At 42.1% G+C, this 219,522-nt stretch overlaps 5 protein-coding genes across 20 annotated transcripts; 3 read left to right on the top strand and 2 right to left on the bottom strand.

Annotated features, from left to right (window-relative positions):
- Positions 1-527: 527 nt before the first annotated feature.
- On the top strand, positions 528-119,211 carry myt1b (myelin transcription factor 1b). 14 transcript variants are annotated; one of them, XM_047593157.1, is made up of 24 exons: positions 528-1,009; positions 1,136-1,236; positions 86,414-86,520; positions 90,971-91,025; positions 93,234-93,264; positions 94,470-94,532; positions 96,488-96,852; positions 97,879-99,039; positions 101,130-101,264; positions 101,377-101,467; positions 101,668-101,784; positions 104,562-104,812; positions 104,897-105,093; positions 107,974-108,225; positions 109,060-109,214; positions 110,112-110,174; positions 110,587-110,655; positions 111,037-111,099; positions 111,425-111,505; positions 112,002-112,223; positions 113,200-113,291; positions 113,392-113,495; positions 114,763-114,906; positions 115,150-119,211. In XM_047593157.1, the coding sequence occupies exons 2-24, from the start codon at positions 1,140-1,142 to the stop codon at positions 115,288-115,290; spliced, it is 4,056 nt and encodes a 1,351-aa protein (XP_047449113.1). In that variant the 5' UTR covers positions 528-1,009; positions 1,136-1,139; the 3' UTR covers positions 115,291-119,211. The 14 variants fall into 14 exon arrangements, with proteins under 14 accessions (XP_047449113.1, XP_047449127.1, XP_047449163.1 ...); XM_047593171.1 differs by having other exon boundaries at positions 533-1,009; positions 104,598-104,812; XM_047593149.1 differs by having other exon boundaries at positions 540-1,009; positions 115,147-119,211.
- A 4,538-nt stretch (positions 119,212-123,749) lies between these two features.
- On the top strand, positions 123,750-131,580 carry LOC125019722 (protein-L-isoaspartate O-methyltransferase domain-containing protein 2). Of its 2 annotated transcripts, none has more exons than XM_047604776.1 (7): positions 123,750-123,954; positions 125,618-125,774; positions 125,847-125,997; positions 127,381-127,483; positions 127,572-127,743; positions 129,774-129,897; positions 129,980-131,580. In XM_047604776.1, the coding sequence occupies exons 2-7, from the start codon at positions 125,619-125,621 to the stop codon at positions 130,576-130,578; spliced, it is 1,305 nt and encodes a 434-aa protein (XP_047460732.1). In that variant the 5' UTR covers positions 123,750-123,954; position 125,618; the 3' UTR covers positions 130,579-131,580. The 2 variants fall into 2 exon arrangements, with proteins under 2 accessions (XP_047460732.1, XP_047460674.1); XM_047604718.1 differs by having other exon boundaries at positions 123,753-123,954; positions 125,614-125,774.
- A 3,783-nt stretch (positions 131,581-135,363) lies between these two features.
- On the bottom strand, positions 135,364-144,580 carry kif3b (kinesin family member 3B). Of its 2 annotated transcripts, none has more exons than XM_047601706.1 (9): positions 144,385-144,580; positions 141,328-142,844; positions 141,098-141,199; positions 140,332-140,454; positions 139,508-139,626; positions 139,300-139,416; positions 139,087-139,192; positions 137,593-137,804; positions 135,364-137,415 (listed from the first exon to the last, which is right to left on the bottom strand). In XM_047601706.1, the coding sequence occupies exons 2-9, from the start codon at positions 142,729-142,731 to the stop codon at positions 137,310-137,312; spliced, it is 2,289 nt and encodes a 762-aa protein (XP_047457662.1). In that variant the 5' UTR covers positions 142,732-142,844; positions 144,385-144,580; the 3' UTR covers positions 135,364-137,309. The 2 variants fall into 2 exon arrangements, with proteins under 2 accessions (XP_047457662.1, XP_047457655.1); XM_047601699.1 differs by having other exon boundaries at positions 144,399-144,579.
- Positions 144,581-144,977: 397 nt separating this feature from the next.
- Positions 144,978-150,281, bottom strand: pofut1 (protein O-fucosyltransferase 1). Its single transcript, XM_047601717.1, has 7 exons — positions 149,940-150,281; positions 149,248-149,369; positions 148,298-148,480; positions 147,993-148,105; positions 147,711-147,903; positions 147,380-147,622; positions 144,978-145,813 (listed from the first exon to the last, which is right to left on the bottom strand). Exons 1-7 carry the CDS (start codon positions 150,076-150,078, stop codon positions 145,619-145,621), a joined length of 1,188 nt encoding a protein of 395 aa, XP_047457673.1. The 5' UTR covers positions 150,079-150,281; the 3' UTR covers positions 144,978-145,618.
- A 12,592-nt stretch (positions 150,282-162,873) lies between these two features.
- plagl2 (pleiomorphic adenoma gene-like 2) lies at positions 162,874-215,066 on the top strand. Its single transcript, XM_047595067.1, has 4 exons — positions 162,874-163,279; positions 205,304-205,434; positions 205,535-206,010; positions 208,077-215,066. The coding sequence occupies exons 3-4, from the start codon at positions 205,685-205,687 to the stop codon at positions 209,554-209,556; spliced, it is 1,806 nt and encodes a 601-aa protein (XP_047451023.1). The 5' UTR covers positions 162,874-163,279; positions 205,304-205,434; positions 205,535-205,684; the 3' UTR covers positions 209,557-215,066.
- The last annotated feature ends 4,456 nt before the right edge of the window (positions 215,067-219,522 follow it).

The following is a 219,522-nucleotide window of genomic DNA, read 5'->3' as shown; positions in this document are numbered from 1 at the left end:
GGTATCAGTATGATCCCGTCTGTAGCTTTGACCTGTATCTGTGATGTATGTTTTGACTCTGACTTTGTTCTTTTGAAAGGAATCTTTGTTGTTTGACCTTAACACCCTATAAGGGTTAAAAAAAAATTTAAACCAGTTCAACCTGCACCGGCGCATATTTACTGTAATATTTACTGTAAATGTGTGAAAAGTGAAACTTTCCGTTGGTGCGCGGAGCTGGAGGCGCACGCAGACGTGCTGCTTTTGCATGAAAATGGACCGACTGGAGGTGTAATCGTCGTTTCCGTCAAAGACGACAGGCAAATTGAAGACGCGGCTTTGGTTTTGTTTTACATGCTGCTGGTTTCTATTTGAATGGCAGGTGCTCTCCTGCGTCTGTTTGTTTAGGGAAATCACTGCAGCGCCGACCCACCTGTCCTCACCTCTCAGAGTCCAACCGACTCCAACTGACAAAAGCCCAGGTGAGTGTGTTTATGTCGGGGGTGACGGGCGACGTGAACGTTCCCTGGGATTAGAGGAGAATCCTTCTTTTTAAAAGAGAGAGATTTTTCATCTTCTTTTTCTCAAGGGAGTCTTGTGACTTTTCCCCAGTTTGCTGAGGAGAACTCTGGAGTCACAAGGCAGGACAATGGAGGGCTGTGTGCGGGGCAGCTGGAGTTGCCCGGGGCTCCACAGTTTCACAAACAAAAACTCTTCTTTTGCTTTTATTATTTAATTTTTTATGAGCTCTGCTGGGAATTTTATTTTTAACTCCACGTCCCAAAAATATGCTCCTTTTAAGAGTACGCTGAAGACGACGGCCACGTGCTCTGGGGAGTTTTTGCCCCCGGCTATGTTTTGGTTTTGCTCTTCCTCTTACCCCTGTGAGGGCAGCATTGTGACTTCTCTTCCTTAACGTTCGGACGTTCTGGAAGAAAAGAGGAACTTATTTTCTGTTCAGTGTAGCAGTTGTTTTTATCAGTTTTTAAAGTTTTGAGTGGGACCTTGTTTGGAGCTTTTCTGAACCGGGGTAAGTTCTTTTCCTGACTCTGTGAAGAGATGCTCCACTCAACACGTCCCACCGTGTCTCATGCACCGGCTGAGGACGTGGTCACGCTGTCTGGCTGCGCTCATCTTTAGAGTTTCCCTTTTTCAGGCACATGGTGATGTCTCGTCCAATTCCTCGTCTCCACTCGTACGGGTCGACAGCAGCCGCCTGGGACCAGGCCATGAAGGACGGAGGATTCTCTGAGAAAGGTAAGACAGACGCCTTCCCGCTGTGTGCAGAGCTGAGACGAACTGATCAGTTCACACAGATGATTCCTGCTTAGATCCTCTGGTACCGGGCTAAAGAGTTCTGGGCTTCCAACTCATCGGTTGGGTTTCAAATACAAATCCACAAGGAAACGTTTCAGTGAGTCAAATGTCCATTTACTGAGGCACATAACAGACAAGACAAAATGTCCTTTTCATTCAAAACAACAACAAAAACACACAGTAACATAAAATGCAATTTCCATTTTGACATAAATTCAAATAAACTTGAATCCAGAAAATAGAGTAGTTTTCTGCTTTAGTCGTGGCAGTGTTTTTTTTTATCTAAAACACTTTGTTCATAGTCTTGTTGAAGTCAAAGTGTGTGAGTTAAGTTTCTTTAGGTCTCATTTTTTGTGTCTGACACTTTTGGCCACGTCTTTTTTTTATTATAGTTTTCTTGTTGTCTAGTTGTTGTTTAAAGGAATTTCTCCCTCATTAGATCAATATACTGAACATTGTCTTCAAACACACTTCACACACACTATGATTGGTCCTTTGTGTCATGTCATGGAGTCAGTTCTTTTGGATGTTGGACCTTTGTATGAGCCCTGTGTTGGCACTGATGCCTCCCAGCGAGAAGGAAGGTCCAGGTTCAAGTCCAGCTCAGGCCTTTCTGGGTCTACGTCTGAGTACTGGATGCTCTGGTTTCCTCCCAGCTCCATGTTTGTTACATGTTTGTCAGATTTTATCGGTGAATCTAAATATGTCTTTATCAAAGAACCACTAGGAAGAAGGAAAAATGTATTTCTGTTCTAAGGTTAATCAAGCACAAATGTACGTTTCAGTTTAACATTTTAATCAGAAAAACCTTCATAGTTTCCTTTGGAAAAGACGAAGATATCAAGATCTCAGGAATCAAAGTGCAACAGAAAACTATTTTACAAATGTGTCGATGTCAAACGCAGGTTAATGACAGAAATGTCTTCTCGTGTCCAATGCTTTGAACTTTGGCACATATGGTGCGATTTCCAGCAGGTGCACAGGTGGAAACATCTCGGTAAATAAAAAAAAAATAAAAAAACAAAAAAAACAACCTCACTGAACATTGCAGACGCATTCAGTCAGTTTATTCCACACGAGAAGCAAAGCAAGCGATGGAAAGATAGAACCTAGGGAGGGATTTTGCATTTTGCCTGGAGGAAAACGTGTTTCTGTTTTTCACGTTTCAGACTTGTTTTATTGGTCGCTTCAGTTTTCTCCACAACGTAAACCTGTAGCTCAGCAGCTTATTAGACTATAACTGGTCTGGAGCATCGTTTTTCAGACCAAGGACCCAAACTGGTGAGAGATTAAGTAGTGACCCCCTATACTACATGTGTTCTATGTTAAACTCAGCCTACTGCTATTTAGAAATATACATTATTATTATCGTTTTGCATTCAGTATTAAGCTGTTCAAATAATGCACAGGTCCAAATATTCATTTCTTTTATCTCAAACACGTGCAACAGCAGGTTGGCTGTGCTGGGAAATTGTGGGGCAAAAAAATGCATCCGTTTAATTTAAATCTTCATATTAATGTTTGCACAAAGGAATAAGTCACAAGTCCCCAATGTTATGAGGCTGAACGACTGACTTAACACTCATGCACAAGAAAAAAAACAAAAAAACTTGAATCTGTGGTTAAATCCACGTTGGTCTCGAGCGCTGATTCCTCTCTCGATGTTTCGCTCCTGCACAGACTTGGCTCAGGTGCAGCAGCGACCTTCTCCCGGTGTCCAGCGTCTGACCTCAGATCAGATTGAGGCTGGTGACATTTTACACCTCAGCGCTCGCCTGTGGCACATTAATCCTCACATAGCACTTTGCAACCACGGTGTATGAATCTGTGAAGGGAACAGCTGACCCCTACTCTCCTTCAGCACCTGGCACAGCTCAGTGTTCTCAATGAAAACTGCCTTTGTCTGCACAAAATAACAATAATGATAATATAAAATGAAGTTAAAAATGTAATTAAAACCAGGAACAGTCTCTCAGATAAATGCATGTTTTTAAGTAGAGATTTAAAGGAGATCTATCAGCTACCTGAGGATCTGAAAGTACGTAGCAGCCTGTGTGGTGCTGGGAGGCGAAAGAGGTGAAATATCCACCACGGGCCACGAAGAGCTTTAAAAGTAATGAGTAAGATCTTAAAATCAATTCTCCAACATACAGGGAGCCAGTGGACTGATACGAACCCTTCTCCTGGTTCTGGTTAAAAAGCCGAGAGATTGATTTGTTGTTCAGGTGTAAAGGCTGGAAAATAAAAGCATGTAAAAAAGTTTCCAAAAAAAAAAACAACTCAGCAAACTTGCATGAATTTGCATGAATCCAACAAAGCTTTTGTGTGATTGTTCTAAACTGAAAGAGAGACGTTGAAGGGACGTTACCATGTGTGTTTTTGTTCGTACTTATGTTAAAACTACGTGATCCAAACCTACAATATGTGGAATAATACGCAGAAGACGTCAATTGCGAATTTCCAATAAAAGTGCCTGCTATTCCTAATTTGTCCACCAGGGGCTGTTTTAGAGAGAGTCTGTCCAACCAGGGAATGGAGCGTCTGATCTGTCCCTCTATGCTGATTGGTTCTGAGCTGGTCACGTGTTTCATGGGCGCCATGTTAGATCCATCTAACCAATATTCAAATATTCACCCATAGAGAAGTGGCAATAACAGAGAATAAAGTTGGATTAAAAGTTAAAATATGCCACAGTTCTCTTTGACGTTTAAGATTTTATATAGCAAAATAAAGTCATACCATCATTAATGTGAACCTTGATCTCAAAAACACCACTTTACTAATGAATGAAGTTTGAAGTTAGCCTAGCCTTATGCTAGCCTTATGCTAACCTTAGCTAGCTAGTTATCTAGACTAAAGGCTTAGATAAATAGCAGCTAGCGTCATATATACTGTGAAACCCATGTGTTCATGTAATTTATGTCCATGTAGATAAACACATTTAACACGTAGCTTTACCTCAGTTACTGCTAAGTTATTATGGCTAGCATGCTAATGCTATAATGCTAATACTAAATAACAGTGAGACTAGTTTAATTTTCATTTTCGATTGGGCTACAAAGCATTTAACAGCTCATTTAAGATATTTAAAGGAAGTAGACGCTAGGATGTTTAAGTGAGGACCTTTTACATATTGACAGATGTTGGTAATAACATTTATAGGCCCATTAATGGTGGAAATAAGACATTTATTTCAACATAGAGTTACACTGTAGAATCTAACCTCTGATGTAGCAAACATGGCGCCATGATTTCAGTTGGACAGACTCTCTCTAATATAAAGCTGGGAACCAGGAACTACACAGCAGGTGGCAGCAATGTTCAGAACCTGAACTTATTTTTCTTAAGAAATTTCAGGTTGTTCATTAAATATGAACATAAACATTTGTTAAGAGTTATTTTGCTCATATGTTCCTGGTCCAGATCAAACTGGGCCCTGAACTAAAATGGGTTTGACACCTTTAGCCCTTAGACAAAGTGTGAGTGATGAGTGCTTTTAGTAAACATCCATCTCCACCTCTGTGCTGTTATCACCCACTCTTCTCCTCCTCCTCCTCCTTTTTTTTTTTAGCTCATTCCAATTGACACACTCGGCTTAGCTTTGCGAGGAGAGTGTGCGTTTGCGTGTGCATCTGTGAGCGTGCCCAGTAGACTGAGTTATGAGCCCGAGTGGCGGAGTGAATGGTATTTGACCGCGTGCATTGTGTTTTATGAGATGAGCAGGCTTTAATGACTCTGTCACCAGTAAATGGGCACTGATTTGTAGCACAGCTGTCGCTTTACACACTGATCAACCCTGGCACACACACACACACACACACACACACACACACACACACACACACAGAATTAACCAACACTCAGCACATACCCACACCTAAACATCAAACCATATACGCTCATGTAGATTGGGATTCTGGCACAAACAGTCTCATTAACGCTCGTTGTCGATACAGAAAGTAATTGCAATCTGAAGTCTAATCAGACAGAAATTACAGCCGTTCAGATGCGGGCAGCAGTCATACATTAGATCTCATATCCAATCAATGCACCTATTCCTCAGAGACGCCGCCGATCTATAAATTGCTATTGGTCGTGTGGCTTTGATCCCATTTTTTTTCTTCTTCCGTGGCTACAGTGCAGATGGAGTTATGTTATTCATTAACAGGCTGAGCAGATGTAGCGGGGAGGGATGGAGGGAGGCTGTTTTCTACCTGCTCCGATGTTTGTTCTTCGGCTAAAACAGGTTTTTAATAAAATATCGTGAAAGTCTGCAGGGTTGCTCGTCTCATCCTCGTCTGGGTTCAGGTTTAGTGTCATATTTAGAGACTGTTTGGCTCGTGAATCTTAAGCGTTCAGAGTAACTTATTTGCACCACTTGCAAAACTACTCGTCGAGCTGTAACTTGAATGGTTGTAGGTCTGTTAACCTCCTGAGACTTTTACTTTCTCCAAGGTATTTGGGATTATTATTAGGACCTAAGCAGAATAAAAAAGGAAGCACCAGCTTTGAACAGGAAGTAGTTTTTGGAAAAAGAAAAATGTCCTCGTATGTGGACATGGGGATTATTTCATTATATATTACGAGAAAGTCACCAGTGTTTAAGAACATATAACACGTGGCTGAGCAAAAGCAGTACTGCAAATCCCAATGTCCTCAAATGAGTCCTTGATGCTGTAGACTGTTGCTATTGATAACACTTGTTAAATTTGTGCATCATATCAAACTAGAAACGTTAATAAGTTTAAATAAATAAACATGAAATGGTTTTGTCCATTTTTATCCTTGCAGAGTGAATTCGCTGAAATTAACAGTCATGTTTTTACACCGACTAGTGAATTGACCCTTTGCTACCACTAGATGTCAGACTAAAGCGTCCACTTTTGGGGACAACAGGTCTAAATGAAGCAGAGTATAGTAAGTAGAGTACGTAGAAAAAAATTATGTGGACACAGGGATTATTTCACCGCATTTTACAATTTAAGTCTCCAGTGTGTAACCAAAATATAAAAAAACTGTTTATTTTAATGCAAAAGCAGAATTGGAAACAGTGAAATCCCAACGTCCTCAAATGAGTACTTGCGAAATTTGTTAAATTTTCATGTCACATTAAACTACAAAAGTATTAAGCATAAATAAACAAGAGTATTGACCCTTCACTACCAGTACATGGCAGAGAAAAGTGTCTCCTTATGAGGACAACAGGTCTAAATGAAGCAGAATAAGAAACTGCAACAAACCTACAGCGTAATGTCCCCATATGAGGACGCTGGGTCTCAGGAGGTGAATGTTTTCCTCTTTGATGCTCGGATTACTTTTCATTTTTCAAACCCCGGTGGTTGTGCAGGCACTGATTGAGGCAGCTTCCCATCTGTGAATTATTGATCAGCAGCTCGTTTAACTTCCCCATGAATCCTGCTCTTTTATTGTCTCTTTGCCTCCTGTTAAGTTTTAAGATCTCGGCCTGGGGACGACACATCTGAACGTTCTCCGTGGTCCAGGTCACGGTTTATCCAAGAAATAAAGCTGAAACAAGGAGAACTTCACTGAAGACGTTTTTACTTCTTATCCCAGCAGCTTCTTCAGTCTGCGAAACCTAAATGCACAACCACTACCACTAACAACATGAGTAGGTGCACGCTGATATATATAAAATTTGTATTCTGTGTAAATAATGTTCTGGTGTGAGGTCTGTGTTCAGTGCATTTTGTTTCCAGAGGAGCTGAAAGTAGCTTCACATCTAAGAGACTTGTTGAAGTAGTTTGTAGTTAATTTACAGAAAGCATCCTCCTGCAGTCCTGCATAAAATCCATCCCACGATTCATTCTCACGCTGGGGAGTAGAGCTCAGAGTATCAATCCAAATATCTATAATATCGATACCAAGGCCAGTATCGATATCGGATCGATACTTTTGTTACGGTTTCTCTTCTATACGTCCAGTTCATTACACATCACAGAGTTCATGCAGCATCTCATATTTTTGTTGTTGTTTCTTATTTTGCACTAATGACTTTTTCATTTATTAATTTCTAAACTGTTAAGTTCGTTTATATTGTCATTAGTTAATGGAGGAAACAAGTTTATTTGACTAAATGATTTGTCCCGTGTTTTATCGTAATCTACAAACTAAAGCCAAAGGTACAAAGTTATTCAATGATTTTAACATTTCAAGTATCGATATCGACGATACTAGCCTGTTATTTACTTGGTATCGGATCGATACCTAAATTCCCCGTATCGTCCAGTCCTACCAGGGAGATGTTTCCCTTTTTGTTTCATGATCCAGAAAGTAACAAAAATGAACTAGTTTTGTTACTACTTCTTTAGATTTACCCCCGTCGTGCCCCCCTGGATATTTCTTGCTATCACACGAGTCCAAAACTAGTGTGGGTAGATTTTCCGAGCCCCTAGGCCCCGGTTGCGGAGCTTCATCCATACACCTCAGGGCCTTCATGGGTTTAAGGAGGTTTGTGGTTGTCATCTTTGTGCAGCCTCCTCTTATTTTTATTTTTATTTTATTTTTTACAGCTCCATACAGTCTCCTCCTCCGGGCTCCTGCTGCTTGTCTCTGGTCGGTTTGTTGTTGTTATTGTTCCTTTAAGCCTCTTTAAGATACGCGCGAGTAAAAAAAGATCATTTGTAGTGTTTATCCTGCTTAAAACTTCAACACTTTAACTATTTAACGGACACGTTACAACATTTTCTTTAACATTCTTGGTCAAACTTCTTGGATAAATATTTGAAATCCACCCATTGCACCAATCTACCAGGATGAACCACTAATATAAGCATCACATACGGCAATCAGGCATAACATTATGACCACCTTTCTAATATTATGTGCTGACACATGAGAGGATGGACGTGTCTTTATCAGTGTTGGGGGTAACGCGCTACAAAAGTAACGTGTTACCGTAATATATTACGTTTAGGCAGTAACGGAGTAATATAACGCGCTACTAACTATGTTTTGGTAATTTTATTGCAGTTACTGAGTCCGGTAACGCGCTACAAAAGTAACGTGTTACCGTAATATATTACGTTTAGGCAGTAATGGAGTAATATAACGCGCTACTAACTATATTTTGGTAATTTTATTGCAGTTACTGAGTCCGGTAACGCGCTACAAAAGTAACTTGTTACCGTAATATATTACGTTTAGGCGGTAACGGAGTAATATAACGCGCTACTTATTATATTTTGGTAATTTTATTACAGTTACTGAGTCCGGTAACGCGTTACGACCCGAGCTGTCGCACAGGCGGAAGTTTCGCAAAAAACAACAACAGCCGTAAATAAGGAAGCGAAGAAGAAGACGGTTTAAAATCAACAGAAGAAGAAGAAGAAGACGGTTTAAAATCCATAGTAGAAGAAGAAGAAAACGGCAAGATGGCAACAACTGAACGTTTTCTAAGCGGTTACACTCGCGCTATTTTGAATTTGTCACAGAAATGGATAAAAACCTCACAGCAAAGTGAACTTTATGTGCTGGTTAGAGGCCGAGGGAACTGTCTACGGCTACAAATAGTACCAATAACCTGGAGAAACACCTGGAGTTAGAGGCTAATCGACCTGTTGCTAGCAAACAGGAAGATGACGACGCGAGCAAATGTAAACAAGGAAAGTTGTGTTTGTCCGGATCAGAGATGAAGATGTTTGACCAGGAGAAGTGAGGAGGCTGAATGTGTCTGGAGGATGAGCTGAATCTTTCTACAGATGAGTCGCCTGCGTTTCAAAAGCTTGTCAGCAAAATCCCTGTTCGATCAACTGACAAGGTAAAAACAAACCTAATGATTTAGTCCTATTTTTAAGGTATAAACACGTTTCCACAGATAGTTCATTTAAGATGAGACACTACAGGTGGTGTGAGAGGTGATTAAATGATTGAAAATTGTCTTAATTTGTTAAGTCAGTTGTGTTTGCAGAGGGATTTTCATGGTTGTTATTGTCACATCATCTCAGAATACTTTAACAGTGACAATAATACATCTCCATGTTTTACAGGACTCATAAATGAGACTGTGATAATGAACAAAGCTCTGACCAAGAAAAAATATGGATATGGATAAATTTTAGTTCATTTACTTGTAGCAGATTAAAAGAATAAGGTGAAAATATTAGAAGGACTATTCGCCCTGACAAAATAATACGCACCTTTATTTTGTAATTCCTTGTCGTTAATGTTTATTTTGGTGAAAGTAACTAAAGTAATAGGTAACTTATTACTCTACGGAGAAAGTAATATTGTAAAGAAACGTATTACTTTCAAATACAAGTAACTTGTAATATGGAATATATTACATTTTGGAAGTAACTTGATAACACTGGTCTTTATTGATCGGTTTATTCTCAGACCATCACAATTAGTAGCTTCAGATTAGTTTTATTTTTTATTTCATTCATTGATTAAAACAAAACAATTCAATATAAACACGAATGAATTTTATGAGCTTTAAACATCAACTTGCAGAATCCTGTAATCTACTAATTCTTATTTCATCGTAGAATTAAATGCACCATAAACTCGTCCGTATGAGAATTTACCTGCACGTTCACACGGTATCTTTCACACTAATGCAGCTCAACATTTATGAAAGTTAAGAATTTAATTGTTCTCTACACATAAGTAGCACATTCTGATTAATACGCTATAACAAGGCCTGTGTGACTGAACATTTGCATCGCCTCTTTTTTTGTTTTGACCCAAACAGGCTGGTTTGTTTTCACTTCTCTCCACACGGAGACAAGATGCAACTTTATCTGGGATTAGAAAGACTTAAAAACGATAAAAACTAAACTAAGGACTCGTCTCAAAAATCAAATAGTGACGAAGTTTTTGGAGAAAAATAAAATAATGACCTCATGTGTGGACACGGGGATTATTTCATTCAATATCCTAATTAAGTCACCAACATGTAACAAAATATAAAACTGTTTATTTTCATGTGCAAAAGCAGAATTGCAAATAATTGAGTACTTGCTATTTATCTTAGCAAGTTATAGCTTGTTACCATTGATAGAATTTGTTATTAAGATAGAAAAGTTAATAATCTTAAATTAAACAAGTTTCAAATGTAAAACATGACGAGATTAAATTCTTACTTCTTAGATTCTTACCTGATCGGCTCCAGAATGAATCAGCTGAAATGATGCCGTCATGTTTTTACACCAACTAGTATCTAGTTCTAGTATCTAGTCTAATAAATGTTTAAATGAAGCAGAAGAAGATGCAATAAAACATAAAAACTAACGTCCCCATATGAGGTGAAAAGGCCAAATCTTTGGAAGCAACAGCAAAATTTGTCCATGAAATATCCTGGTTTCATTGGTATCAAATATATAAAGAATAACTCATCAGAAAACATTTTTACTGTAATTATCAGGTGTTTTAGTTTTTCTTTCTTAGACTTTGCTTTAACAACATTCGTTCCACAAGAGATATTTATATGCAGACTCTCAAAAGACAAAGAGTTAAAGTGAATAATGCAAACTGTGATTTGTTTTTGTTTTTTTACTTTTGCACTAAAGTTGTGACCTAAAACTAAGACCTTCTTTTCTTTTGCTGACATTTGTGTCTCGTATGTGTCATGATGTTGTTAAAGCAAGAAAAACTCAAATACTTAGTTACTCTTTATATGATAATCATGTTTATTTTGATACCAATGAACTTGTGGCCTTTAGTCTATTTCCTGTCTCAGCTGCTAGATGCAGTATAATCTTCCACCAGCAGATGTCCCTGTTGCAGAGTGTTGTCTCCCTGGATTCGGTTCTTTTTTTTTCCACCCCTGACCTCCTCCTCCTCCTCCTCCTCCTCCTCCTCCTCCACTGCTTCACTTCATTTCATCAACTCGCCGACGTTCAGCGTTCTGCATTGATCTCTGCATCCGTCTTGTTTACTCCGCAGACTCTGCACCGTGTTACAGGTGCGCGGCCCCTTTTTCGATTCCAGGATCCCAGGGAAATGTCAGGTGATGTGCAGAACGAGCGGGCGAACTCGCAGCAGCAGGCCTCCAAAGTTTTCTAACCATCCCTCGCGTTCTCTCTTCTCTCTTTTCGTTCGCGGCAGCGATTCCACTCGTGCTGCTGCTGCTGCACCTTGTTGACTTCAGCCTCATTAGGAGCCCAAATGAATATGACGAGTTTTGACATTAGGCTACAGCTGGAACAAATGCGCCAGCCGCTCGCCACTCTCCAGCCTGGCCAATTTTGATTTTTCTCCCCCTCCACCCGCCTCCTCCCCCTCCTCCCCTCTTTCATTTGTCACACACACACACACACACACATACACAAACATGTGCTCACTTAGTTTTTTTTTTTTTTGTGTATTTATTTATTTCTTTCTTTTTCGGGGAAAGGGCTCGGCGAGGGTTGATGGGTTCGCAACAATATTGGAAATGTAGATGGGGGCCTGTGTTTTGAATTGGATTGCACGCTTTGATGCAGAGACAGATTGTAAACTGTGATTTTATTAAATCCTTCATTAGGATTCATCAGTGAGATTGGATCAGAAAAAGGTCACTGTGCAGATGCGCCCCCCCCCCCCCCCCCCCCCCCCCCCCCCACCACCCCACCACCACCACCACCTCCTCTTTCCTCTTTGCTCCATCCCCCCTTATACACACCGTCTCCCCTTTTTTTTCCTCTTGTTAAGCCCCCCCCCCTCCTCCTCTCTTTCTCTGCTTCCACTCCGTAAAGCATTTGGGACTTGCTCCCCCCCCCCCTCGCTAGGCCTTGCCCGAAACAAATTTGCAATGAAAATGGGGAAAAATGATCATCATGGGTCTGCTAGAGAAACGCAAGGTGAAAGTGACATTATCCCCCCTCCTCCTCCTCCTCCCCTCCTACACACTAACCCACTCACCCCGGACCCCCTCTTCCTCCCCCTCCTCCTCCTCCTCCTCCTCGCTGCCATCTCGGCCGGCGCCGGTGGGACGCCCGTGCCACAAATCATTTGTATACTCTCATTTCTGCGAGCGGGCCGCAATGTTGCTTACTGCTTAGCGAGCAGATGACTTTCAGGGAGAGGAGTGAATTGGGAGGGAAGGATGAAGAGATGGGGAGACGGTGGAGGTGGTTTGGGGTGGCAATTTGCCGGCGTGCATTGTGGGGGGGGGGAGTTGGATCTGAAATTGAGAGGGAAATTGTGCGCGCCATATGTCAAGTTCTGCAAAGGAGGTTTTCATTGTGCGCGCGTGTTTCTCTTTCTCAAAATGAAGCATCTGGGTTGTTCATTGAATCACCTTCGCCCATTGTCTGCGCTATTATCATCACACCTCCCCGACGTGGAAATGGCAAATGTGCCGCCGCCCGCACGCACACATATTGTCTGTAGCTGGCTTGGTCATCTTTGTCTCACATGTACACACTCACCCTTCTTCTCCCCCCCTTTCTCCCCCCCCCCCCCCGCCCATGCCCAGTGTGAGACATCATGATTATTCTGGTACACTGAATCTCCATGCAGGCAAAACATGTGACATTACCAGAAAACACACAGACACACACACACACACACACTCTCACTTCCAAGTTCATGAGACGCACGATGAGTGGAGCCGAACCGGAACGGGACAAATAACAAAAAATACATTTTAAAACAAATAGAAACAAATGATTTTGTGTTGGAGAAGAAAACAAACATCCAATCAAAAAGCTGCTTTTTTTTCCCTCATGTGACCTCAGTGAATTTTTGTGCGTCTGCCTGGATTGAGTGACGTTCAGGAGTCGGGGTGAAGTAACTTTAGTCCTGGAGATTATTCTGTTACGTTCCATTAGTATTGAGACGTCTGCAGTCAGGTTCCTTCATGTTAGCATTCGTCTCAGTTAGCATCATTAGCTCGCTCATTCAGACTATTGTCTGCTGGTAAATGGTAGATTGTCTTGTTTTTATATAGCGCTTTTTTTACCTATCGGTGCTCGAAGCCTTTACAGTCACAGAGTTTCAGTGTCTTTCTCAAAGACTCTTCGTCCGGGAGTCGAACCTGTGACCTCAGGTCCACGGTCGCCTCTATTGTCTCCCACAAGAACCAAATCATCATCACAGTCATGTTCTGCTCCTTCAAGTCAGAATAAATCACCTCTATTAGCTGCATTTAATGCAAACATCAACCAATACTGCACATACATCCACAATTATTACAATGGATCATTAAACAATACTTATTTTTACATGTGCATATCCTAAATTAGAAGAGTAACTGGATTTTTAAACGTATTTTGAATTTATACAAATACAAACACTTTTATTTCCCTCAACAAATACAAATACTAGATGCTTTGCTTCCCCCTTAAGACGCACATAGTATAAATACGTCTTCACCCAAATGTGCACAAACGTCTCGGTGCACACAAACATAAATGCTCTTTCCCTGCCTCTCATCCGCCCGCCCGCCCACGCGCCACCTAAGCACACATGCATTAGCGCTGGCGGGAAGGTTTCTCTCAGAGTAAACACAGCGCGGAGACGCCGTGGCACAGTGACCTGCAGAGGAACCCGCGCACTGAGCCCTGCTGCTTCCACCGGGGGCCCGAGCGCCGCTTCCAGGAACGCCATGCAGTATTCATGGCTCAGACACGCCGGAGAAAACTGCAGCGCAGACGCCGCTAACGCACCCGACACAAAACTCTGCGTTTCTGTGCTTTCTGCACCACTTGTGAAGTGGAACGGCTTCTTCTCCCAAAGTGGAAATCATTGGAGGATTCCTTTATTTTGTGTTTTTTGTGTGTGTCTTTATGCACACATGCTCCTGTGTGTGTGTGTTTGTCGTCTTTACGCTCCACTGCCTGCTTTGAGAAATAGTCCATTCTCCATTATCTCCCCAAAGGCGGTTTAAAAAGTGGACCGTCTCAAACACACATTGCGGAGGGAACTCCCTGTGACCCACATTCATAAGATCCAGCCCCCGTGGGGCCTCCGGGGAGCTGCAGGGAAGTCGTGCCCCCAGCGATGGTTGCGCCGTGACAAGGCCTCTCCCGTCCAAGATATGCAGCTCGGCAACACCCGGAGCCTCCACCCCCGTCGTCCGGGGGGATGCTGGCTATCAAACCCTGCCTGCTCCACTTTTAAGAGAAGCCGCCGTTGAGACGATGTGATGATGGAGCGGTGGTGGTGGTCGTTTTCCGTCTGGCACCGTGATGTTTCATCGCTTTGATGATTTGTTGATTTTGAAATCTGGGAGCTATGATTCAAACCCTGATCTTTTATTTATTGATCCTGATCTGGTGTTAAATGTCTTGAAGTCGGTCCCTTGTAGCTTCCTAAAGTCTCGTGTCCTAAAGACCTCGTGTTCTCTACTCCCTAAACCCTCTCTGGAAGATTTGTCTCCAGGAAACTTTTCTCGTCTTTTAAACGTTGCAGCGTCCAGTGTTTGTTGTTGTTGTTTGGCTGCAGCCTTTGACCTGAGGAAAGTTCTTGGACACAGAAGACATGTTTAGTCACAGGATTCTGGTTTTTCTTCTTTCTTTTTTTTTTGTTTGTTTGTTTGTTTTTGCAGAATAAAACTTTATTAATCCCTGAATCCCTGTCTAGTCCACCACTGTAGACATACAATCATTCACACAACAATAACACACAGCAGAATGTGGTCTGGGTTAAAGTACAATTAATGATAAAAGAGGATACATTATTTATTTATTTAGAAAAAAAAATAAGGTGGAGAATAAAATGAGATGATGGCAGCTTTGATGCTAGACAACCAACGTTAAAACAGAAGAGAAGAAGAAATTTTGATGCCACAGGGTTCATGGCAGAGATAAAATGAATAAATAAATAAATAAATAAATAACCCATCGGCCGACTGGGGCCTTTCTTTGTGGAGTTTGCATGTTCTCATTGTGTTTGCGTGGGTTCTGGTGCTCTGTGTTAGGTTCGTTAGTGATTTTAAATTGACCGTAGGTGTGATTGTGAGTGGTTGTCTGTCAGTACATTTACATGCACGTGTAAAAAACGAATTATTGCCCTTAATCCAACTTTAACCGGACAACTCAATGTAAACACAACTAAGACGCACAGACAATATGATTGGAAATGGATTTTCTCCGGTATGCGTACGTCTTAATCGGACTTTAACTGGACAGCATGTGTGCACGTGCTCCACAACTGCTGCGCTGGAACAAAAACGCCCAAGTTAAAAAAGATTTTTATTCCACAAAACACAAAAAATACAATGACAGCACATTATTCATAAAAAATAAAGTAATAGTAAGTCCATTCATTAGTATAGTAGACGCAAAAAGATTTAAGAAGTTTTATCCTGAAAAAGATTAATTAAAAACACAACTGTTATCAATTCATCCAAAGAATAAAAGGACAAAACAAAACCGCTAAGTTGCTTCAATAACAAGTTACCTCACTTCCGTTTCTTCTTGTTTATAAAACGTTAATGTCCCCTACATCATGACGTCATCTGGTAGCGCCGGATACTCAACACAAACAGATCTGGTACTTACACCGGTAGAAGAACCACCTGAGGGATGGTTCACATCTTATCTGCACCAAAAGTAGCACAAACATTACGTACGAGATTAGAAAAGCTGAACTATTTATATTTATCCAGTTGTTTATTATATGATGTATTCAACCAGAAAGGGGCCATATTAACCCGCTGAATAGACACATATCGCCACCTAGTGTGGAGGAAGAGGAGGACATGTTCCCGTCTGTTATTCCATTTTCTCCTTTGCATGTAAACTGGGACAAGGACGACAACGTACTGAGACTCTCTTCAGACCTGTCCATGCTGTACCCCCCCAATGACCCACCGGAGGGCAAACAGTGAATGAATAATGAATGAAATAAATAACTAGAAAAGATTAGACTATAGCTGATTTCTACCGTTCATCCTGGACGGGTGTGCGCATGTATTCAACTATATGCAAAGAAATAACTTGATGAAACAGAGCTGCTGTGTGTTTTTTTTTATAGCAGAGACAGAGCCGTGTCTTCAGCCTCGTCTTCATGTCTTTCTCTTCTAGGACGTCATTGTTTTTCAGTCTAAAGCGACTCGAGGACAAAGTTTGTTTATGTCCTCATTACGAATGTGAGCCACGTCTCCCGCCAGCTCAGGTGTCGCACACAAGTCGTCTTGTTCGGAGACAGAGCGGCGCTTGTGACAAACTTCTCCACCAAGTTGGAGAATAGGCACTTTGATACTTTGAATCCTCCGTTTCCTTTTCTCAGACCAGGTGGGCGCCATTGAGAGGGAAATGGCTTCTTGGAGGGCGTCAAGTTTGGGGCTGTAACTTGTGAACGGGTCGACTTTGAAAACACACACACAGGCTGCTGCTGCTGCTGAGGGAGTGTGTGTTTTTTTTTTTTTTTGTAGACACTGAGCTCCTTTGCGGTTGCGTTCTTCAGCCCTCATGAATAATTCGTGTGCGGCGCTTGTCACTGTCCTTGTTGTTGTTGTTGTTGTCGGCTGTGGTGTCACTCCTGTCTGAGGGAGACGGAGGAGACAGAGGAGTCTTTACACTTCAGTCTCCTCTGCACTTCCTCCTTCATTCATGGGGAGAGGAAGCGGCGGGTTTTGTGCGGGTGAGGGATCGGGAGGGAGGAGGAGGGGGGGGGGAGACAGATAGAGGGGAGGAATCATGTCGGCCTGTCTTCCATAATGGCCTGTTTGTGCTGCTGCTGTACGGGTTTGAAGGAAGGAAGGAAGGAAGGAGGAGAAGGAGAAAGAAAAAAGGCAAAGAGGGAGCAGAAGAAGAAACTCTTGTTTTTTCTGTCGGCACTGGTTCATTTTTCAGGAAGTTTAAAGGAATAACGCGACGGGAGGATGGATACGAGAAAACTCCTCAGCCAGTTTAACTATTTAATTCATTACAATTACTCATAAAATAAACATTAGAGCTCATTTGTTTAATGTGTTAACAACAAATTGCTTGTTTTACTATAGAGGCATCTGCCTTTAGGCCGAATGCTACATGCTAAGCTAACAGGCTTCAGGCTTTAGCTTCGTCTCAACCCCCTGAGACCCTGTGTCCTCACACGGGGACGTTAAGCTTTAGGTTTGTTTAAACTTATTCTGCTTAATTTAGACCTGTTGTCCTCATAAGTGGACGCTTTAGTCTGAAATCTACAGGTAGCAAAGGGTCAAGACACTAGAACGTGTTAGCGTTCTGCAGCTGATACGTTCTACAGCTGATCACGAGACAAAAGTAAACAAAACTTTATCAAATGCTTTCAGGAACTACGCTGGTGAGAGTCAATTACACGTTGGCGCTGTGTCTTTTTTTTGCCAGTCAGGTTCATTATTTTTATTTAATTATTATTATTGCTTTATTGAATTGGGACGATGCACATTAATCAACATTTGTGGATCAGTCATCAATTGAAATGCGTCTGAAACTTAGTACAAATGCTAAATTTCAGCAGCTACACAACACAGACACAGAAAACTTTAAAACAATAATCATACAATAGACAATTACAGGAGCAGCCAGATAATATTAGGACAAAACATTGACCCACAATTATAAAAAAGAAATGGACCAAGAACCAAAGAGTATGCATCAAACTATTTATGTGAGGACAGATCTGATTTATTTTTAACTAATGTTTGAGACTCTTCTAAGTTAAGTAACTTGTTCCAGGAATGTGTTCGTCTTACAGATAAGATCATTGGGGAGAATTTAATCCTCCTTTAGGCCTCGGTACGTTACAGTCTCCTCTAGTTAGAGCTCTCCTTCTTCCTCCTTCACTGTTTTTCTTCTGGATGATTTCATTTAGTGGTGGGGGAGCATTTAAAACCTGAAAAATGAGACAGACATCCATAAAGATCTGGTCGCTGTCTAGATCAAGAATATCATACTTTTTTAGGACGTTGCAGTAATGAAAATGAAGAGGTTTTAACTTCCTGCTTCACTTTGAACGACGAAGAGTGAAGCGTTTCACCGGTTCATACGAATGTTTGAACCTCCTCAGGTAACTTTTCCACGGTTCTAGGTAGAGATTCATTAGAGACACCAGCTGCTACAATGTTCTTCTGACCACATGGTGGCGCTGCTACTTATTTTCACACAAACTGAGATCAGATCTCACCTGCTGGCAGGGGACGAATTAATGGAGACACATTTAATTAATTAATTAATTAAAACCAGGTGTGATGTTAACGAAAGATTTGACCTTTGGCTTTTCAGATATCGTCAGATATTAATATGTCTCCTACAAACTACTTCAAAAGAATAAAAGCTACATTTTCTGCTTATGGTTTAAGATCAGTTCGAGAGTTCAACGTTTATTCTTTAATGTTATCGGCTCTTAAATACATAACACACCGACAGACAAACAAACACATACACTCAGTGATCGAAGGCCACACTTAGTATGAGGAGATGGTCTCAGCATTCAGTTCATCATTCTCATGCTCACCTCTGCAGGGATGACAAAGAGCATTCTGGGACTGCCCGGGTTTGTTTGTCATCCATCAGCAGAAAGGAGGTCAGAGGCATTCAGCGTGGTCAACATAAACAACACGAGAGGGAGAAAGGAAGAAAGAAAGAGAGAGGGAAGGGTGAGGACTGTGCCCATAAATAAACCTCTCCAAGCTCAACAATACAGATCAAGGACGGTGAACTCACTTTTACTTCCTGTTTTTTCCCACATCTCCCCCTTCCTCTCTCTGTGGTTCACCTCTTAGTACAGATTTTAATTCTGTCCTTGACTGGTTGAACCCTTAGACTCCATGTTTATAGCTCACTCACTCACTCACTCACTCACTCACTCACTCACTATCTCCCCCATCTTTTGCTTTACGTTCCACCCGCTTCCATTTCCCACAACCCCTGTCTCAGGCCCCGCCCCCTCTCCTCTTGCATCTCTTCTTCGATTTCCCCCCCAACGCGATGGACTCTTACAGTAAACTGCTCGGCTGATTTAAATGCTGTGGCTTCCTTTTCAAACGGAGGAGGGGGGGTAAAGAGAGAAGGAGGATGAATCCCATTATCATGTGCACTGTATCTCTGAAACTCTTGTGGACTTGGGACAAATAAAATAAATCTACTGAAGCATCTTGAGTTTTATGCTGTTGGTGATTCTCCTGAGCTTTTGTTTGCTCTGCATTTTTAATTTGTCCAAGGTATTTGGGATCAATAGGACCTAAGATGTAAAAAAAAACTAAGCATCGTCTTTGAACAGGAAGTAGTAGTTTTTGAAAAAGAAAACAATGTCCTCATAAGTGGACACTGGGATTATTTCATTATTTTTATTAAAATAAAGTCACCCGATGTGTAACAAAATATGAAACTGTTTATCTGAATATCTGAACGTGGCTGTGCAAAACCACAATTGTGAACAATGAAGTCACAACGTCCTCAAACGAGTACTTGCTAGTTAGCTACGTTGTAGCTTGTAGCTACGTTGTAGCTTCTCAGGAGGTTGTGCAGGACATAAGGAACTTATCAGCGATCCGAGTCCAGACCTGATCTTAAATGTCCTAGAGTTGGTCTACTAAAGTCTTCTCCTAGAGTTTCCTGGATTCAGTCCAGTAAATATTTCTCAAAGTCTGAGTTGATGTAGTGTGAAGAGAGGGCAGCTCATACCTTGTGTTGTCTACACCAGAAATGTTCTGGTCCTCCAACCTTCTCTGGAAGATGAGTCTCCAGGAAACTTTCCTTTTAAATGTTGCAGCGTTCAGTGTCTGTTGCTGTTTGGCTGCAGCCTTTAACCTGAGTGGACTCCATGGATCCTGTTTAGATGATCACAGCATGTTTAGTCATGTGATTTTAGTTCTTTTTCTTCTTTGATGTTGTGCAGCTTTGACGTTAGCCAACCACATTATAAGCTCAAGAAGAAGTAGTTTTGATGCTACAGGGTCATAGTTTTGGTTAACGTCAGATCTAAAACTAAAGCTTCAGCTCATTATCATCTTGAGACAATTTGTATTGAATAACACGAGTCAGCGCTGTTACTTTTTTGCCAGTCGGGTTCATGTTTGTTTCTACTTCCAACTTCACTTTCAAAAATGGCGACTGAAACTTTCGCCGTAGATGAGTCGTACAAATGTTTGCATCTCTGAACCTCTTGAATTAACATTTCCTCGATGCGTTACATCTTTATTGACCCAAAACAGTTTATCTTGCTGTATTTTTGGGGCCAAAACCTAAAAATCAAAAACACTAACTTGAAGTTTTATCACACACCAGTGACTGACAGTCATAGACAACTTTGGTAGGACGCGATTAAAAGAAAATATCGGAGTGAGACAATCAACAAGAACTCTCTGTTTGCAGCACATATTTGATATCAGGTCAGATTAATATCTAATACGTCATCATTTTTGTTATGGGTTAGAATAAATTGTGACTGAAATTACATTCAGTCAGTCATTATTCCAGGGATTCTTGATACATGCTAAAGCTAACCGCTAGCTAACTCGCCATTAGTTGTATGTTTCAGGGGCGTCCAAGCAGATTTACTACGTTACCCTCCACAGTGGTTCCACTTACATCTTGTAATATCTTTGTTTTAGAGGCTTCACTTGATAAAGACCAGACTTCGTCTCCTCTGTGTCCTTTGGTCAAATCGTCCACCTTGATCTGTATTGTTGAGCTTGGAAACGTTTATCGTCCATAAAATAACACTCACGGTCGTTTTCCTCGTCCATTCTTACCAAAAACAGTCCGTTGAAATATGCTAACCCGCGTTTACAAGCTAGCGTGTTTGAGATGTTTTGCCTCCAGCTAAGCTCCGCCCCTCAGAATAGTCACACTGTTTACAAGCTGTGAAGGCGTCTTTTGGAAAATACTGTCAGAAAATACTAAAGCACGTCAGGCTACATCATGAAACTGGTGCAGAAGCATAAATCACCTGTTTGAGGCGCATACATTTAAATGTCGGGTTTATCCACGTACGCTTGCACTCACATTTAAAACCTAATGCATTCACTGTCTTGTTGCATCCTAAACTGCATTTGAACGTCGATGCGTTCGCTTACCGTTGCATGTGCTAAAGTGTACTTGAATAATGAACTGTTTGCTTAGAAGAGGATGAAGCTGATTGCGCCCCCCCCCCCCCCTTTTCTCTCTGTCTTTGTGAATGTGTGTGTCTGTGTGTAATGGAGTCGCTGACCCCCTCTCCCATTATTGATTTGGATTCCCCATCTTGCCTTTCTGCATCTGTTTCTCTCCGTGTCCGTTTCCTCCTTGACATAAACGCTGCTCGTCAATAACACGCATCTTTCAAATGAAGAGGCCTTTCTCTGCATTTCTCTCTGAAGTGCATTAGCTGCCGTTGCATCAGTCTTTTCTTGTTTTGATCATCTCACTCTGGTTTTTTTTTTGGTTTTTGTTCCCCTCCCGCTCTCTTATCACTGCATTGTATTAGTTCAGGATCACTCATTTTCTTCTCAAAATGTTTTTTTCTCCCTTAAGGACTAATTAGCCTTGTTGCATCTGCAGGGCCAAACACGCATAGCCGGGGTTTACTCATTATTTATGCCACTAACTTTTTTTTTTCTTTCCTGCAGAACAGTGTCTTTGCCATATCTTTTTTTTTTTTTTGGCCAAAGGAGATGATTTATCAGTCGGACTTTAGTTTGGAACGGGCAAACACTTGTCTTGCACTGTTTGCAGGTGTAAACACAACAACAACAACAGATTAAACCTGCAGGGGAGTAAAATAAATAAATAAGAGCTGCTCCGTTCAAGGCGAGGCTGTCGAGACTTAACCAGACTTATACTAAAAGCTCAGGGACTCGGAGGCATCGAGCCTGATGCGATAGCTGATTGTCGACTTTATACAAACACACACTCAGGTCAGTTTAGATAAATCTTCTTGCGCCCGGTCTCGCCAGAATGTCAGCGTCTAACTCTTCTGGGGTTCCTCGGTTCGTTACTGTAATTGCTTTTCGCCATTGAGACGTGTGTGTTTTCTGGGTTAATGTTTGTCGTGGCTTCATTCGGACGTGACAGGACGACGGATCCACGGAAAAGAGACTCGATGATTGTGAGACATTTAGCATGTGGTGTGAAAGCTAATGATACGAAAGGTAAAAGGATGTTCAGTTCTCATAGAGCCTGCATCAGTTAATCTTATTTGTTTGGGGCACAAGGAGAAGAAGAGGATTGCTACTAAGAAAAATGAGTTGGATGAAATTTATCCTAAAAAATCAATCTGACATTGCATTAAAACATACTGAAATTATTCGAGGGAGACGACTGGTTTATTTTACCCAACTTCATGACCTGTGAGGTGACAAAAAAGTAGTTTTCAATGAACTAGCATGAAAACCATTTGCTTAATTTATGATTCTTTGTTTTTATTTTATTTTATTTGAGCAAACTAGGTGGCGCTTAATAACTTCATGGCTTGGAAGTTTTCATCAATAAACCTTTTGGCCCCTTGGAGGCCTCCATAAGGTGTAAACTAGAGCCGTATATTAGAGAGAGTCTGTCCAACTCTAATCATGGCGCCATGTTTGCTACATCAGAGGTCAGATTCTACAGTGTAACTCTATGAGACGGATGAGCTTTGTTTAAATAAATGTCTTATTTCCGCCATTAACGTTCCTATAAATGTTATTAATATAGTAAAAGATCCTCACTTATATATAATATCCCAGCGTCTACTTCCTTTAAATATCTTAAATGAGCTGTAAAATGCTTTGTAGCCCAATCACCTCATCAGTCATGGAGCTGTGTTTACCTTCTCCTCAGTCTCCGTGTTCATCCATCACCGTTAAAAGGTTGAAATTAATCAGAAAAATTAGAAATACTATTAAACTAGTCTCACTGTTATTTAGTGTTATCATTATAGCATTAGCATGCTAGCCATAATAACTTAGCAGTAACTGAGGTAAAGCTACGTGTTAAATGTGTTTATCTACATGGACATAAATTACATGAACACATGGGTTTCACAGTATATATGACGCTAGCTGCTATTTTTCTAAGCCTTTAGTCTAGATAACTAGCTAGCATACGGCTAGCATAAGGCTAGGCTAACTTTTTTTCCTGTATAAAATCTTAACCAGCTCAGAACCAATCAACATAGAGGGACAGATCAGACGCTCTATTCCCTGGTTGGACAGACTCTCTATAATATACGCCTCTGGTGTAAACGTGGCTTAATTATATCCCTGATATAAAAACACTGATTAGTGCAGATTTAATATGATCCTCATTTTCACATAAAAGTGACGTTTTTTAAATGATTGAACCAGTCGGATCAGCTCTCAGATCTCTGACCTCTCCCTGCGAAACATAAGCTCAAATTTAAAAGTATGTCCGTTTTAAAACGCGTCCTGATGGCACCGTCCGCTGGACATATTGGACTGACAGCATGGGTTAACTCTGCTCTCCTCATGTGGGATGAGGAAGCCAAAGTTCCTGTAAGTACGCCTAAGTGTGTGTGTGTGTGTGTGTGTGTGTGTGTGTGTGTGTGCTACGTGTAAAGCTACCGTTGGCCCAAACAGCCATATGGTCGGGTCCTAATCTGAGCCTCACCCTGCTGACAGCACCAAGATTGACTTCTGTAATTAGATCTGATCTCAGGCACCTGATCACTTTCAGCGAGAACAAATCGGCCGAAAAGGTGGATTTGAAACACTTTTTTTGTTTTTTTTTTTGTAAGCGTCTGCCAGAAATATATATATCTTCACTTTACAAGGTGCACTTTCGCTTTCATGTGAAACTGGAGAATATTTTTCAGATCAGATTTGTTTCTGAATCCTTTGTTTCAGAGTGAGTATTGATGGGCGAGGCCATCCGTCCATGGAGCCCTGAGAGTTTCCATGAGCCTCTAGAAATATTCAGAACCTAAAAATCAAAATAATAATGAAAACAGCTATATTTAAAAAAAACAGATATCATGAGGTGGTTTTTCAGACGTATAAAAGTTTATCACAAAGTGCAACTGAAACTAGTCGTGATGTGCAGATCGATACTGAAACATCGATACTTCTGATACCAGGTCTTTATGCTCTAAAGTCGATTCTCAAATCGAAATATCGATACTTTTGATACTCTTGAGTTGTGGGAAGACAACAAACCTTGTGAAACATTAATGATGAGGAGAGAACAGGGTCACAACTAAGACGCTTTCATTTTATAGAACTTCTTAATAGTTAGACAATAATGTATTTTAATGATCTTATTGTTTTACTGTTTGAAACAAAGGAAAGGAAATCGGTGATATCGAACATCACTGATGGAAACACTTGTTTTTCATGTTTCCCCGTCATCAGAGATGATGCAGGAGGTCATGTGACCAGTTCATTTAAAGTCCATCTTCCTCAAAGTGACAAGAATTTATTTATTATTTTTGGGATATCGCACTTATCAATATAAAACACTCAAATGTGCTTATTAATTTCATAAATATCGCTTTCATTGTTTGTAAAGCTTTAATATATATACTTTAATATTTCCCCATAAATTCCATAAATTCCATTAAAAACACAGTAACAAGAATCCAACATATTTTAGTTAAAGGATAAAAGGAGGCAGAAGAAGTTAGTCAGTCAGCACTTCCATCACAGTGTACACAATAGGCCCCGCCCCCCATCGCTGCTGAGCCAATCACAAGGCTGCATAGTACACTCTGACTCTGTATATACAGATAAAGAAAATAAGTGACAGTCTCAACTTTAAACATAGCTAAATGTTGTGTCATTACGAGTCACTGTGTAATATGAGGCCTTGTGATTGGCTCAGCAGCGATAGGGGGGCGGGGCCTAACTGTGTACAGGAAGCTTGAAATGTGTTTTAATGGCTTAATATTGACTGTGACATGGTAACAATAATGTATATTTATAAATAGCACCAGTTTAATATAGAGCACATGCAGACACACATCACTCACATCTTTCTCCGTCTTCCTCTGCTTCACATTCATCCTTACAGCTCAACTCTGCTGCTGCCACTGTCTATTGTCACCCCTCCATCCCCCCCATCCCACCCCTTCTCTCTCTATCTATCTCTGGCCTTTTACCCCCCCTCCCTCCCTCCACCTCCTCACCCCCCCCCCCACCCTCCATCCTCCTTGTGTTTCCTCCAGAAGGCGAGTGCCTTTCTAATTACTCTAACCCTATTGTTGTAAAAACTTTAGCCGCAGCCTCTCTGAGGGGGGGTGTGTTGTCCCTGGATGGAGTGCCTCCTTTCACCGGCCATAATGGCTTTTACCTCCGTGTGTGTGTGTGTGTGTGTGTGTGTGTGTGTGTGTGTGTGTGTGTGTGTGTGCGACTGCCACAGATTTATCAGATACCACACACACACAGACACACACACACATGCAGTGCTTGGCTCAGTGCAGGGAGAAGGGGAAGCGCTGGGGTCGGTTTCGTAGCTGAAGGCGGAGGGGAAAAGGTGGAGGGGTAAAAAGCCTGGGGTGTCAGTCCTTATCTCCCCCACCTTGCCTCCCTCCCTGTCCCCCAGGGGTGGGTGAGGAGTGTGTTCTGGGGGGTATGATATGTTGCTGTTCATGTCAAAAGTCACTCCTCCCCTGGGGTCGGGGTCGGGAGGGAGGGGGGGGGCGGGGCTTCCTTTGCGGTGTCCTCCTGGAAGTTGTGCGACGGTGCGTGAGTGTATGTGCACATTGTCTGGAGCTGATGCTCAATCTCTCCCTGTGTTTTACAGATAACGACCCCCGGGGCCGTAAAAACTTTCCTCCTCCTTTCTCAGGGTTCGCCCTCGAAAACTGAGCTCAGGGCTTTGCCCACTCGTCTTCATTGTGTTTTTTAGGGGCCTGTGTGTGTGGTGCCCCCCCCCCCCCCCCCCCCCTTCAATCTCTGGGGTTTGGTCCAGAAAGACATCACTGAGCCTCTAATACAATCAGCAGAACCACAGCTGCACCACCACCACGGCTAATTGCATCATGAAGTCAGTGATAAAGTCTGGAGTGGCCGGCTGTTCCTTTCTGGGAAAATGAGACACTTATTATTTTATTATTTTTTTTTTTTTTTTTTGTGGCCTTTTAGCATTTTTGTTCTTTTTTTTTTTTTTTTTGTCCATATTAAATTTTTTAGCCATTAATGGGTCGGTGGATGGAGCCGTAAGTCGCGCTGTGTCTCTGCAATATAGATTAAATTGTCTGTTGAAAATAGTGAAACTGAAAATAGCCTCTTTCTATTTATTTATTTATATTATTTTGGGGGGGTTGATGGGAAATGCTGTTCTCATAGAGCCTTCGATTTGATGACTGTAGAAACAGAGGCCACTTAGATTTAGATTTTATTGTTGATTGCTGTGTCACAGTGGCTCAGTTCTACATTAAAAAAATAAAAATAAATTAAATAAAATAAAATAAAAAACGCTTGAGAAAAACAAGTAGAAAGAAAAAAGTTTAAAAATAAATAAATAATTAAAAATAAGTTAAATAACTAATAAACAATAATAATAAAGTAAAAATCTTGTAAAATAAAATAAAACAGTACAAAATGTACAAGAAAGAAGAAGAAATAATGTGCATTAACATGAATAACATGTAAGTAAATCAGTGAAAGTGAAAGTGCTTGTGTGAGTAAATCACCAAACTCATAAATTCTACAGGATGTTTTCAGCCTTTTTGGACTTTCTGGCTGATGCTTCGTGTTGGTTGTAGTAGTTGTAGTAGTTGTAGTAGTTGTAGTAGTAGTAGTAGTTGTAGTGGTGGTTGTTGTTGTATAACTGAAGACGTGTCCTCGTCCTTGTACGTTAACGACCTGGACAGAACATTCAGACGAGTAATAAACACAGAATTTAAATCCGGTTTGATTTATATAGCGTCGATAATAAGACTTAAAAGTGGTACAAAGACGTCTCTGTCCTCTCTCTGGAGACATAGTCTCCGGTAGGATTCCCCCTGAAGAGAAGGAGGAAGTAGAGGACAGGAGCAAAGTGCATCATGGGAAGTCCCCACGGCGGCCTGGGCCTAAAGCAGCACGACTATAAATGATCATCTTCATAACAACAACTAAAGTACGACAACAACTAAACTTAATATGTTTTATGTTTAAAAGGAAGAAGCCAAAGCTTATTAACCCCCCATGTTAAATCAATATGTACTTTTATAAGTTATAAGATATTTATACATGATATATAATAATATATATATATACACATACATAGATGCACAAACATAACTACATGAACACATATAATTACATTAAAGAACCAAAATGTCCTCTTTATATTTTACTTTGAACAGTTTTAAATTCGTTTTAATTCTTCACACATATCGTTCCATATTTTTAAGCTGAATGAAATGTGAAAACTTTTCTTATTTGTGCGTATTCTGGTGACTTTTAAGTTATTTAACCCCCTTAAATGATAAATAACCTCCATCTGGACCCGTAAAGAAGTTATATATGTTTGTCAGGAGGAAGTTGCTGCTTTCTACTTAATTTGTGCTGGAGTTGTATTGGCCGTGTCTTTTTTGTCCTTTCTAATTAATATGCAGAGTTGTCATGTGGAAGTAGAGGGGTCGGGACGTATCTATGTTGGCGCGAATCCGTCACATGTTTGATAGAAAGCAGTTGTTGAGCTCCGGTCTGAGCCTCCTAACATCAGTGAAGTGATTATTGAAAACGAAGTGCTGGTAGTGGAGCAGCAGCGGAGATGATGCGAGACCAGAGTTTGTCTGTGAAGCTCACACACGCTCAGAGATCGACCGCGATGCTTCGCTCTGAGCTGATCCTCCTCTCAGCAACCAGGAGGCTAACGGCCGGTATCAAGAGACGTATCGATTCGGTCAGGAGGGACGGGAGCTGGCCTCCGTCTCATCATCGAGGAATGAGAAGCTCTTTGGGCTGGAGTGCTTCTACCGGAGGGAGGGGGGCGGCCAATGGAAAGACACGCAGCCTCATATCCAATTCATCTTTAATCTTTATGAATTATGAATTGAATTCCGTGGTTGGAGAAAAGAAGAAGAAGAAAAAAAAAACGCATTTACATAACCTCTCTGACCACTGCTTCATGTTTTATGTGCACTATGTGTCTTCTCCACATCTCACAACAGGACTCATTCATCAAGCGTCCGTGTTCAATCCGCTCCTTATGCATACGAATCAAGACAAAGTGTGTATATATGTGTATATACAGTAGGGTAAATGCTAAATTCAGAGGTCTGCGTGATATATGCTGGTATATTCATGCGCATGCGGATGAAGTGTTTGCATTATAATTTATGTATGTTGTTCTATACGGAGCGTGTTCCAGCACAATATGCACATACGTGTGATTTCCATTAAAATTGCTCCCCCCCCCCCGTTGAATCACGCGAGTCTGCAGGGGGAAGCGGAGCCTTCTCCTCTGGGCAGTATTTATGGAGGCGCGTGTAAAGGTATTTTCAGACACAAAAAAAAGAGGTGCTTTAAATTTCAAATGGGATTCTGGATGGAGGGGGGGGTGGAGGGTTGAAAAGGAGACGAAGGGGATCTGTGGAGGGCTTCACAGCGCTCTCCACCCCTCCGCCTCGACCACTTCCTCCTGCTCCTCCTCTTCTTTCCTCTTCATCTGCCTCCCTCCCTCCCCTCTCTTACTCTCTCTTGTCAACCTTTTCAAAAAGCATCTATATTCTCACACCAGGCTGTAGGGGCATGTTGTCATGTTGCTATGCTACCTGAATGTCAAGCAGAATGTCAGAGTGATGGCAGAGTGTGAGCGCACAATAAAGACGGAGCTTCCTCTGGCCGGGCCCGAGAAAACAGAGCGAGGAAACAAACAAATAGACACAATAATGGAAATAAAGACAATCACACACAAAAAAAAAAGCGTTCCAGATTAGGGCTATATTCTAACACTGGGATTAAAAAAATAATAATCATCTTGATTTGAAAAATCCAACACTTCTTCCTGCGTCACTTCGTTTGAAATCGTTTTGCACCATAAATCAGATGCAACGAGATTAAATTCACACGTGAGGCAGATCCAGAACGTGACAGAAGTTAAAGAGCATGAGGACACAGCGAAGACGCATGAAAGATGGAAAAACTGGAGGTGGAAATACTGTGGAAAACGTCTTAAATCACAACATTAGTTTTGTGAAAATCTCTCTTAAAAATCCCATTAAATTAACAGCGTCTCATATTAGAGCTGGTTACATTCTAATACCGGGATTTAAAGAGATAAAATCCGATTTTCCCATTCAAATAATTTTCAAAGATCCAACACTGATTCATAAAAATACTCGAATGGATTTATTTATCTATTTATCTTCAGTGTCGCCCTTAGAAAGTATGAGGAGGAAAAAGCAAAGACACGTGAAAGATGAGAAACTAGAGGGAGAAACTGTGTCAATCACAAATGGAACCAGTGGCAACATTAGTTTAGTAAAAATCTAATTTTTCTGCCTCCCGTCCGAAAACGACACAACCAAAATAAATGGGTCATGTCTTCATGACTCTGTATGAATCATTCTGGTCACAAACACCTGTGAGATGTGTCAGAATCAAGATGTATGTGACTGTGTCAGAGAGAATTCATCTGGAGCAAAGTAGAAAATGTAAATAAAAGACAATGTAAACACTTTATTTAGAGTAAAAACCACCTGATATGTGGGATAATGTAAAATCTGATGAGTAACTGTGTAATAATAGATGGTAAAAAGGTGAATCTGAATTATTTTATGGATGTTTAAGCCCGTTTATGTCCATACAACAGAATCTCAGTTAATAAATATGAAACAAAACAAGCTCAGCAGCATCTCTGGATAATTCCAGGTGTTTCCTCCTTGTTGCATCTTTAGAGCCGAAGTCCAGACGAACTTTAGACAAACGTTTGTCCTTAAACGTTTTAAAGCTTCACTTCCATCCGTGCAGGAGAAAACCTGACTCATGTTTAATGGAGCTAAGGAGGCTAAGCTAATTAAAAACTCTCCGGCACCAAATGAAGCATGAACATCTGAGTTGGTTTTCGGTCTCGTTGCTGCTGTTATTAGAGTCAGCGCCGTCATGGTCCAAAGGACCCGGGACTCTTAAACGTGTCCCGGACCACGTCCACATGTGGACTGACACCAGATCAGTGTTCACACCTGGACGCTTGTGATCAGATTCCTCAGGATGGATGTTGATGAACCCATGAGTCCATAATCTGTTCAAAGTTCAAAGAGCGGACGCGTTGGATCCAGATGTTTTCTGAAAGTTTTAATTTAAACGAGGTCACTTCATTTGATGCTGATGAAGATGATTATTATTTATTTGTTTTAGTTCCTTTCGAGCTCGAACATTAGCCACATTTCATTTGTGTTAATTGGAAAACGACACCCACTCCCCAGCCTGACAGAAAAGAGGCATATAGACGATGAAGAAATAAAAACGTAGTAGATGAACGAGGATTATGGAAGGATTATTAGTGGAGACACGGGGCTGAGGGACGCGTGGTGACGGAGGGAAGGACTGACTGGTTGAGATGGAGCCAGCGATGGAGGAGCGAGAGGAGATGCTGTTGATTCCCGGTGTCTGAAGTGCCGCCGCTCCATCGGACCGAGCCTCATGTTCCCAAACACACTCAACATTTACTCAACGGAGGCTTTTTTAGAGGAGCTTCAGTTCTGTCGCCCAGCCCCCCTCCCCTCGCTTTTGTTACAAGAACCGGCAGAAATTGGATCATCATGATGTACCACTCGGCAGGAGTGCACTAAATCCCCAAAGCAAAGTGGAGAAACCTGCAAAATGGATCCATGACACCATTTTTCACACCCGGCGCTTCGTGGAGTTACATAAGCTTCGACTCTATAGGCTCCAGGAACGCTCCGAAAAACCATTTCTGCCGTGACTGTAAACGTCTCCCTTCTTATCCCAGACTAATTATCAACTCCGATTTCACTTCATGGACCAAATTAGAAATTTGTTTTTCGATCTCGTCGCGGCCGTCGTAGTTTTGTTTTCCATTTTTTTTTGGGGGGGAGGACTCGGGGATGATGTGTTTTTCTGTTGCATCAAGGATCTCAATCTCATTTTCTGCTCTGAATTACCGTCTAATGAATATACGGTTTTGGATTTGGAGACAGGCAGACTAGCTAATGGGTTTGTTAGTTTGTTGAGTAGCATGCCACACTCATTATTGTTTTCAGTGCTGTGATTAACTTGATTTGCGGCGCAAATCCATCTGAGAGAAGACGATGTGCTCCCATATATAAATGCACGCATGCCCGTAATGCAATTATCTGATTTAATAAGTTATTAATACAGTTCGAGGCTCGGTTGGAAATAGAAAAAGTGGACGGCTGAAAACACTAAGGCAGCTGATGATCATGTTGTGATTGATTTAATTTCATTTCGTGGGGGAACATGATGTCAGGATAAGAGGCTAACTGGATAAGAAAGTCACTCAGGGCCACCTCTTTTTTTTTTATTATTTTTTATTTTAAATATCTTATCTCTGCTTTACTTGTGCAGGATCTTACAGCTGACACATATGTCATTATTCTAGGACGCACATGTTTCCCTGTGATGAAAATGTCACACGACAGAAGCTCTTGAGACGTCTACGAAGCATGAATCCGTGACGACCCTGTTTCTGGGACGATGCTTCGCTCGTGAGAGAGGAACCCGTGAGGTGAGTAAGACGTGGATGAAGTCGCTCAGGAAGGTTCGGATGCAGCGTCTCGTCTGGGAAGACGGTGACGCTGCCGGCGTCCAGGACGGAGGCGGCGCGTCGCCGTCACTTATCCGCAGAGATGAAAACGAGGATGTTTCATCTCTGATGTGCGTCTGAAGGGAAGTCCCTTAATGGTGTCACCGCGGCGATTATCAAGCCTTCGTCGAGCTCGGGGGCTGTCACCAGAAATGTCAGACGCGTCCCGTGTCACGCTTCGTGGAGAAAGTTATGGCGGTGGTGGTGGTGGGTGGTGGGTGGGTGGGGGGGCGCTGTCTTTAAGGTTAGCCATCTGGAGGCAGAGCCTCGCTTTCCATCCATGTGAGACAACAAAACCAGATGAGATCGACTCCAAAAGCACGAGAAGCATCCGCGTCTTTATTTGTTTTCTAAGAGGCCTTTTAACACCGGTCACGGTCTGTGTTTCCGTGCAAGAACAATCAGATTCAAATATATAAGTTCTATGGATGTGGACAGGCCCCGTGTTTGAAGGGGCCCCATTAGGGGGGAATCCTAGCGTGTTGTCGTTGCAGCATCTATAGTGGTTCCATCAGTGTCATCGATGTCTTTGGACATGGACGTGGACGACATAGTGGTTGCATTTCTTCAAGCCAATGGTGTAAAGAAGAATGCAGTACAGCTTTGTGAGCAAATGTGTAATTTGTACCGAAGTTTTTGTATTTACTGTTATTTATTTTATTTATTTTTTTTACCTGTGTGTGTGTCTTTTTAAGTTATATAAGATAATTGTGCTTATAATTTAAAATAAATAATCTTTTTCCGAATACGTCGCGGGTGGTTTGCACTAGAGTGGGATTAGGTCACATTAAACCAGAGTTATCACTTGTTTGTTTTATATTAGAGGCCAGACTGTAGGAATGGGGAAAAGAAACTGCCACTTTATTTTAATTTCATTTATAAAAATAGCAAATATTTTCTGGCCTCAGAAAGAAAAGACGGCCTCTAATTTACCTGAATCACCAGACGAATCTCCTGACTCATGTCAGAGTCTGTTACCTGCCAAGAAAAAAATAATTTTAAATTAAAGACGTATGTAAATCAGGTATAACAGTCGCTTTCTTACCAGCAACTTACGAACATGGACACACATCTTGTCCTGCTCCATACATACATACACTCATGCAGTAGAAGTGCAGCACTAACATCCTCAGCTTGCAAGGTCGCCTTAAACAAGAGTTAATACTTTCATTTAAAAAAATGACAAATAATCCTGGGAGACAGTCGATAATTTCACCAAACTGCTGCACAGGCCTCTGAGTCCTCTGCTCTGTTCTGCTCGGTTCTGTTCTGGGCTCGAGCTGAAGGGCTGAAAGTGTGAGTGTGTTTATTTGTGCGTTACCTGCAGCGAAAAGAGTCGTTTATGAGGCCTGGACGTGCTGATAAATAACGTAGCACCATCTCCTGTTGGCCACTCAACTCAGCCCCTACAGCCTTAACACCTGCCTGCCAGGAAGTACATGAAGGTCACAATGCGGGTATTGTGTGTGTGTGTGTGTGTGTGTGTGTGTGTGTGTGTGTGCGCGTACAGTATTTGCCTTGCACAGACTTGGTTGTGATTCAAAAAACACACACATGTACGGGAAAAAACGCACAAACGCTCCCTAAAAATGTAAGTTTAATGGGTGAAGTCTGGAGTCCCTCTTCTCACCTGTCACCTCTCATTAGACTGCGGCACCGCGACTGACCTTGGTCGTCTTTCCCGGGGCTGCTGTGTGTTAGTGTGTGTGCATGTGTGTGTGTGTGTGTGTGTGTGTGTGTGTGTGTGCGTTCGCTGAGGGGCCGAGGCCGCCTCGCCCTAATGATGAGGCTGTGAAATCGGGCCGGAGCCCAGTGCCGTCTCTCATTACGACCCCTCCAAATTCATTTGCCACGTTCGGTTCTGCCTGCTCGTGCATGCGCCTCACGCCGCTCACAGGCCGCTTGTTCCCGCCGTTAGTCGACATCTGAGGCCGGACTAACCGACACCAGCAAACACACACACACACACACACACGTGTAACACGGACGTTAAATCACGCCGGGATCTCAATGTGTGAAGAGGAAACTAATTGTCTTTTTTTTATGTCTGTGTAGTTTTTTGGTGCTGATGCCACATTACGTGGTTGAGTTTCCCGGTTTCTGTGTCGACTGCTTTTATGAAAACATGCAGCGTGTGCCAGATTTTTTGACTATTTCCAGTCAACCAGTGCAGACTCCTTGAGAAATTGTCAGTTTCGCAACTGATAAAGTGTTAACCAGTTCTGTTAGTTGGGTCCTTTTTACAGCCGTACATTACGTTACTAGTTCACAGCTCTGAGGACAGAATATTTATAACGGACGTCACTTATTGACGTGATCATTTCGACTGGTGGTTGAATGAACGAGTTAAACTGAGTAGATCCAAGACTCACCCAGTACATCGAAGTTCAACTTTCTGAATGTCGTCCTCGTCCCAGTTTACATGCAACGGAGAAAATCCAACAACTGACGAGAACAAGTCCTCCTCCTCCACACTAGGTGGCGATATGTATCTTGTCAGTTGGTTAATATGGCCCCCTTTCATGCTGACATACTACCAAGCGTCAACCTCCAGGTCTGAGCGATGAAGGCCATGCACAAGTGCAGAAAGCTGCAGTTCATCAAGTGGCCACTTGAGGCTCAAATCCCCATAGACGCCCATGTTAAAAAGCCCAACTTTACAGTGTTATTACACATGTTTACAGCCTGAAACAAAAAACTTTTGGTTTCAGTAGTTTCACTATTCATGACAACTGTACAGGGGGCGAATGTTTTTTTAACTTATTAGTTTAATTTTCTGCATAATTAAGGGCGTTCCCACTTTGAGTGACAGGTGGTAGCCTGAGCTAACAGGTAGCGGATAGCTGGGGTGGGCGGTTCTCAACGTCCGACACGACTCCCATGTTCATATTTGAATATATCTGAGTGTGGGTTTAGTAAAGCTCATACAACATGGCGACTGCAGGCTCCGCCCACTTCATATAATAAACAACTGGAGTCGTTCATGTGTCAGACCAGCATTTCAGACAACAACCAGATGAATAATAGTTCAGTTTTTTAATATCGTTTTTAATGTGTGCGCTACTTCCGGTGCAGATAAGATGGCGCTGTCCCTCAGGTGGTTCTTTTACCAGCCTCGTTTACCTTCTTCTTCTGCGACCAGCTTTGTTTTCGGATGTTTTTGTTCTGGGGTCATACTTGTGGAGTGTGCACACATGTGTTGTACACGCGTTAAATCAGTTTCCAGTCACATTATCTTATTCAGATAAGGAGAACTCTGATTGTTTACATGCACCTAAGTTGTCCAGTTAAAGTCGTATTAAGGCAACAATTTGTTTTTGTTTTTTTTCACATGCATTTAATAGCACTGACTGTGAGTTCACACTAATCAAAGGACTGAGGTCACATGAGTCCCAGACCAGCTCCACAATGTGGACTGACACCAGATCAGTCAGGACGGATGTAAACGCGAGGTCTGAACGAAGTCTTGATGCATCTTAAAGTAAAAAGAATAACAGGCTCCATAACGAGAAGGACTGAGTCTGAGGATTAACAAAGCATCGAGACATAATAAAAGATATGAATCTGGGTAATGAAAGGCTCATACTGTCTTACTTAAAGCTAATTCAGTTACAAAATATAACTCAGCGAGGTGCTTAAACCGAACCTGCAGTAATTATTAAACCGAATTAGATTTATATTCACATAGCCAGGTTTACATTTGGACTTTTTTCTCATTCCAGTTAAAGGTTTCAGATCGACTGTTTCCATGTGAGCTGATCTGATGTTTACATGAACCAGACGTGTGACATGAAAACATCACGTGACTGATAAAAGGTGGAGGTCTCTGTCTAATCAGCAGTAGTTACTGTTGTTTTTACACTTTTATTATTAGTTCAGTTCAGTTCAGATTTATTTATATCCTGAAGGAAATGAATTTAATGAGTTTAATCTAACGACATCAACAGAACACGACAGAAATAATAAAAAACGTGACACATTAAAGTGAAAGGTGGAAGTGTGAACCATGCATAAAATATATAATACTAAGAAATGAGAAGTAAAAACTATGTATAAAGTAAGTATGAATAAATGCATGAAAGCAGCAGCATGGGGGCTGCAGACAAACGTAGCCCAGAGAGTTAAACCAATCTGAGGCGACAGGGATGGAAGAGACACTGACGCCGCGTCCTTGTTTCTGGCCAGAAGGGAGGAGGTCAAACTCCTTAAAGAGTGGAAGGTTAGGACTCTGTCAATGATAAGTTCAGCCTTGTTCCTTAAAATAAACATCCTGGAGCTGGGATCCTGCATTCTTATTACCTCACTTGCAGCTTTTGAGTTTTGTCTTATCAGTTAAAAGAAAGAAACTGCTTGATTGGGAAAGTTTGTGGCGTCATATCTGCTGTTGTGTTGTTTGTTCAACTCTTCAGTCTTTCCCGGCTTCAATGAATTTTTGATGGACCTTTTTAAACTTTTTTCTGCCGTCTAAGTGTGAGATAATGTCCAGTTTTCTCAGACTTGTTATTAAAAACGATGTCTCCAGTTGAGGAAACGTCACTGAGCGTTTCCGTCCAGACTGAGCATCAGACTGAACTTCATTCAGCCTCCAGTTCACGAGAGTGGGACTACGTTGGTTTAAAGTCTTTTTTTTAGAAAATACTGTACCACGATCTTAGACTAAGACTTTATTCATGTAGAAGGGAATGTTTGGCTCCATTTAAACCCAGCTGCGGAGAATCCAAACTGTTCTAAGATGCTTTACAGAACCCAGAGTGAGCGCTAAGGTGATCTCCTCCAGCAGCTCGTATGGAGGAGAATAGAACAAACAGAGAGGAGGAGGAGGAGGAAGATACAAAGCGAGATTAATAATATAAACAAGGGCACAGCAGCGTAAAACAGCAGTTGAATTAACCACAGGCAGCTTGGATTATTATTATTATTATTATTAGTGGATTATTAATCTTGGTCAGTCTAACGTCTCCATCTCTTGTGTCACTTACCTGAAGCAAACCACAAATGATAAAGGTGTAAAAAGAAATGCAGTGTGTGTGTGTGTGTGTGTGTGTGTGTGTGTGTGTGTGTGTGACGGAGGGGAGGATGTGGATGTGGGGGGTCCTGACTGGTGGGGGTGGGTGGGATTGACATACATCACATCTTCCCTCATGACCTTGACGGGCGTAGAGCTGCAGGAGCCTGGTACTTACAGCTTTGTCTCTGGACAGGAGACAAAAAAAAAAGAATAAAAGCAAATAAAAACAAGTCTGACCACACGTAGACACACACACAGAGAGGAGCGAGGTTGGGGGCGACGGGGGGGGGGACGTACGACACGAATCACAAAGACGCCTCGAGTGTCAACTCCTCAGAAATAAGCCTGCATTAAACATGCGGCAGGAGCCCGACGTGTGCAAATGTCATAGGTTCTCGCTCCGTCCCCGTGTTATCTGATCTCTCGTGTGCTCGAGTGTGTGTGTGTGTGTGTGTGTGTGTGTGTGTGTGTATGTGTGCAACAGACAGATGGTATCATAATGACATCATTGCACACTAGGGTTATGTTCTCCGAGGCTCGGAGCAGGGGGAAGAAATTAGGAGGAAGCGTCAGATGAGTGTTTGTCAATTAATCCAGAAGAGGGAGAGAAACACACACATACACACACTATAAAAAAAAAGAGAGATAAATAAATAAAAAGCATGTACCCAGAGAGCTTTTTAAAACATTTAGCTTCACTAAACGCCTGCACGCTTTGCACCTCGCCTGCTCGGCTGTTACAAATGTCAGCGCTCCCAGTTAACTGGACTTGAAATGATCTGCCCCCGTCTCCCTCTGCCTCCCTCTGTCATGTTCTCCTTCATTTGTTAAGGGCGCCCTGAGCACCTGAGTTTCTTTTTAAGAGCATCCTCCTCCTCCTCCTCCTCCTCTACCCTCCTCCTCTTTCTTTCTTTCCCTCCTTCCTCTGTTTTCGACCCCTCTCATCTCACCGAGAAACCGGGGAGAAACCTGTCACCACGCAGCATTAGTATGCTCTTTTCATATCTTTGCCTCTTCCTCTCCCTCCTCCTCCACCACCTCCTCCTCCTCCTCCTCCTCCTCCTCCTCCTCCTCTTTCCCTGCAAACATAAAAATAGTTTATGCCTCTGACAAGAAAATGCCTCTAATCCCGAGGTTTGTTGGAGAGCAAACAGACACAATTGGCCACTTATTATTCTGTGTAGAATTTTCTATGTGGGGTGTTTGTGGTATCCATGGCAACAAAGTAGGGTGCACATATCAAACCCCCCCCCCACACACACACACACACACACACACACACACACACACAGACACACACAGATCCCCTCACCCCGTCACCGAGCAGAATGGGAGAGGAGAGGATGAAAAGAGGCGATAAAATAACACACTTACTGAAATACACGGGGGCAAGCTATAACCTGTTAGCTCGGGAGCTGCTCTGTGTGTGTGTGTCTGTGTGTGTGTGTGTGTGTGTGTGCGACGACGGTATTTGCGCACCTGCCTGTAGCTGCTCCACAATCAGATATGCATTTCTTTGATTGCCCGTTTGTGTCTGTGTGCGCTTGTAATAGGTGGAGCACGTGAGAACAGCAGCTATTAGCAGGAAGAGAAAAGAAACAGAGACACAGGTGTTTGCGTCTGCGCCTTAATGCATGTGTGTGTGTGTGTGTGTGTGTGTGTGTACTTATGGATTCAGGTGCTATTATAGCTGCAGCTTGTCTCCAGCTGGGTTGGTGTGTGTGTGTGTAAGTGTGTGTGTGTGTGTGCGCCACGGGGAGATAATCTTTGCCATGACAAGTCTTCCACATGTGCACCTTCTTTTCATTGGCACTCACAGGCGCTGCCACTTCATCTAACACCGTGGAAATCAATGAGAGCCAGTCGGAGAGGTGTGAAGATTGAGCCGCGGTCAAAATACTTTGCATTCTGGAAACTAAAGGGAGCAGAAGGGGGTGGGTGGTGGTTGGTGGTGGTGGTGGGGGGGTGTAGCGGTATTATTATAGTATTAGTGGTAGTATTTGCGTTGCATGCATGCGAATATATTGAGACATTTCTCTGTGTAGAACGTAGACAAATATGGAAGCTGTTTGGAGTTTGTAGTCGATGGGCGGAGTCACAACGTCGATGTCCCGCCCACATTTACAATAATCAGTACTACGCTGTGCTCTACCTCCACCAGCTACAAGGACATGTTGGATTTTCATTTTAAAAACTGTTTTTTTACTACTCCCATGGTCTCACGGGACCCCTTTACTGCTTGGTTTCCATGGCAACGTATGGGTGCCAATGTGTCACTTCCTGTTTCTATAGCATCAAATAACTAAAACTAAACTTACCCCAAAAAAATGACACTTGAACATGCATCAACTTGCTTGTAAAAAAAAATATATATATTTGACACGTATTTAAGTTTTAATTTGACTCAAGTCCCGCCCACTAACATGGAGAGGGTGGAGCTTATGACCTATACTGTAGTCAGCCACCAGGGGGAGCTCTACTTGCTTTGGCTTCACTTTAGAGGAGCTGTTCCTTATTTATACCGTCAGTTATATGGTCTGATCCATCAGCGCTCTCATTAAATACTGTTTATTGGTGCAGTTCCACTCCTGACCAGAGAATAACCATTATGATGCATTGATGATAGGGTGGCGCTGTTGAGCATTTTTTTTTCTTATTTAAAGAGGCCAGATAGATATAAATAACAAGTGTCATTCATTTTTCTAAATTATTTTATGATAGTGTTTATTTTGCATATGCATTCTATCTATCTATCTATCTATCTATCTATCTATCTATCTATCTATCTATCTATCTATCTATCTATCTATCTATCTATCTATCTATCTGTCTATCTATCTATCTATCTATCTATCTATCTATCTATCTATCTATCTATCTGTCTCCAGCGATGCGTTCAGATACATATTTAAACGGACGTTCCAGTTTCCTGCCTCAGTCCTGATCTGGTTCCTCTTCTTTCTCATTTGTTGATTTTTTTTTTTTTTTTAACCAAACTCTCATCTTGTTCTTCCGTCCCTCAGCGACGGGGAATAAAACCCGACCATTATATAAAAACTTGTATTCTATTCTTGCTAATCCGTCTTGTCAGCACGTGCTGGATCGATAACCTGATGACTGCTGAGGCGTAGGACTCCGAGGGGAGAGTCCTCAGGGGTCAGAGGTCGTGGGCTGTGTGTGAATGCTGAGTGTCCGGGTACGTGACCTCGTCCTGCTGGACGCTGACCTGGACCTGGACACCTTTTCATCTAAAGCCACCACACGGGAACGGGGGGGGGGGTCACTTAATCTGAGATTAGGAGAAGGAACATGTCTCGGTTTTCTGTCACAATTATTTGTGTGCCTGTCTGATGCTTCACCTGTTGGGCTAAATGCTCTTTTCAGGTTTTGAAGTTGGTGCCGTTTGGTGACGCTTTCAGTTTTTAGTTTGAATAACATGTACTACCTGGAAATCCATGTAGAGTTAACCAACGACCAGTTTAAGACGACGTAGCAGCAAGACGCAGCGCAACTGAATCTCCATTTCAACTCATGTAGAAAGTGTTAACTTCAAACTGTGGACCAGTTTTTAAATAGTGTTGATAGGTCAAGTAAAACTAGACTCATTATGATTCATTTACACCACATTTTTTCCAGAATATTGCTGTGATGTTGGTGCACGGAGAAACGGCTAGCTAGCTAGCTAGCTATCTAACTAGCTAGCTAGCTAACTATGTAAATAGTTGCATTTTAATGTAAATACTTATAAATAACTTTGTTTGCTAAATTTGTCCATAAGCTTTTGAAATTTACACTTTAGATTTACGTTCTAAGTTATAAAAATGGTTCCTTCAACAAAAAAAATTACTTTTTTAATGGTTTTAGTCCAATGTTTTAATACAGTTTATCAAAATGAAACAAAATAAATGGCACATGTGAGGTTGTGCTGGGAAGAATGAAACCAAACCAAAGGCAACAATGTGAACCATTTTTAAGATGAAATATAAAGGTTAAAGTCGTCAGAATTGACCAATTATGCTCCAGAGGGTTAATATATAAATAATAATTTAAAATGCATTCGGTAGATACTTTATTAATCACCTCTGGTATCATTACACAGAGACAACAGAACGGGTAGAAAAAATGAAGGTATAATGAGGAACTACTGCTACTAGAATATATATAAAATGCAATAAATATGCATTTTAAGGACGTGTGGCGATATAAAATATTTAACACTGTGAACAATAAATCAGACTGAAGACGATATATCAGCGTAAATAAAGTATTTTTGTTCGGCTTCCAAGTGTAACTGAAGGTAAAATATTTGTTGTTTCGTGTTTGTTCTGCAAAATCCTGCCAGATGGGAATAGACAGAAGCCAGTGAAGAGAAGCTGTGTGTGTGTGTGTGTGTGTGTGTGTGTGTCTGTGTGTGTGTGTGTGTGTGTGTGTGTGTGTGTGTGTGTGTGTGTGTGTGTGTGTGTGCAGCCTGTGTGTGTTTCTTCCTCTTCTCTCAATAGAAAACCATGAAATTTTCATCGCCTGAGAAAAGTTTAACCTAATGATTTAATAATAGAAGAAACAGCAGCACATATATATATATATATATTTTTTTACATTAAGAAATCCAACATATGGTTTAGCTGTGAATCAAATATCAACAAATAGCAGAGATTTCCGGATTAGAGAGCGCGCACACATCACACAGGCTTTGAATGTGGAGTGCAGCAGAAATCAGAAGGCGGCGTCGCACCGATGCTCCCAGGTGATTTCCCCAGCTGTGCCTCGTTCCCCCGCTAGCTGCACAGCATGTTCCTTTTGGTTCCCGCTCCTCTCTTCTTCTTCTTCTTCTTCTTCTTCTTTTTCTCCTCCGTCTGTCGTCATCTCACGATTGTAATTGAAGATTAATAAAAAAAGGACGAGTCCTGCATCCGGTGGGGCGAGCGGTAATCAGTCCACATTATTCAGCGCCGACTTGTAATCTGGTGTCGTCTGTAACGTGGCCTGGGCCCGTGTGGCCTTCAGGGACACATCTGGAGATATTTCATTATCATGGTTCAGGTTTTCTGTTGTGAAACATCAATGAAAACACGTGAATAAACTGCACCGTCTTGTTCTCATACACTATTGTGTTCATTAAAATACACTTTTTTTTGTTTAAATTCTTCTCTTTTCATATGAGGCCTTAAATGGTTAAAGTCCATTTAAATTTAAAGAAACTGAGCTCTTCTCTCAGAGTGTAGTTGTACTGGTGGCAAAATCTTTGGTTGATCAGACATTTTTTATATATTTTTTTCATTTCCCCCACAAATTTAAATTTCTTTAAATACACATTAACACAAATCCAACATATTTTAGTGAAGGGACAAAGGAGAAGCTTAATATTGAATGCAAAATGATAATAATAATAATGTATATATCTAAATAACACTAGACCGAGTCTAATATAGATATAATCTCCTCTACTTCTTCCCAGTCTGAGCAAACAATGCAGAAACTCTTTCTAGTTGTAAAGTTATTACTTTCCTTTAAGGTGACTTGGAAACACTGTTTATTTGTGCTGCTTTATGCATCAGCTGCTGGAGGGTTAAACTATCAAACTATTCACTACCTTCATTTTATTTATTTGTTCCGAACATTCAAAAGATTCCAAAGAAAAGAGATGCATTACATGCACATACAATTGAAAAATAAGAATACTTCCAATAAGTAATTTAAATGACTGTTAATGTGTGAAAAGGAGCATTATCTTCCACAGAATCACCCCACAAACAGATGCAAACATGCTTTTATGTGTACGAAAACAGCGAAATTCCCTCTGAGATTATAATGCAAAAGAACTGGTGCAATGCAAAATGCAAATGCACAATGCAAAATTTCTTTTTGAAGTAAATATCTATTATTATACACATGCAAAGGATAAATAAAGTGCAGTAATGTGCATTCAGAAAGACAGAGATAACAGAGTCCAGGCCAGAGTTGCCAGAGTTGAACCAGATTCACACAAATCCACAGATCTTTGCATTGTTTCCCTGTAAAAAAAAAACCCAACAACAATGTAAACCCTCGTGTTGACCCACCTGCACACGCTGCATCTGGTGCCCCCCCCACCACCTCCCCCGCTACCCTTATATTCACCCCTGTAGCCGCTCAGCCCCCAAAACCACCCACCGACTGAAGCTGTGAAGTATCCTGCAGGAATACAGGACAGGAATCAATAAGTGAATTAGACTCTGCTTTCAGCTTCCTCTCCAGCCAGCCAGGCCCCCCGAAACCAGCTGCCCGGGATAATGGGTCTGCACATGGGGGAGTCTGGGCGTGAGCGGAGGAGGGCCGGAGGACAAAGAGGCTTTAAGGTGCTGTGATATACTGCTGCAGCCCATTATCACTACATACCGGTCCATATCCTGCAGCATGTGACACCAGGAGGAGGAATGCGTTCATATTTCTGATTCCTTTAACGCACGGAGCCGGAGGCAAAGGGGTCAAATTCATTTCAATCATTTTATTTTTTGAACAAAATGAAAAATCCCTTAATTGCAAAAATCTAGTTTTTCTCCTTTCTCTCAGCCAGTTCTCTCTTAATGATGTAATGACGTCTGAGGTTTGCAGCTAAAAATCAGGCTTGAGAGAAATGGCCTCTGCAACCTGGAGTAAGAACAAATGAAGCGAAACGTTTTGCAGAGTTGCACATGCAACGCACTTCGTAGAGTTTATTAAAACGAACCGAAGCAGCAACGTGAAAAACCCTGTAGAAGCACCAAACTTCTCCCGCAAATTTAAATTTCTTTAAATACACATTAACATGAATAATAAAATGATATAAATGTCAATCTCAGCCTCCTGTACACAGTAGGCCCCGCCCCCTATCGCTGGTGAGCCAATCACAAGGCTGCATATTACACGCTGAGTCTGTCAGGTTCCCTGCAACTGGTCGAGAGTCTATTCAGTTCACAAACACGCTGCAATATTAGCAGGAGAGAAGCTAACGGTGCAGCTACGTAGCTCAGAGATGGTGATTCACTGACACTTCTACATTTAACCATGTTTAAAGTTATTATTTTATAATCTGAATACTTTTTTTTACTTGAATAACTTCATATTGAATGCAAAATGATAATAGTATAATAATGTGCATTTAAAAATGCTGGAGTTAAGTATAGAACACATATAGTAGGTGGGGGGTCCCTGTTTAATCCCTCAGTCAGTTCTGGGTCTTTGGCCTGAAAATATATATATCTGTATATCTACTGTCTATATGCACATTAAGCTGTAGGTCTATATGAGGAAGACTCACAGAGTCGTCTGCATCAAAGGCCCCGTTCAGATGTTTCATTAACGCTCATTCTGGGTAATCTGGTCACAAGTGTTCACACTTGGCATTAAAATGTGTCTCCGCACGCGTCCCCAGCCGCCACTCGAGATCCGATCTCAGTTTCGTGCTCCGTATGCAAATAAACGCCGACAGAATAATTATCAGCTGGTGTCTGTAATGGATCTTTACCTACCACTGGACCAGAACCAGAATCAGAACCAACACGGTCGTTCACTTGGAGACATGATCCAGATTCAGGAACAAGAGGGAAAGACTCTTATCTCACATGTCAAGTTCTTCTTTATTTTACAGACAAAGCTCAGATTAGAGATGAAACCTGGAAATTAAATAAGGAAATAACATAACATTACTTCATAACAACTTCAGTAATTAATCACATGTTGATAAGCTTCTAATTGAATCTTAATTATCCATCTATTTACTTTTTTAAAATCTCTTTTATTGTCTCTGTAGTTTGCATTTTTATTGTGCTGTTTAATGACCTTAAGTTTGATTTTATTTATTTATTCATTCCTCTCATTTTATGCTCTTAGGTCTATAAACTATTTTTAGGGCTGAATATTGTTTTGTTTGTTCTACATGATGAATTTTTATGAACAGTCGTGTGTCTGTGTTGGAGAACGTTGGCTCTTTGTGCTGCTTTTTCTTTGATTGATTGATTGATTGATTGATTGGTTCAATCATTTAATTTGTCAGTTCTTGCATAAATTTATTTCATATTTAGTTATAAGGACTGAATATAAAAGTAAACCAGCTCCAGATTCACCTCAATTCATAGTTCTAGGTGTGTTTTTATAACACACCAACAAACAGTGTTTCTACCAGTTCTTTTGTTTCCTTCTATTTAATATCCACTCACTCTACTTCTTACAGTATTTAAGTCACAGTGCAGAGATTTGGGGCAATACTACTACTACTACTACTAATACTACTACTACTACTATTACTATTACAAAAAAAAGAAATAAGAAAAGATGGATATAATGTAGATAATTGACCAGACTGGCTGCAGAGAACACACAAACCACTAAAACACCTACCACCAGGAAACATTCATGGACTTTTTTTTCAGAGACGGGGCAGAAACTAAATTTAAAACATATTCATGCACACACAAGATTTAAAGTATTTTGTATTTCTATATGTGGAGTGAAATTATGTAGTGACAATGTCCAAACACATGATGTTCACCAGGGCAGGAGGATCTGAATGTGTCTATATATACATGTTTATGAGCACGTGAGGGGAAAAAAATAAATGTTAAATGGAGAAAGGGTAGAATTAGGCAAGAAAACTGGTTAAATATTGTTTTCTTTGTTTTCTTTACACGTTTGAAATGAAGCTTTCATTCATTCAATGCCGCGTGTTTGACAATATGTCAGAGAACGCAGCGTTTTGTCGGGACGCCGACTCGTCTCTCCAGACGGATCCTGGATCTTCTCCGTGCTCGGCCTCCGCCGCCGCCGCGTCGCCAGGAAACACTCATCACTCATTATGTTGCGTTTGTGCCGGCGCCAGGTTTCTCCCTCTGTTTGGCAGCCGACCGTTTGTGTTTGTGCCGCGCTCCTAGCGGGGGTGTGATGTCATATCACAGCGCCGCGTTCTGCTGCCACCGCGGTGCATCTGCTGTTGATCTTGGTTTAACCGAGGAGCTCCATGCCAAGTCAGGACTGAATTAACCAGATCATCATCATCATCGTCGTCGTCGCTAACCATGGGAGCCGCACGTTTCCACGTCACTGTTGTCGGGTAGAAATCTCATCAGCGTCCACGCTCGAGCTGCCGTTATTAAAACTGTAGTTTTCTGAAGGTGCAGAGGAAGATTTGCTCTGGTGCTTCACGACCAAAAAAACATAGTTTACTAACTTTATTTGTTATTTCATCTGATTTGATGTTTCATTCTCTGGTTCCTTGGTGTTTCTCGGGGCTGAGCAGGGCTGCACACCGAGGTTTCCAGGGCGCAGAGACAATGAAGAGGAGAGCGCACAGACACACACTTGCACTTTTGTTGTCTTTTTATCCTGTCAATCAATTCATTTAATTTTTTTCAGCCGGCTCCGACTTCACAATGGCGAGGTATAAAAGGCTCAGCGAGGCTGACATTTTGCAACATGCAACAGCCGCTGATGATATTCTTGTGATCTCTCAAGCAACAAATGCAAAACACGTGGAGCGGAGGCTGGAATGAAACGTCGATCAGCCTGCAGCGAGCGAACAGGTTACTCCGCAGCGAGCTGGTTAGTGCTGAGCGCTTCTCTCGCTGCTCAAAGCCTCGTGTTTCTCAATGCATGAATTATATATGAAGAGAAGTTCTTGAAGGCAGTGGAAAACCATCTTACATCTTCTCCCCTGTCACACCTGTCAGACTTGGCGTTGGCTTTATTAACGGCAAACAACAACAACACAACAGTCGGAACGGAGGAAACGTCGCTCATCGAACAAACGTGTTCGAATCTTCGAATCTTTTCTGATTCAGTCTGTTAAGTGTTAGCTAACTCTTTAGCGTCATGTAATTGAATCTGTCACGTTCTCTGATCTAACATTTTATGTCATTAGCCTGAGTCATATTTGAGCATTTTCAGAAAAACAAGTGTTTTTATTGATATTGTGATTTAATACCTTCCAACTTTATTGAAAACTCCTCTTAACCTGATCCCTTATGACGCCACAGCTATAGACGCCTTCACGTCCTACGTCACTGTGACGTTAGCTGGAGGCAAAACAGAGGGAGGCTTGAACCGAACACTGTCACTTTAAACCATGAAAACGTCGTCTTGCTGTATTTTTTGGGGCCAAAACCGAAAAATCAAAAACACTAACTTGATGTTTTATCACATACCAGGTGGTTTGGCTTTTAAATTACGTTAAATTGATCATTATTTGGGGGATTCTTTTTACGTTAATGCTAATGCTAATGCTAACCGCTAGCTAACACATCATTAGTTCTGAGTTTCAGGTTTATTCAAGCAGATTTACTACGTTCCCCTCCACAATGGTTCCACTTACTTCTTGTAATATCTTTGTTGAAGAGGCTTCACTTAATAAACACAGACTCTCTGTGTTCGTATGGACAAAAGTCATCGTTCAGATTCTTCTATTGCAAATCTTGCACATGTCCATTCAACACATTGTTACAGGCATCAAGCTATGTGTTTGCCTCCAACTTTTCTTTTGTGTAGACGCTTGGTTTCTTGATTAGATGTAAATGTCTGACCATTGCACGGTGTGCAGTCCTGTAAAACCGTCCATCCAGTGAGTGTTTTCACAAATTATGTTGTTGTCATGTTAATGCTAATGCTAACCGCTAGCAAATGCAACGTTAGTGTGTTTCAGGTTTGTCCAAGCAGAAGTTGCATTTACTACGTTCCCCTCCACAGTGGTTCCTCTTACTTCTTGTAATATCTTTGTTGGAGAGACTTCACTTGATAAAGACAGACCAGACTTCGTCCCCTCTGTGTCCTTTGGTCAAATCGTCCATCCAGTGAACGAGAGTGAAGGGGTCAGTGAATAAAGTCCCATCAGTCAGAGTCAACTTTTTAAAAACACTCACGGCCTGAGGGAGTGAGTGTATTAGTATATTCTCTAAAATATGCAGAGTGGAGCTACGACAAACCAGCTGACTGTGCTACCAGATACACCGATCAGGCATATCATTATGACCACCTTCCTATTTTTGTGTAGGTCTCCAAAACAGTTGTGACTCCTCATAGAATGGACATGGGCTTCCTGAGGGTCCTGTGGTGTCAATGCTACAAGTAACATCCACAGCAGGAGACGTGAAAACATTTATTGTGGCTGATCTCAAAAGACGTTCAAAAACTTAGATCAGTATTTTTGTTAGTTGACCGACCACCGGATCCTTTACACTGTCGATGAAGCTTAGAAGCAAAAACCTGCGGCAGCGACTCGTCACATCGATCCGGCTCCGAAGCTGTTTCATGACGTTATGTCGTCCACTGATTCTCTTCTCTTTAGAAAGCGGCACACGCAGCCTCAGCCTGTGTCCAGGAGAGTTCACACATTTTTGTTTTGCATCAGTATTAATTAAATTAGAGAAAAGGTCAAAATGATCCTAAATGCAGCCCCACATGTACAGTAGTTTACAGCTTATTCACCCATCTGTGTGGCTGGGTTCATTTTGATTCTCTAAAACCACCAACATGTATCCCGCCGCTGCTGAAACTAGTCCCAGCTGCACATTTCTACATGTTTCCACATAGTTTTAAACATTGATCCCTGTGTAACGTGGCATCTTTGCGCCGTTAGAAATGGATTTCTTTCGTAAAGCCGTTTCCTTCTCTTCCCCACCGCGTGTGATTGGATAAACAGTGACGCGCGTTGTCTTTTCGCTGTTTACATGTTTGCTCTGGGTGCGTGTGCACACAAGATATTCTGAAAGCATGACAAATTAGTGCGCTCTTAGCACGCTATTATTAACTTTCCCCATAATTCCCTGACATATCTGTGTTTGTGCATGTTTGTACTGTATGTACATCTGTGTGTGCTCCGTGAATGAAAGCTGTTTCCAAGTGCATTACTGTAGTGTATATTTACACGATTGTGTACGTGCATGTTTGCGTGCGCATTACGTGTGCGACATCTGCAATTTGTATGCGTCCATGCAATTTCAGTGCATGTGTGCGCTTGTTATTTCTTTTCTTTTTCTTCATGTGCGGCGCCCATGTTTATTTGAGAGTGCACATTAGTGATTTTGTGCGTTTGCAGGAGCTGCATATGTTTGTGCGCACGTTCTGGATGCGAGCGGGAGCGTGTGCACGCCCAGATCCGTATCTGTATTCCGCGCGGTTGTTTATCTTCCAAGTCTTGTTGATGGTTTCGAGCGGGTTCCAGAGCTTCTGGCTGTTCTCTCGCTGTCAGTCCTCTCGCATGCAGCCGCCACCCCTATTAACACTTCCATTAATACTACATCACAAATGGAAATCATCCCCTCACCCCGCAGATGCTTTTTAGATTTTGATGAGCATTTTTATTTCATTCAACTTCCCGCGAGAGCAGAGCAGCAGAACAACTAGTTTTTACTGACAGGAGAGAAAATGTGCTGCGGGTTTTTATTATTATTTTCTTTATTTTATTTTTTCTTAAGCCCACAGTTTCAATCTGAGACAAACAGAGCTGAGCAGATAGACAGAAGGGAGAAGAAGAGAAAAGATGACGGTTAGGTTGACAATAAGAAGAAGCTGAGGGGGGTTCAGGAGGAGGAAAATAAGTACATATTTGTCTCATTTGCATGCAGGCCTTTCAGCTCCTCAAACTTTCAATCTCTCCAGTTGCGATCCCCACGCGCGCACTTGACAGACGTGAGACGAGCCGCGTTGAATACCAAGTGGTTCTGCGTGTTCGTATTAGCACACAACATATAGCCGCGTACAGTACATGCGTGCGCACACGGATCACTCCGCAAAAACCGGGCGCCACCGACGCTCCCTCGCAATCACACACTTCCACGCACATACATCCTGATTCCATTACCCGACTGCTTGTCACTCACAAACACTCGTATTAACATTCATGCTCACACATACCTCCCGTCTCAGATAATCACTTGAATGCACAAACATACATGCATCCACACATAAACAGATGCAAATTCCCCTTCAATCTCACAAAAGGCGCGCGGATATCACAACCATGAACTATTCAAACATGAGGCATGAGCGTTCTCACGGATGCACGGAAAAACGCACACATGTGGAGGCGAAACACATCCACACAACAACAGAGACGCACGTTGTGCTAAATGATTTGTTTCCTCCTCCTACTCTCTGATGCTCATGAATAATACACGGATCTCAGGGGAACTTTTTGCTTCACATAAATAAAAATTTAGATAGAAAGTTGCATTATTAATCTGTGGCTTGTGGCTGGGCTTTTCCTGTAAAGAATTCATACAGTGCTGCAAGTTCACTGCCTGGCAGGAAGGAAGGGAGGCCTGAAGGGCCGGCAGAGTCACCAGGCGGCAGCGGCTTTCGGCGAAGGCCACGGCGGCCATGTTCCTGTTTATCGTTTGTTATGGACAAGTCCAGCCTCGTCTTAAAGAATATTTAGACACCAAAACCGTAGATAGAGTTGTTATTTTTTAAACGAATTAAAATCATTTCCTGTTTGAATCCAGCGTTTCTTTGAACCACAGACTTTACATAATCATAACCTGGCGTCTGTTACTGAAACCATAAAGGTGCAGACCCTCTATCTGAACCTTTTTAGCCCTACGGTGCTCAGAAGTAAATCAGAAATAACTCAGGTCTACATGCACGACCCTGGTCTCTACGGATAGGTGGGACTTTCCCTTTTCCATTCCAGCATTGCTGCTAGCCCGTAAAGCTTCTTGACGTCGACGGCGTCTCAACTCAGGAAAATTCTACATGAAAGATGGAAACGAAATAAGTTTGAATTACCTGTTGGGACGTTATGTTCAACTTCGATGTAAACGGACGAGACGTAAAGTTAGAGAGAGCTTCCAACGTAGAGACTCAAGGCAACAGCTGAAGTTAGCTAGCTAACGTGAACTCGCTCTAATATTACTAATATTTGCCAATAGTAACCATAACTTTGATTTACAGTTTTGTATATATGAGCGTCTTGCTAGCTCGACATTAGCTAGCTAGCCTATTCTAGCCTTACCTTGGAGCAGACGTGTACGCACATTTCTTTTTTTTATTAAGCACCAAAACCACTGATAGAGTTGTTATTTTTTTTAAATGAATTAAAATCTCTGCTCATTTCCTGTTGAAACCAGCGTTTCTTTGAACCTCAGACTTTACATAATCTTAACTTGGCGTCTGTTACTGAAACCATAAAGGTGCAGACCCTCTATCTGAACCTTTTTAGCCCTACGGTGCTCAGAGGTAAATCAGAAATAACTCAGGTCTATAAGCATGACCTTGGTCTCTACAGATAGATAAGACTTCTGAGATTGAATTCCCGTTACATTCCAACGTTGTGGCTGTTGGAGTAGTTTGCATTTTGATCCTTGCTGGTTTAAAATTTCAATTAGATCTTAGAGCCTATAGATTGTACAGTAGCACTGATATCATGCACAGAGAAGACACTGAACTCATTCAGTAACACCTTGACTAGAACTGGACCAAGAGTTTATAGAAAAGCCACAAATCACAAATAATCTGCAAAGATTTTAGTAAAAATACAAACCAGACGTACTCTCCACTAGGACACTTGGAGAAACAAAGTACCTTAAGTGTGTCAAATCTGTTTTTTTACCTCTTGAAAGTCACTGTAGAAGACGATTAAAGCTTTGTTTACTTTATTTACCCTGCACGTCTTTAAATTCTACCATTGTACACATTATAAAATGTATCAGACTATAGTATTCATTGCATTTTGTTCTAAGTTTAATGTTTCTGTTTTCTAATTAAATATTCAGCAAACAAACACTTTGAATAAAACCCACTTTGGTAGTTGTTTTTTTTCTAAGTTTAATACTTGATCTTTTAGCTTCATTAGCAAAAAACACCACAAACCCTGTTGTACGATCTATTAACACAACATTGAGCCGAATCCAGAACAGGTTTGTTGGATGGAAGGATTTAATCAAAGGCCTGAGTTTTCGCTGAATCTTTTGTGCCCAAACTAACTAAGTTGTTGATCTTCCTCAACTTCCCAGAGGTAGAAATATAGGTGTTATAATTATTAGCACTGATTCAGGAAGCGGGTTGGAACAGGGGGAAGACCTAAAGAGCGGCCGTGCAACAGCTAATTTTCTGCCTCATACGCATCCAAATGCTGAAATGATTGAACTTAAAGGGAATTAAACTGAATCCTTTTAGGCTTTAAACAGATGTGTCCAGAAACAACGTTTCCTGATTCTTTCATTTCAGCTAAAATCCTTGTAAATGGATTTTGTTTACTGGTTTAAATGTCTGTGGTGTTGAAAATAAGATTTCGTGTTTGCTGGGAAACACATCAGTCACCATGTGGCGCTCAGTAGCGGGGGCACATCTAAGAGAAGGGAGGCACCTGGGCGCAAGGACTACAGAGGATTAGTGGGAAGGTTTCTGGAAAAACACCAGGAAATGTTCCGGTCTTGCTCCAAATCGTAGCCCATCGAATATTCCTTCTATACACATCGATGTACATAACACACAACACAATGTACATCAAAGAAAAACAGATTAATCTCTTAACGTTCTGCGGAGAAAAGAAAAGTGGCTTAAGTGGATTTATTTGAGGCTTCCGCACACTTTGGTTGGTTTAGGGATAAGAAATAAGGATGGAGCCAATTCCTTGACTGATCTAATACAATCCAAAGAAGCTAATTTTACCAAAATGTACCTAAAATAGAGCATTTATAAGAGATGTGTAAGATGCCCAGTACAACACGGGTTGTTATTGCATTGTGAATATTTTATTTCTATTTATTTTGCTTGCAGTGAAGTGAAGGACCCTTATTCTTACATAATAAGTTTATTTTTACTCTTATTCTGTTCTAAAAAGAACAAATAAATCAGGACACGCTGCTCTCTATAGATGCAGAGCCCAGTGTCAGTAGCGTTGTTGTTGCTGCCACTATTACAAATTAATTTGTGATAAATATGCACAGTTCAGCCATTATCAGCCCGTTATTAGTTGTAAAGGAGCATGATCCTTCTCTAAATCTCTTCACCAAACCCAACCAAGGTGTTAATAATTAGTTTTTAATTACTGTAGCAGGACTCTGCTCTTAGCAGAATATAAGTCAGTGAACACAGTCTGGATTTCATTCAGGATTCAAGATCACTTTACTGACCCGTGCAGGGAAATTATTTTGTCCAAGAGTCACAAGATAATGGGATAATATATATAAAAATATATATATATGAACAAGACATAGACATATGCAATAAAATAAAATAAGAATGAGGTAGAAGTAAAATTTACAAAAAAATGTGCAGTCTAATTTACATGAAATATACAGTTATTTATTTTGTGCAGTCACTCTTAAATTCCCTCCAGAGTAAGTGCATCTTCACACTGTTAAGAGCCTCTTAATCACGAGGGAATCATTTAATCATTCCATATAAAATAATGATAAACATCTGTTGCATTCAAATCCTTACCAGCCAAGATGCTAGCTAAGCTAAGCTAATCTGTATTTCATAGTCCATATCAGGGTCCTGGTTCACTGTTCTCTTTGCAACATTCTCAGCTGGATGCATTTTACATTAACAAGCATAGAGTCGAAAAGGTAAAAAAATAAGATTTGACGTTCAAATGTAGCATAAAATAGAAATGTTAGCATGTTAGTTCCTACTGAGACATGATTATGATTATACGAGTGTTTGGGATCAGTAGGACCTAAGACATGTAAAAACTAAGCATCATCTTTCAACAGGAAGTTGTAGTTTTCAGGAAAAAAACAATGTCCTCATATGTGGACACTGGGATTATTGACAAAATATGAAACTGTTTATTTTAATGACTGAGCAAAACCAGAACAACGAAGTCCCAACGTCCTTAAACAAGTAACTGCTAATTAGCAGAGTTGTAGCTGTGTTAAATTTCGAAGTCTCTCAAACTAGAAACGTTAATAAGGATAAATAAATTAGTTTTAACTGTAGAATTTGATGGCGTTTTGTTCCTCGTCCACTTTTGTCCTGTGATCGTCTGCAGAATGAATCCGATGAAATGCTCCCTGTCACGTTTTTAGCGACTAGGTTACTGCTGTCCACGAACGAGGACGAACGGGTTTAAATGAGCGGGTGTTTAAATGTTTAAATGAGTTTTAGTAAAACTTCAATAAACTTCAAACCCTGTAAAGACAGAAAAACAGACTCCATTAACTTTAACTCACAGGCCGCCGTTCCGTCCTAACTGATCCCGAGTATTAATAATTACGAATAATTAAGAAAAGCAGCAGCTGCAGTTCCAAGTGCTTTAATGCTCACAGCTCGGCTCACGTCTCCGGGGACTCACATGTGTGGAACCTGGGTCTGTGCAGCGCTGCAGGGAATCATTATCAAACTCACAAACTCATCGCACATACAAACAGCTGCAAGCAACAACTTCAGAGGTCATGTTTGATGTTTCAGAGAAACTCTGGTGGTCAGCAGCAGCAGCAGCAGCAGATTTATCAGGAGTTTGGCTGATGGCGCATCGGTTTGACAGAAAACTGGCAGATCAGTCCTGATAATCACTAATTCGGTTTCACTTCTGGGAATGATTCCAGTTAAACATGTTTCTGTGCAGCGATAACAGTTTAGCAGCGTCTGCCCATATGGCACAGAAATACACCCCACCTACATAAATATATATATTTATATGTGTAGAGTATATGATGTTGTGCAAAATTCTGATCCCTAATGAAGCTCCCAGATGCAACGTGTCCCACACTTGAGACATGTGAAACATTTCAGGTTCAGGTGTGAAGAATCACAGCTGACGTTAACTTTTCACTTTTTAAAAACCGTCCTCTAATTGGACACTGATTGATGCAGAATAGTGAGATGAGACGGATGAAACCTGTCCTCATGTTTTGGCCTCGGCCCTTTAAAAGAACGTGTCGTCTCCGTTTATGCGTCTCACATGAGCGCTGCCACACACTCTTTTACGACGCGCGGTTCCATTTAACCGTAAAACTATACGGCCGCTCTCATGGGCTGAAATCCACACGCGATCAAACGCGCCGACGCCTTCGCCGCTGCAGGAGGAGAGCGGGCGGCAATGAGCGGGTCATTTTAGTTTTTATCTCAGGCGCCATTTTAGAAACGGTGACATCAAAGCCCAAGCACAAAATCACATATACCGATACCAAAGGCTTTAATACAAACACATTTAAATGATCTTCTTCCTGTTTTAAACCAGTTTTATAACATGAAAACGCAACTTCTTCTTCTTCTTCTTCTAGCTCATGTTTACAAAGTTGTGCAGCAAATTAAAAACAGAAGCATGATCAGCTTTTTTATTTCTTAAAGGTTTTTTTTTTGTCAGGTGAAGGAAACTTAAATCACAGGTCTACGGGTTATTTTTCTATTTATTTTATTTCTTTTTTAGACTTTGACAGAAGCAGCAGCAGTTTCCTGTGTGTGGTTCATGTGTAGTTGCAGTTGTAGCCAGAACCGCTGTAATTAAATACACTAATTATCCTAAATATGCTCCAATCTGTCCTGCACCTCACTGAGCCTCGTGCACCTCTGGCACTTTGTGCTGCTCGTCCTGTCCTGCATATTTCACATTCATCAATAGATTTTCATATATTATATTTAATTTAAGTTTGAGTGGTTATTTTATAACTACACGGTTTATTTTAAACAGCTTCTTGGTTCTTGTGTCCTCAAACTGAATCTTTTCATCTTTAAATAAAGTCACTATATTGGAATTTATTTTAAAGTTTGTAGCGAATTTAATTGAAGTTAAACATAGTTGCTCCAGTTTATTGCAGTTATTCTCGTCTATAAATGCAGAGTCTTTACTTCACTACTTGCATAACTCAGATATGCATTCTCCGTCTTTTCCCCTGGTGCCGTCAGTAATTATTTCCCTGTAGGTCTGAAACTTTATGGAACTTTATAGAAGATGTTTTGCAGTTTTTTGTACATTTTGCATAAACTTAAACGCACACATAGACTCATGCATGTGTCGTGTTTCTGTATCTGCAGATCCACTCAGTGTGTGTTCAGGAGAGACAGTGAGTGTGTGTGTGTGTGTGTGTGTGTGTGTGTTGGGGGGGTTGTGCGCTCCCAGAGAGCGCTGCTCCTTATTAAGGGACACAAAGCCCACGGCAGGTGCTCCCTCCCCGGCTTTGTCTCTCGTGCTCTCTGCTGTTTATTTGTTCAACTCTTAGAGAGAAGTCTCTCCCGGAAAACAAAGAGCAGAAGCACAAAGACGGCGCTGCCCCTGTGTCCTGGCAGCGACAAAGCAAAAACAAAAAAACACACACACACACACACACAGACACGTCAGCAGGGCCGGCCTGGCATGGAATGGCAGGTGTTCCATGGACGGAAAAACTGGAAGCCAACTTTTCTGCCCCTCCTTTATTTTTCCTCCTCCTCCTCTCGGTGCTGGAGGACGGAGGCGCTCGGTGCGTTTGTGTCACCATTAACCAACAATGAGACAGGAATGTGCAGACACATGCATGACTCTGTGGACACATCAAACTTTTATCCATGATTCTGAATAAAGACAGATTTTTTTTTAGTTATGTTACAAATGTAATTCCAGTTTTGCTTGAAACTTTCTCAGTTTTAATCTTCCTCATCTAATAACTGAGACGTGAACTAATGCGCTGAGGCTGGACTTTCTGGTGGAGTAGGAGGTGGATTCCTGCGCAATCGCACGTTTTGCGTTTTGTTTTAGTGCGGCTTTAACGCAGAGGGAGAGGATATTTAATGGTTGTTGGTGCAGAATATTAATGACTCGGTTTGTGTGTGTTGGTGTTTTTGCAGAAAAGAAAAGGTAAAATGTAAAGATTTGTCTTGGCGCTGTTCGTCCTCGTCTCTGATTGGCTGCTCCGGCTCTGAACGTCTTTGTGAATGATCGTGTGATTTCTCCCAGCCTGGAAACATGTGTGCCGAGGTATTTTTTTCTTTCCTCTGTATCTGCTGAAACATCCTAAAACCATGTCACAACATTCAGATAAGAGAACACACCAGGATACTCCAGGATTGAAGTGTTTTCCTGTTGCACACATGTTTCCTGTGAGTTTCACTGTTTACACTGACATAAAAAAAGAAAAGAATTGAATTCTTTTTCATGGTCATGCATCTCAAAGTCAAAGAATAATGAAAAACCAAACGGCAGCTTCAGTTAACTCCATGTATTTACTGACATTTATGTCTCAGCTGCATAGAAAAGTAATATAATGAATCAGTTAACATTGATTCATAACTAAACGGAACAGATTCAGAACCAACGGAGAAACCAAAGATTACCACAGAGGGAAGCTAATGGGCTGAAACACCGTGACCCCCGTGTCCGTGGACCCCTTGGGGGCTGCAGGAGGTTGCATTTGGTTGATTAGATGTTTTTCATGCATATATATATATATATATTTAAAAATAAATAAATCTTTAAATACACATGAATCCAAGATATTTTAGTTGAACCTGTGTATTATTTGAATAGTTTAATATTGAATGCAAACTGATAGCACTAGATTGACATTAATATTGAACACATATAGTAGATAGACATCTCTTAGTCAGTTTGGTCTCCTTGGTCTGAAAAGTGTTAAAGACCTGGATTTAAACATAAACTAAAAATGACAAAACGTGCAGAAACTTAAATCCGTGCAAAACGTCAGAGCGAGGCTTAAAACCAGTGGAGACGTCCTTCTGGGTTCTGACTGGTTCCTAAAAAAGCACAGGACCTTGTTCTGGTCGGAGATATTTCTTCACCGTGCTGAGTTACTGCTGTAGATCACAGTGATTTATGTGTTTATTTACAGCTTGAAGGTAGAAGATCAATTCACACAAACGTCCAAGTCCAACAGAAAAATTCAGACTTTATTTAATGAAATATGACTTTTCACTGCAACATGAATAACATGAAGTAAATAAACCAAAAGATATAGATACGTGTTGTTTAGACTTTAAAATGAATTGATTTAGCTTTTGTTTGCTCAGTTTCTCCTCAGACATGAGCAGGACGGAGCAGAATTATTATTATTCTGTTGGTTTTAAGTTTCTTAAAATCGACACTGTGTCCGTTTGTCACTGAGCTTCCTGCTCTATACGTGAAATAAGGAAGAAGAACTTTGATTTTTACTCTTCATTTCTCAAGGATTCTGGTGTAATCCTACATTTCAAGATGCAAAATGAACTCCTTATATTTGGGATTAGAGCTAAAAGAAACATGTTCTGAGATTCACACTGTGAATAATTATAGTAAGAATTTTAATTTAGTTGCTTCTTTTCAGCTTTTAACCGTAACATAACTATGAAATGCACCTTTCTCTACCCGGCGTAATGTTTCCACAAAGACGTGTGAACTGTGGAATTTGCTTTGCCGCAAACACACTCGAGCTAATTAGGGAATTTAAGCACTTTGTGATTTAGCGCGTGGAGCAGAATGAAAACCACGGCATTAGAGCCTCGTCAATATGGGCCGATACACCCCACGATCAATACTCGGTCAATATTTGTTTTTCTCGCTCTTCTTTCATTCATTCATTCATTCATGCGTGTGTGTGTGTGTGTGTGTGTGTGTGTGTGTGTGTGTGTGTGTGTGTGTGTGTGTGTGTGTGTGTGTGTGTGGTTGTGTTGTGTTTGTGTTGTGTTTGTGTGTGGACACAGGGCTGCTTGCCAGCTGTGCAATCTGTTCAGTAATCTCAGGTCTGGTCAGTGCACACACTCCACAATCTGCTCCAGTGAACCTACCTACACACACACACACACACACACACACACACACACACACACACACACACACACACCAGTACATGGTTCCTTACATAAGGACCGACAATATTCATTCCTCATTCCTGAAGGGTTCCAGACTTTTCCTAAAGTCAAGCTGCAAAATTAACGTCTTAAACGAGAAACAGTGTCAAGTAGAAACGTAGAAACGTAGAAACGTAGAGACATGATCTGATGTTAAATGTTTTCTGAACCAATCAGAGTGATGATGATGCAATATGTCATTTTCTTCAGGTTTCATTGATAAAAGTCATTATAGGTTTCAAACAAAAGAAAATTCAGCCAAACCCAACAACTTCTTCTTATTTTTTAACCGTGTTCCATCTTTGATTCCTCCAGAACTAAACCACTTAGATAAAACCACTCAGTTTACTTTGGCTACGTCCTAAAGTTTTTCTTTTCTTTTCTTTTCTTTTCTTTTCTTTTCTTTTCTTTTCTTTTCTTTTCTTTTCTTTTCTTTTCTTTTCTTTTCTCTTCTTTTCTTTGAAAGCAGTGATGAGAGGTTAATGTGGAGAGGGGAGCTCGTACCTTGTGTTCTCTACTCCAGAAATGTTCTGTTCCTCCAACGCTGCCATAAACGTCCTAACGCTGTCTGGAAGATTTGTCTTCAAGAAACTTTTCTCTTCTTTTAAACGCAAACATCCACATCACACTAGTTACTAACTCCTTCACACATGTACAGGATCATGTTTCTCCTTCAGTGTTTGACAGCTTTGACACTACACAACCAACATTAAAACAGAGGAAGTTAAGAGGAATTTCATCCCATTCCTCAGAACACTTGATGTTGGTGTTTTCCTCTCATCAGCTGATGCTACAACTTTTCTACTGGATGAAGGTCAGGACTTTGACTTGCTCCTAAACATTCATCTGGTTCTTCTGGAGAACCACTGGTGTTCTTGGGCTCCTTGTCTTCCTCCATGACCCAGTTTCTCTTCACATCCAGCTGATTTTATTGTTATTATTATCGATTCTGTTTATTGATCCGATTCTTTATCAGTTCCTCTTGTGAATCTTTGGTCTAGAAAAAGTAGGCGTTTATGGTTTTGTGTAAACAACAACAATTTTACTGAGGAAATCGGTCACTGGATCCTGCTCTGCTCTGCTGAGACTTAGCGATAGCTGCACTTGTTGACTGGAGATTGTTGAACACGTGTTTAATATTCTGTGTCATCAACAAATGCTTCATCATGTTGGTGGTGTTGCTTGAAACTACGGTGCTGCATTTAGTGCACGTTAGACTGTTCAGGTTCCTTCTAGTGATTTCAGCCTCTGTCATCACATGATGTGAATGATTCGCTTCAATGTAAAGATTCTTCTTCTTCTCTCGTTTAATAGCAAACGACCTTTTAGGTGAAATTAGCGCCACCATCTGGACTGGGACGTAAAGGTTCAGCACAAAAAGTATCGATCAGGGAAAACGATGAGCATGATGGAGGCTGATGATATCGATGGATTCAACCAGTTCTTTAATCCTTTAAGACCTAAACATAAAAAAAAGCTGCGCTTATGACGCTGCTGTTGGCTTCAGGTCGCGAAGCGTCGTAAGACCAGGGAGACCCAGGAATTTGTTGTTAAAAACAGAGTTAGTTATATACTTGAGATGTCACGAAGGTCTTCCAGAAAAAAGCCCAACTCCCCAGTGTTCAGACACAAAACATTGTGAGTTACGATAATTCAAATGCAACGTGCTTTAGTCTAAAAGGGTTAAAGTGACCAGTCATGGATGCCGACCCCTAGTGGTGTTAATGTCCTTGTTTGTTTTGACGTTTGAGCCAAATCTTATTAAAACACGACGACGTGGACCTGAGATAAATACCTACAGGAGGTCGGTCTTAGCTGATGCTGATCTGATCCTTTTTGAAAAATGCAAGTTCTGTATCAAACATGTTGTAGGTTCTCATTGCGCCGTCGCGCTCCCTCCCTCCACACATCGCTTTCTTTCTGTGGTCCCCTTGTTGTGGAGGCTGCCTCTCCCAAAGTATCCTTCAAGAATATTAAAATCGCCGCTTGCCACGCGCCGCTACCTCCCAGCAGCTAACCCACTCTCTTCCTGATTCACAATAACCCTTATCAGCCCAATTTCCCGTGCCTCTCTTCCCTTTGCCCGTTTTAACACGCTGCCCTGTTTGTTGTTTAAATGGAAGGGAGAGAAAATTGGCCACTTTTGCCGCTCAGAAACTCCCGCAGCTGTCGGTAATCGCAGTGTGTGTGTGTGTGTCGGTGTGTGTCAGTGTGTGTGTGCGTGCCGTGGTGGTAATGTGCAGTTACCACAGTAGGGGTGCATGGAGGGTGGGGGGGGGGGGGGGGGGGGGGCGGCGGCGAAGAGAGGGGTCACGGCGTGCGGCGGAGAAAGCACTATTAGGAGAAAATGATAGGCCTGTCCCTGAAACTCCATTACACACCAAACACTTAAAAGACTGGACCGGCTTCATTACAAGGCAACATGAATCATGCAGCACTGCCTCTCCCTCCCAGCACAGCCTTCTGTTTGAACTGGAGGATCGCCAGGAAGAGAGGGAGGGAGGGGGGAGGGATGGAGGGAGGAGGGGGGGAGTGAAGTGAAGAGGAGCAGAAGAGGCTTCGGCTTTGCTGATGCACGGGGGCCAAAGCCTCGTTGCCTCAGGTCTGACAAACAGGAGGAGGAAAAATAAAAAAGTTGAGGAAACACGAGGAGCCGAGGGGAGATAAATATAGGAAGAGGGAGGAAGGAGGCGAGAGGAGGAGTGGACTCGATTGTGCGATGGAAAAATTCAAGTGGTTTGTGTGCGTCTCCCTCTTGTCTTCTCGTCGTCGTCGTCTTTGTGCGTCCGTCTGTGGGACTGCACACACTTGCGTGAGGACGTTGTGTTAATGAGTCTGTGAAGTGTGCACATGTTGCTGTGTGTGAGCATGTGTTTTTATTTGTGCGTGTGTGTCTGTGTGTGTCTGTGTGTGTGTGTGCGCAGCGTGCTGCTGCCAGAGGGGCCGGGGCACCGAGCCAGACCCAGGGCACAGCATGACACTGCATCCCGATCTGTGTTGTGACTGCCTCAATTACCCATCAGCCTGACACACACACAGGCCGAGAGGAGAGAGGACGGATGCTTCCTTATTTTATTTTTTATTTATTTATGTGTGTGTGTGTGTTGTTTCTTTTATCTCCCACAAACTGATGTTTCCCAAACCTCCACTCATTTTTTGTGAGTGTTCTCATCTGCCATTTCACAGACACTTAAATCCACTGCGTCCTCCACAAACCTCCTATCTCCACTTCTACCGGTTTCATATTTTATGTCACGCTGAGATGACTGAGCCTAAATAACCGACCGAGCAAAGAGTGCAACCCCCCCCCCCCCCCCGTCCTCCTGGACCTCCAGTGGTGCCAGACGCCCGAGGTTCTCCAGGCTTTTGGCTTTTTCTTTTTTTGTCTTCATAATTTATCTCTTTAATTTCAGATTTATTATAAAATGCTCCCCTGGACTATTTCATCAACTACTATACACACATTAGCAAACATTAGCGAACGATACTGAAATATCGATACTTCCGATACCAGGTCTTTATGCTCTAAAATGGATTCTAGGATGATGCACTAATTATCCTAAATATCCTCCAATCTGTCCTGCACCTGACTGCACCGCCGGCTTTTAGTGCTGGTAGAACATTCATCAATGTTCTGCTTAGAAAGATTTTCATATAATATATTTCATTTCATTTAAGTTTGAGTGGTTGTTTTTTATCTACATGGCTTATTTTAAAAGTAGAGAGAAACAGCTTCTTCATTCTTCCCTATTTTCTCAAAGCGAATCTTTAAATAAAGTCAGTTTATTTTAAAGTTTATAGCGTTTTTAGTTGAAGTTAAACATAGTTGATCGATACGTCCAATACCAGGTCTTTATGCTCTAAAATTGATTCTCAAATCTAAATATCGATACTTTCGATACTTCAGTCACTGGAGGTGATGTAGGAACACGGTGGAAAGTAACTAAACTACTGAGTTGTGGAAACACAACAAACCTCCAGAAGAGAAGAGCACAGAGTCAGACGTGTCCATCAATAATCACAAGACATCCTGGTCCAGATGCACCAATATGGGCCAAAGCCAGGACATGTTTCATGGACGGATGAGATCCTGCTAGTTGTTTTCATCCCAGTTAAACAAAGCATAGGAGAAGTATTTTTGAAGAATTGCAGGGACTGAGTTTAAACCCTGATTAAATGACACTAGAAGCTGTAAGACTCTTAAACTCAGGTGGAGCTCTGTGATTTGCACAACCCAATGTTTTGCACATTTCATTGCACAAACTTGCACAAATTCATTCTGCTCTGTTGCTGTCGACTTTATTTATCTTGTTTATTTACATCTATACTATTAGTGTCCATATATTGTAGTTACTGAGGGTGATAATCTGGGACATGAGTGAATAATCCTTGAATATTTCTATTAATTTAACTATAAATTCATTGCTAGCTCTGTAAAACATCTTCCAATGTCATTTATATTTAATAATTCAAACATTTAAGAAGGTGCTGGAACGTTTTCTTAAAAATAACTCATTTAAATGGATCATTTTGGCTAAAGCGCAGGCCAGAGTCTGGATGAGTTGTGTAGAGGGATAAAGCGTCTACTTATACGTGCACAGAGATTCTGCACAACCCATCAGTGATTTTATTTTCCTTTCTTTCTCAGGGATCCTCTTCTCTGAAATAATATGAGCGTAACAATGTAATTACTTTCCCATCTCAAGTCATCAGTCTGCACCTCTATCAGCTGTCACACTCTGAGAGCACATTACTTTTTTAGCACTTTCAGTTAAACAGCCATTTACAGTAACGCTGCTTTCAGTGTTTGACACTTCATCCTCACCGGTTAGAGCAATAAAATGCCCCCCTCCACCCACCTCCACCTCCACCACCTTAATAACACCCAGGCCTCTGACCAGATCCAACTCTGAGCCGACAGAAAAAGTTTCCCTATTGTGATACTGAACATCTTCCACCTTTTACTTTTGCTCTGCGTGCACTTTCCACAGACACAAGTGCAGACTGTGCAAGTTTGCATTTAATAGTCAGGTAATAATATTAAATTTAATTTAACAGTCAGAGACAGGAAATCTATCTGCACAAAGTCACACACTGAAATTAGACTTTTTCACGAACACTTTCAAAGGAAGAAACAACCAAAAAGTGTCTGGTTTGAGTCTGAGCTGGGAGTTACAAATGTTCCCGTTTACCCTGAAAGCACCGGGTTACGTTCACAGCACCACCGAGAGCAGAGTTCATTCCACTTTAAATCTGGTTGTATTTTTGTGAAATACATTTCCCCTCTAATATAGAGCTGCATTCATTCACGTCCTCCTGTTTCCAGTCCGTGCAGAAGAAGATGTGAATGCAGTGATAACCTGTAGTTAAACCTTTATTCTGACGTCTGTGATACACGGAGCAACTTAAACCAGGTTGGTCTTTTCTGCGTTTCTCTCACAAATCCCGAAAAGACAAAAAAGAACCCAATGAAACACATGGAAGAGAAATATTAGACTTGTGTGTTTGTTGATTCAGGAAAATGAGCCAATATTACATATCAGTGGGGTGAAACTTACGAGTTAATTTCAAGGCCAAATAGAGCCCATCTGCTCTGAAGTGTTTCCAGTTAATGTAATATTTAATGAGGGATTTGTCTCAGTCTGATCTTCGCAACACATGTTTGTGTTGAAGTGCGCGATGGCAACAGACAAAGGAGCTTTGTGAGGAGCTCAGAAAAAGAGTTGTTGTTTCTCATCAGGCTGGAAAAGGTTCCAAAACCATCTCTAAAGAGTCTGGAAGCCACGCTGATAAAAATACGGCGCTCCATCTGCTACGAGTAAGCTGACGTCATCTGCAAAATAAATCGACTTTACTTACAGAATTAATGTTGCACCAACTAAGACAACTCCTCTTTGATCTACGGGAATGATGTAGAAAGTCGCCTTAGATTTTTTAGGTCGATGCAGCACCGTATTTTTATCAGTGCATGGCCGACTTACAGCTAAAACCCCATGCTAATGGTGTTAGCTAACGGCTAACCGGTGTTAGCTCCGTAAGCTAACGTTACATAGTGAAGAAAAAAACATCTCTGCTCACTTTAAATTACAGTCATTTGCAAACGTTGAAATAAAAAGGTCTGCTTTCTACTTTTTTCTCGAAATTTCAGCTTTTTTCTCAAAGTGCATGATGAAAACTAAATTTACGTCCTCTCAATTTTTTTTCTCATGTTGGCTCTAATACTCTTCTGTGTAAAACAACTTGCTAACATTAGTTTCACATAAAAAAGTCTTTTGAAGCCACTTAACGTTATTGTTGATTCCAGATTACATCAAAAGCCTCCAGTTATTTTACTAATTAATTTCTGCAACAATAAATAAAACCTGAAAGAGCTGCAGTAATTAACACTAACATTAACTTCATTCTTACCTTAAAGTCCACACAGTCTCACATTATTTCCACTTTCTTCTTCTGTGGTGCTGGTTGTTTGGTGGATTTACCCAGAATTCATCACATCAGGCCTCAGGTGGAGCAGAGTTAGTACAACAAATTGTGTGTTATTGTGGGTCCTCATAAGATTTGTTACATATAACTTGTTAATGAAAAAAATATCAAAACTTTTTATCACAGGCTTCGTTAAGTTAAAATTACATATTCATATATTGATTTTACACATTTTACAATCTTTCATGTTAATCCAAGAATAAAAATAAACTTTTTTGATAGATTCAACTAAAAGAATTCATCTTTTCCGCTTTAAAATCACATATTCTGTAGCACATAGACGCTAAAGTGAAGTGAGCATTGTTCAGCATTGTGACCCTTTCAGATAATTCAGTGTTAAATTTAAAAGACAGACCTGAGTGTAGTTTTTCTTGGTAGTTGGCAGAGAATCAGAAGAAGTTCCGTCTTTCCGTGTAATCCTAGACTAAATTTATGATGTTGAAATCAGGGCTCTTCGGGGACCAGGCCATCTGTTGTGGGACTCCTTGTTCTTTTTGTGCCTTGAAGACAGTATTTTATGACACTGGCTGCATGTTTAGGAGCTTTGTTCTGCTGCACGAGGAATTTCAAATGTTTGAACACAGTTTTGTGCGTGAATTTTGGTTTCAGGTGAGTGTTCGCACTGGATGGATGGATGGATGGATGGATGGATGGATGGATGGATGGATGGATGGATGGATGGATGGATGGATGGATGGATGGATGGATGGGTCAATACAACACTGGACTTTAATATGAGAGACTGTAAAGGTTTGGCTTTAAAAAACTTTATTTTACAGTTGTATTCTATCTTGATTTAAAAGTTCTGATATTGATTCATAAAATCAATGACTAGTTTTTAATTACACACCGTTTCCTGCTTCCTCTCGTTGGAAATCTGGCTGTGGGATCTTGAGTCAAGCTCCAGCTCTGAGAACAATGCGTCAGGTCTGAACGGTTTTAAAAAGTGTGACGACAGAGAAGAGCTGCACAAAAGCAAAGAGGCGTCATTTTCATAATATGTGGAAATGAATTAATATCGAATCAAACTTTTTTTTATCCCATTTTATTAGTGAAAAAACAATGGGTGCAAGACGGAACTACATTAACAAACATTAACCAGTCACTTCAACCTTTTAATAAATAAATCTCAGCCATAATTCAAACATTGGAGGTTTCTCAGATTTTCAAAATTATAGAGGCAGTTTTCTGGTTAATGTTGTTGACGAGGAGGATGAAGCCTGTGCTTCATAACTATCTTTCAGTCCTTCAGGTTCAACAACCCCAAATAACACAATTAAAGGGACAAGAGGAAACTCCCTGTTAAAGGCTTTAGAAAAAAAAACAAAAAATCAAAATGTTTGCAACATATGACGCTGTAAAAACTGGTGCCAACGTTCCTTGTTCTTTGAAACACTTCACACAGAGAGGAGATGCGTCTTTATGAATCTTTTGTAGTTTAATAGGAGAAAAACAATCCATGCACCACCTTGAATTGGATCAAAGTGTGACTGTAGCATTTATTGAGCTTCTGAGGATATTTTTCATGCAGGTTTTCAATTCTTCTATTTGTATTTTGAGTTTTTTTCCCTCATATAACTTTGATTAAAGGAATATTTAAATTCAGTAAAATATCATAAAAGTAACATACACCACCTTTAGCACCTGGTTACACTTTCTAAATCAGAATCAGATCTATTCAGGAACTCAGTCCCGGCCCTAAACACCAGAGGTCCATGTTTCTTTGTCTCTTCTTTAAGCTGCTTCTCAGTTGTGAGGGTTTGTTTGCTTTTATTGTTGGGAGGAGGTTGGGCGGGAACTGGATTCACAATTTTTTGATGGTAGCCAACCAGCATTAAAACCGAAGAAGAAGAAGATGCTACAGCAAGATGTCAGACCTAAATCACATAACTATCAGCCCCAACCTGATCATATAATTGTAACTGTCCCTTCTTTCTTCGTTCTTTTCCTAAAGCTGCATTAAGGACATAATCACTCAGTACCTTTACATGCATGTGGAAAAAAACTAATTACTGACCTAATCTGACTTTAACTGGACAATTTAAGTGCATGTAAACGCGTCATTTATCCGATTAAGGCGCCCAGATAATGCAATTTTCTCCAGCATGTATACACCTTAATTCCACTATAACTAGACAATGCGTGTGTGTGAATGCTACACAACCACTGGTGTATGAGCCCTGAACAAAAACATTCAAGAAAGCCAGTCGCAGAAGAAGAAGAAGGTAAACAGAGCCGGTAGAAGAACCGTCTGAGGGATACGAACATTTAACCTGCACCATAAGTAGCACAAACATCACGTACAAGATTAAAAAGCTGAACTATTTTCCATCTGGGTGTTTAAATGCTGGTCTGTTTATTATTATAAGACATAATAGGTTAAAGGGGCCGTATTAACCTGCTGACAAGACACATATCGCCACCTAGTGGGGAGGAGGAGGACATGTTCCCGTCAGTTATTCGATTTTCTGTGTTGCATGTAAACTGGGACAAGGACCATATTCAGAAAGGCAAATTTTGAGCATATCTCCATTAAACTGTGCGTGTAAACACACTGAGTGTTTTCCATAAAAGGATAAACCAGCTATAAGGTTCATCAAGTTGGAGGCGTCATTGAAAAGAGCTTTTTTTTCTTTTTTTTTCTCCTCACCCCATCATTTCATTTTGTCTCTGTGTGAGCTGTCAGCATGGACATCCATAGGGTTGTTATTAGACGAGGACGGCTTGACACTCAAGCTCTCGCTACTACACACACACAGAAAAAAAAAAAAACTGAGCAGATGACCACACGTGCAGTCGTCCACCACAGCGGCTAAATTTCCCACATACTTGCAAATAGACGCTGCACGTTGCATCTAACACCTGGGCCTGTTAACATGTTTCATCTCCGCGAAGACGTTTTATTAATCTGTCCAAACGTGTCCGCGCAAACGGCGCCAACACACGAGCTACGATAAAACAAGTACAAAAAAAACCCTGCGCAAGGCTGCGAGGGGAGATAAAAGGTGACGGCATCAGTGAGCCATCTCCACTTGGGTTAGTTGGTTACTATGGATACCATACATATATGCGCCAGCTCTTGACACACACACTCCTTTAGAGGCCGACCTTCTTCAGTCCCTCCTTCACTATCATAACATCACTCACACACACCCGGCCCCACTCTCAGCCTCCTCCCCACCAGCATAATGACATTTGCATACAGATGTCTCACTTGTGCTGATAATGCATGCGGCATTGTGTAGTGTGTGTGTAGTGTGTGTGTGTGTGTGTGTGAGAGAGTGTGCGTACGGGCCGGAGACTTTAAACAGCTGACATCTGAAGACAGGTCGGGGCTCGGAGCCAAAGAGGCATGTGTGACCTTTTGAAATAAAATTTAAAAAAAATTAAAAAAAATCCTCTGTGCATAAGACGACTTCTTTTACTTGGATAAAACAGCAGGAAAATGAACGCGGTCGGAGGAGGAGGAGGAAGTGAGTGAATGAAGGGGAAAAACTCCTTCTAGTTTGCTGGAACACATGTGCCTGGAAGAAAGAAGTAAAAAAAGAAAAAGAAAAAGAAGGGATTGAGTTGAACTCGTCGGGGCCTTGTTCCAAATCCACGGCCCTGCCCCCACCCTCCTTCTTTCTCTTCTTCTTCTTCTTCTTCTTCTTCTTCTTCTTCTTCGTGTACCATTTTCTTCTCTTGCCTCATGAAACAAGCCACCTACACTTTAGGACATCTGCTAAGCTGATTTTCTGGAGCTTAGCAGCACCACAGTGGTATCAAAGAGATTAGGTGAAACAACATCCAACTCTGGCTTTGTGCTGTGTTTCAATAATGCAGCGCCGTGCGACCGCGCGCATGTGTTTACGCCGCTCGCCTCCAGTGTGTGTGTGTGTGTGCGTGTGTGTGTGTGTGTGTGTGCGCGTGTGCGTGGGTGTGTGTATTATGCTCGGTGTTATGGTGCCATAAGTCACAGAGCTGGTGTAATACAGTTGGATCTGGATCTGGAGTGTGAGCACTTCTTTGGAAAGCATAACCCGAGAGGCTGTTTCAGAGAAACCTCTCAAAGTCTTTGTTTTCGAGCCAAGCCCATTATCACTGGAGGAAAAAAAAAAAAAAAAAAAAAAAATTATCATTTCCAAGAAAATAAACTGTCTTTTGCTGCAAATCAACTAAATGCTGGAGTTACTTTTTTTATATTCACTTGTTTTTTTGCCTTGTGAGACCTGCACCGTCACGTTCCGCACTCGCTTTTATTCTTCTTTCTTTGCACACACGGCACATGCGTTAATTTGTTTTTTCCTTCTGCCTTATATTTAGTAATGAAAGGGCGCTTTATGAGGCAAAGTGACTATATCTTACTGCATTATGCATGCATGGAGGCTAACACTTAGCAACTATCCACATACGTAATTAAGTGGTGAAATGTAATAATGTCATTTATCCCTCTGGGTTTCAGCTTTGAATAATTGCTGCAGAGTCAGCCTACTGTGCATTACATTTGTGTGTGTGTGTGTGTGTGTGACCATGCATGCTTTCTATTCCTTGTGCATATGTGTGTGTGTGTGTGTGTGTGTGTGTGTGTGTGTGTGTGTGCGTGAAGCAGAGAGATCAAGAGAGTGAGTTCTCATTTAGTTTTTTTTTTCCTCTTTCTCCAACAGCTTTCACTTTTTTGTGCTCACTAACTAGAGAAAAAAAAGGGGGAGGGGGGGGAGAAAAAGGGTGAGGGTGGTAAGGGGGAGGTGGGGGTGCGAGAGAGAAGAAAAGAGAGCAAGCCAAAGAGCGTCGGGTGCTGTGTCAGTCTGATATTTTCCATAGTGACAGCTGGGCCCAGAAGCTCAGACCCTTTTCTTCTGGCACACAAAGCCCATTAAGTATGCCACTCGCTCAATGGCCCCCGCAGCCTCCAAATTGCTCCAAGCTCCTCCCTAAAGTGTGGCAGCCTTTGTCATTGTAATCAGGCCTTGTTTGTGAAGTGCTGCCTGTATTTACCGCTGCTCGGGGTGCATATTTGCCCAGCCTGCTGCTGCTGCTGCTGCCGGGTGAGCACGGGGAGGGAAAGAGGGAAGAGAAGGAGAAGCCGAAAAATGACGGGGAAAGAGGAGATAAAACAGGAGACGGTTAGTAGAGAGGGAGGGTGAGAGGATGGACGGATGGATGGATGGAGGGAGGGGGGAGAAGGTGCAGCGGTGACTCTGCACAGAGGAAGGGAAGTGAAGAAGTCATCAGTCAAAGAATGTGACTCAGTGACTCTGGAGGGTGACGGAGGTCAGGGAGTCGGCCTCGGTCAGGGAGGGTGGATGTGTGAGGGGCCGGGGTTTCCAGTCTGGTAAAGGAGGAGGGAGGGATGGAGGGTGGGGGGGGGGCTTATTTACAGCTCCCTCAGATGCCAGATGCGCTGTAGCTCCAGGCTTTTTTTTGTTTTGTTTTTTTGGCAGCTCTTATGAAGAGATTCATGTTAAAACCCCAAAAAGAAGTGGAAGACTCGTGTGTGATGGAGGAGAGGTACAGTAGACGGACAGACAGACAGAGGAGCAGACGAAGCACAGAGATGTGATGCCTTTTGGCAGAGCTGACCCCATTCCATGTGTCACCCCTTCCCTCCCCTCCTCATTGGGAGACCCAAGCTGTGGATGGGGGAGGCAGGGGAGGGGTCTCCGGAGATGACGGTCATCCAAAGTGGCATCCAGACCAAACTTTGTCTGTCTCTTGGCCTTTCCCTTTCCCTCCGAGTGAGTGAGTGTGCTGCTTTCAAAGTTCCTTCAACTCCTTCACCCAAAAAAAAAGAAAGAAAGAAAGAAAGAGAAAGAGACTGTGGTCTGTGAGTAATGAAGAGCCAGAGGCCGTTTGTGTCTTCATCATCATGTTAAACGAGATTACGTTAAAACACATTCATTCAGTGTGTTTCCATGCACAGCTTAATGCTGCAGCTAATACGTGGAATCACTAAACATGTCCTCCTCCTCCTCCACACTAGGGGGCGATATGTGTCCTTTCAGCAGGTTAATACGGCCCCTTTATGGTTGATCTATTACGTCATAGAATAAACAGACCAGCATTTAAACATCTAAACTTTTAAACACCTTTTTTAATCTCGTACATAATGTTCATGCTACTCAAGGTGCAGATAAGATGGCGCTATCACTCAGGTTGTTCTTCTACCGACTCTTCTTCTACTGTTTTTGTTTTGTGTTCCGGGGTCATACACCAGTGCAGCGGTTGTGTATCATTCGCACACACTTTGTCCAGTTAAAGTCCAATTAAGGCGTATGCATGCCGGGGAAAATGGATTTCCAATCACATTATGTGGTTGTGTTAATCGGATAAGTAACGTGTTTACATGCACTAACGTTGTCCAGTTAAAGTCGGATTAAGGCAATAATTACTTTTTTTTCACGTGCGTGTAAACGTACAGTGTGAAACTGGTTTGTCCTGTTGTCACCGTTTATCACTATTTTCATATCAGTCCTTTGGGCTTTTATTGTGAGTGATGGACAAAAACAATCATTGTCTGGTCGTTTCAAAAATAACTTTATGTACATTGCTCCAAAGTTTTAGAATACTAACAATATTTCTTTATTTTTGTTTTGACATTTATGCAGTTTAATGTCTCATATTATATTTTATATAAAATCTATTCTAAACTTTGGACTCATCACAGTGACATGTGAACACACTTGTAATGTTCTTTCTTTCTAAAATGGAAATGATTATAATAGAGAGTTCTTCTCAGGAATGTGTGTCCCTTTGCTTTCACTCTTCTGTCCAGTTTCCATCTTGTTTTTATCCTGAGTTAGTTCTGGTAGAGCTTGGATTTAAGTTCTGGGTCATTATCTTTCTGTCGAATGAAGCTCTGATCAACTACACCAGAGGAAACTGATGCTGACCGGTAGTTTATTTATTTATTTATCATTTACAGGGACTAAAACAAGAGATGATGCTGGAGGAAACACAGAAAGGAAAAAGATTAGGAATAAATCGGTTAAGAAATAAGAAATAATAATAAAAAAAAACTTACTTGGAGTCATTTTCTTAGGGTCTTTTAAAACATTTGTTTCATTCAGTCACTTTATAAGTTTCTGTTGCATGTTTTGTTTAGCTGAGTTTGTTAGTGTCTGAAATGCTCAAACACATCAGGGACTAAAACAAGAAACTTCTAAAAGGAAAACACAGATGATTATCTAATAAAAAAAATAATCAACAACAACAACAAAAAAATATGTACTTACCACTTATTTTAGTTAGTGTTAGTGTTGGTTGTTATATTCTGACCCTAAATTCCAGTGAAAACAACAAAAAATACTTTAACTAATTAAAGACAGTGACATGCAGTCCTGTGTTGATGGGCTTTTTATTGTACGCGATGGTGGAAACAAAGCAATGAACCTTTCTGAGTCTGAGGAGACGCAGAAACATTTTCAGAAAAGTTCTCATTTTTTTCCACACAACAGGGACAAAAAACCTTTCAGGAAACTTCAAAAAAAAATCTCTGGTATGAAACAACAACACAAAAAGAATGAATCAGTAACAACCATTTTAATTAACCTCCTGAGACCCTGTGTCCTCATATGAGGACGTTAAGTTTTATTGGAGCTTCTTCAACTTCATTTAAACTTTTATCCTCAAAACTAGATACTAGTTCAGATAAAACCTCAATTTTACAGTTGAAACTATTAACTTTTGTAGTTTAATATGACTAATTATATCAATAGTAACGAGCTATAACTTTGCTAATTAGCAGGAGCTCGATTGAGGACGTTGGGACTTCATATTTGCAATTCTGCTTTTGCACAACAATGTTCAGAAAAAACACTGACTTCATTATAATACTGATATAATGTTTATATTAATAATAATATATAAAATAATCTCTGTGTCCACACATGTGGACACTTTTTCTTTTCTTTTTTTTCCAACAACTACTTCCTGTTCAAAACTTGTTAATTTATGATCATTAACTTTTCCGGTTTAATATGACAAATTATATCAATGATAACACGCTATGCTAAGCTAATTAGCAAGTACTCGATTGAGGACATTGGGATTCCATAACAAAATATAACAGTTTTATATTTTGTTATATATTAGTGACTTCATTATTTATTGAGTGAAATAATCCCAATGTCCACACATGAGGACATTTTTTCCCCCCAAAAAAAGCTACTTCCTGTTCAATGATGATGTTTAGTTTTTATATATTTCTTACTAATCCTAAATAAAGAGAAATTAAAAATGCAAAGCAAACAAGAGCTCAGGTCTCAGGAGGTTAAATTAAAAAATGCTTAAATTCATTTAAAGGAATTGATCCTGTTTTAATTCACTTCCTTTGTACCTGATAGTGAACGTTTCTTATAGTTTAATAAAGTGTGTTGATGTCTTCCTGTTTGTGTTTATGCCCCCGAACACAACAGGAACAAAATCAAGACACTGCAACTATCATCCAATAAACTAGTCACTAATAGAAGTGACTAGTTTTGGCCGTTGTTCTTCCAGTTAATCTAACATGTTCTGCAGAAAAGCTGCTGCTTTTAATCTCGGACGCCTGGTTCTGCTGTGACCTGAATCACTGACCTCCGTCAATAATTCTGCTGTTAGATGAAACCCTGCTGTGACACATCATTCTCTCTTCTGATTCAGCTGGATGACTGCAGTTATTTGCTCCCTCAGACCGTTACATCACGTTAGTGCAGGATCTTTATCTTTTTCCCTTCGACTCTTCTCCACAAACTTCTGCTCCTTCAGAAACGTTTTGCTTCTGCGTCTCTGCTCCACATATGAACACATTTCATTTGGTTTAAGTGAGAGGAATATTCCTGAAATGTGCTTTAAAGCATGTTCACAGTTCCTTTATTATTCACCGTGTTAGAAGAAGTTTAATAGTATCAAATATCAGACTTCCTTTTTTTGCATTTGGTTAAAAATGATTTAAGACTTTTTATTTCTTCTGCTCAGGAGACAGTGCAGGTTTATATGTTAGGTTTTATGTGCTTATATTGTTGTTTGTCTTAATTCTGTTTTCTCAGTGTTATTTTACATTTCTAATGTCATCACTTGTTTTTTTTTCTGCCTCTTTCTGCAGATTATATTTTTATCTTTTAGCCCTTTAGAAAAGGAAATAGAAGGAACATGTTTTAATGTTCAGATGTGAAGCCGCCCTTTAATAAACATGACACAGAGTTCAAAATAATAGAAAATTCAGAGTTCCCCTCCCTCCCTGCGTGCTGAGGGTGGGGGTGAGGGTGGGGGTGAGGAGGGGTGAGGGGGGGTGAGGCCCGTGGATGCGGCTAATGGAAGCTGACAGATATGGGTATGATCATGGCGCATGGATGTTAGAGAGAAAGAAGGAGCAAGGTTGGGGGTGTGAAAGTGAGTGAAGGGAGGAGGAGGGGGAGGTAAGGGGGAGGGAGGGGGAGGGAGGAAGGGGGGCGCACGGGGCAATAAAGTCATCGTGTTATGAACCCGATTGTTGTCATGAGACCGGGAGCACGACTCTGCTGTGGAGAAAAGTCCATCTGTGCGTGAACCCGGGATGTGAGAGAGGAACAAAAAGAATATATGCACAACTTTCACTTTCTGTTACTTAGAAACACGAATCTGCACATTTATTAAAGGGGGAAAACTTTTCCCTTCCAGTGGAGCGACGACCCTGTAGCCTCCTGACCAGCACATAGCAACAACAACAAAAAAATAAAATCATTATTAGTGGTGGAGATGATGAATAATGATGATGGAGCGTAGGAGTAAACATTTAAGAGGACGTCTGAATAATGATGGAGTGAAATATCCATTAATTACCTGACGGAGGTCGTTTATGTGTATGTGTGTGTGTGTGTCTGTTTGGTTAAACTTTATTGTCACCACTGTCTCCTGGACAGCTGGAGGCTATGTCAGAGTTCAGCTGCTTATTATACGGAGCAGAGAATGAAGGGTGTGTGTGTTTGCATATGTCTGTGAACATATATGTGTGTGTGTTTGTGTCCTATCTGAGTGTGGAGCAGAAGGATGGAGGTGGGGTGGGGGGGGTGTAATTGGCTAATGAGAGCGCCGTGCTCAGGAAGAATACAAGGGGCTGTCTGGCAGCGCCAGATAAAAAACTTGGAGCTTCCAGGGACGTGGGTTTTTAGGCCGGGCAGTTCTTCTTAACAGCGACACCGTCTTTGTTTCCCTGCAGCCTGAAGCCACTTTAATAAAGCCGCGGGTTCAACGTGGACGTGTGGTTCTTCTTCTTCTTCCTGACTGTTTTATGGCCGTGGAGCAGGGAGGGGCCGAGGAGACAGGGGGCGAGGACGCGGAGAAACACGTTTAACTTCTTAACATCATATTAACATTAGTTTAGTGTCTGATGAAGGTCAACGCGGTGGTCGACCATCAGGAAGATTAGAGACGGGGTCTACTTTACTTTACTTTACTTTACTTTACTTTACTTTACTTTACTTTACTTTTATCACAATGAATCAGCTCACTTTAGTTTTTAGTTTATATCACAGTACAGTTAGTTTGACACAGGTTATATAAAACATTATACTTTGCTTTACTTAACTGAAAATCACCATGCATAACGTTACCATTTTCTTTTTTGCAACTTTACTTTACTTTACTTTCATCGTAATGAACACACTTAGTTTAGTTTTTGGTTTTTAGTACATCACAGTACAGTTAGTTTGACGCAAGTTACATAAAACATTAAACTTTGCTTTGCTTTGCTTTATCTTTATCTTTTATCGTGGACCAGCCTACTTTACTTTACTTTACTTTACTTTACTTTACTTTACTTTACTTTACTTGCATCGTAATGAACAGAGTTAGTTTAGTTTTTCTCCATAGTTTTATTCAAATATAAACGTTGTTAGTTTGAAGCTCCAAGTTACATTAATACATTGTTGGTATTAATTTACTTGCTTTACTTTAATCACATCATGACATCACTACTACACTTGTTGAACTTTTTTTTAGTTTATATTACAGTACAGTTAGTTTGACGCAAGTTACATAAAATATTATACTTTGCTTTACTTTATCTTTTATCGTGGACCAGCCTACTTTACTTTACTTTACTTTACTTTACTTTACTTTACTTGCATAATAATGAACAGAGTTAGTTTAGTTTCAGTTTACATTACAATACAGTTAGTTTGATTCAAATTATATAAAACGTTATGGTTTATTTTACTTTACTTTTATCATAATGCATCAGCTCACTTTAGTTTTTAGTTTATATTACAGTACAATTAATTCAACTTAAGTTATAGAAAACATTATGGTTCAGTTTAGTTTAGTTTGAAGTAATTCCTTTAAACCACGGATAAGAGCGGTTTGAGTTATTGTGAGTGGAGCTGGTCATAGTTTAATATCACACACGTAGGCGACAAACATTTTTCCTTTGAAAGCTCTTTGATAATGTGCAACTCTCTCTTGGACGGACGATAACTAAAAAGCAGCCGTATCATTAAACGTGCATGAAATAAAACGAAAGCATAAATGAGGAGGAGAAAAAAAATGCAAAATGTGTTGAAGTTGCTTTACCCCCCATTACTTCTTGGAGAGGTGGGGACGGGGATAATGGGAGCAAGCAATGGGAGAGCTCATTATCTGGCAGACCATCTGCTATCGGGAGGGAGGAACTGTCTGTCGGTCCCAGACACAGACACTCTGAATGGGCCTCGGGTTCCAGGGAAAATGTTCTCCTCACCTAAATTAGCTGTACATCTGGTACATTTGGTCACACGTGATAAAGGAGAGCGGCGGTGGTGAAACCTGCAGTTATGTGGGAAAATGTTCTAACATAATACTCAGATATTCAGTTAAACTTTACTGTGACGTCTGTTCGCTCTTAGATGTGAGTCTTTGCAGTTTGAACTTTCTATATAAGTACACGACTGGACTGTTGGTAACATGTTTTGTGGACTTTTCCTAAAGCAGCTTGTTCGTGTTGGTTTAAATCAGCACACAGCTAAAAATAAATAAAATAAAAATAAAATAAAAAAGAAGCATTGAGGGGAGAGGGCAGGCAGAGTTTGTGGGCTTTAAATCAGATTGCTGGGGGAGCTTAGTGAGTGTGAGAAGTTGCAGGGCGCAGCAGATGCTCTTTGTTGCTCTTCGGGCCATTGTTGTTGAAAGCTGAACCCGGCGAGGCCTCGATTGGCTCCGGCTCCCGGCGGAGACATGACACCGCCGCTTCCCATTGGCTCCGGCCGCGTGTCAGTCAGCGGCGTTGGCCCCGCCCCCCGCGGCGCCTCGGTCCGGGGAGGAAGTTGAAGTAAAGTTTGAGCAACTTTGTTCGCCAGAAGTAAACTTGCCAGCAGCGATCGGCGGTCGCTGCGCTGCACAGAAGAAGAGACTCTGAGGAGGAGGAGGACCGCAAACATGAAGCTGTGTCGCGTTTTCTTAGGTTCGTATCCATCTCCTCTTTCAGTTTTGTTTGTCTTTTCAGGAGAAACTTTTTTGAAGATGAACTTTTTGTGTTTCGGCATCTGTTTAGAGTATTACGCGCCTGCTTCTCCTCATCCTGTCCTGGCTAGAATTCAACGCATAGACGCTTCCACAGAACTTTGAATTTGGTTTAATTATATCTGGATCTACGTTTCTGTCCAAACCGAGAGACTTTGAGAGGTATTAACTGTTGCTGTGCAGGATTAAAAGAGGCTTAAGTCTTTAAAACTTCCACGCAACTATCCGCAGGTTTAATTCTGAGCATTTTCTAAAATAAAAACTCGTGAACTTCTTCCCCTACGACCTAAACTAAACTTCGACCCCCGCGGTAAAATAAACCGGCGAGACAAAGGACAGTTGGTCCCCTAGGGGACCGTGTGGCCCCGGTACCGTGGGGACAATGCCAAGCTGAGGGCTTATTAAAAACTTTTTTTTTTTTTTTTTTGTTCTTGTTGTGTTAGTCTGTCGGCTTGTTCCATCTGTCGAGGGACTATAGGGGCCTCCCCCGGTCCCAACCTCAGCGCTCAGTCAGCTGCTGCCCCCATGTAATATTTATACCGGACTGCGCACAATGTAGCCACCACGCAGCCACTGCGGAGCTGCGGGCTTCCGCCATCTGCATCTGCAAAGACAGACTTTGGGACAACAGACGAAAAAAGTTTTCCCATCTGATGCACCGGCTGCTGGGGTCACTGAGGCTTATCCTTCCCAGCATTCACTGGGCTTTCTTCGGTTTACGTTTATTTACTTTAAGGAGCGACGGGTTTTACTTCACTTTTTACAATAATAATTGCTTAATATTAGTATATTTTATTTTAATTTTTTTTTAAAAACTCAAAGTGAAGTTTAGTTCAGATTATTTTAGTTACTTTACTCCTGTTTAATAGCACCCAGGCTTTTAATTAAATAAAGTTTAACTAAAAGAGGAAAAAGAAAACTACACTTTGAGTTTCAACCCTCAAAATAAAGTTTTAAGACATTTAGATAAAGTTTAGTTTAGTGATAATTCAGGCTCATAAAAGTTGTTTTTGTGTTGTTGTTGTTTTTTTTATAATATGATTTAAATCCTTTAAGTTAATATAATTAAAGACTTTGAAACGATACAGTTTTCAGATATTTAAATGATGGCATTTATAGTTTAATGTTTTTATTAAAGTTTTTAGTGTCAATGAAAGAGGAAGGAAGTGTCCCAGGGCAACTAAACTAAAACGGTGAACGCTGTCAGTCGTCCAGGTCCTGGTGTATCTCACCCTAAACAAAGCAAAAACAAGAGTAACTGGACTTTTTTTTAGGTGCCGTTAAATAAAGCCGACTTATAAACGCAGAGATAGTGTGTGACGCCATTAAACTTTATCCTGATGTTGCGGTTAATGAGGCAGATTGTGAGTGTGAACAGGGAGCAGACAAAGGCCTTTGTTACTCCCAACAATGAGCCTGAGGCCAGGAGCTGTCCCTGGTCCTGAACACACACACACTCAGTCACCAGGCAGCGTGGAGCTGTCCACGGTCCTGAAATCTCTCCACACGAGAACAAACACACCACGTATTTCACCTTTTTAAAAATCTGAACCCAGGAAAAACAAACCGTGTGCTCTTTAGCTCCGGTCTCTATTTGACTTTTAGGCCTCAACTTTCCACATGAGTCCACACCTCTTCTTTCTTTTTTTTTTTCTCGTACTTCGCCCTCTTTTGTTTATTTAATTGTCGATGCCGTTGTTGTTGTTGCCGCAGCAGCAGCAGCAGTGAATCCCTCCTCTGTCTCCTTCTCTCCCTTTCTCCGCACCCACCAGTCTGAAATCATACTGATGGCGTGCGCGGCCGGTGATTGATTTCAGCTCCAATGCATAACAATGGGATTGCACAAAAAGAGCCTGCTGCAAAGAGATAAGAATTTAATAGAATTTCTGAAAGCTGAAGGTTGGGCTTTTTGAATATTCCCTGTGTACGCGGCGTGGAGACGGCAGATAAAGGATGGCATTTGTGGGGACTATTCTCAAATGGCTTGTAATGAATGGTTGTCATTTCCACTAATGGTTTCAAAACAGGAAAGCAAAGCCACGTTGTGAGCAACATTTGGAAGTGACTCCAAGTTGCACGACTGAGACTGTGTGTTTGTTGCTCGGAGCCGTGAAAACTATCAGCAAATCTGGAGCTGACGGAGACTCTTGATGCTTCTCTTAAAACTCCTGCTTCCACTGACAGGCCAGATTCAACCTGGTATCTGCCCCCCTCCCTCCATTAACCCTCCATCGAGCAGAAATGATTTTAGGCTAGCTTCCTCGGAGACGTTTGTCGTTAAACCCTCCATACGGAGGAATTATCAGATGCTGTCAGCGCAGCGTGCATATACAAACTCTGCATACAGCAGCTACTACATCAATTCCCAGTCGTGGAAGAAGGAGAAGGAGAGGAAAAAACAAAAAAACTCCCTTGAATGAATTATTGGACGGTACCACTTTCCAGGATGTGTCGGGGGGGGGGGGGGGGGGGGTGAAGGAGACGTGGTGATGAAGGATTATGGGAGCTGTAACCTCCATAATGCGTTTTTTTGGAACATCAAGAACTTGTCAGCAGGAGGAAAATGTATAAAATATGAGCTTGTTCCCGTGCGTAATTTAGTTTTTGGGCCATGGAAACGCTTTAGATTGTTTGTGGCGTTGGAAATGTTTGGAGATGGGGGGGGCTCTTATTTTCATATTTGGGTTATTTTGTGCGTGAAGAGACGCCGCTGCTGAAATCTGGTTTGAAGTTGTCAGTTTTGTTCGCTCGTGTGATGTATGTGTTTGAAGAGAGAGAAAGAGAGAGGAGAGAAAAGAGAGGAGGGGAGGGGGGTGTGTACACATATGCCCATTGAGTTAGGGTGTTGTAAAGGGGTGGGGGGATGAGTGTGTGTGTGTGTGTGTGTGTTGGGGGGGGGGGGGGGGGGGGGGGGGGACCTCAAGCCCTGCCCATCTGATGCTGGAGGTTTTACTACAGCTTCCGTGATGTCATGGCAAAGGGCGGAGGGAGGAGCCGTGTGCGCGCGGGGGGAGTGGAGCTGGAGAGGGGATGGGATGGAGGTGGTGGCGGCGGTGGGGAGGGGTGGTACAATGGCTCATGAGGGAAAGGTAAGTCAATATTACGTTTTTTTCTCCTCCTCGCTGACAAAGGCAAATGAAGCCATGTTTTTTTTTTTTTTTTTTTTTTTTTTTTTTTTTTGCTTACAAACAAGTAAGATCTTGACGCCTGGATACGTGCGCCGATGCCGCTGCGCAGAGAGAGGCCGGTGTTAACCTTCGCTCGCTGCTTCTTATTTATCACATCTGGACGTTTGTAACGGGATAGATGATCGCTTTTTGAAACCTTTACTCGGGATATCTTTTCATTTTTTTTGAAAAACTACTTGACAGCGACCCGCAACTCTCGGCGGAAGGCAGGAAGGACGGAGCCTGGAAGGAAATATTTGTTTGACACAGGTAAATAATCCGCTTGGTTTTTGATTTAGATCTGTTTGATCAATCTGGAATCATCCGTCGCTTTTTCTTTTTTCTTTCCGTAACTTTGATCCACCTCCGCGTCCTTGTCGTATTTTAAATCAATAACTGCTGAGTGATTTTGAGCCGATTACTGTTGTTTTCACATTATTATGTTTCCTAAATCCTCTACTATTCCGGATTAAAACGTACAAACGCGAACTTTCCACACTTTGACCTGATTATTATTAGTTTTTTTTTTTTTTTTTTTTTTTTTTTAATGATAAGTCGAGATTTGTTGACTCGATTTCTTCCCAGAAATGTCAGAGTGTGTGTTCCTGCTCGGAGCAGAGCGATGGACGTGGATGCTGTTGACACTAGTGCCGCGTGATAACTGAGAATAAACCAACTATGGCGCTTTCTCGCGGAACCTCGGTCTTTTTTGCGAGTTTTCTCCCACTTCCCTGCCGCTCCGCTTGTGTCGGATAGTTCATCACCAGTGTGTTCGGGGGGGGGGAGGAGGCGGGAGGGGAGGGAGGGAGGTGTGTGTGTGTGGGGGGGTTCGAGGCGGACGCTCTCGGTGTAGAAAATGTGACTTGTGCTGCGTGTCTTTTCAGAGAACTGAGTCATATCCGAGGAGTGTTCGCTCCGCTCCCGTCCTCTAGTTTCACCTTCTGTATCTCCAGGAATAAATTAGCCCGTTTACTGTACGACCCGCTGCACCACGGCCACTACAGCGCTACCGCTGCTGCTGCCGCTGCTGCTGCAGCTGCTGCATGCTCCACACATCACACACTGCTTCTAGGAAAAGTGCTGCTATATGTGCAGGATTGTGTTGTTAGGATGTGACAGTGGGCGTCGAGCAGGACTCCGGTGTTTGTGTGTTTATGCGCGGACGGACGGATGGATGGATGGATGGATGGATGGATGGATGGATGGATGGAGTAAGTGTGTTTGAGGGAGAGAGGCAGAGGCAGGGAGGGAGGCAGGGAGGGAGGGGCTGGCCATTTGATCCTCTGCAGCAAAAAACAGAGATGCTCTCTTCAAATGTCAGCCGCCTTTAGTAGTGCGCAGATAAAAAGTCATCAGAGACGCGCTGGAAATAAGCACCAGGCTCCGGCTGCACATTTCTTTTTTTTTTTTTTGAAGTGTTCATCTGGTCGGATTCACCCCGAGAGTGTGGCGCGTTGCAGAATATTAGCTGTGTGTGTGTTATTTTTTTTTCTTACCCTTTACTACCCCAACCCCTCCTCCCCTTCCTCCTCCTCCTCCTCCTCCTCCTCTCCCCACCTTCTTGCTTTGCTTAGATGGCCACGTAATGTGCTCTGTGTGCGCCTCGCTTTGGTTTGTCAAAGCACCTGCGTCCTAAGATGGAGGAAAGAGATGAGGGATGATGATACGCGGAGTGTTATGTCACCCGCTCTCACAAGTTGCTCCCTCCGCTTCCTCCCGCACCGAGTTAGGGCTCATCTAGAGAGGGGGGAACTTCAGCAGCAGCAGCGGAGGAGGAGGAGGAGATGTTAGGAAATCTATCAGGGGTGGAAGCAGGTAAAAAAAATAAAATAATAATAATAATTAAAAAAAAATCCTGTAAACTTAGTTTTTATTTGCGCTGAAAATTAGAAACTGTGTCAAATAACATAAATCTTCTTAGTGTCAGTTTGAGTTCATGAATAAATGCTGGTAAATACTCGGTTTGTGTTAATTGTTGAGTGCATCGTGATGTTTCTCCATCTGATTCTAAATGCTGCATTTCAGGAGTTTCTTTCTTTCTTTTTCTTTCTTTTTTTTTATAGAATCTAATCCGAGTTATTAAAAGCTCATTTAAAATCAGAAAACAGAAGGAGCCTTTACCCGGATTGCGAGTGTTTATTTGGGCTGAATGTGGTATAAATAGTGAGCTGAGGATTTGAAATGCATCACTGGCACCAACGATCAAACACCTATTGTTTTTTTCTTCTGTTTACTTTTCCAGTGAAATGTAGCCTAGTTCCAGGGGATTACAGAATTAGGTTATTGGTGCCTTATGCTGCCAGCGAGCGGAGGCCATAGCGGCGGAGCATGAGTGGAGCACACTCTGATTTCCTTTTTTTTTTTTTTTGAAGTTTCTCCTTTGTGGTTTTTTATTTTATTTTTATAGCCGCTATGATAGGAGGAAACCTCTCTATTTCCGAGGGGCTGAATGGCCGATGGTTAGGACAGCAGGTGCCGGAGGAGGGAGCATAATAAACACATTGGAGTAGCAGCTGGGGCCAAATTGCACCCTTGTCATTCAAAGCCAATCAGAAAATCTAAGCAATACAAGCAAAAGGTCAGGGTCGGTCGGGCTTTCAATGCGAGAGGAGGCATCTAAAACCCACGGCCGGGGAAAGAATGAATTTCATGCTCTGTGCTGAAAGGGAAATAAATAAATAAATAAATAAATAAAAATATTGAATTGAAAAGTGGGTCCTTAGATTCTGGTCCAGACGCGTTCGGAGCCTCGGGTTTTTTTTAGGTGCACATGCAGATTCCCAAACGGTTAAACGTGGCTGTTTCTCACATGCTGGGGTCAGGGTGGCCCTCGGGGGAGCTCCTCCAAAAAAGCTGGTTACTATGGCGCCGCCTCCCTCCCCCGTTTCCACACCCCCTTCCTCACCCTCATATCTGATAAGAGCACAACATCTGCCCCCGTCTCCCTGCTTTGTCCCGGCGCCTCTTTCACTTAGTTTAGTTTGACCTTCAGACGTGAATGGCTTATCTATACGTCACAAATTCAGTTTTCACATCTGGCAGATAATCTGGTCACTTCTTTTTTAATTTATTTCTTTATTTTTTATTTTTTTCGCTTGGACACAAAGAAGCCAGCGAGGAAAACGAGAGCGTCCCACCTCTCTGTAACTTTTTGATCTCCCCGTCTCTTCTGGCCGGGCTCCCTGTAATCACGCTAAGTTGTCTCTAAATCCTGCTTAACAGGACCAGGGGTGTACAGCTGGCCCCGGCCCTGTATGTACACTAATACTGTTACAGACAGTTCGCCCTGGTATTTAATCTAACTATGGATTTAGGTCCTCTCTGCTCTGCTCCATTGTCCCAGTACAGTAAGCTCCACTCCAGCCCCATAATGATATTACTTCACCCTAAACTTTGCTTCCTGGCAAAAGGCTTTTTACTCTGCATTAGTGTCCAGTGTCCTGAATGTATTGATTTTATAACTTATTTACTCTATTTCTAAGAAACTAAAAATGCAGGAAACATTTCTCCTTCTTCTCCAGAAAAAAAAAAAGTTATGGTGCATTGATGCCCCCCTCCCTTCCCGATTTAGCAAACGTCCCCAGCGAACGGATAATTGTCCCGTACGCCTCCATTTTTACTACAAAATAAGGAAGTGTGGGTCTTTTAGGTGGGAACGATCAAAGCCGGAGGGAGCGAGAGGATCCTCAGAAGATGAGCTTTTCAAATTAGTTTTCTCATCTGCAGAGGATCCAGATGATATTTTTTCTCTTCTTTAAAGAGAGAGAGAGAAAAAAAAAACATGAAAGGACAGAATAAAAGTAAAAGGAGGGTCAGTCCCGCCACCCTTTCCCCTAATTAATGAATCCCCCGACTGTTGTGTAACGAGCCCCACGGATCACACACTTTAAAAGTGTCCACATGCGTCTTCTTTGTCTGCGGCTCCGGACTCAGCGACGCTGACACACGGCCGGAGGCTGAGCGTCCTAATAGAGTGCTGTTACATGTTTGGCATTTGGGAAGGGCTCTCAGCTTCTTGCCCCCCTCCCTCCCTCCCTCCTTCCTCCTGAAAGGTACAATGCAGAGATGGATGCTCACTTCACTTGACTTTAAAAGACGGGAGAGGAAGAAAAAAAAAACAGAAATGTGAAGAGTTTGCACGCTTGTGTGTGCTGTTGTGCAGAGACAGAGATAGAGATGCAGGCCAACAGTATTGCTGCTGTAATCACTTTTTCACTGAGGGGGGGTTGGGTCAGGGTAGGGGTGGGGTGTGGAGGGGGAGGGGGGGGGGGGGGTGATGAAAGTTGATAAACAAGCGTTTTGTTAAGAGCTGGCTGAGCTGTGGTGGGGTTTGCATGTATGTGAGGGGTAGAGGGCGGAGGGCGGAGGGCCGCTCTCCTCCAGGACCTCTCACATGCACATGGAGCCTTTTGTTGTCTCGCTTCCACTGCTTTTAGTGCACATTTCGCACACTTTTTGGTTTTGCATGACAATCGGGTGCAGAGGAGACGGAGAAGAAACGAGAAGGTAACGACGTTAAAAGGCAGGAAGTGAGTCTGCGAAGTGAGCCGAGCTCGTCTCACATTCCCCACGTCCTCGTTCACGTACGTCGCACGTACACAATCGGATAAATATCCGGCCTTGAGATTCCACCGTAAATGTGAATTATTCTTACGGTTGCTTCAGTTTTCAATAGAGCGACGGAGGGATGGAGTCTCATTTCGCTCTGAGATGTTCTCGGTTTGCAGACGGACAAACAGACGGTAGCTCCCATGAAAGGTCCCGGAGTCACCGCCAACTCAAGGGCACTTCCTCTTTCACGGCGTTCTGCAAAGACACGGCGTCCATAGAAAAAGGGGAAAACCAAAGAGATGCATGTGTGTGTGTGTGTGTGTGTGTGTGTGTGTGTGTGTGTGTGTGTGTATTGGAAAAGAATCGGATGTCACATACCAGCTCAGCAGAGCTTGAAAACAGAGAGAGAAGCAGCGACAGGCAGAGCAGCATCAGCTTGTTTCGGAGCCTGAACGGAGCTGAAGTGTCTTAAAGCTGCACTGGTTGAAAAGTTCAGCCTCGAGCGCTCATTCAAAAAAAAAATAAATAAATAAATACGTTGCACTCTCACTGAACTTGACTCTTGTTTGCGAGGTTTAAACACCTGCACCCGCCGATGTCACCCGGGCGGCGACAAGGATTTGTAGATTTATTCCGTTTCCGTCATCAGAAAGATGAAGCAAAGAGCTATTACCTTGATGAAAAAAACACAGGGGGAAGAGGGAAGGGGGGGGGGTTGATTTATGTATGATTCATTATTTACTGACCATTCTTCACCCCCACCCCTCTAGCTTGCATCCCACCCCCCCCCCCCGAACCTCTTACACATGCACCCTGAAAAGCTCAATAAAAATGCGCAAATGTGATTGATTTTAATAGCGGACTGACAGGGACCCCAGCTGGGGCACTTAACCGTGCCCAGAGAGAGAGAGGGAAAGAGGGAGGGAAGCACTCTTCTTTTTAGCTAATAAAGGAGTGTCTGCAGCATGCTCGAGTGCCCCAACCTTCACTCTCAGAGTTACACCCCCCAAACTCCCCCCCAAACTCCCCCCGTGCTTCCTTTATCCAAACCCCGGCCCCGTCCACTGCTGCTGATGCTGATGCTGATGCTGATGATTTTGGATGACATCTCCCTCTTTTTCTTTCTTTCTTCCCTTTAACCCAACCCTTCCTTTCCCTCACCCCTCCCTCCCTCCGTCCCTCCCTCCCTTGTGCCCCCCCCCCCCTCTTTCTGCCACTAGAAAATGAGTTCCGGGGCGAGCTGGTGAACCAGCGGTGGACACGAGGCGAGAGGACCAGCAACCGCTGTCAGGCCTCCCAGAGACTGCAGAGCCGTCGACCAATCATGGTGAGTGACAAGCCCCCCACTCCCCCCTCCTCTCACCCCCCCACCCCTCTCACCCCTTCCTCCACATGCACACCCCCCCCCCCCCCCCCCCTCCTCCCCGTCCAACCTGATTCTGCTTCCTGGGCATTTCCCCAATCCCCTAACTCAGCGGGGAAAGTCAAAAAGGGCGGCGGCAGGGGAACGAGAGGATGCAGAGCGGAGGAGGAGGAGGAGGAGGAGGAGGAGGAGGAGGGAGGGAAGCAGGGTGTGTGTGTGTGTGTGTTGTAGAGAGCGAGGGGGGGGGGGGGGGGGCTGATGGCCAAGCTGGACAGAAAAAACATGAATCAAACAGCACATCAAATCGGCCCCGTCCTCAGCCTCAGCTCCGCTCAGCTTAGCTCAGTTTAGTTAAGCTCAGCACGGAACAGCTCAGCGTTTTCCCGCTGCTGCTGCTCAGCTCTCGCTTCACACTTCACACTATATATATTTATTTATATATCTCCCTTTTTTTCTATGGAAACACAATATGAAAAAATAAACTCTAAAGGACGCCCTTGAGCTGCTCTTACTTTTTTTGTCCGTGTTCTTATCAGCGGAGTAAAACGATACTCGCGCTCTAAAAAGAAACTTCTCACATTCGAGGACGTCTCAGTTATTTTTATTTTCTTTGGATCCGTCTTACGTTGCGACTGCAAGTGACACTCGCACAAAGAGATGGACGGGGGGTGGAGGAGGAGGAGGAGGAGGAGGAGGAGGAGGTATCCTCCCCTGGGCCCAGTAAAAGTAGTTCTGACCCCCTCCTCTCTCCTCGGCTCGGGTTCATCAGAAGAGATGACTTTTATTGATTTGGTTTGATTTCTGCTGCTGGAGGGGAGACAGAGGAGCTGCTTTCTAACACTACATCATGTGGATAAACTCGGCTTATTATCCTTTTAGATCTGAGGACGGAGGAAAAAAAAAAAAAACTGAAACAGATGAAATGATGTTTAGCTGCAAACCTTGAAATCACATCTGGATGATTTATAAAAGTAAATGTCAGGACGCAGACGTCTGAGCCGTGACACGATCACACATGCTCCTCCTCCTCCTCCTCCTCCTCCTCCTCCTCCTCCTCTCTATTGGCTCTGCCTCATGTGAATTATTAAAGTGAAACTGTTGAGGGTTGATCCAACATGGAGGCCGCTCCGTCTACTTGTTGAGGAGTGAACGAGCTGAGCCTCTCTCTGATAATTGGCGGCTGCAGGTCATTTTTTTTTTTTTTTTTTTCCTTCCACGTCCTTGTTTCCCTGCGACTCCTCCTCCCGCCCCACCTTGACCCCTCCCTGCTTCCCCTCCCCTGCTTCCCTTGTAAACCTGAAAATGAATAAAAGAGTCGTTTATGTGCACCGGGGGGACGGAGGGTGACCTTCTCTCTGAAGTCATTGCCCCCAGCCAGCCATTTACATAGAGCTGTCAGAATGCAGAGCAGAGCCGAGGCCCTCGCGCTCCGACCGCTGCACACAAAGAAGGACGTAATTGATAATGTACAACACAGCCTGTAGGGATGAGCCGCGTCCTCCTCCTCCTCCTCCTCCTCCTCCTCCTCTGCTGCTCCACGCCACATTTCACACCAGTTAAAACCCAAACACGTACAGTAATCTGTGCACGCTCGCGTGTTGCGCCGGCCCACCTACATGCGCCGCTCAAGGAGGCTAATTAAAAGACAGGAAGGTAAAGGACAAGTTGTGAACATACATTTAAAAAAGAACGAAAGGAAAAGAAGAAGAAGAAGAAGGAGAAGAGGCTCCTTTGAAAGAGATTATGAGAATGAGGTGAATGCTGAACCCCGGCCGCATCTGGACTCATTTGCGGTGACTTTGTGTTCATACAAATTTAATGAGCTGGAATTGAGAGAAAAGGACGGGAAAAGGAGGAAAGCTCAGATGCGCTTACCTATTTAAATGTGCGTAACTATGGTTACGCAAACATGAAAGAAGCAAGGAGCCCTTTTTCAGTCCAGGTTTTGATTCCTCCGACGACCGTCAGCGTGAGCAGCAGGAGGAGGAGGAGGAGGAGGAGGAGGAGGTGCAGGAGGAGCCAGTGTGTGATCTTTTCATGAAGGACGAGTGCTTTGGTTCAGTCTCACTCACACATTCATTCGTTCATTCATTCACACTCCTCCTCCCCCTCTCTCCCTCTCCACTTACATTCAGTCATTCAAAATAACCAATAACATTTTTTTTTTTATTCCACCTCCCTTAGCATCCAGCTAATCGAGTCCAATTCATGATTGTTTGTGTCTTTCCAAACACAACGATGTAGCTGCGTCTTTTTTTTTTTTTGCCTCCAGACTCTCGTCTCGTTTTCTGAGAGGAAATTAGCTGCAGATTCTTTTTTTTTCTTTTTTTTTAAAGCTATTTTCATGATTGATTAGTTGTTTTATTAAACCGGGTTCGGATAAAACACTTCAAAGCAGTTTACATGTGGAGCTTTTTAATTCCAGTCGTGGTTTATTGTGGTTGTATTTTTCCAACTTAGACGATGTTCAGCTCAAATTAATATTATTATGCTGTTATATTAGACTAGTTTCCCAGAAAATAAGTGCTTTTGTTGCTCGGAAGTTAACAAACAGTGACTGAAAATATATTTTCGAGCTGAGAGTCATAATAAAATGCTCCATAGTTCAGGTGCAGCAGGACTTATTTCTTCCTCATCCAAACTTTTAAAGCATTTGTTGGATGATCTGATTCATTTGTGTAAAAGAACTAGAGAAGTTCAGGCGCCTCATCTTTGCTTTTCTTTCACATGTTCTTTGAAACTCGTGCAGACACTCGAGAGTCGGACTTTGAGCTGAAGGCCAGAACATCACTGCACGAGGGGGAGGGTGGGGGTGAGGGAGGGGTGAGGGAGGGGTCCGCGCCTGCACCTGTACCTCCGGCCAAACACTAAATGCTAATGAATGAAGCGCAGCCTCTTTCTCGCAACAACAGCGTGTTTCATCCGTCTCTCATCCCTCTTTCCCTCCTTCTTTTCATAAGTAGTCTATTAGCAGGAAAGGGGCATTGCCAAATAGAGAGGAGGGGGAGGAGGAGGGGGGAGGGGGGAGGATGAGGATGAGGGGGGGGGGGGAGAGAAGAAGGGTGTTTGAATCCCACTGTGGCGCTGCCAACTTAACTATAGAAAAGCAACAAAGCAGCTAAGTGTCTGGGCATGGACAGGGGAGTGCGGGCAACTGGAGGGATAAAAAGAGGGTGGATGGGGTGTGTACAGGGGGGGTGGGGGGGTCGGGGGGGAGAAAGAGGGGGAGACCTGCAATATATATATATATATATATATATATATATATATATATATATATAAATATATATATAAAAAAGGCCTAAGTCCAGTAATCAAAGCTAATGGCTCCATTGTGTCTAAAAAGCATCTGATAGCTTTAGAGTGCACTGAGAGCGAGGGGGGGGGCTGAGGAGGTGTGGCTGAGGGTCAGTGTGTGTGTCTGTTTGTGTGTTTGTGTGTGTGTGTTGCTTCCAGGGTTAACACCTGCTCCTTTGTGGCTTAAAAGCGGAGGCAGGACACACACACACACACACACACACAAACACACATGCGTCTCCTCCTGGTAAAAGGGTTATTACTGTGGCTTTTTAGCAGCCTGTGTGTTTTTGCTTTATTATTGTGTTCAGCATAGTTATGATTGTCAGGCCTCCCTCTTTCTTTTTTTTTTTGCTTACGGGGGCCGTGGCCCCTCGTGCAGGCGGCCCCGCCTGTTGCCTCTGCAGACTACAATCATGAGGACCACTCAGATGCAGGAAATTACAGGGAGAAGAGGAGTGATGGGAGGGTGTGGAGCGGAGGAGGAGGAGGAGGGGGGGGGGGGGGGGATCTGAAGTAGCTGAACAGTGAGTTGTTTTTCCGCGGGTATTTGGTGCCGATGAGTGAGCGTGATGTTGGTGGATCTTGCTGAGGGTCGGAGGGAATACTCTGAGGAACGAGCTTTTATTTCGGCTGCTTTTTTAAATTCTCCACGGTATTTGGGATCAGAAGGCGTAAAAACTAAGCTTAGTTTATGAAAAAACATTGTCCTCATATGTGGACACTGGGATTATTTCATTATTTATATTTAAAGTAAATTGATCTCCACGTTTGGTCATACAAACTAGAAGTTAACCTTTCTGCACTAGTGCGAATAAACGTCACTATATGTGGACACTGGGATTATTTCATTATTTATATTCTAAAGACTAAAATTGATGTAACATGCACGTCATATCAAACTAGAAGTTTTAACCTTTCCTGCCACTAGATGGCAGACTAAAGCGTCCACTAATGAGGACAAAGGGTTTAAATGAAGCAGAATGAGTTCCGATAAAACCTAAACCGTCATGTCCCCATATGAGGACGCAGGGTCTCAGGAGGTTTAAAGATGTGACTGCTGTCTGAATGTTCTCGTATCGTGTTTAAGTTCTTTCCTTCTTCTTCTTTCCTCCAGATGAGTGTAGAAGGTGACGACAAGCGAACCCGCACTCGGTCCAAGGGAATCAGAGGTGAGTGTTGATCGCGTCCGTCTCATCTCATTCTGTTTCAGCGCCGTGTGTGCACCGATCAGCCACAACATTATGACCACTGTCAGACAGACCTGATCCCAAGCTGATCAAGAATCTGTGGGATCTTATGATGTGTCCTAGTTTGTTTTAAGCGTCTCCATCGTTGAAATCGTCCTGGTGCTCGATGTCGATAGGAAGCAGCAGCAGCAGCAGCCAAAGCAACGAGGTTTTTAAAGGTTCATGTTGGTCGTGTTGCTGCTAACAACCATTATGTGACATTTCATTTTAAGATGAGACTTTGCTGATCCCAGAGGGATTAAATTTAGACGGCACAGACTCAAAAATAGGGAAGGGAAGAACCTAAAGAACTGAAGTGAATATAAGTAATGAACTAACTTCAGTTTGGTGAGTGGGAAAAAAAAGTAGTGAACATTTCAATTTCAAAATAAATGCTGCCCAGAAATGACAGAAACTTTCAGCATATATAACTCACCTCGACTCAAAACCACATGTGGTTCCATTTAGTCCGTTATCTCACATTAATAATGCAGCAGCCTTTAGTGTTTGCTGGGTTTTTTCCCTGAGAACAAAACACGTACAGGTATTAGAATAAACATCAAATCCACAGCTCGTTTCTGTCAATTAAATACGGAAAGGAAACAAAAAAAATCCTTCTCAGACAATATCAGGAGCAAAATCTGATCCAAACATTAGGAGGTGACTCCAGATAACCTGCTGCTGGATCAGTAGAGGGAGGAGGCAGAAAAGCCTCTTAGCTCATCTTTAATCATCAGTTTCAACTGATTTCATTATGGATTCATTTATGAATTATCTTCAAACTGTCGAGAAAACTGCACCTGATTGGTCCGTTGCAATAACGAGCTTCTGTTCTTCTTATTTCGTATATATTTTACTATATTTTCATAGGTTTGGTTGCACATGGAATTAGAAGAAGCTGCAGTAAAAAAACAAAAAAACAATATAATGCATAAAAAGTAGAAGAATTTCTGTTGTTTTTAACCCAGATGTCAAATAGTTGTGATTAGAGCTTTATTTTATTCTTATTATAAAGATAAAGTGTGTTCATACTAAACTATATGTGCATTTTAGTGCGTCCTAATACACATGCACGTGTGTGTGTGTGTGTGTGCGTGTGTGTGTGCGTGTGCGTGTGTGTGTGTGTGTGTGTGCGTCCTGTGTGTGTGTGTGTGTGCGTGTGTGTGTGTGTGTTTGATGTTTAGAACTGAGACAGCCGAGCATCAGTTCACAGGGCTCAGAGCTCAAGGAGGCGTCCAGTCATTTCAGCAGCACATGATGAAAGACTGAGAAACTCAGATGCTACACACATAAACAGTGTGTGTGTGTGTGTGTGTCAGTGTCAGTGTGTGTGTCAGTGTGTGTGTGTGTGTGTTGATACCAGACTCTCTCTGTGACTAATGCTCATGATATCTGAGCCCAAACTGAATTCTCCAAGCATCCGATTGTTTTCTCATTTATTTTATTTTTCGCTGCAAATGAAAATAGGATATTTCTCCAAACCCCCCCCCCAACCAACACACTCCATCCAACCCCGCCCAACCCGACCCCCCACCCCTCCTCCTCCTCCTCCTCGATCGATGTCCACGGCCTCAGAGCTGTGTGTGTTTGTTTGTGTTGCTCGCGAGGAGCACTTGATTTATGTGAGGGAGGCAATTACTATAAGTTGACCCTGAGAGAAGAGCTGTTTTCCACTGATGAAGGCACTTTTGCTTTTTTTTTTTTTTAATTTCATTTCCCCCCCAATTATGATAAAGAACGCGCAACAATTAATCATGTGTTTTATTGCTGAAGTCTGCATAGAATTGTCACTTTTTGTGTTTCGTTTTTTTTTCTGAACGGTGCTGTAACAGTTCGGCTGATCCAGGTTTTCTCTGTGTGTGTGTTTGTTTTGTGCTTGTGTTTGCATGTACACAGATGTGTGTGTGTGTGTGTGTGTGTGTGTGTGTGTGTGAAGTACCTCCGGAGTGTGTAGGTGTTTCTTTCTCCTGATCATGCAGTCGGCCTCTATGAGGAATGCTCCTGGGATTCGTATGCATTTGTGATTTATTGATCTGGGTTTCTTTTAGCAGCGCAGCTTTTTGTGCGTTCGCTCACCTTTGTTCTCCCTCCCTGTGTCTTTCTTCTCCTCCCCCCCCCCACACCCTTCTCTCCCTTTTCTCTCCCCCTCAGTTCCTATTGAGCTTGTTGGACAAGAGCTGAGGTAAGGAAACACCTTCATCTTTGTGCAAATCCTTTTTTATAAAGTTCTTTTATGTGCACCGCCGAACCCCCCCCCACCCCCCCACTCTCACCCCAGCAGCCGCTCATTGACTCACTGTCAGTGCTTCTTTAGATGATGCTGTACGTATATAAATATATATATATATAGAGAGAGATATAAATACATTTTTAGATTTGCTGCTGAGCTCATGGTCAGTGGCTCCACGCGGCTGCTATCGATCCCACGGCCTCTTTTCTGTCTCCTGCTATGCAGTGAAATGGCCGTATGATCTTTTTGCCACCCGATCGAAGGACAGAGGACAGCGAGAGGGAGGAGGGCGGGGGCAAATAATTTAGTTTTCCCTCCTCCCTACGTTCTCCTTCCTGCCCCATGAAGCCAAATCCTCCATCTCCCTCTAAATGATTATTTCATCCTCTCTCGTTTGGTCACACTTCACCCCAGAGCCTGTGCTCTACACCCCCTCCCTCCTTCCCTCACCCACAAAAATAAAAATATAAAATTTAAAAAAATCCTGTTTCATGATAAAGACAGAAAAATCAGCAGGGAGGCGAGAAGGTGCGTCATTTAAAATGCAAATGCAGCATTTCTTAATAAGCGAAATTAATAATAAGGATAATTGAAGTAATAAAGGGCAATTGCTGGGGGAAGTTAATGAGAATTGAAATGAGCCATCCTGAGGGGTCATGGCAACCTGAATGAAAGGAGGAAGAGGAGGGAGAGGAGAGGATACAAAAAAAAGAAAGAAAGAAAAAGGCCTGATGAGGATGAGGATGATGATGATGAGTGGTGAAAAGCAGAGCAGGGGAAATTACAACAGGTCTCCGCTGATCCTTGTCTCCCCCAGTAACAGGATATAGGCCGGTCTTGATGTACGACGCACAATATTGTGTTTTCTCCAGCTTGATGCATCATGTGTGTGGACGGGTGGGGGTGTGGGGGGGACGTGGGGGGGGGGGGGGTTGCATGTCTTTGTGCATGTGCTCAGTCTGCATGTCTTTGCTTCGTTTATCATGACTGACGTTTATTTTATTTATTTATTTATTTATTTTGCCTGTTGGGTCATTGCTGTTGCGTGGGAGGGAGGGAGGGAGGGTTTAAGGGGGAAGGGTGAGGGGAGGGGGGGGGACTAAAATGCACCCATGTCTTAAGCATATCTCTAACCTCCATCCATCCATCTCATCCAGCTGCCCCACCCCTGGATGCAATGGCTCCGGCCATATCAGTGGGAGATACTCACGACACAGAAGGTAGGGCAGATAAAAAAAAACAAAAAAAAAAAAGAAACGCTGTCTCCCCTTCCTGTCTGTCCTCCTCACCCCACCCACCCTCTGTATCCCCCCCTCCACCCCCACCCCCCCGATCCCACAGCATCTGCTCTGTGCTTTTTGAAAGGAAATGCACTTCTTTGGTTTCATGCAGAGCGTTAGATGATATCTGTGCTCAAATTATGAGTGAACTGGGGACCGGAACCGGGGGGGGGGTGGGGTGGGGGGGGGGGGGGGGGGGGGGGGGTTAGTGTGCATCTATTATAAATCAGAACAGAGACTGCACCTCTCAAACATCACTTTAATACAAACATCTAAATGGAAAACGTGGAGGAAGTCGGCAAGTGTCTTGAGCTCTTGTTCTGTAAATAAATAGTTGCTTGCTTTCGGTGCAGGTGGGCTGGACGTCTCCCCCTTTTTTTACAGCTGCTAAGCTAAGCTAAGCTAAGCTAACTGGCTCTAGGTTAAATTCTGCAGCACAAACAGGGAGATATCGTTTTGCTTTTATACAGTTCAGTCCAGGTTCCTTCGGCTTTAGAAACCGTGTCGAGACCTTGACGTCGTCTCAGTTTCCTGAAGGACTCGTTCAAACAAACCTTCCACCGAGATTTTCATGGAGTTGCAGATTTTCTTTTGTCTGATCACCCACAAACAAAGTGAATCTCAACGCTTGCCTTGAAATTTAGCTTTTACACTTAACCTCCTGAGACCCCGCGTCCTCATACGGGGACGTTAAACGTTTAAACTTTTATCCTCGTAACTAGATACTAGTTGGTGTAAAAACATGACAGCGGTCACGTTAACAACAGTGGACAAAGGTACAAAACCTCATCAAATTTTACAGCTGAAACTTGTTTATTTATAATTATTAACGTTTCTACTTTAACACGAGAAATTCTGTCAATAGCAAGAACTCGACTGAGGACGTTGTGACTTTATTATTTGCTGTTCTGCTTTTGCACGACAACGTTCAGACATGAGAATTCACAGTTTTATATTTTGTTACATATTAATGACTTTATTATAATATTGATATAACATTATATAAAATAATCCTGGTGTCCACACATGAGGACATCATTTTCTTCGACACTCTTACGTTCTACTAATCCCAAATAAAGAGAAATTAAAAGTAAATACCAAACACGAGCTCAGGTCTCAGGAGGTTAAAGAAATAAAAAGAGGTTCCAGGTAGTTTTTTGTCGGTCGTATCGTGACCTGGACGACTGAGAACCTTCACCGATGGTTTTTAAAGATATCGGTCGAATCATTCTGAGCTCGTTCATCATCATCATTCTGAATAAACAGACTCCGCTGAGAGTGACTCCCCGAAGCCTCCAGATCCACAACAAAGTAATGAACTTCTCAGCTTCTAAATGTGATTTCTTCAGGATTTTTATTTCTAACTCCCCCTCCCTCCTTCCCTCCCTCCTTCCCTCCCTCCTTGTTTCTCATCTCTCGCCCTCAGAGGCCCCTAGGTGTGAGACTCGGGGCCCGCTCACTGGCTTGTGACTCCTCTTTATTGAGGGGGGGGGGGGCAGATATTAGCTATCTGTTTACATGTGTACTCGTTCAGCGGGCAATTTTCAGATGCACTTTGTTTATAGATCGTCCCTGCGTCTCCCCTCGGCGTCTCCCAGGTGAGAGCGAGAGGGAGTTTATTGGATTTCACCCTCCGCTGCTTCGCCCGCCCGCCTCTCCATGCAAGTTGTTCATTAAACGTTCCACTCAATTGGCTGAGATTGCTTGTGATGTGTGAGCAGAGCAAGCGACGAGCGAGCATGGCGCCCCCCTCAGGCCGCTTCATCCGTCTTCATGTCTATCTTATCTTTATCTCACAAGGTGCATGAGGTTTTATTGGACGTGTTCGAGTGCGTTTTCCGATTGCAGAAGTGCTTTATTTTCGTCTTTTCTCCCTTCCCTCCCTCCGTCATAAGCATCCTGGGCTGCCCCATAGCGAGAAAGCGACGCCTCGAGGAAGCAGAGGCCGAGCAGGAGCAGGAGCAGGAGCAGGAAGCGGAGCGTCCCGCCTCCAAGAGGAAGTCCCACCCCCTGAAACTGGCCCTGGACGAGGGCTTCAGCGCCGAGAGCGACGCCAGCAGCGAGGCCGAGGGCGAGGGGGACAAGGACGGGGAGAAAACAGAGGAGGGCAAGAAGGGGGAGGAGCAGGAGGAGGAGGAGGAGGAGGAAAAGGAGGAGAGCGATGCGGGCGTAGAGGAGGTGGAGGAGGAGATGACGGAGGACGTCACACAGGACGGACAGACAAACGGACCAGAGGAGGAGACGCAGCAGAAGGAGGAAGGTAGTTCTGTTTCATGCATCAGTCAACGAGTTAAATTCACTACAGACAAACAAAAAAATTTGTCCATAAAAGTTTCATCGGCATCAAAATAAACATGATTATTATGTGAAGAGAAACTTATCAGACATTTTACTATAATTATCAGGTATTTGAGTTAAAGTGAACAATGCAAACTGATTTGTTTTGCTGATGTTTTTACTTGTTCTGAAGTTGTGACTCTTTAAATCTTCTCGACCCTAAAACTAAACCTTCTTCTTTTCTTTTTTCTGACATTTATTACCAACAATGTTCTGGTAACGTTAATGTTCAGCTAAAGATAAACTGAGGAAAATGGTTCATATCAGTAAAAGTAAAGTCTGATCATGTGGTAAATACATAGAACTCATGCTGGTTTTTAATGGAGACATGTGAACAGAAACTTGAAGCTGCTTCCAGACGTTTGGCCTGTAGTTTTTCTACGTTCTGTGTCACATTTATTGTCTTTAAAACCACTAATCCAACAAAATAAGACATTTGGAGTCACCCTGGTATCAACAAGGGATAAATAAGTATTTAACTTTAGTTCACAACTGTTTTACTAGAATATAGACATTTCTTAAAAGCAAGAACTTTTTGGAATTGTATTTTTTTTCCCCAAGTCCCCAAAATCCATCTTACTTCTTGCAGATAAATCAAAATTTGTTCTCGAATATATATCTTATAAATCTCCAAACCCAGATATGATTCTGTTCTGTGTGTGGATGCTGAGTTAATGAGTGAGTAAAGTTGGCGGAAGGCTCCTTGAATCAGAGGCGTCATGATTAAAGCGTCCTCTGATGAACCGTTTGGGTTTTAAGTGGATTGATTTGGGCGTCATGCAGAGGTCTGACTTCACCGTCCTTACCGGCACTATAGCTGTCATCCCTGGTGATGACTCCTCCTAACGAGGTCCCAGGAGTCCCAGCGTCTCCGAGCTGATGGAGGTGATGATGCAGCTGACTCACCCTCCGTCCTCTTTGTTTTTTTTGTTTTTTGTTGTTGTTGCAGAGGAAGAGTGTGTGATCATCGAGCCTGAACCCAGAGCAGCAGCAGCGGCAGCATCAGCGGCGGCGGCGTCGCCGGCCGAGGAGCGCGAGCCTCCCTCGCAGAGCGCCGAGGAGGTGGCCAACTCTCTCCTCCACCTGGGCAACATGACTCCAAGCGTGTCCGCTCAGCAGCCTGTTGCCATGGAGACGGAGGAGGACGTCACCGCGGTGGACGCTCGGGGCGAGGGAGCGGACGAGGAGCATGGGGACCGCGTTGACGAGAGGGAAGGAGAAGAGGAGGAGGACGCGTCCGTCCTGCAGAGGGAGGTGGAGGAGGAGGAGGAGCAGCGCAAGGACTCGAGCCACAGCGAAGGCGTCCAACGCCAACAGATCAAAGGTGACGAGGAGGAGGAGGAGGAGCAGGAGCAGGAGGGGACGGTAGAGCCACCACAGCAGAGGCAGGACGCTCCAGCAGCAGAAGAAGAAGAGGAAGAAGAGGAGGAGGAGGAGGAGGAGGAGAAGGAGGAAGAGGAGCACAGGGACCATGTTCTGCCACTTTCTGATGTGCCAACTGCCATCCGCACCATCACCAGCACCGCAGCAGCTCAGGGAACTCACATCAAGACAGAAGACCACAGGGCCAGTCCTCCGGAGGACTACAACTCACACAGGGCCAGTCCCCTGGAGAACTATAACAGAGCCAGCCCCCTCCACAAATACGACTCTCACAAGCCGGGCTCGCTACACAACTACATGACCGGTCCCCCGCTCAGCTTCAGCTGCCACAGGGCCAGTCCGCTGGAGGACTACTTCCCCATCCCCAGAGGCGAGGGCTACAAAACGGGCCACAAGGCCTCGTCCTCGGCCTCGCCGGACGTCATCGAGGTGCGGTCGGACCGGTCGGAGGAGAAGGACTTCGAGGACGCGGACGGGGACGACGAGCGCGACGACGAGGACAGCCTGTCGCAGCGCTCCGCGGTGACGGACGAGTCGGAGATGTTCGACATGACCCGCGGGAACCTGGGCCTGCTGGAGCAGGCCATCGCCCTGAAGGCGGAGCAGGTGAAGCCGGCCGGGCCCAGGGAGCTGCTCCGCGCCCCGGACATCCACCACCAGCGCTACTTCACCATGGAGGACAGGCCCAAGCACCTGGACGTCATCCGCAAGAGCTACTTCAGCAAAGGTAGGACGAGGGGAGCAGAGAGCCATCCAGCTTTGAGAGCTCCGTTAGAGAGCTCAGTTCAGTCAGGAAAAATGTCACTTTCTCTTCACCGTCATCCTGGGATGTCAGGCAGCAGGCTTTAAAAGCTTTAAAGGTTTAAAAAGCCGCGTGTCTTTATGCAAAGTTGAGCTAATTATCCCCTTGTTCTAGCTGCGTGTTTAACATTCAGGTACGAGGAGAATACGAGTGTCCTCAAGAAAGATGGAGAATTTCAATTTATTTTTTGGTAACGCTAATGGAAATGGAGACACAGGAAATCATGACCCACAAACACAGAGGCTATGACTTAAAGCGTAGGTGGGTGTGCAGCCCCTAGGGGTCCACGCAGGTACTGCAGGGGGCGTCTCAAAGTCTTTGGTTGATTAGACTTTTGTTATATATTTTTATATTTTTCTCCACAAATTTATTTAAATAGACATGAGTCCAACACATTTTAGTAAAGGTAGAGTAAAGCTAATAATACATATTTATAAATAACACTAGGTTTTATTTTAATATAGCACATATTTAGTAGGTAGGGGGTCCGTAAAGCAGATGAAGCAGCGAGGCCTCAGTTTTTTTTTTTTGTGAATCGTCACCAACGTGAACAGAAAAGGAGAAAGTCGACGCTCTGGCCCCAAAAAACTCTGCGCCCTGTGAACCAGCGTGATTTGTCAAAGCTCGTGTCGGGAGCAGAGCGTGCAAATAAACACAGTGTACCAAATAAACGGCGATGAGTCACAGAGCTCCGTTCAGATGTAACGGGAAGAGGAGGGAGGGGGGGTGAAGTGGCTCCAGCTGAAGAGAGGAGGGGAGGGGAGGGGCGACAACACGGCCAGTTAAAAAAAAAAAAAAGCGCAGGTCGCTGCAGACTGTTTGTTTACGTGCCGCATGCGTTGCGGCCTCGTGCTCCACAGCTGGCGCGCTGCCCACTTGTCATGCTCCTCGCGCTATAGCGGCGCCGTGATTACATGCCTGATAGTGCTGCCCTCTCCTTGGCCTCGACTCCCTCCCGCGGTGACGCTCCTGTTCTGCTCGACGCTAATTAGGAGACGCGTGTCTCGTTAACATTCAATTTGAAGGACCAACAGAGCATCGCGCCACCCTCTTGCTCCTTTTTTTTTTTTTTTTTTTTTTTTCCCTCTCCACTCGTGTAGTGAGAGCGACCAACACCGTTTACCGTTTACCTGGAGGAGCCTCGTTAATCCTGAGGTTCGATACCACCGATTTACTTTCCGATCTGCGATACCGATCCAAATACCGATACCGTGCAAAGACACGTAATGTTCCCGGTAAATCTAAAAAAATAGCTTCTATTTATTCAGAATACAAGACATCAGAGTTTATTTATTTATTTTAAACTCTTTTACTATATATGTGACACAATCATACAAAACATATAAAAATGTTGTTTCAAACAAAAAAATAAATAATTAAAATAATATAATTATATTATAATAAATGATTGTTTAACAATTAAGAACGACTATAAAATGAAACGTTGCATCTGTGCTGTAGTTTAACCTGAGTTTGTGTTTCACAAGGTTTGTTGTGTTGCTACAACTTAATACTTTAGTTACTTTCTATTGTGTTTCTGTTAATATGCATTAACTCGAATGACTGAAGTATCCAAAGTATCGATATTTTGATCGACCTGGTATCGTAAGTATGAATATTTCAGTTCAGCGTGAGATTTGTTGTTTCCTTCCTCCTGGTGGATCTTTCAGATGTTGTTGACAGGGTTTTGAAAATGTTTGAGCCAAACGAAGCGAGGTTGAACTTTGAAAATCATAATTACAGTAACGCATAAACCACCCCGCGCATTAGAGAGACGGGTGAGACGAGAGGAGAGGATACAGATGGTGTTGCTTTCACACAGCAGTCTGAAATATGTCTAGATTTCATGCTCAGCCGAGCAGACCGTCTGATGGCGTTAACCGCTCGCTTTTATCCCCCACATCCGTCCCGACTTTCCCTCTCCTCGCATTTATTTCTTCTTCTTCTTCTTCTTTTCCCCTCGTCCTTGTCTCCTGATGTCTCACGCTGTCCCGTCCCGTCCCTCTGTGGTCCAGAGAGCTCTAGGCCCGAGAAGAGGGAAATCAAGTGTCCGACGCCGGGTTGTGATGGAACGGGTCACGTGACCGGTCTTTACCCCCACCACCGCAGCCTGTCAGGCTGTCCGCACAAGGACAGGATCCCCCCCGAGAGTGAGCGCTTCTCTTTTCTTTTTATTTTAATTCTTTTTTGCAGCTGCTTAGAAAATGAAAACGATACCGGGGTGAATGAAAGTGTCTGACGCTGCCTGTGTCTCCTCCTCAGTTCTGGCCATGCACGAGAACGTCCTGAAGTGTCCGACCCCCGGCTGCACCGGCCAGGGCCACGTCAACAGCAACCGCAACACGCACCGCAGGTACGTCGCACACGCCGTCCTTAACAAGCGCACACATAGTGTCGTGTCTGGAGCGTCCACGTCCCTGCAGACGAGCAGCGTTTTCACAGATTCATGTATTCAGGACGGGCTGACACGTGTCAGACCACATCACGCCCGTTTCACGCAGTCAGCAGCAGCGTGCCCTCCTTTTAATATATTCTCCTTCTCTCTCGCTCCAGTTTGTCTGGTTGCCCCATCGCTGCTGCAGAGAAACTGTCCAAGGGCCACGAGAAGCAGCCCCTCCCTCATCTCGGCGGCGAGCACCTCAAGGGAAGCCCCAACGACAGAGTGCTGAGGTGGGTCCTCGCGCACATGGCTGAGCTCTCACAGGACAGGAAAAAAACAGAATAACTAATCACACTGGGTGTTTAAATAAGAAAAGAACAGGAAGTTAACGTCTTAAAACGAGCTTGATTACACCTTATTTTATTCTCATTAATGCAAATATCTCGATAAAATAACCTTCAGTCATTGAAACCTTCTTAAGTTTTATATTTCCGGTTTATGTCGTGGTGTCACTTCTGTCCAATATTAGTTCACTAGTTTAGTTAGTTACATGTTAATGAACGTGCACAGACTGTAGTTTATTAGTTATTAAGCGTTTGATTTAACGTTCCCGTTCTCATATGTCAAATAATCCAATAATAAGTATTAACTGTATCAGATATATACCATCACGTTACAGAATGTAGAAACTGAGAAATAATTAAATGTTAAATAAAAGGTTTTAGGAACCATTTCCAAAGCTTTTAAACTTATCTAATTACCTTGTAATGGTTTTTTGTCCGCTCCGGGCCCCCGTGGAAATGAAACGGAGCGTGACGGGGTCTCGTGTCGACCCGGGACCGGTGACCTTTTCCTCTCACATAAAGACCGACCCGAGCCCCTCACAGCTGAGCCCGAACCCGTCAAGGTTAACTGCTTTACTACAGAGACAGTCCTGACCTTGGTTACTGTGCCCCCCCCATCCCCCCACCCATCCCTCCCTCCTTCTACCCCCCCACACATGAGAGGTGGAGCCGACCTGTTAATGACTCAATAATAAGCAGAAAGTTGAAGCTTCCAGTCTGAGGTGACAGTAATCATTACTGTCACCTCAAACCCTAAGATCTCTTTATCACTATTCATCCACCCCCCTCCCTCACCCCCCCTCCTACAGCCCCAACACCCACCCACCCCCCACCCCCCACCACCCGCCGGCCCAGGCAACGTGATCATGGCCGAAAGAATGATAATTAACACAAACCAGACACCGGTATTATACCAAGTCCGCGCGCCTCCTCCTCCTCACTGGTATTTTAATTAATAATGCAGCCGATAAGCTAATTATGCAAGTTATAGGGGCATTGCAGGGGGAGCAGGAGGAAAAAAAAAATAATAATTGCTTTCCTTGAGGAGGACCTCATCAGCGGTCGGACAAAGCATTGAGGATTAAAACGTAATAAGGCCTGCTTTGTTTTCTCAGATTGTTATTCAAATGAGGCTGTTGTGTGCGAGGCTGAAGGATTCCTCAGCGCGATGAATTCATGCAAAAGGGAGAAATAAGCAACAGAAACCCCCTGTGATCCATGCGTGGTTTTTTAGAAAGAGTTAAGCGGCGTGCCACCGCGTCCCGTCGGCCGCGTGACTGCAGGCCAGGTCTTGTAGCTCGTTAGCGGACGTATGGTTGGAGACGAGGGGCTGTGATATGGAACCCGAGGAAAGAAGAGGTTAAAGTAATAACAAACAACAAGAAGAAGACAGGAAGGTCACTTCACTTCACTGCTGCTGCTGCTGCTGCTGCTGCTGCAGGGTCCGTGTATGTTCCCGTCGTTGGATTTTTTCAGAAATAGACATTAAAAAACAGAAGATGAGAGGAAATTCAAAAATTTAAATTGAAATTCATTTATTTTCTTTATCAGGGTCAAGAATGGATGAATAAAACTTTAAAAAAATAGTTTTGTTTCTCAATAACAAAAAAAATAAAATCAGTAGAAGACAGAATTGTGTGACCGGAAGTTTTCAAAGTAAGAGCATGGATCAGCACAATAAAAGAGTCTCAGTGAGGAGGACGTGGCTGCAGAAAAACTAAGCTGCATATTTCAGGTAAAAACTAAAACTAGCTCCATATAATCAGGGAATAGTTCACTACTAGCTAACATTATAACATTACTCTGGTACGTGTGCAGAGATTCCTGCAGATGATAAACCTCGTTTTACCATCACATCAAACATCACGTCACAGGGACGGGGCTGTTTCAGGACAGACTGGGGGCCCTTAATTACAGATTTGCTTATTTACTGTAGTCCTAGTGTTTTTCTTTTCTTTTTGCATGTCCTCAAAGCTAGATTTGTGTCATTTTGTCGTTGCAGCGTCTATAGGGGTCCATCATTGTCTGAGGGGATATATCGGTCGTGGGGGGGGGGGGGGGGGGGGGGGGGGACCAGGGAAACCTCAGAGAGGAGTCATATATTTGGCCTGAAAATGGAAACTCCCGGTTGGAAAATATGAAAAAATTGTGCTTTTTTTTTTCTTCTAACAAATGTATTACTTTTTTTAGAGGCAGAAAATGAAAACAGTTCTTAAAATTTCATGTATCCGTTCTCCGCCCTGATGAAGACAAAAAGCCTTGAATTTTAAAAATGAAAATCAAATAACGGCTCATTTTTCTCTGAACGGAAAAATCCAGCGACCAAATTATACAGGGACCCTGCTGCTGCTGCTGCTGCTGGGTCTGTCCTCCATCTTTCACCACTCCCCCTTCTCTCTATCCTCCTCCTCTGGTTTATCAGTGGATTTACGCCAACAGGTCTGACAAAAGCCCCGGCTCTCTAGGAAAACGAGAGGGCTTAAAGCTCATAAATTCCATGCTGTACAACATGCAAATGTGCCCTCTGCTGATAAGAGAGCTTTTAATCCTGCTGCACTCCTGCTAAGTACACCGTTGCCCCTATCTTTGCTCTCTCCGTTTCACTACTCTACCTCTTTCTTTTCCTTTCTTCTCTTTTTTTTTTTGTCCTCCTCTTCTCATTTCTAAATTCTAATTTCTGCTTCGTTTCTTCTTCTTCTTCTTCTTCCGACCTCCCACCTCAGCCCCGCCCTGACCTCCTCTCCCTCTCCCCCCGACAGGCCCATGTGCTTCGTGAAGCAGCTGGACGTGCCCCAGTACGGCAGCTACCGGCCCAACATGGGGCCGTCCACGCCTCGCGCCAACCTGGCCAAGGAGCTGGAGAAGTACTCCAAGGTGTCCTTCGATTATGCAAGCTTCGACGCCCAAGTGTTCGGGAAGCGCACGCTTGCTCCAAAGATGCCCACCAGCGAAACCTCACCCAAAGCCTTCAAAAGTAAGAGGAGGGGGGAATCTGAGCCGCCGTCCGTTACGATGATAACTGTCGGCGTCGTTGTTAAAGTCCTGTTTTTTCCCGCAGCCAAGCCCTCGTTCCCCAAGTCGTCGTCGTCGCCGCCGCCCAGCCTCGGTCTCCACGGTTACGGGAAGAGCTCCTCCCTGGCCTACGATTACTCCCACGACGCCGAAGCTGCTCACATGGCCGCCACTGCCATCCTCAACCTGTCCACCCGCTGCTGGGAGAAGCCCGAGAACCTCAGCACCAAACCCCAGAACAAGGTAAGAAACCCGCCGCAACATTATGACCACCCGGCATGAAAGGGCCTCCTGACAATTCAGGGTTCTGCTGGCATTCATTCATTCATTCATGTGGGTTATTTAGACATGTAGCACCCACCTACATGTTAAAAAAACAAATTATTGCCTTAATTTGACTTTAACTGGACAACTTGATTGCATGTTAACACGTTCTCAATAGGATTTCTCCTTATCTGATTAAGAAACTCAGATAATGTGATTGGATCAGTTTTTTCCGGCATGTATATGCCTTAATCAGACTTTAACTGGACATCGCGTGTGCGCATGAATAAAAACATTCAAGAAAGCCGGTCGCAGAAGAAGAAGAAGAAGAAGGTAAACAGAGCTGGTGGAAGAACCACCTGAGGGATAGCGCCATCTATCTGCACCAGAAGTAGCGACACATTATGAGATATGAGATTAAAACAGCTGAACTGTTTTCCATCTGGTTGTTGTTTGAGATTCTGGTCTGACACATGAACGAAAACCCACTGAAAAGACACATGTCGCCACCTAGTGAGGAGGAGGAGGACGTGTTTCCATCAGTTATTCAATTTCCTTTGTTGCATGTAATCGATTAAACCATAGAGGCATCGATCACAGAGGCCCCTCCCCTTTTAAAGGCCCCTCACTAACACCACGGTGTTGCCACATCCGTCCTCCACAAACCTCCACAACATTAGGAAGGTGGTCATAATGTAATGTCGTATATTTGAGCAGCTCTGCTGAAGGTTTTATTGCTGTTAAGTGTTCGAATCTTCCCGGCTCCATAAGACTCAGAGAAGGAGATTATGAGCTCATTGTGCAGATGAAACATTGCAGGTAGCTGGAGAGATGAGAGGGGATGTAGTAATGGGTGTGTCTTTCTCCTCTCCTGCTCCTCTCCTCCTCCTCCTCCTCCTCCTCCTTCGCTCCTCCACTCTGCATGAATATATCATCAGGAGGCATTGGCTTACAGCAACAGGAAGGTGTTGAGATTCGGTTGCATCACCTCTCTCCCATCCTTTCATCGTTTCATCCCTCCATCCCACACACTTTTCATGTTGTTATTGAATTTGGCCGACTGCCAGTTCCCTGGATTACTTTTCCACCAGGTAGCCTTCTTTTCATTATCTGCCGGACAGATCTCCCACTCTCCCTCTTCCCTCCCCCGCTACTCTTTCTTTCATTTTCTTTTCTCCCCCCCTCCCCTCCTCTTCCCCTTTTTATCTTCTCCTCTTGAAAGTCTCACTCTTTATCTCTCTGTTTCCCGCTCGCTCCATCCCTTCCCCTCCCTGTGCACAGGAGGTGTAATTGGAGCACCACTTTCCCCCATATTGTGATTTTTAAAAGCCTTTTTGCCTCACAGAGGAGAGAAAGTGACTGCTTCATCATTTTTTTCGATTTCCTGACACGGTTTTAAGGAAGATAAAACGCGAAAATGAATGTCTCTGGCAGCAAAGCGGTGCAAGGTGTTGTTCGGGGGAGGAAGTGATCCAAGAGCAGGCCTGAGCGGCGCGGGATCAGCTGGGGGAACTGATCGGGATTCAGAGCCTGAGCCGCGTTGAAATCTAATATCGAAACACGGGAATACTGAGCTCATCAACATGGGACGTTTCTGGGAACTGGTCCCGCTTTTCTCTCCTCTCCTCCTCACCCTTTGATTTTTTCTGGCCCTTGACCAGCGCATGTGAGCGCCATTTTACATGAAAGCTAAAAACATGGCTCATCTCCCCCCCTCCCCCCCTCCATCCCTCCCTCCCTCCATCCCTCCCTCCGTCCCCCTCCCCTGTTTCTGTTCGTCTGCCAACCCTGTAAGAAAGCTTGAGGAGATGAAGCGCGGTGTTATTGCTGCTGGCGCTGATGTACATTAGATAAGATGACTAATAGGGTCGTGTTCTGAACCTGAGCGCTCAGAAAAACGTTTGACCGAACAGGACAAGAAAAAAAAAAAAAAAGAAAAAGAAACCGAATATGAACCGAAACTGGGTCAAGAACACGAGTGGATCTAGAAAAGACGAGTTAAAGAAGAACGCGATGAAAGTTTAGGGACAAAGTCAAAGACCTTAATCCCACACTAGCAGTAAAAACAGGTTTCCCTGTTCATTCGACGTATTTATTCACGTTTAAACATATTTAAACTTCTATGTCTGTGATGTCAACAGCAGCTACCGTAATAACTGTAGCCTGCGCGCAACATTTTTTTCTCATTCATAAAAAGCTAAAATTGGGGACATTTTGCAGGAACAGCTCATATACACACAGATATAGTGAATTAATGCACAAATATAATATTTGTCTTATTTCTTTGATAATTTGAGTAATTTTTTTATGCAGAAAATACTGAAAGGTGCAAAGAATTTTAAGTGCCACCGTAGTTTGAACTATATAAATGATGAAAAAAACAAAATGTGTCACACAGTTTGTGAAGTTATTGAAACTCAACTGATATTATTGTGAATTATATGAGTTGTCAGTTGTCTCCACCTCCTCACGAGTCACTGCTCACGCCATCAGGCTCAGGTTCAGCCGGGTCGTCTCCTGTAAACTAATGAAAAACAGCAGTGACTGACTGAAGACTGATGTCTGGGACTGTCAAGAAATAAAATGAAAATAAATTAAAAAACGCCGTGTGCACACACGAACTTAGCCGTAACGAGGCCGCGCACACAAACTACACGGCCGAGAAAGAGGAGGAAAAAAGGCTGATTGGAGTAAAAAACTGATGCTGATATCTTTGTGTTCTGAAATGCAAATTTCTGTAATTAAATTAAAAAGCAACTCCTGATTTCTTACAAAAAAAATCAAGCTTTTTAAGTGTTTTTGATGGTGATGATGATGATGTTGCCATGGTGACAGCGACCCAATGCTTTCCCCCTGCAGGAGATGGACATAGAGGTGGACGAGAACGGCACCCTGGACCTGAGCATGAAGAAGCCCATTAAACGCGAGGGCAGTCTGTCCGGCACCAGCCCCGGGGTTCGGTCGCCCGACCCGTCCTCCTCCTCGTCCTCGCTGCACCACGGCGGCAGCGGGATGACGTCGCCCAACGTGCACAGCTACAAGCAGGAGGACTGGGAGGGGCCGCTGGACTACACCAAACCCAACCGCCAAAGAGAGGAGGAAATGGACGAGGTCGGTGCAGTGAGATCAGAACTTCTAGCGATATTAGTCTCAAAGGAGGAACCGCCACATAAATAACAACACACACACACACACACACCAACACCCCCGAGGCTTTTCAGTGGAAAAAACTCTTGTTTTCATCACTTTGTCTTCGTCTAATTCCATTTCCTCACTTCCTGCCTCCTTTTCCTCATTATTCATTTATTTCAGTGAAATGTGAGAGTTACTGTACAGTTAAAACACCGCTCCGTGTAACGGAGGTGGTGTGTCAGGTGCATTGCACCATCCCGGATTTGGCATATGCTAATTCTCCCTCCTTTGAACTTTTTCAAAAGAAATATAAAGGGCCGTGAATGTTAATTTTTTATGAGGACATTCCGCATTCGGAAACATCACTTGTCTCGGGGAGAATAAAGGAGAGATTTGGTGCACGTGGTGTTTGGAAAAGTTTTTTTTTCTTAGTATCGTATGGTTCAACTATAGAGGAAAGGAGAGAACTGCAGCGTTTCAACGTTCCTCTGGGTGGTTTATGGGACGGCGGTAACTTTTTGAACCAATCACAGCTCTGCACACGAGTTGTGTTTGAGTAAACGCTGCATGATGCAATTTTCTTCTGGTTTCATTGATAAAAGTCATTATAAGATTCAACCAGATACAACCGTCTGCCAACTTTGGTTCCTCCACAACTAAACCACTTAGAGAGATTCTGACTTTAGTTATAGAAACTTCATAGTCTTGTCTTTAAAACGAGACCAGGACCATGAATGAGCTCCAACATGTTCATGAGCAGCTTCAGTTTCCTGTCAGAAAGTGTGGAATGATAAGAGGTGAACCGTTTTTCAGATGGAGCACACGGGCCAGTCGTACGTCTCGTCCGACCCGGAGGACTGTGACATGATGCAGGACATGATGGAGGAGAGGAAGTACCCGGGAGAGGTCACCACCCCGAGCTTCAAGGTCAAGTTCCAGCCCAAGGACAGCAAGAAGGAGCTGCTCTCGTAAGTAACGGTGGAGAGGAGGCTGCACCCATGCTAACGCCATGCTAACCTCCTTCGCAGGTTTGCAGGTTGTGCCTCTGCAGCAGTTTTCATCCTTAATGTAGGATACTGATTTAGTTTAACCTCCTAGGTTTCATTGCAGCTTCATTTGAATTTAAATGCTTTAGTCTGCCATCTAGTGGTAGCAGAGATAAAAACCTTCGTTTCTGGTTTGATGTGACATGCAAATTTAACAAATTAGCCATTTTTGCTAGTAAGCAAGTGCTTGTTTGAGGACGTTGGGACTTCACTCTTTGCAATTCTGCTTTTGCTCAGTCATGTTCAGGTATTAAAATAAGCAGTTTTACATTTTGTCACACACTTAATATAATATAAATAATGAAATAATCCCAGTGTCCACATATGAGGACATTGTTTTTTTTCAAAAACTACTACTTCCTGTTGGAGGATGACGCTTAGTTTTTGTACGTCTCAGGTCTTAATAATCCCAAATACTGTGGAGAAATTAAAAAAGCAGAGCAAACAAGAGGAAGGTTAAAGCCTGGAACAAGTTGCTCCCAAGAAAACATCCAAACGATGTTCACGGTGCAATTTAAGAGGAAATCATGATTGTAAACAACCTATCATCCATTCATACTATAAAAGTAGCCATGTTCATTTGTGTTTGTGGTGTAAACCTGTGGAATAAACTAGACGAGGACATTAAAAACCATTTACTCTGGTCACTTATAATGAACTGGATGATTTTATTTTGTCAGTATGTTTCTAATCAGGGCTCAGTTTCACATTGAGTCCGTGACCAAACAGAAGCTCCCCATCGATCCCCATCGTGTGCACACGCCTATAAACATTTACGTTTTTAGTCATGTGACCTGTGTCTCCTCCTCACCTGTGCAGGTGTCCCACACCGGGCTGTGACGGCAGCGGCCACATCACAGGAAACTACGCGTCCCATCGCAGGTACAAACCGCCCCCATCTCTTTGTCCAGTTTTTCCGTCTAGAAGCTCTCACATGCAGACTCTTCTTCTTCTTCTTCTTCTGCTGCTGCCGCTGCTCTTTCTGTCTGAGCCCGAGTCCGAGCAGGCGTACCGAGACTAATTCAAATATTTTATTTGATCCTGACATGCCAGAGGCAATAATGTAGCGTGAGCCCGGGAAGCAGAGGCGGTCATTGACTTTGATATGCATCAGTAATTTACTTCTTGCTGTCTGTCCTCTTCTTTCTAAATGACCTTGGTATGCCTCGCATTCTTGATTTCCCTTCACTCACGTCTCCTTCCTCGCCCCCCTCCCTCCCTCCCTCCCTCCCTTTCTCCCGTCCTTCTCTTCCTCCGCCCGTCCTTCGCTCTTTCTCCTCTTTTTTTCTCTCAGTCTGTCTGGGTGTCCTCTCGCTGATAAGAGCCTTCGGTCCCTCATGGCGGCCCACACCCCTGAACTCAAGTATGTCTGCTCTTACACCTCCATCGCCTTCTCACTGCCACTTGTATCTGCCACTGACAGCGTCCGGTCGCATCCTGCTGACGTTCACTTCATCTTTCTTTTGTCGCTGGCTGCTGCCTCTGCATCTGTCACGCCGTTTCATTTTTTTTTTTCCATTTCAATCACCTCATGTAAATGTGAAATGACCCCGTGTTCCTGCAGAATGCGTCGCTGTTTGCTAGAAAATAGACGTTTTTTTTTCTCCAGCTCTCAGTGTAGAAACGTAAAAAACAGCCATTTCTCTCATTGCATTAACCCATTTATCTTCGTGACGTCTCCTCCCGTGTTGTTTTTTTTATTCCTCTCTGCTCGATGTTGAACTTTGCGCCGTCTCCTTCGCAGATGCCCGACGCCCGGATGTGACGGCTCCGGTCACATCACAGGAAACTACGCGTCTCACAGAAGGTAACAAAACCCAGACGCACAAACACACACGAACACACACACACAAAGACACACGCTCACACACACACACAGTCAGTCAGAGAGGCCTAGCGACAGCTCACAGTAGAATTAGACAGGGACCACATACTCACACATGTCCATGATGCCACTTTCTTCGACCGTTTTAGGCGTTTTTTTTTTTTTTTTTAAATTAATTTATTATAATTTATTTTTTAAAAATTGATTTGTTAAAGCTGCTAATGTTCTCTCCCTTGATGACGCATTCACTTCAGCAGACCTTTTTTTGCCAACCCTATGTTATCAACTCCATACTTTCTGTTTTCAGTCTCTCTGGGTGCCCGCGTGCCAAGAAAAGTGGAATTAAAACTCCTACCAAGGACAACCAGGAGGACTCCGAGCTTTTAAAGTTCGTACCGCTCAGAAAGCCATAATGTCTGCTCTTAGCGTGACTGACGGTAAAAGTAAAATGCAATGAAAGAAAGAAAGAAAGAAAGAGAGAGAGAGAGAGAAAGAGAAAGACAGGCAGAGAGGGAGGTCACTGTGAATCGTATGCAGAGGTGGTGACTTCCTGGCCTCCGTAACTGACGGGGAAATACACTTACTGCAGATACTGATGCTGAATGTAGTTCATGGTGTAGACTATTGCAGAGTAATAAGAAATACATGGGCTTCATATTGCATTTGCACACAAATCAATAGCAGCATGTTGAAAGCAGCTCCTGTTACTGATTAAAAACATGATGGATGAATTTGGCCCAGTAGAGAAAGTTTACCTTTAAATTTCTATTTTAAGAAGTTCTCTAACTTTCTCCACCGTTTCTGGTTTTGAATCTACTTGTCTCACCCGGACGCCTGTTTCTCCCCCCTCCTCCCCCCCACCCCTCCCTCCTCCCTCCCTCCAGGTGTCCGGTGCCGGGCTGCGACAGCCTGGGCCACATCAGCGGGAAGTACGCGACGCACCGCAGCGCCTACGGGTGTCCGCTGGCCGCCCGCAGGCAGAAGGAGGGGCTCCTGAACGGGACGCCCTTCAACTGGAAGGCCTTCAAGACAGAGGGGCCCACCTGCCCCACCCCGGGGTGCGACGGCTCCGGACACGCCAACGGAAGCTTCCTCACACACCGCAGGTGACTTAGCACATCTGGAGCTGGTGGTGGTGTAGACGGGACGACATATTGTCCCACAAATTATTGCTGATAAACGATATTATCGTCAACATTTTTTTGAGACCAGCATCGTGACAAAATGACATAATAATGCAAGTGCAGCTTTTTAAAGCATTAACAATGAAATGTCAAGAACTTAAACTATTATAAATGAGAACAACAAACAAAAAAAACAATAGAAATAAAATGGATTCTCTTTGTTAGCAACAATTGCACTTGAATAAAAACTAGTTTCCTTTACATGTAACTTTGTGCTATATGTGCTACGTTTGTAGCATTTCTCCAAACGTTGGCTTTTCACCTGTATTTCATATTTACTTTGTCGACCAAACACCTCAGTGAGTGTTAAGTGTGGGGACGAAGGCTCCTCTGCACGTCCAGCTGCAGTTTTTTAGTTTTTTTTTCCAGCTGGTAAAACTGGACCAGATAGTTGTTGTGTTTCTGGTGCATGTGCCAGTTGGTTGTAGTGGCTTTTTTTCCATTGCCTCTAGTTTCAAACTGTCTGGTCCGTGTTAAAGGGATCACTTTGCTCATTCAGTTTAAAACCGAAATGTTCCCACACACTTTATTCATGCAAATTTACTCTATTTCATTCTAAGATGATGGTGAAAAGGCAAAAGCCTTCAGAGTTGATCTGGAAGTGTCTGAGTTTGGGGCATCATGGACGTTGGGAGGGAGGAAGTTCCTTCCTCATGTTCCTGAAGTACTCTCTGATTTGAGTTCTCTGCATTAGTCCCTCTCACACTTTATGTTTTTACAGTTTTTCTGGCTCTTTAAAGTCTGTTTCTAACAAACAGGACGATCTGACAATGATTCCATTTCATCTAATTTCCTGCAAGAAACTAAACGGTTCAGTCAGGTTGTGAGTAAAGCTCATTGTTGTTTCCTCATTAGGTTTAAATCAGATGTTTTAATAGAAACCCTGTTGTGTCCTCAGCCTCTCAGGATGCCCCAGAGCCTTGTACGCCAAGAAGAAGGCCAAGTTCCCCACAGAAGATTACCTGAGCACCAAGTTCAGAGCCAGCGACGGTGAGGAGGGTGGAGGGTGGAGGGACGTTAGAAGATGAAACTTTATTTCCTCCGTGTTCTGCTCGTTCGCTCAAACGCGTCTGCCTCCTCCTCCTTCTAGTTTTGGACAACGACGAGGACATCAAGCAGCTCAACAGAGAGATCAACGACCTCAACGAATCCAACAACGAGATGGAGGCCGACATGGTCAACCTGCAGACTCAGGTACGCGACGCCGCCGCCGGTGTTTCATTAAGGGAGAAATCCTTTTTAAAGTCCTCACGTCTGTCACTCGCGTCGATTAAGGAGTTTGATATACGCAGCTCTCTTCATGCTTTAATTAGTGCGGGGGCTTTAACTGGGGCCTGTCAGTCAGAAAACTCAGTGTAAACTCTCTCTGTTCATGCTGCTGCTGAAATATAGTGTGATATTTACACAGAGATCAGGGTTCATGCTGAGATTCTGTAGTTTTCCTCATCAATTTGACTAAAAACACGAGAAGAAATCTTGCAAGAAGTGAGAGTGTAGCTCTAATAATAGATTAATATATTCTACCAAATAATTACACCAGCATGAACATCATCACAGATATAATGTTACATGTGTGTGTGGCAGAACTGAATGTTTTACATGAAAGTTCACTTCAGCACTAAACGCGTTAACATTAGCAGAGTTGTCGTCTGATGATGATGTAACAGCAGAGCTTTAAACAAATAAATAAGTTGTTCCTTTATTCATCTGTTGGTGTCGATCACAAACACAATTTCTACAGTAAATCAAAAGCACTTCCAGATAAAGCTCAGGTGTTTGTTACCTGATTCACTTTTCTAAACGTATTAGTGGATTTTTAGACCTGTGGCTTAAAACAACTGTGTCATCATCCAAGTCAGTCGTGACTTAGAACAGATGTGTCAGGAACAGAAGTGCCTCATGGGTAATGTAGTTTATGTGGTGTTTAGAATCAACAGGAGGAAAACAGTGACGTGGATGTACTTTATGTTTTCTCTGGTGTGTGTGTGTGATCTGCCTCCATTAAACCACTAAACCACTAAACTCAGTGGGAAGAAATATTCGGTTTCACCAGGGTGGAATATTCCTTTTCCCAAACGGTGAATCTGAATGAAGTCAGGCTCCGTTGTGTCTGATGTAAACGCTCAGTGAGGTTTCCTCCTCTGGAGACATCGTTTTTAATAAGAACTGGACATTATCTCACGTTTTGAAATATCGAACAGTTTAAAAAGGTCCATCAACAATTAACTGAAGAGCAGCTACGATATAAGACTAAACAACACAATAGTAAACGTGGACATGACCCCACAAACTTTATGCAAAACAGTAACACCTGCTTCTACGCTGACCAGAGACGTCCATCTTTGACCCGTCTGTAAAGCTGCCGTCTGGATTAGAAGCAGGTTCATGTAAACATGAGACCAGATCAGATCTATCACATGGGAATCGTTGACCTGAGACCTGAGTCGCTGTTTCGTTGCAGATCTCGTCCATGGAGAAGAACCTGAAGACCATCGAGCACGAGAACAAGATGATCGAGGAGCAGAACGAGGCCCTGTTCATGGAGCTGTCGGGTCTGAGCCGCGCCCTGATCCGCAGCCTGGCCAACATCCGCCTGCCGCACATGGTGAGTGTCCGCCTGCGTCGCATCGCAGCTTCCGTTTACTGCGACACATTCAAGGGTTTTAAAATCCAAAAAACGCCAAAGAAAAAACGTCTCTACGAGCCCGAGCGTCTTTTCTTTCTTTGGTGTTTTTTGGACGCGTCGACGTCCTGGATGAACCTGCGCAGACCTTTACTGTAGCACAGCCTCCGCCTCTTCGTTTTTATTTTTATTTTTTGAGATTGGTTATTGTTTGCACCACAGCAGGAGCCGATCACCGAGCAGAACTTCGACAGCTACGTGAGCACCTTGACCGACATGTACACCAACAAGGACTGTTTCCAGAGCCCCGAGAACAAGGCCCTGCTGGAGAGCATCAACAAAGCCGTGAAGGGCATCAAAGTCTGACGCTCCGAGTCCCGAAACCCGTCCCGGAGGAGGAGGAGAGGACGGAGGGGACGGAGGGGACGGAGGGAGGCCGACGTACTCTACAGTATCATGAAGAAGTGTGATTCAAAAACAAAAAAAAAAGGGAATTCAGGTTATTTAAATAAATGGCAACTTTAAAAAAAAAAACAAAAAAAAAAAACAAACCCAGGGAGCACTCTGCTGAAGAAAAAGTGACGCGGACCAAAATCCACACCATGCTGCTGCTGCTGGGATCCGAGGAACAGACGCTCCGGTCGGGACGGACGGACGGAGGAGGAGAAAACTAGTTACTAGAACCTGTATCTGGGGGTTTTTTCCTGGGCTGTACGTTTACCTGTTGTCTCTTCTGTGTCCTTAACCGTTTATTTGTGTTCAGTTTTTTTTTTTTTTTTTTGGAGCCTCGATAAAGTCGCAGCAGCCGGAGGATCGATGGCAGGAAACGACGGGAAAATGAAACAAACAAACAAACAAACAAACAAAAAAAAAGCTGGATGAGGAAACTCTTGTAGCATTCACTGTGGCACAAACTGTGCGTTCACCAGCTCCGGAAAAGCTCCGTCGTCCACACACAATCACCCCAGCAATATGAAGCGTGCACTAAAGCGACGTGTGTGAGCGGAAGAGACGCGAAAGTCACGGATCCGGGAGCAGACCACGAAGAAAGAGCAGCAGATTAACCCCCGTTTTTTACTCCACTTTTCATTTCCTCTCATTTTATTATTTATTTTTTTATTTAACAGAAACGATAATAGTTCTAGTGGCACACGTTTCAAATTCAGTTAGTCATATCAATAGTATTTATGATAATATAGGAATTGCACTTCATTTCGATGAATAGTTTTGTGGTACGATAATTATTGTTATATATGAATTATTTAAACTTGTAAACTTTTAAATTGTAACTTATTGCCATTTATGTTTTTCGAGGTTTATTTATTTGAAGCAATCTATTTATTATTCATTTTGTTTTGTAAAACACACACACAGAGAAAAACAACAACTACTGATTATCGTGGTTCAAGATTTGCAAATGTCTTAATATTTTAAGAGCCTATATAGATAGAACTGACGAGGCATATTTTGTTTTTTTGGAGTACTTTTTAAAAAGCGTTTTTAAGTGCAGATGTTTTATAACAGACGAAAATTTTTTTGATAATTTTTCAGCAAAAAAAAAGTTTTATTCTTTCTGTTTTTTGTTTTTTTTTAATTATTATTATTATTCTTATTATTTTGGGTTGTTCATGTTTTCCGCCCCTCTCTTCTTTGTCTTCTTTATGCTACTGTTACATTTAAAAGATAAAAAAAAAAAACTAAACAAAAGAAATAGCAACCACTGCTGAGAGGGTGACGAAACAAAAATGACAAAAAGAAAGTATGTATTTATTATTTATTTAATATGAAAGAAATCGACTGATATGGGCTGTATATTTATTTTGTTATTTATGTGCGTGATGTGATGGTTGAGTCTGACTAGTCTTAAAGATCCACTGCTAATATTTAAATAAAGAAACCGAATCAATACTAAATACTGTTTGATTTGCTTAGGCGGATACTTAGACGTACCAGCAGCTGATTGTAAAACACACACAAACAAACAAACAAACAAACAAACAGCAAAAGCAACATGTGCTCTCGGTGTGTTTGCTTTTGTCAGGTGAAAAAAACAAAACAAAATAAAATAAAAAGTTGGAAAAATAGTTCAGAAACGTTACCTCTCCCAAGCGCTTTGTAGCGGCCACTACTGGCTCACCCAAAAACTACAACAACAACAACGACAACAACAACAACAAAAAAGATAAACAACCACCTCTGTGATGATGCACCGCGGCTGCTTAACACGTTCTTGTCGTCGTCAGTTCATCGGTTCATGTGTAGAGCTCTAATCCAGCAGTGTGTTAGTCTAAAACACACACACACACACACGCGGTGACACATCCGTAGGAAACGCCTCCTCGGACAAACAGATAAACACACACAACAACAACAAAAAAAAAAAAAAAAAACACACCACCCTTGTAGCCTTACTCTAGATTTTAATTTTTTTTTTTGACGCACAAAGTGCCACTGAAAAAGAAAACCAACGAAACAACAACAACAACAAAAAAACAGAAATAATAATAATAATAATAAATAACCAGAAGAAGAGAACTCACTTTCTTTCCTGATTCTTCGCATTTTTCTGCAATGTAACAATGTCTGGTCGGAGAGAGGCCACGGCATCGAGGGAGAGCGGTGATTGTTTCAGATGCCTTTATTTCTCTGCCTACATGGCCATAAGTTCACTATAAATACATTCTGTATAAATAGATTTTAAAGATGCTATATATATGAATATAAACATACATATATTTTTCCAGTGTAATTGTTGACTTGCTCTTCTTCTTCTTCTTCTTCTTCTTCTTCTTCTTCTTCTTCTTCTTCTCTTGTATTAACTTATCAAACTTACCACTGGCTGTTTAGAAGAGATAAAGGAGCGTTAATAGTAGGAGGCAGTTACACCTTATTTATGTCATCAACTAATTAATGTCACCAACAAGACCAGCTCAACTGTGGCTTTAACCCGCCGGTCGGAGCCGGACGCAAAAAGTCGGCTCAGACGTGTTCTCATAGGCTTTTTATTTTATTTTATTTTATTTTTTTTGTTGCTCCCTTGTTCGTCCACAAATGTCCAAAACAAAAACAAAAAAAAACAAACAAAAAAAATCTACTATGTGTTGTACAACTGAATCTGAGAAATGAATTTGAAACTAGATGGTTGGCTCTTTGTTCCTAAGTGTCACGTGAGTTCATGTGTAGTTACAAACTAAGAAGACAAAAAAAAAAAGAAAAGAAAAGAAAAGAAAAAAGGCGAAGCCTCTGAATAATGTTCTGCACTCACAGCGTTTAGCGGCATCGTTGTGTTTTATGGCTAGAAAACCCAGCGAATAGGAGCAGTTTGCATCGCAGCGGCTGTGGTGTGTGTGCAGTGCAACACCCCCCCTTCTTCTTCTTTTTGTTTCTTTGTTTTGTTTTTGTTTGTTTGTGTAACTCTGATGTCAAAGGCATGTTGTAAATGTGCTTTAAGCCAATGTAGAATGAAACTCCTTCGTGCACTTTCTGAATAACTGTTTGAAAAAATGCCAGCATCCGAGTCTGAGAGGAGGAGAGAGGAGCCCTGTTTGTGTCTCACGTAGGAAATAACCGTTTTAGATTCATCGGCGGGGGTGGAAGGCAGGAAGGAAGGAAGGAAGGAAGGAAGGAAGGAAGGAAAGTAAAGAAGGAATGAAGGAAGGAAGGAAAGGAAGGATGGAAGGAAGAGGCTCTTTTCTTGTGTAAAACCAAAAGAGATTGACGGGGGTTTGGTTCTCAGGTGACCGGGTGGTTGGGTGGTTGGGTGGGTGGTGGGTGGGGGGGGCTGTTAGAGCGATGCAGAGCGGGGTCAGAGGTCAGCCCCAGACGGCCGAGGCCGGAGGCGATAGCTGCACGGGGGCCAGCGTGAAACGAGACGAGCGCGTGGGAGTGAGGGAAATTGATTTCGCCGGGATCCACAAAAATCTCCCCTTTAGTTTCAGGAGGAGGCGTTTGTTGCATAAATACGTGTTCGTCACTCAAAAGAATGTCAAAGCTTTTTTATGACTTTTAAACCCCCTCCTCCCTCCGCCCCCCCCCCCCGTGCCCTTCATCCCTTCATGTGCAACCTTTCCTCAGGAAGGAAAGCTTCGGATGCATTCGAGATATTCTTCCTCCTCTTGACGATGCACGAGATTCTGCCCGAGAGTTACAGACTGTGAATATTCTCCCTGTTTGATATGGCATGACCCCTTTTAAACTGCTTGATAAAATCCCCTACTGAGGTATGTAAATGAATAAACGCCGAGGCCGTGGAAGCGTAGCATTTTCTAAAAGGCAGCAAACAATAATAATAATTAAAATAAAAAAAAACAAAACAAAACAAAAAGGGAAGAAAGCGTCCGACGCTCGCTTCTGCGCCTACGCACCGTTTTCTTCTTTTCCTCTTATTATTTCCATAAAAGTACCGAGCGACGGAGTCAGGAGTCTAAAATAGCGACGGAGCAACAAACTGGTCAGGGCTCAGTTTCCCAAAGCACCTGGGATACAAAAAAATAAATAAATACATAAATAAATAATAAATAAAAAAGAAAAGGAAGAATTTAACGTGATGAAACTTTCAGGGAAACACGTCTGCAGCTGTGTTTGTTTATTTGTTTATTTATTTATTTTTTTTTGGGGGGGGTGGGTGGGTCAGGGGGGTCCTTGGGTTGTGGGTGAGGGTGAGGGTGGGGGGGGGGTTTGCCTGTTAAGTCAAGAGCAGGGTGACGCACACACACACACACACACACACACACACACACACACACACAGATATAAATACATTCACCACATGGAAAACGAGAACGAAATGTCAGGCTGAGTGGCACTTTTTCATCAAGCTGAGCAAAACCAAAAGACCCCCCCCCCCCTTCAGAACCCCCACACCACCACCACCGCTACCCCCCCTTTTCACCCTGCCCCCCCCACCCTCCGCCGCCGCTGTATTTGGAAGCTGTGTGGTCTTATCATGTGTGCCTTTCTTGCTCCACTCATTCTACGACAGCGTTTGTTTACACCTGGTTCAAATCCTCCTGGAGAAAACATGTGGTCTGGATCTAGATGTTTTTACTTTATTTCATTTTATTTTATTTTATTTGAGGGTGAAGGGTGAAGGGTGAAGGGTGGGAGGGGTTAACTCTGTAATATAAACTTTTACATGCTGGCAGAGGTCATTCTGTGACAGAGACGACACACGAGCTTTTTTTATTTTTACTTTTCTTTTTTTTTTTTTGTTGTAGGCTAAAGAAACTGTGATCTCATTCTGTCGATTCAGGTACCAAACTGCACAGTGGACAGTTTTTCTGTGAAGGAATCTGAAGAGTTCATCCCTTAGATAATGCATCCGTGTGCAGGGCATTATTTTGAAACTAGTGGAAGTCTCTGTACATATTTGTATTAAGAGGAAAAAAAACAGTGTTATTGTTGTTGTATTGAAGACGAAGTTGCTTTCAAACTTAAAAAAAGAAAAAAAAGAAAAAAGAATAGTTTGTGACAAAGATAAAAAAAAAAAAAAAGAATGATGATAATAATAATAATCCACAGCCAAGGGTTGTCCTGCTAGCACATTTTTACAGAGATGAGCTATTTTTACTGGTGATTTTCTAGGCATTGATATTGATATACTTTTAAAAAAGTACAAAACTTCCAAAATTACAAGCACTTCCACTACAATAGATTGTATGGTAATTTTTGTTACTTTTGTAGATGTGGTCGTTCCTTTGCTACTGCACCGTTTTGTAAAGTGGGACAGGCCTTGGCTGTGTGTCCTCGGGGTCTCATGTTTCTGTTCCTGTTTTCTTCTTTGCTGTTTTATTTTTGTTTGTTTGTTTTGTTTTTTTGTTTTTTTGTTTGTTTGTTCGGGAAGTAAAACACTGTAGATGGTCCGAATTTGTGATTGTGTGTTTGTGTATTCGTGTACATGTTCCCCTGTTCCTGTGTCAGTGTTATAAAGCAGAACAGTGATGTCAGTTATCGTGGGGGTATGAACCATTTTAAATGTTCTCTATGAAAAACACAAATAAAGACTCATAGACAAGTATGACTCTGTTGTATCAGTGTGTGTGTGTGTGTGTGACATTATTTAGTGTACGGTGCCGTAAACTACGTACGTAACTTACGTACGGTGTTTTACTGTTTATGTTTGCACGTATGAGTAAAGTTCAGGCTGGTATCGGCGATACCGATATCGATACTTTGTGTAAATACAAACTTAAGTGTCTGGAAAACATAAAAAAAAAGTAGAGTAATTCAAATTATAGCTTCATAAAGATACAAGACATCAGAGTAATTTATTTATTTAATATAAACTCTGAAGTATATTGAGGTAGTGGCCTCATTTACTATGAAGCTGAGTTAATACAACAACAGAAAAACCACACAGAGACACAATTTAAAATGTTTAAAATAAATGATAGTTTAACTATTAAGAACTACTATAAAATGAAACTTTCATCTTAATTCTGACCCTGTTCTGTCCTCATCATAAACGCCTCATATTCTGTGTTGTGGTTTAACCTGAGTTTGTGTTTCACAAGATTTGTTGTGTTGACACAACTCAGTAGTTTAGTTATTTTCCACTGTTTTCCTACATCACCTCCAATGACTGAAGCATCAGAAGTATCGATATTTTGATTTCAAAATCGATTTCAGAGCATGAAGATCTGGTTTCAGGAGTATCGGTATCTCTGTATCTGCACAACACTACTGGGGGGGGGGTGTTATTGCCCCAGTAGAGCTCTATGCTTAGCACCGCCCCTGGCAACTGAAACTTTCGTGCAAATGTTTGCACCTCCTCAGTTAACTTGTCCTCCATGTGTTACATCTTCATCGATCTAAAACAGACAGTTACACGTCAGAGAATGTCAACAAATATTCTGCCAGACCAACTCTGCTGCCTGCAGATATTTATGGGTAGAAAAAGGTTATCTGGAGTCTCTCCGTTGGGAAATGATCAATCAGATAATGAATTACAAAATGTGTCTTGATGCATGATTTAAACACCTGCAGAGGGAGCTCGTTCCAGAGCTTCAGCCTGGACGTAGATGATCAGAGGACCTGAGGGACCTTCAGGAGGTCGGACAGATAAATGGGTGCTAAGCCATTAATGCACGTGAAAACAAACAGCATCATTTTTGAATGAATCCTGTAGCACACAGGATAAGAGCTAAGATGCTAAAGACACTTTCAATCAGATCGCTGAAGATGGATGTTGATGTGAGGTCTGAACGCAGCTGTAGCATCAAAATGAAACCCAATGGACCAATTCTGAAATGAGCTTTGCTCCACTGGACTACAAGTATTTACAAGTACAGACGGCTGTGACATAGAAATAATCCGTAACACGTTCTAGCAGCATAGTTTAGAATCAGTCAGAATGTACATGACGTGTGTGTTAGTCCACAGCATGAACGCTGCCTTTCTGACTGATAAACAAAATGGGTGACCTCAGTTTACTACTACTGTGTATTTACATGTGGTTTTTTATGCCGAGCAGCACTGACATCTGGTGGAGCGTGCAGTGAGCCGACAATCTGTGCAAACTCACGAACAAACAGGATTTAAGTCTCTCTGGAACCGTTCACACTTTTCTCTCTGGATTCTACAAAGTTCGTCCACATGCTGGAAATCTTTACGTCCATCAGTGATGTAATGCAGAGAACCAGGCTCTGCTCTGGCTGCACTGTTACACGACCAGAGCTACAACAAGAGACAAGGTGAGTGGTATCAGAAAATTAAATCCAATGGATGCACCTTTCTAAAAATCCTTACATGTAATTTCTCTGGGCCAAGTGTCAAAAGAAGGGATTGTAAATCATATATAACGTCTCCCTCATCTCCTAAAGACGAGACATGTCCACACTCTGAAAGACGCGTGAGAAATGCATCAGTAGAATGAACAGATTCAAGACTCAAGGGTTTATTGTCACTTCTCTATATTTTCAGGATATACAACAAAACAAAATAATATATTAAATCCACCTATGTACAATATGGTAGCAGCTTTTTGAGATGTGCATCCTATATATATTGTGTGTATGTATAGATAAATATGTCTGACATAAAGAATAATATACAAATAAACAGAGGTAAGTATGTAAAGAAAGAAGATAGATATATCTTCAATGTTTGTTTTGTTTTGTAACTATCTTCACCTTTTTAATGTAAAGCACATAAAGCTGTCCTGTGTATGAAATGATCTAATAAAATAGAATAAAATGAAATATGAGTGGAAATTTAGCAATACAAAATAATACAAATAAAATATAGGTGAAAATCAAGCAAAATAAAATAAAAATAAAAAATTAGTAAAAAAAAACAGTAAAATAAAATATGAGTAGAAATTTTGTAAAATAAAATATGAGCGAAATTCTAGTAAAATAATAAAATATGAGTAAAAATCTAGTAAAATAAAAAAAATATGAGTAGAAATTTAGTAAAATAGAATAAAAATCAAATATAGTTGGAAATCTAATGAAATAAAATATGGGGAAAATCTAGTAAAATAAAAAAAATATGAGTAAAATCTAGTAAAATAAAAATAAAATATGAGTAAAAATCTAGTAAATTAAATTAGAATTAAAATGGAATATAATTAAAAAATATAGTAAAATATAATGAAAATAAATTATAAATAAAAATCTTGTTAAATAAAATAACCGGAAAATTTGAATAGAAATCTTGTAAAATATAAGTAAAAATCTGATAAAATAAAAAACAATAAAAATGTAGTAAAATAAGCGAAAATGTAAAAAAACTTGTATTCAATTAATTGTGTAGATAACAATAACATTTATTTAAAGTGAGCTTTACACTTTAACAAATAATATTTTGTTCACCGTTTCTCACTTGTTATTGTAACGAGTCCGAAAGTAGGCCACGCTCCTCCGGAACGTCATCGTTACGTCTGACGTCAGCGCGTCAGCTGGCCGAATGTTTACATCCAGAGGTGGTGGTGCGTTCCTGGAGCCTCAACAACAAAGCGGCTGAACAAACGGAGAGGAGCGAGGACGGAGAGGACACACGGAGGGAACAACGAGCCCTGTTTTCACCCAGGTACCGTGTCAAACTTCCCCGGGACTCCGCGTCGCGCGCTCCGTGGAAGCGTCTCGTCCGTTTTCCACGCCAGCGGCGGTGTCAGCCATTGTCAGTTCAGTCTCGATGTTTTCTGCTCCCGCACAGACGGACGAGAATGCGGCGGTTTTTCTGCGTGTGTCGACCTTCCTGCCGCGTGACAGGCGCATGTACCTGCGCGTCTCTTTGCGTTATTTATTGTGGAGAAATGTTGCATTAGCGGAGCTGGATTTATTTGTGTGTTTATTCGGATTTGGATCACGCAAGTGGCGCATTTAAGCGACGCGGCGCGTGCAGGCTGCGGATGTTTGCGGTTTAAATGAAACCTGCGTTTTAACTCTGCATTAAAAAAAAAAAACATGTACAGAGCAGAATTCCCTTGTTGGCTAATTCATTAATTCGTGGAATGAAGTGCGAAGCTGTAATGGCAGCGTGTATCAGGAAGTGTGTACCCTACTAGCCTACTAAACCACTTATTACGATACACTGCAGGATAGGCTGCAGCGCCCCCCTCTGGCCGTAGGAGCGACGTCTCATCCCTGCATGGACCAAAGTGAGATTTTTATTTACATGCAAGAAAACTTCTTGGTTTAATCTTTTCTTTCAAAGTGGCATCAGAGGCAGTAACGTGTAAATACAGACAGTACACAGACTATAGAGACAGTCCTGTTGTAGTTTTACGGCCTCTTGAAGGCGGCGTTAAAAACAACACCCGAGCTCATCACTGCTGTGTGAGAAGAAGAGGTTTGGTTTATGGTTTGACGACTCAAAACCTTCTGTTGTCAGAGGAATTTAAAGTAAAAATAAGAAATGTCTTCCTGTCCGTATACTTTTTCTTCTGTAGTGTACACCGTGATATTTTTTGTATCATTTTTATTTATTTTTGTATTATATTTATTCATCTCTGCAATGACGTGTAAATTTATAATCCCTGTTTACATTTGCACTTTATTCTCATAAAAGTTCTTTCATCCTCCATGGACAGTTTGGATAGTTAATACATTTATGTGGTCGTACGCTTTTCTTTTTTTTGTATATAACTTGTATAAGTTTAAGGTTTGTTGCAGCTTCTGCCTCATTTAAACTTTTATCCTCATAATTAGATACTAGTTGGTGTAAAAACACAATAATGGATTCATTCTACAGCCGATCACGTAACAAAAGTGGACAAAGATACAAAACCTGATCAAATTTTGTAGTTTAAACTAATTAATTTATGCTTATTAATTTTTCTAGCTTAACATTACAAGCAAATTCTAACAATAGTAACACATTATAACTTCGCTAATTAGCAAGAACTCGATTGAGGACGTTGGGACTTAATTATTTGCAATTCTGCTTGTGCACAACCATGTTCAGACATGAGAATTAACACATTTTGTTACATGTTGGTGACTTTATTATAATTTTGAGTGAAATAATCACACATGAGGACAATTTATTTTTTTCCAAAAACCACTTCCCGTTCAAAGATGTTGCTTAGATGCTTTAAATTAAAAATGCAGAGCAAACAAAAGCTCAGGTCTCGGGAGGTTAATATTGTAGGTTAATGCTGCTCACTTGTGCCTTAAATTGGCGCCTGTGGACAGATAAAGTTTTCTGAATCAGAGTTTTGTTTAATCCGCCTCTCGTTCCCTTCAGTCAGGATGGGGGGAGCTGTGAGTGCCGGCGAGGACAACGACGACTTGATCGACAACCTGAAGGAGGCGTACTACATCCGCTCAGACCTGGTGGAGCGGGCTTTCCGAGCCATCGACCGGGCCGACTATTACCTGGATGAATACCGGGATAACGCCTACAAGGTGAGTGAAGTGACCGTGTGAGGGATCAGACCGTCGTGGTGAAGAGGGGAAATTCATTGCTGCTGTCGTTAGGACCTGGCATGGAGACACGGGAACATCCATCTGTCCGCTCCCTGCATCTACTCTGAGGTGATGGAGGCGTTGGATCTCCACCCCGGCCTCTCCTTCCTCAACCTGGGCAGTGGGACCGGCTACCTCAGCACCATGGTCGGCCTCATACTAGGTACGTACGTACGTTTGAACTGTGCACAAAGCTGAGCTAGTGCTACTATTTCATTCAGCAGATCATCGAAGGGTGAAGGACTGAAACAGGAAGTGTGATGTTGAGGAGTACCTCTTCTATACTCTGCATTAATTGAAGTCTTCTGTGGACATGTTGAAGTTGCCATGGTGACACAGATGGCTGCTCGTGTTTTAAAGTATTTTAAATGGAGAAACCAGGCATCATGCTGCAAATCTACAAACGTTATAGAGCCCTTCACAGTTTGTGAACAGTGTCGCGTGTTTTTAGAGGGGCGGGGCTTAGCTCTAGGCAAAAGAGCTTGTAAACGCCGGTTAGCATATTTCATCGGACTGTTTTGGCTGGAAGGGACGTGGAAAACTCATATTTTAGAGAATATACTAATACACTCACTCCCCGAGACCATGTGAGTTATTTTAAAAAGTTGACTTTGACTGATGGGACTATATTCACTGACCCCTAAACGCTCTCACTCACTGGATGGACAATTTGACCAAAGGACACAGAGGGGACGAAGTCTGGTCTGTCTTTATCAAGTGAAGTCTCTCTAATAAAGATATTACAGGAATAAGTGGAACCACTGTGGAGGGAAACGTAGTAAATGCAACTTCTGCTTGGACACACCTGAAACACACAGCTAATGTTGCGTTAGTATCATGAATTTTCCAAATAATAATAACTTAACGTAATTTCAGTCACAATTTATTCTAATCCAGAACGTTATCCAGGCTGAAAATGATGATGTTTTACATATTAATCTTAACTGATATCAAGTGTGCGCTGCAAACAGAGTTGTTGATGATTGTCTCACTCCAATCTTTTCTTTTAATCGCGTTGAACCAAAGTCATCCGTGACAGACAGTAGCTGGTATGTGATAAAACTTCAAATTTTTCAGTTTTGACCCCAAAAATACAACAATACGACATTTTCCAGATCGACAGTGAGAGTTTTTGCTTCCATCTTCCCTCTGTTTTGCCTCCAGCTAACGCCGTGCAACACATTTCTTAAATGATAATCCTCAGGGTTATTATTTCCCAAAGACAATATAAAGAAAAAGAAAATGGGATGAGAAGCTGTGTGTTTTTGTACTGATGTCATGGCTGTGGTTTTGCCGGTTGTTCACTGGGTCTGTGTGCACTGAATGCACCTGAATGAAGGTTTTTATCATTAACACTGTTCCTGTTCAGCTTCAGGAACCGGTTGTAGGATCGAATTCTTGTAATCACGACACCAAAGAGTGAATCAAACTGTCAGTGTCTGTGTTTTACTGCAGGTTATGACTCGTTTCTAATTGTGTGGAACTCCCTTCAAACATTTGAGACACGTCTTTGTGTCCGTGTGGTTAAAAATAAAACCTGTTTTAGGGCCGTTTGGAGTGAATCACGGAATAGAGTTACATGCCGATGTAATCGAGTACGCCTACCAGAAGCTCGACTCCTTCATTAAAACCAGCGACAGCTTCGACAAGTAGGTCTCCAGATCCCTTCTATGTTTATTTCTTTATTTATTTACTGCTGCAGACCTTGTTTCCCATGGCTCCGGTGTCTCTCTGCAGGTTTGAGTTCTGTGAGCCGTCCTTTGTTGCTGGTAACTGCCTGGAGATTCCTCCAGAGAGTCGTCAGTACGACAGAGTTTACTGTGGGGCCGGCGTGCAGAAGGAGCATGAGGATTATATGAAGAACCTGCTGAAGGTCGGGGGCATCCTGGTGATGCCTCTGGAGGAAAAGGTTTGTTCTCCGCCTCCTTTCATTCACTTTAAATGAAGTGTGGCTTCACTGTCACTGTCACTGTCGTGTCCATATTTATCTGCTTATGTGAATGTTTAGGGGTTAATGTCGTCTTATCCATATATTTGTGTCCGACTGTATTATTTCTTAATATATAATAATTTGATCAATGCATTTTCTTCTTTAAAATCTGTTTAGTTTTAATACGTTTTCACCACATTCCAATAATATATAGTTTTCTTACGTTTTGACATCTCAAACCCCCAAAATGTCTGGTGGTGCAACCGTACGAAACTTTTAAAAATGGTATTTTTATGATAATAAATTCAAAATGAAACATCATAATTTTATGTTAAAGTAAACAAATGGTTGATGATATGAGGGGAATAGCTGTTGTATTGAATGCACTCATTTGTATTTTTATAAATTACACATTTTCCATCTTTAAATGTAAAATCAGATGCTGTTAAAACAGGGAAATATTCGACCAATAATCTGAAGTAATAATGTTTCGCTCACTGTAGGAACTTTAAGGGATACTAGCCAAAGATTTGACTTAGAATAACTCATAGGAATATATATATATATCTATATATATATATATATATATATATATATATATATATATATATATATATATAGTAAATAGTAAATAATTGCTTGTGCCACCTGACATTATTTTATGCAGAGAAGTTAGAAATACAAATACACATTGTTCTAGACCATCCATTTTGAAAATACTTATGAAAATATCTTTTAGACACTTTATTTATTTGCATAGATATGTTTTTTTTTATTAACAGATGCTCAAATAACAGCGTGAATACAACATCAAAAAGAAAGAAAAAAGAGAAAATGCCAGTTTTCCATTCGTGCAAAAATCCAGAAACATATGTCAAAATAAGTAAAAGCAATAAAAAAAAGTGTGAAAAATGGAGAGTAAAAATAAAAGAAACCAGTGGGAGCAAACTCTTTTAATAATTCAGATTCATATAATTCAGTATTTTTATAGCACAGTGTCACTTTTTTCTGAATCTGCATATTTCCTTTGAACAAACTGTGTCTGTTACATAATGTGGTTGTGTAACGATCTTCCACTTTAACACCGGTCTCCTTTTAGCTTGATGTTTTATTTATTTATTTTTATTTTTTATCTGTAGATATTGTCCACAATTATCAGTTTATTGAACTGGGACAATGCATCAGTGCCCATTGATCAACATCGATGTGTTAGTCGTCCGTGTAAAAGCACAGATGCTAATTTTCAGCCGTGGTCCCAAAGCAGCTACACAACACAGACACTAAAACAACCATCACACAATAGACAATTACAGAAGCAGTTACAGACAATTATTTAAAATAAATAAATAAAACGTTAATGGACCAATAATCCTGAGAGGAAACATCAGATTAAACTATTCAGGCTGTGTGACGACTCAGGTACTGAAATTAAACCAGTTTTATATTCTGTCACACATTGGTGACTTCTGTACAACATAAATAATGAAATAATCCCAGTGTCCACATATGAGGACATTGTTTTTTTACCTGTTGAAAGATGATTTACAAGTGTATTTATTACACATTGTAACAAAGTCACAATAACGGTTTAATCCTGAATTTTCTTTCTCATTGTGAGTAGTTTTAGAGCTGAATGAGGAGCATCTCTTTATAATCCATGTTATAAACATCAGACTAACCTGCTTTTATGAAAACAAATCTGTTGGACATCGTGTTAAAAACATGATAAAAGACGTTACACTTAGAAAACACTGGATTCTGTCTCTGATAGAAAGTGATCGACACAAGAGAAATCTGTTTTTTTTCTCATTTTATTGCATTAATACACATCTTCAGGATGTTTGGGGATCATGTAAAACGATTTCCACTTTGCTTGTCCCAGAATATTCTGACATCCTGGGACACAGCAGCTCCAGGTTAATTAGTTAGTGGCTCACAGTTCGTTATTAGATCAGTTATTAGATGAGTTGATAATGTGTCATCACCTCATCCTGTTGTATTTTCTGCAGTTGACCAAGATCACCCGTACAGGAGCGAGCAGCTGGGAGACCAAAAAGATCATCTCGGTGTCCTTCGCCCCTCTGGTTCTGCCTAAACACAGCACCAACGGAAAACCCAAGACCGTCCCACTGCGTGAGTCCCGCTTCGGTCGCTTCAGTCTTTGTCGTCCGTCTTTGTCGCGTTTTCTTAACCGTTCTCTTTTTCCATTTCACAGCCAAGTACGAGGTGCGGACTTTACAGGAACTGGCCCGCGTCTGCATCCGTCACACCCTCAGGGTGACCACGGAGGGGGGGGACGCCCACTCGCGTGGCCGGGGCTCGTCCTTCAGCGTGGGGAGGGGTCTGGCCGTGGCCGGCCTCCACAAGTACGGACCTCGCTTCAAGCGCAGGCGCGTCCACCGGCGCCACTGCAACGCCCTGGTCCTCGCCACCCGGCAGGTGGTGGCCAGCAGCGGGATAGGCTCCTCCCCCCTGGACGGCAACAACAACAACAGCAGCCAGGGGGGGCGGGCGGAGGCAGAGGAGGAGGCCGGAGACAGGGAGGCCAGGCGGCAGATGAGAGGGAGCAGGAGGGCGGGGAGAGGAGTGGGAGGAGGAGGAGGAGGAGGGGGAGGGGCCGTGGTGGTGGAGGAGGAGGAGACGGTGGTGGAGGAGGAGGAGGAGGAAGAGGAGCAGGAGGAGGAGGAGGAGGAGAAGGAGACGGGCGAGCTGCTCCGACCACAGCCGGCCGTCAACATCCTGAGGGAGAGGATCCTGGGGCTGCCGCTGCCCGAGCCCCTGAAGATGTACCTGCTGTTCTACAGAGAGAAATGAGGAGGGGAGGGGGGGGCGGGGCGGGACCAGGTTCCTGAGTTAGAGCCCCGGAGCTGGAGTCCTGCAGGGGCCACGTAAAAACCCGCCCCACCACCTGTACAGGGCAGGACGACACACCCACCCCAGCTCCACCAACGGGACTCTCCATCATCCTCTGTCCCGCCCCCTGGTCTTTACCTGACGCTGTGAAGGCTCAGCTGTGTTCATCCAGCGGAGGAGGGAGGGGGGGTGGGAGGAGGGAGGGGGGCAGGGGGGGGGGGTTTAACTGTACTTTGGGAGTGTTTGCGGATCCCTTTTGAGGTGCAAAGAAACAGAAACTGTAATACCTACTACACATACTACACACACACGTTTTTGTGAATTAGCCGTACAGCTTTGACTAAACCTACTAACCGAGCGTCGCCTAGCAACAAGCCACCGCTGCACTGATGCTGCTTCCACGGCGACGGGGCGACTCGCTGGTGCTGAGGGTTTGATTTAGTCTGCAGCCACAGGGACCAGATGTCAGAGACTGTAGCAGCCGGTAGGACGAGCTGCTTCCCCACCGACCAGGACCAGGACCAGGACCAGGACCGGGACCAGGACCGAGGTTTCTGTCCACTCATAGGATTCTGGTCTGAGTGGTGCTACGTATTAGCATGTTTCTGGGACCGGGTCTAGTTTTTACTACAACGTGGCTACAATGTGTGTTTTTTTCCAAGGATTTCCAAATATAACGGGAGCTTTTCACCGAGCCGCCCCCTCCCTCTACGTTAGATGCATAAAACACACACAGAAAAAAAAATCATTCCACCTTTATTTCAGCTTCCTCATTAACGGCTCTTCTGTTTTTAAGGAGATAAACGGTGACTGTTAGAGGGTTTTGCATCTTTCTTCATTTCTGCATAAAAAAACTTGAGTCACAGCATCAGTAGATTTTCACACGGATCCTTAAAGTAGACGAAGAGAACCCGATTAAACACGTGAAACACAAACGTCATACTTGTGTATTTATTTATTAAAGAAAACAAACCGTTTGTTCACCTGCAGAACTAAACGTTCTTTAGGAACCACTGGTGTTCTAGGGCTCGTTGTCTTGATGCATGACCCAGTATCCATCCATCCTTCCTTCTTTTGTTCTTTTTTTTATTCCTTCCTTCCTCCATGACCCAGTTTCTCTTCACATTCAGCTCATGGACTCATGTCCTGACATTTTCTTTCAGAGTTCACTGGTAGAATTCACAGTTCATTGGTCCATCAATGATGAGCAGATGCAGCAGAACAGGCCCAAACCAGGACATTAGCGCCCCCATGTGTCATGGAGGGATGAGGTTCTGATGCTGGAATGCAGTGTTGGTTCATCTCCAAACATTTAAACCAAACTGTTCTACTCTGGTCTCATCTGTCCACTAAACATTGTCCCACATGTTCTTTGTGGACAGAGAGCAGTGTCTTTGGTTGTTGAGTGGATTCATCAACATGAACATCAGCCAATGTGAGAGAGGCCTTTAGCTGCTTAGAGGTTCCCCTGGGTTCCTCTGGTTCCTCTCCCACTATGATGGAGTGATGTTTGTTGGTGGACCACTCCTGTGGAGGGGAACAGTCGTCTTCAATCTGTCTGACTCTCTGTGGATTATTTGTGGCTTCCAGACTCTTTACAGATGGTTGTGGAACCTACAACTCTTCCTCTGTCCGTTGTCATCACACATTTCCGTTGTAATAATTGTCATTGGGTCTTGAAACTAATTTGTATTCTTATGTTTGATGTGTAACATGTTGCTGAAGTTTAGTTTCATGTGTTTGACGGGTTCACGTTTTCTACTTTCACAAGGCTCAGAAACACAGAGTCAGGGGCCATGTTGATGTTAATTGCGGCAGGTTTAAATAAATCTTAATAACCCTTTAAATGATCTCGTGTTGTTATCGAGCCGTCGTCTGGAGGCGTTTTTTGAGGAGACTAGTTGAAAGTTTTTCCATTTTTTTTTCTATGCACACGCTTCATTGTTTGAGTTTATCTTTGAGATGAAACCGACTTGAAACCTTTGCGCCCAGACGACCGTCTCTGCATCGTGTCATATTCTCTGAGCTGAATGAGAATTAACATGACGTCACATACTTACTAATATTCCTTAGACTTACATGAAGAAACCAGCATGATTAAAAACAACAACACAAGGACGGTTCTCGATGACCGACGGTGTCATGTTTTCTGTCACTGCTTTAATGCTGTTGATTTTTTTTTTTTTTCTTCTTGTTACTTTTGTATTTTATTTTATGATCTGGGACCTGAAGTGACATGTACATATGAAACTATTGTACGTTTTGTTTTGTGAATCATTAAAAGACAAAAAAAAAAAAAAAAGACACTTAAAGCAAAACAGAAGCATCTTTTTGTCACGTTGCTTCTCTTCTCCTGCGTCCTGTCTGTGCCAAACGGACTCAGGATCATGTTTCTGGGGAATGTTTTTGCAGATGCACCGTGGATTCGCTTGGTGAGTCGTGGATGTGAACCTGGAATCTGAATATTTGTGGCTATATCCAACCCTGGTGCAAAAAAGGAGGCGTCCTGCTTCACTGTTTGAGTTATTGCTGCTGGGTCTCGTATGTGTTGATCAAACACACGTTCACATTAAGCTCCCATGCAGTTCTGCTCCTCTGCTGAATGACTATATATATATTTTATTATTATTTGGTGAGAATGACAGACAAGCTAAAGAAAAGATTTTAACTTCATATCTTCAGGTGCTTCAGCTCATATCTTCATCCCAAGCAAAATAAAATGGCAAAAGCAACTAGTTGAACCTGGTTTCCAGTGTGAGCTGCAGTGAACTGCTGCATTTAGTTTTTCATTCCTGCAAAACTATGAAATAACGTGAAGTTACGTAGAGTAAAAAGAAGTGACCATTTCTTTAGAATTTCCAGTAACCACAGCTTTGTGCACTGTTCTGTTCCTTCTCTGTTTGAACCGACTCTATGACACAATCACCTGCAGCTTTTCCAACGATCTTCAAGGATTTCTCCCTTACACCGATCAGCCACAACATTATGACCGCTGACAGGCGACGTCGGAAACATCTAAACCATCTTGTGATAATTCAGCGTTGTGCTGGGAAACTTTTAGACCTGATTCATGTGGATGTTACTTAGACATGTAGCCGCCACCCCACAGCAGCCAGCAGCCAGCAGCCATCCCCAGCAGGATGCAGCCTGACACAGACACACAATCACACACAAAAACACTTTGACCTGACCTCCAAAGTTAAAAGTCATCATGTGTGCTGTTAGGTAAATAATTTACAGAAGATTAAAGCTGGTATAAAGGCAGTTATGAGGGATAATCTTGCTGCCTTCTGGCTTCAGGTTTATTGTAAATTGCACATGAATCATCCATCAATCATCATCTATGTAGCGACAACATTTATCTGTGCTGCCAAGTTCATTAAAAACAGACCAAGATATATATTAAGATATTTATGTTTTAGAAAACTGAACAGTGGTAACAGCCTTGGAAACATGAATATTTTTCTATACTTTTCCAGACTTTTGTGTGATGATCCAGAGACCCCACCACAAAGGAGACCTACACGGTATCATGAAGGTGGTCATAATGTTATGTCTGATTGCTGTATGCCAAGTTCTTGTAGCTTGTATGTGTTAGAGACCTTTCAGTCTGGAGGTTCCTCTGATCCATTTGTCACCAGCTTCTCTTTGGTTTCAGGTGGCAGTCGCCCTCTCTGCTTTCAGGAGTCGGCTTAGAACCTTCCTAAAATAAAGTTTATAGTTAAGACTGACTCCGGTGACGCTGAACTATCCTGCAGATATGGATCTGCAGAGCTGCTCATCTGGGTTCATCGTCTTCATGTTCACAGAGACTTTTTTCGTGGCCACTGTCCCCTCTGCGCTCGCTCTGGAGTGTTTCAGGCTCTGTGTCTCGACACAGTTTGTTTTGTTGGTCCGAAGTTTTCGTCTTCTTGGAAGACGAAACTTTCAAAGTTCTTGAAACCTTCTGAATTGACTTTAAAGCAATGGTGGACTTGTTTCTTCTTATTTAGCTGAGTGATGTTTGCAATAATGTGGATGAGTAAAACAGTTCAATAGGAATCAACACAACAAAACTAATCCTAAGAGTTTCCATCTATGAACTCCTGACAGGGCTCATGGGTCAGAACCTCCTCCGTGTTCTCTGGACATAAGAGGGTGAAGCTCAACCAGGGTCTAACCAGGAATCTTGAAGTTCTTTTCAATACCTTTTTAAGACTTTTTCCACTTTTCTTCTCAATACTTTTTAAAACCCCACTGTAACCATTTAACTGAACAGTTTTAGGTTAAAATAAAGACTTTAGACCATTATTATACAACAGACTTCACATAGGCCGAGAGAATAAACTGAAGGCAAAGCTTGAAAAGTGCATTTAGTGTATAAACGCTTGAAAAAAGGTTCAATTCACAAACGCATCCACAGTATTTTCAGTGTTTTTGGACTCAAACTCAAAATTTACCTCAAAAATATCTTTATTTTTTTAAGATGTGATAAGACTTTTTGATGCTTTTTAGGGTCTTTGATAATTCAACTCCCCAGAATTCAATTATGAACTTTTAATACATTTCTAGACCCCACAGAAACCCTGTGTCCCTGTGTGGACACGTCAGCCAATGACTGACCAGCAGCCAGAGACCTCAGGGTTTGAGACAGTGGTCGTGTTACAGTGATTATACGTTTACTTCCTGGCTACAATCAACCCAACATATGCAGGATCACGTATAAGCTCCTGGAAAATAAATAAATAAACACACACACCAGTGTCGTACTGTTGATTTGTCTTTAATAATGAAAAGCAAGTAAAAGCCAGAAGTGCACCAGCGAGAATCATCATTTGGCTATTAAATAACACCAGCTCATAAAGGTTGGTCACAAAGATCCAGTGATGTAGCTAGGAGACACGGACGTAAGAGTATTCACTTTAAATTAAGACATTCACATTTTGCTTCCCCAGAGTCCTACGCCTGGTGAATACTGTCACAATCAAACGAAAGCGTGCTAAAGTCATGCGGCAGGTTCACGACACAGCGCGAGCCGCGGCCGTCGGGGTCTCGCTCTGAAGACCAACTTTTAACAAAGTGAAATGTACGGCGAAGCGCGGAAAATACTGTCGCACGAATCCATCCTCCCGTCTCCTCCCGGGTCCGTGAGTCGAACGGGACCCGCGAGAGAAAGAGGAGACGCGACAAACAAAATAAAACATCTCACCATTAAATTACAGCGCTTGAAAAATAAAACTATTTTAAAGAACAACAGAATAAAAAAAAATTATATCTACATCTGTATATAAAAAATGAAAGAGTGTAATAAGTTAGATTTTCTTTTTTTCAGTATGGAAACCCATGTGTGTGTTGAAAGTGACGGAGGACTGCCGATACAAAAGTCCACATTTATCGTTAACAGATCTAAATACACACCACAAGTACAAGTACACGTACAAGTATGCAGGCGCGGGTCAAACGGCTCGACCACTCTCACACGGACACGACGACGCACGGATTTAAGATCGTCTTCAGCCGCTTGACCCAGGCTCATTAAAATGTCACAGTGGGCTGGGGAAGCCTCTACAGTAGCAGCGAGCGAACAGTACGCATCTCACAGTCGGGGGGGGGGGGCAGGCTGAACGGCGACAGGGGGGGGGGGAGTAAAACTGCATATTATACCACCCGGAGGCTTCACGTGGAATGGTTTGTGTATTCAGATCCATTCAAGTCCCGAACAAAGAAAAAAAAAATGTCTGCCTTCCTTCGCTGTGGCCTGAAAGACTCAGAGTTTTGGGGTGGGAGGGGGGTTGGATGGGAGGGGGGGGTGCACCCCATCCTGACAGGTGTGTGTGCACACGCATGTGGAACGAGGAAGCAGGGATGGTGGACGCAGGCTAAGGCACCGTGGAACCCTGATGAATCTGAGGCACGTCTCCTGCTGAAGGCCCGGGAAGCGTCCGCGGTGTTTGGTCTCCGGCATCGACCCCGCCCCCCCCGCCTCCCGCCTCCCGCCTCCCGCCTCACGTGCCTCTGGAAGAAGAACAGTCTGTCTGACGGTAACAGGGTCTCAGCGTTTACGGCCGCGCGGTAAAAGAGCAGCTTTGAGGAAACGTCATGGTTTTGTCTCTCTGAAATGTGCACGCTCATCAGAAAACCGGGGCCGGCAGGAGGTAGATTGGTGTAAAGACTGGAAACAAGCCTGCGTCCGTCCGTCCGTCCTAGCTCAGTCTGTACATGAATAAATACAAGTAGTGGTTGAGGCGTGTGGGGGAGTTGCACGTTGGACCTGTTTTCATTTCCTCCAGCTTTATAACCAGCGTGCAGACGCGTCCTCATCTAACCCTCAGCGTAAAGCAGGTAAAATATTTCCCAAAATGTTCAACTTATTCCTTTAAGACAGAAAACATCAAACGTCAAAGACGGTGCAGTCTGACGTGAACTGAACGAGTCTGTATTCATGCAGAGACAGAGACGGACACGTGTCTTCACACCTGCATGAATGAAGGTTTGAATCCTGCCTCTGATTGGTTTATGAACATTAAGAACAGCGTGATATGAGGCTTCATGCGTGGCTGCTGTCTCTGTGATGGGGGGGGAGGATGTGGTGGGGGGGTCGACAGTGGAGCGGCTACAGTTAAAACCTAGAAAGCAGCTTCAGTCTTAACAGATTCTGTGGTCTGAGACGTCTTCTCTAAGCCCGGACGGGGGGGAAAAGGTGCGAGAGGTTGTCACTTGGGCACCAGCCCACGGGATTGTGGGTAAAGAGGGGATCCTGGGCTGGAGGGGCTGAACGGAGAAGTGGGCGTGCTCGACTTCTTGCCCGTTCTCGGTCGACTGAGGGACAGAAAACGAGGGCAGAAAGTTAAACAGTGTGTCTGAATGAGAGCTAAATATTAATCTTTGCTCCCCGACCAACCAGCCGGACGGCAGGACGTGTCCTCTGTCCTCTGACTCAGGGTCCTGCTGGACGGCTGGGGGGGGGGGGGGGGGAGCTACAGGTCGCGGTCTTACCCAGACTTTGGTTTCTTGAGGCTTCCGCTGGCGCTGGCGGGCGGCGTTGGTCCCAAGCTGCTGTGAAAGCCTGAGGCGTCTACCTGAATCTCGTCCTCGTCTCTGAGAGCGTCCTCCAGAGCGGCCGCCACCTTTGGGGCGATAACCGGTTCCTGGTAGACTTTAGTGGTCCGGGCTGGCAGGTCCATGTCCACCATCAGGATGTTCTCAGCCTGAGGGACGACAGACGAGACATCAGAGTATTCATTCATTCATCTTCTGTAACCATAGTCAGACACAGACACAGGCGCCATGCTGACTGTGCCTACAGGGCGGCCATCTTGGTTCAGTGCTGCTCGCTCCTGAGTGTAATAAGTTTATAGAGGAAGTCTGTGTCTAGACTATTTAAGTTAAATCGCTCTATTGTTATAAGCTATTTATGTCAGATGATAGATATATAGATAGAGAAATAGAATAAATAATAAATAAATAAATAGAACGAAAGGAACCCAAAAACATTCAGGTCTTTATTTAAAGCATTATTTGTAGAGTATATATTGTATTTAAGTGTAATTCTATCATTACTAAACCAGAAAAACTACTGTCTCCTAAAAATAGTGTCTTTGGAACAACTTAAAATATGAGAAAAGTAGCCAGAGATAATAATAAAATAATTCCACCATCATTTATAATTAGATCTATTAGATGTTCAGACGCTGCTTGTTTCATCGTGCTGTCTGTTCTTTCGAGGTTTATTTCAGAAACATCATCAAACCTTTACATTATTTGAGGAAGGTGATGATTTGTATTCAGGAAGTTAAACCAACATCCAACAAATCCATGCTCCGTGTATCTCAGCTGCATCTGTGACGTTTTTAAACATCAAACCGTCCTCTTTCCTTCGTTAGTTTACATGCAGCGCTGCCTCTGACGGCCCTGGACCAAGATGGCGGCGCTTTAGCCTCCTCCCCCCACACAGAGTCCACATGTATCTGTCCATGATCCCAGATGGCAAGACGCAGGGTAAATCCTGGACAAGTCTCCAGTCTAGAGTTTTATTTTGTCTAAATGTTCATTACCAAAAGACCAATGACTAGAATATAATAACTCATATAAAGTACTGCTTTAAGGTTTTTATGCTCCTTCTACATTTCTGCATCAAAATAACTTCAGCCACTTCAACATCAGTCCTGAAAGCAGAGGAAAAGAACCCAAACACACAAATCAACCAGACGTTTTGGGTCATTTTTATGCAGAAATGTAGGAAACTGCTCAGTCTTCTTTAAACGCAGCCTTTCTGTTCAGCACGATGTGACCCAGTTTGCTTCCAGCAGAATAACGAGTCATGGATGTGGGTTAGGAACTAATCACGGTGCTTTGGTGTCAAACTGTCTGAGGAATGAATCTATCATGAAGAATTAGAGCAGCTCTGAAGACAAAAAGGGGAAGCTAACACGCTAGTAGCTAGGTGAAGTGACCAGTTAAAAGAGGAAGAGAAGAAGAGGAAGAGCTGACTTTGTATCTCATGTCGGGCTTCATCATCATGGCCATGCGGGCGTGGTGGCTGAGAGGCCTCCTGTAGCCGACTGCAGACAGAGGCCTGGTCATCATGTGATGGTCGCTGCAGAGTGAAGACGGTTTATTACACAGATTTAAGGGCAGCGAACTATAAAGCAATGAGCTGCTGTGTCACTACAGGCTGAGCTGACACCGAACTCTGTAACTTACTCCTCTATTCGTGTGATGGGCTTCATCTTCCAGTGCTCGTCCTCCTCATCTAAGAAAGCCCTGTTGACTATTTTGTTCTTCTCCTCTAATGGGATGAAGTTTTCGATGATCAGGTGCCTGAGAGCAGAGAGGAAAGGAGGGATTAAAACCGAGAGCTCGGGTTAATAGACGTGGTATTGATCGGCCGAGCTTCCTGTCAGGTCCATACTTGAGTTTGAGGTCCCTGGTGAGTTCGTTCTGGGTCTGCTCCAGGTCCTGGCGATCCTTGATGTGGGCCTCCTGCGTATCCTGGATTTCTGACTTCACCGCCTGCAGCTTGGCAAACAGCTAGAGGACGGAGAAGGAGAGAGGAAACCGAAGCTGCCGTGATGAGAGGGACTCATAAAACATCCAGCCTTAGAATGTTTTTATCTGACTTAGTGCTCGTAAGACATTAAACCTGAAGGACCAAGCATCAGACCATCATGTTGATTTAAGAGCTTTATGTTGGTGGAGCATCGTGTGTGCCTCAGCCTTCAGTAGTTGCATGTGTGTAAATCAGACACAGGATTTCTTTGCCTCGTAATAAAGCTGCCGTGTGCTCTTTGCTGCAGGTCGATAGTGAAGCTGTCTCAGTAATTTCGTTATCAATATTTAATTATCCGTTTACGTGTGGTCCTTGTACAGGCCTGTGCTCCTGCTGCCATGTTTATTCCACACGCTGAAACCAGTATTCAACCTTAATAATGACCAATGCACAGATCAGTCCAGTGTCTGAGGGCTGAGCTCTGCTCTCACAGCCTCCTTTGTTCTTCATTTATAAACTGATAATCCAAAAAACAAGCTGAGACAAAGGCAACTGGACAGTAGAGTTCCATGAAGATGCTACATCCAAGTGAAACTCACATGAATAAAGTGTGTTAGTGACCAGATGGATGAAATGTCTTCATGTATCTCTACACGAGTCCAGCTCTTCTTGTTTCAGCTTGTTTTTTGGATAAACTGGGCCCTGATAATCTGACTGATAATCTTCACAGACATTAGAGCCGGTACCTTTTTCAGCTTCTTGGTTTTGATGTCGACCTCTTGCTGCAGAGAACTGTACGTCTCCTTCAGCTCCAGAGTCTCTTCGTCACGACTCTCCACCTGCTGCTGCATTTCTCTCTCTCTGCGTTTCTGCAAACACAAACATTTATATTTATATAGTCACAACTTTAAGTGTGTCCTAAAACCAAAACCAGACACTGCTACCGGCAAACACAGTATTAACTCAACACTGCATGGTAGTTTAATCTACTCCTGCAGCCATTTCAGCATCTGAGTGAAGTCAGCAGGTAAACGTTAAAGCAAATATTAAGAAAGTTAATGACAGTTTACACTTTGCATGAACCCTAGAGGCAACTACTACACAACTGATCTCAGACCAGGAGCACAGAGTTCAAGATCAGTCACCTGAATGAAGCCAGAACTTCATCCAGGGATGAATAATAAAAGCACAAATGTGGAAACCTTGAAACTCAAAGTTTCAATTTAATTGTTTTATCTTAGATTCAGTTAAAGGGAGAATCACGACATGGAGCTAATTGTATTTTTTTCCTGCTGGTTATTTTCTCACATCATTTGCTATGTTAGGTTTGTAAAAGGTCAGGATGAAGGATTCTTTCTCAGACTGGAGTAAATATCTAGGGTGAGGTGAAACTGAAGCAGAAAACACAAGCTAACACTCGTCCTGCATTAAAAAGTACCGTCCTGTACGTTGGGAACGTATTAGCATTAGCGTAGCAGCATGTGACATTCAGACTGCGTCTGTCTGTGGTACCTGCTCAGCGATCTCCTGCCTCTTCAGCTCCAGCATCCTCTGCTGCTCATTCGTGTGATCCACGATGTTCTTCCCTCCAACTAAGAGTTTACTCTCCATCGCCTGCACGGAAAAAAGAAACGTTAAAATAGGTTCCAGGTTTTACGAGAGGAAAATGCAAAGATATTTGACCTCAGAGAAGCTTCACAACCTTGTGTGTCTTATATATAAACATCTTAACCTTAACATACCTTAACTTTGGCTGCGAGCATCTCTCCAGCCTCCTTCTCCTTCCTCAAGTCTTCCATCTTTCTCTCCTTCTCCCTAAGCAGCCGAGCTTTCTCATCCGCCACCAGGCTGTGATCCTCCATGATGGCCTTTCTTTCCCTCTCCAGCTTCTCCTGCTGCTCCCTCCAGTAATCCCCCCTGTCCTCCCCGTCTTCATCGTCGTCTTCGGTCTCTCCGTCCTCTCCGTCCTCTCCGTCGCTGCCCTCCCCGGCCTTCCTCCTCTGCCTCTTTTTCTTCTTCTTCACCGAGCGCTTCTGCAGCTGCTCCTTGAGCCTGGCGATCTCCTCCTGAAACTCCCGGAGCAGAGCGTCCTTGGGGTCCTCGTTGACGCGCGGTTTGTTCTTGATGTTCTTCGCCCTGTTGGAGTAGCGCAGGGTTGTCAAGGTCTCCTCCACGTTGTAGGAGGCGGGGCCTATGTTGGCGACCATGACGGTGCGGGCGTTGCCGCCCAGGGAGTCCTGCAGCAGACGTGTGAGCTTCGAATCACGGTACGGGATGTGGCTGCTCCTGCCGTCCACCAGAGCCGATATAACATTTCCCAGAGCAGAAAGTGACAGATTGATCTTAGTGGCCTCTTTAAGCCTCTCTCCCTGAGCGCCGGTCTTCGTCTGTCTTTCGCTACCGGCTAAATCCACCAGGTTCAGTTTACCGACGCGTATGTGGTTCTCCCCGTCCACACCCAGCTCGCTGCACTCCACCGTGATGACGAAGATGGCGTGCGAGCGCGAGCTGTGCTCGTTCATGTTGGTGGCGCCCACCGAGCGGTTCTGGTTGCCCACGTTCATGACGTGCTCGATCTCCCGCACGCTCTTGGTGACAAACGACGAGAGGTCTTTGACGTAGACGCCGGTGTCGGGCCGCTCCCTGAGCTCCAGGCGACGGGCCTGGTCCTTGGAAAGCAGGTCTCTGATTTCCTCCTGATAAATCTCTAGGTACGACGCTCGCACCAGGTACTGCTGGTTCTGGGACCGGGAAATGTGTGTGAAGATGTGCTCGAAGGAGTTGGGGATCACCCCTCTCCTCTCCGGATCGTTTCTCACCCCCTCCATGGTGTACGTCTTTCCTGTGCCCGTTTGGCCATAAGCGAAAATGGTCCCGTTGAACCCGAGGAGAACCGACTCGACCAGGGGCCTGAAGGTTTCATCGTACAGATCGATCTGTTTGGAGTTTGAGTCGTAGACGGAATCAAAAGTGAAGACTTTGGGGGGTTCGCTGGCAGACGCCTCCCTTGGGTTCCGGACCATAATCTGGCCCAGTTTCACATCGACCGTGACCACCCTTTCAAACTTGGCGGCTCGTTCCTTCTCGTTCATGGGGCGACACCGGACCACCACCTTGACCGACTCCGAGCTCTTGCTCTTGGACATGATGAGGAAAAAAGCTGCCGGCCCCTCTGCTGCGTCCCGCCCCTCGATTCCTCCGTCTTCCGAGCGCAGCTTCAGGAACAGTTCTCCGACAGGAACGTCCACATCTGGTCAAGCTGGGAAAGACGTGACCAGAGATTAAACAGCAGCGGCGCGCACACAGTTAATGCATCACACACATCAGCACAGCTACCACCTGTTTAACATGCAACACAGCAACACGAGTTAAACCTCATGACACTAGAATTAGGAGATAAAATCATTGGACTCTCGACCACCAACCTCTCACAACTCAACAGCACAGCCACTGCACACAGACACACACCATCGCACTTGATCCCAGCCGCCCCCTTAATCCATAGTTCATACTGCTTCCTTCTGGTACAGGTCAATAAACTGGAAAAAATGTTAAACCTTCATTTCAAATGCACCAACACAACTCATCAAATCACTATAGACACTGTAATGTGTGAGTTTGGATATGTGTGGTGCCGTGTGGAATCTGTTTTCTTGATGTTGTGGGAGAGTTCATGGCATATGGAAAACTATTCCTGGTTACAACACATCTTACTGATATCTGATCTTAAATTAGCATAGAAAAGGGTAAAATGTCTTTCAGTTATTCCTTCTGAATCAGATCCTGCAATATGTTGCAAAAAGATCTGAAACTTAAAGGAGCGGGTCTCATTTTTTCTCTCTCTTTCTCCCACTCGTTGTTGTTGTTGTTGGTACTAATTTCTCTATATTTCTTGTTTTGTGTTAATTGTACATCAACCTGTTTATGTTCATCAACATGTACTGTCCCAATAAAGACATAAACAAGACAAAATATATACATTTGATGTTTTTACATCAACGTTGAAGGTCTCGGAGGTTGATTTAACTGTCTGTTCATGTTTTAATTCGTGTATTCATCATCTTTGTCATCCAGGGATTTGCATGTATGTTTTCCTGTTGTGTCTCTGTCAGTAACTTTGTGTTGTGGATGCACAGCTGCATGTCTGAGCCAGGTTTCTCTTTGAAAAAGGTGATTTTTAATCTCAGTGGGACTTTTCCTGGTCAAATAAAAGCTAAATACTAATAATGAAATATGTTATACATGTGTTTGTTTTGGTTTTGTAAAATGATGCGCTGTATTCTCGTGGCTGTGAGGAATGTGGATTTTCCTGTGAAGCAAAAATAAAACATCTATAAATAAATAAATAAATAAATAAGCTTCTCATATTTACCAGGGCTCCTCGATGAGCATTAGCATTTAAACACACTGGTCTGGATGTTGAGGGCCACTGCCCCAAATTAGCTCCTTATGTTACCCAACCAAATGCTAGTCAAAGTTGGACTGTCAGTTTTTCTAAGTGACAGTCATTGGGAGACGAGGAGTTCTGGCAAAACCGTGGGATTTACAGCAGCCGTGTTAATTAACGCCACCAAATGTTCGTCCAAAGTAGCGGTCGTTAGGCTAAGGACCGACGGGTCCCGTTAAACGCAGCCCGCGACGACACCACAACACTCGGCCTAGCAACGGCAAACACCCTGGCAACCTGAGCTACAAATCTGGTTACCTGGCTAACACTCTCCCCCAGGGCGCACTCACCGCCGCACGGAAACAAAAATACACATAAAGCAAAACACTCGCTGAACATTTAAATTATATACCTTAACACAATTACCGTATTTATCCCCAAGAAGAGCCGCGGAAACGGCCGGTAGAGATCCCAGAAGCGAACGTTAGCTAATCCAAAACTCCCAGTCAGCCATTAGCCGCCGCCGCTCATCCCAGCAACGGTTCGCCGCGCCGGGGTTGCCACATCTGAGCACCACGTCCTCCTAACACATACGCGTGAAAACATTCCCATCCGGAGAAATGTTTAAATTTCGGTTATCAAAGCTATTGTAGATAATTAAAGAGTCGTAAAACGCACTTAATAACCCGAGAATAATGACATTAAAAGCACGTACACGTCTTGGAAATGCTATCGATTTAATTTACGGACGCATACTTGGCAACCACGCCTCGGCACACTTTTCCAACGTAGCTTAGCGTATCAGCTGATCCAAGTGTACTCAGAGCCAGGCTTCCAGGGAAGGAGGCAGGTTTTTAAAATAATAATGAACGTGCATTACAAATCACAACGCAAACGCATCAGTTTTAATCCATCCGACACCAACTGCTTTGTCACTTCTATTGTTTTCCTAATCTTTTTAATGTGTATTCAGTGTCCTTCAGTGCCAAGAAAAGCACCTTCAAATACAATTTATAATTACTACTTTATTGGCAATAAAATTACATAGAAAAACATTTCATTCAGTAGCTCACTTTACTCATTCACATGCATTTGTCCACATTCTCTGATTAACAACACTGTATTTGCAGCATTTGCAGGTTTATCTTCTTTCTTTTTTTTTTGGTCCTGGTAAACAAAGAGGTGAGATGTCTCCTTTTCCCTCCCTATAATTAGTGTGCACTGAGAGGATCAGTTACTGTGCTCTTTTTGGAATGGAGGGCAGAGAGAGCAGAGCGAAGAGATGGAAAATGAAGTCGCTGACAGTTCAATCTGCCTTTTACAAGGTTCTTAGAGGTCAGCAAAGGTTCTGCAGCCATGCGGCTGAAGGAACGGCTGCAGGCGGAAAGGAAAGCTGCACAGCAGTGTAATTAACCGTTTCAATCGTTTAATCTGAAAAGGAACTAGAAATAAAAAATAGTGTTTCTTCGCAGCAGCATCGTCACAACATTCAAAACAATTCTCACTTCATAAAAATCCTTGTGCTTCAACTCATGATCCTTCTTGGCAGATAACGAATGAACCGTGGCGTCGTGTCTGAACACTCTCTGCCTTCCTCGTGACTGTCATCCTGCATCACCGTCCGGGGGCGACCCCCCGCATGACACTCAGAGCTCGTCTCTGCGATTTAATTTCCCAGGCTTGTCCATGCCGAAGAAGGAGGACGGAAGGCCGCGGACGTCCCGCTCCCTCTTCACGAAGGCAGAGAAGGAGGAGACGCAGTTCCCGATGAAGTGGTCGGCTCGGCCTAAGACGTACAGGTCCGTCTGGGCCGAATCCGGCTGCAGACTCACGACTTTAACCTGCAGAAGCCACGGAGAAAGACGTGCATGCGTGGGTTAAGGCAGGACTTTTACAGAGGCATGTAAAGACACGAACAGCTCATTAAAAACAAATACAAAGTAAACCATTTTATGAGATAAGATCACATGATCCTTTATTTATTCCACAGTGGGGAAATGTGCAGTGTTGCAGCAGGAAACCATTTAAAAAGACTGGAGGAATAAATAGAGATGAATAATGAACTTCAGCCCTGAAATGAAAGCTGAAAAGAAATTTAATCGGGAATAAACTAACAGAATTAACAATGAAATCAAACACGTGGAAAAAAGAAAGTGGGGACAAGAAAGTGAAGTTAGTGGAACTAAAAAGAAAGCAAACTGTTAAATGCATCAGTGAAGCTTGTTTATATGTCACCTCCCTGTTATGGTTCGTTAATTCAAATGGTGAAGTACTTAAAGTACTGCGACAAATACCAGTTAGACGAGTCACAACCTACCAGACCAGTTAAGGAACCTGGGGCCTATTTATCAAACCGTGCGTAGAAAAGGTTCTAAATTCTGTCATAGGAATGAAATTTAAAATGTGTGTAAGTACAATGACTTGTGCTTAACTAGCACAGGTCACTGGTATTCAGAAACACCTGATCAGCAGCAACTTCGGAGATTGAAGCCGTGGAGGAGACACAACTAAATCCATAAATGAAATAAAGGATCATCTGACCAACATCACAAACACTTTATTGCAAATAAACCAGAGACTGAATCAGATCAATGCAGCAACGTTTAACAGAGACATTATTTCTGCACTGACTGAATGAAATCCTTCCCGTTAAAGTAACTGAACTCATCGCGTGGTTTTTATTGCCATGTGGGTCAAACTATGGCTCCAAATCATGTTCGGGAATCAAGCAATGACCTGAAATCCTGGTTTAATTTGGGCTCATTGGTGACGTCTGTTTGGGAACTGGATGTAAACAGGAGCTGGATGTGCACTGGGACAGCGTTGGTGCCTTTTAAAATTTTAAATCACGTAATCTGAAGGAATGTCCAAATATAAAACACTTTAAAAATATATATAAAGAGCAGGTTTTTACAAGGTGCAGAAATGAAGAGGGTGTTTGACTAACACTGGGTGATGTTTACAGTTATCGTATGCATGAATTTATGTATATATGTATATTATATATATAAAGCATAGAGATTATTATTATTATTATACTGACAGGAAGCGAATAATTCATATATTATTGATCTATTAAGAAGAGGTGACATAAAATAAGTTTATACGTCCTCTCACTCCTTTTCTGACATGTAGAGTTTGGCTTATTTGGTTTATGTTTACTTTATTATTTATTTAGTTTTTCTTTTACTGTTTTTTATGTTTCTTATGTCCATTCCTATATGATTCATTGTTTGTTTTTAATGCTCGAGATAAACTAAACTTCACTATGTCTGAGACGCTGCTGTATCACTGTGACTCTCATAATGGGTTGTATGTGTAGTTCCACTGCTAAATTTACACTTTTAAAACTGATAAATCCCATACTTTGCGTATGTGCGGATGATGATTGGCTTTTTTAAACTCACCTTTCCCTTGAAGAGCTTCTCGACGTCTGCAGCGTGAGAGTCGGAGTCCGTGGCGATGTAGACGGAGCGGGCGGACGTCTTCTTGACCCACAGCTTGACGGCCCTGCGGATCTCGGCCAGGTCGGGAAGGCACATGGTCATGGAGAGCGGGAGCGCCGTCTGCCGGTTGTAGCCGACGCACTGCGGAGAGGCCATGAAGTGAGGCCCCGTCTCGCCGTCCTTCAGCAGTTTGCAGGCATTTTGCTGTAAACGGCGGATTGAAAAAGATTCAGAATGTGGCCGACGACAGAGTTTGTATCAGGCTAAGATCTCGTATCCAAGCTCATCTCACCCAGTCGACGCCGATCCTCAGGTGAATGCCGACGTACGGCCGGGTCAGCAGGGCGGAAATGTGCTCCTCTCCCTCCTTCACCATCTTGTCCGACCAGACCACGTAGCGCTGCAGGCCCACGTGCTCCTCCAGCACCGGGAACTGGGCCGGAGCACCAGGCAGAGCCAGGACCGGATGCTCAGAGGGAGGGAACCTATTTAACCAGAACAGCTCACATGTTAACAACTGCACTGATCAGATATTCTGTGTGAGGGATAATTCTGCAGCTCCACATGCACTCACTTCTTCATCCACTGAGGCTGGTGGTAGGCACTGAAAGAAATCCCACCAAACAACACAGACTTTTTAAATTCCACACCAACGTAGTCCCAGAAAGGACCAAACGGGTTCCCGTCCTGGAAGTAAAGTAGAACCTTCAGTGTCCAGAGCAGTGACACAGGAACAGGAGTAATTTAGCATAAAGCTCTGCGGTGTTTCGTCCACCAGAGGGCAGCATTTCTCACTCTCACCAGACCAATGAGCTCTTTAATAGTCACACTCATTTTTATACACAGTTAAATAGGTTTTCTGCAGGACGCCAGTCTTGCCTTCATGGGGCAGGATTTCTTGTCTTCACTCCGCTGTGCAGCGCTCTCAAAGCAGTAGGCGTTCCTCTGCTCCGGGGGCCAGTGTTTAGGAGCCAGCTTCTTCATGAAGTCCTCCAGACTGACCACGCGGTGGTACGCAGACAAGGCCTCCAACTGGAAGAGCTCGTTGTAGGGAACGTGCACCTGAACGGGACGGAAAATCAGGTTGGAAAGTAAAGAGAGAGCAACATAACTGAAGATAAAGGCTCACAGAGAAACTTCATGGGCGTCAGTCGTCAATCACTTTACTGATTATTACCAGTTTAAGCATGTAAGCTAATAATACTGATCCTAAATGTCATGCATCCTACATTTCTTCACAGAAATGACTCTGAACATCAGCAAAAGAAAGTGGAATATTATACGTCTGTATTTGTTTATTCATTTTTACATATTAGTTGCAAAAGTAAGTTGACGTCTAAGATTAATTTAGTTAATTTCAAGTCCATTATTTCCAGATATGTTTCCATTAATGTGACCAGACTTAAGTCTCATTCTGTGTCCTGGTTTGGACAAACAAGGTAGGTAGGAAGGAAAGAATAAAAGAAGGAAAGAAGGAGTTAAAGAGGGTGGGTAGAACAAAGGAGTGAAGGAAAGGAAGGAAGGATACTGGATCATGCATAAAGACAACGAGCCCATGAACACAAGCAGTTCTGAAGCATCAGATGATGAGAGGAACTGATTGATTGGGTTTGACTGGGTCTTTATCTACACTAAGGACTTTATTTAAAATCAGCTGAGTCACGTCTGTGCAGAAATGAAGGGTGCAAACACCTTTAAACAACACTGTGCACATAAATAATGATGTTCACTGTGGCGTTGGTGATTTATGCGACATCTTTATCTTCCCCTCTGATAAATGAACGTCCACTGAACTTGGCAGTGGCTCATGCGTCACTGGTCGTACTTACGTTGGTGTATGGGGGAGTGTGGTGGCGGTACACTATCCAGGGAGGCACCGCCAGGGTTCGGTTCAGCATCTTTGCAAAGGCCAGAGATCCCAGGAAGTGATCGGCCTGGTTCCCAAAGCGACCTGAGCGACAACAGTGGACTTTATGCTTCTTTTTGCAGGCTACAAATGGGACTAGCTGCTGACTACAGTAAAGTGACCAGACGTTTACAACTCCGAAATTAAAATAAATAAATAAATGTTATCAAGATGAAATGAAGAAAAAGGGGCAAGTACGGTTTAATTTATTCTGAAATACTTATTCCTGTTTAAGCTGCTATGTCTATAATGGCAATAGAGGCATTACCGTAACAGCTGTAATCTGCGCGCAACATGCTCACTAGGGCTTCATATCCGGCTACCGTAATAACTGTTGTTGTAGTCTACGCGCAACATGTTTTTCCTCATTCATAAAACACTAAATTCGGGGACACGTCAGTCCAAAACGGGGACGTCTGGACACCCCAAACTACAAGCTACTGTAGCGTCTGCTTTGAGAGATGAGAGGTTCTTAAATGTGTCAACATAAAGTCTCCCGTGCACTGAAAAAAGTTTCTCATTCCCTCATGAATGAGAGAATGTTTTGTGACTTGCTAGCTCTCTCTTTTTTACACACAGCTAAAGGCTAACACCTAGCGACGAAGAGTGAGTTACCCATGCAAGGGCAGTACAACACGTAGCCATTCTCATCCCACGTCAGCCCTTCGCCAAGACTCCGACAAGCCTGGAGGAGCAGCGATGAAAGCAGACATGTCAGCGAGAGGCCGCGAATCGCCTGTAGAGCGGCCGCCATTGTTGTTTCACTTCACATCCCAGAACGCACCGCTTCTTCGTGGTGGGTGGATCGATCCACATACCGATACCAACACGTGTATCGATATTGGTCGATACCAACACATTAACATCGATATTTGGGTTTCATTTTTCTCGTATAACTGATGTGATAATTTGTACACTTTGTTTATTTAAAAAAAAAAAGAAAGGAAAGAAAGAGGAGAGAGATTTAGTTTCATAACTGTATTGTAGTTTCTGAATACTGATAATATATTACTAATATATTTGTTATCAAGTAATTTTGTGTTGTTCCTGGATGAAAACTTTTATTGTGACAATAAACTATTTCTGTTCTATTTCCTTATGAACGTTGATTATAATAGAATAGAATAGAATAGAATAGAATAGAATAGAATAGATATTACTGTCTTTGTACATCTCAGCAGACAACAAAATTCTCCCCACCAGCAAGAACAACTTTGCCTTTATTCTATAATGGGTTTTAACTGATTAATAAACCAAAAGGCAAATCACAAAAACACTTAAAGGTCATGAAAATTAATTGAGATTCAGATTGATGACGTTTCCGTCTTAATTATTTAAAGATTTAAAAAAAAAAAAAGTATCCGTATCGGCAATAGTCTACTTTCCCTGTATTTACTTGGTATCGGATGGATACCAGATCTAGTGGTATCGTACACCGCTTCTTCTTTTGGGTTGATTGGCTGCTTGCTACCAACTTAACGGTGAAGTACCGCCACCTACCGGCCTGGAGTGTGTGGATCAGTAGTCAAGTCAACTCAACTTTATTGTCAGTTCAGACACGTGCAACACAACACAGGATTAAAATGATCGTCCTCAGGCCTACGGTGCAGCAGGTAAACACAAAAAAATGTGAACAAAATGTGCAAACGTTGAGAATATATAAAATATAAAAAAACACATATCCTGTATGTACAAAGTAATTAAAGAGAACATGACATGGCGCATTGCAAATATGCATAAAGTGGCAGATGTTGCCTTCAGGTACCCAGTCAGGTGGTTTGTTATCTTTATGGTTTGTTCTCTACAGTGAAACTTAACTTTGCTTTCTGCGCGGTTGTTTTCAGTTTGTTCCTCTCAAACCAGCGCATGTTGGACAGATTCTATATTATTACAGAGTGTTGAGAGATGTTCCAGTTTCATGTTTTCTTATTTTGTGAAGCGTGCCTGGTTAGTCCAGTTTTGACTTCCAGTGTTGTTTATGTCCCAGTATTCATGTTCCTTGTACTTGTTTCTTAATTATTGCTTTCCCTCCTCTTTACTTAATGACATATTCATGCTTATGGTTTGAAACTTCAGTGCTTGCATGGCCAGTGTGTCCACATGTCGTCTTCTTTCCTCAGTCTTCTTTCAGCGGCCTAGACGCATCCGAGGCGCATTGCTGCCCTCTACTGTTTCCATGTGTATTATGCTGTTTATGCAGACACTGCAGCAGCTTCTTCCTTGTGTCCATGTCTTCGGTTTGCATTTCCTTTAATGTCTGGTGTAGTGAAGATGAGTATTTAGTTTACTTTTACTGCTTGAACCCCAACTCACATCCTATTTTGTTAATTCTGTATAATATTAGAGACATTTTTGTTATTAAGTCAGTCTGAAAAATTAGAAATTAGTTTACACACAAACAAATAATCCAGATAAGCACATAGAAAACAGAAAGATGTGTTCTTTAGTGTGAGAATGAAACTATTTAAGGAGAAAGAATGAGAGAAAAAACAAAACTGAACAAACTTTTAAAAGGAAGACTGTAAAACGGAAAATAGAAGGAATAAAAAAGTGAAACACTAATGATACAGTTAACAGATTTACGCGTATTCAGTAGATATGTCCCAAGAAAAACTTACATTCTGTTCTGTGTTTCAGAATGTGTATAAGTGATAAACCATGAGGATAAAACTGCAACAATAAAAACAAACTTTTCACGTTTAACTGAAAATTCCACTTTGAAGGTACATTGTTGGATTAAACCACAGCAAAAAAGTACAATGTTTTATCTAATTTTGACTCTTTAAAATAAAATTTATGTTTAAACTCCGTCAGTGACTGAAAAAGATGATTTATCTCTATAAATCTGACCGGTTCAGAATAACTCACACAGTGAACGCTACTGGGATCTGTCAAACCAAACTTTATCCACCTGTACAACAACTCACCGTTCTGTAACAAACAACTCCATGTTATTCATGTTAATCGCTATCGTTCCAATATATAACTGTCTTTATGTCTTAAATACATTTGTTCACATGCTAATCGAGTAAACTTTGATTATGCTACTAGATGTTACTTATATTTTAATTTAATTTAATTTTAATCTCATTTTATTATATCTTTCTTTTATGCTGTAGTTTGCTGCAAGTCCCGCCCACTAACATGGAGGGGGTGGAGCTTATGACATATACTGCAGCCAGACACCAGGGGGAGCTCTACTAGCTTTGGCTTCAGAGACATATATTACAGAGAGTCTGTCCAACCAGGGAATGTAGCGTCTGATCTGTCCCTCTATGCTGATTGGTTCTGAGCTGGTCACGTGTTTCATGGGCGCCATGTTGGATCCATCTAACCAATATTCACCCATAGAGAAGTGGCAATAACAGAGAATAAAGTTGGATTAAAAGTTAAAATAAGCCACAGTGCTCAGCCTACGCCTCCAGCACAGGATCAGGAAAACACGGAGGAAACTCCACCGTTTCCCCAGTGAACAAAAACAGAGAAAGTTATGGAGCAGAAGATTAAAAGGAAGAACTGGAAGTCAGCTGGTTTCTCTCTATTATGTGATGAGGTAAATGTCAATGTCTCTATTTGACGTTTGTTAAGATTTTATATAGAAAAATAAAGTCACACCATCATTAATGTGAACCTTGATCTCAGAAACACCACTTTACTAATGAATGAAGTTAACCTAGCCGTATGCTAGCCTTATGCTTAGTCTTATGCTAGGCCTATGCTAGCCTTATGCTAGCCTTATGCTAGCTAGTTTTCTAGACTAAAGTCTTAGAAAAATAGCAGCTAGCGTCATATATACTGTGAAACCCATGTGTTCATGTAATTTATGTCCATGTAGATAAACACATTTAACTGACACATAACTTTACCTCAGTTACTGCTAAGTTATTATGGCTAGCATGCTAATGCTATAATGCTAATACCAAATAACATAAGACTAGTTTAATGTTCCCTCCAATGTAGCAAACATGGCGCCCATGATTTCAGTTGGACAGACTCTCTCTTATTATTTTTTTATTTTTATAAATAAAATAATTGCATCTCCTCGTTTTGCTTCAAATTCCTCGGTGAGAATCAGACGGAGTCGATCAGCGCTTCGTCCAACGATAAAGGCCAAGAGCTCATTTGTCGTTGTGTGTTCGGCATTAGATGTTCACATGTGCGCTCAACATGCTCAAACCCAGGGTGCTGGGTGGTCATGGCAACCTGCGGCAGGGTCTCAAACCTTTGTTGCTCTCGCTCACGGATTCAAATTGTCTCCTGATAATCACTCCGAGCGAACGTACGAACGGATGAGGCCAAACGACTAAAAAGGGACTTTTATTTAGTTTGTTTGTTTCTTATTTTCCAGCCTGAGGTTTTTTTCTGCTTTGAAGGCTACTTAATCCCTCTCCATCCTCCCGGCCTCAACGTATTCTCTCTTTGTGCTCGATCACTCTGGGTTTTTCTTCTCTCTGATGCTCGACAGCTGGCTGCTCTTTCCCTCTTTTTCCTGTGTCGTTCTGCGGGCCCTGCTCCTCCCCCCATCCACCGAACACACGCCGTTTCTCATTGTTGGAGATGACAGCAGCGATAACAATGCAAAAGAACCACAACTCACAACCGAAGTATGAGAAAAAGAACACAGGAAGTGAGAGCGAGGTGAACGTGGAATCGCAGATGAAATGTGTACCACTCGGTTTCTCTCTATGTGTCTCTGACCCGCTCTCCAGTGTTCTGAAAATTTCATTTCCCCTTTTCGAGTTCCTCAGAGGTGTAGCTCTGTACCTTGTGCAGCCCGTTGCGACGTCTCTACGTGGACGTGTTGTGCTGGTGCAGAGCGACAGGCACGATGTTGTGCCGGTGGCCTTTCTGAGAGGGAAATAAAGCAGTGAACCTCAAAACAACCCGCCTCCTGTTGACCTTTCAGTGTTGCTGGCAACCTGGCCGTGTTGTTGACAACAGACTGTGTGGAAAGTGTTGTCTTGACACGATTCGCACACTATTTTTTTTACTCTAGAAATGAGTTTTTTCCACATAAAACAAGTGAAAAATAAGTCATGGTAGTTTCTACAGGCCAGACGCTTGGAAGCGAGATCAGCTCTGCACAGAAAAGATCATAGTTTCACTGGAATCAAAATAAACACGATTATTACATAAAGAGTAGAAGATATTTTTACTATAATTAGTAATTTAACAACATCACGACATATAGAGGACATTCATTCCACAAGAGATATTTGTATGAAGACAAAGAGTTAAAGTGGAACAATTTATTTATTTATTTATTTTCTATCTCTATCTATCTTCTCGTCCCTGAAACTAAACCTTCTTCTTTTCTTTTGCTGACATTTATTCATCAATGTTCTGGTAACATTAATGTTCAGCTTAAGATAAAATGAGGAAACTGGTTCATATCAGTAAAAGTAAAGTCTGATCATGTGGTAAATACATAGAACTCATGCTGGTTTTAGAGAAACAGAACTTGAAGCTGCTTCCAGACTTTTAACCTGTAGTGTAAGTTATGACAAGTCTAAATTGTACAGTAGTTATATAATAGTCTGTCAGAGTTTGACTTAGTTTCAGCCAGTTTTTCTACATCTCTAAATAAAAATAAATCTCCAGAGCCAAACGCTTTACTCCTCATATACTTTTTTTCTTTAACTTTCATTTTATTAAGGAGTTTTTTTAACATTAATTAAACATAAATGAGTTTTGGTAGTTTGGTTATTAGATGAGTTATTCTCTGGTTTCTTATATTATCACTGATTCCTGCATTAGATGGAGAGAGTGTTTCAGTTTAGATCTACGTGAACCTTTGATGCTGAAATGACTTTTCTTTTATTCTCATATTAGATTTCATCACTCAGGCAGGAAAAGTCGCCTCAAGAGAGGATCCAGTCGAGAGGAAACTGAAAGTACAACAGTTTGGTTCATTTATTCATATATTTCCCTCCTCTCTCAAACTAAAACCTTTAGATGCTCATGTTTTGTTAATACAGCTCTTTAGTTTAGCATCAGTTTAACATCTAGATGTGCAGAATCAGAAAGTTGAAAGTAAATAATAAGTAAATAATATCTTTAAACTGATGTTATGTCACTTTATTACAAAGTTTTGTTTGGAATATATTTCTTACTCCTTTAAAACTAAAATGAATATTATAGACACACTACAGGTTAAAAGTTTGGAAGCAGCTTCAAGTTTCTGTTCACATGTGTTTCTCTAAAACCAGCATGAGTTCTATGTATTTACCACATGATCAGACTTTACTTTTACTGATATGAACCATTTTCCTCAGTTTACCTTAAGCTGAACATTAATGTTACCAGAACATTGATGAATAAATGTCAGAAAAAGAAAAGAAGAAGGTTTAGTTTTAGGGTCGAGAAGATTTAAAGAGTCACAACTTCAGAGCAAAAAATAAATAATTTAAATGATTCACTTTTAATCTTTCTTTTGAGAGTCTACATACAAATAACTCAAATACCTGATAGTTATAGTAAAATGTCTCCTGATAAGTTACTTTTATAATAATTGTAATAATCATTTATTTATTTTGATCAGAATTACTTTATTGATCCCAGGGGGAAGTTACTTATATGCCAATGATACGAATGAAACTCTGATCTTTTATGTATAAATTTGCTTTTGCCTCCAGACTCTTGGCCTGTGGTGTGTGTTCAGCCTGGAGTCTCTGGACGTTAATGGTTTGATATCGTATCGTTCTTTAAGGAATGAAAATAGGCTGTAGAGTCTGGGTTTATAAAGTGGTTCGTTTTAGACACAATCCACCATCGTGTCATGTTTCAGCTGAGAGAAAAGAAACTGATTCTGCTGGAGACGATTTATTTGATGCTAAAAAGCAAAGAAAATCTAGTGAAGACTTAGGGTTGGACAGAGATGGAGGGGAAGAGAATGGACCTGATATCAGCGTTCGGTTTCCTTCCTCCTCTCAGATCCCTTTAGTGTCCTGAATAAGACCTGGAGAAGGAGAAAAGGCTGCTTTTATTTTTAGATTTCCTCTCAGCTGTGAGCTTGCTAGCATGACGTGGCCGTGCAGCTCTCCCTGCTCCACCCGTCCACACCTTATCAACCTGCTGCAGGCCTCCACCCTCGGGCCTCGATACCCCAGCTGACTGCACGGGAGCCGGGCCCCGGCTCAGATAGACTCCCCCACCACCACCTCTCAGCCTGCAGCCACCGAGACGTTATCGCACAACCAGACGCTCGCTGGTTACATCAGACTCTCGTGAGCCTGCGTCTCTCGATCCGACTCCGTCACGTTGGACGCGCTCCCAGTCGTCGAGTCGTGTCACGTTTGTGTTTCAATCCTCTGAAGTTCTCAGACCTCAGGAAAGTCTCACCCGTGCACATTAAAATGTTCTACCTATATAAGTGGAGTCAGGCAGGCGTCAGCTGGACGCTGGTGACATCGGCCTTCCTGGCTGCCGCCCTCCCTCCTTCGCCCTCCGTCGCCCTCCGTCGCCATCCTCCTCTCTCCATTTGTTTACTGCCCATCTCCGCTAATGTAAACCACCAATCTGTTTTAAAACGAAACACATAAAAACACACACAGAGTCATTTCCCACCGCTCATGACTCAAGAAAGAAGGGATGGTCGGGCATTCTGGTGGCAAGGAAATTCACTCCAGATGTGAACAGATCGTGCCCCCTTTTCGCTAATTGCTATTGTGCTTCGCTGATTTTAGATCTCCGCAGGTTTGCGGCGCGGCGTGCGAGGCCGATTTACCGGAGTGTTGAGTGCGTGCATGTGCGCATGTAGGTGAGAGCCCGGGAGATAAAGCGGCTAAGATTTAGAGCTGGAGGTCCGGTACCTCGCCCGGCGTAAAACGGCCACACATGTTTCTGCTCAGCGCCTGATGAAGGCTTCATTTAAGCTTTCTTCTGTCCTGTCATCAGAACTTCTGAAAGGCTGGCTTCCCCTCGTCCCTTCCACTGCATCTAATCAGGACTGATTAGGTGTATGGTAGCCAGAGACATGCAGGGGAGTGGCCGCTCCTGCTGCTCCTGCTGCTTTCTGCTGTGGTGGTTTCTGCATGTGAAAACCCCCCCGAGAGGCTGAGGAGGAATCAGAGGAAGCCGTGATGTGGCATTTCACGAGATAGTTAAAAATCACTCCACGGCTCTAATTAACAGACCACCGCGCAACAACTGTAATCAACCTGACTGCGGTCGCACGCGGCCGCGCCGGGACCCGAGTAAACAAACAGCGGCGGAATGAAAGAATCTCCCTCTTGATGCCGGGAAATCGCTCCATCCATCTTCAGCCCCTCCAGTGCTGCTGCTGCTCCGTCTATTCTGGTCTGAGCTGCCGCTGTTTTTTTTTACGGGATCATCACACACGAGGAGCTGCACAGCTCCACCCTGTGCAGACAAGAAGCAGATCCTACGCTAATGGTTGAGAAACAAAAATAAATCATTTGCAGGAGAAATGTGTGTTGAGAACCGACGTAGAACAGTCTCAACAGCTCCAGTCATCGAAACATCTATAGAAATACAACCACATCAAGAGTGAGCTCAGTTCAACTCCAGCCAAACACAGCTAGCTTAGATCTCCACGGCTATTCATTTAACTCTGTGCAATCTCCATGCTAAGCTAAGCTAAGTGTAAATTAGTCAGTTTTACTGTATTAGTTTTATGGTTGTAGGTCTGGGACCCTGAATATTGGTCTCAAACAAAAGTCAGAACATTTTGTGAGTCTGCAGCTAAAATGATCCTGTTCCATCCCCTCTGGGAACATTAAACCCCTTTTCTTCAAACTCTCTCGATTTAATAGTAATTGCACTTCGTCTTTTTAGGTAGAACTAATGTGAAACGTTAAATATAACCGATGGGATTCTGTTTTATACTCACAGGGATGTCATCATACAGAAAATCATTAAAGCAAACTGCCGCTAAACACAGCTAGCTCTGATCTCCGTGGCTAAAATCCATTCAACTCTGTGTAATCTGTATGCTAAGCTAAGCTAAGTGTAAATTAATTAGTTTTACTGTATTAGTTTGAAGCCCTGAACCCTAAACATTTGTCTCAAACATCTTGTGAGTCTTTTTAAGTATTTTATTTATTTATTTATTTTTTGTAGCAGTGATGGATAAAATGAGCAGAAATTAGCCTGTTGCATCGTCTCTGGGATCAATAAACCCATTTTCTTCAAACTCTTTTGGTTTAAAAGTAATTGCACTTTTAGGCAGAGCTGATCTGAAACAGGATTTCCTGTTTGTGGACTTGTTTTATACTCACAGGGATGTTATCATACATGAAACAATTAAAGCAAACTAAACACTGCTAAACGCAGCTAGCTAGCTAGCTACCAATCTGTTGGTTACGCTAAGCTAAGCGTAAATTAGTCCGTTTTATTGTAGTAGTAAGAAGCACTGAGCCCTAAATATTTTTGTCAAACATTTCTCAACAAGTCAGAACATTTTGTGAGTCTGACACTTTTGAAGTATTTCGTTCCTTTTTGCAGCGGTGATGGATAAAATGAGAGAAAATGAGTCTGTTGCATCCTCTCTGGGAACATTGGACAACTTTTCTTCAATTTCACTTCATCTTTTTAGGTAGAACTAATGTGAAACGTGACGATGCCTTAAATCTAACCGACGGGATTCGGTTTTATACTCACAGGGATGTCATCATACATGAACTTATTAAAGCAAACTCCTGCTGAAGGTAGCTAGCTCAGATCGCTGTGGCTAAAATCTATTCATTTAGCTCTATGCAATATGTGGGCTAAGCTAAGCTAAGTGCAAATTAGTCAGTTTTATTGTATTAGTTTTAGGGTTGTAGGTCTGAATATTTGCCTCAAACATCCAAAAGTCAGAACATTTTGTGAATCTGCAACTTTTTAAGTATTTTGTGGCTTTTTTTTTTGCAGCAGTGATGGATAAAATGAGAGAAACTAGTCTGTTGCATCCTCTCTGCGAACATTAAACCATTTTCTTCTCTTGGTTTAATAGTAAATGGACTTTTAGGCAGAGCTAATCTGGAACCTGAGGATTCCTCCAGTACATATGAAGCAAACTCCTGCTGAAGGTGTTTGGCTCTGATCTCAGGAGCCTGAACGTTTCCCTTTAACCAGAAATCCATTAATCCAAAGGACAGTCTGCAGTTTTTAGACTTTCTGCACTAACGAGGGATAAAGTTTTAGAGAATAAACCTTTTGCATCGTCTGACAGTCTGTGAAAACTCTAAAAGCCTTTTCTTCAAACTCTCTTGATTTAATAGTAATTAAACTTTAGGTATAACTAATCTGAAATATGAGGATTTCCTTTTATATAACTGACCAGATGTTGTTTTATATTCACATTAATGTTATTATTAATCGATTAAACCAAGTAAATGGGAAAAAACTATAACTCTCAGTATCTAAAAACTTTTTTTTACTTGATCTGGAGGTCGAAGCTACGAGTCGTGTTAGTTTAAGTGAAAACATCATGGTTCTAGGTCTGGGAACACGGAAAAGCCAGAAACCAATCGAGTGCAGGACTTGTAGAGTTTCTTAAAGACGTTTCACAGATCGTCACAGAAGCTTCATCAGATCCCAAACGACCAAAAGTCTGTGTGAACATCCTGGGAAGAGAATTCAGAGTTTGCAAGTTTTAGATTTAGTCCGTGGCATCATTCATGAGAGTTTGTGCAATCTGTAAATCCTGCACTTTTTTAAATTTATTTTTATTTTTTTTTATTTTTAGGTAGAACTAGTATAAAACGTGAGGATTTCCTTTTAAAATAACAGTTATTTCATACTTAAAACACCACTCAGTGTGTGATTTGTTGGACTTTGTTGGACTCAAGCTTTGCATATCATTATGCATTAAATCAATGTATTTTTTTGTGATATTTTCACATTAATAAATAAAAAATGAATCACATTTTCACAGTAAAGCCTATAGTCTTTCCTTTCCTTTCTCTAAAAGTTTTAACATTTTTCCAAAACCAGTTTCCACGACTTCTGTATGATTTAAATTTGCAGCAGGAGTGTATTTATATGAAAAACTCACATAATATGTTATTACATATCCTGCAGGGTTTGATGTGGAATACGTTAAATATCATGTATTTTACTAGTTTATTTAAGATTTCTACTGCATTTAAAGTTCTAATTTTTACTTATTGCATGTGTTTATTACTAAATCACCTGCAAATATCTGCACTGACGTACAAATGAATAATTATATGTGTGTAAAATAAATACGATGGAGTAACTGTAACAATCTGATGAATCTTTTCCTTATTTTAGTGTCTTATTTTTTGCAGTGTAACATTTGTGTGTAATTTAAATAAATGGATATTCAGCTTGAAATCATTTGGATATTTTCAAACTGTCTGAGTGCAGCTAAATTTAAGCGATTTAATGGTTTCAATAAGCAGTGACACAAATGAAACTATTTCTAGACGTGTTGGTGAAATCATTCTTCCTGTGGTGGAAACTTTAAAGCTGCATTTTTATTTTATGTATTTATTTATTTTTTTATTATTATTATTGTTAAATGTCAAATAATTGTCACTTTTCGCTGGCGCTGCGTTCAAGAACAAATGTTCGTTAAGGAAAGAATAAATCTGGGCTATTTGAGGGCGTTTTTAAACCGCCTGGTTTGACCCCCTCCCGTTTATGTGGATGTGAAACAGAAGTGCGACCCCCAGGTAACAGCGACCATCCGAGCAGAGGAGGGTCCGAATAAACCTCTCATTTTAGATCCACACTCAATCGCGGGTCCCTTCGCGTTTTTTTGCATCCGAATCTGACCAAACAATTAAATAAATTAATGATAAAAATAAAAATAAAACCATCGTTTCTACGAACTCCTTTCTCTCTGTTGCTGCAGGTAAATCTATTGTGGTTTTAGGAGGAATTTCCCTCAAACACCCCCCCACCCCCCCGAACAACAGCCATCTCTGCCCCCCCTCCCTCCCCTCTCTCTATTGAACACTCCGAAAAGGGCTTCGGGTGCCTTCAGGTTCCGTGGGAAATGTCGCGATCGCCAGGAAACGACTAATAAACAAACCAAATATGGATAAACTGTGCATTATGTTTTTTTTTTTATTATTTTTATCGGTTTATATTTATTTAGAACCTAAGCGAGCGTTTTTCCCACTTATCCTACATCATATCTGCGTAATATATTTTATTTTTATTTTTATTTAAAACAAGGAAACTAATAAGGAGTTTAACATAACGATTTGTAAAAGAAATACAATTAAAAAAAAAAGAGTGAAGCCTGTTTAAATACACAAACACGAGGGTTTCTACTGTAGTAGTAAAATATGAGCAGCACTTGAAGGCAGCATTATTGAAGACTCTGGCTCCCCCACCCCCCCTCCTAACCTAACTAACTCTCTCTGCACAAACACATTCACCCTGCGGGCTCGGTGGTCGTGGGGCTGCTGGGAGCCCGTGGGTGGGTGGACCAGAGAGAGAGAGAGAGAGGTGGTGGGGGGGGTGGAGAGTGGGAGGGTGGAGGGAGGGAGGGAGGGAGGGGGCGACGAGGAAACGAGTTGATGTGCCCTGGAAGTAATTCTTTCACCCCTCTCCTCCTCCCACTCCCCCCCACAGAAACACACACACACACACACACACACACACACACACACACACACACACACACACACACACACACAAAGTGGGAGAGAAACGGGACCACCACCAAAAAAAAAAAAAAAAAACTTTAACACGTGGGGACCCACGGCCACATTCCTGCTGGTGGGGGGGGGGGGGGGGGGGGGGGGGGGGGGTTGTTCTGCTCATTTCCTTCCTCAGTGGTGTCACTTGTCGGGTCATCCTTTAATATGAAATAGTCCAGAAAGATCACAATAAATAATGAGGAGTTTTAAAGTTAATCATCTAAATAAAACCAATGAAATGCGATAAATAAACGTAAAAAAGAAGTTCAAGTAAAAATGACAGAATGCATCAATAATAAATCAATAAATAATAATAAAATAAAAATAAAAAATAGGTATTTGTTTGAGAAGTTTGGGAAGAATCAAATGTTCACTTTGCACGTTAATTTTAACACTCAGGGAATGGAAACAAATAATATTCACTGCCTCAAAGTCAATAAAATAATCATACAAAAAAAACAGCGCAACGTATTTTATTTATTCATTTGTTTTTTTAATGTCATAGTTCTTTTCTAATGTTAGATAGAAGGTAACTTGTTGAACTTTGGCTACAGGTGATAAAATCTAATAAAAATCCAGTTAAAGGCCTTAAACATGTGATGTTATAAGATAATCTTTAACTCTTTATTTATCTCACACTGGGGGGATTTTATAGCTTTAAATGAAGCAGCAAAAAGGAGATTAAAAAAATACAAACAATTAAAAACAATAAGTAAGTATAAAACATCACGTTTGCTGATCATATAGATGGAATTATCATTATTTGATGTGATATTAAAGAGTAAAATATGTGGAAATAACAATGCATTTAATAACATTTAATAACATTTATTATTATTATTTTTATTTTTTTTTATATACCCAGTGAATATTCATCCACGCGTGTCCTTTAAGCTGTGGCCTGCAGGTGTATTTGCTAACTTACATAAATGAAATAAATACCGATAATTATTCTCAACTGCGAGGGGGGAAAAATATTTATTTATATACATGTCGTTGGTGGTGGGTTTAAAAAAAAAAAGTTTGTGGTCTGACGTCACACTCCCACAATGCTTACCGCCCCATAACTCGGCTGCAGCCTGAGGAGAGCCAGACACACTCTCAGGCCCCGAATATAGAAAAAAACACCGGAGGGACGCAGAAAACGAATAGAAGCGAACCGGGGGAAAAGAATCAAACGACGCGAGCGGGCCGGGAAGAAGACGGCGGGGAGCAGCGGCGGCGTGGGCTCTCCCTCCCCACGGCTGCGTTTTTTCGGGGGGTCCGGTGGTCCGGGATGGAAGGTTACCGGGGCTCCATGTGAAATTGACTAATGCGGCGCTGGAAACTTTTTTGGTGCGTAAACTACTTTCTTTATCTCGGTTTCCTCCCGGTGCGGCTGCACGGCTTCGTGTGTGTGCACCGACTTTTACTTTTTTTTTTTTTATTCCTTTAAACTTCTTTCCGAGTTTCGTGTGAACTCCCAGCTCCTGCTGACTGACGCATCGATGTGTGCGCGTCGCTGCTGCTGCTGCTGCAAATGTTGTGAGGTTGTTGTTCTTGACGCGCGATCGGGACTTTGCGCAATTCGATTCTTATTAGTAGTATTTGCGTGTCGTGCGTGTGGCGGCGTGGAAGGAGCCTGGATATTTAATTTTTAATCGGTCGATGGCAGAGCCTCTGTCGCCCCTTCTCCCTTCTTCTCCTTCTTCTTGTTTTTTTTTTTCTTCTTTTTGCTCGGTAAATATGTTGCAGAGGCCAGTCTGTGAAGTTGTTCCACACGGTGCACTTTGTCCGGCGGCCCCTCGCCGCTGACGTCCCGTGCTCTCTGCGGGTTTTTCTCGGGCCGATCTCGGTGAGTTTTATTCGGGTATTTTATCAAGTGTGGCATGCCCCTGCACAAGAAGCAGAGGGAGATAGAGGGGACGTCCCGTGGTGTGTTGCTGCTTTGCCAAGAGAGAGAAGAACTTTCTGTTTGTGTGTTTAAAAAAAAAAAAAAAGGAAAAAAAAGTTGCAAAAGTTTTTGGTTTTGTCTGCGTGTGCATCATTAAAATCTGCTAAATTATGGGACTGATATTTCTTCCTATAAAAAAAAAAAAAACAACCGGAACAACTTGGAGTCATTGTTGCTGTTGGCTGATCCACTTGTGGTTTATGTCACTGATCGGATGTTTTTGTGTGTCTGTGAGAGTGTGTGTATACTTTTCCTTGCAAGCAGGGGAAAAAAAACAACCCCCACCAAAACGAGAAAGAGGAGGAGGAGGAGGAGGAGAAAGGGGTGAAGGAGGGGGGGGGAGGGAGTAAGTAAGGGGGTGTTGGGGTCAGAATGTGGGGGTTCAGCTTATGCACTTGTTACTGATAGGTGGCCGGGCTGCAGGCGGAGGACGGGGGACGGAGGACGGGGGACGGAGCTGGAAGTGTGCAGGAAAAATCAAAATATCTGTTGAGAAAAGCGCTGCTGCTGCTGCTCCGAGGACTAATGAGATTACTGCACGCATTCCCTCTGTCATCTTCACGTCGGCTACCTCATCGGGCGACTGTAGTTCCTGTCGAACGCGTGAACTCACAGTGAACTTTGGGACTTTTAAGGTGTTTTTCTTTGCGCCCGGCTTTAAGCTGCACGCAGACATCCTGCGATTGTAAACGTAAAACACACGTCTCCTTCGGCTGTTTTCCACCACGGAGCTGCATCTGATTCTTAGTTTTGTTGTCGATTAAATGTGGCGTTTAATTCCCCCCCCCCAAAAAAGCACAAGGGGTTAAAAAAAAAGGAAAAATCCTGATTGTCAAAGGGCTGCTTTTGTTTGTTTTCCTTCCGGTTCCATCCCTACACGCTGCACACATATGATGATATATCCTGTTGTTAGCTGTGTTTGTTGTGAGAAGTCGATAAAAATGTGCCGGTTGAGTTCAGAAGAAGATGCCATCTCGTCGGTGGTGCAGCAGCGAGTGTGCAGCCGACCGTTCAAGGCCTCCAGCTACATAATAAGGAAATGGAAGTGAGTTTGTCACGAGACAATGCCTCCCTCACCACCGCCGCTGCTGCTGCTGCTGCTGCTGCTGCTGCTGCAAGTCCAGACCCATGTGTTGATGTTTGCTGCTCTTTCACTATCGGCGCCCGGATGGCGATAGGTCAGCCCCTGCAGCCTTTCTCTGGGCACATCTCCTTTCTTTCGTTTCCACGCTGAAGGAACCGAAGGAGGGAGGGACTTGGTATCGGTTCATTTGGAGACGTTTCACTTTCAAAACTTGCATCTTAAACTTAAACGTTTTAGTGATTTGTGGTGTTTCACACTCTTCTCCCTCCTGTTTCTCGTTTTCCTCGTGTCTTTGCTTCTGTCCAGGTCTCCTCTGTCCTTAAATCATCTCTCAGGTCTGACGCTGCTCTCACAGTCGGACCTTCTGTCGTACGTGGATTCATTTTGTTTTGCAGCTCTGTTGAGAGGATGCAGCGACTGGTGTGAAAACAAAAATAAACTGGATGTGAGGACTTTATCGATGGGTTTTAATCGGTTGAATCTCACTCATGTAGTATTAGAAAGTAGCAGCTCTACACTGCAGCACAGGAACAGGAACTGCTGATAAGAATGTAGATTTATACCTGGTGGAGCGGAGCTCTGAACACATTTATGGGCCTGATTGATTTAAATGGAAAAAAATAAAAAATTACCTTTTTAAACCCAGCCCTAGTCTCAGGTGAACCAAAGCCCTGAAAAATACCTTTGAGACGACACATCAGGAAAAAAACAGAGATGATTTGCTATTTTCCTTCATCAACATGTCGTCTATCAAACTAGTTAAAAACAAAATCGGTCAAAATGCTCGTTTATGTTCATGTTACTTCACTTTGTCTGTGTTTCCTCCTAAATTCTCTAAAGTCTTTCTGCTGTGGCCTCGTCTCTATCTGGTATATGAGGAACTGTTGTGAAGTTCTTGTTCTCCTGCAGAAGTCTGTCAGGTCCAAATATGGTCACATCCTTTGGCAACTAATCGTGAAAGTGGAAAGGTCGACCTGAAGCTAAACTCTCATTGGTTGGTGCCGATTTCTGACGACGTGATTGGTTCAAAAGTGACCTGATATTCTGCTGGTCTGTGTTTATCTGAGAGCGACATTTAAAAATATCATGAAGTCTGATATAAGGAGAAAATTTCCAGGTATTTACAGAGGGGATTTCTCATATATCTTTCAGAGAATGATTTATAGAACATTTTACTCCTAAAAACATGGCGAGAATCTAAGGATCTAAATTCTCTCTGTAAATACCTGTAAATCTAACATGTTAACAAAATGAATCAAGAGTTTTGAACCTCACTTTATTCAGATTTCTGTTCTGCAAATGTATGCAAATTAGCACATATTTAAGTAGATAATAACTCCTCATTTCCATATTTAAATATAAATTCACAGAGAACTTGTAGTACAAAAAACATATATGTATATATATTTTACCCTATTCAGCTGTAGAGTCTCGCTTAAACTTAAAATATTAACAGAAGAATCTTTTTTTTAATTGTCTCTGTTCTGAGGATGTTTTCAGCGTCATGAACCATTTCATCTCGTTGTCGGTCGTAACCTCCTGATGATTTGTGGTTCCCGTGCCCGATCTCTCTCCTCCGGATTATTGTGCGTGATGAGCCTCCGTGTAGCGTCGCCTTACGTATATCGCTTCCATGCTCCTGTGGCTGTGGAGGCAGCACGTCCCATGTTTGCCTCTGTGATTGAGTGAGTTAGTTTGCTGGGGAGAGTTGTTTTTGAGTTGGAGGGAGGTCTTCTCCTAGAAGAAGGAAGAAAAAAAAAAAAATCCCCCACAATCCCCTGCACCTCTGTGAGCAGCGGCGGTGGCGGCTGTGGTGGTGGTGATGATGGTGGCGGCAGCAACAGCAGGCTGATTACCATGAGAAAAGAGCATCAGTTGGGTTAATGGGAGGGACGGCCCTCTGAGGGGACAAATGGTAGTTAATAACCAGGGAAGAATCGGAAAAGCTCTGATCCCTTTCTTTGTGCTTCTTCACCTTCTTGAGGCAGGGATGATGGGGAGGGGGCGAAGGCACTAAGGGGGCACGGGGTTCGTTCTACAATCGATGTTTTTCCTCTGGAGATCTGTTAGAAGAAGAAGAAGAAGAAGTTTGCACCGTCTGTTTTTGTGGATTTACATGAACACTGGAGTTTTTTTTTATGTGATTAATCTCCTCAGACTCAAGCTTTTGTTTGGAATGCATCTTAATTTCTTTAAGATAAGATTAAAATCTTTAGGTATTTGGGATTAGAAGGACCTAAGAAGTATAAAAAAATAAACATCATCTAATAGAAGACAAGTAGTTTTTGAAAGAAATGATGTGGACACAGGGATTATTTCAGTGTATATTACAATTTAAGTCACCAACGTCCTCAAACGGGAACTTGTTAATTTGTTAAAGTTGCACATCATATCAAACTAGAAAAACAGAATAAGCTGCCACAAGTCTAAAACGTAATGTCCCCATATGAGGACGCCGGGTCTCAGGAGGTTAAATGCTTAGTTTGGTTGGACAAGCGTAGGACTTTGTTATGATATGAGGCAGGGCTGGGTAAAAATATCGATATGGCGATATATCACGATATCATAATATCACAATAATGTATCGTATCGTGACTCAAGTATCGTGATACGTATCGTATCGTATGGGGTGTTTGAGATATAGTGATGTGGTCAGGTGCATGTGGAAGGGATGTTTGTAGTTTTACTAAAGATGGGATTTGTATTTCCTCCATCTGATGAACCACAGTCTAAGGACCAGAACTGACCCGTAACTGTCCCCCGAGTCAAATCCGAACCTGGGCTCAAACCCATCCGCTCACTTTAACAGACTAGCTCTGGGTTTAAAAACTCAGATTGATGTTGATCTTTTAAAAAAAATACACACTGTTTCCTGCAAATCTCCCAAGTGGATTTTGGAGACTGCGTGAGGGAGATCCAGAACGAGACAGAAGCTCAGATCCTAAAAAACTGATTGAGTTTAAAAAGCATGACGACAGAGAAGAGCTGAAGAAAAGTAAAGACACATGTAAGATGAGAAACAAGAGGGAGAAGATGGAGGAGACACCTCAGGAACTAATGACACCAGTTTTACTTTTAAGTAAAATAGTTTTGAAGATATAATATCCCTAAATTAATTGATATTGAATCGATTCAGGACATCAGTAGTAATACTCTGATACAGTAACGTACTGTAGAGGTGTGTCTGGATCCACGGCTGCGTCTTAAAAATACATCTGTTGTCCTATGAAACCCTCACACACAAAAAATATCACTAACTAGAGCTGAACCACTGACGTCAGTAGATGTGAAAATCTCTCTCGTAAACCAAAAAAAGTTATTTCAAAAACTCTTTTGCTGCAGCACATCAGTAGTGATGCCTCTCCCTAATGTGGACGACACTTTATACAGGAGATGCAAAATAGGACAATTACACATTCAGTTTAACAGCTAAACACAACTAGACGTGTTTATCAAAGATTCATCTTATTTCAAATTCAAGGTTTTTTAATGTGAAGTTCAAGGCTCCTTAGACTGAAACAGCCTCATCTAATGTGCTATTAGGTCATTAGGTGAAGTTAGTGCATAAAATGCGTAAATATGCATACATTTTAATTCCTGACCGAAGCTTTTGCAGCTTGTTGCAGATATAGTCAAGTAACAAGGCATTTGCGTCTTGTTGTTTTGTGCTGCGTTGTATTTCATTCAATGAAAATCTTCATACAACTTTTTTGTTATTTATGATTCTGAAACATATAAAGGGTCATGGTCCATGAGGGACAGAATTAACAGGTGTCTCAGGGACTGAATGTCCAAAAAACAGATCCAGGTGTTGGTTATTCATTTGTGTTTGCGCACGTTTTTGGCTGCAGTTGAATATAAGTTATGATTCTGACTAAAAATGAATTGATTTGACCTCGGATTGGACCTTTGGAGATATTTTTTTTTTAGCTGTAACACTACCAGTCAAATGTCTGGACGCACCCTCTCACTGAATTAAACGAGAAGGTGCGTCCAGACTTTTAACCGGTTGTTCACATCCCCAGAAGGTTTCAGTTCTGTCACATTTCAGCGGGTGAAAGCTTTTAATAAATGTGTTTCTCGACGAGAGTGGTTTCACGCCCGGCTGGGAGGATTTGAATTTTATTTTGCGGGTTTGAATAGAGTTTTGGCTGTTTCTGTAAATGACTTTTTAATGCCGTGCATTTATTTGTGCATTTGTGCATGGGAGTAGAGAAGCTCCACGAGTGTATCGGTGGACAACATGGCGTCACGAGATGCTTCGTAGCAGCAGGATGTGAGTAGTTGTGGTGGTTGGTGGCTGTATTTTGTTGCACTGGGACTCCTAAGCTTTGATTGCATTGTTAGCGAAAGCAAACTGGTTGGTTAAAGTACAAAACTAAGCCTCGATCTAATAGCTTGGGCGTTTTGGGTTGGAACAGCTCCAGTATAATCTGTAGACAGTGGTTGATTGGTAGCTGGCGTTTTTTTTCGTCTCTCTGGCAAACTAATAATGCAGGTTGTCAAACTCTACTACTGCCCTATTTAACAACAACGGTAAAAGTTAGGGCTGTTGCTAATGACTGCAATGTGTTGGTGCTGAGTGATGAAGTAAATAGATGTGGGGCAATGTATGGGCTGCACGGGTCTGCAGAGTCTCCAGCAGCACAGGGCTGCCTGTGGATGCGCCTTTCTGTCAATCGAAATAAAACAAATATATGTACCTGCGAATCGGCCGATACCAGTCACAAATGTAAATATCGTTCAGCCTCTAGTACTGACGGTGCAAAAAACAGATTTGTGTCTTTTCTTTTGAAAAGACACGAAAGTCATGATAGTGTTGATAGTGGTGGTGAACCGCTGCCATTTAACAGATGTGCTCTCATCATTATCATTACCCATGTATTGCTTTTGTAGCTTTGCTGCTACACTCTGTTATGACCAATTAGCCTATTAGCCTATTAGCATGTTCAGATATTAACAATCGCTAGCACAAAATTTCTGTGTAGTGACTTTTTTCCATTTGCAGATTTTATGATTCCTTTGAGTTCATTTCTAGAAGCTTTTTTGAACCCATCGCATGATCTTAAGCTGCACTGCTGCCAGATTCAGCCGATGGTCTCTAGCCTGAACAAAAGCTGGATTAAAGATCTTTCACTACTGTAGATTAACCTTTCGTGAGCTTCATGAGAGACTATGAATACCAGGGGTCATCATAGATCTGTGATGTTGACTGGTTTTGGTTTCGTCTTTTTCCTTTTCAGTATTAATTTGTCTGTTCCATATTACTTGTTTTTTCTTACTTCATATAGTTTGTCATCCACTTAGTGTTCATGTTCTGACTCATTCTGGAAACTCAATGTTTTGGGAATACAAGGATTTTATAAATTGTGAAAAAATGAATCATTTGGGAAACCTGTTATAAAAGCCAATGCAACAGCTTAGAAATAATCCAGCAACAAACCACCACGACTACTCACATCCTGCTACTACAGAGCCACGTCATGACGTCATGTTGTCCACTCGGGGAGTTTCTCTGCTTTAGAAACCAACACAAACTGAACACATTCACATGTTTTTGTATTTTTTTTTTTTGTCTGAAGAGTAAATGTGCTTTGGTTTTGTTTCCAATCAGCATTAAAAAGTAATTTGGAAAAACCGCCCAAAATGATGACAATAAACAGGAAGCGTGGTGTGAGAGTGGCACATCTGTTACACAGCAACAGCTATTAAAGGCCGACCGACACCAGCTACTGATCATACCAGAACAAATTTGTAACAGCAAATCTAAAGACATCACCAGCCCCAGTTTATCACCATCCATTAGTAAACGGATTAGTGTGTCAGGGTTGCCAGATCCAGCCCCAAAAACCACCTCAAATATTAGATTGATGTTTAGTTTTGTACTTTGTCCATGCACGTTGCTTACACTAGTGTACAATGCAATCAAAGCTCAGAACAAAACACAGCAGCCAACCACCAAGGCTGCTCACATCCCGCTGCTACGAAGCCATCTTCTGACGTCATGTGGTCCGCTGGTAAACCCAGGGAGCTTCCCTACTCTATAGAAACCAACACAAGCTGGGCTGGGAAGAGTGAAATGCACTTTGGTTTTGTTTCAAATCGGCATTAAAATGTAATTAAGAAAAAAAAACAAAAAACGCTGAAATGATTCCAAACCGGCTAAAAGTTTTTCTTTTCTTTTCTTACCCGCTAAATAAAATCAAAAACCTCTCAATTGGGCGTGAAACCATGTGATCTGGCAAAGAGATGCGTAGATGGATGGTTACATGTGGGGCTGTCAGATGATGGTTTCCAGCCCTAAAATGCACATAAAAGTGCCCCAAATATTAGACTGATGTACTGATGGTTTTATACTCTGTCTGTGCACATTGCTTACGTAGACGGAAGTTTCTTTTAGTTTTACCTGCAAAGTAAAACTAAAAATGTCCAAACTGGATGTGAAGCCATCTGATCTAACATGGATGGTTTCATGCAGGCGTGTCAGATACATCTGATGATTTCTAGTCCAAAAGCTGTTCAGAAACCACCAAAAACACCCAAATATTACATCGATATTTGGTTTAATCCTATGTGCAGCTCCTCTTCTCTTTAGAAACTTCATGCATACACAGCTGTTGAAAGAGCAAATGCCCATTTTCTTCCATTTTGCATGAAAAATTAATTTAGAAAATGATACAAAACTAACCCAACTGTACTTAACCATCTGGAGTCCAGAGTATAATCTTTTGGTTTTACCTTTGTATTTCATCTTAACATGGTTTACATTGTTGCCTTGTTTGGTTTCATTCTTCTCGCCTGTGTCATTTTCCAGTTTTTGTTTCATTTTGACAAACTGTATTAACACATTGGACCTAAAACCAGACTTAAACCATAAAATCTGAGTAGGTAAAAGTTACATTTATCACTGTGAAAACTATAAACGTGTTATACGAACCATTTTTATAACTTAGAACGTAAATCTAAAGTGTACATTAAAAAAAACAAAAAAAACAAAAAAACTTGTGAACAAATTTAGCAAACAATAAAGTTATTTATCACTATTTACATTTACATGCAGGAAATGCATCATGCATTTTTGTATTTACAACCATTTACAAAACTATCCTTAGCAACCATTGACACATCATTTCCTGAATGGTTGATGGGATGCATTTTTCCACCAATAGAAAAGGGGGTGTCATCTTTTTTTTTTTCGAGCTTTGGAATCTGGCTAGCAATCTATGCTTGCTAGCATTTTGCTTTTCACCATTTCAATATTCAGGAAAAGGTGTAAATCATTTGTAATAAGTCTAGTTTGACGCTGCGTGTTGCTGCTGCGTCGTCTTAAACGGATGGTGTGATTTGGACTCACCGGCGCGTCTGTTGTCTCCAGAGGGTTAAACCTGAGAGATAAAACACCGTTTACACGCCGCTCGATTCATGAACTGACAGTTTGCGCAAAAGTTCCACAGTTTACAGGATTTAAAATGAAGCCACACAGATCGTGTTTCTGTGGAGAGAAAAAAAAAAATAAAAAGAATTAACCCCACCAACAAAAACATCATCAGCCCTCTCCACCGTCTCCATGCTGCTGCAGCTCTGCATGCATTTACAACATTTGGCTGTGACAGAGAGAGGAGCGATGCTTTGCTGTGTAATGCACTGATTGAAAACAGACATATGAATGTGCAGCACACACACACACACACAGACACACACACACACACACACCCTTGCATACACACAGATATTTACAAGGCTAATTAAAGTCAAAAAGAACTTTTCATTTTTATTATGCATAGGCGCAAAGCTAATAATACGGGCACACATGCTCTCATTTACTCGTCACCCTCGCCGAGGCTTTTTGGACCCGCTCACATTCTGACGGGTCCTGCAGTATGCCGGGCAGAAATAGTAAGAGGATGCTAGATGCTTGAACCACATACTGCCACTTTTCCTTGTAGATCTTTTTCTAGGAAGAGTGGGGCAGCTGTGGCTTTTCAGAACCTAGATCCATCCATCAACCAGCACCCATGGTTTACACCACACCGCACCGCTCGACACACACACACATGTACACACACATGCGTACACACACACAAATCCCTTCTCCCCCCCCACTTCTTCCCTCTTTTCTCCAGCTCCATGCATCTCCTTTTCTTCTCCTTTTCTTCCTCCGCTTCTCTTTCATGCCCTCCGTCCATCCAGCTTTCTCTTATTTTGCCCTTCATCCATCCGTCTCTCTGAGACCGAGTTTACAGCCCCCAGGCCACTTCCGCCAGGCTGTCTGCAACAGATTTATTAATAGGCTTTTCTCCCTGCAGTAAACACAGCATTGGTTTTAGGGGGTTGTCTCTCAGACACTGATAGACTTGTACTTAACCTTCGCCACTCGCTGACTTGAGAATAGAGGAAGGTCTGTTGGACTCAGAGATGATCTACTGCAGATAAAGTCGCGGAGGGACCGCCGGAAATAAACTCAAGACAAGAAACTAAATGATTCGCAGCGAAAAAAAGGCAAAAGGATTGTGCAGATTTGTCGATTTTTTTCACGTGAGTTTTTCAGCGCTCACGTGGAGTTGGGTGAGGTGAGAGGACGGGGTAGCTGTGGGGAAGTCGTGTCACAAAGGTCACTTGGTAGATTTCATTACATGCGCTCACAGACGTGCACCTAACCCTAAACCCAGAGCCGCTCGTCCACCGTGATATACGTCACCAAACGACAACAGCAGATGGAGTTCGCACACTTGTCCTGGATTTATAGATGTTGGGTATTTTTGGAAACGGATGACGAAACAATCTCAACGAAGCCCTGACCGGCTTCAGTTCGGGCCAATTCTTGTTTTTTGTTTTTTTTGTTTTTGGTGGACAGCTGCCGACCTGGGCGCTCCGACATAGAAACTTGATATTAACCTCCAGGCGCTGAGAGGAGGAGCTGCTTCTACAATGCTTTGAAAAATAAAAAAGATAAAACGTTGTGGAGTATGTGGTGTGAACGGGACATCTCGCCAGACACATGTTCACTTCTGCAGAAAAAGCACCCAAAACTCCAACAGATCTTCATGCACGTACACAAACAAACATATCATACTTGTGCACTTATTAATTCAGGAAAATGAGCCAATATTACCTATCAAAGAGTTGCAAAAGTCCAAGTGTTTAAAAGTGTGATGACAATGGATAAAGGAGCTCTGATCTGAGGAGCTCAGATATAAAGAGTTGTTGTTGCTCATCAGGCTGGAAAAGGTTCCACAACCATCTCTGACCTGTTCAGGTGATTGGTGGAGAAAGTGTTCTGCAGGAAGTGATTACTGAAAGGGTTGAGAAACACGCCCCCCCCCTCACTGCTGGCCTGTCACGACTGATGCATTGATATCCTCACGGTTATTACAGGTGTATCGTAGTAAAGAGCCTCCTTAACACAGCGTGTGTCGCTGCTAGTGTGATGGATCAGTCCAGAGCTGTGACAAACAGATCTGGTTTCCGCTCGGTCGCAGAGACCGATGACACATCTGTTAAAGTGGAGGGTGTCACCTGGTCCTGTTAAAAGTTAAAAAGTTAAATGTTTTGGATGAAAGTGGATTAAGTGGATTATTTGCTTTTGGTTTCGCTGCTGATGTCCTGAATCGACTCGATACCAGGTCCTTCAGAGATGTGAACAGTTTTACCTAAAACTAATTCTGTCGTTGGTTCCAAAGATTTGTGGCGTCTCCTCCATCTTCTCCCTCTAGTTTCATATCTTTCATGTGTCTTTGCTGCTTTTTAAATCCTGATGCTGCTCTAAGGGTTAGAGTTTCTGTTGTGTGTTCAATCGTTCTTGGATTATTTTAGTTTTGTTGCAGGAAACGGCATGTGTTTAAAAAAAAAAAACACAATCTGTGGTTTTATGAATCAGTCTCGATCAGGATTGGAATTTGATTAGATTTTTTTATTTAAGACCCAGTACTAGGCTGATATCTGTCAACACACATAAGCTTTTTTTAAGATATACTTGGAAACTTAATTAAATCAAATATTAATTGCACACGTTTAGAAGTGTATTAGCTGTGACTATATCAGTTAATATGTTTCCTCTTCTTTTTATTCCGTGTGGATTTGTTATTTGAGTGTTTACTGTCTGATGTGAGGCTTGTAATTTATGATAAACTGCAGCAGAATTCCTGTTAGTGAAAAGAAAAAATCTTTCCTCTCTTTTGAGCTTGAAATGTAATTTTGTTATTGATCAACCTACAGGTTACATATCTTTAACCCTCTGTTATTCCTCTGGGTGGTTCATGGGACGGCAGCATCTTTTTGAACCTGGACACGAGTTGTGTTTGAGTAAATGCTGCATGATACAATATGTCATTTCCTTCTGGTTTCATTGATGAAAGTCATTACAGGACTCAACCAACACAGTTTTTCAAAACTTGAATTCCACAAGAACAAAACCACTTAGTGATTCTGACTTTTGTGATAGAAACTTCAGAGACCAAGACCATGAATGAGCTCCAACATGTTCATGAGCAGCATTCAGTTTACTTTGGATATTTCCTAAATAGGCTGGAATGATAAGAGGTTAATTTCTCAATGAATGCAGGTAAAATGCCTGAAAACGAGAAACCAAAATGTTTTCACTTTACTGCCATAGATAACTAGAAAATATTCACATGTGATTTGTTTGTGAATGAGTTCTGATGGATGAGATTTGGTAGAAGGTGGTCAGCTGATCGTTGAAGTGACTGTTCACCTGTTGAAGAGCACAATTTAACAGGAAAAACATCAGTAGTTTAACTTGTTATGAAATCAATAAACAGGTAAAAGCAGTTTTCCTGAAATTATCAGGCTAGCAGGTGTCATTCCTGGATCTTTCTTCTGATATTGGAGACTCGTCCAAACCTTTGTTCATTCTCTTCCTCTTGACTGAAAAAATAAAATTCTAGATCACGACAAGTTGCCAAAACACGTCATCCATACTAAACTGCGTTCCTTTCACCCATCGGTCTCTCCTTTGGGACACCTTTTCCAGTCTGGACAGATATATTCAGGTATCTTCAGGAGTCCCAAGGCTTTTCATGTCTAATCCCATCCCAAAAAGATCCATACATTAAGGACCTCGCTGGCCCATGGACCACTTATTGCATGGGAGAGGATTGGAACGTAAGTCTTTATACTCTGCCAGTCTTTGACAAAATGTGGCAAAAACCTTCTTGTTATATCTGTCAACTGTGACCTGAGTAACTGTTACTACTAGACAGGTATCACTCAGTTAGGTTGATAGTGTGGACACTTATTTCATGGCCTACATCATATGTGACGTCACGTCGTTAGCTGGAGGCAAAACAGGGGGAAGCTTGAGGGGAACCCTGACACTGTCAACCATGAAAATGTCGTCTTGCTGCCAACTATCTCATACCAGCCACTGCCACTCGTAGGCAACTTTGGTTTTCCAGTTTCAGCCTGGATAACGTTACGGGTTAGAATAAATTGTGACTGAAATTATGTTAAGTTAATCACTATTTGGCGGATTCTTGATAAATGCTAATGCTAACTGCTAGCTAACTCAACATTAGTTGTGTGTTTCAAGGGTGTCTAAGCAGAAGTTGCATTTACTACGTTTTCCTCCACAGTGGTTCCACTTACTTCTTGTAATATCTTTGTTGGAGAGGCTTCACTTGATAAAGACAGACCAGACTTCGTCCTTTCTGTGTCCTCCTTTGGTCAAATTGTCCATCCAGTGAGTGAGAGTGTAGAGGTTGGTGAATGTAGTTCCAGGAGCCAGAGTCAACTTTTTAAAATAACACTCACCGTCTTGTTGAGTGAGTTTTTAAGTATATTCTCTAAAATATGGGTTTTGCTCGTTCATTCTCGCCAGAACAGTCCGTTGAAATGTGCTAACCGGCGTTTACAGGCTGTAGTGTTTCAGATGTTTTGCCTCCAGTTAAGCCCCGCCCCTCAAAAAACGTCACATTGTTTACACACTGTGAACACTAACTTAAAATTTCTCTCTCCTACATCACTTTTAGAGATTTTTTCTGTCTTTTTCCATTTCTTTGGGTGTAGAGGGCTGGGTGTTATTTTTTGTAGCTGTATTTGTGTTTGTTAAACAGAAAATCTATAAATAAAATATTGGAGGGAAAAAAAAAACAAAACAAAAAAAAAACATGGCGTCCATGCCAGGTTTTCGATCTGAGTTGAAATGAAAGTGTTGTGGCACCGTGGTTGAGTTATGCGTCAGAGAGTCGAGGAGTCTCGAGTCCAGATTCAACCACGTGACTCTGAGCAGAATCATGTGTTTGTGTGATTTTTACCGGCACAGTAATATCCGGAATATGGACCCTGCTCTGTTTCAGTAGATGCTGATTCGTGAGTCAGCGAATGGGATGAAACGTGAGCCGTACAGAGGTAGGAAGTAGCTCCTGACTCACATTCAGCTTCAGTAGTGGTGACGGATGATTGCGCTTGATTCATACCTGGAAGCGAGCCGAAGACGAAGGTCTGATGACACATCCACTCTTCCTTCGTCCAGAGTGAATTTTAATAGCGCCGCCTCCGCCTCTGCCGCTGCCGCTGCCGCCGCCGCCGCCGCCCAACAATTCCCTCCATGAATAATGCCAAACAAAAACTTCCAAGCCGAGGGTTTCCCCTGTTCCTCATCTGCTCATCGTTTGAGTCGAGTGATCAGTTTGCAGCTGCGTGCGTTTAAATTTAAACACGGAGATGAATCAAACTCACTCTCAACATGCAAACACTGACTCAGAGCTGTTGAGAGAGTTACACAGGTCCACCAGCGACCGTCCTACGTTCCTTTTTAAAATCTGTTAACAGGTATTTCCGAGCACTTTCCAGTATTTAATTTTTTCTTAGCCAAAGTTTATTCTCAGAATAAATCTGGGAGGTCGAAATATCCTAAGTTCACTGGAAAGAATGAAGAGAGATTTATAGATGTAATGAAGGAAGTGTCATTGTGGATGGAGGTTTTCAGTTACAATGATGCTCAGTTGAACTATGTCTACTTTTGATAAGTGTGTTCTACTTGTTGAATCTATTCACTCACTTACTTAATAAAAAGTAAAACTCATAAACGAACTCTTGAATGAGAAAAATGCCTCCAAATCGAATGGCCTAAAAAAGTTTACTAACACCTCAGACGTGATGATGTAATGATTATCTGGAAATATAAAACGTGTAGATGAACCTCTTCTTAGGCTTATTAATGATCAGTATTCATGCTCTTAAAGAAGGATGTTGAGTCTTGTAAAGAAAGTAGCTTCCAGTATTCGATATATCGATATGGCAATTTATCGCAATACTTTTTCTTCAATACAATATCAATTTTAAAAGACAAAGGAACCTTCAGGTATTAATGCAGCACTGATAAACTACACTGGATAGTGTAGTGGAAGTGGACGCACATTTTCGTTCAAGGAGACAATTGTGAACTGTATTTTGACAATTAAGCGGCAAGAAACTTGATCCACTTTTTCTGGACGAGTGCAATAAATTGGAAATGTATCATTTGGATTAATATTGTTTTTGACTCTGTTTGACTGAATCACTGATGTCATGTGATTCGTTTATACAATATGAATATTAAGACGTTTTTTTAAAAATTCTCTGTGACTTATGTAGAATATTGCAGCATCATAATATCGCAATAATGTATCATGACTCAAGTATCGTGATATGTATCGTATTGTGAAGTCCTTGCCAATAAATGAAAAAAATGAAATTTTCAAAATTCCATTGTTTTTCCAGACTTCTTGGTTTATAAAAAAAGAAGAAAAATTATGGCATTTGAGAAAATATTTGTGCATCATGTAAAATAAATGATTTTACATCTATTACTTTAAATTACAAGGAGTAGAAGTCACATGAAACCTACAAAAATAACACAGGTTTTTGTTTGAACGTATCAGAAACATTTAAAATAATATATTAGAATAACTTATTCCCACCTGCTGAAGCCATATTATTCCCCATGTTAGTGATCGCTGGTTATTGCACGAAGCTGCCAGGATTCCTACTAGCGGTGGGAAAAAATATCGATATGGCAATATATCGCGATACAATATCGATTTTAAAAGAAAAAGATTTTTTTTTTTCTTTTTGTCCAATGAATTATCACTGATGTCATCAAATTTACACATATACAACTTATATTTTAAGCTTCATTTAAACTTTCTCAATGAACTATGTAGAGTATTGGTGTGTATCGTAATATCATAATATCACAATAATGTATCGTATCGGGACTCGAGTATCGTGATAAGTCCTTGCTAATACCCACCACTGTTTCTCATATTCTAACTTTATCCTTGGAAACTGATTTTGTACCAAGTGACCTCAAAGTATCTGAAGTTATTCCGCTCTTTAAATCAGGTGATCTCTGCATATTTACTGATTATCGTCCCGTTTCTGTTTTACTCTGTTTCTCAAAGGTCTTAGAGAAACTTGTTTACTCCTCTAGCTTCCTTCCTTTCCTTTCTCTCTCTGATCCGATCTGTCCAATAAAGGCAAAAGAAAACAAAATCCCTAAAAAAAACTAACTTCTGTATTCTGGTGATTAAAAGAACAAACGTCCCCATCGACGGGACCGGGATGTGAAGCCTCGTAGCGGGTTGATGGGAGGATGAGAAGCATGTTAAGCGTGACCAGATGGATCTTATAAAGGCTTTATTGGTTGAAACACAAATAAATAAATTGCTGTGGGTCGCCACAATCTACCCGTTGGATTTCACGTCTCAGTCTGCTGTAGTTTGATTAAAAGCAAACAACATCGAGGATTACGATCGAATTAAACGCTGAGTTTAGAACCCGGTGGCTCGTTTTTTATTTATTTTTTTTAAAGTTTGTAGTGAAGCTAACGTTATTTGTTACATGCTGCACAAAACTTAGGATGCACATTTTCCTCATCTTTTCATGCATCTTTGGTTTTTGTGCAGCTCTTCTCTACTTTTTAAATCCAGTCTGACCTCAGAGTTGCAGCTTCATTCATATAAGATTTCTTAACCAGATGATGCAGGAAATGGCGCGTATTTAAAAAAGTTTATCATAAATTTGAAATAATGACTGATTTAAATTCTCTTTATTTTCTTTTAAACCCACCCTGAGCTGACATCCTTCATTTCTTTAACCGTGCAGAGAAATAAAAACCTGGCTCTACTGTTTGACTTTTAATACATTAGTGAAGTGATTTATTACAAGTCAGGTTGTTGAAAATATTTTTTAAATGATCGTTATGAGTCTAAATGTCTTTTAAAACAAATAACTTGCAGGTTACAGACGTCAGGAAGGTTTTATTTAAGTTCAGCTTCATATGTTTCTAGAAAAGCGTTGATGATTTTATTTATTTTTTTAAAGTCACAACTGTTGGATGGTTAATAATCATAACTGTGTATTATCATCGCTTTGTGCTGAACAGTATTTAATTTTCCAATGGATAAAAACATGTGGAGCTTATTAACATAGATGCTTAATGTTTTTTTTTTAAATGAACAATCAAATAAAAATAAATGTTTCTTTTCTGCCAAAATTATAAAGAAAATCCGTGGCTATTGACATGAAATCGAGCGGTTTAAGGCCTTTGTGCCTCTTAAGTTATTCTAGTTTTATTTTAACTGGTGTGTAAGTTGGGTTTTTCTTGTTCTGAGTTGCATCGAACTAATTTAACTAAACGGATTAATCGGTCTCATCAAACAACAAGTGGAGATAAATTGGATTTAACTAATTAAATCTTATCTCACTGAAGGACAGGTTCATTCCTGGTATAAGTTTCATTTATTTTATTATTAAGGGCTAATTTTCTACAACTAAATAATCAATAATCAAAGGTTTCCAATCGTAACATCATAATATCACAATAAATAAGGTAAATAAATGAAAAGACATAAAAACAATAAAATAAAATGAGAATAAAATAACATTAACACATTTAACAAAGAAACTTTATTAAACAAAAAAACAAGAACATTTGCACTTTTTCTAAACTTCAATTTCAAATTAAATATTATTTTAATAATTGTTTAGTCAGAAATAAAAAAAATGCCCCAAAAATATGTACAAAACTGTTGCATATCTTTCCCAGCATGTTTTCTTTTTAAAAGGTTAATAATCTTCTATTAAAAAAAACTTCTATATGATTATTAAAATGTTTGTTTTTGAATAAAATGAATGAACAGAATGATACTTGGAACACACAGAAATGAATAATGAATATTTAATAATTATTCAGTGTTTAAAATTGAATAAAACAATTTATTCAGGATTAAGTTTTCACTTTTTTTATAGTTTTTCTTTCATTTTTTTTTTAAATTGCAGGATGCTCCGTCTTTTTCTTCTTCACCTGTCGGCCTCTTTCTTTCTTTCTTTCTTTCTTTCTTTCTTTCTTTCTTTCTTTTTTTCTTTCTTTCTTTCTTTCTTTCTTTCTTTCTTTCTTTCTGTCTCTATCTTGTTTATGAACCTGCCTTCTCTCGCTCTTCTCTTCTCTTCTCCGGTGTTTTGATCGGTCCCTCTCTTCTCAAGCCTCCTCGTCCTTCTCATTATTTCCTTCAAGTATACTCCTCTGTGCTATTCTCTTCCCCGAGCTTTGAATTTTCCCCCTTTCTTTCTTTCTTTCTTTCTCTCCTCTCTCTCTCTGTCTCCCCCTCCTCCACGACCACTTACCAAATTTAACCCCTCACCCACTCCAATGCATTCCATCAGCTTCATAAACACACACGTGGTGCCAAACATGTAATGGTACTTCCTCTTCTCTCCTCCTCCTCCTCCTCCTCCTCCTTTCCTCACATCTCTTCATCTGTTCTCCCCCCCCTCCCCTCCCCTCCCCCCTCCACCCCTCCTCTGCCTCTCTTTCCTCTCAAAGCCGCGGTGAAACGACGACGACGACGACAACAACAAGTTGAGAGAAATGAAAGTAGGGTGACAACTGCGAGTCCCGTCCCTGCGTCCCCTCCAGGGCCAGTGTGAAGTTTTCAGTTTGATTGAAGGCCTCTTTTCTGTGGTGTGCGGTGTGAAAGCTGTCCTAATTGAATGATAAAGTGCCCCGAGATGGAGTCCAGTGAATAGCCAACAATGGCCAGCCTGTGTGTGGTAGAGGGATTTTGGTTCACATCCAGCCTCTGCCTCTCTGCTCCGAGAGGGGGCCTATTATAACGCTCTCTGCTGGATCTGGTCACGTGACCTCCCTCCCTCCCTCCCTCCCTCCTCCCCTGCTCTCCTCTCTGTTCGCTGGTCCCTCCCACTCCCAATGCTCGATGACCCCCCCCCCCCACACCGCCGCCTCCTCCTCCTCCGCCTCCTCCTCCCCGTCCCAGTCCGGCCGGGCCAATCCGGTTGAATCCTCTGCCTCCTCTTTGCTCTGAGACTTTCACTGGCAGAGATCTGAGTCTGTCCATCCATGATTCCAAGTTTTTCTAATATGACCCATTATAGTGAAGGGACATTTACTTATAAGCTCCTAGTTGCAGGATTTCACCCAAAGAGTGAACTTTTTTTTTGGGGGGAGGAAGGCGGGTTTGACGTAGGGATGGATGACATGGGCTAAATTTGATATTCTGGTGATAAAAATCACGATAAAAATATTCCAATCCATGTTTTTGACTCTTCTGTCTAAGATGATAGTGACCAGTTAAAGTCAAATAAGCTGCTTAAACTCCAGGTTTAAGTTGGAAGTTGTGCAGAAAACTGCAGTGACTAATCAAACATGTCTGAAATGTGAAAACATCTCTTCAGTTCTATCTTTCCATCAATCACTTTGCTTCTCGTACGGAACGAATACGTCGGCAACAAGAGGTTTTATTAGTTATTTAATTTAATTATGATTATTTAATTTACTGTAAGAGATTAACAGATTTCTGGAATGAACCCGAGAACATTTACAGCATTAGATTAAAAAACAACAATTAAATGAACAAAACAATTATCAAACAGGAACAATTACGGTTTAATTTATTTATTCATATGTAAACATATTTAAACTTCTATGTCTGTAACATCAGTAGCAGCCTGAGCGGCTGCCGTAATAACCATAGTCTGTGTGCAACATGTTTTTTCCTTATTCATAAAAAGCTAAAGCATTTTCGAGGACAGTTCATCTGAAACGGGGACCGTCCCCAGAAATCTGGGACGTCTGGTCCCCCTGGTTTACCAGAGGTTGTGGCTTCTTTCTTTCTCCTTACTCGTTTACTGGCTCTCGTCGTTCTCTGGCTCCTGGTTTGACTTCAGGTGGTGGAATAAACCTGTGGTGTTGTGATCCTTATCCATTAACTAACCCCTAACTCCAAACTGCCCAATTCCCAAAACAAGGAAAAGAATTTGTACACCTAAAGTTACTAAACAACGTAAATTTCTTTTACCTAAATCAGCCGTAAGGCAGAGACGTATATTACAGAGAGTCTGTCCAACTGAAACCATGGCGCCATGTTTGCTACATCAGAGGTTAAATTCTGGGGCGTATGCGCTGTGTTGAAATAAATGTCTTATTTCCACCATTAACAGGCCTATAAATGTTATTGCCAGCGTCTGTCAATATTTCTCTTTCTCCTTTTTTGTTCACTGGGGAAACGGTGGAGTTTCCTCCGTGTTTTCCTGATCCTGTGCTGGAGCCGTAGGCTGAGCACTGTGGCATATTTTAACTTTTAATCCAACTTTATTCTCTGTTGTTGCCACTTCTCTGTGGGTGAATATTGGTTAGATGTATCCAACATGGCGCCCATGAAACACGTGACCATAGAGGGACAGATAATTCCCTGGTTGGACGGACTCTCTCTGATATATGTCTCTGTATGTGGGTGGATGGTGACCCTCTACAAGTCAAATGAAGTTAAATCATACTCAAAACTGTGTGTAATAAAAAATTAATGAGAAAATACAGTAAAATAACCTAAAACATATTTTCTTAATCACAAGGAATGAATTTAAGAACCTGTAAGAATCACAGTTATGTTTGTGTTAAAGAAGTCCTGTTAACTATTAACTTATTATTAATTTAAAAAATAAAGGATAGATTAATTGAGTGAATAATGAATAAAATAGTTAATGCAGCCCTACATGCATGAGGCCTGTGATGCTTGTTGTCACTTTGCCACTTAACTTTAACCTTTCTGCACAGGAAGTGGGATCTTCATGTGGATTGATCTGCTGCTTGTGATCAGCTCACACCTGCAGTTTAGTAACGTCTCATCACGACCACTAGAAAATGAGAGACTCTCTTAAAGAGGAGACAAACAGTTCTGCACAGAGCTGGATCAGCTGCTTGTTACTGGTATAATATCAGAGCACAGATTTAACCGAGTCCTGTTTCCCTATGACGTGGGATTATTATTATTATTTTAAATAGTGGCACATGCAGCTGTTGATGCTGCATATTGTACAGAAACACCACATTATAAAATTAAGCTCATAGACTCTTGTTTACAGCTGATGAAGCTGCCTGCAAATCTAATTAACACTAATTGATTGGTGTTCCCACATCCAGTAACATAGATGTGCTCCAGCTTTGTGGAGGTTTTCCTGAACCAATCAGGGTCGAGGCTTTTGAACTGAAAGCTCTCCACAGTCAGCTGTATCAGGCCGGACGTTAAAGGACAAACAGGAAAGGGAACCAGTGGAGAAGGTGCTGGGCCACATGAGGTCAGCAGCTCCGAGAACAGAGTTATAGAATCGATGGGGACGTTAAGTTTAAGTTTTCTTTAGCTTCTTATTCTGCTTGATTTAAACTTTTATCCTCATAACCAGAGACTAGTTGGTGTAAAAACATGACAGCATCATTTCAGTGGATTCATTCTACAGATGGTCACGTGACAAAAATGCAAAAATGTGCAAAACCTCGTCAAATTTGACAGTTGATACTTGTTTATTTATGATTATTATGTCGCTAATTAGCAAGAACTCGATCGAGGACGTTGGGAATTCATTATTTGCAATTCTGCTTTTGCACAGCAATATTTTTTACTTTAGTGTAATATTGAAATGTTGAAATAATCCCAGTGTCAACACACGAACACATCATTTTTTTCCCCCCCAAAAACAACTTTCAGTTCAGAGACGATGCTCAGTTTTTATTGTTCCTATGGTACGTTTCATTTTTACTCAGAAGTCCAGATTTCCAAGTTCCAAGTTGGAAATTTCAATTGAAACGTCCCCAAAGTCGGATTTTCTCCTCATAAAGTCGTAGATTCCTCACTACCCCAGAGGTGAGTTTCCAAGATGGCCGCCCCATATGTAAACAGTAATTAGAAGCTCCTGTAATATTTGTTTATTAGCTCTTCTCATTAGTTTTTGTTGCATTAAATCAGTCGTACAGACAATATTTTTACCACATACATGTGTTGAAAGACTGTTACAGCGTAATTTAAGTTTTTTATGTGTTATATGGGAACTATAAGCCCACGTCACGCTAACAATAGCTAAAAACAAAACAGAGACAAACACCATCGTGACAAACCTGGGATTAATACTGGATTTTTTTTCTACATTAAAACTTTTGAATATTTTTATAAATTTCTCCTTCATGTGATCTTGTAGATTTCATCACTGGAAATAATTCTAGTAAAAAAAAAAAAACTCATGGGTTCATTTACAATTTGTGTAGCTTAAATAGCCTAAACTTGGTTTAACATTCCAGCAATAATATCAAGATTTTTTTAGGAACTGAAATGAAACTTTTTTTTTTCTTTTTTTTTTAAACTTGATATTATGCACTCACAAAATGTAAATATTGAACACACCAAGTTTTATTCAGACAAGGTGAGAGCTTTCATGGAGGCGGCCATCTTGTTTTCCATCTTCTGTAGCTGGATCACTGATAACTCATTCCCAGTGCAGTGTTTCGTCCTCCGAGGTAAACGCACCATTAGGTCCGACTGATCACACATAAGAGAAATCAGAAAAGCATAGCAATCAAAATCAGGTCTCAGGAGGATAAACATCTTCTGTTTGGATGAATACAAATCCTACAGAAGATCTGTTTGCAGTCACATTGACATTAATTCATGCAAATTCTCACAATCATCTTGCAGCATCTTAGCTGCTATGTGGGAGTCATGTAAGATGATTCAGACTGGTGCACCAGGCTCTGACTGTAACCTGTTATAATATGCAGCATATATCATCAAGGCACAAGATTTAAGGAGATTATTGATCCTCTGTGACCTGGTTTGATGACGGCCTGTTAATCTCCTCTGGTTCCACCACTACATCCCAGTCAGTAATCTTGAAGATTTCCTCCAGTGTTTACTCATTAGCAGGTCTGCGGCGCGGCGGTGCGCAGGTGAGGCCCTCCTGCACGTGCGACAGATAAGTCGGTGGGTTTTTCTGGTCGTGTGCAGGGACGGGCGTGCAGGGCAACCTGTTAACTATTTTACCCTCCGACTGAAACCCAAACCTCTCCCAGAGAAGGACGGAGGTTCAGACTGAGCTCCGTACTTACATCCCCCCACCCATACGCACACACACACATTTAAAGTGTTGGAGAGGTAGTGAGGTGGAAGACCACCCTCTGGTATCCCAGTCATTCAAATGAGTGTGTGTTTTTATCTCTGGGGGCTGGAAGAAAGGAGGAGGAAAGTGCTGTGTAAAAAAATGTGTTAATGAATAACTCCTGAGCTCAACACTCTTTGGCGCAGGCTCTCTGTTAAGTCTTCTTCACTCGTTCCCAACAAAAACCTCTTTCTTTTCTTTCTTTTCTTTCTTTCCACCTTGTTTCATAGAGGGTAGCTTATATCGAGAATGACGATGAGTTCACGGTCAAAAACACTTTTTTTACAAGCCTTTGGGTATAACTCAGTGGTCAGTGGTGTAACTCAGAAGGTTTCATTATTCGCGCAAATTCTCAACCGTACCAAATACCTTGACTTTTAAAATCAATATTTGGGATTTTGGGTTTCAAACTTGTAATTTATGGTTTAAAAATGGCCCTGACTAGAATATTAAGAAACAAGTCTATGATGTTTTAAGCCAAATAATGGTTCATTCTCGAGGGGAAAAACAAAGATGGACGGACCCTTACGTTTCCTTGAGAGCAATTTTGAGGCGAGACCATGTGACGCCATCTTCCCGTTTAGAAATGCATTCGTAATATCCGTCAATTATATGTTTGGCTCTATAAAAATACGATGACAGCACATTATGCACAAAAAAGAAACTTATAAAATGACAAAATAATTCTAGTTAAGTCCATTCATTCATGTCGTGGGTGCGAAAAGAACTCAGAATTCAAAGCTTTATCCTTCAAAAGATGAAATAACTGTTATCCTCACTTCCGCTTCTTCCTGTTGTCCAACCAGTGGTAAAACGTGCCGGCTACTCCCCCGATCTGGTACCTACACATGGGTGTCAGGTTTATCTTTTGTCGTACTTCCTGCTCCACTTTCAACAATAGTGACTCAAACGTTCACCACATGTGTGTCTCTCCTTCTTTGGCCTTTCCTTGTTCTTTATTGAATCCAAATACAAAACAATCAATTTATAAATTGCGGTGGTTAGGAATGGGCATCGATAGGATTTTATTGGTATCGATGCCATTATTGATTATGTTTATCGATATGATTCTTTATCGGTTCCTCCTGTGAATTTTTGGTTTAGAAAAAGTTGAAGTTCATGGTTTCGTGTAAACAACAGAAATTTTATTAAGTTTCCAAACAAGAGATAAGAGCTTGTGTAAGTAAACAAATAGGAAACTGGATCCTCACGAGCTCTGCTCTGCTGAGACTTAGCGGTAGCTTCACTCACTGACTGGAGACTGTCGAACACATGACTCTCTCTCTCTGTGTGTTGTCGACTAAAAGCTTCATCATGTTGATGGTGTTGCTGTTCCAGTCCTGGAGAACTGAAGCCACTTTGGACCGTTTCAGTCTCTCTCAGTCGAGCTTTGACGTCAAGTTTCCTCTTGTTTCGTTTTATGGCACGAAAAAGTATCGACAGCACGAAGGCCAATGATATCGATGAACTGAACCATTTGTGGGGAGGTGGACGACATTAGGGTCTACGTAGAGTCTGGGCTGTTGTCATAGCTACAGAGTCAAACTGACGTAGGAACCTAAACGTGACATTGGAGAGAAGAAAGATACTGACTGATATATTCTGTTGATATATTCTGTGAATCTTGGCTCTGTTGCAATTTATTCATCAAAAAAAAAAAACCCTGATGAGCAGATTATCTTTGACTCCACAAACCGTCACACTTCTGTTTTGAGCTGTTTCTGTCGTATCTGCTCATCTCTTTCTCTCTCTCTTTCTTTCGTTCTTGGCGTTCCTGTCAGCCGGCTGCCGTCTCTTCTTCTCATGTTGTTGTTGTTGTTGTGTTTCTCTGCTTCTTGCCTGTCGCTGTCATCCACCCTGAAGGTGCCTGCAGCCCAGTTCTCTGAACGTGATCAAGTTTCCCAAAAGAAATTCGAGGAATGCGAGCTGCCCACTGCCCATTTTTCAAGGCCCTGTTTATGCAAGAATGCTGTTTTTACAACTCTCTACCTTTAGCTCCCACCCGCCCCCTCCACCACTCAGCCTCCTCTACACACTATTTTCCTCCTTTTTTCCCCTTCCATTACCCGGAACATCCTTTAAAAATACACCCGGAGAATCGCTGAAAACAAGGAAACAAGGAAAGTAGCTGCAGGATGAGAGCGTCAAGAAAAAAAAAAAAAAAGTGGAAAAGGCTGCGGGGTCCATTGAAACCTGTAGATTTCTGTAAACAAAAGCCAGCTGAACAATGCCTGTCGTTTTAAGCTGAGCTGACGTTGCCGAACTTCGAGGTTGTTTGTTGCTGACCCCATCTGAATCAGAGACAGCCAGAGGCAGCCTGGGGGAAACAAAAGTGTCCGAGTCCCAGCGGCACAAACCACAACTTACACCCGTTTCAGTGGCAGCCGCTAAATAAAGTTGGTTTATGGAGGCGCTAGTAGCTGCTCAGTTAAATGAGGCGGTGATAATATGATTTTTTTTACCCTTTTTGAGAAAAGATTTTATAATGAATGGGTGAAAATATTTTTAAATTTAAATACAAAAAAATCAAAAAATGAAGAAAATTCGTAATAATAAGTAGAAGAAATGTTCCCACATGCACAAGAGCTGCTATTACCCAGCTTGTCTGTGCACACAATGCTGCATAAAGTTTAATAGATATCACCATGAAACTTCTCCTGTTGATTATTTACATAAATACAATATTTTTGGGATTGCAGGTTTTCTGTGAATTTATATTTAAATATGCAAATGAGGAGGTATCTACTTAAATATGCACTAATTTGCATACATTACCAGAACCAAAATCTAATGGCTAAAGTGAGGTTCAAACTTTTTGTTTCATTTTGGCTCTGAATGATATATGATAAATTCCCTCTGTAAATACCTGCAGAATGTAGTTAGGAATAAATCTGGAAGGTTTGGTTTGTGTAAGAGCTGCTGAAGTGGAGATTTCTGTCTCAGAGGAGCAGAAAAACTAAAGTTTTACATTGTAAAATCATGTATATTTTTATTGGAAACCACTATGAACCAAAACCAGATCTACTCAAATCCTTCAAAACACATCATACATATATATCAACAATATATCAACATATATAATATCAAATTAAGTTCATTCAGGTGTGAAACATGAATGATGATCCACTGCTGATAGTCTCAGTTTACGGCCGGATGAACTCGGATGAGTCTGACTTCCCCTCTCTTCTCCTTCATCTGTCTTTTCTTTAACTTTTCTTGCTAATTTGAGCTGTAATTTTCTCCTTATATCAGACTTCACAGCATTTTTAAATGTCCCTCTCAGATAAACACAGACCAGCAGAATATCAGGTCACATGACACTTTTGAACCAATCACGTTGTCAGAAATCGACACCAACCAATGAGAGTTTAGCTTCAGATGAACATAAATAAGCATTTTTACCACTTTTTTTAACTAGTTTGATAAAAGACATGTTAATGAAGCAAAATAGCAAAAAAAAATCTTAAAGTTCATCAGTGGGGGTTTTGCCTTAAGAGAAAAGCAGCCTCTTTAAAAGTGTGAAACATAAATGTGCTTAAACCTTGAATATAAACTAGCAAACTGATATAAAATACATCATTTTAGTTTTGAACTGTGAACCATGTAATGCTTCTCTTGTCCCAGAATAAAAATACGAAGCTGTAAATGAGCCCAACAAATCCACCGTGGGGAATCTCATCACAAGCGTCCAGCTTAAAGTCCAGGTGTGAACGCACCAGGAGCATTTGATTTATCGTACCTCTGATCACATGCGGAGGCGTTCAGGGACACACGCTATAAAACGTAACGTGGGATAAAGTATCACGGCCAAACTGAGAAACTGGGATCTAATCTCCACTTTTTTCTCCGTAACCACGGAGACTTCAGCTTCCTGTGACATCACGTTTCGGGTCATATGGAGTCGTGTGTATGAAGAGAGGCCTTCGGTTGTAAAAGAGGTGCATTCCTAGTGTCCGTAAAAGCTCTGCTCTTTAAACGTGACGGAGGGAGAAGTGGGAGAGAGGGTGAGAGAGGGTGAGGGCGTTTGGCGTGACGCCCACTGGCACCGTGCCCACATCTCTGGCTGCTGTGGAGCTCCGTGTCACGGCCAGGACTCCCTGCCAGAAGGGCTTTCCCCAGAATCACCTCTGCACACAAACACACACACACACACACACACACACACACACACACTCACACACATAGACTCTTCACACACCACCAGAAAAAAAAAAAAAAACACACACATGCCGTACATTCAGCCAGGCTGCTCATGTATTTAGTGTCAACATTCGATAAAGCTCTGCAGTCAGTCTGCAGCTTGTGACGTGGCAGCTCCTTGTTTTTACTGCAGTAATTATCTGCTTTACAAATGATTTGAATTAATAAACAGCTTAGCTCCACTTTAACAACCTTCAGCATCAGAATTCTGCCTCTGATCCTTAAAACCCTTTTGTCAAACGTAGTTTCATTTACTTGTGTAGTTGCATTGGACCAGAGCTTCGCTACCGAGGCTCCTCCCTGATGAGTTAATGTGTAAAATGTATAATCACTGCATTTATTTTTTATTTATATTTATATTTTACATGCACAATCACCAACATTTTCCATTTTCTTCAGGTTGAGAGAAGAGTTACTGCAGTAGACTGACTTATTGAACTGTTTTATTGTCATGTCTTGACCCTTTAAAACTGGACAGATCATCTGTTACAGCGCGTGGTTTTTAAATTACCGTAACTCACGGTAAATTGCGCTACTGATAAAATTCAAAGTGTGGCTGAACACTGGGAGGTTGTGATGTTGTCTGGAAGACCTCTGTGACATCACAAGGGTAAAACTAACTTTGTTTTCACCGACAAATTCCTCCAAACATCTCTCAACCTGCAGCCGACAGCAGCGGTGCATCATAATTACCGTAATGGCAGCTTTTTGAAGAAAGTGCAACTTCCGAGCGTTCAGCCACAATCTTGTCCATCGGTGAGTTACGGTACATTTTTTTTATCCGCGGGCAGATGTTTAGGTCTTAAAGGATTCATTTTGGTCCATTTTATTTTCCAAGGCCATCTTTCTGAAATCATAAGCTCACCTTCATTCTTGACACAAAACCCTGTGTTATCTCTAAGTTTTTAAATGTATAAACTGTTTCTGAGCCTTTAAAAATCAGCTTGTGTCATGGCATTAAACTCTAAACAAAGTGTAACCACTGGAAAAACTTGAACATCCAAAAACACAAACAACCCTGTGCATTATCCCTGCATTTTAGTTACTAGTAGCATCGTGTGCGTTCTTTATTTTTCTACTTATATTCTTATGTAGCTACAAAACTTTTAAAAATATGAAAGAACTGCTGCCTCAGTTTTGTCGTTCAGTTTAATTTGGATGGAACGTAGACGACAAATAAACCTCGACTGATCCTGCGTCCGTGTTCTTTGCGTTGATGATGATGATGAGTGGGGGATTCTTCTACGACCACCTCCCTGTTGTTTTTCTTCTTCTCAAAGAGAGAAAACAGCAAATGATTGAGAGTCTCGTTGGTCTTTTGTTTTGCGGAGCCGGTTAATTTTGGAATTAGTTAAAGGAAGTCGGGGTGTAACCACAGAGGTCTCATTCAGCTCCATGGGACCAGAGGGAGAAACCAAATGAGGGCAATAAAAGAAGATGGCGACCGTCTCCGTTAAACATGTCACTGGGCTTTGATGCCCGCGCTGCCGGGACATGTGTTGCGGGGCGTGCCAGCTTGTGCGTGCGCCGCTGCACAAAGTGGAAGACTTGAAACTAGTCTTGATTATTTTGATAGGTGCCTCCCAGACGTGTTCCGTCTGCGGTGACCACAGCTCGAGACGATGAGGTTCCTAATGAGAACAGCCTGATTTCTGGCTTGTTTGAATTGGCAGGCCGGACAGTAAGAAGAACTTACTGAGCGTAAGAATGTGTTTCAGGACGAGCACAAACGCTCTGGAGTCGAATCCGCGGATTTATCAAGGAGGAACAAAAACGGAGCTTATTAATAACTAGTGCAGCGTCATTAATGGCGGCTAACGTGAGACGTGCACGACTCTCGTCTCTTCATTAAGTCTCTTCATACGTTGGGAGCTAGCTGTTACCGTAACTCTAATGTGACGTGAAAGCAGAGTTAAACGGTAGCAGATTGTATTTTTCTTTCTCGGCAGCGCTGCGTCGTATCTTACCTGTAGCTCCTCCTCCTCCTCCTCCTCCTCAGACTGAGAGCGGGAACACGTTTTCCTCATTAGTCTGTTGAAGGAGCAGCAAAACAAACACATTCACAGAAGAAAAAAGAAAAGTGAACCGCTAATGTTTGTTTGCAGGCTAGGTGGCTAATTAGCCGATGAGTTGCAGTAAGGTAAATAGTACATAAACATGTTTAAACGTTGCTGGTGTTGGTCCTCAAGGCACCGAAACGTTACGAAGCGGGAAGCGCGTAGTGATCGGATCACGCTTTAACTGACTAGCGTACACGTCAAAAACAACACCATACATGTGTTATCAGCTAATTTTAGCTTCTGTTGGACCCGTGTGTATTTAACTGGTTTTTCATTGATTTAATTTGCATATTTTTGCACATTTTTCAAACTAAGTTCCCGTGGTGTCCACTAGAGGGGGCAGGACTTTGTCTCGCTGAAGGCAAAGACGTGTTTGTGCAGAGTTTCTGCTGGTGCTGGACGTATCAGTCTAAGTATCGATAGTATTGATACCAATACCTATATCGGTGTCATATCGATACTAGTGCGATGAGGTCGATACTTTTGTTACAGTTTCTCTTTTGTACGTCCAGTAAATTATTCGTCATAGTTCATGTGAGCGCAGCTTCTCTTTTTGTTGCATTGTTCCTTTTCCTTGTTTTACACTAATGACCTTTTTGTCTAAAACTATCGTGTGTGGTAAATTTTATATGTTTTATGTTAGATAAAGATAAACGGGTTTATTTGCCTAAAATATTTGTCCTGTGTTTTATCATAATCAACTAACTGAAGGTAAAATTCAATGATCATGACGTTTCAAGTAAAAGTACCGGTATCGGCGATACTAACCCTGTATTTACTTGGTATCAGATCGATACTAAAACTTCCCAGTATCGCCCACCTCTAGTATCTGCATGAGAGTCTGACACGTCCCCTGAGTCAAACATGGAGAGACTCGACTTTTGCATCCTCAGAAAATGAACGGGATATTTCCTGAATTAAACTCATTCCGTCTTAGTGCCGACGGCGTCTTTGAATGGATTTATATTTTAACTCTTCACTGACGTCACTGTAGATTTCACCAGAGTGAGTGAATTTTCTCTTATTTCCTTCTTATGTTGAGCTGATTTTTCTTTTATTTTTTCGTACACATGAACATCTCGGCTACAGGCTCATTTAGTTTAGTTTTCCCCCTTTTGATGCAGGTGCTTGGACAACCTTAGAAACAGCATCGCAGTAGTTGTGTTGTTGTTGCACAAGACAAAGCAATAATTTCTTATATACTACACAGTGTAACTCTGCAAATGAAAACCCTCCACAGTAAAAGCCCTAAAACAGTGGATCATTAAACCCTCGTGCCCTGATAAGGACAAAAGTGTCCTTTTCTTTTAGTAGTAGTTCTGCTTTTTGCCATCATGTCCAACAAATGTGTTGTTGTTTTTTTTAAGCAAATTTTCAAACTCGTATCCCATAATTCTCCATTTTTACTTTGTGAACTAAATTGTCATGTTGTTACCATTAATTAGGTCCAAAATCCACTTTGCATTTAGATTATTGAAAATGTTTCTATGAAATCCTCACAACCTTTGGCATCTCCACACATTTGTGAAGCAACATTTTAGGTTTTTGTTGCAAATGATCGTGTTTACCTAAAAAAACAAAACGTTGCTGTGTCTAAGCAGCTTCACAGATCAGCTGGTGTGACCAGAGACTCTTTAGACGACAAACTGGTGGCTCAAATATCGTGTTGCTGGTGGAGGACGACCCGGTTAATGCCCCTTGCAGTTAAGTGCTTGCTATGATTAACATTTTATTGGCATTTTTAGAGTTTTTAGTGTCCACAATCTAGCAACGAGATAAACAAACAAGTCTAAACCAAACTGAAATAGAACCAGAAAACCAAAAATAGACAAAATACAAGAGAAACCTAAAAGGAATAATACCAGATCATAGCATGTTGCACACTCAGCGATATCAGACACAGTGTTAACAATGATGGGTTAATATATACAGGCCTGCAGAGTGAGCCAGGTGCATGCACTCACCTTCTTTGGGGGCGGAGCTAACCTGCCTGTCTCTGCAGGTGGTATCTGTAAAACAGATGTTTGAGCTGACGGAGCATTTATAGAGAGTCTGTCAAACTGGAATCGCTGGTTCTAGATTTATTCTGAAACAGAAGAGTGAGTCAGTTTCTCTGACTAAATACTCACCCACTCACACGCATCAGCTGTGGAAATATGACATTTAGGCGTCGTAGCGAGATATTTGGGGTAAAGGTCGACCGATGTATCGGGCCGATATTTGTGTTTTTACATCATGTAGAGCATTAAATATTCTTTGAGTTCAATAAATATTTATGTTTTTTGGTTAAATTGTAAATGTCATGTAAAAGGATGCAGAAAAAAAAAACAGCAGTTAGTATCGGCCATCAGCCAATGTATCAGCCCTAAAAAATCCATATCGGTCGATCTCTAGTTTGGCACTGAAATCAACTGTTTACATGACTGAGAGCTGCCAAACTCATTCATTCATTCATACATTCATTTCTGTCCACCAACTCTACCATTACTGCACATTCTGTGTACATGTTTGAATCATTGTTGTTATCAGCAGGAAAATGTGCATTTCACAACACTTTAAAACACTGTGGTGCAATAAATTGAGTGACAGTTGAAGGAAATTTGCTCTTTTTTCGCTGGCTGCTAACAGCAGGATGAAGTCAGGAGAAGGAGGTGGTGCAGCAGTGAAGGTGTTCACCCTGTGACGGTTAGATGAGCCCTGCCTCCTCACACCCCCGGCCAGACCACAGCTATCTTTAGCCGGGACACTGGGGCAGCAGTGTTGGGTTTAAGGCCACATCCCGGCCCTGTGTGTCCGGGACTAACTGCCGGGATAGGTGAGGGTTTGGCACGGCAGAGAGACTTCCTCTTACTGCCCCCTGCACCCACCGCCCAGCCACCGTACTCTCACCCGATGTGTGGAGCTTCACATGAGCGAGAGAGGAACTGAAACCAGGGGGGAGACGGGAGGGAGGATGGAGGGAGAGAGGGTTAGAATCTGCCTTCGGTGCCTCGCTGGGTTTGAGAGAATTCCCAAACGAATCGTTTTAAAAAAAGTTAAATCTGACTTTTCATTCATTCCTCGTTGAAGTCACTCAGACTTTACCAGGTTAGAGCTGTTCAGGGGTTTTACACGTGGAGAGATCTTTGCTTTTTTGTCATTTGTCCGTGTACACAAAGGTCTAGAAAGACCTCTCTGCAGCCGTGAGTCTGAACCCACAAGCGTGCTGACTGTGCATGTGCCAGGAAGTGAACTGGATGATTAAAGAAGCTTTCGCGCTCCTTCAGAATTTTTCCATATTTATGCATAAAAAAAAAAAAAAAAAATGACTCAAAACATCAGCAGATTGTCAAACTGAAAGTAGATAAAGAAGAAGAACCCAGTCAGGAACCCAAAAACACATGAGACTCGACTCTCATGAGACGCTGTTTATTCTAGAGAATGAAAAACATCCACACACCTGCAGAAGCTCCCGTTTAAACTTTTATCGTCTTAATGTTTGGAACCAGCGGGTTGTTCTTCAGATGAATGACGATAAAAGTTTAAATGGGAGCTTTTTCTGCAGCTCTTCATTGTTACAGTATACCTTCTCTCTTCTTGGATGTGCACGTCTTTCCAAACTTGTGTTGTCTTTTTTTTTTTATTTATCATTTAGTATGATTCTGCTTTCGCACTGCAATTTCTGACCAACTTTCTGAGCAATGTCACGTGGTTGAAAGGGCCAAAAACGGCAAACATGGAGTTTATGAAGTTTTGGGGATTTATCAAATGCGCATCGGCCAATAACTCATAAGAAACGTTACCGTTACAGCAAATCCTTTTTTTTAACAAGGTTTATTTTTTTAAATGTGCAAATAGCAACGTAAAACAATAACAACAGAACATGACAGCGTCTGACACGTGTGTCCGTCGCCTTTCAAGCTAAAGCGATATGGTTGCTTCACAAAATACAAGCGGAGGCTTCTCTAGAGCGGAGGTTAGCCATTAGCAAGACACTCTGCGTGTTGCGTCACTTCCTGAACCGGGTCCCGTGTTTCCTCCGGTGAGTGTTCACGCTGCTTACGAACCGTTGACTTGTTTGGTCCAAACCAGAGTTCGGTTCAACTTTCACGCCTCAAACGAAGCCACTTATCAGAGGAAACGAACTCCGGTTCGTTTAAATACGAACCAACAGCTGTAATGTGAAAGTGACCTAAAAGAAAATGTCAGGACATGAGTCCGTGAGCTGAACGTGGAGAGAAACTGGGTCATGGAAGGAGTGGTTTCTAAAGAACGGTTTAAGATGAACCAGATGAATGTTTGTCAAAGTCCTGATCTTCATCCAGTAGAAATGTTGTAGCATCAGTTGATGAGAGGAAACCACCAACATCTCAGGACTGAGCTGGTTCTGTTCTGTCCCAAACTGCTGTAGACACTGATCAGCTGTTACCACAAATGGAGCCTCACAGCAGAAACTGGAAACAGATACAAAGAAATTATTCATTTTCTTGAAGAAACACAACAGCGCAATATTTGTGTCGACGTAAATAAATCCTATTAGTTCTTATCTAATACTATTCCTCTTAAGCTTTAAGGCTGCTCACTTTTTAACTTTCTTTCTCGTCCAGCTGAACATGACAAACAGAGCAGCTCGTCTTCTTTCTGTCAGGACGTCTCTGTCGTTGTGTCTGGGTTCTCGTACGTCAGGTTCCTCGGTGTAAGTTCTCTGAGTTCACAGAAAACAGGATTCGGCCTCGGGCGCAGAGAGAGAAAGACAGACAGGAAGGTGTTTGGTCTCCTCTGCGCTGAGTATTTGTCATTTTTCTCATCTTCTGTGCGTGTTAGCGTGGAGGATTCCAGGTTCCTCTCTGGGTTTCTAGGATGAGTGTCAGATCTGGAGGATGATATTTTAAAGAGGATCCTGAAATCGTCTGAAACTGTTTCTCGACTTGACTGTGAGTGAGCTGATGGAGGCCATGCTCCTTCACTCACCCTGAAGCCTCCCTGGCTTCTTGTCCTGGTCAATGTGGTTAGTAAAGCATGACCTGCCCCCACGCCCCCCTCCCAGACCCTCAGACCCTCAGACCCTCAGACCCGCCCTCGTCCCCCTTCCTCTCTCTGGAGTCACTTGACTGGTGCAGAGACCCCTGACTCCACAACTGCAAACGACTCCAGTTTTCCCTCTCTTTTCTCGTCATCCTTTTATCCCCTCTTTCGTTTACCTCGCCTCTGCCCCCCCGCCTCCTCGTCTCCATCCCACCCACCAGCTTCACTCTACTGTTCCCTTTCTTGCTTTCAGTTATCTCCCATGCTCAGACCTTATCTAGCTGCTTTTATCTCTCCTTACTTCCTCCTCTGGCGTCACATTGTTTTCTTCTCCATCTGTGACGTTTCGTTTGCTCTCGTTTTATTTTTTATCAGACTTTTATTTAGAAGCAATAGACGATAATATGGTGAATATTAACCCTTATTAAAGAGTTCACCCCCAAAAAATAGTTACATTTTTAATTCTAAGGCAACTAAACAAGCCTGAAAGAGATAATTGCAAAAACAATCGGGGAAAAGAAGCTTTAACCTCCTGAAACTTGAGCTTTTGTGTGATATGCATTTATAATTTCTCCATTTCTCTTTATTTGGGATCAGTGGGAACAAAGAACCTCATGTGTGGACACAGGGATTATTTCACTTAATATTGTAGTAAAAGAATAGATAGAAAAGATTAAACTGTCATATTTGACGAGGTTTTGAACGTTGTCCACTTTTATTACGTGATCGGCTGCAGATTGAATCCACTGAAACGATGCCGCCACGTTTTTACACCAGTTAGTCTCTAGTTATGAGGATAAAAGTTTAAACGAAGCAGAATAAGCTGCGTCAAACCTAAAACTAAACGTCCCCGTATGAGGACGTGTGGAGGTTACATGGACTTCATTGTGACGTTTTTTTTCTATATTCTCGCTGAAGTGTTTGTGCAACAGAGAACTTCACCCACCCCTCACCCACGCTTCCCCTCTCCCCACGAGGACGGCTGTTGTCACCTAAGCTCCGGACGCTGAACTCACTTTCTATATTTAGTTTGTTCATATAGTTCAGTCGAAGCGGCTTCTGCAGCTGCAGCGTCCTGCTTTTTGTCGAGCTCAGTTGTGCAGACGGCTACCGGGGTCCAGCCTGGTTCAGCCTGGTCCGGCCCGGCCCCCCTGGTATCACGCCTCCTCTGCACAGCTAACCGTCTGACAAACCCTGAAAATCTCCCGCACATGCTCGCTGGCATGGCCGCCGCAGGCAGCTAAGGGGTTAACGGCAGTCACTCAGCATGCAGGAGCCGTGGCGGGCGGGCGGGCGGGCAGGCAGGCAGGCAGTGCAGAGGCTGACCTCTGACCTCCCAGGAAAGGAATGTGGAAGCTCTTTCATCCAGGACAGAAACCAAAGACACCCAGGCGGTTGGAAAGTGGCGGTTCATTTCTGCTTTCAGCGTTTTTGATTAGGGGAAGTAAGCAGAGGCTCGAATGTGGATGTGCTGTGTTTGCTGTAGCGGCGGCGGCGGCGTCATCTGCCATGTTGGGGTGGAGGTGGAGGTGGAGGTGGAGGTGGAGGTGGAGGTCCGTCCCACTGCAGCGTGTTTGCTGTGATCTGTGATCGCTGCAGTGACGGCGAAGTGGTTGGAAATGGCTGCAGTTGAGCTGTTTGCTCTGGCGGAAAGCCCCGGTTATGAACCACCGTGTGCTCTGACCTATAACCTGCTACCTCTCTGCTGCAAGTGCTGCGCAGTTACGTAACCGACAAGATGGTCGGGGCGGCTCGTCCTGCCTTTCAGGAATTCCTTCGTGAATTAAGCAGTTTTTAGGATTTAATTGGTAAAACTTCAGAGAAAGTTTCCTCAAAATGTTAAAAAAAGTGCTTGTTTGACAGACGCAGATGCAGAGTTCATTATTAAAAACCAGGCGGAGAGGAGGATCTAACGCCGTTAAAACAACTCAATCTAGCTTCTTTTCTGTCTTTTATTTACCACAATCTGCAAAAAAAGACGTAGGACTTCCTGCTACGTTGAGTTTTATCTATTTTTTTGACGTATTAGTGCATCTCTGCAGTTTAACCTCCTGAGCTTTTGTTTGCTGTGCATGTTTAATTTCTCCATTTCTCTTATTTGTGACTCGTAGGACCTAAGTACTATGAAACTGAACTGGAAGTTGTTTTTGGAAAATGATGATACAGGGATTATTTCACTATTTCAATGTTATAATAAAGGACAAAGGACAAAGTATAAAACTGAACGTTGCTGTGCAAAAGCAGGATTGCAAATAACGAATTCCCAACGTCCTCAACGTTATAGCTCGTTACTGTTGATAGTTTGTGTCACATTAAACTAGAAAAGTTAATAATCATAAATGAACTAGTTTGAACTGTAAAATTTGATGAGGTTTTGCACATTTTTGCGCTTTCGTTACGTTATCGTCTGCAGAATTAATCCACTGAAATGATGCTGTCATGTTTTTACACCAACTAGATTCTAGTTAAAGTTTAAATGAAGCAGAATAAGAAGCTACAAACCTAAAACTTAACGTCCCCGTATGAGGACGCAGGGTCTCAGGAGGTTAAAATACGAGTGACAGACAATATTGAATTATGCAATTGCTGCACTACAATTGTGTAGCGCGTATTTTACAAATTAAAATCACTCAAATGTGCAAATTAGATGCAAACGTTGAATCGAGCTACACTTTACTACGTATTACGTCCGTTAAAAACATGTATCGGTCAGTGTGAGTTGTGTAGCTTCGTCGAGGCCTGAGGGCGTCCATGTGTGTGTAGTTCCCCCTGCACATGGCTCGTCACGGTGCGTCCTTTGTGTCCAGGCTCTTGTTGGGTTCATTTCTGTGACTTGACAATATGGATTCCCCGTCATTGTCCCCGGGTGCCTGCGCGGTCCGTGCGCTCGCCCTTTGTGTGCGTGTGTTTGTGCGTTCCGTGCCATGCGTGTGCACGGCGCGTCGTATGTGATGTTGTATGCAGAGGAGAGAGAGGCGGCGCGGTGCGGCGCGATTCAGGCCAGGAATGTGCGATGTGGGTAGGCCGTACAATAGAGCCGGGCTCCCTGAGGGTGGTCAATGGGACGGGTGTCGCCCCCCTGCACCCTCCCCGCTGGGTGATGACCACCGCAAAACGCCACAGCTGTCAGGTCCACTTAACTAGCGCAGTAAACACACATACATTAGGGGGGACGCATGCATGCACATGTACACAAAAACTCATCTTATAATAACAATAATTACACTGAGACGCCTCCTCTCGTATCGTTAGCATAGTAGCATAATAGTCTCAGCCATTTTTTTGACAATAAATTAGGCAATTATGCTGTTAAGCTAACAATACCTGCATGTTTTACTCACAACTCTGTGGATGCATTGATTAATTTGCTTATTTCGTACGTTAGATACCACAGATTTACTTTCTGATCCGATACTGAGTAAAATTCAGGCTGGTATCGGTGAGAATAGATTTTAGAGCAAAAAGACCTGGTATCAGAAATATCGATATTTCAGCATCGACAAAAGTATTGACAAATCTGGCAAAATGTACTAAACAATAATAGACAATTGTGCACCTATTTGGGATACAGTTTTCTGTCTTAACAATCATTTCAATAAGTAAGGACGTCTCTTTAAGTTTAGTGTTTTATTTGGTTCTGTATAATAACCATCTTTAATTTGAACATAGCTTCTAAGTTTGGGTTTAGACTTCAGCTACTGTATGTGTTCTATATTAAACTCGGCCTAGTGCTGTTTATAACTATACATTTGTAGCTATTTATAGCTACGCACCGTCATGCAAATCCTGCACCGTTAGCTTCTCTTCTGCTAATGTTGCAAAGTGCTTCTGGATTTCACCCGGGGACTGAATAGACTTTCGGCCAATTGCGGGGAACCTGACAGAGTCGTTGTGTAATATGCAGCCTTGTGATTGGCTCAGCAGCGATAGGGGCGGGGCCTATTGTGTACAGGAAGCTTAGATTGACAGGTCTAGTGTGGCGCTCTGTCTGTGCCTTTATTAAAATATGTTGAATTCATGTCAATGTGCATCTACAGAAATTTAAACCTGCAGACGTTGACCTCCTGTTGAAGACCTAGGACTTAGACTTTATTGTACAGCACAGAACAAGATACACGACAACACACACGAGAGACGCACAAACTGTCAAAACTGTGTTAAACATTTAGCTGAGTCAATGCTCTGAGCCATCACATGAGGCCTTTAGTTGAAGGAAGTTACGTCAGGACTTTTCCAAAGAGAGATGTTCTTCACCTCGGCAGTGCTCTGTATCTAGTGGTGTGTTCTGTTTAGCACAGGGAATAACGTCACACCTGAGTTACCCGCGTTCTAGTTGGAAAACAAGATGGCCGCCTCCATGAAAACACTCGCCTTGTTTGAATATAACTCAGATATTTACATTTTTTGAGTGCAGAGTCCAAATTAAAGTTTTTTTTGTTTTGTTTCTTTTTAAATCTTGACATTGTTACTATAATGTTAAACTAAATTTAAGTTTTATTTAAGTTACACAAACTTTAAATGAACAGATAACTGGAACCAACCCATGATTTTTTTACTAAAATCTGAAATCTACGAGACCACTTGAGGCAGAAATGTATAAAAAAAATACTCAAAAAGTTTAATTGTTTTGCCACAATGGCGTTTGTCTCTGTTTTGCTTTTACCAGGCTGTTATTTTTAGCCGTTGTTAGCGTAACGTGTGCTTGTAGTTCCCGTATAACACATGAAAAACTTAAATTACACAGTAACAGCCTTTCAACACATGCATGTAGAAAAATACTGTCTGTACGACTGATTTAATGCAACAAAAACTAATCAGAAGAGCGAATAAACGGATTATTACAGGAGCTTCTAATTAATGTTCACATATGGGGCGGCCATCTTGGAAACTCAGCCAAGGGTTAGTGAGGATTCTACGACTTTATGAGTAGAAAATCCAACTTCTGATTCACCCTGAGGCTGAAGTGTGTGTTTGGTGGTGATGTCCTGTTAGATTTGGTGTGAGGATTAGTCTGAATTTGGCAGATGTGGCTTCCTCCAAATCTCCTCCTCCTTCCATATTAAACAAAACAAGTGTTTGGACGTAAACGCGTATAAGCAGCGTCTGTAAAAAGCGCTGCAGGCAGAGTCCGGCGTATTTGTTGTGTTTCTTAACTCACTGACCTCTCACACAGAAAGGATGCCGTTACATTTGGGACATATGCGCAGACCTTCTGTGTGTGTGTGTGTGTGTGTGTGTGTGTGTGTGTGTGTGTGTGTGTGTGTGTGTGTGTGTGTGTGTGTGTCCTGCTACACACGGCCACATGTGTTTACCGTACTTGAACGCACCCTCAGTTCACGTGACCGGCTCTGGGAGCTGACATTGCGACCGGCCCTTCTGCTCAACCTTGGACCAGGCCGGCGTGTTGGCTGGGAGGGCAGGTCGCAGAGGTCACCGAGGGTAAATAAGGGAATGCAGAGATGACACAGAGTTCACGCGGGTCTTTTTCAGCCACACACGTCGACTCGGTCGACGTCCAGTAGCTGCCGCGGTGCAGCTTTTTACGTCGGCCCGTCCTCGCTTTGCTTTCATTGTGCGGGGTTTGAGTTGAGGGTGACATGTGGAGCTGGTTCCAGGAAGCCCTGAGCTCGTAAACACTCTCATCCCACCTATCTCCTATCTGTTCTCTCTCTCTCTCTCTGCCTCGAGGGAGCGGGAGTTGTGAGTGTTTCTGTTTTTCCCGAGGATTTCAGGAGCCGTACGCAGCTTCATAACAAGTACATACATGTACACACAAACACACACACCCACAATGCCGGCTTTGTCGGCCGCGCTGTCATCTGCAGACACGCATGATGAGGGACGAGGCCGTGTAATGTAATGTGGTATCTGCTTGTGCAAACAAAGGTGTTGTGCTCTGGCTGTGATTGAGGATCATCATTCACAAAAGTGTTTTTTTCCTCCATTCTTTGTTTTTTTTTTTTTGCTAATCTTCTTCAGTTCATGTCCATCAGACTTGTTGTTCAGCTCCCCCTAGTGAGCTCAGAGTAGACCCAGCATGTAGGAACCAGGTGAGGCCTGTTGAGGAGAGATAACGGAATTGTTTAATTAGCTTAGCCTCATTAGCTCTGATAAACACGACGTCAGTTTTTCACCTGCATGGACGGAAGTAAACCTTCAGAATGTTTGTCAAAAGTTTGTCTGGATTTAAATGATGCAAACTGGTCAACACCTGGAATTAGATTCAACATCTGAGCACACAGAGCATCAGACCCCAGGACACTGGTTCATTAGGAGAATTATGACACTTTGTTTTATATCGGTTCATTTATTTCTTAGTCTTAGTTGTATTTAAATTATTTAAACTAATAATAATAATAATAATAATAATAATAATGTCTGTTTTCATTCTTTAAGATAAAACCTGAACCACGCCCATCCACAGTGTTGCCACTTGAAAAAGTAATCTGATTACTGATTACTACTTTAAAAAGTAACTTTTGAATTGAATAAAAATGCTGGTCTCCTCTTAGGAGCCTCATCCTGTTTGATTTTAAAGTTCTCATGAGGTCAGTGATAAACACGTCGGTCGGTGTTTGTCTTTGTCTGAAGCTATTTTAACGTTTAATCGTTTGTATTAGATTCATTTTACTTTTAATGTATTTGTTGTTGTTTGTTGTTACCTCATCGATGTCAGTGAGACTAACCTGGTAAAACAAAGGTTAAACAGAAAAAACAATAAATAAAAAGTAGTTACTGATTAGTTGATTTTATAAGTAACTCAGCTAAATTAAAAGTGTCTTTATTAGTTACATGTTCCTGCAGTATTTCCTCATTCCTCAACTTTCCCGACCAACTTCTTCTACTTCCTCTAACTCACTGGTTTTCTTCCAAAGTCTTTACGTTCAGACTTCTAAGTTGTTTGTGTTTGTGTCGTATGTGTGTGATGTTACACCTGAGTCACTCTAGTAACTTCAATCTGATGACTGGTTACGTGCTGGACATAAGTGGTCATATTATAGTGGCGTGTTTCATTCTGGTTTCATGACGTCTGCAGCTCGTCTCCAGTAAGAAGAAAGAGACGAGAGCACATAACACCGGCGCTTTCCTCTCTCCATTAGGTGCAGGATTGAGTTAACGTTCTGGATGATTGTTGCACATCTGCACACAAGACACTTTATAGACACTTTAAAACATCTGTATATGTCAAGCCTGTACATTAATGCTCTATATTTCAGGTAAATAGGACTGTAGATCGGTCTGTTTATTATCTTGTTACTCTTACTGCCTCATTCTTAGTCTGTTTTTTTAAGATCATTTTATTTGATTTTATTTGTGACTCTTATTCTTATGCCTGTGTCTGGTTCATGTGTGTTCTTTCTTATCTTGAGACTCTTTGGCAAAACAATAAAATGATCTAGAATCTTTAAGATTCTTTTATTTGTTTTTAAATCTGTGTACGTGCATCGTCCCTCCACAGCCCTTCGTAAAACACGAGGGGATCGAGCACTTTGCCTCCTTCTGTCGAATTTTAAGACCCACCTTCTTACCCGAACCTTTGACCTTCTATTTGTGTTTATTTTACTGTTTTTATTGTTGGCCTTTTTAAACGTGCTGTATGAATAAAAGTGACGCTGACACTGTCGCTCTTCTTACAGGACGGTAAAGATGCAGAGCAGTATTTCCCACTCACCGCCAACCATAGCTGTTGGGACTGGGTGAGGAGGAGAGGACACGAGAGTAAAAGGCGAGGAGGAAAGTGGAGAGAAAGAAGGATTTTGACAAACAGGTAGTCAAATGAGTTATTATTATTCAGTCCAGTGTTGACACAAACCTGCTAAGAGCCAGTATCAGAGCCGGTATCAGAGCCTTCTCTTGTCTCTCTGCAGGTTTTGGCTCCCCTCCATGTTTCTGCTGGATCTCTGGTCCTTCCCGTGAGCTGTCACTCGTCCTCTTTTCCGACAGTTCAACCCGCGTCGAGCCTGCGAGGCCGGGGAGCCACGAGTGAGTTTTCATGGCAGCGGCACTCTAGGGCTGCCATGGCAGCTGCTGCCGCCGATGCCTCACACCGTATTACCGCACTGACGCCGGAGGAAGAGGGACGACGGACCGCCGCCAAGCTGTTTGGGAGCGCCGCCCCGCTTCGAGAGCGAGAGAGGGGGAAAGAGAAAGAGAGGGAGAGGGAGGAGGAAGGAGGAGAAGAGGTAGGAAAAGTGAGCGGGAACGAGTGTTTGGTGTGCGGGGCCCTGTTCGCCTCACAGGAGAAGCTCCGGCTCCACGCCTTGAGTCACACGGGAGAGAAACCCTTCCACTGCTCGCAGCCACACTGCCCCAAGGCCTTCAGCTCCAAATACAAACTCTTCAGGTACCGACTATTAACCAGCTCACATCCTTCTAACTAGACACACTACAGGCCAAACGTTTAGATGCAACTCAGTGTCTTTTTTAAAAAGCAGCACGAGTCCTGTTTATTCTGGGATGTGTTTACTCCATGATTTTATTGCTATGAAACATTTTCCTGAATAAATGTCAGCAAAAGAAAAGAAGGGCTTAGTGCAAGACTTCAGTGCAAAAGTAAAAAAATAAATAAATAAATCACAGTTTGCATTATTCACGTTAACTCTTTGTCTTCAGAGAGTCTGCGTATAAATATCTCTTGTGGAACAAATGTCTCGTACATGTCATGATGAAAAAGTCAAATACCTGATAATTACAGTAAAAGTCTTTTAAAAAATAAATAAATCGTGTTTATTTTGATGCAAACCAATGAAACTATGATCTTTCATGTACAAAGTTGATCTTGCTTCCAGACCTTTGGCCTGTAGTGTTCATGCATGCCGTCTTTAGTTTTCTCAAACTCCCCGAAGACTCACTTCTGCCTTTACTGAACCCTCTGGAGATCAGAGTATAATTTGACCACTTTTGGTTTTACCTTTATATTTCATCTTTTTTGGTTTCATGCTTTTCAGCACAACCTCACCTGTGTCATATTACAGTTATCTTCTCGTTTTGGACCTAAAACCAGACTAAAACCATGAAATCCGAGTTAACGAACTATTTTTATAACTTAGAATGAAAATCTAAAGTGTAAATTTCAAAAGCTTATGAACACATTTAACAAAGAACAAAGCTACTTATAACTATTTACATTAAAATGCAGGAAATGCATCACACATTTTTGTACAACTATTTACAAAACTACCATTGACGCATCATCTCCTGATTAGTTGATAGGATGCATTTTTCCACCAATTTTTTCTTTCCTGCATTTGAATCTTACTAGCGATCTCTGCTTGCTAGTGTTTTCTTTTTCATCACCAATATTCAGGAAAAAGTTTGGCGTAAATCATCTATAATAAGCCCAGTTTTAATTGTCCTGTCAACACAATTGAGTTTTCTATAAAGTTGAAACGAAGACTCAGTGACTCTGCGTCTTGTTACTGCGTCGTCTTAAATTGGTCATGTGATTTGAACATTTGGTGTAAACATGAAAAAGTAGCGACTTAAATGAATCTAACCAGGTCTTTAAAGCAAATATAAAGCACTATTTTCTTCTCAATCTGAACTATGTCATCTGTAGTCGGACCCAGATCAGTTATGGCCCTGCTGATCTTTTCCAACCCATATTTGAACAACTCTTATCACATCGTCTGTTGTGCGCACAGAAAGAATAAAAGAATATATTTATTACAACCAAAGGAAAAAAAAATGATCTTAATATTTTCCTACACAAGCGATTATAAAAGATTTATACCTCCACTTTCAACCCTGCAGTTTGGGCCAGTCTGTTCCTACCTGATACCAAAGAACTCACAGCTTAAAATCTTTTGTGCTGAGATTCTCAGATTAAACGGAAACATTATTTTTGTGCATTTATTTATTCAATACAACCAATCATTTGTTCATATCTGTGAGTGTGTTCATATCTTGTTTCCAGTATCTGCTGTGAGCTCCTTTTGCAGTAAAGAAATCATCTAAACATTTCCGGTAACTGCTGAACAGTGGTCTGCAGCGGCTTGGATGAATTTTGGCACATTCCTTAGAACAGACCCACTTCAGTTCTCAGATGATGAGCTACAACAACTCTTTTTCTGAGCACCTAAGAAAGTTCCTTTGTCTGTTGCCATCATACACTTCTACAAACATGTGAGACGAATCCTTGATTTTCTCAAAGCTAAACGAGTAACTGAACAACACCTGAGTCACTTATTGGAATTTGGCCTAATTTGGCCTTGAAATAAAGTCCTAGAGGTGCAGCTCACAGGTTTCTATGTGTATATAGGCTAATTGATGTTTTGCAAGAGAGGTGACAGAGACCATGACTTCATGAATAGTCTATGTACGGCATCACCAAGTATGCATTCGTCACTTTTGACTACACAACTTCTTCTAAGTCCCCCTTTACCTTTCCTTATTTTCTGGTCTTTGCAGGCATATGGCCACACACTCTCCACAGAAGACCCATCAGTGCTCATTCTGTGAGAAAATGTTTCATCGCAAAGACCACCTGAAGAACCACCTACAGACCCATGACCCCAACAAGGAGGCCTTCAAGTGTGAGGAGTGTGGGAAGCACTACAACACCAAGCTGGGATACAAGCGGCATGTGGCCATGCACTCCGCCACCGCGGGCGACCTGACCTGCAAAGTGTGCATGCAGAGCTACGAGAGCACGCCTGTTCTCCTGGAGCACCTCAAGAGCCACTCGGGGAAATCCTCGGGCGGCACCAAGGAGAAGAAACATCCGTGCGACCACTGCGACCGTCGCTTCTACACGCGGAAGGATGTGAGACGGCACATGGTGGTGCACACGGGCCGAAAGGACTTTTTATGCCAGTACTGTGCCCAGCGCTTCGGCAGGAAAGACCATCTGACGCGACACGTGAAGAAGAGCCACTCGCAGGAGCTGCTGAAGATCAAGACGGAGCCTCCGGATATGCTGGGTCTTCTGGCGACGGGGTCTCCGCCGTGCTCTGTGAAGGAGGAGCTCAGCCCCATGATGTGCAGCATGGGGCCCAACAAAGACCCCATGATGGGCAAGCCGTTCCCCACTGGGGCCCCTTTTCCGATGGGCATGTACAACCCCCACCATCTCCAGGCCATGTCTAATTCCGGAGTGGGTCACCCGCACCCATCCCTGATGCCCAGTTCCTTGTCCGCAGCTATGGGCATGGGCTGTCACATGGAACCCCCTGCATCTCTTCACCCACACTCCCACCACCACCACCACCACCACCACCACCATCACCACCATTCCCCTCCACTGCCCCCACACCACCAGCCTCCGGCTCCCCAGCAGCAGCACCAGCCCCAGCCAGCGCCCAAATACCAGCTGGGATCTACCTCATACCTGCTGGACAAGCCCTTGAAAGTGGAGATGGAGAGCTTCCTCATGGATCTGCAGAGCGGCTTGCCGGGCCCAGTTCCCTCCGCGGAGCCCCACGCTGCTGCCCCGTCGCCGAAGGACGGACTGGAGCCCACCTCGGGTCTGACGGATGAGCTTTGCGGGGATCCCCTCCTGTCCAAGAGCCCCGTGGTGATCGCTGAGTCTCTGTGTGCTGCTAACATGGACTTCTCCCACCTGCTGGGGTTCCTGCCCCTCAACCTGCCTCCGTACAGCGCCCCCATGAGCACGGGCGGGCTGGTCATGGGCTACACCTCATCCGCGACCTCTTCCTCTTCTTCCTCATCCTCCTCATCTCTGCAAGCCGCCGAGCCCCACATCGCAGGAGTTGCCGCGGCAGCAGCTGCAGTCGCCACAGCACCTCTTACCTCTTTGCAACCGCAACCTCAGGAGCAGCAGAGCTCCGGCGGGGGTCTGGGCCTCGGACCCCTGCACCCCCTCCCACCAGTGTTCAGTTCCAGCCTTAGCACCACCACACTGCCTCGCTTCCACCAGGCCTTCCAGTGAGTTTGCCAGCCCCACTGCCCAGCAAGGATTGGCCCTCGGCACCAGCCCCCCAAGCTCAGCGGGGATGTCGCCGGGCTGCGGTCTGTACATGGGTCTGATCAAAAAGTTAGAGTATTACACAAAAAAAGAACACTTAGAAGCCTTAAATGAAAGTGCACACGAAAGCTTTTGATTGAACCCTAAAAAGAAAGTTGAAACCCCTTTAAGCAAAAAAAAAAAAAAAACAAGGAAAAGGTGAGAAAAGAAGTTGAAGCAGCGTTTTATTTGGGCTTTTTTTTCCTCCTTACTCCTTTATCTTATAGCTATAACAATGTATTAACCCATGTTTTATTTTTAAATTTTCCATTTACCTTTTACCCCCCCTCCCCTCCCCCCCACCCCTCTTTCATCCCTTATCTAGTAATATAGACGGCAGGATCAGTAGGCCAAAAGGCGCGGTACTGCTTACTTTCTAAAGTAATAATGTAAAAATTGAAAAAAACGGAAAAAAAAGTCAAAGATATTTTTTTTTTTTTTTTTTTTTTTTTTTTTAGTGACGATTATCTGTCTTGTTGTGACCCAGAAAAACATATAGTTTGAAGTGGTTATTTTGTTTTAATTTTTCTTTTTCCAAATGTTAGAACATGGTAGGGAATGTGTCTCATCTTGAGTTTCAGCCTAAACTGTCACGATTACAGGAGCGAAACCAATATCCTCAAAAAGTTGCTCTTCAAACAAACAACGATATATTAAAAAATATATATATATATAGAGAGAGAGAGAGAGAGAGTCCTTTAGCTGGCAATCATACACAGTTTTAAGGAAAGGCAAAGAAATAGAAAGTGTTTTTCACGCTGGCTCTTTTAAAAAAAAAAACATAGCTGTTCCTCAAGAGAAGCACTTTTCTTTTATTTTTTTATACTAAATTAGCAGAAGGCACTTCACCTTTTGTTTCGTGACTTCTAGAGGTTCTCACAAAATAAATAAATAAATAGTTTCCACAATAAAAAACTGCGGCTGTTTCTTAGCTGCACGACACATCCCTGAAAATAATTCTGGAGTGTGATACCAACAACAACAACAACAACAACAACAAAAAGATGCATCATGCATCATCATGATCCCAATGAACCCTGACATATGTGAATGGCAGAAAAAAAAAAAATAAGAAATACAGTGACAGATGAGGAAGATGTGTTAAGGAATGTTATTGCAGTGTACGAAATATCTCAAAAAAATGAATATTATTATAATTGCTTTCTATCTCAGTAAGGAGTATTTTTTTAGGTAGCCTTATTAAAACTAATTGATGATGTTTTTTGATGTCTGGCAGGTTTACATTTGTGTGTATCTTGCATTTTTATTTTTATTTTTTTCTTGAGCAAACTAAATGGATGAAGTATTAGCTTTCTCCCCCGCCCCCCCCTCTCAGCTTTCCAACCTTTCACCTTCTTACACGTGTACTTGAGTTAGTGTAGAGGAGTCAGAACTGTGGATGGGAAATATGTTTAGAGGAATCAGTTAGGACATGAACTAGGTAGATTGTGTCATTGGGATGCTGACATGGGTGGCCCATGAATCATGATTGTAGGTGTAGGATACATATATATATATATATATAAACCCTGAGCTGGGCTGAAATCCCATCTGATTTCTGTCTACGCTCGGTGGTTTTTGGATGTTTTAACCATTCACCACCAGCCTTTAAGAACCTGAGCCCAAAGTTAACCTAAGCCTCAAAGTCAAATAGGTGCTCCTTACCTTAAAGGGTCACTTTGGTTCATTTAAACCTGGAGTATTTCCCGTTAATTAATGCGGCCGTTTAGGTCCAAAAACGAACTGAAATTAAAGCAGCTGGACTCGTAGAGATTCAGAAATAGTGCGATTGTCCTGCAGGATTTTTCAGCTTTGTTACAAACGTAACGTTAAATGAAAGACAAAGCACCACCTGCACATCCATGGGTGCACGGTGGTTTGTTTCTGCACTGAGCAGTGTTGCCAGATGGAAATGACAAAGTATCGCACCAGAATCTAAAAAGTTTTCATATTTTGAGGAAATTATACCCGATTTGACGTTGCTCCGGACCATTTACTGCTACAGTAAAACATAACCTGGACCATATAGCATAGCTTATAATGCAGTTTGATCTTTTAAGTAAACTTACAGCACTGTTTGCGTTTGCTAATAGCCACGCATTGAAGGGGTGAATTTATCGTACATTATGAGATTTTTGGAATTATTTATCGTACAAATACGATAATTATTGTAGGTCTGGCAACGCCGACACAGAACTAAAAGGATTACGTGAATTCACCCAATGCACAGGCACATTTGAACCTGGTTTCACTCCACTATTAAGAAGGGGTTTTTTTTGCGCTCTTACTCTTTAATTGAGTTCCTCTTCTGTGAACGCCAGTAAATAAAAGACTTAAGCCCCATTCACACGGGATTAGTTTTACCTGAGGACGTCCTGTCATTCAGATATTAATCCCCACGTCTGTGTTTCATGTGGCGCGTTCACACGGGATAAACAAACTCGTTGTTTTACTCAAAATCACGTTCCATTAGTTGTGGCTCTACTACTTTCCATCAGGATTAAGATCACAGAATAGGGCTTTAAGTAGAGTTTATGCTTTGGTGGGACTAGATGCCGTAACCTACGTACGTTAATTATTCTACCAGAACCTTGAAATTATCAATATGTTATCAAACGTAACCTACGTACGTAGCCTGCGCCTGTGCGAGCCATTTATTTTAGAAATTTCTGTTTTTTGAGCTGTAACTCTCCGTAAAGTCTGGTCTCTCGATATCTCATAATCCTCTTAAATCCTCGTAACTTTGAGGAAGATGGACTTCAAATGAACTGGTCACATGACCTTCTGCCCCAGTTCACAACGTTCACAATCGACCCAAAACATGACTTTTATCGCGATATTTTACCATATCGATAGTTTTCCCACCCTTAATCATTGCTATGGTCTCATGGTGATAATCTGGTTTAGGTCTAGCCTGATGTTTCCAGACATAATTCTTAGCAGAATATGAGTCTTGTAACGCTCCAATGGGATTTAATTATGGGCGTGTTTCAATCAATAGTGAAAAAAATACGTTTGCATGCAACTGGATTGAGTTTTCCTGGAGAGATGCAGCAGCAGAATCTGAACAGTTCACAGCGGCAACTTGCGTAACTTCAGCCACGTTAATGAGAAATACACCAGGTTGAAATAAACCCAAGGGATCCTTTTATTGGTTTGTCTGTGAACAAATCAGTTCATGCTCATCACACATTTTACTCCGGTCATAGAAGAAGATCCACCCACCCACCGAGTACAAACCAAGAAATAAAAGAGAAAAAAAAAAAACAGGAAAAACATAGCACATAAAAATGAAAACGAAAAAATAAAACACATATTGCTGCTTTTAGCTACGGTTGTTGGAGAATGACAACTGTAGACCACTAGAACATTTCAGTTTTGTTTTTCTTTTATCTTTTCTTTCTTTTTTTTTTGCAAGATGGACAGCGAGCTGAAAAAAACATGCACAAACTGAACCAACAAAGTGTTCATCATCCCATCCCTTCCCCTCTTTCTGTACGCCTCCTCCTCCTCCTCCTCCTCCTCCTCCTCCTCCTCCTCGTCCTCCTCTTTCAGCTGCTTCGTAGAGTCAAAGGAAAAGGGTCTGAAATCGCGGCGATATCCCGACAAACGCAGTCGCACAATCCCCCGGTCTTTGACATTCAAAGCGAAAGGGGGGCGACGCGTGACCGACTGCACGACTCAGGGTATCGCTCATGGTCATATATTTGTTCGTTTTTTTTTTTTTTTTTCTCGTTTGTTGTCATATGATATATTATTTTCTGTTTGTTTAAAAAAAAAAAAAAACAGGACCTCAAAAAAAAAAAGAAAAAAAAACAACACAACACATCACCTCATTTTTATTTGTTTTTGTTTTTCTTACAAAAAACCTCGGGAGAAGAAACTACAATTTTGCACAATTGCTTTTTTTTTTTGTTACGAGTGTTATGAGAATTTGTTCATACTGTAGGATGAGAGACCCCGATGATGAGCAGCTGTGCTTTTTTTTTGTTGTTTTTTTTGAAAGGAAAAAATATATAAGATAAAAACCGCGCTTGGTCCTTTCAGACTGTTTTCCCTTCATCGCTAAAGAAAAGTTATAATCCAAACTTTTATCTAATTTGAAGCTTATTTTATACTTATTAGTCTCCCCCCTGGAAATGGTTGTCATTTTGATGATGACTTTTTGTAAAATGATCAAATTTTTAAAATGAATTTGATCCTAAAAACATTCGCTGTTAGCACCTTCCTGAGAATCTCTATATTTTAAAAATAAAAGAAAAAGGCAAGATTTACATTTAAAATAATTAAAAAAAAGAAAAAAGAAGTACTTCTTAAGAAAAACCCTCTTGGCTTAAGCCAAATTTGTAGCAATCAAATTGAGCATTTATATTTTTGTAACAAATATTCATTTTGTCCTAAAGAACAAAAAAAAAGATTAATAATAATGATTTTTAAAAAATGAAAGTAAAGGAAAAGCTTTTGAATGCATGAAGTTTGTCCTCCCTGGGTTTCTGTGAGCTAATCTGAATTCTAGCACTTTCAACCTTTAAAAAAAAAGAGAGTATTTTTTTTCTTTTAATATTTCAGCTTATATGTTCATATGTTTTTAATTTTGTATTGATCCTGTATATGTATGTGCCATTAGTTTTATGTGTAGACTTTATCAACCTTTGTGTATTTCTCTTCTCCAAAAGAATAACAGTATTTTTGATATACTTTTCACTAATATCCCTTTACATAAAAAAAGAAAAACCCTGCCCCTCTTTTCCTTTCAAAGTTTCCTCTTTTTTTTTTTTTGTTTTATTTCTTTGAGGAGGGATAATCAGCATTGCCTTCTCTCTTTTTCTCTCTCATTAATTTATCTAATCAAACTCTACAGCCAAGCTCTCGAAGGGAATAGAAACAACAACATTATCTGTTTTTCCGAGGCGGCGGTGACAAACAAGACCGTTGTCAAAGCCACAGATCAACCACTGGAAGCTGCTTGCGACAGAGACACATCTGCAGGGGCCATTTTTAGATCAAGTAACTGAACAGAAACAGAAAAAAAAAAAAAAAAAGAAGTCCGGGGCGACCCCAAAATAATATAGCACTTAGAGCTTCGAGCCACGGACGCTGAGCTGGTTATACCCCGCTGCAAAAAGTAAGAACCGACTATCACAACTTTAACCTCCTGAGACCCGGCGTCCTCATACGGGGACATTCAGATTCAGATTCTGGACAGCTTTCATACGATTACAAAACACATATACGATAGGAACAGATAAAAGTACAATAAAAAAGCAGAATGGAGCAAGAATAAACAGATAAAACTGAACTAAAGCAACTAAAAAAGCCCAGATTAAAGATTATTTAGAATCTAGTACAATGTATATTGTCATTATACGTTGTACAGATTGGAGAGTTTCTCCTTTTCAGTGCAAAAAAACACAAGTATATATATAAAATAGTGCGAAGAAGGTATTATTTACAAAGATTTACATATTTAAAATTCTAAAAACATATTGAAAATATACAAAATTATAAAATATTGTTTTTCTACAGCAGCAGTAGTAAAAGTGTAAACATGTAATACACAAGGTTTTTAGAAAAGGTCTGTTATTGTACATCCTGTATAATGACTTTTAGGTATTTTCCCAAACACCTAAAGATCTTAATCTCATTTTAAAGAAATTCCAACTTCCAACTTGTGTTTGGTCTTTTGGCATTTTTAAATTCTCCGTGGTGTTTGGGATCAGTAGGAACTAAGACGTACAAAACGTATCATCTTGTAACAGGAAGTAGAAAAAATTATGTCCACATATGTGGACACTGGGATTATTCCATTATTTATGTTATAAAGAAGTCATCCAATGTGTGACAAAATATGAAACAATGAAGTCCCAACGTCCTCAAACGAGTACTTGCTAATTAGCAAAAATTGCTAACATTAATAAGCATAAATGAATAAGTTTTAACCTCTTCCACTAGATGGCAGACTAAAACGGGTTTAAATGAAGCAGAATCAGCTGCAATAAAAGCTAAAACTTAACTTTCTCGAGAGCTGAAATGATGGAGCGGCTGAGAAGCATCTCTGCGTGAGAGTAGTGCGATCGTAGCTCTGACAACTGATCTTGAAAGCACTATGGTTAATCAAAAAAAAAAAAAAAAAGTCCTAGAGGCAGGGACTGAAACGACCTCCATTTCTGATAAATAACTCTGTGAAATTACAGGATGTGGTTCCTCAGAACAAACCAAAGCAGAGAGCAAATGAACTTTTCTCCAGCATCACCACAATCCAGTGATAGTGAGCAAAGGGTACGTGTACGTCACGGCTAGTCGAGTCTCCATGGTTACGGCCACCGAGTGGAAAAAGGTGACAGATGAGCATAAAGATTAGTAGCATTAGTCTGAATCGCAGGCTTTAATAAACTGATAAAAAAAAAAATTTAAAAATGAGGAAGAGCTGTTGTGTGATTGACTGAACCAACAGATTTTCAAAGCAGACAGAGATATAATTTTACAGATGTCTCCTACTTGCAAACAAAAGAGAAGTAAATGAATCGCTGCATTAGAAGAAACGACACTGAAACTGAATATTTGTCATCACTCCTCATCCTTTTAACGCTACAGTATTTTATGGCTAACGTTCCTTCTCAGTAAAAGTCTTAGCGTTAGCATCTTGTATTTAGAAATGACCTTAAATTAACTTAAACTGAGGCTAATCCACTTTTCCAAATCCATACTGTTCCAAATGGATCATTGTCGAGTACATTTGTCCTTAACTTGATCTGATAATCCACATTTTTCCCGGTCTCTCTGTATTTACTGCTACATTTCACCGTGTTTTTGCCGCTCAGGGAGGAAGTGACGTCCGTACATACCCTCTATGCTCGTAGTACCAAGCCTCACCACAGATTATTGGCTATAAAAATGCACAGCCGTGAGCTCCTAAATGACTAAGGGTTTGATCAGCTCGGAGGAATTTTAGTCCGCTCCTTCCGTTTTGAGATGTTGGTGGGTTTGAAACGATCTTCCCTAGTTTGCGCTGAAACCTCTGCTGACAGTGATCGTCGTTGTGTTTCCTGGGCTTGGCTGTAGCTCCATTACCTCGACCTGCACCTACTAGGGATGCACTTATCCTCACCTTTTCCTCTTTACTAGTAGGTGCAGCACACACACACACAGACACACACACACACATACACACACACACATTTTAAGGGAATCTGTTCATCCGTTTTAAACCTGAGAAAAGCTGATTTCTTTTTTTCTTTTTTTTTTTAATAATTCTATCTTTCTCGACCCTCTCTTTTTGTTTTTGCTTTTAGTGAGAGAAACTGGGTACTGTCTGGTGCAGGCAACATCCACATGTAGTTTTATATATTTCTAGCATTCCAACCTCTTTATGTATCTTGTTTAGTGACGTAGCCTATTTTATTTTTATCACTCGCTATTACAGCCACCTCCGAAACAAACAAGGTGAACGACAGTTTGCATTCACTCACACTATGTTATATAAGCATGGAGTTTATCAACTACAGGGACGTGGTTTCGGAGAAAGGAAGACGACGAGAAGTCTCCATCGTTTGTTACATATCTCACATGCAATCAGTCGCTGCAATGTCAACATGACAGATTTCTATATTGGTTGATCCAAAGAGATGATGAACACAACAACAGAACTATTGACTTATTGTACAGTACAGTGTATCTTTGATTTGTCATGTGTTATGTTGAAATGATTAAAAGACAAACCAGCGGTTTCATACCTGCTCTGCATTCCTTTTTATTTGTTTTTCTTCTTCTTCTTCTTCTGAGGCGATTCAGCTTTAACTTTCCTCCAGCTACAGGTGAGGATCTGATTGGTTCCTGATAATCTAAGCCCCGCCCACCTCCCATCTTTTAGAACTGAAGAAGATACATGGATGAAACATCTTCCACAAATTCTACAAGTCTTTTTCTTGAAGTGTTTTGGAATATTTCCTTCATTTGAGAGGATCTTGCAAAGAAAAACATACTTGAAAAACTGTTAATGCCATAGTTAGAATCTGAACTTTCTGAAATAAAGCGGCAGAAGAAATCGTGTAGCTTAGTTCTAATGAAGCGTTTCTGGAGGATGAAAGTAGTAGGAAGTGTTTTTGCTCAAACTATATTACAATATGAGAGGATAAGGTTAAATGAAACTATAATTAAGAGTAAGGAGACAGTTTGTAGTGACATGTAGCCTCGTTCTTTGTTCTCATCTGAACTCATCCTTAGTTCTCATCTTAAATTTGCATCTTAAATTCTCATCTTAAGTTCTCATCCTTCTCTGACATGTAGCTGCTTCCCACTGCTTTACTCCTACAGCTTGAAATGCACTGATCTAGAAAGACCTTTGCCCGACGCTCCGTGTGAAGAAGAGCACATTTAAAAACTGCCTGAAACTTTAAAACAAACCCTAAAAAAAAGATTCTCATACGTTAGAATCAAAGTTTCCCAGCGGGACACGGAGGACACTGAAGATGCTCCTCAGACAAATGAGAAATAAAACAATCACACAGCTCATCTAGACTTTTAAATGAATCAAATTCTGAGAATAAAACTAACCCTCTTAAATATTTATTCATCTTACAGTAGCTGCTTTTTCACTTGTCCTTAATTTCATTTTTCTTTCTGGCCAATGCTTCTATTTCTTTCTGACTCTATTTCAGTTTCTCGTCTATTATTGCACTTATATACGGTCTGAATTTCTGAATGTCCTCCCAGAATACCTCCGGGCTGTGACGCTGGTGCATTGTGCCTCAAACCCTCACGCTGGACCCGGGGTCCTGCATCTCGCCTCCTCAGACCTTCACCAGCGTCTGCGCCTGCATATGTGTCAAAGACGGCCCTAATTATAGCAGCGCCAGGCTATAACCTATACTTACATCAGCTGAGCAGACTCGGGCACATGCACTTATGGGATGCCAACGGTGCCATAACTCAGGAATAGAAACGCTTTGGGTTTTGTAGAATTTACTCAGGAGGAACCTGGAGGGCTGGTAAAAAAAAAAAAAAGGGATTTGAGAGGGCGGAGCCACCGCAACACAACACGTCCGTCATGTGATCGCATCCTTCCAGACGCACCAACAACACTAACAGCAGCAACTCTTCTACAGAAAGCTACAAAGACACAAAACACATGGAAACTCCAGACATTTTAAATGGAACAACTTTCTACAGTCTCTGATAATTCACCAGACGTATTTAAAAGATTCATCTTTTAATCTGTCTTTCATTTTATCCCTTTATCTTATCGTTTAATGCTTTTAGTCAGTTTTTACTTGTTCATTTACTTAAGTCAACATTATTGAACATTAACATTTTTATCTTTAAATCTTAAACTTTTACGTTTCCCTGCTTCTTTTATATATTTTATCATTATTGGACATATTTTGTGTTTTTATCCTGGATTATGATCTTTTAATCTTTTAGTTTTTAGCTCCAGTGTTTCCTCATGGGGGTCGGGTCTGGTCTGGTCTGGTCTGGTCTGGTCTGTCTGCAGGGACGAATCCTAACACCTGGAGGACTGGGAGGGTTCCTGCACCTTGTGTGGAGTCGACCCTGGTCTATCTGGGTCTGTCCGGTCTCTCTGGTCTCAGGCTGTGGTGGTTTCTCTCACCGTGGATCCTCAGTGCTCTGCTGTGTTACTGGACCTTCTAACATGTTGTGCATGTGCATGTGTGTGTGGGTGTTCATGTGATGCATTTTGTATGAAAAGTGCTGTATAAATAAAGTTTGATTCGATGGCACAGAAAGATTGAGCCGGATGTGAACTTTTCGTTTGACGTCCCAACAATGACATGAGTCCATGTTAGTGATGTTCGATGCCACTGATTTTCTTTCCAATCTGATACTGAATAAAATCCAGGCTTGTGTAAATCTACCCTAAAAAAAATAATCATT

This window comes from Mugil cephalus, chromosome 1 (assembly GCF_022458985.1).
Source record: "Mugil cephalus isolate CIBA_MC_2020 chromosome 1, CIBA_Mcephalus_1.1, whole genome shotgun sequence".
NCBI lineage: Eukaryota > Metazoa > Chordata > Actinopteri > Mugiliformes > Mugilidae > Mugil > Mugil cephalus.
This window is presented reverse-complemented; position numbering and strand designations above follow the sequence as displayed.

What these genes read in the sequence shown, in the direction of transcription:
- myt1b (XM_047593149.1), top strand. Translation starts at nt 1,140, where the DNA reads ATGGTGATGTCTCGTCCAATTCCTCGTCTCCACTCGTACGGGTCGACA. An exon ending in AGCAAGAAGGAGCTGCTCTC is followed by an intron (nt 109,215 to 110,111) that starts GTAAGTAACGGT and finishes TCACCTGTGCAG; the next exon opens with GTGTCCCACACCGGGCTGTG. An exon ending in TGGTCAACCTGCAGACTCAG is followed by an intron (nt 113,496 to 114,762) that starts GTACGCGACGCC and finishes GTTTCGTTGCAG; the next exon opens with ATCTCGTCCATGGAGAAGAA.
- LOC125019722 (XM_047604776.1), top strand. Translation starts at nt 125,619, where the DNA reads ATGGGGGGAGCTGTGAGTGCCGGCGAGGACAACGACGACTTGATCGAC. An exon ending in ACCGGGATAACGCCTACAAG is followed by an intron (nt 125,775 to 125,846) that starts GTGAGTGAAGTG and finishes TGCTGTCGTTAG; the next exon opens with GACCTGGCATGGAGACACGG. An exon ending in ACCAGCGACAGCTTCGACAA is followed by an intron (nt 127,484 to 127,571) that starts GTAGGTCTCCAG and finishes GTCTCTCTGCAG; the next exon opens with GTTTGAGTTCTGTGAGCCGT.
- kif3b (XM_047601706.1), bottom strand. Translation starts at nt 142,731, where the DNA reads ATGTCCAAGAGCAAGAGCTCGGAGTCGGTCAAGGTGGTGGTCCGGTGT. An exon ending in AAACCAAGAAGCTGAAAAAG is followed by an intron (nt 139,627 to 140,331) that starts GTACCGGCTCTA and finishes TCCGTCCTCTAG; the next exon opens with CTGTTTGCCAAGCTGCAGGC. An exon ending in CCCATCACACGAATAGAGGA is followed by an intron (nt 139,193 to 139,299) that starts GTAAGTTACAGA and finishes TTCACTCTGCAG; the next exon opens with CGACCATCACATGATGACCA.
- pofut1 (XM_047601717.1), bottom strand. Translation starts at nt 150,078, where the DNA reads ATGGCGGCCGCTCTACAGGCGATTCGCGGCCTCTCGCTGACATGTCTG. An exon ending in GTTGTACTGCCCTTGCATGG is followed by an intron (nt 149,370 to 149,939) that starts GTAACTCACTCT and finishes GTTGTCGCTCAG; the next exon opens with GTCGCTTTGGGAACCAGGCC. An exon ending in ACACTCCCCCATACACCAAC is followed by an intron (nt 148,481 to 149,247) that starts GTAAGTACGACC and finishes CGTCCCGTTCAG; the next exon opens with GTGCACGTTCCCTACAACGA.
- plagl2 (XM_047595067.1), top strand. Translation starts at nt 205,685, where the DNA reads ATGGCAGCTGCTGCCGCCGATGCCTCACACCGTATTACCGCACTGACG. An exon ending in TCCAAATACAAACTCTTCAG is followed by an intron (nt 206,011 to 208,076) that starts GTACCGACTATT and finishes TGGTCTTTGCAG; the next exon opens with GCATATGGCCACACACTCTC.